The sequence below is a fragment of the Bufo gargarizans genome, chromosome 8 (assembly GCF_014858855.1).
Source record: "Bufo gargarizans isolate SCDJY-AF-19 chromosome 8, ASM1485885v1, whole genome shotgun sequence".
Lineage (NCBI taxonomy): Eukaryota > Metazoa > Chordata > Amphibia > Anura > Bufonidae > Bufo > Bufo gargarizans.
The window spans coordinates 181,180,347-181,458,688 of NC_058087.1; the positions used below are offsets into that span (position 1 = coordinate 181,180,347).

The 278,342-nt window shown below is 45.9% G+C and overlaps 6 protein-coding genes across 10 annotated transcripts; 3 read left to right on the forward strand and 3 right to left on the reverse strand.

The window, feature by feature from the left end:
• Positions 1 to 14,000: 14,000 nt before the first annotated feature.
• MSRB1 (methionine sulfoxide reductase B1) lies at positions 14,001 to 22,180 on the forward strand. Its single transcript, XM_044303379.1, has 4 exons — positions 14,001 to 14,150; positions 18,662 to 18,804; positions 19,002 to 19,116; positions 21,232 to 22,180. Exons 1-4 carry the CDS (start codon positions 14,096 to 14,098, stop codon positions 21,261 to 21,263), a joined length of 345 nt encoding a protein of 114 aa, XP_044159314.1. The 5' UTR covers positions 14,001 to 14,095; the 3' UTR covers positions 21,264 to 22,180.
• A 20,456-nt stretch (positions 22,181 to 42,636) lies between these two features.
• MEIOB (meiosis specific with OB-fold) lies at positions 42,637 to 176,420 on the forward strand. Of its 2 annotated transcripts, XM_044304935.1 has the most exons (11): positions 43,831 to 43,976; positions 153,734 to 153,806; positions 155,095 to 155,290; positions 156,855 to 156,955; positions 163,207 to 163,259; positions 164,613 to 164,708; positions 165,617 to 165,718; positions 169,911 to 170,064; positions 172,174 to 172,360; positions 172,509 to 172,595; positions 175,902 to 176,420. In XM_044304935.1, the coding sequence occupies exons 1-11, from the start codon at positions 43,952 to 43,954 to the stop codon at positions 176,007 to 176,009; spliced, it is 1,182 nt and encodes a 393-aa protein (XP_044160870.1). In that variant the 5' UTR covers positions 43,831 to 43,951; the 3' UTR covers positions 176,010 to 176,420. The 2 variants fall into 2 exon arrangements, with proteins under 2 accessions (XP_044160869.1, XP_044160870.1); XM_044304934.1 differs by lacking the exons at positions 153,734 to 153,806; positions 155,095 to 155,290; positions 156,855 to 156,955; ... (5 more) ...; positions 172,509 to 172,595; positions 175,902 to 176,420 and adding an exon at positions 90,229 to 91,175 and having other exon boundaries at positions 42,637 to 43,976.
• Positions 176,421 to 176,470: 50 nt separating this feature from the next.
• On the reverse strand, positions 176,471 to 180,051 carry FAHD1 (fumarylacetoacetate hydrolase domain containing 1). Its single transcript, XM_044304325.1, has 2 exons — positions 179,940 to 180,051; positions 176,471 to 177,381 (listed from the first exon to the last, which is right to left on the reverse strand). The coding sequence occupies exon 2, from the start codon at positions 177,356 to 177,358 to the stop codon at positions 176,696 to 176,698; it is 663 nt and encodes a 220-aa protein (XP_044160260.1). The 5' UTR covers positions 177,359 to 177,381; positions 179,940 to 180,051; the 3' UTR covers positions 176,471 to 176,695.
• Positions 180,052 to 185,499: 5,448 nt separating this feature from the next.
• LOC122945849 (hydroxyacylglutathione hydrolase, mitochondrial) lies at positions 185,500 to 212,423 on the reverse strand. 2 transcript variants are annotated; one of them, XM_044305098.1, is made up of 10 exons: positions 212,272 to 212,423; positions 197,084 to 197,271; positions 196,354 to 196,418; positions 195,118 to 195,235; positions 194,753 to 194,861; positions 194,523 to 194,626; positions 194,321 to 194,422; positions 193,128 to 193,207; positions 191,279 to 191,363; positions 185,500 to 185,765 (listed from the first exon to the last, which is right to left on the reverse strand). In XM_044305098.1, the coding sequence occupies exons 1-10, from the start codon at positions 212,339 to 212,341 to the stop codon at positions 185,745 to 185,747; spliced, it is 942 nt and encodes a 313-aa protein (XP_044161033.1). In that variant the 5' UTR covers positions 212,342 to 212,423; the 3' UTR covers positions 185,500 to 185,744. The 2 variants fall into 2 exon arrangements, with proteins under 2 accessions (XP_044161033.1, XP_044161035.1); XM_044305100.1 differs by having other exon boundaries at positions 212,268 to 212,334.
• A 113-nt stretch (positions 212,424 to 212,536) lies between these two features.
• On the forward strand, positions 212,537 to 219,451 carry LOC122945848 (hydroxyacylglutathione hydrolase-like protein). Of its 3 annotated transcripts, none has more exons than XM_044305097.1 (9): positions 212,537 to 213,530; positions 213,856 to 213,969; positions 214,529 to 214,593; positions 215,473 to 215,590; positions 215,704 to 215,812; positions 216,096 to 216,199; positions 217,091 to 217,192; positions 217,427 to 217,506; positions 218,095 to 219,451. In XM_044305097.1, exons 2-9 carry the CDS (start codon positions 213,865 to 213,867, stop codon positions 218,261 to 218,263), a joined length of 852 nt encoding a protein of 283 aa, XP_044161032.1. In that variant the 5' UTR covers positions 212,537 to 213,530; positions 213,856 to 213,864; the 3' UTR covers positions 218,264 to 219,451. The 3 variants fall into 3 exon arrangements, with proteins under 3 accessions (XP_044161032.1, XP_044161030.1, XP_044161031.1); XM_044305096.1 differs by having other exon boundaries at positions 212,542 to 212,972; XM_044305095.1 differs by having other exon boundaries at positions 212,539 to 213,969.
• Positions 219,452 to 223,794: 4,343 nt separating this feature from the next.
• CIAO3 (cytosolic iron-sulfur assembly component 3) lies at positions 223,795 to 235,779 on the reverse strand. Its single transcript, XM_044303411.1, has 11 exons — positions 235,685 to 235,779; positions 234,963 to 235,058; positions 231,901 to 232,044; positions 230,772 to 230,904; positions 230,200 to 230,334; positions 228,101 to 228,219; positions 227,877 to 228,006; positions 227,731 to 227,803; positions 225,820 to 225,957; positions 225,530 to 225,687; positions 223,795 to 225,057 (listed from the first exon to the last, which is right to left on the reverse strand). Exons 1-11 carry the CDS (start codon positions 235,748 to 235,750, stop codon positions 224,819 to 224,821), a joined length of 1,431 nt encoding a protein of 476 aa, XP_044159346.1. The 5' UTR covers positions 235,751 to 235,779; the 3' UTR covers positions 223,795 to 224,818.
• Between the last annotated feature and the right edge of the window lie 42,563 nt (positions 235,780 to 278,342).

A 278,342-nucleotide genomic window follows, 5' to 3' on the forward strand; every position in this document is an offset into this window, starting at 1 on the left:
GTGGATGTCACTGTTATGGGGGCGCTGGATGTCATGTTATGGGGGCACGTGGATGTCATGTTATGGGGCACTGTGGATGTCATGTTATGGGGGCACTGTGGATGTCACTGTTATGGGGGCACTGTGGATGTCACTGTTATGGGGGCGCTGTGGATGTCACTGTTATGGGGGCACTGTGGATGTCACTGTTATGGGGGCGCTGTGGATGTCACTGTTATGGGGCACTGTGGATGTCACTGTTATGGGGGCGCTGTGGATGTCACTGTTATGGGGGCACTGTGGATGTCACTGTTATGGGGGCACTGTGGATGTCACTGTTATGGGGGCGCTGTGGATGTCACTGTTATGGGGCACTGTGGAGTCACTGTTATGGGGGCACTGTGGATGTCACTGTTATGGGGGCACTGGATGTCACTGTTATGGGGCACTGTGGATGTCACTGTTATGGGGCACTGTGGATGTCACTGTTATGGGGGCGCTGTGGATGTCACTGTTATGGGGGCGCTGTGGATGTCACTGTTATGGGGGCACTGTGGAGGTCACTGTTATGGGGGCAGTGGGGTCACTGTTATGGGGGCGCTGTGGAGGTCACTGTTATGGGGGCACTGTGGATGTCACTGTTATGGGGGCGCTGTGGATGTCACTGTTATGGGGGCACTGTGGATGTCACTGTTATGGGGGCGCTGTGGATGTCACTGTTATGGGGCACTGTGGATGTCACTGTTATGGGGCACTGTGGATGTCACTGTTAGGGGCACTGTGGAGGTCACTGTTATGGGGGCACTGTGGATGTCACTGTTATGGGGGCACTGGGATGTCGTCTGTTATGGGGCACTGTGGAGGTCACTGTTATGGGGGCACTGTGGATGTCACTGTTATGGGGCACTGTGGATGTCACTGTTATGGGGCGCTGTGGATGTCACTGTTATGGGGGCACTGTGGATGTCACTGTTATGGGGCGCTGTGGATGTCACTGTTATGGGGGCACTGTGGATGTCACTGTTATGGGGGCTGTGGAGGTCACTGTTATGGGGCACTGTGGATGTCACTGTTATGGGGGCACTGTGGATGTCACTGTTATGGGGGCACTGTGGATGTCACTGTTATGGGGGCACTGTGGATGTCACTGTTATGGGGCACTGTGGAGTCACTGTTATGGGGGCACTGTGGATGTCACTGTTATGGGGGCACTGTGGAGTCACTGTTATGGGGCACTGTGGAGGTCACTGTTATGGGGGCACTGTGGATGTCACTGTTATGGGGGCACTGTGGATGTCACTGTTAGGGGGCACTGTGGAGGTCACTGTTATGGGGGCGCTGTGGATGTCACTGTTATGGGGGCACTGTGGATGTCACTGTTATGGGGCACTGTGGATGTCACTGTTATGGGGGCACTGTGGAGGTCACTGTTATGGGGGGCTGTGGATGTCACTGTTATGGGGGCACTGTGGATGTCACTGTTATGGGGCGCTGTGGATGTCACTGTTATGGGGGCACTGTGGATGTCACTGTTATGGGGGCACTGTGGATGTCACTGTTATGGGGGCACTGTGGATGTCACTGTTATGGGGGCGCTGTGGATGTCACTGTTATGGGGGCACTGTGGATGTCACTGTTATGGGGGCGCTGTGGATGTCACTGTTATGGGGCACTGTGGAGGTCACTGTTATGGGGGCACTGTGGATGTCACTGTTATGGGGGCGCTGTGGAGGTCACTGTTATGGGGGCACTGTGGATGTCACTGTTATGGGGGCACTGTGGAGGTCACTGTTATGGGGCACTGTGGAGGTCACTGTTATGGGGCCCTGTGGAGGTCTCTGTTATGGGGCATGGGGGTGGATGTCACTGTTATGGGGGCTGTGGATGTCACTGTTATGGGGGCACTGTGGATGTCACTGTTATGGGGGCACTGTGGAGGTCACTGTTAGGGGCACTGTGGATGTCACTGTTATGGGGCACTGTGGATGTCATGTTATGGGGGCACTGTGGATGTCACTGTTATGGGGGCACTGTGGATGTCACTGTTATGGGGGCTGTGGATGTCACTGTTATGGGGGCGCTGTGGATGTCACTGTTATGGGCCTGTGGATGTCACTGTTATGGGGCACTGTGGATGTCACTGTTATGGGGGCACTGTGGAGGTCACTGTTATGGGGCACTGTGGATGTCACTGTTATGGGGGCGCTGTGGATGTCACTGTTATGGGGGCACTGTGGATGTCACTGTTATGGGGGCACTGTGGAGGTCACTGTTATGGGGGCACTGTGGATGTCACTGTTATGGGGCGCTGTGGATGTCACTGTTATGGGGGCACTGTGGATGTCACTGTTATGGGGGCACTGTGGATGTCACTGTTATGGGGGCACTGTGGATGTCACTGTTATGGGGGCACTGTGGATGTCACTGTTATGGGGGCACTGTGGGGTCACTGTTATGGGGGCACTGTGGAGGTCACTGTTATGGGGGCACTGTGGATGTCACTGTTATGGGGGCACTGTGGATGTCACTGTTATGGGGGCACTGTGGATGTCACTGTTATGGGGGCACTGTGGATGTCACTGTTATGGGGGCACTGTGGATGTCACTGTTATGGGGGCGCTGTGGATGTCACTGTTATGGGGGCAGTGGATGTCACTGTTATGGGGGCACTGTGGATGTCACTGTTATGGGGGCACTGTGGAGGTCACTGTTATGGGGCTGTGGATGTCACTGTTATGGGGGCACTGTGGATGTCACTGTTATGGGGGCACTGTGGATGTCACTGTTATGGGGGCGCTGGATGTCACTGTTATGGGGCACTGTGGATGTCACTGTTATGGGGGCGCTGTGGATGTCACTGTTATGGGGGCACTGTGGATGTCACTGTTATGGGGCGCTGTGGATGTCACTGTTATGGGGGCACTGTGGATGTCACTGTTATGGGGGCGCTGTGGGTCACTGTTATGGGGCGCTGTGGATGTCACTGTTATGGGGCACTGTGGATGTCACTGTTATGGGGGCACTGTGGAGGTCACTGTTATGGGGGCACTGGGATGTCACTGTTATGGGGGCTGTGGATGTCACTGTTATGGGGGCACTGGGATGTCACTGTTATGGGGGCACTGTGGATGTCACTGTTATGGGGCACTGTGGAGTCACTGTTATGGGGCACTGTGGATGTCACTGTTATGGGGGCACTGTGGAGGTCACTGTTATGGGGGCACTGTGGATGTCACTGTTATGGGGGCGCTGTGGATGTCACTGTTATGGGGGCACTGTGGATGTCACTGTTATGGGGGCGCTGTGGATGTCACTGTTATGGGGGCACTGTGGATGTCACTGTTATGGGGGCACTGTGGATGTCACTGTTATGGGGGCGCTGTGGATGTCACTGTTATGGGGCGCTGTGGATGTCACTGTTATGGGGGCACTGTGGATGTCACTGTTATGGGGGCACTGTGGATGTCACTGTTATGGGGGCACTGTGGATGTCACTGTTATGGGGCACTGTGGTGTCACTGTTATGGGGGCACTGTGGATGTCACTGTTATGGGGGCACTGTGGATGTCACTGTTATGGGGGCACTGTGGATGTCACTGTTATGGGGGCTGTGGATGTCACTGTTATGGGGGCATGTGGATGTCACTGTTATGGGGGCACTGTGGATGTCACTGTTATGGGGGCACTGTGGATGTCACTGTTATGGGGCACTGTGGATGTCACTGTTATGGGCGCACTGTGGAGGTCACTGTTATGGGGGCACTGTGGATGTCACTGTTATGGGGGCACTGTGGATGTCACTGTTATGGGGCACTGTGGATGTCACTGTTATGGGGGCACTGTGGATGTCACTGTTATGGGGGCACTGTGGATGTCACTGTTATGGGGGCTGTGGATGTCACTGTTATGGGGCACTGTGGATGTCACTGTTATGGGGGCTGTGGATGTCACTGTTATGGGGGCCATGTGGATGTCACTGTTATGGGGGGCAGCCTGTGGATGTCACTGTTATGGGGGCGCTGTGGATGTCACTGTTATGGGGGCACTGTGGATGTCATGTTATGGGGGCACTGTGGATGTCACTGTTATGGGGGCCTGTGGATGTCACTGTTATGGGGCACTGTGGATGTCACTGTTATGGGGCGGCACTGTGGATGTCACTGTTATGGGGGCACTGTGGATGTCACTGTTATGGGGGCAAGGTGGATGTCACTGTTATGGGGCGCTGTGGATGTCACTGTATGGGGGCACTGTGGATGTCACTGTTATGGGGCACTGTGGATGTCACTGTTATGGGGCACTGTGGATGTCACTGTTATGGGGGGCACTGTGGCTGTCACTGTTATGGGGCACTGTGGATGTCACTGTTATGGGGGCACTGTGGATGTCACTGTTATGGGAGGGCACTGTGTGATGTCACTGTTATGGTGCGCTGTGGATGTCACTGTTATGGGGGCACTGTGGATGTCACTGTTATGGGGGCGCTGTGGATGTCACTGTTATGGGGGCGCTGTGGATGTCACTGTTATGGGGGCACTGTGGATGTCACTGTTATGGGGCACTGTGGATGTCACTGTTATGGGGGCGCTGTGGATGTCACTGTTATGGGGGCACTGTGGATGTCATGTTATGGGGGCTGTGGATGTCACTGTTATGGGGGCACTGTGGATGTCACTGTTATGGGGGCACTGTGGATGTCACTGTTATGGGGCACTGTGGAGGTCACTGTTATGGGGGCACTGTGGAGGTCACTGTTATGGGGGCACTGTGGATGTCACTGTTATGGGGGCACTGTGGATGTCACTGTTATGGGGGCACTGTGGATGTCACTGTTATGGGGGCGCTGTGGATGTCACTGTTATGGGGCACTGTGGATGTCACTGTTATGGGGGCGCTGTGGATGTCACTGTTATGGGGGCACTGTGGATGTCACTGTTATGGGGCGCTGTGGATGTCACTGTTATGGGGGCACTGTGGATGTCACTGTTATGGGGGCACTGTGGATGTCACTGTTATGGGGGCACTGTGGATGTCACTGTTATGGGGGCGCTGTGGATGTCACTGTTATGGGGGCGCTGTGGATGTCACTGTTATGGGGGCACTGTGGAGGTCACTGTTATGGGGGCACTGTGGATGTCACTGTTATGGGGGCACTGTGGATGTCACTGTTATGGGGCACTGTGGATGTCACTGTTATGGGGGCGCTGTGGATGTCACTGTTATGGGGGCACTGTGGATGTCACTGTTATGGGGCGCTGTGGATGTCACTGTTATGGGGGCACTGTGGATGTCACTGTTATGGGGGCACTGTGGAGGTCACTGTTATGGGGGCACTGTGGAGGTGCACTGTTATGGGGGCACTGTGGAGGTCACTGTGGGGGCACTGTGGATGTCACTGTTATGGGGGCACTGTGGATGTCATGTTATGGGGGCGCTGTGGATGTCACTGTTATGGGGGCGGCATGTGGACTGTCACTGTTCTGGGTCAACTGTGGATGTCAGTGTATGGGAGCGCTGTGGATGTCAGCTGTTATGGGGAGGCAGCTGTGGGATGTCACTGTTATGGGGAGCAGCTGTGGATGTCACTGTTATGGGGGCACTGTAGGATGTCACGTGGTATGGCGGAGCAGCTGGGGAGTCACTGGTTATGGGGGCCACTGTGGATGTCACGTGTTAGGGGAGCAGCTGTAGATTCACTGTTATGGCGGGCATCTGTGGAGTGTCAGTGGTTATGGGGACGCATGTGGAGGTCAATGTTATGGGAGCGCTGTGGATGTCACTGTTATGGGGGCACTGTGGATGTCAGGTGTATGGGAGCGCTGTGGAGGTCACTGTTATGGGGCCTGTGATGTCACTGTTATGGGGGCACTGTGGATGTCACTGTTATGGGGAACTGTGGATGTCACTGTTATGGGGCACTGTGGATGTCACGTGTTATGGGGCGCTGTGGATGTCACTGTTATGGGGGCACTGTGGATGTCACTGTTATGGGGGCACTGTGGAGTCAGTGTTATGGGGGCGCTGTGGATGTCCTGTTATGGGGGCACTGTGGAGGTCACTGTTATGGGGGCACTGTGGATGTCACTGTTATGGGGGCACTGTGGATGTCAGTGTTATGGGGGCGCTGTGGATGTCGCTGTTATGGGGGCACTGTGGATGTCGCTGTTATGGGGGCACTGTGGAGGTCACTGTTATGGGGGCACTGTGGATGTCACTGTTATGGGGGCGCTGTGGATGTCACTGTTATGAGGGCACTGTGGATGTCACTGTTATGGGGGCACTGTGGATGTCACTGTTATGGGGGCACTGTGGATGTCACTGTTATGGGGGCACTGTGGATGTCACTGTTATGGAGGCACTGTGGATGTCACTCTTATGGGGGCGCTGTGGATGTCACTGTTATGGGGGCACTGTAGATGTCACTGTTATGGCGGGCACTGTGGAAGTCACTGTTATGGAGGCGCTGTGGATGTCACTGTTATGGGGGCACTGTAGATGTCACTGTTATGGCGGGCACTGTGGAAGTCACTGTTATGGAGGCACTGGGGATATCTTTTGACCACACACAAACAACATACGGAACACATGAAATAGACCTGTGCTAGTATCTTATACATTCGGGTTCCATCTTTCACTACACCTACTATCTACCTTCAGCACTGCGCCTGTGAGTCTCTTGCTCCCTGTTATCAGCCGCCTCAGACTGCAGTGTGAGTCCAGAACACCCCCCTCCTGCCCCCAATCACTGCTTTATATCACATATCTCTGGATACATCCACATCCATAGATGTCAGTGACATCCGCAGCTCGCTGTCAGAAGCCGACGTCAGATAAAGTAATAGAAGAATTCGGATTTTGCTCCGCCATGGAGCAGCCTGACCCCAGCTCTGCCTTACTGATTCGCAGGGGTGAAGATTTGGTTTCATAAGGTTGAACTTTCTGGAGGTTGCGGAAGTTTCTGCCAGCGGCCGTGTCTGAACACAGGTCTACGGAGTCATCAGTTCTTAGTGTCCCGGGAGGACCCGCTGGAGATATGGCGGATTTACAGGCCCTGTGTAAGAGAGTCAGGCGTGTGCAGAAATGTAAGTACCTGGAGGCAGCCTGAGAATGGGCCCCCGGGGGCCAAAACCTGCAGTGGGGGTGACTGGGATGACAGCAGTAATGTTTTCAGATGTATGTCCACCTTAAAAAAAATCCCCCACAAGTTTGTGACTCCTATCTGATCTTAGGAAAGTTGGATGATGATGACATATGTGTTATACAGATTCCAGGGTGGGTCACAACAACTCCTGCTTGAAGAAGAGGCCCACTAAAGAAGTAGAGCTGCAGTGTAAAGAATAGAGGAGAGTATGGAATAGAACATATGCCAATCAAGAGTCTCCTGTCTTAACCTTATTAGCTATACAGGTTCCAAGGTGGGCAACAAAAGCTCCTGCTTGGTATCAGAGCCTACAGGCAGGATGCGGGAGAGGCCCACTAAAGAAGCAGAGCTGCAGTGTAAAGAATGGGGAAAGAAGAATCTGGAATAGGAAATGTGCCATTCAGGAGTCTCTTGTCCTAACTGAGACTTATTTGCTATACAGGTTCCAGGGTAGGTCATGACAACCGCTGCTTGGGATCTGATCCTGCAGGCAGGCAGCGGGAGATACCCACTAAAGAAGCAGAGCTGCAGTGTAAAGAATGGGGGAAGGAGAGTCCTGAACGACAAAAACACCTGGGAAAGCCGGTTGAAAAGCAATATGGACGTCATAACGGTACCCACAGAAGTGGGCACCCTACCCTGTGTCCTGAATGGCTTTATTTTTTAGTGCTACGCCTATAACGTGGCAGATTGGTACTCGAGGACAGCTGAGAATATTTATACTTTTTGAAAGCAGATATTTTTAGTAATTCTCTCCGATATCTAGATCCGGAGCGCCAGACACATCAAATATAACCCGCGGCCGCCCTAAGCCTGCTTTACGGACGGCGAGGGGATTGAGCGGCTAAATTCATTAGGGTATCCGTCCATTACTGCATTAACTCCTCTCAGCTGCTGATCAGAGGATTTCAGGGACAAAGTCTAAGTTGTCACCGGGATTACTGACGACCTCCGAGGAGAAGCCGAGAACTCAGCAAAATCGGAGGGTTCTGCTGCAACGTCTTAAAGGGACAGTGACCACGTTACAGTTCCAAAGTAGGACTATGAGAGGCAAACAGACTGCACGCAGCTCTAACATGACCCCGCGCCCTGAAGGCTACACGCACAGGGGGATGAATAACTGCAGAAGAGGCTTAGTAAAGAAGACGATCTGCAGTGTAAAGAATGAGGGAGGAGAGTCTGGAATAGCAAATATGCCATTCAGGAATCTCCTGTCATTACTGAGACGTATTTGCTATACAGGTTCGAGGGTGGGTCACAACAACCGCTGCAGGCAGCAGGAAGGCCCCCACCCCCCCACCCCCCCACATAGAGAAGACATTATGGATCAATAGCTGGATTTTCAACTTTTGTTCTAGCAGTTTAGGGAACTGCATTCTTAGCGATTTTCTAATATCAGGTTATTATTGGAATGACTCCCCTTTTGAGCGGGGGAGATGCCAAAAACAGAGCGTCGGCATGAAAAACAAAATCCCCGAGGCTTTCCTGCAGAAGACTGACTTGTTTCCCCTTATTGTATGTGAACCGGTTACCTAATAATCTTCTTCTTCTCATCGGCGGCTGCACGTGATAGTCCTCCGGTGCTCGCATTGACCGGAAGTATCTCTCTCCTTGTCGTGATCTCCGCCTGGTCTTGGATGATACATAAAGGTTCTTCTAAAGAAGCAGACCTGCAGTCTAAAGAATGGGGGAGTCAATAGTCTGTGCGTCTGATGAGACAGAAGTTTTATAGGATCTTGTGAGTCTCGCTACTGTCAGCCATAGTAACTGTCATTGGTCTATTTTAAGAGAACCAAAGTCTCTGTGGCTGCCACTTAAAGGACTTCCCATGAATTTAAAGTTGTTTTTAACCTACATATCTGGGAGACTATCTTCCCTTTCTATGAATGGGCAGCAGCTCATAAAGTGCCAGTATCTCCGAGGATGCATTACAATCAGCTCTTATTAGCCCCGTCCTCCCCTCTATAGAAAACAGCCCCAGAGATACATACGGTATGCAATGCCCCCAAAGTTTCCTTCTCCACTGTCTAGAAACAGGGATGCCCTACCTGCGGCCCTCCAGCTGTTGCAAAACTACAACTCCCAGCATGCCCAGAAAGCCTACAGCAGGGATACCCAACCTGCGGCCCTCCAGCTGTTGCAAAACTACAACTCCCAGCATGCCCGGACAGCCTACAGCAGAGATGCCCAATCTGCGGCCTTCAAGCTGTTGCAAAACTACAACTCCCAGCATGCCCGGACAGCTTACAGCAGAGATGCCCAACCTGCGGCCTTCGAGCTGTTGCAAAACTACAACTACCAGCATGCCCGGAAAGCCTACAGCAGGGATGCCCAACCTGCGTCCCTCGAGCTGTTGCAAAACTACAACTCCCAGCATGCCCGGAAAGCCTACAGCAGGGATGCCCAACCTGCGTCCCTCGAGCTGTTGCAAAACTACAACTCCCAGCATGCCCGGACAGCTTACAGCAGAGATGCCCAACCTGCGGCCTTCGAGCTGTTGCAAAACTACAACTACCAGCATGCCCGGAAAGCCTACAGCAGGGATGCCCAACCTGCGTCCCTCGAGCTGTGGCAAAACTACAACTCCCAGCATGCCCGGACAGCCTACAGCAGGGATGCCTAACCTGCAGCCTTCGAGCTGTTGCAAAACTACAACTCCCAGCATGCCCAGAAGGCCTACAGCAGGGATGCTCAACCTGCGGCCCTCCAGCTGTTGCAAAACTACAACTCCCAGGATGCCCTAATAGCTGTAGGCTGTCAAGGCATGCTAGGAGTGGTAGTTTTGCAACAGCTGGAGGACCGCAGGTTGGAAATCCCCGGTCTAGAGGGGTATATAGCTGTATACTTTTAATAGACGTAGGGAGCTTGGAGCTTCTGTGGCTGGTACTTATGGGACCATTTGTGGCTGGTAGGTTTATGAGGGCATTACTTTTGTCTGTGGCTGGTACATGGTTATAGGTCGGTCACCTTAGGGCTCATGCACACGACCGTCTGTATTTTGCAGTCTGAAAAAAACGGATCCGTAAAAAATACGGATGATGTCCGTGTGCACTCCGTATTTTGCCTACCAGAACAGTCGTATCCTTGTCTGTAATGCTGACAATAATAGGACATGTTCTATTGTTTTGCAGAACGGTAATACGGACATACGGAAATCAAATGCACACGGAGTAATTTCAGTTTTTTTTGCGGACCCATTGAAATGAATGGTTCCGTATACAGTCCGCAAAAAAAACCAAAAAACGGAACAGACACGGAAAAAAAATACGTTCGTGTGCATGAGCCCTAACAGTACTGCCCTTGTCTGTAATGCGGACAATAATAGGACATGTTCTATTTTTTTGCGGAATGGAAATACGGAAACGGAGTGCACACGAAGTAACCTCCTTTTTTTTTTTGCGGACCCACTGAAATGAATGGTTCCGCATACCGTCCGCAAAAAAACTGAACGGACACGGAAAGAAAATACGTCTGTGTGCATGAGCCCTTAGCAATTTCATATTACCGCCATCCACTCCATCCGAATGTCCCGCACACGTGCGTAATATACATGGCGGCGGTTATGGCAGGATAGATGGAGTTATCTAATTGCTCCCTGTTACTGAGCTGAGATCGAGTTGGTTTTCATACCATGGATGCAGATACAGTTCTCAGGAGGAAGCACGTGAGGTCCGGATGCGTTGGGGATGCGTTCAGTGAAAACTGTGCGATTTTGCAAACAAGTACATTCAGTTTTGTCTGCGATTGCGTTCAGTTTTTTTCCACGCGAGTGCAATGTGTTTTAATGCGTTTTGCACGCGCGTGATAAAAAACCGGAATGTTTACTTACATCTCTTAGCAATCATCTATAAAAATCCCACCGTATCCGCACTTGCTTGCGGATGCGATGTGTTTTTCACGCAGCCCCATTCACTTCTATGGGGCCAGCGTTGCGTGAAAATCGCAGAATATAGAACATGCTGCGATTTTCACGCAACGCAGAACTGATGCGTGAAAACCAACGCTCATGTGCACAGCCCCATTGAAATGAATGGGCCTGGATTCCGTGCGGGCGCAACGCATTCGCATCACGCCTTGCACCCGTGCTGAATACTCGCTCGTCTGAAAGGGGCCTAACGGTTCTGCTCTGTATAACGCTGGTATCTGACATCTTCACACTTGATGATGGGGGTCTCTGGTTTCTGGGTTCTTCCATCTTGCTGATTTTTATTGCTGCAATCTCCGGCCTGGACGGACATGGAAGAGGTGATGACCCCCTACAGGGATGTAAAGGGAGGGGTTGCCTACTCCTAACAATCATTTTAAAGGGGTTGTCCGGGTTTGGAGCTGAACCCGGGCATACCCCCATTTCCACCCCGGCAGCCCTCCTGACTTGAGCATCGGAGCAGTTCATGCTCCGATGCTCTCCTTTGCCCTGCGCGAAAGGCATTTTCTGGAGTTCCTGTGACGTACCGGGGTTCTCCATGGGGCTGGCAGGAAGCCCGGTGACGTCACCAGCACTGATGGGCAGGCTTTAGCGCTGCTCTAGCCAGTAAAACAGCTAGGGCAGCACTAAAGCCCGCCCATCAGAGCCAGTGATGTCACCGAACACACTGCCGGGCAGAAGCCTCCGCCCGGCAGTGTGTTATTGTAAACAAAATATCCCGTGCCCTGCGCGATTTAGCGCAGGGCAAAGGAGAGCATCGGAGCATGAACTGCTCCGATGCTCGTCAGGGGGGCTGCCGGGGTGAAAATGGGGTATGTCCGGGCTCAGCTCTTAACTCGGACAACCCCTTTAATATTTGGATCCCTCTATCACCACAAGGGGCACCCCCACTATCACCACAAGGGGCACCACCACTATCACCACAAGGAGCACCCCCACTATCACCACAAGGGGCACCACCACTATCACCACAAGGGGCACCACCACTATCACCACAAGGAGCACCCCCACTATCACCACAAGGGGCACCCCCACTATCACCACAAGGGGCACCCCCACTATCACCACAAGGGGCACCACCACTATCACCACAAGGAGCACCCCCACTATCACCACAAGGGGCACCCCCACTATCACCACAAGGGGCACCACCACTATCACCACAAGGGGCACCACCACTATCACCACAAGGGGCACCCCCACTATCACCACAAGGGGCACCCCCACTATCACCACAAGGGGCACCCCCTTATCACCACAAGGAGCACCCCCACTATCACCACAAGGAGCACCCCCACTATCACCACAAGGAGCACCCCCACTATCACCACAAGGGGCACCACCACTATCACCACAAGGGGCACCCCCACTATCACCACAAGGAGCACCACCACTATCACCACAAGGGGCACCACCACTATCACCACAAGGGGCACCCCCACTATCACCACAAGGGGCACCCCCACTATCACCACAAGGGGCACCCCCACTATCACCACAAGGGGCACCCCCACTATCACCACAAGGAGCACCCCCACTATCACCACAAGGAGCACCCCCACTATCACCACAAGGAGCACCCCTACTATCACCACAAGGAGCACCCCCACTATCACCACAAGGAACACCACCACTATCACCACAAGGGGCACCCCCACTATTACCACAAGGAGCACCACCACTATCACCACAAGGGGCACCACCACTATCACCACAAGGGGCACCCCCACTATCACCACAAGGGGCACCCCCACTATCACCACAAGGGGCACCACCACTATCACCACAAGGGGCACCCCCACTATCACCACAAGGAGCATCACCACTATCACCACAAGGAGCACCCCCACTATCACCACAAGGGGCACCACCACTATCACCACAAGGGGCACCACCACTATCACCACAAGGAGCATCACCACTATCACCACAAGGAGCACCCCCACTATCACCACAAGGGGCACCACCACTATCACCACAAGGGGCACCACCACTATCACCACAAGGGGCACCACCACTATCACCACAAGGGGCACCACCACTATCACCACAAGGGGCACCCTCACTATCACCACAAGGGGCACCCCCACTATCACCACAAGGGGCACCACCACTATCACCACAAGGAGCACCCCCACTATCACCACAAGGAGCACCCCCACTATCACCACAAGGGGCACCCCCACTATCACCACAAGGAGCACCCCCACTATCACCACAAGGGGCACCACCACTATCACCACAAGGGGCACCCCCACTATCACCACAAGGAGCACCCCCACTATCACCACAAGGGGCACCCCCACTATCACCACAAGGGGCACCCCCACTATCACCACAAGGAGCACCACCACTATCACCACAAGGGGCACCCTCACTATCACAAGGAGCACCCTCACTATCACCACAAGGAGCACCCCCACTATCACCACAAGGAGCACCCCCACTATCACCACAAGGAGCACCCCCACTATCACCACAAGGGGCTCCCTCACTATCACCACAAGGAGCACCCCCAATTGACAACATATGAGAAATTGAGTTCTGCATATTATATTGTATTTCCATTACTAGTGGTATGATACACATACAGCGCACGCATCAGGTCGTATTTACTTAGTGCATTTTAACACTAAACCACAAGGCTATTGACTACAGGAACTTCTCCTGTCACAATACTGGGAACTAGCTGATGCAACCTCTTGCATAAAAGGATACCAAGCCTTTCACAACTCAGAGAGATGGTTTTCTCCCCCCAATTAAGGTAATGATTTCAAACAACAAAACTGAAGCCAGTCATCTCTCCCTCCACTGCACTGCACTCTAAACCCATATATACCACTCTTCCTCCAGTTTCCCTCTCCCCAACCAACATGGCCGCCAAATGCGGATGCGCGCACGGGAGGACGCAGTCACACCTCTTCATGACGCCACGCCACGCCCCCTCCGAGCGCTTTATACATAATACTGACTGACGGTCTATTCTAGAAGTAAGAGCCGAGGTGGTGGCCGTGAAGGGTCAATATTAGACGATTCCGCAAAACAACGACATGTCGTTCTGTTCGTTCTTTGGAGGGGAGATTTACAAAGACCACTTCAAGAATGGTAATGGAGACTTCACCGTTCACTTCGGAGCAGGGATAAGGGGGGATTCGGGGTAGAGGGGCTGCCTGTCAGTCACAGGCTGGGGAAAGTTACTGGGAGTGCTGGTGCGTGGTGTTACCTAACATCAGGGGACCCTTGTGCACGGCTGCTATCCGTTTGGGGACATTTGCTCCGGTTGCCATGGCATTTAGAAGTGATTATCTATAGTGAATGTTGCCATTTGTTGTAAAAACTAAAAGTCCCAGCATGCTTTAACAGGTGCAGACTGTCATAGCATGCTGGGAGTTGTAGTAGTTTTACAGCAGGTAGCCTCAGAATTGCTGCTTGCCCCCAGAGGAGTTACAACCAGCCGTGAAACTTTTGTCACCCAGCTGCGTTTGCTAAGCGAGAGGACCGCGGTGGCGTTTGGTCGCCCCTGGATTGCGGTAAAATTGCAGCATGACGCGGTCCTAGCGATAAAAAAAATTCTGCGTGATTTCGGAATACGTATGCCTGGTGAAAAGTAGTGGCGGCAGCATGCAACATAGAGAAAACCGGAGCGGACGCCATGGCGGCTGTCACTGGAAAAACGTTGCTTCGCCAATTCACCGTCCTCTGTCGCTTTGGTCCGTGACTCCGGCCTCGCTGCATTGTCTGTTAGAGTCTTGGGTAGTCCGAAATCCACCTCGTGTCTCCGCTGTAGCTCAGGCTCCAGCTCTGACCATTTTTCTGTGCTTTACACTGCAGCTCCGCTTCTCTCTCTAAACCTCCAGTAAGAAAAGTTGGATTGTCAGGTCTCCTCCACACAGTGTTCCCTCCTTCAGTTTTTTAAAGGGTTACTCATGCACACCAGCGTTGGAAGGCTTGCAATCCGCAAAACACAAAATCCCGGCTGTGTGCATTCCGTATTTTGCGGAACTGAACAGTCCTTTCCTATGCCGACAATAATAGGACAAGTTCTATTTTTTTTTTTTTTTTTGCAGAACGGCCATACAGAATACACGTCAGTTAAGTTTTTTTGCGGCCCGTTGAAGTGAATGGTTCTGCTTACGGGGCAGCAAAAAAACGGAACAGACACGGAAACAAATATGTTTGTGTGCATGAGCCCTTAAGAAAACTTTTCAGGTGTCATAGGGACATGGCAAAAGTTCTGATGGGTGGGGGTCTGAGCTCTGAGACCCCCCCCCCCCCCCCCTGCGATCGCTAGAACGAGGAGAGAGAAGTGCTGGCATATCGCGCTCTCGTACTTCACTGCAGGAGACGGGCTCAGTAGAAGTCTATGGGTTCGCTTCTATTCCGTCTCCTGCTGCGAGGAGGGCAGCATGATGCGCGGAGCACTCCTCGCACTAGCGATCGCTGGGGGTTTCGGCGCTCAGATCCCCCACCGACCTGAACTTTTGCTCCGTCCCTATGACGTCCCTTTAAACTGAAGGAGGGAACCGTGTGGAGAAGACCTGACAATCCTATTTTCCATCATTAGAGATTTAGTGAGAAGTGGAGCTGCAGTGTAAAGCATAGAAAAATGGTCAGTGCAATGGTTGAGAGGTGGATGGGTTTTGGCACTCAGACCCCCACCCATCAAAACGTTTCATATATCTCTGTGACATTGAAAGCACCCAAGGGTCACAGAGTTTTCTATGAGGTGCAGGTCGAAGTGACGCTGATAAGATAAGGTGGCAGCAGTTATATCGGGTTGTCATGTTGCGATGCTGTAGCATGGCGCGAGCGGCTGCGGTCTCTAGACGAGTTCAGCTGTGGCTGCTGAGAGACTGCAGCGGTTTGTCGCACTCTAAGCCCCAGCCTCAGCGTGCACCGTCCTATGGTGCATATGCTAATATATGTATTATTTATATGCGGAGTCCCTCCATATATAGGAAGACGCAACGAGACCAGTGCCCTTTTGGTTGCAGCGTTCCTTAAAAGGAGTGTCCGAGATAATTAGAAATTCCAGCAATGCCCGAAATGCTAAAATAAAATAAAAAATCGCCTGGTTCTCTGCGCCGCTGTGGCGGTCTTTCTCCTGCTGTAGCGGTGACATGCGCATTTGGAGCACAAGACCGCTGAGGATGGTGATTGGCTGCGTGCCGTATACCTGCGTGTTGCCGCTGCAGCCTGCTGACGGACCGGTGCTGCAGACGCCATGAACGAGGGAGCACGGAATAATTTTTCTTTATTTTAAGGGGTTTTCCAGAAGTTCAGCACTGACGTCCCATCCTCAGGGTAGATCATCGGTATCTGATCGGTGGGAGTCCGATTCCTGGCATCCTCAGCCAATCAGCCGCTTCCTTTAACAAGGCCATTCATCGGTCACATGGTCTATGCCAGTGATGCCCAACCTACGGCCCGCAGGACACATCCCGCAAAGCTGTATCATGCGGCCCGTGCAGTGACCGAAGGGGGAGCTTGCGCACAGCTGCAGAAGAGACGCGCCTGCGCCGCCATTCCTAATCATACAGTGGGGCAGTACTATTATTAGTCTTGCAGCGACTGAAGACCCCATCTCCCCACACCCACCCGTACAGACCCCCTCTGGACTCTCAGACAGGCATCAGAGCACGTCGAAGGAGAAGGTGAGGATGAGTCAGATGGGAGCAGGAGGTCTATGGAGGATGTGACTGGCGAGGTGTGGCAGTGGTGGAAGCGATTGGACCTGAGCCTATTTCTTAATATGTGATCACTATGTCTGGTGCCCGTGTGGGCCGCTTAGCAATATGAATGAGGGCGAGAGGACTCATGATATTGCACCACAAGGCATTTCTAGAGAGTTTCCTGCACTTCACTCCTTAGACTTGCTATGCCCAGGTATGTGCCCCCTTTCACGGAGGGGTAAGGCCCAGGTATGTGCCCCCTTTCACGGGGGAGGGGGGGGCAAGGCCAAGGTATGTGCCCTCTTCAGTGTTTTCATTTCTTTCTGGCAAAGCTACATGGTTCTGGCCCGCGAAATTTATACCATGTCTAGTGCGGCCCTCAGACGAAAAATGGTTGGGCACCACTGGTCTATGCAAGTGAATGAAACTGAGCTGCAATACCATGCACAGCCACTAAACGATGGATGGCGCTGTGCCCGGTAAGCTGGGAGGAGGCTGCGGAGTCCCAGGTATCGGCTCATTGCTGATCAGATATTGATGACCTATCGTGACCCTAGGAGTCCCGGATAGCATTCAGGGGGCATTGCTCAACCACTTTAAAATTTGGGCTCCATGAAAACGTGTAGTCATGCGCCGTAAGATCACAACTAGTAAATGTGCTCAAGCGAGTTACCACGCCTGTGACGCAGGATTTCACTGTCATTAGTTGTGATTTTGTATCGTGCGGCTGAACCGAGGTTGCGCTCTGCTGCGCAGACTGTGAATGTGCTGAGGATGATCCCTAATAAATACCGCACTAGTTACCCATTACCCGTAATAATGTGCAGTGCACGGAGGTTATTTTCCAGGAATTCACTCGCTGTCGCAGCAAATCTTCTACAAGATACACGGAAGCGGGGGATTGTGAAGGTTCCTCTGTGCTTCATACTGAGGAATTACTAGTTATGCAATTTCCTTCTCTGCTTTCTGCGCTGATCCAGTGACACAACAGGGTGCAGTATTCAGATCCCCGGCAGCCCTATGAGCAGAATACAGGGTGCTGTTTATGGCGGCCTGTATTCAGATCCCCGGCAGCCCTATGAGCAGAATACAGGTTGCTGTTTATGGCGGCCTGTATTCAGATCCCCGGCAGCCCTATGAGCAGAATACAGGGTGCTGTTTATGGCAGCCTGTATTCAGATCCCCGGCAGCCCTATGAGCAGAATACAGGTTGCTGTTTATGGCAGCCTGTATTCAGATCCCCGGCAGCCCTATGAGCAGAATACAGGTTGCTGTTTATGGCAGCCTGTATTCAGATCCCCGGCAGCCCTATGAGCAGAATACAGGGTGCTGTTTATGGCAGCCTGTATTCAGATCCCCGGCAGCCCTATGAGCAGAATACAGGGTGCTGTTTATGGCAGCCTGTAGTCAGGCCTTGAGAAGCCGACTCAGACTTTTGTAATGGGTATAAATCTTTATGTATTAACGTTTTGCAAATCTACCTTATGTGTCAATTCTTTGCTGTTTTTCAAGATCTCCGATAGCTGTTATTGAATGGGAACGCTTTTATTTATATCCAGTGACTGAAAACCCTGCACAGATCTAAGATGATGAGAGTTTGTTACCATTGTATCCAGACAATCCTCTGTGAGCGGCACAGCCTGGACTCCATGATGATACTTGTTAAACCGCACTGATACATTGTAACAAACTAACAGGACAGCAGAGAAATATTGGCGCTGATGTGTCCAGTCTGGACAAGCCTAAACACAATTGTAACAAACCCTCAGCTGTGAGAAGTATTAGGTCAGGACAGGTTTTTAGCCTCAGGGATGTTTACAGTCAGAAACAGCAAGCGGAGATCTTGAAAATGGTAAAGAGTTGCAAGGCACTGTCTATTGGAAGTTTGCAGAATATTTTATTCCACCGTGATGAGTAATGATTTGCTTTTCGCTCCGTCTTTAGGGATGTACGTGTGCGCCAAGTGCGGGTACGAGCTGTTCTCCAGCCGCACCAAGTTTGAGCATTCCTCGCCCTGGCCCGCCTTCACAGAGACCATCCACGAGGACAGCGTCTCCAAGTATGTAGAGCGGCCCAACGCTCTCAAGGTAAGAGCGCACAAGAGGCAGTGGTCTGGAGCCTGCGGTGGAACTACAACTCCCAGCATGCTGCGAGTGGCCATTTCACCGCAGCTGGAGACCCACAGGATGCAGACTACTACCTTATGTTGTCTAGTCATTGCCAAGATGATGCACCAGTCATGGCATTATGCAGAGCTCCGATGTGATGTTTTTCTTCCCCGCAGGTCTCGTGTGGGAAGTGCGGCAATGGACTCGGCCATGAGTTCTTAAACGACGGCCCCAAGAAAGGACAGTCCCGCTTCTGAATATTCAGCAGCTCGATTAAGTTCATCCCTAAAGGTAACGGCTGCACCGCTATACGCAGTCCTTGTAGAGAAGGTGCACCGCTATGTGCAGTCCTTGTAGAGAAGGTGCACCGCTATGTGCAGTCCTTGTAGAGAAGGTGCACCGCTATGTGCAGTCCTTGTAGAGAAGGTGCACCGCTATGTGCAGTCCTTGTAGAGAAGGTGCACCGCTATGTGCAGTCCTTGTAGAGAAGGTGCACTGCTATGTGCAGTCCTTGTAGAGAAGGTGCACCGCTATGTGCAGTCCTTGTAGAGAAGGATTTGGGTGTCCTTGTGGATGGTAGATCGAATAACAGCACAATGTCAATCAGCTGCTTCTAAGGCCACCAGGATATTGTCATGCATTAAACGAGGCATGGACTCATGGGGCAGGGATGTGATATTACCACTTTACAAAGCGTTGGTGCGGCCTCATCTGGAATATGCAGTCCAGTTCTGGGCACCAGTCCATAGAAAGGATGCCCTGGAGCTGGCGAGAGTACAGAGGAGAGCGACTAAACTGATAAGGGGCATGGAGGGTCTTAGTTATGAAGAAAGATTAAAATAATTTTTTTCAACCGTATTAACTATGTAACTATATACCTCAATACCACTGCTTGCTGTCAGCAGAGTCTTGTAAGGTTTACTCACAAATCTCCTGACTAGGGATGAGCAAATCGACTTTGGATGAAACAACCGAAGTCGATTCGCATAAAACTTAGTTCTAATACTGTTCGGAGCAGGAGCTTACATTACAATGTATTAGACTTCGCACAATAACTTCATAGATTAATTTCTACTGTAAAAAAACATTTCCCGCACTCTGGTTCGGTTCCAAGGTACCTGCTCCGTACAGTATTAGAATGACGCTTTATGCGATTCGCTCATCCCTACTCCTGACCACTGGCCGTTCAGGCTTGTCATGGGGGCGCTGCAGGGATCCTGACTGGCTGTCATAGTGGCAGCTATCTGTGGCCAGTAATATGGACGGTAACTGGGACAGATCAAGTGACAGGAAGTGTTACCATAGGGACACAAGAGCAGTTGCTGTATAGAATCTGTAGTTTCATGGACTAATAAAAAGTTAGATATTAAAAGGGTTTTCCAAGATTTTTATACTCTGGATAGGTCATCAGTATCTGATCGTATGTCGGACCCGCGCCGATCAGCTGTTTGGGAAGGCAGCAGTGCTCGCAGTAGCCCCACAGCCTTCTCCGTGCTCTCCAAGCACAGCGCCATACATTGTATAGTGGCTGTACTTGGTATTGCACATTGCAGCTCAGCCTCATCCACTTCTATGAGGCTGAGCTGCACCTAGGCTATGTGAGCACTGGTGCCTTCTCAAACGGCTGATCAGCAGGGGTTAAACCCCCGGCAATGATCTATCCAGGTCTTGGAAAACCCCTTTAAGGGTCTCGCTCTTTTTCCTTTCCCTTCTTTTTTTTTCTTTCTTTATTTCTTATCCATCCTTCCTTCCTTCCTTCCTTCCTTCATCCGGAAGAAAGTGGCCATGTTTTTTCAATGGGTTGTCTGAGATTTTGATATTGATGGCCTATATTCAGATAGGCAAGGGTGCCGGGGGTCAGACGCGCCAATCAGCTGCGGTTTCTTCCTAGGCCAATGATGACGCCTTCACCGGTCACATTCAAGTGAATGGGGCCGAGTACAGTACCAAGCACAACCACCATGCAATGTACGGCGCTGCGCTTGATAAGCTGTGAGGAGATCGCTGCGCTCGCCAGAATGCCACGGCCTCTTTAAACGGGCCCCCACCGATCAGATGATGATGACCTGTCCTGAGAACAGGGGTTGTCCATACACAGCCGCCACAAAGGAGCGATCTGTGGGGGCCCCTGTTCTGGTCCATAGGAGCCATATACAACTGTATGCAGATTGCCCTCTAGTGGCGGCAAGAGGCCACTTGTCCATAGCAGCCATTCGGAGCCCTGCTTTAATTTTTGCCACAGCAGGTTTAAAAAGGAAAGCGGGGATCTGATTGGTTGCTATGGGCAACACTGACCGTTTTTTGAGGCAGGCGGTATACACATATATTATATATCAGATGGAAATGCCCTTTACCTGCCATGTGGTGTTTCATCCTCACTATTTGTCTTATTTTTTCTTTCTTCAGACAAAGTCGACGGGGGAGCGAATCGAGCTTAAAGCCCCAACAAACCCCACCATCAGCGGGACGCCCCCAACCTTCCCCCACGCCCCATCAACAAATGAATCGGATGAGGTAAAGCCGCCACCGGACGTCTCGTCTGATGAAAACGTTACGTGATGGCGTCGGATGTGGTTCGGAGCGTCTTTCTGGAGCTGATCACATTGCATCCGCAGCGTGTCAGCCGCACACGCACATTCCCTCCCCCACCCCTCCACCCAGCGCGCAGCCGGCGGGGGCTCTTACCGGTTATTTTACATGGATGATAGTGCCTGGAATGGCAGGAAAGAGTAAATCGTAGCTGGTTATCACTGCGCCAGTGTTTTAACAGTAGATGATGGTAAATTTGGGCCTTGTGTAATCAACCTGATTGGGGTATGGGCACACGCTGGCAAGCCATGCCCACCCGCAGCCGCTAATGGCCGGGCAGCTTCGTGAGTTAATCGTGCAGCCAGGGTGAGCATGCCTGTGCCGCATCATGCCTTCCTGGTAGGTTGGTGGATGTCCTCCATATTTAAAGGGGGTTTTCTGGGATTTTGATATTTGATATCTTCAGGATATGTTATTAGTGTCTATCTGATTATGGGGGTCCGACTCCCGGCACCCCCCACTGATCGACTGTTTGAAGAGGCCACAGCGCTCAGGTAAGTGCTACGGCCTCCTCACAGCTCACCAAGCGCAGCGCCATCCATTGTATAGTGGCTGTGCTTGGTATTGCAGCCCAGGCTTATTCCCTTGAATGGGACGGAGCTGCGCCTGGGCCATGTGACCGATAAACGTGAGGGCGCAGTGAGCACTGGAGCATCTTGGCCAGCTGATAGTTGCGGGTGTCGGGAGTCTGAGCCCACCAATTGGATATTGGTGACCTGTCCTGAGGCCATCAATATCTAAATCACGGAAATCCCCTTTTAAAGTGTTTTTTTTTTTTTTTTTCTTTTTATATATGAACTGCGCCACTCTTGTTCAGTGGCCGGATCTAGTATTGCAGCTCAATCCAGTTCATATAAATACTGTAATACCAGACACGGCCCATCCAGCTAAAGTGGTGCTTAAACAGTCACTGTACTCCGACAACTTTACATTAATCAATAGTATAAGTGACCACAAGAAACTTTGTAATCTGTTTCATCAGTGAGAAATGTCTAGTCCTCTTATCAACTGTTTACTACGCAATACGCAACCCCCCCCTTTGAAGATGGAGATGGAGCAGCTCCACAGGAGTATCATAAATATTACACATTAATACAAGTCTATGGAGGGGGGGGGGAGTTGTGAGCAGCAGCATGATTGAGAGGACACTAAAGAGACTGCACCTAGGAGATTTGTATCTCGGCACAAGTGCTAAATTCACAACCAGTACAGGTCAGTACCTCTCTGTATGGTCCTTTAGGATCCTGGGGCATACTTCTGAGCAAGAGAAGGTTAGGAAGGAGCTTCTCCTCTACTTTCTGTGTTCAGTGGATGGCAGCTAGTCTCCACTCACCATGTCTGAGAGATCTGCAAATTAGAATACTGCTAAACAGTGGCAGATACAAGTTATATAGTGTTGTTCCTCATGTACGCGCACTGTCCTATTGATTAATGCAAAGTCTGTTGGAAGGTTGGGTATGGTTTTAATATGGAGCAGAAAGGGGGCGTGTCCTCACACCTCAGTAAGGCCGGTTTTATATAGCGCTATAACGGTGGTTTTGCTGCTACAGTATTTTATCACAGTGGTCACATGGCGCCTTATGATTTTCCCATTGGGTCACAGAAATAAGAAGTGTCATTTTGTTGTTGTCGCAGAGGTTTCAGATGTCACGTAAAAATGCAAAACGAATCGCTGGAAAATGCTGCGAGGTGTAGATTTCTTATGTCAATGACTTTCACTGATGAATTAAAAATCTTCTAGTTTCTTGAGAAAACTGAAAGACTGGACTCCATTTTTACAGGGACCTCTGGGGGGGGGGGGGGGTAGTAGTCTCGTTGTCCATAGCAATCGAGCACCGTGGAGCTTAAAGGGCTTCTCCAGGGTCAGAAAAACATGGTTGCTTTCTTCCAATGTGACTGAGCATCGCGGCTTCTTCGTGCAGCTGATCTCATATTGATGACCTGTCCGGAAGTTGGGCAATCAATGTAAATTTTGGAGAACCCCTTTAAAGGAGTTCTCTGCTTTGGACAGTCCCGAACATTATATTATGTGGCTACTCTACCCCCATCACCACCTTTTTTAAAGGGGGTGTCCAGCTGGGAAACAATATTGGCACAGTAAGTATTGGAGCAGAAGTGGCTGGGGATTGGTGAGGTAAGTATTTTTATTTATTTTTTCCCGTAACCAGTTTCCCAATAATTTTTCTCCCCTGTAGACAACCCCTTTAAAGGGTTTCTACCACTTGAATATCTCATATTTGGTGTTCAGACACTAGCGATTCGCTAGTGTCTGTTCTTGCCTACAAGCTAATTATGACATTAATCCGGGCTGCCGATACCTCAAAAAACGCACTTATATCTTTATGCAAATGAGCCTCTAGGTGCTATGCAGGCGTTTTTCTAAGCACCTAGAGGCTCCGTCTACCTTGTATTTTGCCGCCCTGCGCCTCGCTCCAGCACGCCCATCTCTCACTGTAATCGATCCTCCCCCTGCTTCAGCCTTCCGAAATCCCGCGCCTGCGCCGTCCGTCGCGGCATTCGGAGGCAATCGGCGCAGGCGCAGTCAATGTCTGACCGCTCCCTGCTCAGACATTTCAACTGCGCCTGCGCCGATGACGTCACAGAGCTCCGTGGGACAGACGAAGCCCAGCAGCAAGCGGTCAGACATTGACTGCGCCTGCGCCGAATGCCGCGACGGACGGCGCAGGCGTGGGATTTCGGAAGGCTGAAGCAGGGGGAGGATCGATTACAGTGAGAGATGGGCGTGCTGGAGCGAGGCGCAGGGCGGCAAAATACAAGGTAGACGGAGCCTCTAGGTGCTTAGAAAAACGCCTGCATAGCACCTAGAGGCTCATTTGCATAAAGATATAAGTGCGTTTTTTGAGGTATCGGCAGCCCGGATTAATGTCATAATTAGCTTGTAGGCAAGAACAGACACTAGCGAATCGCTAGTGTCTGAACACCAAATATGAGATATTCAAGTGGTAGAAACCCTTTAACTAATATAATGCTCCACTTTTCCTGATGCTTGAATAAAGAGAAAGGGGTGTTGATAGGGACTGTAGTAACCCAAGATGTCCACTAGATGGTAGACTTGCATTGCAAATCCTTTGTTGTATGGTACAGGGATCAGCAACCTCTCCAGCTGTAGTGAGACTACAACTCTCAGCATGCTCCATTCACTTCTATGGGAGTTGTAGCTTCGCAACAGCTGGCGTGCCGGAGGTTGCTGACCTCTGGTACAGCATATGCACCGCCATACTGTGCTTTCCACAAATGATGGAAATGACCTGTTTAGTTCACAGAGGACTGCTTAGACCAGAGGTCAGCTGTGAAACTACATCTCCCATCATGCACACTTTCTCCACTGTTCTCGGAACTCCTATGAAAGTGAATGGAGCATGCTGGGAGTTGTAGTGTCACAACGGCTTGAGCGGCGGAGTTTGCTGATCTCTGAGCTAAGCTGTAAATTTTGGATCACATTTCCCCCCCCCTCCTACCCCAAACTGTTCTCATTCACTGCCAGCAAGCAGGGATCTTAACAGTGACGAGGAATTGAAGAGCCACGTGTATTGGAAAGCTGCAGAGCCTCCTCTCCTGGTTCTGATCTCTTCCCTTGGTGTCACAGGTGGATGAGCTGCAAAAATGTGACCCTTATAACATGTCAAAGGCTGAAGGACGGGGATGGGAATAATTTGAAAACTTAATTGCTGACAGGTTCAGGCACAAATAATTGGGGATTGAGGTAAACGGCTGCAGATTTGTGGCTCTGGTATCCTGCCCTTCTGGGGCGTAAGAAAATTGGGGAAGAATGAAAGGTGTCGCTGCAATACCAGACACAACCTGTGTCCAGGTGTGGCGCTGTTTCTGGAAGAAAGCAGCCATATTTTTCCCCAACCCTTTAATTGTATCTTATGTGACTCTCGTGTAAAATCCAGCTTATACGATTTGCTGCTGAAACCAGTATATCCCAGTGCAATCATTTGCAAATCAGTGGTTTGAAAAGGCCGGCGATGAGATTCCCATCACCACCCTACACCGTATCAATCCATCAGCTCCGTTTTTGTGCCGCGTTTTCTCCCAGAATTCACTCTGAATGGTCCTTTATCTGCCATTCCTATCATGTAATGGTATAGCGGTGGATCGGGTGTACGGCCGCACAATGGACCTGATTGAATGACCCCCTTTTAACGTTCAGCCGCATCGCTGACAGGACAGCCTGGTCATTGAGCCGCGGGCTGGTTGTTTATAATGGAAAGCAGATGGGATGCTCATCGTCTGCACCGCCATACTCATCATTGCCTTCATACAAGCAGGAGAATGCAATGGGAAGCTCCTCAGGGGTCACCTGAGTTTCCCCGACCCAACAGCGGCGTGGTTCTGGTCTAATGCTGCTCACAGCTGAGGGTTTGTTACAGTTGTATCCAGTCTATGCTATCCTGATACATTCATGGTAGTTTTGCTACAATGTATCAGTGCAGGGTTGTCTAAACTGGATACCATCATAGTAACGACTCATCTGTGTGCAGTAATAAGGATACCTGAATGTTTAGATATTTTCATTCACTGGCAGCAAGCAAAGATGTTGAAACAGGGGTAGAATTGCAACACAAATTTACATTAGAAGTTGATAGAACCTTTACCAAGTCATATAGATCCCACCTTCTAGGCGGAGTATTTTCTTAATCTATCCCAAAACCGATGCGGGTTGTAGTTTCCTGCCTAGGAATAAAATGACAGAACTCCTGCTGCCTGTGGCCACCACTAGAGGGAGCTGATTGCACACATTGATGAAAAGTAATACAACTGTATGCTATTAGCTCCCTCTAGTGGTAGCTGCAAGTAGAAGAAAGAATTATCACTTTATCCTATGGTTACACAGGTAATTTTTTGCTTTGCATCTGAAAAAAATGGCGCTCAGGCCGGTCTGAGAGTGTTCGGAAAGGAATTCTCTCAGAATGTCTTGCCTCATAATAATTGGTGTCAAAATATGGCCTACACTTAAGACAAGAGTGGACAATGCCGAAGAAGCAGGATTAAAAAAAATCTGTACACCATGGGTTGATATGTTCCTCGAAGGGAGCGTCCAGTTTTGAGAACCCCGTTCCCAGGTAATAGGTCCCCCGAAAATCAGGCGATAGATGGAGCACATAGTATACATTAGGTCAGCAGCTTCCAGCTGTTGTAAAACTACAACTCCTAGCATGCACTCTTGCTTGACTGTTCTCAAGCCTCCCGCAGTAGTGAATGGAGCTTGCTGGGAGTTGTAGTTTCAAAACAGCTACATTACTAAAGGTTGCCGACCCCTGATTTATGCGGTTCCCATTGAAATCAATGTATAATGTCATTGGGAGCGGCTCTTCTCCCCCAGCTATTAGAGGGTCTGTACCTAGACCACGTCCTCTGTTTCAGTGGTCTGCAACCTGCGATTCTCCAGCACCTCTCCTGTGGCTGTCAGGGCATGCTGGGAGTTGTAGTTCTGCAAGTGCTGTAGATCTAGGGATCGGAGACGACTTTTCCCCAGTGCTTTCCGGAGACGGAGTCTGTTTCCACGTAAATCTCACACCAAAGCCCCTGTGCGCAGAAATTCGGGGCAAAAACCGCCCTGGAAGTAAAGCGCAGAAAGAGTGGTTATAACATTGCATGGTTTGCAGTAAAACCACCTGTCAGCGCGGCGCTGAGCCGGACGCGGGGGCGCTGTGCGCCTCTCTACCCGAAAGCCCTGCAGAAAATAGAAGGAGCCTAATGAAGGTGAAGCGGTCGACTCATTAGCGAGTCATTACCGCGCCAGCTGCCAGCGAGGAATCACGCAACGTCTGGATGAAATTAAAGACTTAGCGGCCGTCTTCATCTTCGGTGGAAAAAACAATTTATCTTAATTCTTTGATGGCTTTTCCCCCGGGGAATTCTGGGTTAATGGCTTCAAGTACCCAAAAAATAATGATGATGATGGGCACTGATGGCACATGGGTAGAACATGGCTGTTACAATACTGGTAGCTGATGGCACATGGGTAGAACATGGGCATAGCTGATGGCACATGGGTAGAATATGGCTGTTACTTTACTGGTAGCTGATGGCACATGGGTAGAATATGGGCATAGCTGATGGCACATGGGTAGAATATGGCTGTTACTATACTGGTAGCTGATGGCACATGGGTAGAACATGGGCATTACTGTACTGGTAGCTGATGGCACATGGGTAGAACATGGGCACAGCTGATGCCACATGGGTAGAACATGGCTGTTACTGTACTGGTAGCTCATGGCACATGGGTAGAACATGGGCATAGCTGATGGCACATGGGCATTACTGTACTGGCAGCTGATGGCACATGGGTAGAACATGGGCATTACTGTACTGGTAGCTGTTGGGATGGATGATACGAGGCGGACTGCCACCAGTGCGATCTATGAAAGGTGGGCATGACTGGCGTAGGCACTTGATAGTTCCTTATGGTGAAAGAAAAAATGATGAGAGCTGGCCCAGGAAGAGGAGGCTGCAGCCACCCAGGACCACTGGCGGGGGTTGCTATGGCTGGCCGGGTTTGGGGGTCACTGTGAATGCCACTGGCGGTACTTCTATGGAAGAGGACAGTGACATCACAGAACAAAATTACTGCAGCACCCTCAGGGGATGGTACTGGATAATGGAAACCCCCAGCTGCTGCAGAACATCTTTTCTATTAGACCCTGACAGACATGAAGCAGCCCCTCTGCCCCTAACAAAGAGGTTTCGCCGCAGCTGCCATGTGAATAAGACTCTGTTCACATCTGCCTTGCGGTCTGCATTATAAGCAGAAGCCTCTGTGGCACGGCGGTCACCAGCTGACGGACCGATATTGGGGTCTGGCCAGGTGATCGTTGTCCTGATGGTAAATATAGCATGCGCTAATTAAAGCTGCAGAATCTGACGCAGATGTGAACACAGCCTTATATGAAATGATGCATCCTCCGCTGCAGGTTATACAGAAGATAAGACGTCGCCGTGGAGTTCTGTACTTGTCTATAGTTATGTACTGATCTTATGCTACATTGTATACTGTTACTGTCCTGTAATTACCTGCAGTCCCAGCTGCTGCCACCAGAGGGTGATGTGCTCAGCTGCCAGCTCTCTATAGATGCCAATCACATCCTGAACTTTTAACCAGTGACCTTTACCTTATAGACCCAGACTGGATGCGCCCGGGGCGAGAGGAACACAAATTAATGTCAAATCCCAAAAAATACCAGGTCCTTTGTTCGGGAGACTTATTTCTCCATTATTAGTTTAGAGAAACATGGGAAGAATTACCATCCTAATTCCATTACATTAACTGCTCTGAAGTTCCCCAAATGAAATTTCAGCAAGAAATTCCTGTCCCCGTCATTGTAAACTGTACCTCATGGAGGAAGGGGGGGGTCACCGGGAACCCCCGCAGGCGGTGTGCACCCCGATACCATATAGCCATCCTACAGCTATGAGGAACATTGTGCAGGAGAAGAAGAGCAAGGAGGCTTTCTTCCAAAAACAGCGCCACACCTGTCCACAGGCTGTGTGTGGTATTGCAACGTCGCCCCGTCCGCTCCCGTGGAGCTGCAATACCGGACACAACCCACGGACTGGTGTGGCGCCGGTCTTGGAAAAAGGCCTGTGTTACCCGTTTAAAGAGGTTGTCTCATGAATGATATTCTACATTTTTCAAACCAGCACCTGGATGTGAAGGCTTTTCTTATTGCAGGTCATTAAAAATTTATTATCGCTACTGAGTTATTTAATGAAAACTCTCTGTATAGCGCCACCTGCTGTTTGCTCTTCTTCTTAATTTCTCTGTCCTGAGATGGACGCACATGCTCAGTTTCACCCTTCAACTGGAAACAGGACTGTGGTAAGAGAGAACTGCTTCAGAGAGGAAATGTTCCCTGAGCTGTGATAGGGAGAGAGCTGCTACCAAAAGAACACACCGCAGAGAAAGGACACACCCACTGAGCTGTTATAGGGAGAGAGCTGCTACCAAAAGAACACACCGCAGAGAAAGGACACACCCACTGAGCTGTTATAGGGAGAGAGCTGCTACCAAAAGAACACACCCCAGAGAAAGGATACACCCACTGAGCTGTTAAAGGGAGAGAGCTGCTACCAAAAGAACACACCCCAGAGAAAGGACACACCCACTGAGCTGTTATAGGGAGAGAGCTGCTACCAAAAGAACACACCCCAGAGAAAGGACACACCCACTGAGCTGTTATAAGGAGAGAGCTTCTACCAAAAGAACACACCCCAGAGAAAGGACACACCCACTGAGCTGTTATAGGGAGAGAGCTGCTACCAAAAGAACACACCCCAGAGAAAGGACACACCCACTGAGCTGTTATAGGGAGAGAGCTGCTACCAAAAGAACACACCCCAGAGAAAGGACACACCCACCGAGCTGCCAGCTTGAAATAAATCTAGCTGAACAGTTGGAGCAATAAATGGGGAGATCTCTGGATCCATGTGAGGAACAGGGCTGATTCTATCTTTCTTAGAAAGAGATCGTCATGTTCTATGGCAGGGATGGCCAACCTGAGGCTCTCCAGCTGTTGCAAAACTACAACTCCCAGCATGCCCAGACTGCCTACAGATAGCAGCCTACAGCAGGGCATGGTGGGAGTTGTAGTTTTACAACAGCTGGAGAGCTGGAGGTTGGCCATGCCTGTTCTATGGGATGTCTGATCAATCATGGGATAACCCCTTTAAGTTTACTGTCCCTTTAAGAACTCTAGACACTGCTGTCCTCTTGGGAGGAGGAAATTTAATGGGAAAAAGTCAGAAAAATAAGATTTGTTTTCTAATAATCTGTAAGAATCCTTTAAATAGGTTGCATACGGCTCTATAGGGAGCGGAGCGGTAATATATGGAGTTCATATCCGGATAATCTGCCCTTTGTTGGCCCAGCGCAGACATAATCGGACGCTCCTGAACCTGCCTCGTGCAGCTGCAGACAGCATCAGCCGCCATCAGAATGAGCCCCATAATAGTGGCGTTCCGATCCTGATGCTTCGCTTTTAAAGCCACCCGTCCTCACTTTCCTCTATGTATGTAGAGGTTATGTCTCTTTAAATTAATCTCTGCTTTTAGTCTGGAAATATTCATTCTGCCATCTTTATTTATTTGCACATTCCCTTATTTTTCCTGTATTGCAAAAAGGATTCTCCTTTTATAACTTGGAAACTGTCAGCAAGCTGCCGTTGATGGATCTCATGCACTGTGAGAGCTGATTGGCTGATTAGGAATGTAATACCCTGGATCATTAACAATCTAATCTAAGTATTATTCAGCCTGACGTCCTGGATATTGATATTGGGGCAGGCCATGGGTCAGGAGGATGCTAATGAGGCCCATTCTGCGGGGGTGGGGGGGGGGGGTTGGAGTCCTTTGCTGAAAATCTACATAGGGGCTACAATAAGGCAGAAATCAGTCCAAGGAACGTGGCTGGGGGGCGTGCAACCACTCCCGTAGTCATTGACAAGATGGTGGTGACATAAACTCATGTCAATGGGAGGGGGGGCATTTTAAACTTTACTATGTGGCCCTCCCACTCCTCTGTGTACATCCACATTCACTATCCATGCTTAGAATAAAAGGAATAACGGCATGGTAGATCTGTCAACAGCAGCTAGCCTTCCTGTTGATGGTTTCCAGATAGCAAAACTAGGTTGCACAGAATAGGAGATGGATAGCAGTCCCACGGTACATTATAAGGTTCCCTGGATGGAGAATATAGCTGTGTACCCATGCAGATGAATATATAACTGGAGTAGAGGGTTGTCTCCGGACCGCCATTGTAAAACAAACCCGGATTATTGCGCCGTAATTTCTCGGCACAAACTCTTGGGATTCATTGGCGCTTTTTAATGAAACCTGTACATCAGAGGGCGACGTGTTCCCCGCCTAAGACCTAGACTGGCCAGGTAGCAGATACTCCGTCATGTACTGTCCCCTACTGGAGACGATGCCCCCCCCCCACCCCGCTGAGCTATGGGGCTGCTGGGATTCAAGGCAGACCCTAAATACTTCCATTTCACCAGCCGATATCTATGTTTACATATCTGCAATTTTTGGACCTTAACTTGTCAAAAATTCCGCGATTTCTTAGTTATGTCAGCTTTGGGAAAGCTGGGTGCTGACCGGTATGGTCGGGTGGGGGGGGCTGTATCATCCAGGACCTGAGGGGCCCAAGGAGGCACCATTCAGACGAGGCCTCTGTTACTTGAAGTTACACCCCTGCCGCCATGTGCCAGTCACCCAGCTTTTTTAGGCCTCAGTCACACGACTGTATTTTCGGTCTGCATCTCACCCTGCATTTTTTGCGGATCGAATGCGGACCCGTTCATTTCCACGGGGCCGCAAAAAATGCAGATGTCATCCGAGAGCTGTCCGCATCCGTGCGTCCATACCTCAAATTACAGAACGTGTCCTATTCTTGTCCGAAGAGGCATTTCTACAAGGGCGCCAGCAAAAAGTGTGGGGTGTACAAGGACCGCATCCGTATTCTGCATGCCTGCGATTTGTGAACGGAGGCTTTAAAGTCATGACTGGCCAATAAATCTGGTCTGCAACAGGGTACAGGCTGCAACTAAGCGGAGTGGCCCTTTGGTGCCCCCCGAGGCATGGAAATCTACCCAACAAGCTACACTCCTTTATGCTGCCATACTGTCACATACGGATATGACGGAGACGCATGTACTGGACAGCGTTATATACAGTGGTCTGCAAATGTTTGTGCACCCCTGGTCACAATTACTGTTCCTGTGAAAAGTTAAGCAAGTTGAAGATAAAATGATCTCCAAAAGGCATAAAGTTAAAGAGGACACATTCCCGTTATATTTTAAGTAAAACATTTTTTTTTATTTCATCTTTTACATTTTCAAAATAACAAAAAAGGAAAAGGACTCAAAACAAAACTTTGGGCACACTGCGTGGCTAGTACCTAGTACCACAGCCTGTAATCGCTTTTTGTTACAGCGAAGAGTCTTTCAATTCTTGTTTGAGGGATTTTCATCCATTCTTCCTAGCAGACATTTTCCGGTTCTGTGAGATTCCTGGGCCGTCTTGCTTGCACAGCTCTTTTGAGGTCTAGCCATAGATTTTTAACGATTTTCAGATCAGGGGACTGTTAGGCCATGGAAAAACCTTCAGCTTGTGCCTTCTGAGGTAGTTTGAGGTTGCCATTTCCACAGTTTGAAATGTAATTAAGAAAAGGCAGCTAACAGGAACAGTGGAGATCAAGAGAAGTTCTGGAAGACCAAGAAAAATTTCAGAGACAGCTCCTCGTGGGTTTGCTAGAAAGGCAAATCAGAAACCCTGCTTGACTGCAAAATACCTTCAGGAAGTTCTAGCAAAATCTGGAGTTGTGGTACACTGTTCTACTGTTCAGCGACACCTGCACAAATATGGCCTTCATGGAAGAGTCATCAGAAGAACACCACTCCTGTGTCCTCACCACAGGTTTGCAAAAAGAACATCTCAACATGTCCTGTGGACCGATGAGGTTAAGATAGAACTCATTGGCCACAATCCGCAAAAAGTTTGGAGAAAAAAAGGCACAGAGTTTCATGAAAAGAGCACCTCTCCAGCCATTGAGCATGGGGTGGATCAATCATGCTTTGGGGTTGTGTTGCACCCAATGGTACAGGAAACATTTCACAAGTGGAGGGAAGAACGGATTTAATGACATTTCAGCAAATTCTGGACGCAAACATAACACCAAATTTAAAAAAGCTGAAGTTGAAAAGAAGATGGCTCATACAAATGGACAATGATCCTAAACACATCTCAAAATCCACAATAGATGACCTCAAAAAGGCGCAAACTAAAGGTTTTACCGTTGCCCTCACAGTCCCTTGATCTGCTGAAGGTTTTACCATGGCCCTCACTGTCCTCTGATCTGCTGAAAGTTTTACCATGGCCCTCACAGTCCCCTGATCTTCTGAAGGTTTTACCATGGCCCTCACAGTCCCCTGATCTGCTGAAGGTTTTACCATGGCCCTCACAGTCCCCTGATCTGCTGAAGGTTTCACCATGGCCCTCACAGTCCCCTGATCTGCTGAAGGTTTTACCATGGCCCTCACAGTCCCCTGATCTGCTGAAGGTTTTACCATGGCCCTCACTGTCCTCTGATCTGCTGAAAGATTTACCATGGCCCTCACAGTTCCCTGATCTGCTGAAGGTTTTACCATGGCCCTCACAGTCCCCTGATCTGCTGAAGGTTTTACTATGGCCCTCACAGTCCCCTGATCTGCTGAAGGTTTTACCATGGCCCTCACAGTTCCCTGATCTGCTGAAGGTTTCACCATGGCCCTCACAGTTCCCTGATCTGCTGAAGGTTTTACCATGGCCCTCACTGTCCTCTGATCTGCTGAAGGTTTTACCATGGCCCTCACAGTCCCCTGATCTGCTGAAGGTTTTACCATGGCCCTCACAGTCCCCTGATCTGCTGAAGGTTTTACCATGGCCCTCACATTTTCCTGATCTGAACATCATTGAAAATCTGTGGATAGACCTCAAAAGAGCAGAGCATGCAAGACGGACCAGGAATCTCACAGAACTGGAGGACGTCTACAAGGAACAATGGATGAAAATCCCTCAAATAAAAATTCAAAGACTCTTGGTTGGCTACAAAAAGCGATTACAAGACAAATAGGGTGCAACTAGGTACTAAACATGCAGGGTGCCCAAAGTTCTGCTTCAGTCCCTTTTCCTTTTTTGTTATTCTGAAAATGTAAAAGATGAAAAGAAAAAAAAAGTGTTTTTGCTTAAAATACAAAGGGAATGTGTCCCCTTTAACTTTATGCCTTTTGGAGATCGTTTCATCTTCAACTTGCTCAGCTGTTCACAGTCATTTTCATCAGGGGTGCCCAAAATTTTGCATGCCGCTGTACGGCTCCCATTGTAGTCACATACGTTAAAGGGCCAGCGCTGCCCAAAAACCAGTTCACAGCAGCGTTGACTCTTCTCCCTCATTGTCTGGAGCCGGATCATCCTTACCTCTGGAGGGGACAGGTGTCCGGGATTTAATCACAGGGCTGGGAAGAGGAGCAGAAGGTCAGAGTAAGGCGGACAGCTGCCTGATCACCCATGAGACGGCATTATCTGGGTGTGAGGAGGGAGAAGACTTAGGCCTGACGCCCCCCATCCCTATTATTGTCTGTACACCGCCGCCACCAAATATATATATATTGTATTCTGCCCTTGAAAAATGAAAGCTGGGCTGGGATTGGTTGCTATGGGCAATAAAGGAAATTTCTCAGTCTCTCACAACTTTCAACACATCTGCATCGTCAGAAAAAACTCTCTCCTCTTGTGTTTACTACAAAGTACCAGTGCTTGCTGTCAGTGACTGGATTTTTATTTTATTTATGTCCTGGCCTTGTGCTGGCCACACAGCTGAGGTTGTGTTACAGTGTATCAGTCTAAGCAATCCTCTGTGAGCTAAACAAAGCAGTGACATCCTTTCCTCTTCCATCTTGGGCTCCAGGTTGTGATTTGCGTTTCCCCCAACTTTATCTACGCTGATACATTGTAACAGACCGCAGCTTTATCTACGCTGATACATTGTAACAGACTTTCAGCTGTGAGCAGGAAGAAGCCCATGTGTCCAGTCTGAAGGGTGTGCTGGGCTGTGAGGACTGATGGCCTCCAGGGTGACAGTCCGGACCCATTTGTATCTGGTCCCTGCTACTCACGGAGCGCAGCTGCCCCGGTGCCCCCCCGGGCGGGTGTGATACATGGGGGTCACATGAAGTTTACGCATTGGGGGGGTCTGCGGAGGCAAATGCTCCTCTCTTATTACAACAGCAAATCATGTTCTGCAGGGGGCGAAGGCAACAGGCGCTGACTGTGCGGCGTCCCCTCCTGATGAGACCCCTCATTAGTCTCCAGAGGGGCAGATGAGCCCGGCCCAGAACAATAGACCCAGGACATGGGGGGCGGCCGGGGAGACCCTCAGATGGTCAGACGCCGCTGCAGAACATCCTGGGAGAAGAAACCTTCATTACATTCCCATTATATGATGACAATGGAGCAGGGTGCGGTTTCCTGAGACAGTATCACACAGACGTGGCTTAGATACACAGAGACAGTATCACACAGACGTGGCTTAGATACACAGAGACAGTATCACACAGACGTGGCTTAGATACACAGAGACAGTATCACACAGACGTGGCTTAGATACACAGAGACAGTATCACACAGACGCGGCTTAGATACACAGAGACAGTATCACACAGACATGGCTTAGATACACAGAGACAGTATCACACAGACATGGCTTAGATACACAGAGACAGTATCACACAGACGTGGCTTAGATACACAGAGACAGTATCACACTGACGTGGCTTAGATACACAGAGATAGTATCACACAGACGTGGGTTAGATACACAGAGACAGTATCACACAGACGTGGCTTAGATACACAGAGACAGTATCACACAGACGTGGCTTAGATACACAGAGACAGTATCACACAGACGTGGCTTAGATACACAGAGACAGTATCACACAGACGTGGCTTAGATACACAGAGACAGTATCACACAGGCGTGGCTTAGATACACAGAGACAGTATCACACAGACGTGGCTTAGATACACAGAGACAGTATCACATATATCGGCTTAGATCCACTGTGGCCGAGCAAGATAGGCTAAGATGCACCGAAACTGTATCACACCTGATAGGCTTGGATATATGAAGACAACGTCAGATGTGAAAGAATTAGATACATAGTATCACACAAAAATCTCTCATGCGAAAGGCTTAGATACACTGATACAGTATGGACAGAGTATCACACATGCTAGGCTTAGATATGCTGAGACCGAATTACATGCTACAGGATAGGTTTAGATACACTATCACACATGATACGCAGAGATCCTATCACACATGCTAGGCTTAGATACACTGATACAGTATTACACACTATAGGATTATAAACTTAGATACACTAATACATAGAATCATCATAGGCTTAGATACACTGAGACAGTATCACACATGATGGGCACTCACCGTATCACACATGCTAGGCTTAGATACAGTTGCATACAAGGTCACACATGATACGCAGAGACAGTAGTACACCTGATAGACTTAGATACACAGACAGTATCACACATGCTTAGATACACTGAGACAGTATTGGGCACAGGATAAGGTCACACATGATAAACTTAGATACACAAATAGAATCATTATAGGCTTAGATACACTTAGTTACAAGATCACACACGATATTCAGAGATAGTATTACACACGCTAGGCTTAGATACACTGACACAGTATCACACATGATGGACACACAGTATCACACACGCTAGGCTTAGATACACTGACAGAGTATCACACATGATGGACACACAGTATCACACATGCTAGGCTTAGATACAGTGACACAGTATCACCCACTATAGGATTAAGTCACATATGATAAACTTAGATACGCTAATACATAGAACCATCATAGGCTTAGATACACTTGGATACAAGATCACACATGATACACAGATACAGTATTACACATCATAGGCTTAGATGCAAGATCACACATGAGATAGTATTACACATGATCGGCTTAGATACACTGAGACAGTACCGCGTACACATACAGTATAACTCATACTAGCCTTAGATACGCAGAAACATTATCATACATGACAGACTGACACGGCATCACATATGACAGGCTTAGATCCGTGGACACAGTATCACACATGATAGGCTTAGATCCGTGGACACAGTATCACACATGACAGGCTTAGATACGCTGAGACATGATGTAGCGCAGCTTTATCGCCACTTGCATCTTTTTTTTTTGGACACTGATTTCACTGGGGATTCGGATGGATGCAGCGTCCCTATGACAACACTGAATGGCCTGACAGGAGGAACTATTCATGGGAGCACTCCGGATAGAGAGGAGACCTGAAAAATAATGAGACCCCACCCGAAACCAACTGTCTTCCAAAAAAGCTCCTAACATGGCGCCTGTGGTTGTATAAACAAGAGTGCCAGCATGAGGCCCAACAACTGGCAGCTGCCATTTATTTCCTTAAAGGGGCTGTCCATTTTGTTTAATCTCCTTTGCGTAGAAAGCTCCCCCCTACAATATGCTGACCATGGAAAGTCCTGATCCTATAGATCCCATCGATCGGCTGCAGTCTGTGAAGTGTTCATTTTCCCTGCAGTGCCACCGCTGGTGAGATGAGGCATTACACTGAAATCACAGATACTGCTCTTCCTGTGTGACACTCTTAGGTCCCTTTCACATGAGCGAGTTTTCCACGCGGGTGCAATACGTGATCCGAACGTATTGCACCCGCACGGAATCCGGACCCATTCATTTCAATGGGTCTGTGTACATGAGCGTTGGTTTTCACGCATCACTTGTGCGTTGCGTGAAAATTGCAGCATGTTCTATATTCTGCGATTTTCACGCATCCGCAAGCGAGAAAGGCGACTGAAGGTAGTCGTGGGGCCCTAACCTTAAGGGCTCGTTCACACAAACGTATTTTGCGTTCCATATACGGACCGTTTTCTGCGTTCCACATACGGTCCCTATACGGAACCATTCATTTCAATGGGTCCGCAAAAGATGCGGACAGCACTCTGTGTGCTGTCAGCATCCGTTGCTCTATTCCGTGGCCCCGCAAAAATTCCTGTTTTGCGGGGCCACGGTTTGCGGACAAGAATAGGTATTTCTATAATGGGCCTCCTGTTCCGTTCCGCAAATTGCGGAAGGCACAAGGGCGGCATCCATTTTTTTGCGAATCCGCACTTTGCGGACCGCAGAAAAATGGCACAGTCGTGTGCATGAGCCCTAAAGGGGTATCCCAGCCAAAACCATTTTCCACCTATCCACTAGGTGGGGCTGTTTCTGTAGCTCCCATAGAGCTTGAATGCTTGATCCTCACTTGAAATGCCCCCACCCCCATAACTGGGTTGGTTTGGTTTGGTTGGGGTTGGATGACCCCTTTATTCTAGATGTTGTAGGTCGCAGTGGATCTTAAAGAAATAGTCTGGTCTCTTTAAGGTGCTTTAACCCCCGAGATGCCTGTCGAAAGATTGTAATGCATAGGGTGTGATCCATGGCGAATCCGCAGCGAAACGTCCTGTGTGTCCGGACCCTGACAACTCCGGCTCTGGGGCGATTGTCACCAGGATTTGCTGCTCTCCTGCCAGGTCCTGCGTGGTGTTTACCCGACTGCCAGCAAATACACAATGTTCTGCACCGCAGAGCGCGGATTGTCAGCTCCCGGGCCTGAAATAGAAAGAACAGCAAAATCCAGGATCTCCATTAACACGAGAGCGACAGACGGCGAGATAATGGAAAATACACCATTTACCTTCGCCTTACTGGGCTCTCCAGTCTAGACAACTGGCGGGACAAACCTCTCTTCTAACAGTTTGTTACAGTGTATCAGTGCAGGAAAAATGTATCAGACAGGATTGTGTAGGCGGGATACAATAGAAGACTCCTATGTACAGACTCTGGACGTCCATCTACTGTTCTATCTATCTCTCTATCTATCTATCTGATAGTCACTTGGATATTACATGTAACTGGGGAAGGGGACAGATAATTCAAAACTGACACCATTGAGTGACCTGAGACAGACAAACTGCGACTTTCCATTGTCTGTAGAACTACAGGTCACAGAAAGCCCTGGAGAGCCATATGTCACATGGGCAGCCGCGGCTTGTGTAGTCTATATGCTGATCCATTCATACACCGCTCCATTGTCTGTTATGGGGAAGGGGGGGGGGGACCCGCAGTCCTTGACGCACATTACGAGAGAAGAACCCAATGGGAGTATCTGATAAGAAGATGGTGGTTGTGCTCCGCAGCTGCTGTGAAGAGCCAGTGTAGTGAGCTGGATGGCCAAAAAAGCAAAACTAGACTGGAGGGCCAAGATAGCACCGCTGAGCTGGAGGAGCGATGTAGCAGAGCTGGAGACCTGATGTAGTAGAGGTGATCTGGCACAGTAGTACTGGAGACCTGATGTAGCAGGACTGTAGACCTAATGTAGCAGAGATGTAGGCCTTATGTAGCAGAGCTGAACAAATGCTGTAGCAGAGCTGTAGACCAGATCTTACAGAGATGTTAGCCTGATGTAGCAGAGCTGTAGGCCTGGTGAAGTAGAGATGTAGGCCTGATGTAGCAGGGCTGTAGACCTGATATAGCAAAGCTGTAAGCCTGAAATGTAGGCCTAATGTAGCAGAGCTGGAGACCTGATGTAGCATGCTGTAGACATGATGTAGCAGAGATGTAGGCCCTATGTAGCAGAGCTGGACACCTGCTGTCGCCGAGCTGTAGACCTGATGTTACAGAGCTGTTAGCCTGATGTAGCAGAACTGTATGCCTGGTGTAGCAGAGATGTAGGCCTGATGTAGCAGGGCTGTAGACCTGATATAGCAAAGCTGTAAGCCTGATGTAGCAGAGATGTAGGCCTAATGTAGCAGAGATGTAGGCTTAATGTAGCAGAGATGTTGGTCTGATGTAGCAGGGCTGTAGGCACGATGTAGCAGAGATGTAGGCCTGATGTTACAGAGCTGTTAGTCTGATGTAGCAGAGCTTGAAGCCTGATGTAGCAGAGCTGTAGACCTGATGTAGCAGAGCTGTGAGTCTGATGTAGCAGAGATGTAGGCCTGATGTAGCAGAGATGTAGGCCTAATGTAGCAGAGATGTAGGCCTAATGTAGCAGAGATGTAGGCTTAATGTAGCAGAGATGTTGGTCTGATGTAGCAGGGCTGTAGGCATGATGTAGCAGAGATGTAGGCCTGATGTTACAGAGCTGTTAGTCTGATGTAGCAGAGCTTGAAGCCTGATGTAGCAGAGCTGTAGACCTGATGTAGCAGAGCTGTGAGTCTGATGTAGCAAAGCTGTAAGCCTGATGTAGCAGAGATGTAGGCCTAATGTAGCAGAGATGTAGGCCTGATGTTACAGAGCTGTTAGTCTGATGAAGCAGAGCTTGAAGCCTGATGTAGCAGAGCTGTAGACCTGATGTAGCAGAGCTGTGAGTCTGATGTAGCAGAGATGTAGGCCTGATGTTGCAGGGCTGTAGGCCTGTTGTAGCAGAGCTGTAGGTCTGATGTAGCAGAGCTGGAGCCCAATGTACGGTCGTAGAATTAAAGACCTGATGTAGCAGAGCTGGAAGCTTGGTATAGTAGAGCTGGACTGCACTGTGGCAGAAAGGCAGGCCGCAAAATAACCTGTATAATCAGGCGACATTTAAATAGTCCAGCTTAGTGACGTCATCAGAGCACAGTGTGTTGCTGTGGCAACCCGATGCGCAGGAGGAAGGGAGCAGCGCATGGTGATGGACCAGGCTGGACAGGTGAGTAACATCATGTAACTTATATTTATGTTTAATTTCCACATCAATGTAAAGATATTGTTTGCTGTCAGTGAATAGAGATATTGCTTGCTGTCAGTGTAGTTTATAGCCAGAGACTGAAAACTCTGCACAGCTTTGCTGTGAGCTAAACACACTAGCAGCAGAGATCTCTTTCTGCCCTGATAGTTTGTTACAGTGTATCAGTGCAGGTATAATATATCAACCTAGAGTCCAGACTGTTTAGCTCATAAGCCCTGTCCCTAGGAGCTGACGCTCTAACCCGGTATATTCATGTTATAATGTTTATCCAGCTGTGTACCTGCAGAAAATGAAGGCTGGGAGGCCCTATACTTAGCCTGGGTGACATTCCTCTCCAGGGCTTTCTCCTCCTCAGCGAGTCGGCATTTGCCGGGGTCTTGGTGTCCAGCCTGGAAGGTCACTTCTTACTGGGAACAGTGTCAGGAAACTGAATTTGTGGGACCTGCACCTGTCAGTACTGGGACTGCGGGAAGAATGCTGACTTCATAAAATGTACTACTGCCGCTCACAAGTGTTTCCTGCAGGCATCCCGGGGCTATGATGGGAGTTGTAGTGCATAGTGAAGAGTCTAGACAATAGTGGAGTTTGCCCCCGACTTTTCAATCAGATATAAGCAATTGATGATGCGATAGATAGATAGATAGATATGAGATAGATAGATAATAGATAGATAATAGATAGATAGATAGATAGATAGAGAGATAGATAGATAGATAGAGAGATAGATAGATGATAGATAGATAGAGAGATAGATAGATAGATAGATAGATAGATAGAGAGATAGATAGATGATAGATAGATAATAGATAGATAGATAATAGATAGATAGATAATAGATAGAGAGATAGATAGATAATAGATAGGAGATAGATAGATAGATAGATAGAGAGATAGATAGATAGATAGATAGAGAGATAGATAGATGATAGATAGATAATAGATAGATAGAGAGAGAGAGATAGATAGATAATAGATAGATAGATAATAGATAGATAGATAGATAGATAATAGATAGATAATATATAGATATGAGATAGATAGATAATAGATAGATAGATAGATAGATAATAGATAGATAGATAGATCGAAAGATAGATAATAGATAGATAGATAATAGATAGATAGATAGAAAGATAGATAATAGATAGATAATATATAGATATGAGATAGATAGATAATAGATAGATAGATAGATAGATAGATGATAGATAATAGATAGATAGATAATAGATAGATAGATAATAGATAGATAGATAGATAATAGATAGATAGATAGATAGATAGATAGATAGATAGATAGCTTTTTGCTGTAATGTGGGGTTTCTTCTATATGGCGCTACTATATATATCTTTCATTTTTGTTACTTATGTTGCTATAGGTGGTGGCCCCCATCCTTTTTTGCTATGGAGCCCTATGAATTATAGTTACGCCCTAGACAGATAGATCGATAGATATAATATACGGTAGATATTAGACCTATAGATAGATAGATAATTCCATTGTGGACCTCACACGTCTCTGATACATTGATAATGACACAGATCCGGATTCTTCTTCCCCGGTGACTCCTCATCTTCCTCCTCTCAGTTGTAGACTGGGGAACATCCACATTTTCCGCCACAGCTCGTGTAATGTTGCTGGCTCGGATCTGGAGCACTACCCTGAGGAGGAGGAGGATGATGAGGATGATAATGAACTGGAGAGGTGGAGGGTTCAGCTTTCCACTAATAGGAGGGGCTGCCAGACCCAGGATCACTGCCCCTGACACTCCCCCCATACAAGAACATAGCAGAGCTGTGTGTGTCCATGTGCAGAGCTGCCTGTCGTCTCCTGTCAGCAGCAGGAGCTGCGCTCACCTGGCTCTGCTGACAGCCCGGACCCTCCAGTCCTCATCATGTGGCTTCTTTATTGCACTGCCTGCTGTGGGACTTCATAATGTCAGCTGCAGGAGGGGTGCTGCCCAGGATTACTCTGCCCTCACTGGCATAACATTGTGCCATGTGTGCCATCCCTGGTCCCCAGACCCACTCATGGGATGTGGCATCCTAAAGTCTCGAATCGTTTCTGGGCACCTGGGGACACTGAGGGCTCAGCCCAAAGTCTCCCTGCTGCTGACTATGATCTTCTTGTGCACTTTCTTCTTCTATTGCCTGAGTGGCTCTTACTGTGACTCCCAAATGAGCTTCGGATCTTTGGGCACTGCGCAGTTGGCACCTGGGCGGTCTGCCTCTGCGGAGCCTTGGATCAGCAGTGCCGGAGAGCTGCTGCACCCTGGAGATGCCCAGCAGAACACATGGCATTCTGAAGATACCCAGGAGAACATACTGCACTCTGGAGATGCCCAGCAGAACACATGGCATCCTGGAGATACTCCGCAGAACACATGGCACCCTGGAGATACCCCGCAGAACACATGGCACCCTGGAGATACCCTGCAGAACACATGGCACCCTGGAGATGCCCAGCCAAACAGATTGCACCCTAGAGATACCCAGCAGAACACATGGCACCCTGGAGATGCCCAGCAGAACACATGGCACCCTGGAGATACCCCGCAGAACACATGGAACCCTGGAAATGCCCAGCCAAACAGATTGCACCCTAGAGATACCCAGCAGAACACATGGCACCCTGGATATGCCCAGCAGAACACATGGCACCCTGGAGATGCCCAGCAGAACACATGGCACCCTGGAGATGCCCAGCAGAACACAGGGCACCCTGGAGATGCCCAGCAGAACACTCGGCACCCTGGATATGCCCAGCAGAACACATGGCACCCTGGAGATGCCCAGCAGAACACTCGGCACCCTGGAGATGCCCAGCAGAACTATTTGCGCCCTGGTGCGGCACTTTTAGACACTTTTCCTCCAGGCACTGCACAAACTATACCTCGTGCCAAAGCTGGCGCTCACACTGGCACTGTGGCATTGTTTAACTCAGTATTATCTAGCAACAGGACATCAGACCAGAAATTTACCCACAGCCCCAGTGCCACCTTGGCGCACAGTAGCTTTGGAAGTAAAAAGTTTCCCCAAGCCATCATTGTGGGGGTGAAGAAAGGGGGCACCCGCGCCCTGCTGGAATTCCTGAGGATACACCCACAGGTCAGGGCGATGGGGGCTGAACCCCACTTTTTTGACAGGTGCTATGACAAGGGACTGGAGTGGTACAGGTAAGTTATCCAGATGTTTGCATGATCACGGTTCTCCAGCTGTAGCAAAACTACAACTCTCAGCATGCCCTGACTGCTGGGTGCTGTAGTCTGGAATCCCCTAGTGTAAGGGCTCATGCACACGACCGTTGTTGTTTTGCGGTCCGTTTTTCACGGATCCGTTGTTCCGTATTTGATGTTTTTTTTTCTCTGATTTAAGTCCTCTTCCGTTCCGTTATTCCACAAAATATCTCCGTATGGTTTCCGTATGCGATCCGTTTTTTGCGGATTGGAAACAGTAACTTATTAATCACCAAACACATGAGCAATATGGGCTGGGCATAGCATTTCTACAGTATGGATCTGCAAAATACAGATGTGTTCCATGTGCGTTCCGTATTTTCTGCAGACCCATTGACTTGAATGGTGCCTCGGACCGTGATTTGCGGACAATAATAGGACATGCACTACTTTTTTGCGGAATGTAAATACGGAAACAGAATGCACACGGAGTACCTTCCGTTGTTTTTGCAGACCCATTGAAGTGAATGGTTCCGCATACGGTCCGCAAAAAAAAAAAGGAACGGAAGCGGGAAGAAAATACGTTTGTGTGCATGTGCCCTAAAGCTGTTAATTTATGAAGCTGCGGCAATGAATATCAGCAAACGCCACGTAGTAAAGAATCAGTCGCAGGACACATTCCACCAGCTTGAACATGTGCGCCATTTTAATACGGGCAAATAAAGGGCGAGTGCAATGTGTAGCGTCCCGTCACATGGACAGCTTAGCGGAAATAAGGGATTGTGGATATAGTAGCAGATAGACCGACCGCCCCTAACCGCACAGCGCACGCCGTGTAGATGGGGCTCCTGATGCGCTAGTCATAAACAGTAATAATCTGATATTTCTTTACAAGGAAAGGGAAAAAATTTACATTGACAGAAACATCGCCCAAATTAAGTGTCCACATAATAAAGACGAGCAATTTATGCGATATGTGTCATATAGGTCTGAAGCTGATTGTGGCAGGGGCTGGGGATAGAGAGATAGAGAGATGGATATGAGATAGATAGATAGATAGATAGATAGATAGATAGATAGATAGACAGATGGATATGAGAGAGATAGATAGATAGATATGAGATAGATAGATAGATATGAGATAGATAATAGATAGGAGATAGATAGATAGATAGATAGATATGAGATAGATATGAGATACATATTAGATAGATAGATATGAGATAGATATGAGATACATATTAGATAGATAGATATGAGATAGATATGAGATAGATAGATAAGAGATAGATAGACAGATATTAGATAGATAGATAGATAGATAGATAAGAGATAGATAGATAGATATGAGATAGATAGATATGAGATAGATAGATATTAGATAGATAGATAGATATGAGATAGATATTAGATAGATAGATAGATAGATAGGTAGAGAGATAGATAGATAGATAGATATGAGATAGATGATTGATAGATAGATAGATAGATAGGTAGAGAGATAGATAGATAGATAGATATGAGATAGATAGATAGATATGAGATAGATATGAGATACATATTAGATAGATAGATATGAGATAGATATGAGATACATATTAGATAGATAGATATGAGATAGATATGAGATAGATAGATAAGAGATAGATAGAAAGAAATGAGATGATAGATAGATAGATAGATAGATAGATAGATAGATAGACAGATATTAGATAGATAGAAAGCTAGATATGAGATAGATAGATATGAGATAGATAGATATTAGATAGATAGATAAGAGATAGATAGAAAGAAATGAGATGATAGATACATAGATAGATAGATAGATATGAGATAGATATTAGATAGATAGATAGATAGATAGGTAGAGAGATAGATAGATAGATAGATATGAGATAGATGATTGATAGATAGATAGATAGATAGGTAGAGAGATAGATAGATAGATAGATATGAGATAGATAGATAGATAGACAGATATTAGATAGATAGATAGGAGATAGAATGTTGGACCTATAAACAACAGGATGTGATGAGATGGACCTTTCCTTGAAGTCTTTGTAGTGGCAGATCCCTTCTTCTTCTAGGACCGGTCTCTGGTAGAACTTTCTTCGGCAGCTGTTCTGGATTGTATAGTGAATCCTCGGTTTTGAAGCGTTTTCCATGTCTTGTAGTAATTACGGGCGTTTGATCCTCTGTGTTCCTGCCAAGCGTCTTTACAAGCTGAAAAGGGGGAAGTAAAACAGTTTTTGGAGAAATAACAGATACCAGTATAACTGACAGTGAGCGGACGTGTTCACCCTGTGCGTTTCCATGGCCTCCATGTCCTAATCCTCACTATTTCCTACTTTTCAGTTGTCAAAAATGTAATAACAATAAGATGTTTTATGGGATCTCCAGAACGGTCCAGATAGGTGCTCCTGAGTCTCAGGTGCCGGTTAGTAAGAGACACGAGTTCTGTGTAGACAAGGAGTAATGAAACCCCTCTCTGCTTCCACTAAAGGGGCACCAACACCTTAGAAACCTTTATTCTTGTGCAGTTAAATGCACAGTATTGTTATTAGCAGACATTTTAGCTAAAGAGAATATTTGGAATTTTAAAATCATTGCAAATCCCTCAAAAGAAAAAAGGGAAGAGCTGTCGGGGTGTGTGCTCATTTTGGTGTTCGGTGGTGTTGGGTGTACCCTATTCCCACAAATGTAAAATAATATAACTACTATAATACTGCCTCCTATGTACAAGAATATAACTACTATAATACTGCCCCCTATGTACAAGAATATAACTACTATAATACTGCTCCTATGTACAAGAATATAACTACTATAATACTGCCCCTATGTACAAGAATATAACTACTATAATACTGCCCCTATGTACAAGAATATAACTACTATAATACTGCTCCCATGTACAAGAATATAACTACTATAATACTGCTCCTATGTACAAGAATATAACTACTATAATACTGCTCCTATGTACAGGAATATAACTACTATAATACTGCTCCTATGTACAAGACTTTAACTACTATAATACTGCCTCCTATGTACAAGAATATAACTACTATAATACTGCTCCTATGTACAAGAATATAACTGCTATAATACTGCTCCTATGTACAAGAATATAACTGCTATAATACTGCTCCTATGTACAAGAATATAACTACTATAATACTGCCTCCTATGTACAAGAATATAACTACTATAATACTGCCCCTATGTACAAGAATATAACTGCTATAATACTGCTCCTATGTACAAGAATATAACTACTATAATACTGCCCCTATGTACAAGAATATTACTACTATAATACTGCTCCTATGTACAGGGATATAACTACTATAATACTGCCTCTTATGTACAAGAATATAACTACTATAATACTGCCTCCTATGTACAAGAATATAACTACTATAATACTGCTCCTATGTACAAGAATATAACTACTATAATACTGCCTCCTATGTACAAGAATATAACTACTATAATAATGCTCCTATGTACAAGAATATAACTGCTATAATACTGCTCCTATGTACAAGAATATAACTACTATAATACTGCCCCTATGTACAGGAATATAACTACTATAATACTGCTCCTATGTACAAGAATATAACTACTATAATACTGCCTCCTATGTACAAGAATATAACTGCTATAATACTGCTCCTATGTACAAGAATATAACTACTATAATACTGCCCCTATGTACAGGAATATAACTACTATAATACTGCCTCCTATGTACAAGAATATAACTACTATAATACTGCTCCTATATACAAGAATATAACTACTATAATACTGCTCCTATGTACAGGAATATAACTACTATAATACTGCTCCTATGTACAAGGATATAACTACTATAATACTGCCTCCTATGTATAGGAATATAACTACTATAATACTGCCTCCTATGTACAAGAATATAACTACTATAATACTGCCTCCTATGTACAAGAATATAACTACTATGATACTGCCCCTATGTACAAGAATATAACTACTATAATACTGCTCCTATGTACAAGAATATAACTACTATAATACTGCTCCTATGTACAAGAATATAACTACTATAATACTGCCCCTATGTACAAGAATATAACTACTATAATACTGCCTCCTATGTACAAGAATATAACTACTATAATACTGCTCCCATGTACAAGAATATAACTACTATAATACTGCCTCCTATGTACAAGAATATAACTACTATAATACTGCCTCCTATGTACAAGAATATAACTACTATGATACTGCCCCTATGTACAAGAATATAACTACTATAATACTGCTCCTATGTACAAGAATATAACTACTATAATACTGCTCCTATGTACAAGAATATAACTACTATAATACTGCTCCTATGTACAGGAATAGAACTACTATAATACTGCTCCTATGTACAAGAATATAACTACTATAATACTGCTCCTATATACAAGAATATAACTACTATAATACTGCCTCCTATGTACAAGAATATAACTACTATAATACTGCCTCCTATGTACAAGAATATAACTACTATAATACTGCTCCTATGTACAAGGATATAAAAACAGTACAGATGAATTTGGGTCTCATGGACCGGGCCCTAGCATTGTTTTTATGTTACTTGTGATGCCGATTTGGTTGTAACTAGAGACATAAACAATGTTTACACAGTAATGGGAAAGTCTTGAGTTTGGCCCCTTTACCATAAATACCATAAAAGAGGGTCAGTCCCTGAGGAGCATTGCTGACGATTAACCCCTTGTCTGCTGGTTAATAGGGTCAGTCGACAGGAAGGTTTATTTGTATGAATGTTTAGTCCCTAGGTCTGTATGGAGTGGGATGACCTCTGACCTCTGCTCTGGGCAGTTGTTATTTTGGATAGAGTCCTAACAAGGAGGTCATGACCCTTGTAGCTGACAGTCACAGGGTCCTTAAAGGGCAACAGCACAAACCGTAGAGAGGATGTGAGTCCTTGAGTCGTCCTCTTGTGTATCAAGTGGCTATTATTCATGGCCGATCCCAGGAAAGCTGGGTGATAACCATCAGCCGCCATGTCTGCCCTCACAGGGGTCATCCCCTACTTTCCCAGTCCGCTGAGTGGTCAGTCCAGCTACTTGTGCAGTGACTCTTCCCATATCGATGCCATAGCTGCCTGAGGAGTATTTTGGGCCCCCTTTCTCTCTAGGGCCCGACTGTGACTATAACTTCGGCCCCCCCTTTTGACTGGGTGAAGAATTGCACTTGTGTCTCATAAGTGGAACCGACAGAAGGAGCCACTTGAGTTCAAGAGAAACGGACAAGAGGTCAACGCTGAGCAGCTCCAGGGATGCGATCCCGATGTCACCTCCTACCGTTTTGTGTATACAGCCCCTATACAATTTCCCCTCCTACCGTTTTGTGTATACAGCCCCTATACAATTTCCCCTCCTACCGTTTTGTGTATACAGCCCCTATACAATTTCCCCTCCTACCGTTTTGTGTATACAGCTCCCATACAATTTCCTCTTCTACCGTTTTGTGTATACAGCCCCTATACAATTTCCCCTCCTACCGTTTTGTGTATACAGCCCCTATACAATTTCCCCTCCTACCGTTTTGTGTATACAGCTCCCATACAATTTCCTCTTCTACCGTTTTGTGTATACAGCCCCTATACAATTTCCTCTCCTACCGTTTTCTGTATACAGCCCCTATACAATTTCCCCTCCTACCGTTTTGTGTATACAGCTCCCTTACAATTTCCTCTCCTACCGTTTTGTGTATACAGCTCCCATACAATTTCCTCTCCTACCGTTTTGTGTATACAGCTCCTATACAATTTCACCTCCTACCGTTTTGTGTATACAGCCCCTATACAATTTCCTCTCCTACCGTTTTGTGTATACAGCCCCTATACAATTTCCTCTTCTACCGTTTTGTGTATACAGCCCCTATACAATTTCACCTCCTGCCGTTTTGTGTATACAGCTCCTATACAATTTCCTCTCCTACCGTTTTGTGTATACAGCCCCTATACAATTTCACCTTCTACCGTTTTGTGTATACAGCCCCTATACAATTTCACCTTCTACCGTTTTGTGTATACAGCCCCTATACAATTTCCTCTTCTACCGTTTTGTGTATACAGCCCCTATACAATTTCCTCTTCTACCGTTTTGTGTATACAGCCCCTATACAATTTCCTCTCCTACCGTTTTGTGTATACAGCTCCCATACAATTTCCTCTCCTACCGTTTTGTGTATACAGCTCCCATACAATTTCCTCTCCTACCGTTTTGTGTATACAGCCCCTATACAATTTCCTCTTCTACCGTTTTGTGTATACAGCCCTTATACAATTTCCTCTCCTACCGTTTTGTGTATACAGCTCCTATACAATTTCACCTCCTACCGTTTTGTGTATACAGCCCTTATACAATTTCCTCTCCTACCGTTTTGTGTATACAGCTCCTATACAATTTCACCTCCTACCGTTTTGTGTATACAGCTCCCATACAATTTCCTCTCCTACCGTTTTGTGTATACAGCTCCCATACAATTTCCTCTCCTACCGTTTTGTGTATACAGCCCCTATACAATTTCCTCTTCTACCGTTTTGTGTATACAGCCCCTATACAATTTCACCTCCTACCGTTTTGTGTATACAGCTCCTATACAATTTCCTCTCCTACCGTTTTGTGTATACAGCTCCTATGCGATTTCACCTCCTGCCGTTTTGTGTATACAGCTCCTATGCGATTTCACCTCCTGCCGTTTTGTGTATACAGCCCCTATACAATTTCCTCTCCTACCGTTTTGTGTATACAGCCCCTATACAATTTCACCTCCTGCCGTTTTGTGTATACAGCCCCTATACAATTTCCTCTCCTACCGTTTTGTGTATACAGCCCCTATACAATTTCACCTCCTGCCGTTTTGTGTATACAGCCCCTATACAATTTCCTCTCCTACCGTTTTGTGTATACAGCTCCTATGCGATTTCACCTCCTGCCGTTTTGTGTATACAGCTCCTATGTGATTTCACCTCCTGCCGTTTTGTGTATACAGCCCCTATACAATTTCCTCTTCTACTGCTTTGTGTATACAGCCCCTATACAATTTCCTCTTCTACTGCTTTGTGTATACAGCCCCTATACAATTTCCTCTTCTACCGTTTTGTGTATACAGCCCCTATACAATTTCCTCTCCTACCGTTTTGTGTATACAGCTCCTATACAATTTCACTTCCTACCGTTTTCTGTATACAGCCCCTATACAATTTCCTCTCCTACCGTTTTGTGTATACAGCCCCTATACAATTTCCTCTTCTACCGTTTTGTGTATACAGCCCCTATACAATTTCCTCTCCTACCGTTTTGTGTATACAGCTCCTATACAATTTCACTTCCTACCGTTTTCTGTATACAGCCCCTATACAATTTCCTCTCCTACCGTTTTGTGTATACAGCCCCTATACAATTTCCTCTTCTACCGTTTGGTGTATACAGCTCCTATACAATTTCCCCTCCTACCGTTTTGTGTATACAGCCCCTATACAATTTCCTCTCCTACCGTTTTGTGTATACAGCCCCTATACAATTTCCTCTCCTACCGTTTTGTGTATACAGCCCCTATACAATTTCCTCTCCTACCGTTTTGTGTATACAGCCCCTATACAATTTCCTCTCCTACCGTTTTGTGTATACAGCTCCTATACAATTTCCTCTTCTACCGTTTTGTGTATACAGCTCCTATACAATTTCACCTCCTACCGTTTGGTGTATACAGCTCCTATACAATTTCACCTCCTGCCGTTTTGTGTATACAGCTCCCATACAATTTCCTCTCCTACCGTTTTGTGTATACAGCTCCTATACAATTTCCTCTCCTACCGTTTTGTGTATACAGCCCCTATACAATTTCCTCTCCTACCGTTTTGTGTATACAGCTCCTATGCGATTTCACCTCCTACCGTTTTGTGTATACAGCTCCTACATAAGAGCGTCTTTAATGTCTGCCACCGTAGGTCGGCAGAGGAGCCGTATGAGCGAAACGTTGGAGGAATTTTAAAAGATTTCTATGGACGCCGCCGACACATTGTAGCAGAAGCTCAGTGTCACCTTACTGAAAATGGAACCTGTGAAAGGCGAGGAGGGGTCATGTCTCCTCATTCTCTGTCTGGTCTCCATTATCGGGTGTCTGTGATCCCCCTTTAATCCTGAGATAAGCCGCTCCGTGTAGTGTTCCCTATGTCATCAAGTACCACTGAAAGTGTGAAACGGGGGGGGTCTGGGACTCTGATGTTCTTACTGTCAAACTGTCTAGGAATGGTATTAGTCTCCATTGTGGCCCCCGCCTCGCTCGATATCTGCTCCCAGGCCTGTCTCAGGGCTTCAGAGTTAGTGGCAGCTCAGAGAATCCCCCCGGACCCCCGGTGACATTATGTTTAGGGTGGTTTGACATGAGCTGAAATCCGATCCATAAAGTTTAATAGGAGTTTACATGTCAGATAATCCGCCGGGAATACGGACGTGCGGAATGCGCAATTCACCGCAAACCGGATATTTCACACTTCAAGAATTTCATCCTCTTTATTAGGCTTCATTCAGACGACCGTAGTTCTGGGTTCCCATCCGTTCAGCAATTTTGCGGAACGGGTGCGGTCCCATTCATTTCAATAGGGCCGCAAAAGATGCAGTACACTGCGTGCTGTCCGCATCCGTAGTTCCGTTCCGCGGCCCAGCAAATAAAAATTGAGAGCATGTCCTAGTCTTGTCCGCAATCGCTGACCAAAATAGGCGTCTTCTATATAGCGCCGGGCCTGTGCGCCGGTATCCGGGTTTTGCGGATCTGCAATTCGCCGACCGGAAAACACAGCGCGGTAGTGTGAATGTAGCCTAAGTTGGAACGGAACGGCCCGCCTACTATAGAAATGCCTATTCTAGTCCGCAAAACGGATATCTGCATTTTTTGCGTCTCGGGTGCGACCCCATTCACTTCAATTGGGCGGCAAAACAACGGTCGTGTGCATGAGGCCTTAATCTATGTGTATCTGTCTCCAGGAAAGCTGGGTGACCAGCAATAGGACTGGCAATACAGCCCCTGCAGAGGCAGTCACCCAGCTTTCCTATAGTCCTGAATGGCAGAGCGGTCTTGTCATGCCGCTGTACTCATAGCATGCAGGCCGGGGCAGGTTTGCTGTTCACTACCATAGGAAAGCTGGGTGAAAACCATACTGTCGCTGTTACGTCTCTCTCTTATGAGCCATCTTTCCCAGTTTCCTGAATGGCAGATGTGAAGTGATACATCCCTTGCTCTTATATCATGCTCGTCACAGCAGGTTTGCTCTTCAGGGCTATAGGAAAGCTGGGTGAAGACCATACTGTCGTTATTACATCGCTCTCAGGGCTGGTCACCCATCTTTCCCAGAATCCTGAATGGCAATATGTCTTGTTATGCAGGAATATATCACTTGCCCTTGTAGAGCTGTAGGACGGGGCGGATTTGTCGTTCAGGACTATAGGAAAGCTGGGTGAAAACCATACTGTCGCTGTTACGTCTCCCTCAGGGGTTATGACCCATCTTTCCCAGTTTCCTGAATGGCAGATGTGAAGTGATACATCCCTTGTTCTTATATCATGTGCATCAGAGCATATTTACTATTAAGGAAAGCTGGATGAAGACCATATTTGTTATTTCCCATCTTTCCCAGGTTCCTGAATGGCAAGTCTGCCTTATTGTGCCATAATACATCTGCTGTCAGGGCAGACGTGCCATTCTGGACTATAGAAAAGCTGGGTGAAAACCATACTGTCGCTGTTACGTCTCCCTCAGGGGTTATGACCCATCTTTCCCAGTTTCCTGAATGGCAGATGTGAAGTGATACATCCCTTGCTCTTATATCATGTGCATCAGAGCATATTTACTATTAAGGAAAGCTGGATGAAGACCATATTTGTTATTTCCCATCTTTCCCAGGTTCCTGAATGGCAAGTCTGCCTTATTGTGCCATAATACATCTGCTGTCAGGGCAGACGTGCCATTCTGGACTATAGAAAAGCTGGGTGAAATCCACAATGTTACCATGTTATCCATCTTTCCCACATTCCGGAATGGCAAGTCTGCCTTGCTGTACATCACTAGGTGTAGGGCAGGAAAGATTTGCCTTTCAGTACTATGGGAAAGCTGAGTGAAAATATATAAAGTCTCTATGAGGCGGTATTCACACTTCAAGACCACAAAAAAGCCATTAAAAAATGTGACACGCAGCAAGTTCATGTGTGTATGAGCCCCAATAGCTTCCACTGGGGTCCTTACCCATCTTTCCCAGATTCCTGTAAGGCAGATCCGCCCAATTATTCAGTAAGCCATCTGGAAATCTGTCTGGATCGTGCGTTGCCCCACAGCTGAGAGGTTGTTACAATGTATCAGTGTATCAGCTTGGATTCTTGGACAGAGGATTACCTGAACTGATACATTGTAACAAAGCCATGGGATGCGTCAGAAGAACTAGGCCAGGCCTGTGAATTCTCACTCACAGCAAGCAGAGGAATTGGAACACAAACTAGAATAGAGCGGTGGCCTCGTCCCTCCGGGCCACGAGGATGGGGGGGGGGGGGGGGGGGGGGCTGACGTGTCTTGTGTTGTGATTAATTACAGTTGTCAGTGATCTCCTGTCAGTCAACCCTGCACCTGCCAATAACGCCTCATAGTGCGCAGTGAATAGCTGTCAGCCCCCCTGCGCCCTGTCAATAACTCTGCTACCATTACTGGGAGACATGACCATAGAGCAATCCTGCCAGAGATAATGTGGTTGACATAAATTCTTACATCCATCTATCTCAGGGGTCAGCAACCTCCAGTACTCCAGCTGTTGTGAAACTACAACTCCCAGCATGCTCCATTCACTTCTGTGGGAGTTCCATTAACAGCCAAGCAATTGTGCATGTTGGAAGTTGTAGTTTCACCACAGCTGGGGTTTATCTATCTATCTATCCTCATATCTACTGGCAGCGGTAGAGCAGTTGCAACGCGCGGCCTCCCCGTAGGGCCCTCTATAACGCCACCCAGGTGTAGGAATGCCGAGTGGTGTAGTGCGGCCTAAAGGCCTAAAATGTCTCTTTATGTGTGTCACGGTGCTCCTACCTGGATATGGCTGGACCCCAGGCTTTGGCTCCGAAGCAAAAAAAAGGGGGAATAATTGAGGGATAAAAAAATAACTGGAGTCCAGACCTTGAGAAGGAGTTCAATGGCAGCTTTACTTTGTATAAACGTTCTCCAAAACTGTTTTGTCACGGATGGTGTAACAGAAAACAAGAAGTTACAAATAAGGATCCGACTGGCTTGATACGAAACTAAGGAACAAAAGGGTGACCCCTATTTAAGCCCTGAAACTCTCCCTGTCTTCTCAGCCCTTGCAAAGATCTCTATGATAGAAAATTGCATGCCCTCGTGCCTCGACTGTATGACGCCTGAACACCCTATAATAGTGAGGGGAAACGACCACCGGCTCCCTACACTTAATACGGAGGGAGTCAGGGTCACCTAGGATCAAGCAAACAGGAAAACACAAATAAATAAACAGACTTATCTGTAGAAGCATCAGTTGTAGCATCCAGCATGTAAACACGCCAGGAAGTTGTATAAACCGCAAAGTGATGCAGTATGGGAGGGTATTTAAAGGGATGCAATCAGTGCAACTAGATGACAGCTGAGAGAGGCTAACGAGATGACAAAACGAAAGCAAATCAAAAGAACCTCAAGCAGGAGGTTCTGAAGAACGTCTGTCAGAGCTTCTCAGATGTCTGGCGGTGACATGTTTACAGGCTTTGCCTTAGTTCCAGCAGGCTTTAGCATGAAACTGGCAGGCAAACTTCACTCTGCTATATCTGTTTCTCTCTGACTCTACTGTACTGACAGGCTGGCTGTATAACTCAGCTTCATCTGTATGCTGCACTTCACTTTGTAGTCTGACTCTAGGTTATGCCAGGGAACTTTCCTCCTGGCTCCTGAGACTTTAAGCTTTGGCCTCCAGAGCTTAAGGTGCTCTGGCTGGCGTGGGCACGTCCAGCAGAGACATGCTCCTGCACACCCTTCCCCTAGCAGGGGGTAAGCTAGACTAACTAGAACTTCTGCCCCACCCTTCCTGGCCGTTTCAGTCTATTTGGGGTCCGTCAGAGTCCTCTGTGTCATGGCTGCTTCCCCTTTTCCTATCGTCTCATCTTCCTGTCTCTTTAAATCATGGCTCACATAGGGCAGTGGCCCCCCGCAGCCCCCGGGCAGGGTCTTACTGAGGGTTTAAGTGGATGGGCAGAGGGGATCCGCATCCTGTTTTGTTAGCACCAGGGATGAGTATAAATGATACCATATGGGCAGTGGGAGCGCTGGAGCAGCACTGCTACATCCCAGTCAGATTTCATGGCTTCCCATCTGTTTTCGGCTTCTCAGTAATTGTGCGGTGACGGTTGGGAGGCTTTGACATTGGACATATCACTTCTTGTTTGGAAATATGACCAGTCAGGCGTGAGGGGTAACTGGGCACAAAGGCGGCACTGGGAAATAGCACCATACCGCTTACAACTTCTGCGCTAATTAGAAACCGCCGCCGCGTTCCCTACATCCTGCCAGGCTTCCCAAATGTGCCGATGTGATACAATCTGCCAGGGGGCGACCTATCCGGTGACCTAACAAACCCAGCACACACTAAACCTATTATATCATGGCTGATGTAGCAGAGCCGAGCTGGTTAGTTCTAAGAGGCTGCGACGTTTGCCTTGTGAAGACGTCTGTAGCGATCAGGGACTTTATATATGGAACGTTGCGACACTTGCGCTGCATTTCTCCATTATTCTATACAGATGTAGCAGAGCTGGACAAGTTAACTTGTTGTGGCTGGATTTTTTTTGTGCAAGACATCTATATGGAATAGTGACTTGACATATGTCATAGTTGTATAAGATTTAGCAGAGCTAAACTGGTTAACTCTTTATTGATGAATATTTCACCCCTGCTATAACTGTAAAACTTTTACATTTTGGAAGCTCAGCTCTCCCACATATAACAAACCCAACTCTACTACATATGATTATCCTACATTGAAAGAACTCGGTTTTCTACATGTGACAAATGTCGCCCTGCTAATCTGAAAATAAAGGTTTGTCATATTTGTGGGCCTATGCTTTGTTACATCTCTGCTACACCTGACACACTGAGCACTGCTACACCTGAAAAACTGAATTCTGCTACATTTGACAAAGTCAGCACTGCTATATCTCAGCTCACCTACACTTCATTTGATGCATTCAGCTGTCAAACTCATTTAACAAACACAACCATCATACATCTCAGCTTTCTTACATCTGACAAACCCAGCTCTACTGCATATCAATCTCCTACATTGGAAGAACTCATTTTACTATGGGTGACAATAAAACTCTGAAATAAAACTCCAGCATTGTCCCATTTGAGGGCATGTGCCTTGTTGCATCTCTGCTACACCTGACAAACCAAGCACTGCTACATGTGTAGAACTCAGCACTATGTGTAAAGAACTGAATTCCACTACATTTGACTAACTCAGCCCTGCTACATCTCCACTACATCTCAGCTCTCCTACATTACATTTGACGAGCTCATTTGACAAAGTCCACTCTACTACATCTCTGCACCACATGTAAAGATCCAAATGCCACTACATTTGACAAACCCATCACTGCTACATCCCTGCTACATTTCATCTCTCCTACATCTAACAAAACACAGCTCTACTGCTTATCATTCTCCTACATTGAAACAGCTCGGTGTACTACAGGTGACACATTCAGCACTGCTAGTCTGAAAACAAACCTCCAACGCTGTAACATTTGAAGGCTTGTGGTTTGTTACATCTCTACTACACCTGACACACCGAGCACTGCTACATGTGAAAAACTTAGCCCTACATGTGAACAAAACGAATTCCATAACATATGACAAACTCAGCTCTGCTACCTGTGTAAATTTAAAGGGAGATTCCTGTTTGCGGTGAGGTTATTCAGCGGTTTTCCTGCTCGCCTGTGCTTTCCGGATCATACTTATTTTTTTGCGCAGACATTTGGGGACATTGATGGAAGGCGCGGGAGCATTTAAAGGGCAATACTCATTTAAAAAAAATTAAAAAATCCCTCCAGTGTATGGAAGGTTTTCAGACTCTTATGTCAAGCTGTTTCTTCCTCATATCTGTGTCTGGGAAAGCTGGGTGACAATTTGTATGGCCAGTATGAGGGGTTGTCACCCAGCTTTTCCTGAATGAGATATCCAGTCAAATTTGGCAGTTTTCTCTACTGTATAATGTAGCATATTTGGCCTTTAGGATTTGGGGAAAGCTGGGTGGCTGGGCCACTAGGGGCGTTATTACAGCTCCCATAGGAAGGCCACTCAGCTTTTCTAGTGTCCTGAATGGCAAAATGGACCAAATTTAGCAGCATGACGGCCAATGCCTTCTGCATGACAGCTCCATGGGGATGGTCACCCAGCTTTCCCAGACTCCTAGATCTTCTGAATAAGCTGCAGTACTCTAGGAAAGCTGGGTGACAATCAGTGTTTGTCACCCAGCTTTTCCAATGTCCCGAATGAGATATCTGGCCAGGTATCCAGCAAAATAGAGTAATGGATGTGTCACTTCATAATTTAGCAGATTTGTCTTTCAGGAGTCTGGGAAAGCTGGGTGGCAGAGCCTCTAGGGACATTATTACAGCTGTTTAGCAGATTAATGAGCATGGGGAAGTTGGGTGACAGCCAATAGGGTCATTGCTACACCACCCATAGGGACGTCACCCAGCTTTTCTGGAGTACTGCATGACAAATCTAGTATTCTGGGAAAGCTGGGTGACTCCCAATAGGGTCAGTATTACACCTCCCGTACAGATTGTCACCCAGCTTTCCCATCTTGTCATTCAATACTCCAGAAAAGCTGGGTGACGTCCCTATGGGTGGTGTAGCAATGAGCCCAGCTTTCCCAGCCTCCTGAATGCATATATTGATACCTCCACTGCCCAGATCTCACTGGATGCCTCGGCAGATATGTCCTTCAGGACCCTAGAGAAGCTGGGTGACGATGGCGGCTTTATTGGTTATCACCCAGCTTTCCTATAGCAAAGCTATTTAGCAGTTTGGGAAAGTTGGGTGACCCTTTTATGTGGAGGGTATCATGCAGTCATCACCCAGCTTTCCCAGACGGGGAGAACTGAACTTAATCTAGTTATATTGGAGACCCCATCCAAAGTGAATGGATATGATCCTGATGACTATAGAGTGAGCTTAAATACTCTGTGCAGCTGTTGAAACATAATATTGGGATAATTTACGGGGCCAGTTCAGATATTATTAGATATAGGGCGCCGTTATCTTACTGCCAGGAGCCGTATTGGAGCAGGACATGTTCTTGCTGCCGGCGCCTCTTCGAGGTACGCATTCTGTAATCCGGAAAATAGATCAGGAAGGAGAGAAGATCCCGAAATTACAGGAACGATGAATTATTGAGAACGTCTGCGCACTGAGCAATGAATATCGTAGCTCTTAAAGGGACGGTAAACCTAAAACGTCCCTGCTGTGCCGCTGAATGTAAGCTATTGTCCTGGGGGTTGTGTACTTCGGCGAGGATTGGGCTGCTGGTTGGGCTCGTTGTCACCTCAGGTTGAGGTTAGAGTAACCCTTTAAAGATGCAAGACGTTTTTGATGGGACGTTTAACCCAGGACGGAACTTCAAAGCGTCCAGTGTTCTCCCCCTCGGCACGGCCGGGATTCTGTCTGCTCTGATATTGAGGCATATGGGTTTGATTTGTCGCGCCTCGCAGCATTCAACATAAATGGCGCTGAAAGATGTCTTGTAAGAAATCAAAGACAAAGGCGAGACCGCAAAGAACCCGAGCTCAAATGTATTCAGTATTGTTACAACGTATCCTGTATTGTTAGTGTCTTCAGTATTGTTACAACATCTTCAGTATTGCTACAACATCTTCAGTATTGTTACAACGTCTTCAGTATTGTTACAGTGTCTTCAGTATTGTTACAGTATCTTCAGTATTGTTACAACATCTTCAGTATTGTTACATCTTCAGTATTGTTACAACGTCTTCAGTATTGTTACATCTTCAGTATTGTTACATCTTCAGTATTGTTACAACGTCTTCAGTATTGTTACAGTGTCTTCAGTATTGTTGCAACGTCTTCAGTATTGTTACATCTTCAGTATTGTTACATCTTCAGTATTGTTACAAAGTCTTCACTATTGTTGCAACGTCTTCAGTATTGTTACATCTTCAGTATTGTTACATCTTCAGTATTGTTACAACGTCTTCAGTATTGTTACAGTGTCTTCAGTATTGTTACATCTTCAGTATTGTTACATCTTCAGTATTGTTACATCTTCAGTATTGTTACAACGTCTTCAGTATTGTTACAGTGTCTTCAGTATTGTTACATCTTCAGTATTGTTACATCTTCAGTATTGTTACATCTTCAGTATTGTTACAACATCTTCAGTATTGTTACATCTTCAGTATTGTTACATCTTCAGTATTGTTACAACGTCTTCAGTATTGTTACAGTGTCTTCAGTATTGTTACATCTTCAGTATTGTTACAAAGTCTTCAGTATTGTTGCAGTGTCTTCAGTATTGTTACAACATCTTCAGTATTGTTACATCTTCAGTATTGTTACATCTTCAGTATTGTTACAACGTCTTCAGTATTGTTACAACATCTTCAGTATTGTTACAACGTCTTCAGTATTGTTACAACGTCTTCAGTATTGTTACAACGTCTTCAGTATTGTTACAGTGTCTTCAGTATTGTTACAACATCTTCAGTATTGTTACAACGTCTTCAGTATTGTTACAACGTCTTCAGTATTGTTACAGTGTCTTCAGTATTGTTACAACATCTTCAGTATTGTTACAACGTCTTCAGTATTGTTACAGTGTCTTCAGTATTGTTACAGTATCTTCAGTATTGTTACAACATCTTCAGTATTGTTACAACGTCTTCAGTATTGTTACATCTTCAGTATTGTTACAACGTCTTCAGTATTGTTACATCTTCAGTATTGTTACAAAGTCTTCAGTATTGTTGCAGTGTCTTCAGTATTGTTACAACATCTTCAGTATTGTTACATCTTCAGTATTGTTACATCTTCAGTATTGTTACAACGTCTTCAGTATTGTTACAACATCTTCAGTATTGTTACAACGTCTTCAGTATTGTTACAACGTCTTCAGTATTGTTACATCTTCAGTATTGTTACATCTTCAGTATTGTTACAACGTCTTCAGTATTGTTACAACGTCTTCAGTATTGTTACAACGTCTTCAGTATTGTTACATCTTCAGTATTGTTACAACATCTTCAGTATTGTTACATCTTCAGTATTGTTACAACGTCTTCAGTATTGTTACATCTTCAGTATTGTTACAACGTCTTCAGTATTGTTACATCTTCAGTATTGTTACAACGTCTTCAGTATTTTTACAGTGTCTTCAGTATTGTTGCAACATCTTCAGTATTGTTACAACGTCTTCAGTATTGTTACATCTTCAGTATTGTTACAACGTCTTCAGTATTGTTACATCTTCAGTATTGTTACAACATCTTCAGTATTTTTACAGTGTCTTCAGTATTGTTACAACGTCTTCAGTATTGTTACATCTTCAGTATTGTTACAACGTCTTCAGTATTTTTACAGTGTCTTCAGTATTGTTGCAACATCTTCAGTATTGTTACAACGTCTTCAGTATTGTTACATCTTCAGTATTGTTACAACGTCTTCAGTATTTTTACAGTGTCTTCAGTATTGTTACAGTATCTTCAGTATTGTTTTTTTTTTTTAATTCTTTTTATTTATCATTGTCTTCTTTTCATTAAAACATGACATACATGGGAATCAGCCATTACAAGAATACATATATATGCCGTAATAAATTACAAAAGAGTATCATAACAATACAAATATACACCATTATACAAAGTCATGTCATAACAGTTTATCCCCTTCCTTTTATCTTTTGGAAAAACCTCTTAACAAGAATAAATTCCCCCCCCCCCCCTCCCGTCCCCGACCCCCCTTCACCTCCTCCCTCCCCTCCACCCTATTTGGTTGTCTTGGGAGTATCCCAATGGCCTTTCCTTTCAGTAACCTCATTTCAGAATCTTGTAGTTCCCCCCCTTTTACTCCTTATTTATTTATTCATTGGCTTCACCTGCCTGACTTTCTCATATCTTGTCACCCTTTCACATAGATTTTTCCAGTCTGCCACGTTTGGTGGGCTAGCCGCTCCCCATCCTCTGGCCAGGACAACACGTGCCAGCATCAAACCTTTTGCCCATTTTCCTTCGCTTTTTCTATCTGCTCCGATTCTTCCAGTATCTCCCAGGACTGCTATACTGATATCAAAAGGGGCCGGTTTCTTTGTCTCTACCTCAAGGTGCTGGAAAACATGAGACCAGTACTCCTGTACAGTCGGGCATGACCAGATCAGATGGACAAAGTCGGCCCTCTCTTCTCCACACTTCCAACATTTTGCTTCTCCTGTTTTATACATCTTACTCATGACCCTTGGGGTAACATAGGTCCGATGAAGGATAAAGAACTGCGTCAATCGGAAGCTACTGGAAATTGTACTCCTTTTAACATTTTTATATATATTTCTCCAGTCCAAAGTTAAGGGTGCCACCTCCTGTGCCCATTTCTTTTCACTATTAAACCTGATCACCCCTCCCAGACCCTTCTTTATCCTTTTATAAATCTGTGAAATTGAAACTTTACTCCCTATTTCCTGAAAACAAAAATCAACAAATTCTGAGTGCTTTGTAATGAAGTATTCTTTATTCTTCGTTTTATCAAAAGCGTGTTTCAATCTACTGTATCTAAACCATGTGAGATAATCTTTATCTATACTTAAACCCATTTCCTCTGGTGTCTTCAGCCTTCCTTCCTCTACTATCTGGGGCACAAATCTAATACCCTTTTTATCCCAAAACAAATAATCCTCAAACTTCAAAAATTCTTTTAGATTAATATTTCCCCAAATGGGTGTAACCTTTAGTGTGTACTTTATTCCTAATAATTTTTTAATATTAACCCAGACTAAATGTACCATCTTACTGATTGGGCAGTGCCTCCCCTTAATTTTTATCATTCCTGCTTCCAATGTACTAATAATATTATATTGGAGAGCTCCCGACTCCCCTTCCAAAAAGCGACGCAATCTATCATCTTCCATCATTAACCACTGAAGCTGGGCTGCAAAATAGTAGCCCCTAAACCATGGGACGGACAAGCCTCCATCTTCCTCAGCTAGCCATAGGTATTTTTGTTTCAGCCTGACCCTTTTCCTCCCCCAAATAAGATCATTTATTACTCCTTCTAACGCATTAAAAAAGTGGTCCCCTATCCAAATTGGGCACGAGGAAACAACATACAGAATCTGTGGCAGTAAAACCATCTTTATTATTGCTATTCGGTCCGTTTGTCGGATCAACAGCTTTTGCCAAACCCTTGTTTTTTCCCTAACCCTTTTTAATAGAGGGTCGATATTAAGTTCTAAATATTCCTGTATCCTCGAGCTAACTTTTATTCCCAGATATTCAAACGATTCCGTAGGTTTCAAGACCTTAATGTTAATTTCCTCCGGCCCAATTTCATGACCAATTGGGAGCAGCACCGACTTCGTCCAGTTCACCTTAAAGCCAGAAACATGGCCAAACTGGTTAACTACCTCCATCAGGTGCTGTACCATTGGTATTCCTCCATCCACAAAAAACAGAACATCATCAGCATATAGACATATCTTATCCAGTGCACCATCTCCCCCAAATCCCCTTATCTTTCCGTCTGCTCGGATCTTACAAGCTAATGGCTCAGCAAATATAGCAAACAATAATGGTGAGAGGGGACACCCCTGGCGGGTTCCCCTCTGCAGGGGTATCGCCTCTGTTATTTCTCCATTGACCCTGACCCTAACTTTCGAGTTATTATATAAAAGCTGTACCCATTTAATAAATTTCTCCCCCAGATTAAACTCATGCATAATCCTCCAGAGGTATGCCCACTCCACCCTATCAAACGCCTTTTCAGCGTCCAACGACAGGATGGAGTGGGCACCCTCCCCCACCATCTGCATATTCAACAATGTCCGTCTAATATTCGTCTGAGCCTGACGTTTGGGTACTAACCCAGTCTGGTCTGGATGTATTAATTTTCCAATAATTTTTCTTAAGCGGTTTGCAAGCAACTTAGCGCATATTTTAAAGTCGGTGTTGTTACAACGTATTCAGTATTGTTACAACATCTTCAGTATTGTTACATCTTCAGTATTGTTACAGTATCTTCAGTATTGTTGCAACATCTTAAGTATTGTTACATCTTCAGTATTGTTACAACGTCTTCAGTATTGTTACAACATCTTCAGTATTGTTACATCTTCAGTATTGTTACAGTGTCTTCAGTATTGTTACAACATCTTCAGTATTGTTACAACGTCTTTAGTATTGTTACATCTTCAGTATTGTTACAACGTATTCAGTATTGTTACAGTATCTTCAGTATTGTTACATCTTCAGTATTGTTACAACGTCTTCAGTATTGTTACAGTGTCTTCAGTATTGTTACAGTGTCTTCAGTATTGTTACAGTGTCTTCAGTATTGTTACAACGTCTTCAGTATTGTTACAACGTCTTCAGTATTGTTACAACGTCTTCAGTATTGTTACAACATCTTCAGTATTGTTACAACGTCTTCAGTATTGTTACAACGTCTTCAGTATTGTTACAACATCTTCAGTATTGTTACATCTTCAGTATTGTTACAGTGTCTTCAGTATTGTTACAACGTCTTCAGTATTGTTACAGTGTCTTCAGTATTGTTACAACGTCTTCAGTATTGTTACAACGTCTTCAGTATTGTTACAGTGTCTTCAGTATTGTTACAACGTCTTCAGTATTGTTACAGTGTCTTCAGTATTGTTACAACGTCTTCAGTATTGTTACAATGTCTTCAGTATTGTTACAACGTCTTCAGTATTGTTACAACGTCTTCAGTATTGTTACAGTGTCTTCAGTATTGTTACAACGTCTTCAGTATTGTTACAGTGTCTTCAGTATTGTTACAACGTCTTCAGTATTGTTACAATGTCTTCAGTATTGTTACAACGTCTTCAGTATTGTTACAATGTCTTCAGTATTGTTACAACGTCTTCAGTATTGTTACAGTGTCTTCAGTATTGTTACAACGTCTTCAGTATTGTTACAGTGTCTTCAGTATTGTTACAACGTCTTCAGTATTGTTACAATGTCTTCAGTATTGTTGCATGGTCTTGAGTATTGTTACAATGTATCCTCAGTATTGTTGCAGTGTCTTCAGTATTGTTACATCTTCAGTATTGTTACAACGTCTTCAGTATTGTTACAACGTCTTCAGTATTGTTGCAGGGTCTTGAGTATTGTTACAATGTATCCTCAGTATTGTTACAATGTATCCTCAGTATTGTTACAGTATCCTGTATTGTTTTGTGAGACACATTTGTAGGTTTCATGCACACAACCCTAGACTACTAGGGGCCCGTACTGTACCTCCCTACTCCATCCATGTTGATGTATTTCAGACCCAAAAATATATGAGAGCACACGGGTGGTCATATCTTCAAATTCCCTGTCCATAGAGATGAACGTTACAAATCTTGCTACCTGCATGCACCTCTAGGGGGAGCTCCTTGAAGACAGCTTTGTAGTGGAGGCGTATTGGAGCTATAGAAATCTGTATGCAGTGAGCTCCCCCTGGTGGCAGTTTTTTTTGGCCGCATTGTGTGAATTGGATTTGTATGATTTTTAAGTTTTATGGTGCAAATTTATTATAATTATCTGGTGTAATGTAAGGTGTTCTTCTACCGTTTTCTGTCTGCAGTTCCTATGTAGGCCTATGGTGTAGGAGGGGGTATGATTTGTATGCTGATGTTTATGGGTCCAGTCAATGTCCATAATATCTCTCTGATCATGTCTCAGAACATGATGCAGAACAGTCAGGAGCCTTCCACGTGGAACATCCATGCCCCAACAATCAGATGTAATCTGTGGGGATCCTCCGAGCAGCGCCACCACTGGAGAAATGAAGTATTACACCTATCTCATTATCTATCTATCTATCTATCTATCTATCTATCTAGTGTTTTCCTAGTATTTGGGGTATGTGAAGTTGGATACTGGAATGTAGTTTGCCATGGGCAGATCCTGCACCGGTTTTGTGTAGAAACTCGCAGCTCTTTCTTACAAGGAATTTACTAGGAAACCTTATCTTGTGCTCGGCTCTGGATTATTTGCCGCAGCAGAAGCCTTCCTTTCTCCAGGGCGATGCTTGGATTTAATTCCTGAGCCTGGAGACACATGATATTCTTTATATAACATCTGGAGGCCGGGGAATGTGTGCAATAATCCCAGGCTCTGCTCATGGCTGACACGGCAAGTCAATGGTGATTATACTGCTCGCTATGTGAGGGCTGGAGCCCCCCAAATAACCAGAAGTATCAGCTGAAGACATCCAGGGTCTCTCTAGTCAGGACAATTAGTTTTTGTTTAAATGTTCCCTGACTGTACGGAAATCACAGGACGTCCTTCTGCCGCGATCCCCAGTGATCAACTGTAATCTGTGGGGATCCTGCCAGAAAGTGGTCAATTCCACTGCAGCGCCACCACAGGATAAATTAAGTATTACACCTATCTATCTATCTATCTATCTATCTATCTATCTATCTATCTCATATCATAACATGCAATGAGAAATCTTTGTCATAGGACACCCTTATCCTTTGCAGCGATCTCCTTCACTGTGTGAGGCCTCGTTCGCATTTACGTTTTTTCACTGATGTGTGTTGTCCGCATTTTCCACGGACAGCACACATAGTCATTGATTTAGGTCTCATGCACACGACAAAAAGGGGTTCCGTGATCCGTGTCCGTTTTTGTTTCCGTGTGTCTTTCTTTATTTTTGGAGGATCTCCAGACATGAAGGAAAGTAAAAAAAATTTAAGTCAAGTTTGCCATGCAAATGATAGGAAAAAAACTGACGCGGATGACAATCTTGCGTGCCTCCGTGTTTTTTCCCAGACCCTTTGACTTGAATGGGTCCGCGAACCGTTGTCCGTGAAAAAAATAGGACAGGTCCTATTTTTTTCACGGACTGGAAACACGGATCACGGACGTGGATGACAAACGGTGCATTAGCCGAGTTTCACGGAAAACGGAGCAACGGACACGGGACACAACAACAGTCGTGTGCATGAGGCCTTAAGGGTGTGTTCACATTTCAGTATTTTTTTTACTGACCTTGGATGAGTAAAAAAAAATTGTGGAGACATGCACTACTGTGGACCGTGATGCGGACCAAGCACGCCCATAGAAATCATGGACACGCCGCGGACGGCATCTGTGGAACGTCTGTTTTTCACGGAAGGCTGATAGGAGATGCTTTGGAAACTACTTTTCAGCTGAGCAACGTCAGTGAATTACGGATGGAAAACGGATGGTAAAAACGGACACATGGACCAACCACGGAATCTTCACAGATGAAACACGTACGCTTTTTTTTCATGGACGTCACTGACACGGAAATGTGGACGAGGTATGAGGATGTGTCGGACCCCCTCCGATCTGATATTGATGACCTATCCTGAGAACATCATCCCGGAGAACCCCTCTAATACTCTCCACCCTTCTGCCTGCCGCCCAGGTAACATAGTAACTCTGCTTGCTTTGTAAGACGTGGAGCTGCTGCATCTTCGCCTGGTTTTATTGTTATTCTTTTAGATGATTTTGAAGCTTTTAGATCCACTTCTGCCGCTGTGGAGGGGATCAGTCTGTGTCAGGACGGAATCTATACAGACGCAGTCCGATTATTTATGATGGCGTTCTCATCACACATGCTGATGGAGGGAGAGGCAGGACTCATGGAGGCTGAACGGAGGGGACCTGTATTTACAGAGAAGCTCCTGGTGATTTTACTGGCGTCTTACGGAAGATGGATCGGGGGTTATTAGAGAATTAATTTGGATTGAGGCTGTAAAACACCCTGGACGCCGTCCCAGGGGGTCATAATCAACATTTTGGAAATGAGCCGCTCCTGTAATTCTCGCACCTAATCAGACGAGCTCATTCTCAGAAAATTGGCTTTTTTTGTTGAAAATAATTAACAAATCTTTCATATAAGATTGGGCGAAAAATCAAATTTTTTGTAAAATATTTGCATTAATATGTTTTTTTCCTTTTTTTTTTTTTAAACAGAACAGCCAGTACCAATGGGGGTGGGGGGGGGGCTGATATCCTTTTCTGGTATTATATACCCCCCCCCCCCCTATAAGCAGTATTCCTAAATAAATGTGCCTGTGATCTTTACAGGGGGTAAAGGCGACACAAAGCCATTGTTATGGTGGCGAATGGGGCGTGGCTTGTGAAATGGGGCGGCTTATCAATATGTATATATAAAATCGTAGTCATAGGTGATAATACGGTCATTTAGGGACTGTTCACACCTGGCGATGGGAGGGGTGGTAATTTGGGCGTTATTACGGGGGGGGGGGCTTCAGTATCTATTGGAGTGGCACGCCCCCGCTACTGTCAGTGTAATTCTTCGCCCCTCCATACTGCGCCCCTTCTCTGTTCTCGCCATTATATGTGGATGGCCATAGGTTCTGAAGTTGGCATAGCAGATGAGCGGCGCCCATATAGCACCGCTTATCTCACAATCTACAATTATACATTGCTATGCATTTGTCATTTCCATCATTACCTTGTCCAGGCCCTAACCCGGGGGGGGGGAGCACAGAGGGGTCCCTAATATCAGACCCCCCCCTCACATATCGCCCTCTGTACCCCACTCCGGCTCGCACTCTCTATAAACATCATTTGTTGATAAAACCTGATTAATGAAATGATATAAATGTAATCTACATCCCATAATACACCTGCCTGTGAAGGCGGACATACGGCTACGCAGGCGAATGAGGTCGCCTATAATTAAATACATATTTCACATGATCTACTTAAAAATCATATTTTAATGAAATGACCCCCCCCCCCCCCTTCCCCTTCCTTCGAGGAATTTTTCATAGGAGTAACAAACGGCGCAGTCTCAGTATCCAGGGTAATTAGCTTTTCTGTACGCTGCTGGTAATGAGATGATTTCAATTTCTAGGTCTCCTGTGAAGGACGGCGAGCAGTACCTTACTGATAGGGCGCAGTACCTTACTGACAGGGAGCAGTACCTTACTGACAGGGAGCAGTGCCTTACTGACAGGGCGCAGTACCTTACTGACAGGGAGCAGTACCTTACTGACAGGGAGCAGTCCCTTACTGACAGGGAGCAGTCCCTTACTGACAGGGCACAGTACCTTACTGACAGGGAGCAGTACCTTACTGACAGGGAGCAGTACCTTACTGACAGGGAGCAGTACCTTACTGACAGGGTGCAGTACCTTACTGACAGGGAGCAGTACCTTACTGACAGGGCACAGTACCTTACTGACAGGGAGCAGTACCTTACTGACAGGGAGCAGTACCTTACTGACAGGGTGCAGTACCTTACTGACAGGGAGCAGTACCTTACTGACAGGGCACAGTACCTTACTGACAGGGAGCAGTACCTTACTGACAGGGAGCAGTACCTTACTGACAGGGTGCAGTACCTTACTGACAGGGAGCAGTACCTGGATCACAGGCCACAGTACCTGGCTGTCAGGGCGTAGTACCTGGATGACGGTGCAGTACCTTACTGACAGGGTGCAGTACCTGGATGACAGGCGGCAGTACCTTACTGACAGGGTGCAGTACCTTACTGACAGGGAGCAGTACCTTTCTGACAGGGTGCAATAGCTTACTGACATGGCACAGTACCTTACCGACAGGGCGCAGTACCTTACCGACAGGGCGCAGTACCTTACTGACAGGGCGCAGTACCTTACTGACAGGGCGCAGTACCTTACTTACAGGGCGCAGTACCTGGCTGTCAGGGTGCAGTACCTGGATGATGGTGCAGTACCTTACTGACAGGGCACAGTACCTGGATCACAGGCCACAGTACCTGGCTGTCAGGGCGTAGTACCTGGATGACTGTGCAGTACCTTACTGACAGGGTGCAGTACCTGGATGACAGGCCGCAGTACCTTACTGACAGGGTGCAGTACCTGGATGACAGGCCGCAGTACCTTACTGACAAGGCGCAGTACCTGGATGACAGGCCGCAGTACCTTACTGACAAGGCGCAGTATCTGGATGACAGGCTGCAGTACCTTACTGACAGGGCGCAGTACCTGGATCACAAGCCTCTGTACCTGGCTGACAGGGCGCAGTACTTGGATGATGGTGCAGTACCTGGATAACAGGGTGCAGTACCTGGATGACAAGGAGCAGTACCTGGATGACAGGCCGCAGTACCTTACTGACAAGGCGCAGTATCTGGATGACAGGCTGCAGTACCTTACTGACAGGGCGCAGTACCTGGATCACAAGCCTCTGTACCTGGCTGACAGGGCGCAGTACTTGGATGATGGTGCAGTACCTGGATAACAGGGTGCAGTACCTGGATGACAAGGAGCAGTACCTGGATGACAGGGAGCAGTACCTGGATGACAGGGAGCAGTACCTGGATGACAGGGAGCAGTACCTGGATGACAGGGAGCAGTACCTGGATGACAGTGAGCAGTACCTGGATGACAGGGAGCAGTACCTGGATGACAGTGAGCAGTACCTGGATGACAGGGAGCAGTACCTGGATGACAGTGAGCAGTACCTGGACGAAAGGTTGCAGTACCCGGAGAACGGTGCAGTATCCTACTGACAGGGTGCAGTACCTGACTGACAGGGCGCAGTACCTGGATCACAAGCCTCTGTACCTGGCTGACAGGGCGCAGTACTTGGATGATGGTGCAGTACCTGGATAACAGGGTGCAGTACCTGGATGACAAGGAGCAGTACCTGGATGACAGGGAGCAGTACCTGGATGACAGGGAGCAGTACCTGGATGACAGGGAGCAGTACCTGGATGACAGGGAGCAGTACCTGGATGACAGGGAGCAGTACCTGGATGACAGGGTGCAGTACCTGGATGACAGGGAGCAGTACCTGGATGACAGGGAGCAGTACCTGGATGACAGGGAGCAGTACCTGGACGAAAGGTTTCAGTACCCGGAGAACGGTGCAGTACCTTACTGACAGGGAGCAGTACCTGGATGACAGGGTGCAGTATCTGGATGACAGGGAGCAGTACCTGGACGAAAGGTTTCAGTACCCGGAGAACGGTGCAGTACCTTACTGACAGGGAGCAGTACCTGGATGACAGGGTGCAGTATCTGGATGACAGGGAGCAGTACCTGGACGAAAGGTTGCAGTACCTTGAGAACGGTGCAGTACCTGACTGACAGGGAGCAGTACCTGGATGACGGTGCAGTACCTGGATGACAGGGAGCAGTACCTGGATGAAGGTGCAGTACCTGGACGAAAGGTTGCAGTACCTGGAGAACGGTGCAGTACCTTACTGACAGGGTGCAGTACCTGGATGACAGGGAGCAGTACCTGGATGACGGTGCAGTACCTGGATGACAGTGTGCCGTACCTGGATGACAGAGTGCAGTACCTTACTGACAGGCAGCAGTACCTGGATAAGGGCTCTAGCACATGACCGTGCTGTTTTTTGCGGTCCAAAAATTGCGGATCCACAAAAAACGGATGCCGCCTGGTGTGCCTTCTGCAATATGCGGAACGGAACAGGAGGCCCATTATAGAAATGCCTACTTTTGTCCGCAAAATGGACAAGAATAGGACAGGACTCTTAATTTTTGCGGGGGAACGGAGCAACGGATGCGGACAGCACATGGAGTGCAGTCCGCATCTTTTGTGGACCCATTGAAATGAATGGTCCTGTATACGGAATCAAAATACGGCCCTATATGGAACACAAATGAGCGTAACATGCCGCAGTTACGCAGTACCCGTTTGACAGGCCGCAGTACCTTACTGACAGGCCGCAGTACCTGGATGACAAGATGTAGTACCTGGATGACAAGGTGCAGTATTAGGGCTTGTTTTTTGTGGGACCAGTTGTACTTTGTACAGTCATGTGAAAAAATTAGGACACCCTTTGAAAGCATGTGGTTTTTTGTAACATTTTTAATAAAAGGTTATTTCATCTCCGTTTCAACAATACAGAGAGATTAAAGTAATCCGACTAAACAAAGAAAACTGAAGAAAAGTCTTTTCAAGATCTTCTGTAAATGTCATTCTACAAAAATGCCTATTCTAACTGAGGAAAAAGATAGGACACCCTTGCCCCTAATAGCGAGTGTTACCTCCTTTGGCTGAAATAACTGCAGTGAGACGGTTCTTGTAGCCATCTACCAGTCTTCGACATCGGTCTGAGGAAATTTTACCCCACTCCTCAATGCAGAACTTTTTCAGCTGTGAGATGTTTGAGGGGTTTCTTGCACGTACAGCCCTTTTCAAGTCACCCCACAGCATCTCAATGGGATTCAAATCTGGACTTTGACTTGGCCATTCCAGGACTCTCCATTTCTTCTTTTTCAGCCAATCTTTGGTTGATTTACTAGTATGTTTTGGGTCATTGTCATGTTGCATGGTCCAGTTCCGCTTCAGCTTTAATTTTCTAACTGATGGTCTCACATGTTCTTCAAGCACCTTCTGATACACAGTAGAATTCATCGTGGATTCTATGATGGTGAGCTGACCAGGTCCTGCTGCAGCAAAGCAGCCCCAAACCATGACACTTCCACCTCCATGCTTCACAGTTGGTATGAGGTTCTTTTCTTGGAATGCTGTGTTTGGTTTACGCCAAACATGTCCTCTGCTGTTGTGTCCAAATAATTCAATTTTGGACTCATCTGTCCAAAGAACATTATTCCAGAAGTCCTGGTCTTTGTCAACTTTATCTCTGGCAAATGTCAGTCTGGCCTCGATGTTTCTCTTGGAAAGCAAAGGTTTCCTCCTTGCACACCTCCCATGCAAGTTAAACTTGTACAGTCTCTTTCTGATTGTAGAGGCATGTACTTCTACATCAACAGTAGCCAGAGCCTGCTGTAGTTCTCGAGATGACACTTTAGGGTTTTTGGAGACCTCTTTTAGCATCTTGCGGTCTGCTCTTGGGGTGAACTTGCTGGGGCGACCAGTCCTGGGCATGTTGGCAGTTGTTTTGAAAGCCCTCCACTTGTAGACTATCTTCCGGACAGTGGAATGGCTGATTTCAAAATCTTTTGAGATCTTTTTAAATCCCTTCCCAGACTCATAGGCTGCTACAATCTTTTTTCTGAAGTCCTCTGACAGCTCTTTTGCTCTCACCATGGTGCTCACTCTCACTTCAACAGTCAGGAGCACACCAAACTAAATGTCTGAGGTTTAAATAGGGCAAGCCTCATTCAACATGCAGAGTAACGATCTACTAATTATGTGCACCTGGTGTGATATACCTGTGTGAGATCTGAGCCAATTTAAGAGGGAATACATGTGAGGGTGTCCTATCTTTTTCCTCAGTTAGAATAGGCATTTTTGTAGAATGACATTTACAGAAGATCTTGAAAAGACTTTTCTTCAGTTTTCTTTGTTTAGTTGGATTACTTTAATCTCTCTGTATTGTTGAAACGGAGATGAAATAACCTTTTATTAAAAATGTTACAAAAAACCACATGCTTTCAAAGGGTGTCCTAATTTTTTCACATGACTGTAATTGCACCATTTAATATTGCATACAATGTAGCAGGGAGCTGGAATTTTTTTTCCAAAACACTAATCAGAACATTGGAAGTTCCCCCCCCCCCCCCATTACCGTACAGGATAAATACATTTATATTTGAATAGTACGGGCGTTTTGAGACTGATTAAAGGGGCCAAGACTACCAAACCAAGCAGCAGTTTTATTTCTGCAATACCAAAGACAGCCTATGGAGAAGAGTGGCGCTGTTGCCCCCTAGTGCTCTTTCTTGCATAGATCTACGGGGGCTTTTTTTGGGGCTGTTCCAACCATAGACCTAAAATCTTGCTTCTCGCTCCACCTTTCTACGTGTCTCTAGCACGTCGTCCCAAATCCTTTCGAGCGGGACGCCCGACTTTATAGCCCCATGGTGAAGAATAAACCGCCAGCCTGTGCTCCGCTCTGAAAAACCAGTTGAGGTGTTTCCGATTTACCTGGCACCAGTCGACCTCTGATCTGGAGAGTTAATTAGGAGACGGGGGCAAAGGGGAGATGTTAGGAAAATGATTCCCCCACCCCCCTCCCCCCTCGTCGCTAATTATACTGCCTTAAAGTCAGCGGGAGGCGGTTTTATTCCAGACGGATCATTTCCTCATTAAGGAAGGTCATTAGCATATGCGTCTTAAAGCCAATTATAATCCACCCTCTGCAGAGGGGACGAGAGACGCCGGCTTTGAATTTGGCTCTAAATGAAAATTTTTATTTTTCATTTTTATTTATTTATTTATTTATTTACAGTTATTTATTAAAAAAAAGTTGCACTAAACCCGACGCGTTTTACGTGGTAGGAATTCATAAAAAAACTAAAATAAAACACATAGAAATAAAACATTGGAGTAATTAAAATTTTAAGAGAGTTCCTGTTTTCAAGGCAAAAATTTTTTATTTTTTTTGCGGGCGTTCCTCGTGGCTTATTTGTTTTGTATGGAAGACAGAGACGGAGGAAGGAGATGTGTAACAGATGCATTTTCCCACCTCTCTCCGGGAGTGAGATGGGATCTGGCAGGAGCCGTCCTTTCACAGGAGCCCCCCTTCCCCTCTCCCTGTTAGGGGCTGACGCGACTTTGTGCGGCTAATGGGCTGTCAGTAGCTGCTGCGTCTTGGCGGTTGGCAGCGCCTTGGACGCCCTGCCGGAGGTTAATTCTATCGTTATGGCGCAGTGTGCGGTCACGCCCCGGCGTCCTATGAACAATTGCTGAGTGTCGAGTGAGGGGGATCGCCCTTTCACCCCAAAAATAACAGCGCACGCTGAGTGCGGAGCGGGGCGAATGGATGATTGGCAGATGGAATGCTGAGGAAACGCGCGCCCGTCAATCGTCGCTAAATTAATATGATACAATGTATCACTCATTAATTGCCCCCCCCAGGATAAAAAATAAGTACTAATACAATAGAATAATTTATTACAAAAATTTTCTAATGTGTCTGCTATGTTACAGAAGACCCGTCCTCCCTCCAGACATGTCCGTTTTAACAAATAACTCTATTCTCCATAATTGGAGCATCTCTGCTTAGAACTCCATTCCTCTGTTATTCCTCCTGGAAATGTAAAAATAAACTAGGCGTTACCAGTTGGGGTGGGTCCCTGCATACTCTGACACTGTCCAATCAGTTCTGGCTGTGGATTGACACACACCTTTGATAAGGGGGAGATGGTAACGCCCTGTTGTCAATATATTTATACATTTCTAGGAGGAGGGAAATGGCGGTCCGGGAGTGGTTATAGTTTGCCCTGGAAGTTGTAACTGAAAGGCCCCTTTCACACGAGCGATTTTTACAATGCGTGACGTGAACGCATAGCACCCGCACTGAATCCGGACCCATTCATTTCAATGGGTCTGTGCACATGAGCGTTTTTGTTTTTTTTCTGCATCAGTTCTGCGTTGCGTGAAAATCGCAGCATGTTCTATGTTCTGTGTTTTTCACGCAGCCCCGGCCCCATAGAAGTGAATAGGGCTTCAGAGAAAAACGCATTGCATCCGGAGGTGCGGATGCGATGCGTTTTTCACTGATGGTCGCTAAGGCTGGTTTCACACGGGCGTTGCGGGAAAAGGGGCGGATGCGTTGCGGGAACATGCGCGATTTTTCCGCGCGAGTGCAAAACATTGTAATGCGTTTTGCACTCGCGTGAGAAAAATCGGCATGTTTGGTACCCAAACCCGAACTTCTTCACAGAAGTTCGGGCTTGGGATCAGTGTTCTGTAGATTGTATTATTTTCCCTTATAACATGGTTATAAGGGAAAATAATAGCATTGTGAATACAGAATGCATAGTACAATAGCGCTGGAGGGGTTAAAAATAAATAAAAAATTATTTAACTCACCTTAGTCCACTTGTTCGCGTAGCCGGCATCTCCTTCTGTCTCCTTTGCTGAACAGGACCTGGGGGTGAGCATTCATTACATGAACAGGACCTGTGATGACGTCACTCCGGTCATCACATGTTCCATCACATGATCCATCACCGTCATCACAGGTCCTGTTCATGTAATTAATTCTCACCACAGGTCCTGTTCAGCAAAGGAGACAGAAGGAGATGCCGGTCTACGCGAACAAGTAATCTAAGGTGAGTTAAATAATTTTATTTATTTTTTAACCCCTCCAGCGCTATTGTACTATGCATTCTGTATTCACAATGCTATTATTTTCCCTTATAACCATGTTATAAGGGAAAATAATACAATCTACAGAACACTGATCCCAAGCCCGAACTTCTGTGAAGAAGTTCGGGTTTGGGTACCAAACATGCGCGATTTTTCTCACGCGAGTGCAAAACGCATTACAATGTTTTGCACTCGCGCAGAAAAATCGCGGGTGTTCCCATAACGCACCCGCACATTTTCCCGCAACGCCCATGTGAAAGGGGCCTTGCTTTGTTATTCCTCCTGGAAATCTATGCATTTATTGACAACTGGATGTTACCGTTCCTCTTGTCAATAGGGTTGGCTTAAACGCTTTGTCATTATCAGCACGGATACCCCACAGAACTTCCAATTGTCAGCTTAGTCATACATTTCAGGGAGGAATAACAGAGGAATGTCGGAATGCAGATTTCAGAATTATGATGTCATGAGAAATGCAAGTATTTACTACAACTGATGGGTCGGGGGAGGTAAGTGAGAAATTAGGAGGTAAATGTGGATGTTTTACTATCTATCTCCTATCTATCTATCTACAGTACAGACCAAAAGTTTGGACACACCTTCTCATTCAAAGAGTTTTCTTTATTTTCATGACTATGAAAATTGTAGATTCACACTGAAGGCATCAAAACTATGAATGAACACATGTGGAATTATATACATAACAAAAAAGCCTGAAACAACTGAAAATTTGTCATATTCTAGGTTCTTCAAAGTAGCCACCTTTTGCTTTGATTACTGCTTTGCACACTCTTGGCATTCTCTTGATGAGCTTCAAGAGGTAGTCACCTGAAATGGTCTTCACTTCACAGGTGTGCCCTGTCAGGTTTAATAAGTGGGATTTCTTGCCTTATAAATGGGGTTGGGACCATCAGTTGCGTTGTGGAGAAGTCAGGTGGATACACAGCTGATAGTCCTACTGAATAGACTGTTAGAATGTGTATTATGGCAAGAAAAAAGCAGCTAAGTAAAGAAAAACGAGTGGCCATCATTACTTTAAGAGATGAAGGTCAGTCAGTCCGAAAAATTGGGAAAACTTTGAAAGTGTCCCCAAGTGCAGTCACAAAAACCATCAAGCGCTACAAAGAAACTGGCTCACATGCGGACCGCCCCAGGAAAGGAAGACCAAGAGTCACAGCTGCTGCGGAGGTTAAGTTCATCCGAGTCACCAGCCTCAGAAATCGCAGGTTAACAGCAGCTCAGATTAGAGACCAGGTCAATGCCAGACAGAGTTCTAGCAGCAGACACATCTCTAGAACAACTGCTAAGAGGAGACTGTGTGAATCAGGCCTTCATGGTAGAATATCTGCTAGGAAACCACTGCTAAGGACAGGCAACAAGCAGAAGAGACTTGTTTGGGCTAAAGAACACAAGGAATGGACATTAGACCAGTGGAAATCTGTGCTTTGGTCTGATGAGTCCAAATTTGAGATCTTTGGTTCCAACCACCGTGTCTTTGTGCGACGCAGAAAAGGTGAAAGGATGGACTCTACATGCCTGGTTCCCACCGTGAAGCATGAAGGAGGAGGTGTGATGGTGTGGGGGTGCTTTGCTGGTGACACTGTTGGGGATTTGTTCAAAATTGAAGGCATACTGAACCAGCATGGCTACCACAGCATCTTGCAGCGGCATGCTATTCCATCCGGTTTGCGTTTAGTTGGACCATCATTTATTTTTCAACCGGACAATGACCCCAAACACACCTCCAGGCTGTGTAAGGGCTATTTGACCATGAAGGAGAGTGATGGGGTGCTGCGCCAGATGACCTGGCCTCCACAGTCACCGGACCTGAACCCAATCGAGATGGTTTGGGGTGAGCTGGACCGCAGAGTGAAGGCAAAAGGGCCAACAAGTGCTAAGCATCTCTGGGAACTCCTTCAAGACTGTTGGAAGACCATTTCAGGGGACTACCTCTTGAAGCTCATCAAGAGAATGCCAAGAGTGTGCAAAGCAGTAATCAAAGCAAAAGGTGGCTACTTTGAAGAACCTAGAATATTACATATTTTCAGTTGTTTCACACTTTTTTGTTAGGTATATAATTCCACATGTGTTAATTCATAGTTTTGATGCCTTCAGTGTGAATCTACAATTTTCATAGTCATGAAAATAAAGAAAACTCTTTGAATGAGAAGGTGTGTCCAAACTTTTGGTCTGTACTGTATCTATCTCCTATCTATCTATCTATCTATCTATCTATCTTCTATCTACACATATATATTTGTAATTTTTATACGTTTAGTTTTAGCTCAGTTTTAGCTGAATTAACAGCTTTTTAGATCCCGGCATGTCCGGAATTTCTGCAGCGCTCCTCGTATAACTTTTACAACTCTCCTATTTTTGGTCCATGTGTTTTTTTTTCTGTCTATTTGGATCCGATTTCGACTTCTGCCTCGTTGGCACCGATGAGAATTCTGTATGGATTAAGTTACCAATAAAGAGAAAACTTGGAAAAGTCGGAGAATAATAGGAAAAGTGTGTTTAATCCCGACCCTGGTGCTTCTAGCAGCACTTAGGAGACCCAGCAGAGCGCCAGCGGGCTGTCCCCGGGCATCAATGGACCTTTGTGGAACATTGGAGACAGGATAAACATGGATACCTGGCTCCGCCAGCACCGAGGCCGCGATTGGTCCCATGTTATTTTGGCAGGTGGTTCTTATAACCGTATTTAACATTGGGCTTTGTATCTGTCAGTACGTCATGGGCAGTATTTCAGGTAGGGAGCAGAAAATATTGCCTAGGTTCATCGCTTAGGTTCTTAGGGGGAATTGACCTTCAAGTTTCAGGCAGGATGGACATTTTCTCTCCTGGCAGACCCCAATAAACTGGTGTGCCTGCGATCACCACTAGGGGGAGCTCATGCATATGGATTTATAAAATACAACTTGTCAATTGGAGCTGTATAAACCTGTATGTGGTGAGCTCCCCCTAGTGGCGACTGCAGGTAAACAGAATTGTATCATGAAGGCAATTAGAGTCTGCGCAGTCCTGGTACGCTGCTGCCCCTTTAATTCAGACAACTGATAGTGTTACCAAATAGAAAATGGTTGTATCATGGGTTGGACATGCAACCGTTACATGGTGCGCAGCCTTGCTGAGGTTGGCATGTCTTTAGTTAGAGGACAGTATATTTTATGGACCTTCGGACCCCCATGTTCTGTCTGGTTACTGCCCATGAACGAGCTCTGCAGATGCTGTCTAACAATGTACAAAGCCCCTAAACTTTACTTTACAGACTATAATGGCTGCTATTAAACATGAAAGGCCCCGGCTAAACGCAGCAGATGCGTACGAGCGCCCGGGAAGACGACTATAAACTGGGCGATTACACGCACGCCATCCTTTGATCTGAATCTTATGGTAAAATGAATCCTATATGAACAAAACCTTATTCATGGCCAGATGTCCATATATTTCTAGTAGATGCCAGAGGAGATATGCTTCGCTTTGCACCCCCCCCCCCCCCCTACTTGTTAGAAGGGTCCCTTGAAAATTAGGTGATCAGAAAATGTCCCCATGATGGGAACCCCGGCGTTCCCATCCCAGATACCACAGTGCAGTACAAAATGCCGCCCCAGCAGAACCAGATACCACAGTGCAGCACAAAATACTGCCCCAGCAGAACCAGATACCACAGTGCAGCACACAATACCGCCCCAGCAGAACCCGATACCACAGTGCAGCACAAAATGCCGCCCCAGCAGAACCAGATACCACAGTGCAGCACAAAATACCGCCCCAGCAGAACCAGATACCACAGTGCAGCACAAAATACCGCCCCAGCAGAACCAGATACCACAGTGCAGCGCAAAATGCTGCCCCAGCAGAACCCGATACCACAGTGCAGCACAAAATGTCGCCCCAGCAGAACCAGATACCACAGTGCAGCACAAAATACCGCCCCAGCAGAACCAATACCACAGTGCAGCACACAATACCACCCCAGCAGAACCCGATACCACAGTGCAGCACAAAATGCTGCCCCAGCAGAACCAGATACCACAGTGCAGCACAAAATACTGCCCCAGCAGAACCAGATACCACAGTGCAGCACAAAATACCGCCCCAGCAGAACCAGATACCACAGTGCAGCACAAAATACTGCCCCAGCAGAACTGGATACCACAGTGCAGCACAAAATACCGCCCCAGCAGAACCAGATACCACAGTGCAGCACAAAATACTGCCCCAGCAGAACCAGATACCACAGTACAGCACAAAATACCGCCCCAGCAGAACCAGATACCACAGTGCAACACAAAATACCGCCCGCGACTTCCGGTTCCGGCGCTGGGATGCAGGACGCGGAGTGAGTGAGCTCCGGCACCTGTCCCTATAACTCTACCTGCGCTCCGACCTAGTGGACGATAAGGGACCCCGAAAGTCACCCGGGGGATCCCGCTGAGTGTTGGCCGACGGTCCATGGACCGATACTTGCTGAGGAGCGGCAGTCGACAAGTGGTGAGCGGGACGAAAAAGACCGCAAGTGCTGCGCAGGGCAAGATGGCGGATTCCCGCCCTCACTCCCCGATTGCGATCCAAGGGGTCACAGAGGTGGTGGAAAGCGGCGGCAAGCTTGCTGGGGATCTAAGTAATATAGATTACAAGACACTAGCTATTGAAGTAGCCAAATACCTGGCCCCAGATATAAAAGAGACTCTTGCCAAGACCCTCACACAGTCTCTACATGAACAGCATAACACGGTGGCGAGGCATGAGGCAAGCATAGAGGAGTTGGAACAAAGGGTCTCGGCGATGGAGGATGATGTGACCAGATGTACCCATGAAGCTCAAGATCTTTTTAAGCAGAACATCGTACTGAAAGACCGCCTGGAGGACCTGGAAAATAGGTCCAGGCGGAATAATTTAAGAATCGTTGGCCTACCAGAAAGCATTAAGCAGCCTACCTTGAAAGAGATCTGCGAGGTAGAAATACCTCAAGCTTTGAACCTGAACGGGAGACACATAGTGGAGAGGGTCCACAGAGTAGGCCCAGCAGTGGACTTTCAGTCACAAAACCGCAATATTTCGCAAAACCTCCAGTCTAGGCCGCGGCAAGTCATTATGCGGTTCCTAGATTATAACGACAAGGAAGCCATCCTAATAGCTTTTAGGGCCCGCAAAGGTCCACTGAAGGTCAGAGGACTTACCTTGCTAATGTTTGCCGACTACTCTGCAATGGTAGCACAAAGGAGGCGCGAATTCAGCGCTGTTTGCTCGGAGCTGTATAAGCAACAGATACGGTTCCAGTTATTGTATCCGGCGATTTTGAAGATCTCAACTGCGGATGGCGAGGTCAAAACGTATCAGGATCCTGTGGCTGCGGAGGAGTTCTTGCGGAATAACAGCTTGGAAGGTGAGCCAAGACGCAGAGGAAGGTCGCCAAGACAGCAACAGCGGAATGGGGAGATGGCAAGAAGCCCGGAGTGGAGACGCTCGCCTCTCGCAGATAGACGGGGACGAGATTGGGAGGTGGTTCCAGCTGATAAGAGAGGATCTCGTCCTTCAAGAAGAAGGGACTCTTGGTCAAGATAAAGTGGACATTACTGGTAGCTATGTTAAGTTTTGTTCTGAGTAATTTTTCTACCAGCAATGAAAAGTGGACATGGTTTAACTTGCGCATCGGGAGTGGGATTGCGCATAGCAGTGATGTCTATAATTTAGCCTGTGAGATTGCATGGTTATATGTTTTTAAAAAAAGCACTGCGGTTAAAGTAGTATAAAGTATGGGGGACAGGTGGTTGAGTACTGCAGCCCAGAAAAAAGGGAAGTCAGAAATAAGGAAGGAGGTTGTTAATTGGGTAATATGTGTCATAATGACAGCTTGGTTCTAGGAGATTTGCCTAACCGGGGTAGGGGGGGGAGGGGGGTAGTTTACAATATTGTATGTGATATTGAGGGAGAAAATAAAAAATTATATTTAAAAAAAAAATGTGCAGCACAAAATACCTCCCCAGCAGAACCAGACACCACAGTGCAGCACAAAATACCTCCCCAGCAGAACCAGACACCACAGTGCAGCACAAAATACCGCCCCAGCAGAACCAGACACCACAGTGCAGTACAAAATACCTCCCCAGCAGAACCAGACACCACAGTGCAGCACAAAATACCTCCCCAGCAGAACCAGATACCACAGTGCAGCACAAAATACCGCCCCAGCAGAACCAGACACCACAGTGCAGTACAAAATACCGCCCCAGCAGAACCAGACACCACAGTGCAGTATAAAATGCCGCCCCAGCAGAACCAGACACCACAGTGCAGCACAAAATACCTCCCCAGCAGAACCAGACACCACAGTGCAGCACAAAATACCGCCCCAGCAGAACCAGACACCACAGTGCAGTATAAAATGCCGCCCCAGCAGAACCAGATACCACAGTGCAGCACAAAATACCGCCCCAGCAGAACCAGATACCGTAGTGCAGCACAAAATACCGCCCCAGCAGAACCAGACACCACAGTGCAGCACAAAATACCTCCCCAGCAGAACCAGACACCACAGTGCAGCACAAAATACCGCCCCAGCAGAACCAGATACCACAGTGCAGCACAAAATACTGCCCCAGCAGAACCAGACACCACAGTGCAGTATAAAATGCCGCCCCAGCAGAACCGGATACCACAATACAGCACAAAATACTGCCCCAGCAGAACCAGACACCACAGTGCAGTACAAAATACCGCCCAAGCAGAACCAGATACCACAGTGCACCACAAAATACCGCCCCAGCAGATCCAGATACCACAGTGCAGCACAAAATACCGCCCCAGCAGAACCAATACCACAGTGCACCACAAAATACCGCCCCAGCAGATCCAGATACCACAGTGCAGCACAAAATACCGGCCCAGCAGAACCAGATACCACAGTGCACCACAAAATACCGCCCCAGCAGAACCAATACCACAGTGCAGTACAAAATATTACTACTGTTAAAGAGTGTACAAAAGACTGTGAAGGAGGGGGATGCAGCTGCAGGTTCTCTCTTTCTCTCTCTCTCTCTGAGAGTGCTTGCTGTGAGAGGGGAGAGGGAACTGAAGTAGAGAGTCATCTGATTGGCTCACAGCTCACAGCACTGTTCTGACACCCCCTCAGGAAGAGGCCGTACATTCGGCAGGTATGGAGAGAGAACATATGCAGTTTTCTAAAGCCGGGAGTTCGAAAAAAGACTCAAAATCACAGATTAGACATACAGTTTTTGTATTTTCCTTAATATTGGATGATAGAGAGCAGCCAGGGGCAGAGCTAAAGTGGATGCTGAGGCAGCAGCTGGACCCTAGAACCTGATGTGGCCCAAAGGTCCTCCTGGTACAGAAGATCATTGCTGAATTATAAATGATGTGATTGCTGTGGGCCCCAAATCAAAATCTGTAAGTAGAGCCTCACTGGAGGACAGATGCCTTTTCCCTGTAGACATGAGGTTGTTGTTGGATCCTGCTGAGATCAACAGGGTCCACCAAGAAAAATGTCATATCTATGGCCGCCTATAAGAAGCTAAAGAATTCTAAATGGAGAGACTGAAAAGTTAGTCAAAGGGTTTAAAAAAATGGGACAGTGGGATCATCTTATGAAATAGACAGGAGCTCGGCATGAAGCTACAGCTTGTATGTGGACCCATCAGTCCGATAGCTGAAGGCTCCGCGGGAAGCAGCAGTCAGAGGATTCCTGTATGGTTTACTGTCAGCGCTTCTCCAGGTTGTGCAGCAGATACCTGCAGGCCGTGCGCAGCCTTCCAGAACCGAGTCCTCTAAGGTCACGGAAAACTTGCTCTAGATTTACTGACTGAGAATGTACAGAAAGCAACGCAAGAGGCACCGAGTGTCCGGAGAGCAGAGGCGAAATAGGAGGATTACTAATTATACCGCATAATGTGCACAAAATGACAGGGAATAAGGAGCAGAATTATAGCAGTTATGTATATTCTTGTACATAGGAGGCAGTATTATAGTAGTTATATTACTGTACATAGGAGGCAGTATTATAGTAGTTATATTCTTGTACATAGAAGCAGTATTATAGTAGTTATATTCTTGTACATAGGAGGCAGTATTATAGTAGTTATATTCTTGTACATAGGAGCAGTATTATAGTAGTTATATTCTTGTACATAGGAGGCAGTATTATAGTAGGTATATTCTTGTACATAGGAGCAGTATTATAGTAGTTATATTCTTGTACATAGGAGCAGTATTATAGTAGTTATATTCTTGTACATAGGAGCAGTATTATAGTAGTTATATTCTTGTACATAGGAGCAGTATTATAGTAGTTATATTCTTGTACATAGGAGGCAGTATTATAGTAGTTATATTCTTGTACATAGGAGAAGTATTATAGTAGTTATATTCTTGTACATAGGGGCAGTATTATAGTAGTTATATTCTTGTACATAGGGCAGTATTATAGTAGTTATATTCTTGTACATAGGGGCAGTATTATAGTAGTTATATTCTTGTACATAGGAGGCAGTATTATAGTAGTTATATTCTTGTACATAGGAGACAGTATTATAGTAGTTATATTCCTGTACATAGGAGGCAGTATTATAGTAGGTATATTCTTGCACATAGGAGCAGTATTATAGTAGTTATATTCTTGTACAGTATTATAGTAGTTATATTCTTGTACATAGGAGCAGTATTATAGTAGTTATATTCTTGTACATAGGAGCAGTATTATAGTAGTTATATTCTTGTACAGTATTATAGTAGTTATATTCTTGTACATAGGAGCAGTATTATAGTAGTTATATTCTTGTACATAGGAGCAGTATTATAGTAGTTATATTCCTGTACATAGGAGGCAGTATTATAGTAGTTATATTTTTGTACATAGGAGTAGAATTATAGTAGTTATATTCTTGTACATAGGAGCAGTATTATAGTAGTTATATTCTTGTACATATGAGCAGTATTATAGTAGTTATATTCTTGTACATAGGAGGCAGTATTATAGTAGCTATATTATTGTACATAGGAGCAGTATTATAGTAGTTATATTCCTGTACATAGGAGCAGTATTATAGTAGTTATATTCTTGTACATAGGAGGCAGTATTATAGTAGTTATATTCCTGTACATAGGAGGCAGTATTATAGTAGTTATATTCTTGCACATAGGAGCAGTATTATAGTAGTTATATTCTTGTACATAGGAGCAGTATTATAGTAGTTATATTCTTGTACATAGGAGCAGTATTATAGTAGTTATATCCCTGTACATAGGAGCAGTATTATAGTAGTTATATCCCTGTACATAGGAGGCAGTATTATAGTAGTTATATTCCTGTACATAGGAGCAGTATTATAGTAGTTATATTCCTGTACATAGGAGCAGTATTATAGTAGTTATATTCTTGTACATAGGAGCAGTATTATAGTAGTTATATTCTTGTACATAGGAGCAGTATTATAGTAGTTATATTCCTGTACATAGGAGCAGTATTATAGTAGTTATATCCCTGTACATAGGAGCAGTATTATAGTAGTTATATCCCTGTACATAGGAGCAGTGTTATAGTAGTTATATTCTTGTACATAGGAGCAGTATTATAGTAGTTATATCCCTGTACATAGGAGCAGTATTATAGTAGTTATATCCCTGTACATAGGAGGCAGTATTATAGTAGTTATATTCTTGCACATAGGAGCAGTATTATAGTAGTTATATTCCTGTACATAGGAGCAGTATTATAGTAGTTATATTCTTGTACATAGGAGCAGTATTATAGTAGTTATATTCTTGTACATAGGAGCAGTATTATAGTAGTTATATTCCTGTACATAGGAGCAGTATTATAGTAGTTATATCCCTGTACATAGGAGCAGTATTATAGTAGTTATATCCCTGTACATAGGAGCAGTCCTTATAGGTTTACTGACTCAGTAACTACTATAACTACTATAATCCTTGTGTACTGCACGCGTTGTTTTATCTTAAGTGATGGGGTGAATAAGCTTTTGGAAATAATATGCAGACATAATCATCCTGGCTTGACAGGGTCAGTATTAGATGACTACAGTTCTGAGGTTTATTGGAGGAACAGTACGGAAAGTAACAATTGAAATGCTTTGTACCCTGCGTTATTGCAGCAGGAAATCCCAGGGCAGGTTATTATTTCCGCAGATATTCTATCTGGCTGCACTCAGTCTCGGCCTCTTTCCTTCTCCCCAGAGTGACAGAGAAGTGAAAATACAGCAGTTTAGTTTAATCATTTTTATAAATACAAAATATGACTCTTCTTCAGTATTCTGCAGCTGAATCTTCCCTGAACTGACCTTGACCAGACATCATTGGATATTCACTGAGGTGCACAGGGGCATTGTAAATTATTCTGGGTTCATATTTAAAAAATATATTTTTTTCTTCAAGTAGCAAAACGTTCAGAAAATTCTGAACAGTATTTGTGATCACATGGACCTTTCCACTGAATATGACCGGTGCTGTATAGACACTTTTTTGAACAGTTTGGACAGTACAGGGGCCCAGTATAAGCCCTATTTCACACGGGCATGTCTGGATTAAGTCCGGATGCGTTGCGGCAAACCCGCGCGAGTAGGTACCCAATTGCAGTCAGTTTTGACTGCGATTGCGTTCCGTTGTTCAGTTTTTATCGCGCAGGTGCAATGTGTTAAAAAACTGAATGTGGTACCCAGACCCGGACTCCAGACCTGAACTTCTTCACAGAAGTTCAGGTTTGGGTTAGTTGTAGTGTAGATTGTATTATTTCCCCTTATAACATGGTTATAAGAGAAAATAATAGCATTCTGAATACAGAATGCATAGTACAATAGCGCTGGAGGGGTTAAAAATAAAAAAATAAAAATAATTAACTCACCTTAATCCACTTGATCGGGCAGCCGGCATCTCTTCTGTCTTCTTCTTTGAGGAATAGCACCTTTGATGACGTCACTGCGCTCATCACATGGTCCATCACCATGGTAAAAGATCATGTGACGGACCATGTGACAAGCGTAGTGACGTCATCAAAGGTCCTTTTCCTCACAGATGAAGACAGAAGAGATGCCGGCTGCACGATCAAGTGGATTAAGGTGAGTTAAATATATATATTATTTTTTTTAACCCCTCCAGCGCTATTGTACTTTGCATTCTGTATTCAGAATGCTATTATTTTCTCTTATAACCATGTTATAAGGGAAAATAATAATGATCGGGTCTCCATCCCGATCATCTCCTAGCAACCGTGCGTGAAAATCGCACCGCATCCGCACTTGCTTGCGGATGCTTGCGATTTTCACGCAGCCCCATTCACTTCTATGTTAAAAACGCACAAAATAGAGCTTGCTGCGATTTTCACGCAACGCACAAGTGATGCGTGAAAATCACCGCTCATGTGCACAGCCCCATAGAAATGAATGGGTCGGGAAGGCCAAGAACTAGAAAGAGAAATGGTGCTGATAGGGTAAATCTGTACTGCCTGAGTCACCTATTTGTGTTGTGCTACATTAGGCCCAATACTAATAAAGAGCCTTTTGTGTGGCATTGGTCGGTGCTGCCGTTGGTGACTGGGTCCTCACTGTATGGGGTGCCAACCCTCAGGAGGAGCAGGACATTGAGAATAGGTTGGTGGATGAAAGACCTTCAAGTCCACCTGCTTAAGGACATTACTTTACGCAAAATCACAACGCAAAAAGGTAATGGATAACTTCTTTATTGAAACTTCTATGGATAGACAACGCATTTCGGCATTCATAAGACTCCTTCCTCAGGTCTCAAGTGCTTAATGCAGGGACCACAGGGGAACAACTACTAGCTCCAAAAATAGTAATTGACCTCTTGAGACTTGAGAAAGGAGTCTTATAAACTCCAAAACGCGTTGTCTGTCCCTAGAAGTTTCAATAAAGAAGTTATCCATTACCTTTTTGGGTCGTGATGCCCCTACGCAGGTGGACTTCAAGCCCTTTCATCCACCAACCTATTAACAATCTGCTCGCAATCTGGAAGACTCTATATATCTCCTAACTTCAGTTTTTATGTAATCTAGCGACATTATCTTTGTGATACCCGGACAAGGCATCGTGAGATGTGTAGGCAAAATGTCCGACAGAAACTGGACTATTCTCTTCCAACGGGAAGTTAGAAAGTCAAATGACAATTTCTCTGGAGGCCATATTGCTGTTATTGTAATGGAGGACATATTGTTGGCGTTTGACTTTTCTTGTAAACAGATCTAAGGAACTACTGAATAGAAAATGAGAACATCATGACCCCAAAAAAGACAATTCAGACTTAGTTAACATATTTCAAATTCATTTACTTTCATAACTCAAAACTAAAACTCCAGGGGCGGAACACAAGGTCTCCTTCTGTTGTCCCGCTGGCTGCCTCCCATACAGCTGCACAAAAAGAAAATGCAATCCACAGTCCAGTATCTTAATCCTCTGAGAACATGCCGATTTTCCGTTTTTATTTTTTCTTTCTTTTTTCTTTTTTTACTCCCTGTCTTCCCTGAGCCGTAACTTTTTTATTTTTCCGTTCACATAGACATATGAGGGCTTGCTTTTTGTGGGATAAGTTGCACTTTCTAATGTCACCATTGACATTAGACCATGTTGCAAACGATGTAGTGGGAAGCTGTAAAAAAATTCCAAATGAGGTGGAATTGGGGGGAAAAAACCCCAGTTATATCACAGTTTTAATGGTTTTTGTTTTTATGGTGTTCCTTATGCGGTAAAACTGAACTTTTTCCTTTATTCAAGGATCGGTATGATTACAACAGTACCACCGTTATATCGTTTTTCTTGTGTTTTAATGAAAAAATAAAAATTTGCCTAATCAAATCCCCATCTACGGAGCTGTGTTTGGTCTAATTTTTTTTTACTGTTTATTTTTATTGTGAGGGAAGGAGGATGATTTTGAATTTTTAGATTTTCATTAAAACTTTTTTTTACACCTCTTCTTCCATATAATACTGTGATATAATGCAGTGGTATATGGTAAATTCAGTATATTCTAATGCAGTGCTGCCACCTGCAGGCCAACATTGGAATATACCTGTGATAGGCCTGGTAGCCTCGCACATGCTCCAGCCTATCACCACCAAAAAATGACTTCCCTGATCTGCTGTGTGAAACGAGCGCCATCTTTAATGATACAACATCAGCCATATATGTACGGTGCCTGTCCTCGAGGGGTTAATAAACAGTTATCCTTAAAAGTCATCCGTTAGGGAATCGAGAAGACCCCTTAAACGGGTTGCTCAGTTTAGACAACCCATGTTCCTACACCCTATTTGGGAATTTTAAGGTTAATAGGTGATGTTCTCTGTTCCGTATCCTCGTCTCTGAGCTGAAGTGGAGGAGCTCTGGAGGACCTGTCCTGCCCAGTATAAGACAGGCGACACATTGATGGGAATAGCCACTGTGTAATACTTAATTTGCCCTATGGTGGCACTGCAGGGAAATTGAGCACTTACTGCCAAGTTGCCACAGATAAGAGCAGATCACAGGGAGACCCAGCAGGGGACACTTTTGATCTTCTTGCCGTCAAGTGACTCTTCTCACAAGTGAGTGCTTACGCACACAAGTGGCTGTTCTCGACTTCATCTTATCCTTTAAGTGGCTTCTTTTTCTTGCCCAAAGGGCATTGTTCTCCCACCGGGTGAAGTCCCAGTTGTGAGACTCCAATCATAGTCTTATTATAGTGTCCTACATCCCTACACAAAGCCCTAAAGCACCAAGTGTGTGTTTCTCGTCTTCTGGTAAACCATGTGTGGGTCTATTTCTCTAATTCATCCAGAATATCCTCATTGATATTTCATAGTCCAGTTAAAGCTAACACATTATATCTCTTCTTTTTTTTCATTTATTAAGGAATTTGATGCCTCGGACCTTAGATGGACAGATCACGATGGAGAAGACTCCGAGTTACTTTGTAACCCCAGAAGCGCCGAGACGAATTTACAACATGTCCAAGGACACAAAGCTCATAGTGGTGGTTCGAAATCCAGTGACAAGGGCCATCTCTGACTACACACAGACCCTGTCAAAAACTCCGTCCCTACCCACCTTCCAAGCATTGGCTTTCAAAAACACCAGCATGGGGACAATCGATACAACCTGGAGTGCCATCCGTATAGGTATCTATGCTAAGCACTTAGAGAACTGGCTCCAATACTTCCCTCTCTCGAAATTCCTTTTCGTCAGTGGGGAGAAACTTGTCAGTGACCCTGCCAAGGAGATGGGGCGAGTCCAGGACTTTTTGGGATTAAAGAGGGTTATTACGGATAAACATTTCTACTTCAACAAAACTAAGGGATTTCCTTGCCTGAAGAAACCGGAGGGAAGTGGCAAGCCAAGATGTCTAGGCAAATCCAAGGGTCGTCCACACCCCGATATTGATAAGATACTTTTGTCACGCCTTAAGGAGTTCTACCGACCGTACAACATGAAGTTTTACCAGATGACCGGCCACAACTTTGGCTGGGACTGATGTTTTTGGATGCCTTTGGCTAGACTGGTATCTTTTATATGATGAAAACGGGCATTTACTTAGTTCTTCGATGCATTGGCCCTCTTCGGGGGCAAGTATGCCAGAGTCCGCACCCCCCTTCTTAAAAATAAGCGTTGGGGGGTAAATGGCATTGAAAATTGTAAACTTACAATCACTTTTGCCCACTTGTGGACTTGTATGGGCTACTGAGTCGGGATTAGGACATTTTTTTTACTATTGTAATATGTATTTATATCAGAGTGAACATTATATATACTTATGGTGTAGAGACCAATATTTCAAGCACAAGTAATAAAAAAAAGAAAATGGCGAAAAATGTGTGGTACATTAAGATGGATTCATCTATTCAACAAGCAGAAAATCCAAAAAGACCTCTTACTGGCAGCGCTTCTTAAAAAAATCATGAATTTTCCATGCTGGGACAGAAGGAAGGCCCTTGTTTCCTATCCTTTGTTAGGTCGGAGAGGTGTAGAGGTTGCAATCATACCTGAAGTCTGAGAGGGCCCATATGAACCTATCTGTCCCATATGTGGAGACCAGTACTGTAATCTTGTGTGATAACTGGAGGCCCTGTTAGTGATTTTCTATCGGGGCCAGGCAATTTTGCTGCAAAATAGTGTGACCGTTAATTTATAGATTGGTTTAGAGATCAATATTTCAGCCAGGACAGAAGGCAGCTTGACCTTACGGTTTAGCGATTTAATAACAAGATGATAATTCTTTAAGCCGGGGTCGAGCAGGGTAATTATAGGGTGGTTTCCCCCTAAAAGTTGAGGTAATGGAAGGTGATATTTTAGTAGTAGTAGGTTGGATCACTCCTAAAACTGAAGTCACCCAGAGTGATAGTTATGGTGGCCACCCTCCAAAATTCAGGTTACAGAAGGTGATAGAGTGGCCGATATCTCGCTAACAATTGAGATCCCAGAAGGTGATAGCGTGGAGGATCCTGCCTAAAAGTTGGTCATATAAGGTGTTAATGCAGTGGATTCCCCTAAAATTTGAGGTCCCAGAAGTAGAGAGTGTGGAGGATACTGCCTACAAGTAGCGGTCACAGGAGGCGATAGTGTGAAGGAGCCTGTCTAAAAGATGACACAGAAGATGATAGTGTGGAGAATCCTGCCTAAAAGTTGAGGTCATAGAAGGTGATAGTGTGGAAGATCCCTCCTAAAAGGTGAAGTAACCTTAAGGTGATAGTGTGAAAGATCCCGCCTAACAGAAGGCTTCACAGAGGATGATAGTATGGAGGATCCTGCCTAAAAGTTGAGGCCACCTAAGATGATAGTATGAAGGATCCTGCCTAAAAATTGAGATGTCAGAAGGTGACAATGTGGAGGATCCCTCCTAAAAGTTGAGGTCCCAGAAGGTGATAGTGTGGTGGATCTTGCCATGTTTGTACACATCTTTGCTGTTAGGCCTCTTTCACACGGGCGAGATTTCCGCGCGGGTGCAATGCGTGAGGTGAACGCATTGCACCTGCACTGAATCCGGACCTATTCATTTCTATGGGGCTGTGCACATGAGCAGTGATTTTCACGCATCACTTGTGCGTTGCGTCAAAATCGCAGCATGCTCTATTTTGAGCGTTTTTCACGCAACTCAGGCCCCATAGAAGTGAATGGGGCTGTGTGAAAATCGCAGGCATACGCAAGCAAGTGCGGAGACGATTGGGATGGGGACACGATCATTATTATTTTCCCTTATAACATGGTTATAAGGGAAAATAATAGCATTCTTAAAGGGGTTATCCCATCATAATGATCACTGTTAAATCTGTTAATCATTTGACAGTGATCATTTTTGTAAATATACTTTATTAACAAATTCCCACCGATTAGGATAAAATTCACCCCCACTTACCTTATTATTGTGACTCGAACTCCCCTGGTTACGACCACCGCTCTTCTCCAAAATCCCGATGGTCGCGCTTGCCCAGAAGACTCCTTCTTTTCTCCCGGCCGGTCCGCTCGCTGTCCTGAACGCGCACGCTGCCGCGCATGCGCGACGGTGACTTCTTCCCGGCCAGAATAGTACAGAGCTGCGAACGCGCATGCCGGCTCTGTACTATACTGGACAGAAATAAGTCACCATTGCGCATGCGCGGCGGCGTGCGCGTTCAGTCCAGGGCGCGGCCCGGCCGGGAGAAGACTTCAATCAAGATGAAGCCCGCCCCCGGCCAGAATCCAGGAAGTGAACGCGCGGTGGCAGCAGGTAAGTATGAAAACGCAAAGTGGGATAACCCCTTTAATACAGAATGCTTAGTAAAATAGGGATGGAGGGGTTAAAAAATAAATAAAAAATAATGTAACTCACCTCATCCACTTGTTCGCGCAGCCCGGCTTCTCTTCTGTCTTCTTCTTTGATGCCCAGGAGGAAAAGGACCTGTGGTGACGTCACTGCGCTCATCACATGGTGCATCACATAGTCCATCACCATGGTGATGGACCATGTGATGTGCGCAGTGACATCACCAAAGGTCCTTTTCTCCCAGCTCATCAAAGAAGAAGACAGAAGAGAAGCCGGTCTGCGCGAACAAGTGGATGAGGTGAGTTAAATTATTTTAAAACATTTTTAACCCCTCCATCCCTATTTTACTTAGCATTCTGTATTAAGATTTAAGAATGCTATTATTTTCCCTTAAACCCTGTAAAAAGGGAAAATAATAAAATCTACACAACACCTAACCCAAACCCGAACTTCTGTGAAGAAGTCCGGGTTCTGGTCTGGGTACCAAACATGCCGATTTTTCTCACGCGCGTGCAAAACGCAATAAAATGCTTTGCACTCGCGGGGAAAAAATCACGCATTTTCCTGCAACGCACCTGCACCTTTTCCCGCACGTCACCCGCAACGCCCGTGTGAACCCAGCCTTATATCTTTTTGTACTGGCACGGTTTAAGAATTTTTTATTTTTTTTAAGCTGCGGTCCCCTATTTATTTTTCTAAATTGCTGTGGATCTTTTCAATTATCTAAAAAAAAAGAAAAAGCATAGTATGGTCTGTGACCATCTCCCCAGTTACCTTCTATAATGAGCAAAAAAATTCAAGTGGAAGGGGTATATATATAAAGATATCACTTTATTCTCAAATAATAATTACGGAAAAAGACAGGATGGAAAACAGTAATTCAGAGAGCCGTAGGGACGTACACAAAAAATGGAATCATGTACAATCATGCAATTAAGCACGGATAATCTACAGGTGCAGATAGTATTGGCACATGGATGATCGGAATCCTGTGTACTAGCACATGGGAAGCGGCACCCAAGTGAGTATGCAGCCCACCATAAGACTGCATCCCATATTACAATAACAAGGGGACTACCGATCATACATGGACCTCACATAAGCAAGGAAGACATAATAATATATACACTTGCAAGGATTCAGTATGGGTAATATAATAAATAGGATCACTATGTATCACTATAAAATCCCCCCACAACTAGTATTGTGGATCTAGTGTGGATGCCAACTGGAACCAAAACGTGAGTGCGCCCAGTGATATACTACTAAGCGAAAACTGTACCTGAGGACATGGTGACCATGATTGTGAGCCCCTAGAGCGCAACCCTCGTGAGGGTTGCGCTCTAGGGGCTCACAATCATGGTCACCATGTCCTCAGGTACAGTTTTCGCTTAGTAGTATATCACTGGGCGCACTCACGTTTTGGTTCCAGTTGGCATCCACACTAGATCCACAATACTAGTTGTGGGGGGATTTTATAGTGATACATAGTGATCCTATTTATTATATTACCCATACTGAATCCTTGCAAGTGTATATATTATTATGTCTTCCTTGCTTATGTGAGGTCCATGTATGATCGGTAGTCCCCTTGTTATTGTAATATGGGATGCAGTCTTATGGTGGGCTGCATACTCACTTGGGTGCCGCTTCCCATGTGCTAGTACACAGGATTCCGATCATCCATGTGCCAATACTATCTGCACCTGTAGATTATCCGTGCTTAATTGCATGATTGTACATGATTCCATTTTTTGTGTACGTCCCTACGGCTCTCTGAATTACTGTTTTCCATCCTGTCTTTTTCCGTAATTATTATTTGAGAATAAAGTGATATCTTTATATATATACCCCTTCCACTTGAATTTTTTTGCTTATAGATTGGATGATATCAAGTGATGTGTTCTGTTTAGACTAGACAGAGAGGTTTTTCTTTTGTAGGTTTAATACCTTCTATAATGAGTAGTAATATAGCAGCCGAGAAAAAAAAAAATACAATCAAAAGCCACCACAAAAGTGTGAAAATATTTCTCTAAAATCACACAACTCCTCAAAAATAAGGTTCCTCCCATGTTCCTTGCTTCTTATATCTGCACCTTGGTCACCCCTGAGTCATGTTGATTTTGGAAGGCTGCTCACGCACCTTTTCTTGACCTGCTTCCTCTTCTGCGTCACCTGCAGAAGCTAGAACACATTGGTATCTCTAGGAACGCATTCCTGCAGTCTTACCTTACTCCAGCTTTCGCACCCTAGGCCAATACTATTAGAAGCTGCTATTCAGTCCAGGGCCCAGAGCACAAAACAATGGCTGTCCTCCAGCGAATCACCGCACTTTGATATACAATCACAGTGGAAAGTCAGTGAAAGAGGAGACGGGAGCCATGCTGTTATACAAGGGAAACATGAAAGGTAATGGGATAGCAACAAAATACTACATACCACTGTATACTCAGAGGAGGAGACATGCTCTTTCATGTTCTCCATATGGGGTGTAGCTAGAGGGGGTCCAGAAGTAGTAGTTACACCCCAGCCCTGGTGTCTGCAGGAGCCCGAAGACCTCAAGAAGACACCAGTGTTATAAAAGGCACATGGTAGCTGGAGGCCCTGGTACAAATTTTGCATTGGAGCCCAGGAGCTGTAGAGCCCACACCAGAACGTGCGTTCCAGGCTGCCTTGTCTGTTTCTTCAGTTATTAGGATACTACAACCCTCACCATGACACAGACTGTCAAGGTATGCCGGGAGTTGTAGTGTCACACTAGCTGGAGAACCACTGCTGAACAGTATGTAAAGATGAGTGAATTACGTGTTCCAGTTTGTATGTCATGTGCGGACATGTTGGGAGTTGTCATTGCTGGTCCGGGTCAGAGGTGCTTTTAGTCTTTTTGCTGTCTGAAATTAGTAGGTGCCCCTTCTTCTCCAAAAGGGTGCCATCAGATGAGGGTGCTACAGCTGTGAAGGGTGCTACTAGGAAAAAGGTACTACTGTCAGGGAAGGGTGCCACCAGGGAAGGATGCTACTATTAAAAAAGGGTGCACTGCCACCAGGGAAGGATGCCACCGTCAGAGAAAGGTGCCACCGTGGAGGGGTGCTACCATCAGGAAAAAGTGCCGCTACTATGAGAGAAGGTTGTCACCAGGAAAGGGTGCTACACTTAGGCAATGGTGCCTCCATGGAAGGGAGATACAGTCAGGGAAGAGGGCTATTATCTGGAAAGGGTTCCATCAGGGAAAGGTGCTACAGAAAAGGTAGGGTGTTACAGTCAAGGAAGGGTGAGACCAGTCTAGGGTGCTACAGTTGGGGATGGGTGCACCAAAGAAGGGTGCCAGTGGGAAAGGTAGCTAAAGACAGGGAGGAGTGCCACCAGGGTAGGGTGCTGTAATCAGTGACGGATGCTGCAGCCAGGGAAATTTTAGTCTTGGCTCATAAATGGTGGCCATCTGGTTTCTGTGTCCTTATAAGTTGCTAAAATGAAGGGGTCTTTTCATTACAGTCTATGGCCCATCATCACCTCTTGTGAAGGATCCCAAGAGGAACCAACAGGAGCTGAAGGGGTGCAGTACAAAATACAGCTAAAATGGTATGCATGGACAGGGCCAGGTCCAGTCCCATCCTCCCTAGGCACTGGTATTAGACAGATCACAGAGAGGCAAGAAAGGAAAGGATCCTATACTTACATAGTCCATCTGGAACAGGAGAGATCCCATGAAGCACCATTGAGTCAAGGTCTGGTGCCTTCAGGTGGTAAGCCATCTGACCATCTTTAAACCTCCTATGGTGGTGCCAACTATGTCTATGAGAAAAGTTTCCATCTCTGGGAATACTGCACTTTGGGATTGTTGACCCCTATGGTCATTTTGAGGAGTCAAAAATACACCCTGTGGAGCCATGTATGTGAATTACAGACACATGCAGCCAGAATCATCAGCTAGCCCAATGCCAGTAGGCTTTTCTAAAGGTGCGCTGATTTTATATTTCAGTTTGTCACCTGTAGATGCAAAGTGCTGGTCTGAACTAACCCTAGAGTAATGCTTCGCTGAGACAGATCTGCACCGTCAGGAGCTCGGAGAACCGCGCCTAATGATCACCCCTAATTAGCCTGATTTGTGTAATGAATGGAGGAACACCTCATTAACCTCTAATGACACCAGCTGATTAGCACCTTGAATTTTCCATTAGCCGGTTACACATCTTTAGGAAATCTCCCGAACAAGACGGAGCTATTGAATTCCCTTCATTTCGGATTAACGCTGACAAAGTATTCTGTGTTGGGTCCTATCGTCAGGAGAAGACGTGCTGAGGACCTTCTCCATACAGAACATCAAAAAATCTATAGACTTTTTTCCAATTTCCCACTGGAGCTGAGATATGGAAGGAGAGAAGGAAAATCACAAGCTAATATAAGGCAGCTCCACAGTATGAGAACCCCATCAAACAGCACATCATATCTCAGCTTCCTGAATCGGTTTCGTACATGTCCCAGGCGGGTACAGAAACATCTGAAGCAGCTGTATGATGTCATACCTCCCAACTTTAGAAAATTGCAAAGAGGGACAACCTGTGAGGTGCACATAACGCACCGCAGCTATTTTTTTCATAACAGGCCACGCCTCTAACTCCGCCCAACGCATAACTATACTCACCCAGTCCCCTTTGATGCTCTCACATAGAAATTATTCACCCTTTTTGCCAGCACACAGTCATGCCCATATGTGCCCCCTCACAGTAGTTATGCCCAGATATGTTACCCCCCACAGTAATTATGCCCAGATCTGTGCCCCTTCACAATAGTTATGCATACATTAGTGCCCCCTCACAGTAGTTATGCCCAGATATGTGGCCCCTCACAGTAGTTATGCCCAGATATGTTCCCCCCACAGTAGTTATGCCCAGATATGTTCCCCCCACACAGTAATTATGCCCAGATCTGTGCCCCGTCACAATAGTTATGCCCAGATATGTGCCCCCTCACAGTAGTTATGCCCAGATATCTCCCCCCTCACAATAGTTATGCCCAGATATGTGCCCCCTCACAGTAGTTATGCCCAGATATGTCCCCCCCACAGTAGTTATGCCCAGATATGTTCCCCCCACAGTAATTATGCCCAGATCTGTGCCCCGTCACAATAGTTATGCCCAAATCTGTGCCCCCTCACAGTAGTTATGCCTAGATATGTTCCCCCTCACAGTAATTATACCCAGATCTGTGCCCCCTTACAATAGTTATGCCCAGTTTTGTGCCCCCTCACAGTAGTTATGCCCAGATATCTGCCCCCTCACAATAGTTATGCCCAGATATGTGCCCCCTCACAGTAGTTATGCCCAGATATGTTCCCCCCCACAGTAATTATGCCCAGATCTGTGCCCCGTCACAATAGTTATTCCCAGATCTGTGCCCCCTCACAGTAGTTATGCCCAGATATGTTCCCCCTCACAGTAGTTATGCCCAGATATGTTCCCCCTCACAGTAGTTATGCCCAGATATTTTCCCCCCACAGTAGTTATGCCCAGATATGTTCCCCCCACAGTAATTATGCCCAGATCTGTGCCCCGTCACAATAGTTATTCCCAGATCTGTGCCCCCTCACAGTAGTTATGCCCAGATATGTTCCCCCTCACAGTAGTTATGCCCAGATATTTTCCCCCCACAGTAATTATACCCAGATCTGTGCTCCCTCACAATAGTTATGCCCAGTTTCGTGCCCCCTCACAGTAGTTATGCCCAGATATGTGCCCCCCACAATAGTTATGCCCAGATATGTCCCCCCCACAGTAATTATGCCCAGATCTGTGCCCCACCACAATAGTTATTCCCAAATATGTGCCCCCCCACAGTAGTTAAGCCCAAATATGTGCCCCTTACAATAGTTATGCCTAGATATGTTTCCCCCCACAATAGTTATGCCCAGATATGTGCCCCCTCACAGTAGTTATGCCCAGATATGTGTACCCTTACAGTAGTTATGCCCAGATATGTGCCCCCTTCACAGTAGTTATGCCAGATATGTGCCCCCTTCACAGGAAGTAAAAATGTAAATGCTCATGTAGCGGCCTGTACCGCTCCTCCTACACAGTCCAGCAGCGCGATGTATGACAGTATATTGTGCTGCTGCTGGGGTGCGGCGCCCCGAGAGGAATGGTTAAGTGGTGAGCGGACGACTCTCTGCTTCACCATAACAATCAGTTGAGAGTGGGAAATACCTCCGCTGTTATGGAACTGTGGGACAGCCACCGTAATCTGGGACTGTCCCACTGGATCTGGGATGGTTGGGAGTTATGTTTTGGGAAGGTGACCCCAACAAACATCTTCTCATTTCTCATCTTCCTGGGTCGGTAACCGCTCTGTTCCCACCATATTGACGTAAAAAAAATTAAATCAGACATTATATAGTACATGACAATCTCGTTCTACACATGGATCCAGAGATCTCTCCATACATTGCTCCAATTGCTCTGCTAGATTATGTTCAGCCGGGCAGCTCAGTGGGCGTGTCCTTTCTGCTGCAGCTCTCTCCCTGTAACTGCCACAGCTTAACAGAATATATAGCTTGTGGCAGCTGAAGATTTAAACTAAGCGCGTGTGACCAGTTCATTCAGATGGACAAAACTATAAGGAAAAGAACCAACAGCAGGTGGCGCTATACAGATAGAGTTTAGTGAATAGCTTACTAGCGATACAAAATGTTTAATTACATGCAACTACAAAAATATTTAGATCCAGCTGCTGGTTAGAAAAATGTAGAATATGTTTCATGACACAACCTCTTTAACTTCCTGGGCTGATGACCTCCCGTCCCCATATCTCAGCATCCTGGACCACACGTCAGTTACATTCCCTGCCCCCCTATTGAAGTGAATGGTGAAGCAAACGCTAGGATGATCCTAAGGAGATGGCACCCTCAAGCATACACGTGTAGGCTCCTCAGGAAGACTGCCTGACACCTTAGTTACCATTATTACAGAGCGAGTGTTATATTTCCATCCACATGAACATCTGCACGCTCCTGAGAATTTATTTTGGGCTGACAGGGGGGCGGTGTGCCTACAGCAACATAAAGGGCGCCAATGACATGAAATCAATCGCAGTGCCGGGTGCCTCACGAGAGCCGCTAACTCTGCGGAGCTATTTTAAGGTCACCGGTGAAAGGCCAATGATGGAGAGAAATAGCAATAAGGACATCCCAGATGTGTCAGGTTCTCCCCGGAGAAGGTGGAGATTTACAATGTATTGGTTCCTGCTATACCGCACCTATGCTATATACAATACACAGAGAGCCAATCACAGCCCAGTTTTCATTTCGTACTCTGCCCTTGAAAAATGAAAGCTGACCCGTGATTGGTTGCTATGGGAGACACTGTATTACTGTACATACTGGACTTCCCCAGTCTTCCCATTGAAAGAAATGGTGTTACTAAACTACAACTCTCAACATGCCCTCGTACTCAATAGCTGTCAAGGCATGCTGGAAAGTTGTCGTTTCGTAACAGTTGGAGAGTTGCAGGGTGGAGACCACTGGTTTATGGGTTTGGTGCCACAGTCCCTGGTGCCCAGAATATCTGTCTGTTCCACAGTCTCTGGTGCCTGTCCTAGTCCCTAATATTAAGTATCTGAATGGCCCCATCTTGATCTATGATGTCCAGAAGCTAAAGGTTACTCTCTGGCGCCCCCTTTACCAGTTGTTATATGGCTGGAGACTAGAATTTAGTCCCCTAGTCCTAGTATCTAGTTGTATACAGTTAATCTTGGTTCCTAATCCCTGGTGTCTAGTGGTTCAGTGTCCAATCCAAGTGTCTATTGATTTGGCGGCCCTAATCCCTGGTGTCTAGTGGTTCAGTGCCCAATCCAAGTGTCTATTGATTTGGCGGCCCTAATCCCTGGTGTCTAGTGGTTCAGTGCATAGTCCAGCTGCCCGGTGACTTGGTGCCCCAAATCCCTGGTGTGTAGAGGTTTAGTGCCCAGTCCAACTGTTTACTGACTTGGTGTCCCTAATCACTGGTGTCTAGTAGTTCACTGCCCAATCAAGCTGTCTATTGATTTGGTGTCCCTAATCCCTGGTGTCTAGTGGTTCAATGTCCAGTCAAACTGTCTATTGACTTGGTGCCCCTAATCCCTGGTGTCTAGTGGTTCAGTGCCCAATCCAAGTGTCTATTGATTTAGTGCCCCTAATCCCTGGTGTCTAGTGGTTCAGTGCCCAATCCAAGTGTCTATTGATTTAGTGCCCCTAAACCCTGGTGTTTAATGGTTCAGTGCCCAGTCAAACTGTCTATTGACTTGGTGCCCCAATCCCTGGTGTCTAGTGGTTTAGTGCCCAGTCCAGCTGTCTACTGACTTGGCATCCCTAAATCCCTGGTGTGTAGAGGTTTAGTGCCCAGTCCAACTGTTTACTGATTTGGTGTCCCTAATCACTGGTGTCTAGTAGTTCACTGCCCAATCAAGCTGTCTATTGATTTGGTGTCCCTAATCCCTGGTGTCTAGTGGTTCAGTGCCCAGTCCAGCTTTTTATTGACTTGGGGTCTCTAATATCTGGTGTCTAGTGGTTTGTCTCTCAGTTGTTTGGTGTCCTAGTCAGACTATTCAGTAAATATGGATTCCCAATCCCCTGTGTCTAGTGGTCTGCCATGCCAGTCCCAGCTATCTAACAGTTCGGCACTATTATCTCCTGATATTTCATGCTTTAATGTCCTTTATCCCTGGTGTCTAGTGGTTTAGTACCCACCCAGCTGTCTAGTCACCTGTAATTCCTATTGTCTAATGGTGTGGTGCCTAGTCCTGGTGTCTAGTGGTTTGGTGCCCAGTCCTGGTGTCTAGTGGTTTGGTGCCCTAGTCAGAGTATCTAGTGAATATGTATTTTTAATCCGTGGGGTCTAGAGGTTTGACGTTCCAGTCCCTGCTATCGAGTATGTTTGGACCACTACTTCCTGGTATTTAGTAGTTTGCTGTCCCTAATCCCTGGTGTCTAGTGGTTCAGTGCCCAGTCCAGCTATCTAATGACTTGGTGTCCCTAATCCCTGGTGTCTAGTGGTTCAGTTCCCAATCCAGCTGTCTAGTAGTTTGGTTTCACAGTCTGTGATGCTAGAATGGGCATCCTGGTGTCTAGTGGCCTGTACCTCTTAATAAATTTGGTGCAGTTTAAGATACCAGACTGGCTTATGTAACATTTTACTATATGTGTCCCATTCTGAGCTCAGTTTAAAAACAGTCTGCAGTAAGCTCTGGAGCTCCCTCTAGTGGTGGCAACATTTAGTGTCCATACAGAGGATTTGGAGCTGTGTATCAGAAAAACGGACCCCTGACCGCTATAAAAACATGTGAAGCAATGAATCGGGGAAGAATCTTACATTTATTTATGCCAGTAATTCCATAACACAGATTTCTCCTTTAAGAAATGCCTCTTAGGATCTTGCATGGTTCCCTGCTGACTGCCCCTAGAAAGTCACTGGGCTCCGTATGCCATGACCCCCTGGATGTGCGCTGTCACGGGCTCACAGGGGTTTGTTGTTCTCCCCTAAATAACGGACTGCGCTCTCTTGCTCTCTCTTTTGTCTCCTGGTAAGACATCCGACTGTAATACTCTCACCCCCTCGGCCAAGTTTTTATTTTGTAAGACTTTCCCAAGTGCCCCTATTACTGTGGAAATGGTGAAACAGATCCCATTTATCAGCTGAGTGGCCACATTCAGAGACAGCCCCATTCATATGTAAACGCTGCCGGGCCGAGGTCCCAGCTCGTGAATGAAGGCTACACGGCTATTCTAACAGGGGGGCTGTCTATAGCAACCCATTTCTATGTAGACTATGCCATGTGAAACGGCCTCCGCGCCAAGAGAAGGGCCCCTATTGCTGTGTCATCAATGGGCCTCAATAGGCTTCAGCCCAGAGTGGGGGGGGGGGGGGGGTTGTATGAAGATGGGGATTAAGACTTTTCAAGGGTTACACAAACCCTTCACCTACAAAACAAAATACAAGAAACAAAACTAATTGCTGCCCTCAGTTCAGGAAGGTTAAGTATTTCTATTCATTGCGGGAGTGAGAAGCCACTTATTGTATTGTCCGCGGTAAGTGCCCACTTCATTAGCCTGGCGCAAAAGCTCTCACGGCTCGCCAGTAATGGATGCAATGTAGGAGGCGGGCGCTGCTATTGGAAGAAATACGGTAACTGCAGCCATCGTATCAGTGCATTACCGCGGATGGAGAATCTGCACACACATAAATAATATATAGGATGTAATGAGCACCTCAGCTGCTGCAGAACCTCTTTATGAAACACCGTCACTTTTTTTATATAGAAGCTCTGCAGCAAGTGAGGTGTGTAGTATGATGTTCTGCAGTAGCTTAGGTGTGTAGTATAATGTTCTGCAGCAGCTGAGGTGTGTATTAGGAGGTTCTGCAGCAGCTGAGGTATGTATTATGAGGTTCTGCAGAAGCTGAGGTGTGTATTATGAGTTTCTGCAGCACCTGAGGTGTGTGTTAGGAGGTTCTGCAGCAGCTGAGGTGTGTATTGTGAGGTTCTGCAGCAGCTGAGGTGTGTACTATGAGGTTCTGCAGCAGCTGAGGTGTGTACTATGAGGTTCTGCAGTAGCTGAGGTGTGTATGATGAGGTTCTGCAGCAGCTGAGGTGTGTATGATGAGGTTCTGCAGCAGCTGAGGTGTGTACTATGAGGTTCTGCAGCAGCTGAGGTGCGTATTATGAGGTTCTGCAGCATCTGAGGTGTGTATTATGATGTTTTGCAGCAGCTGAGGTGTGTACTATGATGTTCTGCAGCAGCTGAGGTGTGTACTATGAGGTTCTGCAGCAGCTGAGGTGTGTATGATGAGGTTCTGCAGTAGCCGAGGTTTGTGTTAGGAGGTTCTGCAGTAGCTGAGGTGTGTACTATGATGTTCTGCAGTAGCTGAGGTGTGTACTATGATGTTCTGCAGCAGCTGAGGTGTGTATGATGAGGTTCTGCAGTAGCCGAGGTTTGTGTTAGGAGGTTCTGCAGTAGCTGAGGTGTGTACTATGATGTTCTGCAGTAGCTGAGGTGTGTACTATGATGTTCTGCAGCAGCTGAGGTGTGTATGATGAGGTTCTGCAGCAGCTAAGGTGTATGATGATGTTCTGCAGCAGCTGAGGTGTGTATGATGAGGTTCTGCAGCAGCTGAGGTGTAGAGGTGAGGGCACTTTCTTGCTCTAAGCTGCCAGTTGCAGTCACACAGGGTCATACAGCCGTGTCAGCCTAACAACCCATTACAAGCCTCTGCACTTGGGGACATTTGACCCTGTCAGATCCTATACAGACGATAAATCCAAAGCTGGAAGTGCATGGGCCCCCGGGGGAGACACAAAGGGGGCCTCCGACACCGCTGGGAACCATTCTGACATTATGCTGAGGTGGAGGATGGTGGTGGTTGTGGTGTTACAGATCTGACGTCGCTCATTTGACCCCCCCAGCACTGTAGGGGCTTTAGCCGATTCCTATGAATTTTCTGCAAATGCGTTTTTAAGTTTTAAATCTTGTGGTTTGTTGTCGTAAGAAATTAAGTGTTAACGTCCATTATCTGCAGGGAAAGACCAAAAACCACAAAAAAGAAGACACACTGACTGGTAACATACCCAAGCAGAGGCCTGACTTCATGGCTACTCCTGTACCCCCTATAGTGAGCCCCCCTGTCTCAATGTACAGGGGATCACACATATAATAATGCATAAAACGTTACAGTAAAGTGTCAATTTCAATATTTTGTGTAGAAATTTGACTTTTTTTATTTATTTAATTATGCCATTCTCCCTAAAAAATTGGTGAGACTTGGTGAGATCAGTAGGGCTGGCGGATTTGTTAGAAACCAATATAAATTATAGCAGAAATCTATGCTAGTTCATAGTGGCAGTACATTAAAAAACAGTATTCAGTAAGCTCTTGGGCTCCCTCTAGTGGTGGCTGCAGGCAAGGAGGGTTTTGTGTACAGTTACCACTAGAGGGAGCCTACTGCATGTGGTGCTATTATAGTGTTTAATTTATAAACGGTATTCAGTAAGCTCTTGGGCTCCCTCTAGTGGTGGCTGCAGGCAACCAGGATTTTATCTGCAGCAATCACTAGAGGGAGCTTACTACATACTGTGTTAATATAGTGTTCAATGTATATACAGTATGCAGTAAGCCCTTCAGCTCCCTCTAGTGGTGGCTGCAGGCAAGGAGGATTTTATATACAGTTATTACTAGAGGGAACTTACTGCATGCGGTGCTATTATAGAGTTCAATTTATAAACAGTATTCAATAAGCTCTTGGGCTCCCTCTAGTGGTGGCTGCAGGCAACCAGGATTTTATCTGCAGCAAGCACTAGAGGGAGCTTACTACATACTGTGGTATTATAGTGTTCAATCTATATACAGTATGCAGTACGCTCCTTAGCTCCCCCAAGTGGTGGCTGAAGGCAAGGAGGATTTTATCTACAGTTATCACTAGAGGGAACGTACTGCATGCTGTGCTATTATAGAGGTTAATTTATAAACAGTATTCAATAAGCTCTTGGGCTCCCTCTAGTGGTGGATGCAAGCAACCAGGATTTTATCTGCAGCAACCACTAGAGGGAGCCCAAGAGCTTATTGAATACTGTTTATTATAGCACAGCATGCAGCTTACTGCATCCTGTGTTATTAGGGGCTGTTCACATGGTGGGTTTTGCCACTGAATTTTGCCTAAACCCCACCGGCAGCTCCATTCTTTCTGCCTCCAGTATTTTATAATTTAGTTCTATGTCTATGCAGAGGATTTGGAGTTTGGTATCAGAAAAAAAACGGATCTCTGATGGGTCTAAGGATGGACATTCCCCTTAATATTCAGGGACTGGACCCTTTGTATAAAGCAGGCATTCTCCACTTGCGGCCCTCCAGCTGTTGTAAAACTACAACTCCCACAATGCCCTGCTGTAGGCTGTTCGGCCATGCTGGGAGTTGTAGTTTTGCAACAGCTGGAGGGCCGCAGGTTTAGCATGCCTGGTATAAAGCATACCGCGTACAGTGTATCCCTCTTTTCATAGATTTATCGCCTGACTACCAAACAAATAACCCTGGGGTGGGGGTGGGGGGGGGCATACAATGAAAGAAGGGGGGGGGGGTGCACATGTTCCCCCCTTTAGTCCCGTCTGGATCTAGTAACGCAGCTGAGCCGAGGCCACACGACCGCCCAACCATTCCTTCTATTTTTACAGTATGTACGGAAGTTGCTAAAATTACCCAGGATATTAAAACATAAAAGTGGATGCAGAGCGTCTGGTTTTCGGCAGGTTCCACGCATCGCTCTGCTTGTTTCCTTCCCACATTCCCCGCAGCCTGTTTTAATCAGTCCATTATTTGGTGTTTTCTGGCGAGGGTCAGGAGCTCGGCATTTCACATAGGAGAAAACAAATTCATTACTCCAGAAAGGGGAAAAAAAAAAAAAAAAAAAAAAAAAAAAAAAAAAGCATCCAGTCACACAGTGTGGAAACCCCGTCCTGGTTCCCAGAGGAAACTGCGGTCTCGCTCATTACCGCGCTTCACCAGAAAATTTACAGGTCCGATTAAATGGAGAGCGTAATAGGAGAGGGGCTCATTAGCAGTGATGCTTTATATGCTGCAATTCCCTTTATGGCCTGCAGGGGGAAGGGGGGCGACCAAGGGCAGTGAGAACCAACCCGGGGCAGAATTGCTGCCTTTGGTCTTAAAGGGGTTTTCTTGTACTTAGTTATTAATTACCTATCTTCAGTATAGGTGGGGGTCCAACACCTGGTGCCCCCACCGATCAGAAACTATATATAATGGACGGAACTAGGAAAGCAAGGGTCCATCCACTGTGTTGTGGTTGTGCCGCAGCTCACATATGGGAGCTCAGCTGCAGCATGCCGGCGCCCATGGACAGCGCCCTGAACTGTATTGTTTCTGGCACCGGCTGTTGCCTGAAATCGGAAAACCCCTTTAAAGGGAGTGAATACGATTATTTGTTTATTTTATGCACTTATATATAAGTGCATAAAATAAATAAATAAGATTAAGAAATTCTAGAAACGGTGCCACCTATGTTCATGTGTGGTATTGCAGCTCGACTCTATTTAAAGGAATTGTCTGAAAAAGGCAATGTTATTGCCCTGCTCATGACATGTGCGGAGGTCTGCCAGGTTAGCAGCACGTGTGTAGCCTTTTGTTTTTGTTTTGGAGTTGCGCTGTATCCGCCTCCCTTCAGGTGCACTGGGTGGGGTCGTTGGTATGAGTTTAAATTACTCCCACTCCCAGTGTCCTGTGCGGGTTATAGCTTCTGTCTGGCTCAGAGGAAGGAAGGAAGGAAGGATTTGCTGTTCCTGCTCAGTAACAAGATAAGTTGGTTTTGTTTTTCTTGTGGTTTTCTGTCTAGGCTGTTAGAGAGACGTCTGCCCCCTCCAGGTCCTAAGGGGGAAAAGGCTGCCTCTTTCCCCCTTTTCACCATCTTAGGGATTTTAGGGAATCTTCAGCCTAGGCACGGGGACACGTTCATTCCCACCTTTAGGGTCTGAACGTGGGCATAGTAGTCTAGGGAGAGCTGGTAGGGATTTATCAGGAGGTGACCTTTATCCCCAGCTTCTTGCCTAGACACTTGTTTGGTGGTCTTCTGTGTATCTTGTATCCTGTCCAGCGTGACAGGCAACCCTTGTCCTTAGGTCAGCTTAATACAACTACACGCATGATCATCATACAGCTTTATAATAGGGTGTGTATGGCGGCAGCAACAAGACCCATCGCGGCTTTACTTGTAGAACCACAGGGGTTGTTGTGGCTTTAAGAATGTCTCCCTTCTCCATATCTGTAATATCACACATTCACATAATCATTCTCCTTTGCCTTCTGTGCCACATGACGGTCCACCTATACTACGTCCTACTATTGAATGTCCTACTATTGTCTTACAGTTTCCATTCAGTTCAGTGGAAGGCACAGCCTGGTAGAAAACGACCTCAATAGCCTGAAGAAAACAGGTAGATGGAGGTTGAGTGGTGCACGATGTGGCGGCTTTATATCAAGATTAGATATTTTACTATTTGTTGCCTTGTAATTCATATAAATCAATGCTTGGCTTCCTGTCCATCACTCCACATTGAGATTGATACGGCACGGAGGGCGATCATTGCTGACCTGTAACTATAAGTATGTACTGATGGAGTCATGTAGTAAATGACCCCCGACTCCTTTTAACCACTGTAGTGCCCATTAGGAAGATCACAGTGTTATTACAATCTCCATAAGGCTACATTCACAAGACTGTATGTGTTTTGCGGTCCGCAAAAAATGCGGATGCCGTCCTTTTGGCATCCATATTGCATCCATTTTTCTTGCAGATCCATTGTAACAATGCCTATCCTTGTCCGCAAAACGGACAAGACTAGGACATGCTCTATATATTTTACGGGGCTACAGAAAGGACATACGGATGGGGACAGCACACGGTGTGCTGTCCGCATTTTTTGCGGACCCCTTGAAATAAATGGGTCCTCATCCAATCCACAAAAAAATAACTGAACGGACACAGAAACAAAATACGTTCGTATGAATGTAGCCTAATCGCGGGGAGGGGTGCGGACATCCTCTTAAAGGGATTGTAATATGGATGCCCATAGGCATATTACACCTATGGAGTCATTGTACAACACATCTATGCAGGGGCCAGGGATCTGTCTTTCTGATACAGGGCTCCCATTCACATGATAAAGTTCTGGCTGCCTTTAGTCACCACTAGGTGGAGCTGCTGCCTAATGATAAAATCATTTTCAGTAAGCTCCCTCTAGTGGTGGCTAAAGGCAACCATTTTTTTTTTTTTTACTTTATGGCTTACACAGGGGTTATGAAGAACACTATACAGAGATATTAATATATTTAGTGTTTAGGATCTAAAAACATAAGGGTTTTAGATCCTAAAGGGTAGAGGAAGCCGTTTGCCGGTCATGGTCCAGTTTTCACCAGTTACTGGTTTTCCATCATTAAGGGCTGGTCTGTCCCAGACATAATCAATGATTTACGGTAGATGGCGGTCTAGAAATCTGGTTGATACTAAACCAGAAGGGATTAAAGAAAAATACATCTTTGATAAGACTTGCACGTCTCCACCAGTTACTCGACATGTGATTCTCCTTCTGGAATTCCTGATCTGACGCGGTAACCACATAAAATACCGCATCAATGTGCTCAGTCCATAATGGATTAGTCAAAAGTTTCCCGTGTTTCTTATATTAAAACCTCCATATTGTTTTGAGGTTATGTGCTGGACCGTTGCAGAAACACTGACCACTTGCTGCGTTTTTATTTTTTTGGTTAGAGCACCCTGTGTGGGGAGAGTAGTAATTAATGCCACCATACAGTGCCTATGTAATACCACTGCAATACCCATGCCACAATCCAGCCTGCTCTCATGGCACTCGTAGTGTACCCAGGCCGTGGCGGATCTTTCTTCTGTATTCACCCACAATCATATGACACATATATTAAGGACATACTGCTGCCCCTTTATTTCACTTAAAGGGGTTCTCCGGGAATTAGGAAAATGAAAATACTTAAATATTACTTTATTATCAATATATTCCCAAATACCTTTCCTTAGTTATAATGGTTTGTTTTGTCTGTGGAGCGATCATTAGGAGAAATAAAATGGCCGCTGTCCTATTAGTGCACACAAAACCTGTCCTAATCACACAGGAGGACAAGTTACTTCACAGCACTGAGCTAAGGAGCTGCCTCATCTTCTTCTATGATCCCGTATACAGTTTAATATGATCTGTAGAAATGGAGTTCATGGGGAGACATGAAGTACAGAGAGGAGGGTGGGGGTGATGTGGATAATGTGGGCACTTGTATGCAGTCTCCATTACCACAGTCCGTCCTGTCCATCCTCTCTGTCCTTCATGTCTCCTCATGAACTCCATTCCCACAGAGATTCAGTTAAAGTTCTTATAGTCTGTATTCAGGATCATAACTGTATACGGGATCATAGAAAAAGATGAGGCAGCTCCTTAGCTCAGTGCTGTGAAGTAACTTGTCCTCCTGTGTGATTAGGACAGGTTTTGTGTGCACTAATAGGACGGGGGCCATTTGTTTCCCCTAATGATTGCTCCCTAAACAAAATGAGCCATTATAAATAATGGAAGGTATATGGGAATACATTTACAATGAAGTAATATTTAAGTATTTAAATTTTCTAAATTCCCAGAAAATTTTCACATCCGGCAGTGCACGGGTATGGTCACATGCACGGCTCCAGCCAATGACTGGCTTCAGAGGTAAAATCAATATTACTGGAAAACCTCTTTAAAACATAAATGAGGAAAACTGAAAATCTGTGATCAATTATGTGGATCCAGTAATTTTCAGCTGTGAAAGGAGGAAATCCACAGCAAAACGTCTTCCTCTCCAGCTTGTAGTATCCCAGAGGATTGCGTCCAAAACTGAAGGCTTGAACTAATTTACCTGGGCCTGTTCCAGAAACTAGAAAGCGTCCATGACTCTGTAGTGCTTGAAGAAGCTTCAGAGACACAGGGTAGGAATCCCAGAGGAAATAAGTCACGGAGCTGTCCTAGGAGGCCACATCTAGAATGCAGCTGCAGATCAGAGGATTTAAAGCGCAACTCCATATTTGTTGTCTGTTTCCATTAACAGTGAGATCTAGAGTAAAAGACAGGCACACAGTGACTCCAACAGAATAGTGAGTGCAGCTCTGGAGTATAATACAGGATGTAACTCAGGATCAGTACAGGATAAGTAATGTATGTACACAGTGACTGCACCAGCAGAATAGTGAGTGCAGCTCTGGAGTATAATACAGGATGTAACTCAGGATCAGTACAGGATAAGTAATGTAATATATGTACACAGTGACTGCACCAGCAGAATAGTGAGTGCAGCTCTGGAGTATAATACAGGATGTAACTCAGGATCAGTACAGGATACGTAATGTAATGTATGTACACAGTGACTGCACCAGCAGAATAGTGAGTGCAGCTCTGGAGTATAATACAGGATATAACTCAGGATCAGTACAGGATAAGTAATGTAATGTATGTACACAGTGACTGCACCAGCAGAACAGTGAGTGCAGCTCTGGAGTATAATACAGGATGTAACTCAGGATCAGTACAGGATACGTAATGTAATGTATGTACACAGTGACTTCACCAGCAGAATAGTGAGTGCAGCTCTGGAGTATAATACAGGATGTAACTCAGGATCAGTACAGGATAAGTAATGTAATGTATGTACACAGTGATTGCACCAGCAGAATAGTGAGTGCTGCTCTGGAGTATAATACAGGATGTAACTCAGGATCAGTACAGGATACGTAATGTAATGTATGTACACAGTGACTGCGCCAGCAGAATAGTGAGTGCAGCTCTGGAGTATAATACAGGGTGTAACTCAGGATCAGTACAGGATAAGTAATGTAATGTATGTACACAGTGACTCCACCAGCAGAATAGTGAGTTCAGCTCTGGAGTATAATACAGGATGTAACTCAGGATCAGTACAGGATAAGTAATGTATGTACACAGTGACTGCACCAGCAGAATAGTGAGTGCAGCTCTGGAGTATAATACAGTAGGTAATTCAGGATCGGCACAGGTAAGTAATGTAATGTATGTACACGGGGACTACACCAGCAGAATAGTGAGTGCAGCTCTAGAGTATAATACAGAATATAACTCAGGATCAGTACAGGATAAGTAATGTAATGTATGTACACAGTGACTGCACCAGCAGAATAGTGAGTGCAGCTCTGGAGTATAATACAGGATGTAACTCAGGATCAGTACAGGATAAGTAATGTATGTACACAGTGACTGCACCAGCAGAATAGTGAGTGCAGCTCTGGAGTATAATACAGTAGGTAATTCAGGATCAGCACAGGTAAGTAATGTAATCATACATGACTACACCAGCAGAATAATGAGTGCAGCTCTAGAATATAATACAGGATATAACTCGGGATCACAGTACAGGATAAGTAATATAATGTACACAGTGACTCCACAAGCAGAATAGTGAGTGCAGCTCTGGAGTATAATACAGGATGTAACTCAGGATCAGTACAGGATAAGTAATGTAATGTATGTACACGGGGACTACACCAGCAGAATAGTGAGTGCAGCTCTAGAGTATAATACAGGATGTAACTCAGGATCAGTACAGGAGAAGTAATGTATGTACACAGTGACTGCACCAGCAGAATAGTGAGTGCAGCTCTGGGGTATAATACAGGATATAACTCGGGATCAGTACAGGATAAGTAATGTAATGTATGCACACAGTGACTGCACCAGCAGAATAGTAAGTGCAGCTCTGGAGTATAATACAGGATGTAACTCAGGATCAGTACAGGATAAGTAATATATGTACACAGTAACTCCACCAGCAGAATAGTGAGTGCAGCTCTGGAGTATAATACAGCATATAACTCGGGATCAGTACAGGATAAGTAATGTAATGTCTGTACACGGCAGCTCCACCAGCAGAATAGTGAGTGCAGCTCTGGAGTATAATACAGGATGTAACTCAGGATCAGTACAGGATAAGTAATGTGATGTATGTACACAGTGACTGCACCAGCAGAATAGTGAGTGCAGCTCTGGAGTATAATACATGAGAAATGCAGTATGGGATTCTTCGCCCCCCTTGTCTGAATAGGAATCATCTCCTCATTCACACTGAGCTTCTTGGTTCACCAGAACTACTGCAATCAATGACACAAATGCAAAGTCAGATCTATTTGCTATTAAAACAAACCTTGTGTTTATGTATTTACTTATACGCACTATATGATAGATATAATCACACATATATACTATATAATACATATAAATACATACTGTATCCTACATAATAAAATCCCTGTGTAAGTGCGCTGTTTCCGTGTGTGTGTCACCAGTTTTGCACTGGGCATGCGCGGCCGGGCGTCCAATCTGGACACAGTGCTTCACACACACACACACAGCGCTCCATAACTGTTTAACCCCTTCCATGCTGCGGTCCTTAGGGACCGCTGTCTGGAAGGGGCTATCCGCTCTGCCCTGGCAGCAGCCCGATGAGGGGGGTTCTGTGAGTCTCTCCTCGCACTCCTGTAATTCGCCCACTGGCCCCTGGTATTGCCCATACGGCTCAGGTAGGTGAGTGTTAGGACCCGAGCTACTTGAGAAACCTTGGCGCGGTGCTCGGGCTAAGACATGTCCTCATGTAGGACATGTTGGCTAATCTCTCAATTTTAACACCAGTTTTAGGGCTTAATAAGATCGCAAATCCTTGTTATTAGATTGTTATACTGTTTATCACATCCACACAATTGCTATATTGTGTAGGATGTCTCTTGTGGTACTTGTGGTTCGCTGCGGGCATCCTTCACTGTATGCATTTTTGCTGGGGATCGCCATTAGCAACAGGCCACAAGTGCAGGATTTGCTCCCCTGTGTATATGTGCATAACTGCATATGGGTTTGAGCATTTCCTGCCTGTTGAACACCGCGCTAATGTCCCCCCTGCACACAACACCCCCGCCCTCCCCATTTCAAGATGGCAGAGAGCGTAGCACCCCCCTTCCTATCAGGATGGCAGAGCGGCAGCGGGGTAGAGTGTTAGCTGTAATGTCCAGCTAACACTCTGCTTGAAACGGCCGACATCAGTGCTGGCACCAATGTCGGCCATTTAACCCCTTCCATGCCGTGGTTCTTCAGGGACCGCTGTATAGAGGGGCCAACCACTGGGCCGCTGCTCTGCTGTGGCAGCAGCCGATGCTTGAAGGGTAAACTGAGATATGGAGCTTCCTCCCCCATCGGGCCGCTGCACTGTGGCAGCGTCCCGATGGTTACCATGGCAACTGGACGCCTTTACAGGCATCCAGCTTGCCGTGGTAGAAGCCTGATCAGGCTCCTGCTAAAGGCTTAGGCCTCATGCACACGACGGTTGTGTGTTTTCCAGTCCGCAAATTGCGGATCCGCAAAACACGGATGGCGTCCGTGTGCGTTCCGCAATTTGCGGAACGGCACGGACAGACATTGATATAACTGCCTATTCTTGTCCATAGGACAGGTTATATTTTTTGGGCTGACCACGGAACGGAGCAACAGATTGGGTCCGCATCCAATCCGCAAAAACTGCGGCTCGGATGCGGACCAAAACAACGGTCGCGTGCATGAGGCCTTAGTGTGAGTTCAATACACTGGAGTACACTATACAGTGTATTGTAAGCCATCAGACCCACTGGATCTCCAAGAACCAAGTGGGTCTGGGTTCAAAAAAAGTAAAAAAATAAAGTTAAAAAAGGAAAATAAAAAAATAAAAAACCTTCCTATGTCCACACATAATTGGTTAAAAATGTAAAAAATACTAAACATGTTTGGTATCGCCGCATCCGTATGGACCTGATCTATAAAAGGATTATGTTATTTTTACCGCATGGAGAACACCATAAAAAAAAAAAAAAACTATGATGGAATTGCAATTTTGCCCATTGCACTTCCCCAAAAATTGTATAATAAGTGATCAAAAAAGTCATATGTATCCAAAATTAGCACCAATCAAACCGTGACCTTATCCCGCAGAAAAGGAGCCCCTTTTCCAAAAAACTAAAAAACTATGGCTTTCAGAAAATGGAGACACAAAAACATGTTTCTTTTTCAAACATGCTTTTATTGAATAAAATAAAGTAAAAAAATGCACATATTATGTATCGTCATGTCCGTAAAGACCTGCTCTATAAAAATAGCATGTGATCCAACCCATCTGGTGAACACCCAAAAAAAAAAAAAAAAAGTGCCAATTTTTTATCACCTTACATCACAAAAAGTGTAATACCAAGCTATCAAAATGTTATATGTACCCCAAAATGATGCCAATCAAACCGTCATCTCATTACGCAAAAAAATCTAAGACAATCGCCCAAAAAAATAAAAAAATATGGCTTTCAGAAAATGGAAATTTTATTGTGTAAATCCCCCCAAAAATAGACTTATTAGGTATCGCCGCATCGTTACGACCTGCTCTATACAAATATCACATTATCTACTCTGTCAGGTGAACATTGTAAAAAAACTAATAATAAAATATTAAAAACTGTGCCAGAACAGCCATTTTTTGGTTACCTTGCCTCATAAAAATAGTAATACATATACACACACACACAATGCACAACTACCTCTAGCAAAAGATTTCTATACTGCAGGAATAATCCTAATAATAACACACCCCTCGCACCGCTCACACCAGCGCGACGACCAATCAGGACACGGCGCTCTACATGCCGCCTGCACCGCCCACACCTGCGCGCCGGCAAGCAGGTCGGAGCACCACCATTTCTGTTCGTCAGTCCCAGCCGCCATTTCTGTTTGTCAGTCACAGCACTATCAGCCATATAGAGAGGAGCCCCTGTCAGCAATTGGACCTACCAGTCGCTACCAGCAGTCTCAGAACCAGCAGTCAGTGCCAGTCGTACAGCCACAGCCACCGTGCCAACAGTGTCAGCCACCAGTCAGTGCCAGCCATCTCAACCATCAGTCAGTGCCAGCAGTCTCAGCCACAAGCCGTAGCCAGCAGTCTCAGTCACAGCCACCAGTCAGTGCCAGCAGTCTCAGTCACAGCCACCAGTCAGTGCCAGCAGTCTCAGTCACAGCCACCAGTCAGTGCCAGAAGTCTCAGTCACAGCCACCAGTCAGTGCCAGCAGTCTCAGTCACAGCCACCAGTCAGTGCCAGAAGTCTCAGTCACAGCCACCAGTCAGTGCCAGCAGTCTCAGTCACAGCCACCAGTCAGTGCCAGCAGTCTCAGTCACAGCCACCAGTCAGTGCCAGCAGTCTCAGTCACAGCCACCAGTCAGTGTGGTCAAGTTCCCTTGCCATTTATTATAGACTGTTCCTGCACTACTGTTCTAGTGCCCGTTATTATAACGGCCTTAATGTCTAGTATATATATATACTATGTGATCATTTGCTCTCCCCAGAGGAGCTCACAATCTAGATTCCCTATCAGTGTGGAAGGAAACCGGAGGAAACCCACGCAAACACGGGAAGAACATACAAACTCCATGCAGATGTTGTCTTGGGCTGAGATTGAACCCAGGACCTGAGAGCTGCACCAGTGCTAACCACTGAGCCACCGCGCTGCCCAGTCCCTACGTGAACTCTTGTCACCCCAGACACCATGATCATTTAGAAGCACCTAAATAATGAGTCTACTTGGCCGGCAGAGTCTCATTATCTGACCAATGTCGGCTCTGTCTCCAGCTTTCAATCACAAAAGTGTGGCCCTAGATGTCGGCACACTGACGCGTGTTCCCTGGATGTGGACGGACTGAATCAAACAGCTTGATTCACAAAGTGCTTCCTCCCCGTCCGTATCCCTTTTTCCTGTTTACAGCCTCTTGTCAGTTCAAAGGTAGGGGGCCGGTGGCGGACGGGGGGGCGCGCTCCACTTCTGCAGCTTTGCTTAATTATTGTCCTCGCAGTGTAAATAATAGTAACATGTCTGTGCTTCACTACACGTGCGGGACATCTGCAGGAATCACAGCTGATGGCGGCTTCACACACGCTACCCATCTGTCACCGCGGTATACAGACAAAAATAGCAAAAAACAAAAATGCAACAATGCACTTTCCATGGTGCAACACCACACAGGGGGGCATCATCCTCTACTGCTGTAGGGGGCGCCACGGATGACCAGACGCTTGAGGGCTGCCACTAATCCTAATGTTCACTGTATAGCAGCACTATTTAGACATTCTACAACATACTAAGTTTCTTTATGTATGGAGCTGTTATTTAATCACTGTATGGTGGCACTTGTGCACTATATGGCGGTATTGCCTAAGATATTGTGACACCGCTTCTTAGTCGCTGTATGGCATTTTTGCAGTGTATGGTGATGCCAGTTTTGTGCAGCACTTTTATAAAATAATGTTATGCATTGGGTTGTTTTTTTGGTCACTGCATGGTAGTACATGTGCTCTATATGGCGGTATGGTGGCACTGTATAGTATTTTTGCAGCGCTTGGTGGTGCCAGCTTTGTATAGCACTTTTATTAAATTGCTTTACGCATGGAAATGTTATTTGCTCAAAGTAGGGTAATTCTTGTGCACTATATGGCAGTTTTTACCTAGACACTGTATGGTATTTTTGCAGTACTTGGCAGTGCCAGCTTTGTAAATCCCTTTTATTAATTACTTCATGCAATAGGCTTTTTTTGGTCACTGCATGGTAGTACATGTGCACTGTATGGCAGTATTTTCTTAGACATTGTGACGCTGCTACTTAGGCACTGTATAGTATTTTTGCAGTACTTGGTGGTGCTAGCTTTGTATAGCACTTTTATGAAATTACTTTATGTACAGAGATGTTATTTGCTAGAATGCGTGGCAGTACCTGTGCACTATATGGCGGTATCTCCTTAGACACTGTGGCACAGCCACTGTATAGCGTTTTCTTTGCAGTGTACAGTGGTGTCAACTCTGAATAACACTTTCATTACATTACATTATGTAAGGAGATGTTATTTGCTCAATGTATGGTAGCCCCCCCCCCCCCAAGTATATGGCAGTATTTCCCTAGACATTGTGGTACTGCTAATTCGGCACTGTATAGTATGTTTGCAGTATATGTTGGTGCTGGCTAATTCTAGCACTTTTATTTAAAAAATTTATATAAGTAGCTGTTCCTTTGTCTCATTATATTGTGCACTATATGGCAGCATTTACTTGGACATTGTGTTGCACTGTGAACAGTACATTACTTTTTTCCACCGTGTATGGTGGTAACAGCATTATATCTGTTACTGTTCCTATGTATCTATTCCTATGTCGTGTCATTCCTCTATTATTCCTGCTGGAAGTTAATGAATAAAGGTCCATTTGGGTGAGACCAGATGGCAGTGTATCCCTGCAGTTTGGCACTGACAGCACTGATTGGATAGTGTCAGACTGTGCCGGGACACCCCCAACTGGTATTCATAAACTTCCAGTAGGAATAAGAGAGTAATGACACAGCATATAGTCCTAAGAATAGATGATCCACAATTGTTATTACATGGAGAATGCAAGTAGTTATTAACACTGACATGTCAGGAAAGGTGACCGTTTGTTTTGAAAGAAGACACATGGCCTTGGTGTGGTTCTCTTTAGGTAGCACAGCTATGGGGGCACAGTGGTTGTCTTTAGGGAGCACAGCTATGGGGGCACCGTGGTTCTCTTTAGGAAGCACAGCTATGGGGGCACTGTGGTTGTCTTTAGGGAGCACATCTATGGGGGCACTGTGGTTCTCTTTAGGAAGCACAGCTATGGGGGCACTATGGTTCTCTTTAGGAAGCACAGCTATGGGGGCACTGTGGTTCTCTTTAGGGAGCACAGCTATGGGGGCACTATGGTTCTCTTTATGGAGCATAGCTATGGGGGCACTATGGTTCTCTTTAGGAAGCACAGCTATGGGGGCACTATGGTTCTCTTTAGGGAGCACAGCTATGGAGGCACTGTGGTTGTCTTTAGGGAGCACAGCTATGGGGGCACTATGGTTCTCCTTATGGGTCATTGATAAGGGGGCACTGTGACTATCTGTTTTTAGAACAGTTATGAGGCATAAGGAGCTCTGTGTCTGTCTTCATGCAGCACGTATATGGGGGTATTGTGGCTGTCTTTGTGGGGTATTGTTAAGAGGGTACTGAGGCAATCTTTATAAGGCACTGTTATGAGGAACTGTAAGAATATCTGGTACATTATTTCTCTCTTCTGGGCACTTTCTGTAGACATTACGAGGAACAGCACAGGCTCTGTGACTGCCTTCCGGGGCACGGTGTGTGGCACTGTTATGGGAGCACTGTCGCTGTCTTATGTGGCACTGTTACGGGGGGCACTGTCGCTGTCTTTATGAGGCCCTATTATAAGAGTACTGTGGCTGTTTTTATGTGGCCCTGTTATGGTAGCACTGTGGCTGTTTTTACATGGCGCTATCATGGAAGCACTGTGGCTGTCTTTATGTGGCACTGTTACGGGGGTCACTGTGGCTGTCTTTATGTGGCACTGTTACGGGGGGCACTGTGGCTGTCTTTATGTGGCACTGTTACGGGGGTCACTGTGGCTGTCTTATGTGGCACTGTTACGGGGGGCACTGTGGCTGTCTTTATGTGGCAGTGTTACGGGGGTCACTGTGGCTGTCTTATGTGGCACTGTTACGGGGGGCACTGTGGCTGTCTTATGTGGCACTGTTACGGGGGGCACTGTGGCTGTCTTATGTGGCACTGTTACGGGGGGCACTGTGGCTGTCTTATGTGGCACTGTTACGGGGGGCACTGTGGCTGTCTTATGTGGCACTGTTACGGGGGGCACTGTGGCTGTCTTATGTGGCACTGTTACGGGGGGCACTGTGGCTGTCTTATGTGGCACTGTTAGGGGAGCACTGTGGCAATTTTTCTAAGGCTCTAATTCACGTGGTGACTTTTATCCAGCATACGGTTACTAGCGCGGACTATCTGCGCTGTTAACTTATTGAGGGCCCTAATATTTTTGCAACCCACTGCTATAGTCACATATATTTTGATGTAAAAAAATAAAAAAATAAAACACAGCCATTGCAAGAGGCAAAGATGTCCTCTCACAGTCACACGACCTGCGCCCCGAGGCTGGAGAAGGAACATGAACACGATGATAAATATGGGCGCCCTGCAATGAATTATGTGAATTTACATTACTGCTCTTAAGACAAACAATCTAATGTGAACAAAGTGTCTCCCGCCATCTGTTCCAGGCAATCAGCCGTGATTATCGAGGTAGCGGTTCAGGAAAGGTCACCGCATGGCGATCCTCTATGGTAATTAGAAGGGACCTTACAAATGGGTTTGTGACACCTCCGCTCCATTCACCTTATTTCTCTCTCTGGTTACATCAGGCCGGGTCTGGGAAAGCTGGGTGATTGCAATATGGCCCAAAGGCATTGTCACCCAGCTCTCCTGGTATATCAGGCACCATACTGTATGACCATGTGCCTCTAATTTTATACATAACGTGCCCCATCGCCATAACATGGAACACAGAGGCACCATATTGTGTTATATACTTCATAATATGTACCCACAGGGATTCAAGCGATTTTGTTTTGTAAACTGGTCCAATTAATTTATTAATACATCTTTATAGTGTTAAGAGCTTTGTTTTTTTCTGGATACAGAGCTCCAAATCCCCTGCATTAACCGTTACATGATGAAATGATGGTTACCGGCAGCCACCACTAGAGGGAGCTCGCCGCACACTGAATTACTATTGAATTCAATGTAGAAACAGTATGCAGTAAGCTCCTGAGCTCCCTCTAGAGGTGACTGCAGGTAGACAGAATTGTATTTTTGGATTCCTTATGGATAGGTATTACAGAGCCATAGGAATTCTGTGTGCTGCAATATGGTGTCACTATAAGGCAGTACATTTTGCCCTAAAAGAATTGATCATACGCATTCATATAACATCGGTGGCACATGAATGTAGAATATGGGGGTCATAGGTGCTGCATTAACCATTCTATCTATCTATCTCCCGCATTAACAGGTACAGGATCAAATTATGGTTAGCTGCAGCCACCACTAGAGGGAGCTCGCCACAGACTGAGTTATTATTGAATTTAATGTAAAAACAGTATGCAGTAAGCTCCTGAGCTCCCTCTATTGGTGACTGCAGGTAGACAGAATTGTATTTTTGGATTCCTTATGGATAGGTATTACAGAGCCATAGGCATTCTGTGTGCCGCAATATGGTGTCACTATAAGGCAGTATATTTTGTCCTAAAATAATTGATATTACACGTTCATATAATATCTGAGGCACATGAATGTAGAATATGTGGGTCATAGGTGCTGCATTAACCAGTCTATCTATCTATCTCCCACATTAACAGGTACATGATCAAATTAAGGTTACCGGCAGCCACCACTAGAGGGAGCTCGCCACAGACTGAGTTACTATTGAATTCAATGTAGAAACAGTATGCAGTAAGCTCCTGAGCTCCCTCTAGTGGTGACTGCAGGTAGACAGAATTGTATTTTTGGGTTCCTTATGGATAGGTATTACAGAGCCATAGGCATTCTGTGTTCTGCAAAATGGTGTCACTATAAGGCAGTATATTTTGCCCTAAAAGAATTGATATTACGCATTCATATAATATCTGAGGCACATGGATGTACAGTATGGGGGTCATAGGTGCTGTATTAACTAGTCTATTTATCTATCTATCTATCTATCTATCTATCTCCCACATTAACAGGTACAGGATCAAATTATGGTTACCGGCAGCCACCATTAGAGGGAGCTCGCCACAGACTGAGTTACTATTGAATTCAATGTAGAAACAGTATGCAGTAAGCTCCTGAGCTCCCTCTAGTGGTGACTGCAGGTAGAATGAATAGTATTTTTTAAATAGGCTTGTTTGGATTCTTTATGGATAGGTATTACAGAGCCATAGGTATTCTGTGTGCCGCAATATGGTGTCACTATAAGGCAGTATATTTTGGCCTAAAAGAATTGATATTACGCGTTCATATAATATCGGAGGCACATGGATGTACAGTATGGGGGTCATAGGTGCTGCATTATAGATCTGTAATACTTCCATGTGCCCCGGCTCCAATACTTTGACTCTGGTAACATACATGGGCAACATATAAAGGAAACACATGATTTCCCACAATGCATCACATCCCACTGCTACATTTAAAATCATTTCCATCCTGGGCGGAGCTTAGATGTAGCCTGACACCCACATTGAACCTACGTCTGACACATGTCCTAGCGTGGGGGAAAAAAAAGTGTCATGGAAAAAATAAAAAACAGCCATATGCTGCCACAATGTTGAAACCATACTGTAACCATTTAGCAAGTCAATGGCCATTTGTCCTGATTATCCGCAGGAATGATGAGGCCATCTTCTGGCAATAATAAGGTCACAATGCATGGTGTGGCGGTAGATTTATGAAAGGTCACTGCCTCATTAACAAATGTCAGGATGCTTACTGACCAGTAAAGACATATGGCGGCTTTAATCGGCCATGTGCGGCGGCTAATGCAGTTTTTAAGGTGATTTTTACACATTGATATTTTAGTAAATGTTTTCGCCTCCTTGAGTGATCACATTCTTATGCTCCGCTGCCAGAATGAAAGGGAAAACATGGACGTTTAGGCTCCTGCCTGCAGAAATGGTGTACAGTGTAATAGACATGCTCCGTAATGAAAGCTAAATCTGACTTGCTGTTGGTTTTAGCCCTTTTGATGAAGAGATAGCAGAGTATTGTCTGAGCCTTTCTTTTTTCTGATACATAGTTTCAAATAATCAGCAATTACAGAGAGTGAAATGATCAAATTCTATCTTCCTGCAGCCACCACTAGAGGGAGCTCACTGCACACTGAGTTATTATTGAGTTCAATGTACAGTAAGCACTTGAGCTCCCTCTAGTAGTGGATGCATGTAGAGAGGGTTCTCGCAATACCTGAGCTCCTCTAGTGATGGCTGCAGGTAGACAGGATTTGCTCAATATCTGAGCTCCCTCTAGGGGTGGCTGCAGGTAGACAGGGTTCTCACGATACCTGAGCTCCCTCTAGTGGTGGCTGCAAGAAGACCGAGTTCTCTCAATACCGTGAGCTCCCTCTAGTGGTGATCGCATGTAGAGAGGGTTCTCTCAATACCTGAGCTCCCTCTAGTGGTGGCTGCAGGTAGACAGGATTCTCTCAATACCTGAGCTCCCTCTAGTGGTGGCTGCAGGTAGACAAGGTTCTCTCAATACCTGAGCTCCCTCTAGTGGTGGCTGCAGGTAGACAGGATTCTCTCAATACCTGAGCTCCCTCTAGTGGTGGCTGCAGGTAGACAAGGTTCTCTCAATACTTGAGCTCCCTCTAGTGGTGGCTGCAGGTAGACAGGATTCTCTCAATACCTGAGCTCCCTCTAGTGGTGGCTGCAGGTAGACAGGATTCTCTCAATACCTGAGCTCCCTCTAGTGGTGGCTGCAAGTAGACAAGATTCTCTCAATATAGTCATATAAAAAGGAACATATGGAGGCCTTGGAAATCCAGAAATAAATTGCATTCTACGAATTTAGGCCATGGATTGTTCTGTTTTTTTCTCAGCTTTCTATAAGAGAACTGGAAAGTCTGGAAAATGTCAAGTTGTAGAAATCTGGGGCTTTTACCTCTGTACTCCACAGACGTGGCGCTCACCCCTCGCCCTGGCGCACTGTGAGGGGTTGTCACGCAACCAGTGCCGCACTGTGATATGCAGTGTGACTTCTCAATAGATCAAAGTGATGGAAGGAATTTAAAAGATTGGGGTGGGTGGAAGTTGGGGCACAATGTTAAAGCCCCCCCCCTGCGCCCCTCATTCAGACAAATCCTCGTGCTAGCGTGAGACCCCACAGTCTGTCCGCTCCGAATCAGACATCAGTGACAACGTCTTCTGTATTTCTGTAGAAGTGAATGAGCAGAAGAGATAGTGAGAGACATCCCAACACAACCTGTTTATCCATATCTATCTATCTATCCTCATATCTATTTATCTATCCTCATATCTATCTATCTAATCTTTTCGTCAATCATCTAACAAATATCATCTAATATCTATCAATCATTTATCTCATATCTAATATCAATTTATCTATTTCTGTCATCTATTGATCAGTCGGTGTGCCTAGCTATCTCATATCTATCTATCTATCTATCTCTTATCTATCTATCTCTTATCTATCTATCTCTTTCCACCCCTATTGCTGTATTCCTATACTGGAGTAGGATGCGGTGTAGCGGTGTGTTTTGTGCAGATACATGGCGAGCTATAAACATTGCATACATCACCAGCTGGGATCACATGGCTCTGTGCAATGAGGCCGATCATATCTTCACACGTCGGCTATTTATTGACTTTCCTCTGACGCCGATCGTGGACCTGCGCCTGGAGAGATGATGGCTCCAGTGATCCAGTATTACTCATGCCGCCTCTGTGCTGTAATGTATATTTATCCTAATCAGAGACACACATGGAGACCTATGCAGAAAATGTTCCAGACTCCGTCAAGTCACAGCAACATTACTGTAGTATATATATCCCTGGTGTGAACAGGGACTACAGTACAGAAGGAGGCAGGGACAACTGCAAACAGGGAGATGGGGGGGGGGGGGGGGGGTCCAATTCTAACTAGTTTCTGACCCAATGACCTTTATTGGGAGGACTGTAGGGAGAACCAGATGGATCCCACCCATGCCCATATAGTGCTCCTACAGCACACTCCACACATATAATTCCTCCACAGCCCTTTAAATGGCGCTCTCCTGTTTTATCTAATGAAGCTTAAAGGGATTGTTCCACAAAGATGTTCTCCAGTTTTCAAACCAGCCCCTGGATCTGAATACTTTTCTAATTGCATGTCATTAAAAATGTATTATCGCTACTGAGTTATTCAATTAAAACTATCTGTATAGCGCCACCTGCTGTTTGGTTTTTTCTTCTTATTCTCTGTCCACCTCGCTGAGGTGGTCGCACATGCTCAGTTCTATCTTTTCTAACTGCCTACTGAGCTGTGATAAGGAGAAAAAAAACACTCCCCCTGAGCTGCAGTGGAAAGGACGAGCCCCTGAGCGTAATTTTTTTTTTTATTATTATTGTTTTTTATTGTTTTTTTACAATAATCATAGGATAACTCCTATAAAGAGGAGCTGTCACCTTTCCTGACATGTCTGTTTTAGTGGCTCCTTACATTCCTCGTATCATTCTGGAGGATATACTGTAGTCTATTGACTCTATGTTGTGAAGTCCCTCTATTATTCCTGCTAGAAGTTATGAATGAATTGCCAGCAATCTGTAATTGCCCGTTGGGGGCATGTGTCCCTGATTGGATAGCGTCAGCCTGTGCAGGGACACCCCCCCAACAGGTAACACCCATCTGGACCTTCATTGCAAACTTCTGGGAATTCATTGATAACTTCTAGCAGGAATAATAGAGGAATGGCACAACATAGAATCATAAGAACAGATGCTTTTGAATTGTTATTACATGGAGAACACAAGGCGTTACTAAAACCAACGTCAGGAGAGTTGATGGGTTCTCTTTTGTCATAGTTCTGCAAGTTCCTACAAACAGGATTTCTCACCATTTGTAATATCTCAGTTTGTTGTCAGTGAATGGAAAGATTCTTGATCACACCCGGAAGTCGAACTCCTGTCCAGACCTAACACTTCTCACAGGTTAGCGTTTGCTACAATGTATTCTACTTAGACAGTCCTGTGAAGCAAACCATCTGGACTCAAGGTTGATACGTTTTGCCTGCACTGATACATTGTAACAAACCATCAGGGCAGGAGAGAGATTTGGGCAACTGAGGAGTTTAGCTCACGGGTGGCTGTTGTTTGTAAATGAAGCAATAGTGATGATAAGGGCAAATAAAAGCATACAGGGAACTGTTACTTATGCCCCAATAGGTTGGTTTGCACTAAGCGTACATAAAGCGCTGCTGGTCCGTGATGTTAAATATTGCTATGATGTCAATACTTTTTAATGGAAAATTCTTAAAAATCAATAAACTAATGGCAAAATGACCTCTCAGGGGCGGCAGCGATGTGCGGTCTGGATGTCTGACCACCACAGTGCCCTCTAGTGGCCGGGAAGATCACTACAGCCATAAGTTTCAAACTTCAGATTTCCCATAGGCCTTTGATCCTTTGCAGCGTACTCAGGGGCTGATTAGGTGGGCAGAAGATCCTCGAGTAGAAAGGTCCAGGACATGAAGCCTAAATTATCGAGGGGGGAGTTCCCATCCATTACCTTCTTTATTAAGGCTCATGCACACGGGTCCACATTCGATCCGCATTTTGTGCGGGTCAGATGTGGACCCATTCATTTTAACCTGCATCCGTATGTCCGTTTCACAACGTGATAGAACATGTCCTATTATTGTCCACTGTTCTATTAGGAGCCGGCCGATCCGTTCCGCAAAATGCGCAACGTGCACGGATGGTTATCTGTGAATAGAGAAGAGAGCTAGTAAAGCAGGGGTATCTTACTCTACAGTAACCCCCCCTCCCATAGCAATGGTATTGGGCATCCCCTCTAAATATTCTAATAGGGCGTCCCTTTAAGGGCAGTTCCCTAGTATAAAATGATTATAAGTGGAAATCAAATTCCTAGTCACTTTAATCAATGGACCATTCGCAGGGGCGGCCTATGAGTGTCCATGGTGAGGACCTCCATGAATGGTCCATGTATTCTGCGGATGGAACCAGCAGGGAAAGTGTTAATATTAAAGGGCTTCTCCAGGATTTAGGTTTAGGATGTCATCTATTTTTGATCGGTAAAGGCCTGACACCCCCACTGATCAGAAGGGTCGATTAGGGACGTTGCATCCCATTCAGGGATCATGCACACAAACGTATTTTATTTCCGCGTCCGTTCCGTTATCGTATGTGGAACCATTCATTTCAATGGGTCCGCAAAAAAAACGGAAGTTACTCCGTTACTTCAATGGGTCCGTTCCGCCCAAAAATATGTATTACGGACAAAGATAGGACTGTTCTATTAGGGGCCCGCTGTCCCGTTCCGCAAAATACAGAATGCACACGGACGTCATACGTATTTTTTTGCGGATTTTAAAATACATACGGCCGTGTGCATGAGCCCATATTGCAGCGTCTGTGACCGGGCGCCATCAGGAGCAGTGCAAACCCCCACTGATCGAGAATGGATCGCCTATCCCAGGGATAAGCAACCTCCAGCGCTCCAGCTGCTGTAAAACTACAACTCCCAGCATGCACACTTACTCTGCAGTTCTTGCAACTGCCATAAAAGTGAAAGGAGGATTCTGGGAGTAGTAGTTCCAGAACAGCGGGAGTGCCGGAGGTTGCCTATCCTATTCTATCTCATTCATAAAGGGAAACATGTCTATGGTAACGTCAGTAAGACAATTGCTTATCAGGCACTTCCCTAATATAATACAATGGCCCCCGCTGTTCTCTCATTTATCCGTCTTTGGTGCCGGTGGCAGCTACAACACTGAACCCCGATGAGAGATCCGCACAATGTCCTCCTCATCAGCTCAGTGAATGGAGCCTTGAAAGGGGATAGCGCCGAACACAATGGCGATTTCTCCCGGCGTCTCGGCACCTGTGGCGCTGCTGTGTCAAATACCCTCATCACTCAGTCATCGCCACTGATTTCCCACCGAGCTCGTGTGTCAGCGGCGGGCATTGTACGCCCCCCGCTATCTGAATAGCCCATGTCAGGGTAATGAAACGAAATTACAGCGGCGCTCAAGTCATTCCGAGCCGTCCATCTGGCTGTAATTAACAGGAGATAGGAAACAGTTAGGGCTGATCTATTCCTGGACAACCACTGAAAAATGTCCGGAGGTAAGTGCGACCTCCTGTGAACCCGTACTTGCGAATTCTCCTATACCTACCATAGCTGCAGGACATGCAACTGCTGTGGGGGCAGGGGGCCGAAACTAAACAGAGGGACACTGTCATAGCATCTACCTGCCACTAGAGGGAGATGTACAGCTCCTAGTGATTTCTACCTATAAAAATCCATGTACAGTGAGCTCCCCCTAGTGGTGGCTGCTGGTAGCAGAAAATTTCTATCATTTCTCAAGTCAAACAGTATAAGGGAGTCAACCAGCAACAAATTTTTAGATCTAAACGTGATTTGGGTCCGGCATAGTACATGTGGCAGAGTTACTTTTTAATTTTGGCATGACATTTGCATGTTTTAAGCTTCTGGAGGTAAACAACAATTCACTGACAGCAAGCAGATATCTTGAAAATTTGAGGAATCAAAATGACAACTGCTGTATAGTATAATATGTACCCTGGAAATGTAATAATGCAATTAAAATGAACCTCTGACAGCAGCAGCGGTGGTAGAAGAAAGGCAATGGCCTTATCCCTGTGAGCTCCTACAGAAGTACATTTTTATTGGGGCTTTGCTATGAAAATTCCTGTCAGCATTACAGCCGTCCACCTGTCATCGGCATATTAATTGCAGCAGGTTTTATGGACATAACATATGTAGAAATACAGGTGGAAGCTCTTTCAGCTGCTGAAGTGCGCTAATAAATGATGCATCATATGGCGATGAAATGCAGAACTACACAAGCTCCACAGATGATGTCTGAAGGTCGACTCATTAGGGTTCACCATCAAAACTTGGCTTTGCATAACAGCTCATAATTATCTCAGTCCATACTCAGGAAGAAGGCGTATTTCATGATAAACCTGATCTTACGTTCTCTGCAATATGGTTAAATAAGCAATTACTAAAAGTACTCTATTACTACCCTCTATGTCCAAGGATATAACTACTATAATACTGCTCCTATGTACAGGAATATAACTACTATAATACTGCCTCCTATGTACAAGTATATAACTACTATAATACTGCCTCCTATGTACAGGAATATAACTACTATAATTCTGCCTCCTATGTATAAGAATATAACTACTATAATACTGCCCCCTATGTACAGGAATATAACTACTATAATACTGCTCCTATGTACAAGAATATAACTACTATAATACTGCTCCTATGTACAGGAATATAACTACTATAATACTGCTCCTATGTACAAGAATATAACTACTATAATACTGCTCCTATGTACAGGAATATAACTACTATAATACTGCTCCTATGTACAAGAATATAACTACTATAATACTGCTCCTATGTACAGGAATATAACTACTATAATACTGCTCCTATGTACAAGAATATAACTACTATAATACTGCCCCCTATGTACAGGAATATAACTACTATAATACTGCTCCTATGTACAAGAATATAACTACTATAATACTGCTCCTATGTACAGGAATATAACTACTATAATACTGCTCCTATGTACAAGAATATAACTACTATAATACTGCTCCTATGTACAGGAATATAACTACTATAATACTGCTCCTATGTACAAGAATATAACTACTATAATACTGCTCCTATGTACAGGAATATAACTACTATAATACTGCTCCTATGTACAAGAATATAACTACTATAATACTGCCTCCTATGTACAAGAATATAGCTACTATAATATTGCTCCTATGTACAAGAATATAACTACTATAATACTGCCTCCTATGTACAAGAATATAACTACTATAATACTGCCTCCTATGTACAAGAATATAACTACTATAATACTGCTCCTATGTACAAGAATATAACTACTATAATACTGCTCCTATGTACAAGAATATAACTACTATAATACTGCCTCCTATGTACAAGAATATAACTACTATAATACTGCCTCCTATGTACAAGAATATAACTACTATAATACTGCCTCCTATGTACAAGAATATAACTACTATAATACTGCTCCTATGTACAAGAATATAACTACTATAATACTGCTCCTATGTACAGGAATATAACTACTATAATACTGCTCCTATGTACAAGAATATAACTACTATAATACTGCTCCTATGTACAGGAATATAACTACTATAATACTGCCTCCTATGTACAAGAATATAACTACTATAATACTGCTCCTATGTACAAGAATATAACTACTATAATACTGCTCCTATGTACAAGAATATAACTACTATAATACTGCTCCTATGTACAAGAATATAACTACTATAATACTGCCTCCTATGTACAAGAATATAACTACTATAATACTGCCTCCTATGTACAAGAATATAACTACTATAATACTGCTCCTATGTACAAGAATATAACTACTATAATACTGCCTCCTATGTACAAGAATATAACTACTATAATACTGCCTCCTATGTACAAGAATATAATTACTATAATACTGCTCCTATGTACAAGAATATAACTACTATAATACTGCTCCTATGTACAAGAATATAACTACTATAATACTGCTCCTATGTACAAGAATATAACTACTATAATACTGCTCCTATGTACAAGAATATAACTACTATAATACTGTCTCCTATGTACAATAATATAACTACTATAATACTGCCTCCTATGTACAATAATATAACTACTATAATACTGCCTCCTATGTACAAAATATAACTACTATAATACTGCTCCTATGTACAAGAATATAATTATTATAATACTGCTCCTATGTACAAGAATATAAAGATGTAATAATGATGTATTACTATCTATCACTACAAGTCTAGTAGGAGGACCCAGGCTGCAGATTACATTCTTGCCACCAGGTGGCAGTGGGATGGAAGCAGTGACTGCTGTCCTCTCTTTACACTCATGTCACTCTATGCCCCTCCTCAGTGCTGTGAGGCGTTTGCTCAGGGCTCCTGTACATTGTGTCATTTGGTATAACAAGTTATTACATTTCGCTGATATTTTCGGCCTGGCAGCCATGTTATCCCTCCTCCTGCTCTGACTGTGACAGTATTTGTATTGTAGGAGCCGCAGCTTTCTTCTTGGAGTGTGTCCGGCCTCCATAGTAGTACAATGGATGTTATACCAATGTCTGTTCCCTATAGGACTCCCCTTCTTATGTCTATTTTCTGGCTATATGACATTGCCATTCACAGGTCTATTGGCCGGCGACATTTCCTGAACCTGTCCCATTTAATCACCTCATAAATCCTTGAGGGGTTATATGAGACTTAAAAAAAATGTCTGCTTTCTTAAAATGGCACCGTTTATATCCTTGGACTGAATCAAGCTGCCGTACCAGGCAAAGCTAGTGGGCAAGAGTGGCGCTGGTTTTATCCATTTTTATCTATTTGCATACCACCCCTTTAAGGATACGTGGGGTAAATCACAAAACCAACTGGCCAAACATTAAGACCTAAATTTGGAAATAGGTTTTAAATGATAAGTCCTCAGCGTGTGTAACATCACCTAACACCACTAAGGTGGAGCTCACGGACGTATACAGCTCCAACTGGATTTAGGGTACTTTCACACTAGCGTTTTTTTTTTTCCGGCATTGAGTTCCGCCCTAGCAGGTCAATACCGGAAAAAAATGCTTCAGTTTTATTCTAATGCATTCTGAATGGAGAGAAATCCGTTCAGGATGCATCAGGACGTCTTCAGTTCAGTCTTTTTGACTGTTCAGGACGGAGATAATACCGCAGCATGCTACGGCTTTATCTCCTGCCAAAAATCCGTAACACTTGCCAGAATGCCAGATCCGTCATTTTTTTTCCCATAGGAATGTATTAGTGCCGGATCTGGCATTCAAAATACTGCAATGCCGGACCCATCCTTCCGGTCCGAAAAAAATGTGAAAAAAATTAATGCCGTTTGCATACGTTTTGACGGATCCGGCAGGCAGTTCCGGTGACGTAACTGCCTGTCGGATTCCTCTGCCGCAAGTGTGAAAGTACCCTAAGCATGCTGTGGAGCTCCCCCTAAAGGTGGCAAAAATGTTATGATTTGCTCTGTTTTGGGGGATTTGTAGCTCTGTATCAGTAAAACAGAACCAGGGCCCCACAGATTGTGGTAACATCACCTAACACCACTAGGTGGAGCTGATGGACGTATACAGCTCCCATTGGATTTAGCATGCTGTGGAGCTCCCCCTACAGGTGGCAAAAATGTTATGATTTTCTCTGTTTCTGGGGATTTGTAGCTTTGTATCAGTAAGAGAGAACCCGTGCCCCTATACAGATACATTATGAAATAATTCAGCGCGGCACGTTGGCCCCTTTAGGCGACTCACATGGAAAAAACGAAATAAAACAGTATGTCCAATAAGGATTTTTCTACTCTCTTGACTTTGTAGATTAGAGGATGGCGACCTGCACCTTCCGTCAAGATTTTGTCAACATTTCCGACCTACACCCTAATCTCTCTCGCCCAGTAAGTATCACTGACTTTGTTATCGGCAGTGTCCCATCCGCTTCAGCCTACAGCACAGACAAGCTCATTGTCACATTGTCACCGTGCTTCTGGAGCCACAATACTCTGATTGTTACCATCCGTCATTTTGCACTGCAGGGGATGTAAGCCGATGCCGCCGGTGCGGTCCAGGGATGTGTCATGGGGCTCGGCCCTGCACTTCTGCATCGGCCAAGCCTTTATTGGAGCGTATAAGAGACCCTTTTGTATCTGCCTGATCGCCCGCTGAATAGATAATTGCTGAGACCCAGCAAAATAAAAAAAAATTGTAATGCGGCGAGGGATGTCTGGTATTTTCGCCTCTTGATGGTAAAATTTGAGCCGTTCTAGCTGTCCCTAGCAATTTACTTCAACAGTCATGTGTTACGGGCCCCTGTGAATTCCCCTTTGGCTCGTTTTATTTTTTTTTCAAAGGCCGGTAAGGTTGTGGGACGTGGAAATGGGCTTAGTCCCGCTGTGTCAGTCGGCTCAAAAAAGAAAATTGCTTGTCATAAAGAAGGCCGGTCGTCAGCGCTCTGAACACAATCTACTCATGTTCTCTTTTTACATTACATTTGCAGACATATTCCAGGTTCTCTTTGACTGATCCCAGGGAAAGTCCTGCTGTCGTCTGTCAAAAAGTTCAGCCGTTCCTTAGTTATATCTGTATCCGGGAGAGTTGGACGACCACCAGGGCAACCATTGTAGCTCCCACAGGGGTCATTACACAGGTTTACTAGAAACATGGTTAGAAAATCAAGAGTGAGATAGAAAAAGACAGTGGTGAAGAAGAGAGGGATAAATAGAGAAAAGAGAGAGGACAAAAAGGAAGAGAGGAGAGCTACAGTGAGAGAAAAGGAAAGAAAGTGAGAGATCGAAAGAGGACGGAGGGAGAGAAATAGAGACAGGGGGGCAGATAGAAAGAGGGAGAGAGATACAGAGAGAGAGGAGGTAGAGCAAGAGAAAAAGAGGGATAGAAAATAGAGAGAAAGAAAGGGAGAGATGGAAAGAGAGATAGGGGAGATAGAGGAAAATAGGGGGAGAAGAGAAAATAAATGAGGGATAGAGAAAGAAGTTAAGAGAGAGCTAGAGAAATGAGAGAGAGAGAGAGAGAGAGAGAGAGAGAGAAAGATAAATAAATAAGGACAGAGCAATATAAAAAAAGAGGAGAGAGAAAAGCAACAGAAAAAAAAGAGAAAGGGAGAGATAGAGAGGGATAGAGCAAAAAAAGAGGTAAAGATAGAGAGAGGAAGAGGAGACGAGAGATAGAAAGAGACAGAGAGAAAGCAGGAGAGATACCGAGACAGATTAGAGGGAGATACAAGGAGACAGGAGGACAGACAGAAAAAGGAAGAGAGAGGAGGCAGAGCAGGAGAAAATGAGGGATAGTTAAAAAGAAAGAAATGGAGAGATGGAAAGAGAGAGAGAGAGGAGACAGAGCCAGAGAAAAACAGGAGGATGGGAGAGAGAAAAAAAGAGGGAAAGAAAGAGAAAAGGGAAGAGAGAGCTAAAGAAAGGAGAAAGAAAAGAGAGAAAAAAGAGGGAAATGGAGAAAGAAAAGGAGACAGAACTAGAGAGAGGGAGAGAGCAAAAAGAGGTAAAATAAATAGAGACAGAGGGAGTGAGAGAAAGAAAGGTACGAGGGCGAGAGAAATAGAGGAAGAGAGAAAAAGGGGTAACGAAAAAATATAAAGTAGAGAAATGGAGAGAGAAAAAAAGAGTGAAATGAAGAAGGGAGAAAGGAATAAAGAAAGAAAAAAAGAGGGAGAGAAAGAGAGCGAGGAGGAAGTTGAATGAAGTGGTGGATACGCATGAGCCCTGCTGCTCCCATCAGTATCTATGGGAGATAAATGTTTTGTGGGATAAGCATAGAGAAGAGACATCCATGGAGCCTGAGCTACCAATGAGAGAGTGTGGATATCAGACCACCGCAGACTCCAACAGGCAATGGGGGATCTTTAGCATAGCGTCATTCATGTGAATGGGGCTTGCTGCAATATCCTGCACATCCAGATGGCCGCAGCAAGGGCGATGCAGGGAAGACTTAGAAGGGAGCGCTGCACTAAATCAGCATGGTGTCCCCTTCATTCTCAGGATCGTGGGGGTGCCAAAAGTCACGCCCTCACTGCTCATAAAGTGATGGCATACTCAAGTGATATGACATCACTTTATAACACAGGAACACCTCTTTACGCTGGCCATCCAGTTTAAAGGGAAAGCCTACTGCGAATAGTCATTGTGACATGTCTGGAGATTTTTTATTAGTTGAGGTCCCTGACTTCAGACCCCAGAGCTGTGATGGCTAACCTCTGGCACTCCAGCTGTGGTAAAACTACAACTCCCAAGATGCGCACTTGCTTGGTTATTCTCAGAACTCCACAGAAATGAATGGAGCATGCTGGGAGTTGTAGTTTCACCACAGCTGGCATACCGGAGGTTAGTCATCACTGCTCTAGAGCAGGCATAATCAAACTGTGGCCATCTAGCTGTTGTAAAACTACAACTCCCACAATGCCCTGCTGTAGGCTGATACCTGTAGGCTCAGGGCCGTTTCTAGGGGCGGGGCGGGCAGCCGCCCGGGGCGCTGTCAGAAGGGGGGGGCCCTCTTGTCGTTTCTCTGCCTGTTATTACTCTCGTGCCGTGCGCCCCCCTGGCTCCCTCCCTCTGAGACCTCGCCTGCCCTGCGCCCGAGTGCCGAGTCCTCTGTCCGTACGTACCGAGTCCAGTCACTCAGCTCCGGTACGTGCGGTGCGGGCGGCACTTACTGACGTCACGCGCCTGCTCCTCCCACTAGGCGGCGCAAGCGCGTGACGTACAGTGAGTAAGTGAGCGCCGCATTGCCTGCCTGTTACCGCCCGCCCTGAGCCCATGAGCAGTGCTGATTGCTGAAAAGAAGCCTGCTGTGAAGATCTGGGACACTGGGTCGACTCGGGTGCAATGTGGGTGAATTAAACAAACAATTTTTTTTACAATGGGGACAGTGACACTGTGGATGGTCTGTGGGGGGGGGGGGGGGGCATTAATTACAATGGGGGGCGGGGGCCACTGTGGGAGACATACAAGTGGGGGCCACTGTCACTGTGGGGGACATTAAGTTTAATAAGGATCACTATGGACATTATTTAGAATGGAGGCTGCTGTGGGTGTCATTATAACTATAATGTCTGATAGGCCTAGTCCTGAGCTGAGTTATATTACCCTGCCCATGCCCTGTATAATAATGTACCCATCCCTGATAGCCCTTAGTTATAAGGGGTATCAGGGTACATTATTATACAGGGCAGGGTAATATAACTCAGCTCAGGACTAGGCCTATCAGACATTATACAGTTATAATGACACCCACAGCAGCCTCCATTCTAAATAATATCCATAGTGATCCTTATTAAAAATAATGTCCCCCCCACAGGCGGGCGGCGGCGCTCGCTCACTGTACGCCACGCGCCGCGCGCGGGGGGGTGGAGTTTTTTTGGCACTCGCCCTGAGAGAAATTTTACCTAGAAACTGCACTGCGTAGGCTGTTCGGGCATGCTAGGAGTTGTAGTTTTGCAACAGCTGGAGAGCTGCAGTTTGAGGATGCCTGCTCTAGAGGAATATCCACAGGGTATATATATATATACACACTTCATCATTATGGGTGACATTTAAGTAATTCTCATTCACACGCTGCATACAAAATCCACACATGGGCAGCAGGTCAATTTATCCTGTGGATTTCCACCCTGGATTTTACCCTTTGCAGTGCCCTGCCTATCTGGCCTCACGCACACGACCGTTGTTGTGGTCCGCATCCGAGCCGCATTTTTTGCGGCTCGGGTGTGGACCCATTCACTTCAATTGGGCCTCAAAAGATGCGGACAGCACTCTGTCTGCTGTCCGCATCCGTTGCTCCGTTCCGAGGCCCCGCAAAAAAAATATAGCATGTTCTATTCTTGTCCGTTTAGGCATTTCCACGATGGGACGCCTGTTCCGTAAATTGCGGAAGGCATACGGGCAGCTTCCGTTTTTTGCGGACCTCAAAAAACTGAACGGTTGTGTACATGAGGCATCTGTCTCACAATCCGTGGCGGATCTGCATGTAACACCTGTGGACTCTTGACGGTAATTTTTTTCTCAGCAACTTACATCCCATGTGGATAGAAAGTCTGAAGTATTTCCAAGTACACCCAAATCTTGGAAAGTGCCATAGAAATCAATGACGATGTGCTTAGAATGTCCCTTTCACTGTGTTTCCCCTTTAATGACCATGTCCCTACCCTATGGCGGTCGAACATACAGCGATGGGCCTGTTGCTCAACGCTGTAACGTGCACCATCCGACACGTTGTCAGACAGCGTCACTGTATTTTACATTAGTGTCTGACAACTACAATCAACGCTCCAGCAAATGTGCGCAGTGTGAAGAGCAGATCCTCTGATGCTTTCAGCACGCTGGCTCTTTATAAGTGAAACCTAGTAAGATAATAACTTTTAAATGCAGGCGCAACTTCTGGCGGGGGTGAGGAATTTTACATCGGTCAGCCATTTAGAATGTCACTTTCCACGTGAGAGTCCAAATTACGAGGGATTGCAGGAAACACAGACACTTAAGGAAACTACGGCCGATGAAGGTCCCTCCGTTTGTCCAATTTAAGGATTAAATGGAAGGAGGAGAAACATTGTCAGGGGGGGTATTACATTCCGCACATGTCAGCTCTTGTGCTGACATAGTTTCCATAAAACCTAATAGCTCATTGTACAGATTTACTGGGAGGTGGGGAACAAATATCACCGTGTAATTGGTAATTCCCAAAAAAATAAAAAAAAAGTTACTTTTTGCGGGTGGTGGGGTATAAGTGCATGAAATCTAATTTGCAAGCTACATCTGTGTTTTATTTGTGTACAGCGTGCAATTTTTTATTTTTCAGAGCATAATAGGCATCGTAATTGGGAAAACAGATGTCAAAGGATTTCCAGACCGAAAAAGTTAAGCCAGCTTTATTATTTTTGGGGGCGCCCGGAGAGCTGCGTGTCAGTCAGAATTTTCCTTTTTATGTTTCTTGTTATTAGAGGCTTTGTAATTGATTAATGTTAATTCATGTGAACAAATTACTTAATGCATTGGAGAAAATCAGGTTCCATTTCCCCCTTCTGTTTCGCACTGTATGGCGGTGAGGTTGACATAATTTGGCGTGGAATTAATTTATTTGGATATTTATTGCTCTATAGTCTTAGGCCCCTTTCACACAAAAGATATTTCCGCACAGTTGCGATGCGTGATGCAAATGCACAGAATCCGGACTCATTCATTTTAATGGGACTGTGTACAAAACGCATTGCACCAGACCTGCGCAGAAAAAACTGAATGACTTTGCACGCAAAATTGCGCATTTTTCACTGAACGCATTCGCAAAGACCTAATCCGGACACACTCGTCTGCAAGGGGCCCTAGGGTCTGCGAACCAGTCAGAAAAAAAATAAAGGCTGGCGCACACTTGTAGATTGTAAGCCCGCACAGGCAGGGTCGGGCTGGGGTTTCTTGGGTCCACCAGACGAAATTACTCTCTAGGCCTAACCATGTATCATCAAGAAAGTCTAATAGGTTTTTAATAAAAGAAATAGACCCTAGTGGACGGTGATTGACTCCAATGTTAGGCTACTTTCACACTAGCGTTTAAGTTTTCCGATATTAAGTTCAGTCATAGGGGCTCAATACCGAAAAAAAAAACGCTTCAGTTTTGTCCCCATTCATTGTCAATAGGGACAAAACTGAACTGAACAGAACGGAATGCTCCAAAATGCATTCCGTTCCGTTTAGTTGCGTTCCCATACCAGAGAGCAAACCGCAGCATGTTGTAGTTTACTTTCCGTCCTGGGATGCGGAGCAGGACGGATGCGGCATTACCCACAATGCAAGTCGATGGGGATGGATGCGTTTTCTCTGACACAATAGAAAATGGATCCGGCCCCATTGACTTTCAGTGGAGCTAATAATGGATCCATCTTGGCAATATTAAAGATAATACAACCGGATCCGTTCTGAACGGATGCAGATGGTTGTATTATCACTAATGGAAGCGTTTTTGCTGGACCCTGCCGGATCCAGTAAAAACGCTAGTGTGAAAGTAGCCTTAGTTAAAAAAAAAATTCTCCTGGACATTTGGGGCCCACTGTGGTATTAGAGCCTTGGCCTATCGGAGGATCCTCTGGTGGGCTCTCAGGCAGGGTCCTCACTCCCTCTGTACCAGTCTGTTAAGTTCATGCTCATTGCACTGTTTTGTTTTAAAATATGTATGCATACCCCCTTTTAAATGTACACCGCCCCCCAGAATTAAAGGGGTTGTCATGTCAACAACATGTGACCGCTGCAGCCAATGACTGACCTCAGCAGTGCCCCCAAAGAGGCCAGTGACTGGCTGCAGCTTGCCCATGTTGTCAAAGTAACAACACTGCTGCAGCCGAGTAAAAGAGCCCTGATGGAGAACCGGAGCCACAGTGCAAAATTTGTCAGGGCTGTATTAGACCTGGAAATAAATTGGGCAGATCATCGCTAACAATACTGCCGCTGATTACCCGATGAACGAGCGTCTGCGATCGACATTTTTAAGCAGGTGAAAAAAATCATTGTTTGCCGGTGGCAGATCGTATTGTCGAATCGTGATCTGCTGCCAGCAAACAATGATTCAGCATTAGCGATCACTCCTTCCCATACTGTGGAGGAGATCGCTGCATGTAATAGCAGCGGTCTCCTCCACTACGAGCAGGCGATTGCCAGGAAGGAAGCGTTCAAAATGCTGATCTTCAAGTCTAAGTACTTACCTGTTCGTTATTTCAGGTAGCTCTTAGGGTGCAGTTTTTACTATTCTGCTTTTACGCAAAATGTTATCTCTCCCTATGGCCTGTCCATCCACAGCTATATCCTCAGCATTTAAGTATCATGAAATCTCTTCCCTTGGTACCAGACATTTCAAGGTGCAAAGGTTTTGTCTTTTTCCCAGGGATTCACTTTTTATAGGCGACTCTTTCGTTCGGCAGACAGTCTAATATGTACATGGGGCTCCCCACTGTGCCCCAACATCAGATTCGGGTGCTTCCCATACACATTACCCGTCGGCCAAATGTAAGAGTCACCAATACAAAGTAAAGGAAGGAGAAGGATTGAGCAAAGTGAATATTTTCACCCAATCTGTTTTAAGCAACCCCCAGAAGTGTGCAGAAGCAGCGGCTTTCTCCCGAATACACATCAAACAAGTATAGGGGAGCCAAGAGGGAATCGGGAGAGATAGCTGACAGCTACTGAATGTGTATGGCAGCCTTAAATGTAATTGGTCATAGTGTAGGTGAGGACAGCTGACACCAGGCCGCTGGGCACATAGCCTAAGGCTTGTACTGTCCTGCTTTCCTTCATCTCAGCTCATGTAATAAGTTGCCAGTATCTCACAACTTTGGGGAATTTTCCAGGAAAATGTTGAAGAAATGCACTGATGCCAATTCACAGAATCAATTAAGAAGCATTTTGAGATATGGCAAAAGTTAATTGAAATGTCATCGTGTGCAGGAATTACTCTCTTTCTTCTATTTAGATATTGGATTGGAGAGGTACACCTTCAGCTTCACAGTAAGAGATTCGCCATCCGCTTTCATAAACGCCTCATGTTGGGGTAGAGAAGAATATATTAAAACGTTGTCTGACAGTTTCCGGATTGCTGACTGCGGTAGGGTACAACATACCAGCTACCGTATTATTATGGTTTTCGTGTATTCTGGACAGTGGCTAGAGTGTCAAAGAGCACCTGTTAGCAGGACCAACCCTTTTAAACCAGACATACTACCTGCCTTGTGAAATTCGGTTGTGGCATTCCCGAGAAAAAATACTTATTGCTCATGCAAATGAGGGATGTGGCCAGCGCTGGAAAGTTGAGGAGCTTAGCACCCACTGCCAATACGCAGGACGTGAGGAGCCCTACTCCATGCGCACCATGGCATGGATAGTGGGCTGATTATGAGAGGCTTCAGCCATTGATCAATGCTGAGTCCTTATTTCTGGGGTCCCCTGATGATTTGGCTGGATGCCAATGAAACGCGTTGGGACGTTGGTTTAACCATTTAGTAGGTCTCCCTGCTCTTTTTCCTGACGAAGCTCGGCAGTCACAAGGCTGCATAGGGAGAAGCAGGGACACCGTCGCCCTTTTGAGGGTGAGCACATTGCTCCCTGGGCAGCATTATTAGTTCAGGTCAAGTAGGGTAATCCAGGGTAAGAGACCCAGCACACGGATCCATGAGACCCCCAGTAGGTACCATGATATGACCCTATGGTAAGACCGTTCTTTTTACCTCTACACTGTGAACTATTGCACAAGCGTGCGTCACCTTTATCTATAGGTTTACTTGTTTATGGTCTTTAATTTTATTTGCAAACTATAATAAATTTAAGTAATAACAAGGTCACCCTTTGCATTTTTTTTCATAGAGCTTAGCCCTTCCCCTCGGTGCACAGAAGCCCTCATTTGCATTAAAAGCCTTTTTTCTCGTGAATGCCCCAACTGATTTTCACAAAACAATCCTTCCAGGCGGATCAGCCCTACTAGGCAGCACACCTGGTTAAATAGGGTAGATCCAGCTGATGTGTGCTCTTTAAAGGGGTTCTCCAGTTTTAATATAAGAAAAAGTGTTCATGTTAACAAATCGCGGATCCGCAAAAGACTGATGGCGTCCGTGCGCGTTCCGCAATTGCGGAACAGCACGGACAGCCTTTAATATAACTGCCTATTTTTGTCCGGAAAGCACGGACAAGAATAGGACATGTAATATTTTTTTTTGCGCTGCCACGGAACGGAGCAACGGGTGCGGACAGCACATGGAGTGCTGTCCTCATCTTTTGCGGCCCCATTGAAGTGAATGGGTCCGCATCCGAGCTGACAAAACTGCGGCTCGGATGCGGACCAAAACAACGGCCGTGTGCATGAGGCCTTAGAGTAATCGTTAATTTCTAACGATAATTTGTTTTCCCTTAGTCCTAACAGCAGCACAGATGGGGTTAACTGCCCCCGTGAACTGGTAGGACCGGCGGAATTTTTAATGAGCCCAAAGAATAACCAATGAAAGAACTCCAGCTCCCCTAAAGGGAGGGGTGTCAAGGAACCATGAACCAGACGTACAACAAGAGATAAGTGGAAAATAAGAAGGCTTTATTGAAAATCAAGCCGTAAGCAAAAGTCCAAACGGATGGCTAAACCGAAGCAGGGTCTTGCGTAGACAGAGGTCAGGAACCGGAAGTGTAGTCAGACGAAGCCTGGATCAGGAACCAGCAGGGTAGTCAGACGAAGCCAGGATCAGGAACCAACGGGGTAGTCAGACGAAGCCAGGATCAGGAACCAACGGGGTAGTCAGACGAGGCCAGGATCAGGAACCAGAAGCAGCAGCAGTCTTAGAAGCATGTGAACACAGGAGGACCAAGCAAGGAACTGAAGCCACAGACCTCCTATATATATGAGCTAGGCATCCAGCTCCTCCCAGTGGGAAGGAGAAGCCGCAGGGTGGGAGGCTACAAGAAACCCAGAAACCAAGATGGCCGCCAGCACATGTCAAACGAAGGAGAACAGTGAGAAGGTAAGACCATGACAGTACCTCCCCCTCAAGGGCCCCTCCTCCGCGGAGTAAGGAACGGTTTCTGAGGGAAGCGTGCGTGGAAGGCTCGGAGCAAAGCAGGAGCATGGACATCTGCGAAGGGAACCCAGGAACGCTCCTCTGGACCATAACCACGCCAATGGACCAAAAACTGCAACCGACCGCGGACCAGGCGTGAGTCCAGGATATTGCTCACCTCATATTCCTCACGATTGCCCACTTGGACCGGACGGGGCCGAGGAACCGAGGAAGTGAAACGATTACACACCAATGGCTTCAACAGGGAGACATGAAACACGTTGGAGATCCGCATGCCAGGAGGAAGCGCAAGGGCATAGGCTACCGGGTTTACCCTGCGAAGCACTCGGAAGGGACCAACAAAGCGAGGCGCCAGCTTGGGAGTGGGCACTCGAAGGTTGAGGTTGCGGGTGGACAACCATACACGGTCTCCAACCTGGTAGAAAGGAGCGGGCGCTCGTCTGCGATCAGCCTGGAGTCTCTGGCGCTGCGCAGAGACCTCAAGGGACCTCTGGATCTGTACCCAAGAAGCACGTAGGACGGAAAGGTGATCCTCCACAGCCGGAATATCCTGGGGAGAGAATACCTCCGGTAACACGGCAGGTTGGAACCCATAATTGGCCATGAAGGGAGACGTCCCAGAGGAAGAGTTCACTGCCGTGTTCCTGGCAAACTCAGCCCAAGGCAGGAGGTCAACCCAATTGTCTTGGTGATCAGAGACATAGCAACGAAGGAATTGCTCCAAGGCCTGATTGGATCGTTCTGCGGCCCCATTGGACTGAGGGTGGTAGGCCGAGGAGAAAGAGAGATGAATCCCCAACTGGGAGCAAAAGGCGCGCCAGAACCTGGACACAAACTGACTCCCCCGATCCGACACAATCTCCTTGGGCAAACCGTGCAACCGGAAGACCTCCCTGGCGAAAATCGTGGCCAACTCTTGTGCAGAGGGTAACTTCTTGAGAGGAACACAGTGGCACATTTTGGAAAACCGATCCACAATCATGAGAATGACCGTATGGCCTCGGGATGCAGGGAGGTCCACAATGAAATCCATCCCCAGGTGTGACCATGGGCGCTCCCCGGTGGCTATGGGTTGCAACAGGCCCAACGGAAGGTGCCGAGGGGACTTACTCTGGGCACAAACGGAGCATGCCGCTACATATGCGGCGATGTCGGAACGTAGAGAAGGCCACCAGAACAGACGTGAAACAGCCCAGGACAGCTGATTCTTTCCAGGATGCCCCGCGGCCTTGGAGTTATGGTAGGTTCGCAACAACCGAGTGCGCAACTCCTCAGGCACAAAACACCTGCCGTTGGGTCTCCCAGAGGGAGCACCAGATTGAGCCGCCAAAATCTGCTCACCCAGGGGAGAGGTCAGGCTGGTGCGAATGGCGGCCAGGATCTGATTCGGAGGTATGACCGAAGTCGGAATCGACTCCTCCCCGGACAGCTCGGAGTACTGCCGTGATAAGGCATCCGCTCTGATGTTCTTGGAACCGGGTAGGTAGGAGACCACGTAATTAAAACGTGACAAGAACAGAGCCCATCTGGCCTGACGTGGTGTCAATCTCTTGGCCTCAGAAAGGTAGGTCAGATTCTTGTGGTCCGTCAGGATGAGAACCGGAACCACCGAACCCTCGAGCAAGTGCCTCCATTCTTTAAGGGCCTGCACGATGGCCAATAACTCCCTGTCACCAATCTGATAGTTGCACTCCGCGGAAGACAGTTTCCGGGAGTAAAACCCACAAGGAAGCAGAGGACCCTCTGGTGTTCTACGCTGAGACAGGAGGGCGCCTACTCCCGTCTCAGACGCGTCCACCTCGAGGACAAAGGGCAACCCAGGGTTGGGATGCGACAGAATCGGAGCCGACACAAAGGCGGACTTTAGAGCCTCAAACGCTCGGATGGCCTAGAGCGGCCAGACCTGGAAATTACTGCCCTTCCTGGTCAGATCCGTGAGCGGCTTGGCTAGCATAGAAAAGTCCCTGATGAACTTCCGATAATAATTGGCGAAGCCCAAAAAGCGCTGCAGGGCACGGAGACCACTGGGCTGGGGCCACTGTAAGACAGCCGAAACCTTCTCAGGATCCATGGAGAACCCCTCAGCGGAAATTATGTAACCTAAGAAGGTTACCTGGGATTGGTGAAATTCGCATTTCTCAAGCTTACCGAACAGCCTGTTCTCTCGTAACCGTTGCAACACTCGTCTGACATCCATAATGTGGGCCTCTATGGATTCAGAATATACCAAGATGTCATCCAAATAGACCACCACACACTGCTGCAACAGGTCACGGAAAACATCGTTGATGAATTCCTGGAAGACTGCGGGCGCATTGCACAACCCAAAGGGCATAACCAAGGATTCATAATGACCGGTCCTGGTGTTAAACGCGGTCTTCCACTCATCGCCCGCCTTGATCCTTACCAGGTTATATGCCGCCCTCAGGTCGAGTTTGGTAAAGACCGTGGCCCCTTTGAGGCGATCGAACAGCTCGGAAATCAAGGGTATCGGGTAAGCGTTCTTGATCGTGATGCGATTGAGACCCCTGTAATCGATGCAAGGCCTCAACTCACCGCCCTTGTTTTTCACAAAGAAAAATCCAGCCCCTGCCGGGGACGAGGATTTGCGAATGTGTCCGCGTGAAAGCGCCTCCCTCACGTACTCCTCCATGGCCTCATTCTCCGCTACCGACAGTGGATAGACTTTGCCACGAGGAGGAACGGCACCAGATTGTAACTCTATGGCACAATCGTATGGGCGGTGCGGAGGTAGGGCAACCGCGCGCACCTTATCGAATACATCCCGGTACTCTTCGTATTCAGGAGGCAACAGAGAGTCCGAGGAAGTACACAGCAACTTGACAGGCCCATGGATGCAACTAGCCCCACACTGCGGTGACCACGAGAGGATCTCGGCCGATCTCCAATCGAAAGTCGGATTATGCTTCTGGAGCCAGGGGTACCCCAAGACCACCGAGTAGTGTGGAGACGAAATCACCTGGAAACAGACCGACTCTCTGTGAACGGCACCAATGGCTATCCCCACTGGAAGGGTCTCATGAGTCACGTGTGGCGGCAGAAGGGGTCTGCCGTCTATCGCCTCAAGAGCCAGTGGGGAACCTCGAGGCTGCAGAGGAATGGAATTGGCGGCAGCGAACACACTATCAATGAACAAACCACCAGCACCAGAGTCCACCAACGCCTGGGTCGTCACCGAGCCCCCGACCCAGGAGAGGACAACAGTGATCAGTGGTTTGTCAACACGGGAAACCGGGGACGAGGAGACTCCACCCAAGATCTGCCCCCGACAGGATCTCAGGTGCGAGCGTTTCCCGGACGGTTCGGACATGCCAACCGAAAATGCCCACCGAGACCACAGTACATGCATCGGCCCTCGCGTCTCCGGAGTACCCTCTCCCCCTCGGACAGGCGAGCAAACCCCAGCTGCATGGGTTTACCCCCAGACAAGTCATCCCCAGGAGGCGTGGGAGGAGAGGGAGGCATGGGTGGGACAGCAAACGTAGGCGCCAATCTGTTAGAAGACCTCCGCAGGCTCTCCTTAAAGGAAGGTCTCTCCCTGAGTCTGGTGTCAATCAAAATCAGGAAAGAAATAAGAGACTCGAGCTCCACTGGTAGGTCCTTAGCTGCAACCTCATCCTTCAAGGCATCCGAGAGACCATGAGAGAAAGCAGCGACCAGAGCCTCATTATTCCAGCCCACCTCTGCTGCCAGGGTACGAAACTCAATGGCGTATTCAGCTACGGATCGTGAACCCTGTCTGATGGACATAAGGAGCTTCGCAGCAGAGGCAGCACGAGCCGGCACATCGAATACCTTCCGAAGAGAAGCAACAAAACCGGAAAACTCGGCAACCACCGGATTGTTGTTCTCCCATAAAGGACTGGCCCAGGCCAAGGCCTTGTCCGAGAGCAGCGAGATCAAGAAGCCCACCTTTGATCTCTCAGTAGGAAAGGCATGTGGCAGCAACTCGAAATAAATGCCCACCTGGTTAAGGAAACCTCGGCACTGAGTTGGCTCTCCCCCAAAGCGCTGTGGAAGGGGGGCAGAACCGGTCATACCCCGAGACACCGCAGGCGCAGCAACAGGTGTCGGGGTAGACTCTGGCGCAACAACCGGAGCGGCAGTAGGAGCGGGCCCAGGAGCGACAACCGACCCATCGGGAACGGAAGCGAAATGAGCCGTGCGTTCAAGCAGGGTTTGCAACGCCACAGCGAACCGACCCAACAGGTGATCCTGCTGATCAAGTCTGGCAACCAGCGTAGGTAGCGAGGATGGCCCTGTACCATCAGAATTCATGGCTTGGTCCTAATGTCAAGGAACCATGAACCAGACGTACAACAAGAGATAAGTGGAAAATAAGAAGGCTTTATTGAAAATCAAGCCGTAAGCAAAAGTCCAAACGGATGGCTAAACCGAAGCAGGGTCTTGCGTAGACAGAGGTCAGGAACCGGAAGTGTAGTCAGACGAAGCCTGGATCAGGAACCAGCAGGGTAGTCAGACGAAGCCAGGATCAGGAACCAACGGGGTAGTCAGACGAAGCCAGGATCAGGAACCAACGGGGTAGTCAGACGAGGCCAGGATCAGGAACCAGAAGCAGCAGCAGTCTTAGAAGCATGTGAACACAGGAGGACCAAGCAAGGAACTGAAGCCACAGACCTCCTATATATATGAGCTAGGCATCCAGCGCCTCCCAGTGGGAAGGAGAAGCCGCAGGGTGGGAGGCTACAAGAAACCCAGAAACCAAGATGGCCGCCAGCACATGTCAAACGAAGGAGAACAGTGAGAAGGTAAGACCATGACAAGGGGTTCGCCTACTTAGGGCGGGAAAATTTGTGTGCTGCTGTTAGGACTAAGGGAAAACAAATTATCATTAGAAATTAACGATTCCCTTACGTCCTACCAGCAGCACAGATGGGGAGATAGCAAGAAGAATCCCCTAGGGAAGGTCCTCATGCCCGGCAGAAGTAAGTACTGTCTGCCCAAAGGCCGAAAACTCTGCTACCTTAGTATCTATTCTATAATGAGAGATGAAGGTTGATTCAGAGCTCCAGGAAGCCGCCTTACAGATCAACTCTAGGGGGAGAAGACTTCTCTCCGCGACAGAGGTAGCTACGGCCCTAGTAGAGTGGGCCTTCACAAACTCCGGAGGATCTAAGGATTGGGAGGTGAAAGCTTCCCTAATGGCTTCCTTGACCCAGAGACCAATAGTAGTTTTAGTTGCCTTACGGCCTTTAGACTTGCCGTCAAACAGGATGAAGAGGTTCTCATCTATCCTGAACTCTCTGGATCTATCCACATAGATCTGGAGGCATCTCGAGATGTCCAGTGGATGTCTAACTGGAACATCAGAGGAGGAGGCAGAGAATAATACAGGTAGAGAAATTACCTGGTTAATATTTTGAAAAGTTGGAACCTTAGGTCTAAAATAAGGTAGAAATTTCAGAAGGACTCTGTCCTGTAAGAAGATGGTATATGGATGTAAAGCGGAGAAATCTTGTAGCTCAGAAATTCTTTTGGCTGAAGTTATAGCCAGAAGGAAAACCACTTTAAGAGTTAAAAACGTAAAGCTTGCCTCCTCCAAAGGTTCAAAGGGGGGAGATACTAACCCCTTGAGAACCACTGACAGGTCCCATTGGGGAACGGGTTTAAGTATTGTAGGCTTCAATCTTTCTGCTCCCTTAAGAAAGCGTTTGATGAGCGGGTCCCGAGAATATGGTCTGTTGAGACAGGCCGAGATGGCAAAGACTTGAACCTTCAGGGTAGATGGGGAGAGATCTCTGTCTAACCCATCCTGAAGGAACTGTAATATCGCAGGAAGGGGCGGATCTGCAGACGCCACCTGGTTGGAGCTACACCATGACGTGAAGATCCTCATGATCCGGGAGTAGGCCTTCTTGGTAGACTCTGCTCTGAAATGCGACAGGGTTCTCATGACTGACTCAGAGAGCCCATCCACTCTGGGAGGGACTGATCAACCTCCAGGCTGTCAGGTTGAATCTGTGCAGATCTGGGCAGAGATGAGTGTCCCACGACACCAGGGTCTTCTCCGAGGGGAGTCTCCAATATTGTCCCCGACTCATCTGAATGAGCTGGGTAAACCAGGATCTCCTCGGCCAAAATAGTATGATGGCTATTACCGAGGCCTGATCCTGACGGATTTTCATCAATACCCTCGGAATCATGGAAAAGGGAGGGAAGATGTAAGCCAGCCTGAACCTCCACGGTATCATCAGAGCGTCTATCGCCAGGGGGTTGTCCTCCCTGTATAGGGAACAGAACCTCTGCACCTTGGCGTTGAACCTGGTTGCCATGAGATCCACCTCTGGCATACCCCATCTGAGGACTAGCTGCCTGAAGATCTCCGGATGCAGTGACCACTCCATGGTCGGTAAGCCGCGACTTAGGCGATCCACAATGATGTTGAGGGAGCCTCGGATAGGTTCAGCTCTGCCCACCGCAGAATTACCCCAATCTCTGAAAGAAGGGGTAAGGATCTTGTGTCTCCCTGCTTGTTTATGTAAAGCACGGCAGTCATGTTGTCTGACTGGACTTTCACTGCTTTGCCCCGAATCTGAGGGGCGAAGTGAAGGAGAGCTAGCCGGATCGCACGCATCTTGCGGAGATTTGAAGAAAGATGCCGCTCCTGAGGAGACCAAGATCCCTGAACTGGGGATCCGTCTAAATGGGCGCCCCAGCCTACAAGGGACGCGTCTGTATTCAATATGAGCCAAACTGGTTGGGTCATAGACTTCCCTGCTGGTGGATGGAACCACCATCTGAGGGAATTCCAGGTTTGGTTGGACAGGGAGCACAGGGAATCTAGCCCTGTAGGGCTGCCATTTCATTTGTCTAAGACCTCCGATTGAAGAGGTCGGAGGTGCCATAAAGCCCAAGGGACTGCATCCGCAGCCGCTGACATGAGCCCCAACATCTTCATGAGAGTCCGGATGGAGACTCGTCGTGGGACGGAAAGGAACCTTGCCAGGTCCTGAATCCGCGCTCCTCTTTCTGGCGTCAACTGGAGGGACATCTCCAGAGAGTCGACTACGAATCCTAGATAATGGATAGAAGTTGAAGGGCTCACGTTCGACTTCTGCCAGTTGATGATCCAGCCTAGGCGGAGCAGAAAGGAAATTGCAACATGAAGATGATGAGTAAGTAATGGGACCGAAGAGGCTAGAAGAAGCCAATCGTCCAGGTAAGGAACAATGGTCAGTCCCTGGAGTCTCAGAGCTGCTACCACCGATACTACCACCTTGGTAAAGATAAGGGGGGCAGATGAGATTCCGAAGTGGAGGGCAGCAAAATGAAAATGCCTGCGCACTCCTGAAATCTGGACCGTGATCCTGAGAAATTTCCGGGAGGAAGGATGGATCGGGATGTGGAGGTATACATCCTTGAGGTCCAGAGTAGCCATCACGTCCCCAGGGCTGAGGAGGTGGCTGACTGACCTTATGGTTTCCATCCGGAACCTGGTTCTCCTTACGAATCGATTGAGAAATCTCAAATCTCTGATCATCTGGAGATCTCCTGTCTTTTTGGGTACCAGGAATACTGGAGAATAAATCCCTAGACCCCTCTCCCCTGCCGGTACCTCCTCCAGGGCTCCCTTGGAAATGTAGTCCTGAATATAGGACTCTAGGATCTTTTATCTGGCCGGCAAAAAACTTTGAGTGGCGACAAATATTTCTGGGAGGAGAGAAACGAGGTCTATTAGATAGCCAGTAGCTACTATGCTTTGGACCCAGGGATCTGAGATTTCCTCGGCCCATACGTGCTTGAAAAAGGAAAGACGACCCCCTACAGGGAGGTGAGGGAGGGATACGGGAAAATCCAGAGGCGTAACGACAGGGGTAGCAGGGATTAACCAAGAGCCTCTGAGAGGCCCATAGTCAGGAGGGTTTTGCCTCCTTGGTGGGTTTACGGGAGCGTCTAGAAAATCTTCTAGACTGCCCCCCCCCCCAATCTCTACGTCTGGCCTGCTGTCCGGACCTGCCTCCGCGACCTTGTCTACCCCGGGCCCGAAAGGGCTGTTGGGGGAGACTCTTTCCCTTTTTATCAGAGAGTCCCTCCATGATGGTGTCCAGTTCCGAACCGAATAAACGGCCCGGGTCGGCTGTAGCTGGGACGTGTCACGTGGGAAATCCATGGCCAGATTGACGGATTTAAATGCGGCCAGGATGTCGTCCCGGGAGACACTCTGGTTGACATCAGTCTGGATCTAGTTCAGCCTAGAACGTAGGAAGGAAGAGACCTCGTGGCTGCGATAGAAGTTGAGGCCGAAGCTGCGGCCGCCGAGTAGCCCCTTCTCAGGGTGCACTCTGCCCTCCTATCTAGAGGGTCCTGCAGGCTAGACCCATCGTCCGCAGGAACCAGAGTGCGCCTGGACAATTTGGCTATAGCCATGTCCTCCTTAGGAATGGAACCCCATGATTCCACTAAGGGTTTAGCCAACGGAAACATCAATTTAAACCTTCGGGTGAGGCAGGGGCGTAGCTAAAAGCTCATGGGCCCTGGTGCAAGAGTTCAGCTTGGGCCTCCGTCCCTCAGTGCTTGTTGGCAGGGGAGCACATATCCTTCCTGCTGCCTGAGGCAAACATTGAAAGGGCACCACCCTCATGCCAAATTCTTAACCTAACCCCTTCCCTCCAGCCAGAGGTGTAAATTGACCAGTATGCACTTTCTATAATGCCAGTGTCTTATGTGGCACAAGGGTCTTTGGGCCCCCTCAGGCTCCTGGGCCCGGTAGTGACTGCTACCTCTGCACCCCCTATAGCTACGCCCCTGGGGTGAGGACTGGACCTTTTTCCGTTTTTTTTCATTCTGTGCGCATCACAGAAAGAAGGGTCTCATCCGCCTTAAAAACCCGCTGAGTCCGGCAGGCGGGATCGGAAGACTCCCCTATGTCAACATCATGGTCCCCCGACCTGATGGGCTTCAATAACTTCTGTGTTTTTTTGGGTGGAAAAAAACGCAAAGTTGATTTCTCATCATCAGAGGAAGATGACCCCACAGAGAGGGGCATGGGTCTGTCAGTAGGGGCGGCAACCTCCATAGGAGTCTGGGAGGGACCTGGTAACCTCTCATTCAGTAGCCGTACGACACCCTTGATGGAGTCGTCCACATACGTCTTCGCCCACTGGTACATGTCTTGCATCGTAGGTTCTGTAGCGGTGCCAGAACGGCAACTGTCGCACCTGGAATAGGGGCAACTATCGTCTAGAGGCGTGTTGCAGTCATAACAGGCCAGGTGTTTCCTTTTGGCCGCAGACTTCCGCTGCTGGTCTGACTCTCTAGAAGCCATAGCTGAAACGAAAGAAAAAAATTAAAACATCCCTAAAAAACTAAGGGAGTTTAACACATTAGTTAGCGGCACAAACCAGAGAAGAAAAGTCAAGCACTTGAAATGTTAGAAGCTGAAGAAATTTCAGAAGATAGCAAAAAACTCTCAACTGAACACAGGAGACTCTGGAGCTAGCTTGTTAAAGCAGCACAACCAGAGACAGACTGAAGCTATCAGGGAGCTTAAAGGGGTTGTCCAAGTTATATTTATTGATGACCTATCCTCAGGATAGGTCATCAATATCAGATCGGCGGGGGTCTGACACCCGGCACCCCCTCCGATCAGCTGTTTGAAGAGAAGGCGCGCGCGGTGTCAGCGCTGCCTCCTCTTCACTGTTTACCTTCTAGCCATTGCATTTGCAGTGGTGAGCAGGTGTAATTACACCCAAGCCGTCCCATTCATTTCAATAGGAAGGCTTGGGTGTAATTACACCTGCTCACCACTAAAGATGCAACGGCTAGAAGGTAAACCGTGAAGAGGAGGCAGCGCTGACACCGTGCGCGCCTTCTCTTCAAACAGCTGATCGGAGGGGGTGCCGGGTGTCGGACCCCCACCGATCTGATATTGATGACCTATCTTGAGGATAGGTCATCAATAAATATAACTTGGACAACCCCTTTAAGAAGGGAAAAGCTCCACCCAGGGGAGGGGGCCCTGTAAAAGGCCCTCCCCCAGAAAGTCACTGCCACAGATATCTTGTTTTAAAAACCTTACTGTGGTAGAAAAGGAATACCCTTTCCCTTTCTGAACCCCGGCTGGCATAATCTAGTTTGCTTTACTTAAAAAAGAAAACGCCGTCAGCCGAGAGACCGGAAGTGACGCCGCAGCCGGCTGCGCGTCACTTCCGGTCATGGCGGCGCCCATGCCACGCCGGAATCGGAGCGCAGCTGACACGTCCAGGAGGGGAGAGCACTCAGTGAGGCAAAGCATTACCGCCAGGTATTGCTAACCCAAGCCAGCAAAAATGGGGGAATCTAATAACAATAAAAATAAGGCCATTGAATAAGCGCCTAATCCTAAAAAGAAAAGAGACAAAGATGAACTCATAGAGTAAAACAGTCTCCAAATCCCAGAGAGGGAGAGACTTCGCCAGTCCACCTGTCCAAAGGACAGAAAAAAACACGGTGGGCTGGGGGGCGAACCCCTCCCTTTAGGGGAGCTGGAGTTTTTTCATTGGTTATTCTTTGGGCTCATTAAAAATTCCGCCGGTCCTACCAGTCCACGGGGGGCAGTTAACCCCATCTGTGCTGCTGGTAGGACGTAAGGGAACAGCTATATTACACCTGCCAATTTTTCGGCAGATGATTGCTGGCGGCAGAATGTGATGTCTAATTATGATCTGCCATCGGCAAACCACTAGACAGCATGGGGACAAGCGATGGCATAGCGATCGCTCATGTAATAGCAGTGGTCTCCTACGGCGATTGCCGGGAGGGAACGTTTCCTTACCGACTATCTCTTGCTCAATCGGCCTGTGTAATACAGGCTTTACAGTTTTTAAAGGGGTTTTCCGGGATTGGAATATTCATGACCTAGCTTCAGGATAGGTCATCAATATCTTTTCAGTGGGGTACCACTCCCACCACTCCCGCAAAGAGCCAGTGCAGTGAGCCCCAATGGAGCCGGTGCAGAGGATGGGAGTGGTAGTGTGGAGGATGTGTCATGATGTACTCCCTCAGGCCGTCACTCCCTGGGGTTGGTACAGGAGGGGCATCCTATATTCCCTTGGGGCAATCCTTGTAGCTAGGGCTCCTGCCTTATGGCAGTTTGGGGTGCCCTTGATGTTAAATGTCCATGTGGGTGCAATGCAGGGCTTCTAATGTGAATGCAATGGCCAGTGTGTGGAGTCAGGAGAGTCAGTAACCAGGCCAGATCAAATTTAACAAAAGTCTCTCTTTACTGTGCACCAAATAAGAGTTGTAGTACATTCAGCAATTATCGCTACACAATGCAAATTCCCACAGATGTCCAAGCATGAGCTAAGTGAGTAGTCATGCAATTTCCATGACCACAGGGCCAAATAGCACCCCCTAGTAATGCATCCTGTGGACAGGGGAGTCCTGCACATATTATCACCAACTAATGGGACCAATCAGAAGTTTCTCCTCTCCTCCCAAGCCCCCGCTAGCAGCAGCATAGCCGGCCTCTATGGCACGAAACGTCTATTTAAATGAAATACATTTTCATAATCTCATTGGATCAGGGGAAATCTATTAATCAATGGCCCAGTTTAGGTGCAACTGACTCAAATTTGCCCTGTTATTTGTAGCTGCATTTATATACATCGAGTTAGAAAGCGGAGGAGACGAGAAAAGATTTAGCGCCGCGCCCCAGTTTGATTCGTGTGCCGTATTTTCAAAAACATCACTGTAGACATGAAGTAAAGAAATAAAGTGTCCACTTTATCAAAGCAAACTGCATTCTCCAAAAAAACGAATGACGCCTGTGGAATATAAATAAATAGGAAAAAAAAGCAGAATGCAACACACGCGTGATTCATGGCGGTAAAGATTCACAGAGTGTTTATTTTTTTAAGTATGATTAATTTTCCCAATTTTTTTTTTTGCCATCTACCCTGGGGTAGAATACATCAAGAAAACGAGTTTGTAAGTACATGTATCATCCAGCTATGTCACAACTGTTCAAAGAGTGCACGGCAACCCCGATCAGTACAGCGCAGCGCCATTTTACTATGTTTAGATGGTAATGAGGACATCTGTTTTACTTGTACGCCGCAAGGTTTAATTATCTGTATTTATCATTCCGGGAATACAAGCGTTTCTAAACAATATTCCTATTTTTCTTTTAGTTATAATTGAAAACCCCCTCGTGCAAACAAAAGACGTAGAGAAGGAAGAAAAATTTAATCCTTCAACACCAAGGTAATGTGTAAACTTCCTGCTCCCATGGGGGCCATAAACGTTTAACGTCCTTTTAGAAAACGGTAGAGATTGAAAACATACGACAGGCGTCTCTCATCAATACGTACACCAGGGAGGGAGAGATCGTATCTGCTATGGCTTCGCAGCTCTGACTGATGCACGCCGCTTACAAGCACAAATTCCAGTTTAATTTCATTTAGTTGGTATGCTTTTCTAACAACTGTATGCAATGAAAAAAGCATAATGTGCAGTATACTGTTTCTTTATAATCGGAAGCAATGGCAGATGTATTCAGCTGTATAGTCGCATATGTCTGGGGCATATGTTTGTCAGACCTGCCAAAAGTAGTAGTAGTGTGGGCAAAAATAGTGCACATTTTATCAGATGTGAACTGGATTACCCTGTTCATAAATCTAAAGCAATAAAAAGTGGAAATAAGACGCAATGCTTAAGGCCTCATGCACACAACAGTTGTTTTTTTTTGCGGTTTGCAAATTGGGGATTCGTTGTTCCGTTGCCGTTTTTGTTTCCGTGTGTCTTCCGTTTTTTTTGGGGCGGACCGCCCCAAAAAAAAGGAAGGTAAAAAAAGTGTAAATTTAATATCCCCACCCAGAATATTGCTATATATGCTGGTCACCAGGCACTGATTCTACAAAAACGGACGCAGATGACATACGGTTGTGCATCCGCATTTTTTGCGGTCCCATTGACTTGAATGGGTCCGCAAACCATTTTTCGCGGCCAAGAAAGGGCAGGTTATATTTTTTGGACGGACTAGAACCACGGACGCTGATAACAAACAGTGGACTATCCGCATTTTCAACGGCTCCATAGAAATGAATGGGTCTGCATCAGAAACGCTAAAATCGGCGGAACGGACGCGGAAACAAACAACGGTCGTGTGCATGAGGCCTAAAACGTATCTAATAAATGTTTACGCAAGGACGACCATTTCGTGCAAAGAGATTTGTTGAAGAAGTAGGCAGGTTAGGCTTCATGCACATGACCGTTGTTTGTTTCCGTGTCCGTCCTGCTGATTTTAGCTGGCATAGATTTAGGCTGACGGTGGACGCACCTAAGTTATGTAGAGGCCAATGCAGGGCTATTAAGACCAGAGTGTAAAACGCCGATCTTAATAAATTACCCCCAGATATACACAAAACGGTAGGAGATTTCTAATCAAGACTTTCAAAGTAAATTATGTTGTTGAATATTTTCAATTTTAGAGGCATCAAAATCTTTGCAAAGTTATTTTAATTACAGCTTGAACGTTTTCCTCTCATTTTAGTTACTACAAACTGATTATCAGTGAAGTCCACTCCTTGGTGAAGATATGCTCCAAACATGACGCAGATAACTCCCTGCTGTCTTTATTGTCTATTCCTCCCAAAGATCCAAACGATTACTATTCACTGGGAGACATTGTAGCAAACGGACAAAGCTTGAGTGGAAAAATCATTAACATCCTTGCCGCAGTAAGATGGGTACGGTAACGTAAAGTAACGCGTAGAAGGGACGAGGGTTAGCTCCGCATGACATCTGTTGGTCACACGGAGTGACGGCCGGACCTTAACATGGGTGTTACAAAACCTCAATAATTTCCTGTGGGTGCAAACGGTGACATGGCCGGAGTGCTTGTGATGGTCACAAGTCGGCAGCGACATTTTCCTCTTAAACCGGGAAATATTGAGGTCATGTAACCAAAAGTCACTGTGAGGTTCTAGGATTAGTAAAAATGTCCTATGCTGGATTCTAACATATAACTGAGGCCTCATGCACACGAACGTATTTTGTTTCCGTGTCTGTTCTGTTTTTTTTTTTGCATAGGATGCAGACCCATTCATTTCAACGGGTCCGCAAAAAATACGGACAGCACACGTGTGCTGTCCGCATCCGTATGTCTGTTCCGTAACCCCGCAAAAAAAATATAACATGTCCTATTCTTGTCTGTTTTAGGCATTGCTACAATGGATCCACAAAAAGAAATAATGAATGGCACATGGATGTCATCCCTTTTTCTTTGCGGATCCGCAATTTGCGGACAGCAGAACACATACGGTCGTGTGCATGTAGCCTAAGTATTAAGTTATCTGCCTTGGAAAGCAGCTGACATCTTCCTCTCTCTCCAGCGCTGGAGACGTTCTTCCAGCACCAGTTCCAGCTGAAAAATTGCGCCAGACATCTGCATGTGGCTTACAATGCAAATACAGATGTGGATTTCCCCCACTAAATTGAAATTGATAAAAGTTGCAAAATATCGATTTTGGAAAATCACAGTCACATATGAAGCTATACACACTCATTTTCAACATGTGAACATCTTAAGGACTTCCTGAGGGCTCATTCAGATGGGTGATCTTCAGGTCCGGTTGTTGCTTGAGTGCACAACAGGCAGCACCCGGACTGAACATTCACCCATTATAGTCAGGGTGCCCATTGGACCATTGGTCCATACAAAGAAAATCGCAGCATGCATCATCTAGATCTGATTTTCCTGCAAAACACATATAGTAAATTGGTGATCAAGAAAAACAGTCCGCATGCAGATGCCAAAGAATCATAAAAATGTGTCCAGTTTTTCTGGCCTGTGCATGGATGAGTTGGGGCTTGCTCATCTAAATGACAGCTAAGGCTACCGTCACATGGCATTTCTTCCGATCATAATCTGCCACCCATTGCTTTCAATGGGAAATCCAAGCATGGTTTCCACACGGATTCTATCGCAGGTGTCTGCATGCAGATTAGGATCTAATATACGGCAGGACAAACTACAAATCCTCAGCAGAAATCTGAGGGTAAGCCTTGGAGCTCTGCTGTGGATTCCATTCCAAATACATGGATTTTTCGGACGTACTGTACATTTTGCTGTGTTGCGAACATACCCTAAGTGGAACATTCTCCAGTGTACACCGCAATCACATACTAACATTAGGGCCACATACAGGTAGAATCCATGAACTGTAGAGTAATGGTAGTATGTTCAGTGTATGGTGTGGATGAGTGGCATTTTCATTTAGAAATAGAATTAAGTGAACTTAGTTTAAACAGGTGGGAGAAATGAAGACGTTTACCACCTCTGACAAAAGAAAAGGCCAGAGATGTGAGGTGAAGCTGTTTGATGACACCGTTGACTCATTTGCAATGATCTGGTGAGTACAGTTTACTCCACACTATAGGTACGGCTGGTTACCTGCATTGTACAACACACACTGTACCTTGGGCATTCACATCTGTCCTCTGTCTGTTAACCCTGACCCCTGCTTCTGCATTAATGGCAAGCTATAAAACAGATTTCTTTTCCAAGATATTCATAGAATAGGAAATGGATTATCAGAATAATTTGAGGCACCCATTACTTGATGGCCTTCACTATCCTACTTCCACTACGTCCTAAGGCCTCTTACACACGAACGTTGTGTGCCCGTGGCCGTATTGCGGCCTGCATACGGTGGGTCTGCAATACACCGGGACCGGCCTGTGTGCACTCTGCATCATGGATGTGGGCCCATTCACATGAATGGGTCCGCAATCACGGAGATGCAGAACGGAAGCACGGATCGGAACCCCACAGAAGCACTACGGAGTGCTTCCGTGGTGTTTCTGTCCGTGTTTCCGCACCGCAAAAAAATAGAACTTGTTCTATTTTTTTGTGGTGCAGACGGATCACGGACCCATTCAAGTTGAATGGGTCTCGTCCCGGCCGCTGCACGGAACGGAGCCACAACGGCCATGTGCAAGAGGCCTAAAACATATATCATGGTGCTAGCTCTGATGTTATTTGGGGATATATGACTTTTTATTTTTCAGCACCACTTTGAAATATGTCAGTGTGTGTACAATATAGCAGTATTATGTGAGTATGGTGCTATTATTTAGATATTTATGGGGTCCACTATTTTTTGGCAGTATTACTATGAATGTTACTTGTGCAGGAAAAAACTGCATGACAAAAATGTCTGTATAAAAAAATGTGTCACCCAAAAGACGTTTGTAAAAAATGCATGAAAATCATGATATTTTTTAACTTTCACACTTGCGTTAAAGTTTTCCATGGCTCAATATGGGAAAAAAACCTGATGCATTCTTAATGGAGAGCAATCCATTCAGGATGCATCAGTTCAGTCCCTCCTATGTTTTTTGGATGGAGAAAATACCGCAGCATGCTGCAGTTTTCTCTCCAGTCAAAAATGCATGCGCAGACCTTTAAAAATGCAAAAAGAATTAATACCGGATCCGTTCTTCCAGATGACACCAGAGAGACGGATCCAGTATTGCAATGCATTTGTGAGACGGATCCGCGACCGGATTGCCTGCTGTTTTGCGACGGAATCCTCTGCCACAAGTGTGAAAGTACCCTAAAAAAGCCAGCAAAAAATCCATCAGACTGAAATAAGTATATCCATAAATACATCAGACTGAAAAAATGTAATGACATAACAATTGCATTCCTCACCCAAATGTAATACAAATCAATAGCCATGACTGTTAAGATGGAAGATGGCGCTAGAAAAGTTTCAGCCCATGTAAAATGAGGAGAACGCGGGAACAGTCTCTGTAAGTTACAGCGCTAGTACGTTTGTCAGAGAGCTCTGTCAAATCAGAAGGAATAAGACTAATAAAAATGAACTCTTATGGCGTCCATATCTCCGTATTGTATGGCTATAAAACCAAAAATGGTGCCTGAGGACAGAGTTTAAATTAACGGTGCAAACATTTCTATTAATTGTATTTTCAAGATTTTATTGATCTCTGACTACAATAAAACACTGCAAATAATAAGTACATGATGACTTTCACACAGTCGCAGGAATAAATGTGCTTAAAGCAGCAGAAACCTACAGAATGGGAGAAAAATGGCTGAGGTTTGGGCTGCATATAAACATGCTGTGCAGTAGGACACGTACTGAGTGGTTGCGGTGAGGCTGCAGTTTGCATATGCAGTCACCCGGTGGTTCACTGCCTAAATTTATTTAACTTTATGCACTTTGTATTACAAAGGCTGTGTATGGGAGCCATAGGGTTAAAATTTTATGGCCTCTTAGAGACAGTTGCTGGGTGTGGGCTGGCCCTACCCCTCGCTGTTAGTTAGATGCTGTAGTGAGTTGGGTGTGGGAGTGGAAAGGAGAAGCAACAGACTGAGATACAGCCATCTTATCAGACTCAAACAGGTGCCAACCTCTGAGGGACACAAGAATATGGTAGAGTGGCCATTAGAAAGGGAAAGTGCATGTACAAGAAGCTAGTGAAGGTAACGCATGTGTCAGGCTGTGGACTTCACTGCATTTGGTTGGGTTAGTAGCTTCAGGCACCCTTCCATACTCAAGAGATAGACTGGCCATCTGTTAAAAGACTACACCCAGCATTTGGGCATTTGTATTGCTATTGAGAGAGAATTTATACCACTTTGCCGGATTGGAAAGATTGGTTTGCTATCAGGAAAGGGATTCAGAGAATGTCTGTTTAATCCAATCTAAAGAGACTGTGCCTACCTGTGTAAGTGCATGTTTTTATAAACTGCCGAAATTTACAGTAAAAAGTGTTCCCTGGTTGCACCCAGAGCCAGCTCCATTATTGTACTGATGTTTTGTTACACGGTACTGCACTACTAGGGGCCCCTGCCTTGCACCCCACAATGCACCAAAACCAAGGGCATTCAAAACCACCACCAGACAGGCAGGGCTGTTTTTAGACAAAATGGGCAAAAGTACAAGTGGGGCCCCAAATTCTGTAGTATTGCAATATCTATCACATTCAGTCGATTCCGACAAATATATGATGGTTGCTAGGAGATATAGATTGTTTTTCTTTAGTTTTTTTTTTTCCCGCACCTGAAAAACTCATCACAACTGATTGCATCCGTGTGAAAAAAACTGAACCACTGAATGCAATTGCAGACAAAACTGACTGTACTTGCGTGCAAAACCATCAGCTTTTTCCTGAACAGATCTGGACACAATCCGTATCGTTTGTTTGAAAGGGGCCTTAGGGCTCATTTTTTGTGAAGTGATGTGTAGGTTTATTTTTGTATACCATTTGAGAGTGTGTATGCCTTTTTGATCACTTTTTATTCTATTTTTTGGGGAGGTGAAGTGACCAAAAAACAGCAAATCGCCCATTTAGCTTTTTTTCATTATGCCATTTATGGTACAGGATAAATTATTTTATATATTAATAGTTCAGGCATTATGGGACGTGGGATACTAATGATCTTTATTTTTTATTGTATTCTTGTTTATTATATTTTGAATAAAATGTTTGTTTGTTTTTTACATTTATTTTTACTCACAATTTGTCTGATAGCTTCTCCCATAGACTGCAATAATTTACCATTGTAGCCTATGGGAGATTCACTATGGGGGTAATTTATTAATGCTGGTTTTTTAGACGCCGACCTTAATATCTCCTATATCTGGTGATGGATCTTTTAGAGCCTCATGCACACGTCTGCAAATCGCAGATCCGCAAAAAATGGAAGCCGCTCGTGTGCCTTCTGCAATTTGCGGAACGGAACGGGCGGCCGTCAATATAAATGCCTATTCTTGTCCGCAAAGCGCGGACAAGAATAGGACATGTTATATTTTTTTAGCGGGGCCGCGGAACGGAGCAACGGATGCGGACAGCACACGGAGTGCTGTCCGCATCTTTTGCGGCCCCATTGAAGTGAATTGGTCAGCGTCCAAGCCGCCAAAACGGCGGCTCGGATGCGGACCCAAACAACGGCCGTGTGCATGAGGCCTAATGTAGAGACGCCGGCCTCTACATAATTTCGGTGAATCCACCGCTGCTTCTAAATGTAAGACAGCTTCCCCACTATTTTAGACCTGGCGTGAGTGGGGAAACGTCACATATTGCGGCGCAAAGGACCTTTGCGCCGCAATCTGTGCCAGGAATACACCTACTTCAGGCATATTTCTGGTTAGTAAATGACCCCCCATGTTCCTATGGAGCCCTGCCAGAGACAGAAGGCTGAGGTTGCCGTAGCAATCTAGCAGCTCCTGCGATCCCATCGTGGAGAGCCATTTGATCACCGGACTGCAGCGCACCCAGAATTTGGCTGTTCAGATGCTGTGGTCACAATTGACCACAGTATCTAAGGGGTTAACGGTCTATGAACAGACTCTGCCACCAGGTGTTTGTTGTATAAAACAGCAGGCGCTCGGTGGTTATGATGCCGGCTCAGCTCCTGAGCGGGCGCCATTTTCAAAGAACTGACAACTGCCGTTAGGGTGGCCAAAAGTCCGGTTTTAGGCCAGGCAGTCTGGTTTTCAGACACCCTGCCCTCCGACTGGCGCAGGGCCTGGACGGACACAGGGATGTCCTTTTGAACAGCTTACACTTAGACAGCAGCATTGTGCTGTCCGAACATGAGCTGCAGGGAGAAAGTCACCCTCCCTCCCCTGCAGCTGACCTGAGGTTCATTTTACCCTGTCCTCTGTGGAGTGGGAGGAGCGTGGCCTAACTGGATCGGGGTAAGGCTTAGCAGAGCCGGAGGTGGGGTTTTAGAGTCTTTCTTTTCAGGGTGGCCTGAATGGCCAGCCTAACTGCGGTACATATGGGGTTAAGGGCAACTATATATACTGTATATGTTCTTCTTAGGGCAGCTAGACCATTGTATATATTGATTTATTTAAAAACAATTGCTACCTGCCCCACAGTGCTTCAGTGCACATTCTTTCCCCTGGTTCCTCCTGCACTGCTGCCCAGCACTTGACTTCTCCTTACTTCACTTCTGTTTCTCAACTTCTCCTGACCTGATGCTGTCAGCCTGGTCAGGTAGGTGATGCTGTGAGTGTGTCCAGGAGTGCAGCCCCAGCCTGATATGGCTGGGCGGAGGTGATCCTGTCCTGCACTGCCTCTGCTCTGCCTCTACTGGCTCCTCTGAGAGGACGCGTAGGCTGAGCAGAGAACTTGAGCAAGCTGGTGCCGTACTCTGCCGCCCCTCCACTCGCTACCTATCATTGTGCCCTGCTCAGCTGCGGCCCGCCAGTTCTCTTCCGTATCTGGCGGCTGGGCCAGCAGCTGAATGGCACCGTTGTGTGGTGGTGACTGTGGAGTGAGCAGGGGGCCCTTTCTGGGATGACGCAGTTCCGTCTAAGACCTCTTGCACACGACCGTATGGCTTTTTCAGTATTTTGCGGTGCACAAAAAAAAACAGATCCGCAAAAAATACGGATGACGGCCGTGTGCATTCCGTTTTTTGCGGAACGGAACAGCTGGCCCCTGATAGAACAGTACTATCCTTGTCCGTTATGCGGACAAATATAGGACATGTTCTATCTTTGAACAGAATGGAAATACGGAAACGGAAGGCATTTTTTTTTCGCAGATCCATTGAAATGAATGGTTCTGTATACAGTCCGTATATGAAACGCAAAAAAACGAACGTAAACGGGAAAAAAAAAAACGTTCGTGTGCAAGAGGCCTAAGTCCCATAGAAGTGAATTGCCTGTATTAGTATTTCTATTTTACATGGTCACACATGCACACTACCACTCCATCCACACAAGGGACTCTGAGATCCTCGTTCTATTGATTAGTGGGGGTCCTAGTGGTTAGACGACCCCCCCCCCCTCCATCCCAGATTCATATATTTACCACCTATCCATATACCCTAGTATAAGGCCTCTTTCACACGAACAATAGGGATTGTGTCAGGATCTGTTCAGGAAAAAACTGATGGTTTCGCACGCAAGTTCAGTCAGTTTTGTCTGCGATTGCGTTCAGTGTTTCAGTTCTATTTGCACGGGCACAATCAGTTTTTGACACATTTTTCATGCACATGAAAGAAAACTGAAGAATTACAAACTACCTGGCAACCATCAGTAAAAAAAAAGCATTGCATCCGGATGCAATGCATTATTCACGCAGAAATGATGCGTGAATAATGAATGGGTCAGGATTCTGTCTGGATGCTACGTGTTTGCTGCACGCATCGTACCCTGACGGAAAACTTGCTTGTGTGAAAGCGGTCTAATGTTTATAGATTACATGCAAACCCTTTGTAGATGGATGCTGTGGTCATATTGCCACCCTTCTGTCCCTACAGGTTACATACATGTGGTAGGTTAGCTGTGATTGATATAAAGAAACAATTCTCTGTAACATACTTGGATAATGGAGAACTGAATTTGTTTATTGAGGGTTATTACATGCTTTCTTTGATCATAAAATGGTAAAAATGGCACAAAACAACCCCTGGAGCAAACTAAATATTCAAGAAAATGTGAACTTGGCTTCCACTTATTTGGTATACGTTAGGAAAATAGGAGTTATCTATTTGGTTGCCGTGTTCATAAATGAAGGTCATGGTGTCCATAAACTGATAACACAAGGAGGTGAATCAGTGCAGCCATAATTCTTATATTATTTTAATTTATGTTCCCCCATTGTCTATCTACAGTTGGGATAATGAGTCCATCCAGCTGGCACAGACCTGGATACCAAGAGAAACAGGTGGGTATATATATATTTGTATTTCATAGCTGCTGCATCAGAGTCTTAGGCTGGTTTCACACGGGCGTTGCGGAAAAATGTGCGGGTGCGTTGCGGAAACACCCGCGATTTTTCCGCGCGAGTGCAAAACATTGTAATGCGTTTTGCACTCGCGTGAGAAAAATCGCGCATGTTTGGTACCCAAACCCGAACTTCTTCACAGAAGTTCGGGCTTGGGATTGATGTTCTGAAGATTCTATTATTTTCCCTTATAACATGGTTATAAGGGAAAATAATAGCATTCTGAATACAGAATGCTTAGTATAATAGCGCTGGAAGGGTTAAAAAAAAAAAAAAACGTTAACTCACCTTATCCCCATGATCGTGTAGTTCCCGGTCGGTCTCTTCTTTAGCTGTGGGCTTGGGCTGAATGACCTTTGGTGATGTCAGATCACATGCTCCAATCACATGGTCCATCACCGTGGTGATGGAGCATGTGATCTGACGTCACCACAGGTCCTTTAGTCACAGCTAAAGAAGAGACCGGCCGGGAACTAGGCGATCATGGGGATAAGGTGAGTTAACTTTTTTATTTTTTTTAACCCTCCCAGCACTATTATACTATGCATTCTGTATTCAGAATGCTATTATTTTCCCTTATAACCATGTTATAAGGGAAAATAATACAGTGAATAGACTGTCACCTAGAACCCATGCGTGAAAATAGCACCGCATCCGCACTTGCTTGCGGATGCTTGCGATTTTCACGCAACCCCATTCATTTCTATGGGGCCTGCGTTACGTGAAAAACGCAGAATATAGAACATGCTGCGATTTTCACGCAACGCATAAGTGATGCGTGAAAATCACCGCTCATGTGCACAGCCCCATAGAAATGAATGGGTCAGGATTCAGTGCGGGTGCAATGCGTTCAACTCACGCATCGCACCCGCACGGAAATCTCGCCCGTGTGAAAGGGGCCTTAGAGTATGTTCACATGTGGCAGACATTTCTGCTCCTGTTCCATACAAGAGAGTTTGTAAAGAAAAATCACATGTTGCAGAAACAACTTCATCTTTCCTCTCTGCAAACAGAGAGCTTTCAAATAAATGGTCAGGAGCTGAAACAAAATGTAAAGTTGCTTAACTTTTCGTTCGGCGATAATTGAGCATTATTTACATAAAACCGGAAAACCCTTTGAAAATCACTAAATCCAGCACAGGTTGGTGGTCTCAAGCCACCCCAATGGCTGCCCTTGACTGCTTCATCGATACCCGGTCACCAGAACCCTGCGATTAGCTGATCTCAGATTTCTATGATACATTAAACATTGCTGGTGACATAATAATCACTGTAAATTTTGTTTTAATTTAGTTTTATTTGCATCAGAGATCCGCATAAATTACGATTCCTTCCGAAACTCAATGGTCGCAACGGTTGTGTCAAAGACAATTTTTACAACAAATCCAGGTAAGAATGTATATATGGGTTACAGGGGACCCGTCTGCTCTCATGACAAGTCTATTTATATTGATAAATGTCGCCCCCCCCCCCCCCAATGAAATTTTGCAGACCGCAATCGGCCGGCACTATGATAGAAATGCCTATTCTTGTCCACAATTTCTCAATCTTTTTTTTTTTCGGGGCTGCTGAACGGATGTGGACACCGTGTGCAGTCTGCATCTTTTGCGGCACCATTAAAATGAATTGGTCTGCCCTGTTCCGCAAAATGGCGGAACGGATGAGGACCCATTCATACGGTCGTCTGAATGAGCCCTTATTCTCAGGATCAATGGTCGTCCCAGAGGTCAGACCCCCACCAATCACCAGTGCTAGAGATACGTATCACTTTTTAAGACTGGAATAATTCTTTCATGCAGTGATCTCCAACCTGTGGTTCTCCAGCTGTTGGAAAACTACAACTTCCATCATGCCCTGATAGCCATAGGTTGTCAGAGCATAATGGGAGTTGTAGTTTTGCAACAGCTGGAGAGCCACAGGTTGGGAAATATTGCTTTAATATAAAGATACTTATGTTGGGTTAAAAAAAATATCATTTGGATGAGGTCTTGATATATGAATGACACAGAGGTTATCATCACAGCCATTACCGTTATACATCGCCTGCAGTAATAATCCACTTAATCAATTGTTACAGCCAAGGATGCGACAATCCACACTGACCTCCAACAATAAATGTCAAATCCAAATTCACATCCGTCTTGGTGTATCAAGTGAATGGCAGTTAAAGTCAAAGGAAAGCCGCCCTGAGAGCCGAGGGTTGTGCACGTTCAGATTATTTCACAGTGAAGGTTCATATAAGGATTTCTCAGCATTTAAGATGGGCACATAAAACCTTCACATTTTATTTTCCCCAGACATGCCAGAGGCGCATGCCTTATTAACATACGCAAGAGATTGCATTAAGAATGGGCAGTTTGTGGAAGAAAATGAGGATCTTTTTGGAGACTCCATAAAATGTAAGTAGAAAAGAATAGCACACTGTTTAATAAGGGGCAATAAAATACATGCATATATTAACTAACCGATCCTGGTCACTGCTGCTCAACTCCTATTCACTAGGCTGGAAGAGGAGCTGCAGTAACCTGGCACGGCCACTACAAGGAGGACAGAGCTGTCTGCTTCTGGCTCTGTACAGCTTTCTTGTTCTGGTGCCCATGACTCCTGCTAGCAGATTATAAGTGGGAGTACTGGGTGTTGGACCCACTCTGATAGATCATCTATATTGAATTTATTAACTGTGTATAAAGGGTTAAACCAGTAACGGACTGGGCTGCTTGGGACCCACCAGCAAAGATTGATTTGGGGGCCCAATGTACAGCTACAAGAAAATTCTACCTGCTCACACAATGGTAGCAGCAGCAAGAGGCTCAAGATGATACTACAACTCCCATCATACCCGGACAGTCTACAGCTATCAGCCTACAGCAGGGCATGGTGGGAGTTGTAGTTTTACAACAGCTGGAGAGCCGCAGGTTGGCCATGCTTGGAGTATGGGGTCCCAGCAGTGACTTTGAGCAGGCAGGTCCCTGGTGAAAGAAGATACTGGTTGGCATGCCTCTGTGCCTAGAAGTCTTCTCCGTCACCTGATGCATGTACAGCAGAGGTCCCGGACCCCTTGTATGATGTGAGCCACCTTCAACTTTCAGCAATGGTCGGGAGCAACAGCCCATTCAAGAATAGAGGAGAGATTTTGAATGTGGACAAACAAGAAATCACAAATATTTTCTGATTTCAGTGTGAAATTTAACACTAGTATTATACCATCCAAATTGACACTGTTTGGTGGTAAATGAAAGATAGGTCTGCAATAACGTCAATTGCCAGTACATATGGTCATTACTCGGGGCCATGGCAAGCCGAACAGCAGCGAGGACCACAGATCTACAGTAATAAACTGGATCGTGTCTTACATCTACCCGGTTTTTCATATGGATGCATAGGCTGGTTGAGATTTGGTAAACTGTCTATTCATATGTAGTGCAGTCAATATACTGTGCCATGTGCCACTTGTGCAAGGGGTGGAGGACTGGGGTCCCACCTTTGCTCAGGGGCCCACTGAGGAAATCACCTATTCCCCTGTGGGCCAGTCCAAGCCTGTCCAGGACTAATAAATTCATGGCCTATCCTAAGGATAGATCATCAATATCAGAGCCTCTGGGGGTCGGTCTTCCAGAACTGCCACCGATCAGCTGATTATAGGAACTGAGGTGCTCAGTGTCCACGTCATTCCCTCGTATGTGTGGCGCCTGGTAATGCAGCTTTCTGTAAGGCCTCATGCACACGACCGTTGTGTGCATCCGTGGCCGTTGTGCCGTTTTCCGTTTTTTTTCGCGGACCCATTGACTTTCAATGGGTCCGTGGAAAAATCGGAAAATGCACCGTTTTGCAGCCGAGGCCGTGATCCGTGTATCCTGTCCGTCAAAAAAATATGACCTGTCCTATTTTTTTGACGGACAACGGTTCACGGACCCATTCAAGTCAATGGGTCCGTGAAAGAACACGGATGCACACAAGATTGGCATCCGTGTCCGTGATCCGTGGCCGTAGGTTGCTTTCATACAGACGGATCCGAAGATCCGTCTGCATAAAAGCTTTTTCTGATCTAAGTTTTCACTTCGTGAAAACTCATTTCCGACAGTATATTCTAACACAGAAGCGTTCCCATGGTGATGGGGACGCTTCTAGTTAGAATACACTGCAAACTTTGTACAAGACTGCCCCCTGCTGCCTGGCAGCACCCGATCTCTTACAGGGGGATATGATAGCACAATTAACCCCTTCAGGTGCGGCACCTAAAGGGGTTAATTGTACTATCATATTCCCCTGTAAGAGATCAGGGCTGCCAGGCAGCAGGGGGCAGACCCCCCCCCCTCCCCAGTTTGAATATCGTTGGTGGCACAGTGTGCGCCCACCATCGCCCCCCCTCCCTCCCTCTATTGTAATAAATCGTTGGTGGCACAGTGTGCCCCCACCATCGCCCCCCCTCCTCCCTCTCTCTATTGTATTAAATCGTTGGTGGCACAGTGTGCCCCCACCATCGCCCCCCCTCCCTCCCTCTATTGTATTAAATCGTTGGTGGCACAGTGTGCCAACCACCATCGCCCCCCCCCCCTCCCTCTATAGCAGTAACATTGGTGGCAGTGTGCGGTCTCCCATTCCCCTCCCCCCCCATCATTGGTGGCAGCGGAGTTCCGATCGGAGTCCCAGTTTAATCGCTGGGGCTCCGATCGGTAACCATGGCAACCAGGAAGCTACTGCAGCCCTGGTTGCCATGGTTACTTAGCAATAGTACAACAGTAGAAGATTCATACTTACCTGCTTGCTGCTGCGATGTCTGTGAACGGCCGGGAGCTCCTCCTACTGGTAAGTGACAGTTCTTTAGCAATGCGCCGCACAGACCTTTCACTTACCAGTAGGAGGAACTCCCGGCCGGACACAGACATCGCAGCAGCAAGCAGGTAACTATGAGTCTTCTACTATTGTACTATTGCTAAGTAACCATGGCAACCAGGACTGCAGTAGCGTCCTGGTTGCCATGGTTACCGATCGGAGCCCCAGCGATTAAACTGGGACTCCGATCGGAACTCCGCTGCCACCAATGATGGGGGGGGGGGAATGGGAGACCGCACACTGCCACCAATGTTACTGCTATAGAGGGAGGGGGGGGGCGATGGTGGTTGGCACACTGTGCCACCAACGATTTAATGCAATAGAGGGAGGGAGGGGGGGGCGATGGTGGGCGCACACTGTGCCACCAACGATTTATTACAATAGAGGGAGGGGGGGGGCGATGGTGGGCGCACACTGTGCCACCAACGATATTCAAACTGGGGAGGGGGGGGGGGTCTGCCCCCTGCTGCCTGGCAGCCCTTATCTCTTACAGGGGAATATGATAGTACAATTAACCCCTTTAGGTGCCGCACCTGAAGGGGTTAATTGTGCTATCATATCCCCCTGTAAGAGATCGGGTGCTGCCAGGCAGCAGGGGGCAGTCTTGTACAAAGTTTGTAGTGTATTCTAACCTGAAGCGTCCCCATCACCATGGGAACGCCTCTGTGTTAGAATATACTGTCGGATCTGAGGTTCACGAAGTAGCTCATATCCGACAGTATATTCTAACATAGAGGCGTTCCCATGGTGATGGGGACGCTTCAAGTTAAAATATACCATCGGATTGGAGAAAACTCCAATCCGATGGTATAAAAGAACTCCAGACTTTACATTGAAAGTCAATGGGGACGGATCCGTTTGAAATGGCACCATATTGTGTCAACATCAAACGGATCCGTCCCCATTGACTTGCATTGTAATTCAGGACGGATCCGTTTGGCTCCGCACGGCCAGGCGGACACCAAAACGACTTTTTTTTCATGTCCGTGGATCCTCCAAAAATCAAGGAAGACCCAGGGACGAAAAAACGGTCACGGATCACGGACCCACGGACCCCGTTTTTGCGGACCGTGAAAAAAAACTGTCGTGTGCATGAGGCCTAACTCAGTCCCATTCAGTTGATCTGCAGTATGAGGCACAGCCACTTAAAAGTACGGGCGGTGCCTGGTATACAATGAGGGGGACGCGGCACTTGCTGATTGGTAGGAGTCTGATAATGATGGCCTATCCCAAGGATGCTCAACCTGCGACCCTCCAGCGGTTGCAAAGCAACAACTCCCAGCATGCCCTAATAGCTGTAGGCTGCCCAGGCATGCTTAGAGTTGTAGTTTTGCAACAGCTGGAGGGCATCCCTGGCCTATTCTAAGAAAAACCAGCGGCAGTGCCATGTCTCTTAGTTATTTTTCACCAATCAGCGCTGCTTTAGGAGAGTTTGCACCGCTGATTGAAGGGTGGCAGCTGACTGACCGGAATCTCTTCCTGAAGAAACACCGTCATGACCTTTCTAGAAAGAATGCTGAAGTGGGGTTTAGCACCCCCAAATCCTAAATGGACTTCTTATCTTATCCCTGTTCGCAACTCTCATTTCCGACTACAATGAACGTCTCCCTCTGGGCGGCCTGGCATATCCGTACATTACAGACCATTGACTGATACCACGCTCTCATACATACATCTGTGTAAATAGAACATGATCTTTTCGTGTGCTGAGCGCTGAGATCTCTCAGAGATTATGACTTCAAAGTTTTTTTTCTTTAGTGGAGACTGTAAAGGATGTGTATACGGTGCAGCAGATAAAAGACAGAGCTCTCCAGTCCACTGATAAAAGCAATCCCGTCTATGGAATTGTTTTTGGCTACATTTCCAAGCTGAATATTGATTCCACCATTGACAAACTAGTTAGAAACAGGTGGTGAGTACCACTTTATATACCTACACATTACGTGAGTGTCTCTTTATACATGTGCAATATATTAGTCAGTCTGCTGCTCAACTAGAAGAGACTTTCCAAAATTCTGCAAATCAAAATGTAAAACAATTCATTAAGGCCTTGTGCACACAAATGTGGGCTACCTGTGCTGCAGATTGCGGTCCGCAACGCACGGGCACCAACCGTGGGCCAGCCACATGCGGATCGCGACGCCATTCACTTGAATGGGGTCCGCAATCCGTCCATTCCGCAGAAAGATAGTACAAGTTCTACCTTTTACGGGACGGAACCCCCGCGAAAACACTCCGTAGTGCCTTCGTTCCGTTCCGCACCGCATCTCCGGATTTGCGGACCCATTCAAGTGAATGATGCGGAATGCACACAGCCGGTGTCCCGTGTATTGTGGACCCGCCGTATGTGGGCCGCAATACGGCCATGGGGGACACACGGTCGTGTGCAAGAGTCCTAACTCCTTACTACTATGCTGGTATGACTTCTAGAAGTTACTCATAAGATCATATGAATGTGGAACAATAGTCCCGCGGGCGGCCCGATGCGCACAGCATCATAGTAACCTATGATGCTGTGCGCTCCCGTGCGCACGATGTATGCCGCTCTGGGATATATGGCCCGCTCACAGACCGTATGTCTCGGAGGGCATACGGTTATGTGCATGAGCCCTTAATCTGATGCACTTTGCTGGTACTGTATTAGGGCTCATGCACACGACCGTGCTAGCCGGGTCTGCAATGCATGGGAACTGACTGTGGGGCAGCCGACGATCCGCACTACTTTTTTGCGGTGCGGAGGTACGGACAGAAAAAACACTCCGTAGTGCTTCCGATCCGTGCCTCCATTCCGTATCTCCGTGATTGCGGACCCATTCAAGTGAATGGGTCTGTGATCCGTGGTCCACATGGCTGATGCCCAAGTATTGCACGGCCGGGCAACTGCCATGTGCATGAGCCCTTAGGCCTCATGCACACGACCGTTGTTTCATTCCGTGTCCGTTGTTCTGTTTTTCGTGATTTTTTAACTTTCAATGGGTCCGTTAAAAACTCGGCTAATGCACCGTTTGTCATCCGTGTCCGTGATCTGTGGTTCCAGTCTGTCAAAAAAATATAACCTGTCCTATTTTTTTCACGGAAAACGGTTTGCGGACCCATTCAAGTCAATGGGTCCGTGAAAAAACGCGGAGGCACACAAGATTGTCATCCGCGTCCGCGTCCGTTTTTTTCCTATCATTTGCATGGCAAACTTGACTTAGACTTTTTTTTTACTTTCCTTCATATCTGGTGATCCTACAAAAATAAAGGAAGACACACGGAAACAAAAACGGATCACGGAACAACGGAACCCCATTTTGCGGAACGGAAAACAACAACGGTCGTGTGCATGAGGTCTTACACTGTGTTTTTTCTGCATGGAAATCTGTGCAGAAAAACTGCTCTTATTCTGCAAAGTGTGCAGGTGACCTAAGGCGGGTGAACGCACATAAGATCCACACTGAAATTTATGTGCAATTCTACAAAATATTTGCACCAAAATCTGCACTTTCTAACAGCGTTTTTTGGTGCTAATTTGATGCGGTTTTGCCACAGATCCCACCCTTTATTGGAACGCCATCGCAGACAGAACTGACTGAACTTGCATGCAAAAACCATCAGTTTTTTCCTGAACAGACCCTGAGAGAATACGTATTGTTCGTGTGAAACAGGCCTTATTCATATTGGTCAGCAATGCAGCTTCTCAGTTGTCGGGGGCTTGGCACAGGTTGGGAATAACCATGACTGGGCCCTTTTTCTCATAGGGCCCATAACAGCCACCTGGGTTGCCTCGTGGTTTGTACACCTTTGGTCTCCTTTAATTGACTCTAATATTTTTAACTGACCTATAATCATACGCACAGCCAGCGGCTCCCTGCTGTCAAAGAGGGGAAGATATTGTCTGGGGCTCAGCATTGTATCATGGATTGGTTGATTATTTCCATACTATGGTGTCGGAGGGTCTGGGAAGGACTGACAGGGGGACTTTTTTATCCCCCCGCCAAATCCCTCTGCTTAGTATTTAATACCATCATTTTTCATGCAGCTCACAATGCCATTACCCAGTCACAGATCTATCAAGAGGCTGCACCTATACTTTCTGCAGCGAAACGTCCGCAGACCTTAAATCTGTGTTCACAACTCTGGATTTACAAGTGGACATTACTGATCACACCGGGACCCTGTCTGGTAACTTATCCGGCAGCGCGGCAGAGGACACATTATCATGCACCGTAAGTTTTGCTCAACTTATTTTACATTTAAAATGACTCTGCATAATACATCACTTCTAATTCCTTGCCAGGAAGAGTAATTGCCGGCGCTTCCCGTCGGAGGACTAGTAATGACTTCTCATGGCGTATTTCCACATGTTTGATTTAGGTAGATGGATTTTTCAATTTAACAGAAGACCAGAAGACATCTTTGAAATGGAATTTTCTGCTGGAACGCTGCAAAATCTATTTGAAGGTGAGAAATCTTGAAGAGACCTGTCACATAAAAGCTTCTGTCTCCCTCCAGTCACACTGCCGTAGACCCGACATTAACCGCAATTAATATATTGGCCAAATCTACTTTGAGGACTTTATCAGAAAGTCAGCCCCAGTGCCGGCCATCTTGGTGCATCCACAAATGCAAGGTTTTCTCTTCCATTGAGACTCTGTGTGAAATTACAAAAAAGTGTTCAGCCTTCCTGTACCAGAAACAGCTCCATCCGCGTCCAAGGACTGTGCCTGGTATTGCAACTTAGGCTCATTCACAGACACAATGCACTTTTCACTCATCACAGCCCTTCCAAGCCTCCTATACAGTTATGTTCACACATTGCAGATTTCGTATCGTAAATCCGTAGGAAATTACAGCACAATGCAACTCAATGGATTTTTGCTCACACTGTGTACGAGGTATATGCTTTTTTTAGTGCAGATCCCTTCAGGCAGATTCCATTTTGAAATCTGCTGCATATTCATTATCGCAGATTTGTCACCGATTTTTTCCATCGAAGTGAAAGGATGCTAAAATCCACATCTAAATCCGTCTACTTGCAGATCCACATTAAGATCCAGATAAAAATCCACGTAATATTCCATTGTGGATTTGATGCAGATTTCATTGAAATGAAAATCTCTGACTTGTGAAGTTAGCCTAAGGGTTCATGCACACGAACGTATTTTTTCCCGCTTTCGTTTTCCTTTCTTTTTAAGCAGAACCATTCACTTCAATGGGTCCGCAAAAACAACGGAAGGTACTCCGTGTGGATTCTATTTCCGTATTTCCGTCCCGCAAAAAGGTAGTGCACATCCTATTATTGTCCACAAATCACGGTCCGAGGCCCCATTCAAGTCAATGGGTCCGCAAAAAATACAGAACGCACATGGAACACATCCGTATGTCATCTGTATTTTGCGGATCCATACTGTAGAAATGCTATGCCCCATATTGCTCATGTGTTTGGTAATTAATAAGTTACTGTTTCCGTTTCTGATCAAATACGGAAACCCTATGGATGTTTTGTGCAATAAAGGAAAGGAAGAGGACTTAAGGGCTCGTTCACACGAACGTGTGCTGCCCTTTGCTGTATTGCGGACTGCATTTGCGTGTGCATTCACTTCAGTGGGTCCGCAAATTCGGAGATGCGGAACGGAACACTAAGGAAGCACTAGGGGGTGCTTCCTGGGGTTCCGTTCCATGCCTCCGCACCTCAAAAAAGATAGAACATGCTCTATCTTTTTGCGGAACGGAGGGATTGCTGACCCATTCAAGTGAATGGGTCCACGATCCCCAAGCGGCTGCCTCACGGATAGTGCCCATGTGTTGTGGACCGCAATTTGCGGTCCACAGCACGGGCACGGGCTTCACACGTTCGTGTGAACGAGCCCTTAATCAGAGAAAAAAAACTCAGATACTGAACAACGGATCCGTGAAAAACGGACCGCAAAACGGTCGTGTGCATGAGCCCTTAGGCTTTGTTCACAACTCCAGCAGTAAAGTAGACTCATTAAAATGGAATTAATACAGAAGCATATGGCCTCTTTCACACAAGTGGGTTTTCCGTCCGGATGCGATGTGTGTAGTGAACGCACAGCATCTAGAATTAATCCTGACCCATTAATTTTAATGAGTCTGTGTCCGTGAGTGTCGTTTTTCACGTATACTCTCTGCATTCAGAAAAAAATCGCAGCATGTTCTATATTTCGTTTTTTTCACACAGCTCTGGTTCTATAGAAGTGACGCTTGTGTGAAAAACGGAAGGCATCCGGATGCAATGCATTTTTTACCAATGGTTGCTAGGAGAAATAGATTGTCATTCTTCAGTCTTTTTCATGCGTGTGAAAACAGAACTGATTGAACTTGCGACCAAAACCATAGTTTTTTTTCTTGAACAGATCCTGACACAATCCATATCGCTCGTGTGAAAGAGGACTAAGGTTGAATTTCCGTGCGGATTTCTGTGTATTTTCATACCAAAGTCTGCAACACATAATTGTGTTTTTTGGTGCTGATTTGATGCAGATTTTCCGCAGATCTCATCCTTCTATTGAACAGGGTGAAATCCGCACAAGAGAGATGCAACAATTGACATGCTGCAGATTTCAAATTCTGCTCGGCAGGTCAATTTCTGCACCAAAGAAAAAAGTTAAGTATTAAGTAGTTAAGAGCTGTCTAATCTCATACACTTTGCTGGTATCGTATTACACAGCGTTTTTTTCCACACGAAAATTTGCACTTAATCCACATTTTGTGCAGGGATTATAAGGATGCCTTCACACGGAGCAGATTTAGTTACAGAAATGTTTGCAGCTAAAAAGCAGATCCATTCATCTGAATGGAGTTGTGTTGGTGGGAAGCACAGGGATCTCTGCAGGCCCATTCAGATAAAGGGAAGTGATTTTCAGTCGAAAAAAAGTACTGAAACAAAATCTGCAGCATGTGAAGGCACCCTATACATTCAAAAACCCCAACCATATGCATGCAAGGGCTCATGCACACGTCTATTGCCCGGCAGTGCCCGTATTGCGGTATGCAATCCGGGAGATACAGTGAGGAACAGAGGCATGGATCGGAAGCCCATGGAAGCACTACATAGTGCCTCCGCACCACAAAAAAAGTAGTGCATGCACTACTTTTTTGCAGTGTGGATCTATTCAAGTGAATAAGTCCGTGTTCACAGATGGAGGCCACACGGTCGGAGCCCGTGCATTGTGGACCGCAATTTGGGGTCCGCAGCATTGGCAAGGCCAGCACACAGTTGTGTACATGAGCCCTTATACTGTAAATCAGCAGCAATTCCACGCCCTAGGCCTCATGCACACGACTGTATGTATTTAGCAGTCCCAGAAAAGCAGATCTGCAAAATATATATACATTTTTTTTTTTTAGGACCCATTGACTTCCATGGGTTCATGGTCCGCATTTTGCAGCCAAGTATAAGACATCTTTTTGCAAAATGAACATACGGATGCGAAAAGCACACAAGTGAATAGGTCCACAAAAAAAATGATGCAACATGGACATCACACAAATTTCGGACCGCAAAATACATACAGTCATGTGCCTGAGGCCTTAAGGTAGACATGCAACAGGTGGCCCACTGTAACATTCTCTGTTCCTCCATGGCATTAATGTGACTCCGAGGACTATGATAGACTCCAGTAGCGTTATCCCCCGTATTTGTCCCCGATCAATCCCTGGAACCCATTGCAGCATCATCCCCAGGTACCGGTCCTACACATGATACATTTATAACGCAGCTGATGGGATGCTCTCCCTTTTCAGGCTTCTATAGCAGGCAACTCAAGGAGCGGGCTGCGTGTCACCATTCTGTCCTGCAAAGCAGCAGATCCCATGGAAGCAGCGAAACACACCAAAGCCACCAAGGTTTAGTCAGCTTTTATTAACCCTAACCTGTCCATGTTCCCGCAGTCACCTAACATTCACAAAGCAACTGTTCAAAAAGTAAAGTCGATTATTTTTTTCCCATATTGATAAAATAAAAAAATAATTCCATTTGTTTATGTTATTTGCATCCCTTTAGATTCATTAATACAAATCTTCATTAAAATGTATGAAAATATTTGATAAAGTGCTACCATAGCTACAGGAACCTGACTCGGAAATTTTTGTGATTTTCACAGCGGCCACAATTGGGTGTAATGGCGCATTTTTGAATGCAGAATTTTTATTTATATTTTTTTTAAAGATGCAGCTCCAGGAAATTTAGGGTCCATTCACACGTCCGCAAAATGGGTCCGCATCCGTTCCGCAATTTTGCGGAACAGGTGCGGACCCATTCATTTTCAACTGGGACGGAATGTGCTGTCCGCATCCGCATTTGCGGATCCGCACTTCCGTTCCGCAAAAAAATAGAACATGTCCTAATCTTGTCCCCAATTGTACTTGGTATTGCAGCCCAGGCCCATTTACTTGAATGGGACCGAGCTCCAAAAATAACATGTGACCGATGAACACGATGTCATTGCCTAGGAAGCGCTGATTGTCGGGGGTTCACCTGTATAGTGCTGTCATCAGTTTTGAGGGTCAAGCCTGCTGACAGACTCCCTTTAATTTTACTAGGACTGTTTTTTAATTCGAAACCGCATGCTAATAATGTTGTCAATTCCTGCCACCATCTCGTCATCTTCCTGCACAGCGGCCACCCCTTTTGGGGTCCCTGTCAGTATAAGGTCTCCTTCTTCCAGGGTGATGACCCTGCTGATGTAGCTGATGAGAAAAGGAATGGAGAAGATCATGGACGATGTGCTCCCCTCTTGTTTGAGGATGTCATTCACTTTCAGCCATATCTTTACATTATGAGGGTCCTTTATGGTTTCTTTGGGGATCAAGTCACTGACCGGGCAGGAAGTGTCAAAGGCTTTCGCCAAAGTCCACGGAAGTCCCTTCTGCTTGCACTGGTCCTGTACATCTCTAGCTGTCATATCCAGGCACAGGGCATATCCCTCCACGTGGTCCATCGCGCTCGCCTGTGCTATATCTTTACCTCCTTTGCCAATCACCACCCCGAGTTCAACTTCATGGTGAAGATTATTGCTGTAGTAAGGCATGAGGATGGGGGCGCCCTCCCGCACGTAGGCCGAAGGGGACTTGAGGAACAGCACTGGTTCTGTGGGCACCGCGTTTTTCAGCTCCTTGGCATGGTCCGCATAATTCCTTCCAACACAAATAATTTTTCTGCCCCATTCCCAAAACCGACTCAGATTTTTGGAGGAGGCCATATCGTCTTTGGACTCAGGAGTCGCTACAATATAAAACAAGACTGTAATAATTATAAAATTTAAGACTTATCTTCCTTCAATCACAGGGCCTTACTATTGTCAAGTCAATCATTGGGAACGATGGCCTGTGTAATTAAGCAGCCGATGGAACGCTTGTTTGTCGGCGGATGGGTATCTTTCATCAGGATGAAAGATGCCGATTATCGGCAGCACATTTTCTTGTCTAATCAGGGATGTGCTGCTCATAATCAATAAAACTGATTGAGGGAGTGATGACTGCGGTAGCAATTGCTGCTCCCACATTCAGTTTGCATTGGCCTGTGCAACTGGGCCGGTGCAAATGAGCGCCAATGGATGTGGCGCTCGCACTGCCTGAACAGCAGTATATTTAGGCCCTATTCTCCTATATTGATTTAAGCAATCTCTACAGATAAAGGAGGGCCAGCTTCAGGTCTATGTGATCCACCCCTGCTTTCCTACTTCTGCTCTTAGCCGCACCCCTGTTTGCGCATACACAACACTAATAGGAAATTAAAATTCAAGTTATACAGAGCTCCAAATCCCCTGCATAGACAGAGATAAAAATCGGTGTGTCTGCTGTCACCACTAGAGGGCGATGGGAGTATACATAGAACTCAATAATAAAACACTATGCAGTGACTTGCTAATCTCCCCCTAGTGGTGACTGCAGGCCACTTGAATGTTATCTTTCAAATCTATTTTTATGCAGAGGATTTGGAGCTCTGTATCAGAAATGCTCCTATAAAGATACATTATGAAATAAATCAGGTCCCAGTTTTTTACCTAAAACAACAAAGTGTTCAAAGAAGGAAATTTTTTTAAAAGCACTGATTGAATGTTAGGTCAGTTGAGAACCCTGTGGACAACAGCTCAATATGTCTTTAGTTTTAATTAGTTTTTACAGGCTAACCTCATTGGTGGATTGTCGTACCACCAATTTTGGCAGGACCGGCTATCTAACGTGTATAGAGGGTGTCCCAACCCTTCCCCAATGGAAAATGAAGGGAAAGAATTTGGTATTTTGGACTTTATCATGCCTAATACTTTGTCTTCAAGGGACATAGGTTGTCACCAAAGGGGCCTGGCAGAAGCTTCTATCTCTACATCTATTGACAACACATGGACTCTCCTCTGAGGATTTCAGCCGATAGCTATCTTAAGTATATGGCAGGCTTAAAGCGATTGACCCACGTCACCCATTGATGGCATATCGCTAGAGTATGCTACTAATGTCACCTCTGAGACCCACTTCTTTCTCCAGAAAGGGACTCCCAAAATGGAGAGCACACTGCACATCCGGTACAGGCAGGAGCATTTATCATTATGGTATTTTTGAAAATAGCCGCGCGAGACTTTCCATTCATCTCTATGGGACTTCCGGAAATACCCGAGCCAGCACTCAGCTATTTTTTTGAACTCCCATAGCAGAGGACAGAAAGTGGCCACACACACACACACTTGCTGGCCCTTAACTTTGGAGACAGGAGCGAGACCAGGGGATCCGCTACTATCTGGCATGGATGACATATCCTAGCAGCATGCCATCAATGTGTGAGATGAGACATTCCCTAGTCACAGATATCAGTCCTGATGGAAGACCCCTTTCAGTACAAGGGACGGTGGCGTATATTCATATATACCACCACATACCACAGAAAGATGGCAGATGGGACTTTATCACTGGACTGTCTTTTTTAAATTTCTTAGATTATATTCACATTTAGCATTAATTTCTGTGACTATCCCATTCATCTGTATGGAGCTAGCTGCTAAATCAAACCCCATTCAGGCTACTTTCACACTTGCGTTTTTGCCGGATCCAGATTCAGCAAAAACGCTTCCTGATAATACAACCGTCTGCATCCGTTATGAACGGATCCGGTTGTATTATCTTTAACATAGCCAAGACTGATCCGTCATGAACTACACTGAAAGTCAGTGGGGGGGCGGATCCTTTTTCTATTGTGTCAGAGAAAACATTGACTTGCATTGTGGGTCATGACGGATCCGTCTTGCTCCACATCCCAGGACGGAAAGCAAACCGCAGCATGCTGTCGTTTGCTCTCCAGTATGAGAACGGAACGGAATGCATTTTGGAGCATTCGGTTCTGTTCAGTTACGTTTTGTCCCGATTGACAATAAATGGGGACAAAATGGAAGCGTTTTTTTTCCCCCCGGTATTGAGACCCTATGACGGATCTCAATACCGGAAAATAGAAACGCTGGTGTGAAAGTTGCCTTAGATAAATGGAACTGAAATATCTGCCACGTGTGAATATACCCCTAGTGCTGCAAGTGTTTACAGAGGGACCTGCATGGAACCTGGAGTCTCCCTTTAAATATTCATTCTTCTTTCTGATATCCCCAGAGTCTAACTGACTCCTCTTAAACTACAACTCCCATGATGCTGCTCTGCCTCTATCCAGGACATGGAGCATTATCAGGGTCACCTTGAAGGCAGCGTAACCTCATCACGTGGCCGTCCCTTCAAAATCTGCTCTGTCCACCTCATTCAGAATGTAATATTATATATCCCCATGGCACATAGTGCAGTGCTTACCTTCCAGGGCACATGGAGGAACAGGAAGTGTCAGAGGGAGGACACAGGAGGAGTCTGATCCTTTCAATCATTAACCCTGCGCTGACTTTGGAACAATTACCATATTAGCTGCCTGCCATATACAGTACTACACAGAGCTCCCTGTCCGTAGCACCCCTCTGACACTGTGCAGAATGGTACGGTCCATATATAGCCTGCATGTATTGTGTTTGCCATAGCATGTAGATCACCGTTATCCCTTGGACAAATCCTCTAAGCCAGAGCAGAGATACACCGCAAAACAATGCACTCATCTTACATATAGGAGGCTGAGACAGCTGGGTGACAACATCTGTGGGACGAGTTGTCACAGTCATTTTGGTGGTCACCCAGCTTTCCTAGAAGACTTACTTACTGATGACCAAGCCTCAGGGTGAGCTGAGTAGATCATTCAAGATGCTGTAAAACTTGCAGGTATTAAATACTTTCACCACTAGCTGTAAAACTGTTAAAGAGTAACTAAACCTTTACTAGAGATACAATATCGCCTTATGGAGAGCGCCTAAACGACGCGAGGAGTCTTAAAGGGCAGGCAATGCTCCTCTGGAATTCTCAGGGCCGATGCTTGGTCCGCAATTCACGGACACTGGCCGCGTCCACTCTGTTTGCGGATGCAGACCCATTAACTTGAATGGGTCTGTGATCCGCTAAATACGACAAAAGATCGGTGTGTTATCTTGTGGTGTGGTGACACGGACCCCGATCCATGCCTCCGCTCTGCAAGAGGTAGGAGATTACCAATCCTTGGCCGTATCTGGTGGATTGCGGACCCATTTAAGTCAATGGGTCTGCATCCACACCACGGAGTGCACACGGCCGGTGTCTGTGTATTGCGAACCCGCCATTTACAGTCCACAATACGAACACCACAGCCATACGGTCCGGTGCATGAGCCCTTAACAAGCTCTGCCTCTGATGCCACCAGATGTAAGGCAGCTATCCTATAAGTCAATGGTCGACCTTTTAAACAGGCCTTGAGACATGACTTGGATAATAAATAAGCCAGAGTTTACTAGGAGCTCATTTACATACCCTCTTCCAAAACTTTTACTAAAGTTTATTTTAAAATGTTTCAAATGGCCTAAAAATCATTTTTCTCATATACTTTATTAATTGATTTTGTCGTTTTACTAAGCAAATAGGTACGTAAAGTCCTGTGTGCCTAGCTGTAGATTCAGTATATTCGTTGACTTGTTGGCGATGTACAGAGTCCATTGTACTGGAGCAATGGGGGTCATACACGCAGGAGCACACATTGCTGCTCTTGTCCGCTACGCTCAGCTTCACATGCATGCTATTCCTGCATAGCACATTGGTGCAGGCCGAGGGGGCACAGGCAAGAGCAGCGATGTGTGCTCCTGCCTCTACCACATCCGCTGTGGCCCCCGTTGCTCCAGTACGGTGGAATCCTTGCACCACCGGCAAGTCAGCGATGTACTGAATCTGAAGTGCAATGGGCACACGGGACTTGGAGCGCATAATCAATTAATAAAATTAATTATTTCAGGCCATTTAGAAAGCTTTAGTAAAAGTTTGGCTAATTTTTAAAGGGATAACTGAGCTGTGTAAGAGATGATGGCCGCTGCTTACTTATTTTTGGAGTCAGCAAAAATAGGGTCTATATATTTAAAGCATAGGTTCACCTTCAGATCCTATTTTACAGTTCACATATAAAATGAATCTACATATAAACATTTACTCACTGTGTTCAATCATTACTTATACTGATGAGTTACATCCTGTATTATACACCAGAGCTGCACTCACTATTCTGCTGGTGCAGTCACTGTGTACATACATTACATTATTTATCCTGTACTGATCCTGAGTTACATACTGTATTATACTCCAGAGCTGCACTCACTATTCTGCTGGTGCAGTCACTGTGTACATACATTACATTATTTATCCTGTACTGATCCTGAGTTACATACTGTATTATACTCCAGAGCTGCACTCACTATTCTGCTGGTGCAGTCACTGTGTACATACATTACTTATCCTGTACTGATCCTGAGTTACATCCTGTATTATACTCCAGAGCTGCACTCACTATTCTGCTGGTGCAGTCACTGTGTACATACATTACATTACTTATGCTGTACTGATCCTGAGTTACATCCTGTATTATACCTCAGAGCTGCACTCACTATTCTGCTGGTGCAGTCACTGTGTACATACATTACATTACTTATCCTGTACTGATCCTGAGTTACATCCAGTATTATACTCCAGAGCTGCACTCACTATTCTGCTGGTGGAGTCACTGTGTACATACATTACATTACTTATCCTGTACAGATCCTGAGTTACATCCTGTATTATACACCAGAGCTGCACTCACTATTCTGCTGGTGCAGTCACTGTGTACATACATTACTTATCCTGTACTGATCCTGAGTTACATCCTGTATTATACTCCAGAGCTGCACTCACTATTCTGCTGGTGCAGTCACTGTGTACATTACATTACTTATCCTGTACTGATCCTGAGTTACATCCTGTATTATACTCCAGAGCTGCACTCACTATTCTGCTGGTGCAGTCACTGTGTACATACATTACATTACTTATCCTGTACTGATCCTGAGTTACATCCTGTATTATACTCCAGAGCTGCACTCACTTTTTTTGCTGGTTAATGGGAACTGGCTGTTTCAGAAGTTCCATAATAAGCAACATAATGTATACAGTAGGTCCTATTATTATGAACTCTTCCTACTTTCGGCGTTAGCAGCGCGCTGCTCATGAAGGAAGTCATGTGTGCTGAGTTGGCTCGGTGGGTATATAAGGTGTGCTGAGCTGGCCCGGTAGGTATATAAGGTGTGCCGAGCTGGCTCGGTGGGTATATAAGGTGTGCTGAGCTGGCTCGGTGGGTATAGGAGGTGTGCTGAGCTGGCTCGTGGGTATAGAAGGTGTGATAGGCCGTCTGCACACATCCCTGTTGCTGTCATGGGTAAAAAGGGGGATGATTATCGGCTTTCGGTATTTATGAACCTGCACAGTATGAACTGTTCTCGTGCTGCTGTGGTGATAGTCTATGGTGAGTGGGCAAATGTCACCATTGTGAATGACGTGGAATCTGCAGAGCACCACGTGCCATGGATGTGAGAGGTGAATGTCGGGTATGAAGGTTTGTGAGGGCGGAGCGACGTCCTACAGTGGAGCAGCCCACCACCAAAATGAACCAGGGCCATTAGACGTGTGTCTATGGGTCCATTCACACATCCGTAGTGTATTGCGGATCCGCAATACACCGGGCCGACACCCCTATAGAAATGCCTATTCTTGTCCGCTATTGCGGACAATAGGACATGTTCTATTTTTTGGGGAGCCGCGGACCTGAAATGATGATACAGACAGTACAATGTGCGCTGTCCGCATTCTTTCCATCCCCATTGAGAATGAATAGGTCCGCTCCCATTCTACGGACGTGTGAATGGACCCTAAGGCCCCTTTCACACGGGCGAGTTTTTCGTGCGGCGAACGTATGGCACCCGCACTAAATCCTGACCCATTCATTTCTATGGGGCTGTGCACATGAGCGATGTTTTTAACGCATCACTTGTGCGTTCAGTTGAAATCGCAGCATGCTCTATATTTTCCGATTTTGACGTGACGCAGGCCCCATAGAAGTGAATGGGGTGTGTGAAAATCGGATGGCATCCGCAAGCAAGTACGGATGCCGTGCGATTTGCACGCATGGTTGCTAGGAGACCATCGGGATGGAGACCCGATCATTATTATTTTCCCTTATAACATGGTTATAACGGAAAATAATAGCATTCTGAATACAGAATGCATAGTAAACCAGCGCTAGAGGGGTTAAAAAAAAATAAAAAAAAATTTAACTCACCTTAGTCCACTTGCTCGCGAAGCCCGGCATCTCCTTGTGCCTCCTCTGCTGATGAACAGGACCTGGGGTGAGCTGCTCCATTAAATAGAGCTTAAGGACCTTCGATGACGTCACTCCGGTCATCACATGGTCTTTTACCATGGTGAATCACCATGGTAAAAGATCATGTGACGTACCATGTGATGACCGGAGTGACGTCATCGAAGGTCCTTAAGCTCTATTTAATGGAGCAGCTCACCCCAGGTCCTGTTCATCAGCAGTGGAGACACAAGGAGATGCCAGCTTTGCGAGCAAGTGGACTAAGGTGAGTTAAATTATTTTTTATTTTTTTTTAACCCCTCTAGCGCTGGTTTACTATGCATTCTGTATTCAGAATGCTATTATTTTCCCTTATAACCATGTTATAAGGGAAAATAATACAATCTTCAGAACATCAATCCCAAGCCCGAACTTCTATGAAGAAGTTCGGGTTTGGGTACCAAACATGCGCGATTTTTCTCACGCGAGTGCAACGCATGACCATGTTTTGCACTTGCGCAAAAAAAATCGCGCATTTTCCCGCAACGCACCCGGCTCTTATCCGGGCAAAAAAAATGACGCCCGTGTGAAAGAGGCCTAACACTACAGTTCAGAGAACCCTGCTGTGTATGGGGCTCCGGAGCATCGACACAAAATGCTTCACTCTCCATGGCAGTATCGGAATCGGACCGAGGGTCGTCTTCTCCGATGAGTCACGTCTTCTGCTTCATGAAACAGATGGACGTTGGCGTCAGGTGAGAAACATCAGAGAAGAAACACTCTGCAGCCATTGCTGGAGGAACACAAGCTGGTGGTGGCAGCGTTATGGTCCGGGGAAGGTTTTCCTGGCATCCTCTGGGCCCCTCATCCAGGTGGAAGGCGCTCTAACCAATATGGGTATGAATCGCTCCTTGCAGATCACGTACACTGATTGCCTCCCCTGGGGCGGATGGGATCTTCCAGTAAGACAATGCGGCATGTCACACAGCTAGCAATGTCCGACACTGGTTGGAAGAGCATGACCAAGACTTCTACGTACGACCCTGACCCCTAATTCCCCAGACTGTAACCTTGATGGTCGTGGTCGCTCTATGGATCCCCCCCCCCCCCCGCAGCTGTGGGATGCACTGCCGTCAGCATGGCTCCAGATACATGTGACAACCTACCAGGACCTAATGGAGTCCCCCCCGGCCCGTCTAGCTGCTGTCCGTGCTGCAGAATAGGGGGACTGGACTGTGTACATTATGTATACATCTATTTTCCGTAAAGTCTCTCCTCAATAATCCAGGAAGTCTGATAATCCAGCACTTGCTTCCAGCATAGAATTGCAATATAATGTAAATGTCACAAGACTAGAAGCAGCCGTGCTGAGCCCAGAATCCATTAGTAAATTCTGGTGTTAGCAGCAGGTGAGATTTGTCTACTTTTCAATACTCCTCCAATCTGATAATATGGCACCTACCAGATCTTACTGATGCCGAATTATAGGAATTTTCCTGAGCACTGTTTATCTGCTCGGATATGTTGTTGCACCAGCACAAAGGACTCATTCCAGTGCGAACGGACAACAGTGCTCATAGTCTGCCACCTAGTGGTAACAAGCTAGTATTACAGACAGAGATCTTAAAATTGTGATTTTGCTTCAAATTTTTTCTAATTACCACATATTTATTATCAGGCAATACAGGAGCTATGTACACACAAGGGGTAACACGTGGAGATCACTGGGTCATTTTGCAATAGCGCCATTTGCAGGGAGACGACGTGAAGCACCAGATGAAGAGGTCTGATCCTGAAATGTGTCATGTCTCTGCCACCTTAGGTTCGGGGTTTCTTTATTTTCCTAGCAGTGTATTGGTTTGGGATCCTCCGGTCGCCTCTGTGTCCTCCAGCTACAGCCGGGATGATGATCTCTGCAAAATGTGGTTCTTTGTTAAAGGGGCAGCGCCATTAAAGACACAGATTTGCTGATTTATGATTGATATAGATTGAGGAGTCATTGCCGCAGTGTAAGGTTAACACCAAAAGGATCACACTAATCACCCCCTTCACTATCTCCTCTCCATTGCTCCCTGTTATCAGCCATTTCTGCCTGATACAGCAGCTCAGCCTGCAGTATCACACATCAAAGGCTTAGATACAGTGGCTCAGCAGACAATGTGATACATGATATGCTTAGATGCAGTGGCTCAGCAGACAGTACCACAGAGAATAGGCTTAGATACAGCAGCTTAGCAGAGGAGCAGCAGACAGTCTCACACCATTGCGTAGATACACTGCGGGGCAGAACGGTGTTCCCGATTGTCAGCTACGTCCATGTAAGGCCCCTTTCACAAGAGCGAGTTTTCCGTGTGGGTGCACTGCGTGACGTGAACGCATCGCACCCGCACTGAATCCTGACCCATTAATTTCCATGGGTCTGTGTACATGAGCGTTTTTTTTTCACGCATCAGTTCTGCATTGCGTGAAAAACGCAGCATGTTCTATATTCAGCGTTTTTTCACGCAGCCCTGGCACCATAGAAGTGAATGGGGCTTCAGTGAAAAACGCTGCAGGTGCAGATGGAATGCGTTTTTCACTGATGGTTGCTAAGAGACGTTGTTTGTAAACCTTCCGTTTTTTATCACGCGCGTGAAAAACGCATCAAAGCGCATTGCACCAGTGCGGAAAAAACTAAACAACTGAACGCAATCGCAGACAAAACTGACTGAACTTGCTTGCGAAATGGTGCGAGTTTCCCTGAACGCACCCGGAGCCAATACATCACACTCGTGTGAAAGAGGCCTAAGTATCCCACCGGTCATGCAGCTCCTCGGGAGGCGATATCCTGATGTGAGGCTCTGCAGCCATACACTGTGTGGAAGTAACGGGCGGCACACAACGTGTCACTGTGATGTGTGATTTATTGCAGAACGGACATTCACAATGTTATTACACACAACCACAATGAGCTCCGACCACAGAAGAACTCTTATTATGCTGGATCATTACACACAGCGGCAAACGCCTTAATGCACCCACATCCAAGGCCCCAACGCTCAAGGGGTCTTCCAACTAAAACAAGAGGAGACTTGCGACAGCTGTCCAAAAACAACCCAAAAAATTAAAGGGGTAGTCTTAACATGACAACCCCTTTTTTAGAAATAAGCCTTGCTGGTTCTGCTCCTCTAACACCTTCCGATCAGCTGCGATCGTCGGAGAAGCTCTGTGCAGCCGCTCGCTTTCTGCACTAGGGCCTGGGAGGAGATTCAAGCTACACTCCTGATGGTATGATAGATAGTTCCGTTTGCAGCAATATTATTGCACCAGCCCTGACTCTAGAATGAAAAACTATACCGCTTTGCAAACAGTCTCGATTGAAAATCTCTTACCGTTTTGGGTCTACAGCTTCTATGTAGAGCTATGTGTCTCCAAGGTAACGGACTACAAACAAGCCCCGTGTAGTCTAAACTTGCAACTATGTGTCATGCCACTCTCTCTAAAGACAGTAGAAGAGAAAGATCGTTTTCTACGGCAAAAACTGCAGTAGGAAATGATCAAATTAGACTGGCCCCTTTTTTAGAACCGACATAAGTGGCGTGGAAGGTGAAGAAGTCGCAGATTCGTCCGCAAATCCCCTTTGCGACTGAATCTGCGACAGATATACGGCAAAAAGTGGCATATAGCTAATCATAAATGACCCCCAAAGTTGTTTTAAAATCAAAACGATTTACAAGTCATTTATTATTTTATAAGTGCTGGAGCAATAAAAATGGTTGCAAAAGTCTACATACCCCTAATATTTGTTTCTGTAATAGTCACCTACTAATCTTTGAAACTGAGACATTTTGGCTTGCAGCGCCGCGTTTCCCTGAATGACTCGTCGGTGTAGTCTGGCACGTTAGCAGTGATAAATATATATATTTTTGTCTCTATAATGTTATATACATAAGTCATTATTGCAACAATTAGGGAACTTTAGTGACACATTCTGCATTTCGGAAGCGCACACGTAACGAAGTGGAAAAAACAATGCAGAGGAGACTGATAGTGATTATCCAAGCTTGGTGAAGAGGGGGGCCTAGTTCGTAGCCCCCTCCCTAGGGCTACTGTATATTCAAGTAAAGAAAAACAAAAAATCAGACACAAAAGCCCTGCTGTGGGCCGCTGCTGGTGAGTACACTTAATAAAAAATGAGGGTGAGCCAAAAGTCAGGAACCTCCACCCTTATCTGTACGATAGAGAGGGTTAGATTGATCTCACCAGAACTAGAGGAGCCCAGATTAGAAAACCCATATTCTAATGTGTTATTATGGAATTCTAAATTAAAGGAGTTCTACGCTTTGGACAATCCCTACTTGTTAGAAGGGTCTCTTGAGAATAAAGTGACTGCCAAGTGTCCTCCTGCTGGGACCCCTAGCAATCTGATGTGATCTGCCAAGAAGCCTGGTAGTAAGTGCTCATTTTCCCTGCAGTGCCTCCGAAGGGGAAACTGAGTATTACACAATTAATGTAATGGGGTTGTTTGTGTAATGCTATGGACCGGACGGGTCCTCCAGAGCAAAGGACGCTCTTGATAACCGGTTGCTTTCCCGAGTTTGGAATGTAGATCATGATCATGAACAGAGGACCCCTCCCATTTAAAGGGGCATTCCCATCTTGGACATCGCTAGGATATGCCCCCAATGTCTGATAGGTACGGGTCTGCACCTATCCTTAGAACGGAGGACACAAAGTGGCCCACCGCGTGGCCACCCTCCATTCATTGTTATGGGAGTGCCGAAAATAGCAGCCACCGCTCCCTTCTATAGCGCCCGGCTATTTTCGGCATTCCCATAGAAATGATTGGAGGACGGACGCACATGCACGGTGCGACCTCTGGCACTTTGCAGGCTCTGGGACTCATACCTATCAGACATTGGGGGCATATCCTAGCGATATCCAAGATGGGAATGAATACCCCTTTAACTTGGTATTCCATAATAGGGTATATAAAATGGTCTTTGTAAACTAGGGAACCCCTTAGGCCTCTTTCACACGGGCGTCGCGTGCGAGGGCCGGATAGGATGCGGGTGCATTGCAGGAAAATGTGCGATTGTTCTGCGCGAGTGCAAAGCGTTTTAATGCGTTTTGCGCGCGAGTGAGAATAATCGGCATCTTTGGTACCCAGACCCGAACTTCTTCACAGAAGTTTGGGTTAGGTATTGTGTAGATTTTATTATTTTCCCTTATAACATGGTTATAAGGGAAAATAATCGCATTCTTAATAGAGAACGCTAAGTAAATTAGGGATGAGGGGTTGAAAAATAAAAAAAAATTATTAAACTCACCTCATCCACTTGTTCGCACAGCCCGGCTTCTCTTATTTCTTCTTCTTTGATGACCTGGGAGGAAAAGGACCTTTGGTAACATCACTGCGCTCATCACATGGTCCATCACCATGGTGATGGACCATGTGATGAGCGCAGTGACATCACTAAAGGTCCTTTTCCTCCCAGGTCATCAAAGAAGAAGACAAGTGGATGAGGTGAGTTTAATTATTTATTTATTTTTTTAATCCCTCCATCCCTATTTTACTATGCATTCTATATTAAGAATGCGATTAGTTTCCCTTATAACCATGTTATGAGGGAAAATAATAAAGATCGGGTCCCCATCCCGATCAACTCCTAGCAACCATGTGTGAAAATTGCACCGCATTCGCACTTGCTTGCGATTTTCACGCAGCCCTATTCACTTCTATGGGGCCTGCGTTGCGTGAAAAACGCACAATATAGAGCATGCTGCGATTTTTACGTAACACACAAGTGATGTGTGAAAATCACCGCTCATGTGCACAGCCCCATAGAAATGAATGGGTCCAGATTCAGTGCGGGTGCAATGCGTTCACCTCACGCATTGCACCCGCGCGGAAAACTCGCCCGTCTGAAAGAGGCCTTAAGAAAAGATGGTTTTGTTTTCATGACCCTCAGGAATTAGAGTGACTACAAAGAATGTCTCTTGCTCATGAGGACCAACCTGTCTGCATTACACAGTCAGCCTGTTGATTTCAACAGTAATACTTTATTTCCCCTGTGGTGGCGCTGCAGCAGAGCTGAACACGTGCCGGAGTTCCCCACAGATTACTGGAGTACCAGTGTTAGGCTAATTTCACACTAGCGTTTTTGCCTGGATCCGGCAAGGCTCAGCAAAGACGCTTCCGTTACTGATAATACAACCGCATCCATCCGTTATGAACAAATCCGGTTGTATTATCTCTAACATTGCCAAGACGGATCAGTCATGAACTCCACTAAAAGTCAATGGGGGACGGATCCGTTTTCTAGTGTGTCCGAAAAAAACGATCTGTCCCCATTGACTTGCATTGTGGGTCATGCCGAATCCGTTTTGCTCCGCATCCCATGACGGAAAGAAAACCACAGCATGCTGCGGTTTGCTCTCCGGTATGGGAACGCAACCAAACGTAACGGAATGCACTTTGGAGCATTCTGTTCTGTTACGTTTTGTCCCCATTGACAATGAATGGGGGACAAAACTGAAGCGTTTTTTTCTCCGGTACTGAGATCCTTTGCCGGATCTCCATACTGGAAAATGTAAATGCAAGTGTGAAAGAAGCCTAAGTGCACCCTGGGTTGTCCAGGATCGGATATTGATTGCCTATACTCAGGAAAGGCCATCAATATAAGATCAGTGGGGTCTGACACTCCGCACCCCCGCTGTTTCCTTGTAGCTCTGGTGCCAAACCTAAACAGCTCCATCCACTGTTGGACAAAGCTGGTAACTGCAGAATGTCTCCCACTAAAGTGAATTCTCGCTTAGTGTCATTGGGGTGGCCGATAGGGACGATGCCATCTATTCCTGAATTTTCACTCACTCTGTAGTGTCTAAAAACCCAAACACAACGTCTGAATATCTGCCCGTATGTACACAGCGATCATATATATTAGCAGCTAAATAAAAAAACTCCTTGCACCACTTTTTTTCCCCCATCTTTAGACTTTGTTCACACTGGCGATAAGACTGGTGGCAAAAAAAGCAGCGTAGCGCGCGTCAAAATGACGAAACCTGGAGGGACCCTTGTAAGTCGATGGGGTCGCATTAAGGGTCCAGTCCTGGTGTCCGTCTTGACGCCAGAGTGTGCAGAGTCTTATTTCCTGAAGCCCGCCGGAGAAGGCAGAAAAATAAAGCAAAGCTTGCACCAGATGTGACACACCAGCCTCGCTTGCTGACCGGATTTTTTTTGCACGCTCACGCAGCGTCCTTTTTTCACATCCGCAGAACTCCTTGCACTCGGAGAGTTTGTCTTGGGAGAAAGCCAAAAAAAAAATAAAGCGGGAGACGGTTGGACAAGACGAGCTGATTGGATCTCCCTCCCGGGATAATCAAAGGAAAATATGATCTGGAAGCAGAATTTGGGGGCGCAGCGCTGGATTCAGTCTTTTGGCACCTTAAAATTGTCTTTCTCTTTGCGGATTGCGCCCATGGTGGAGATTGGGTCGTCTTTCCCTGCGTGCTGCTGCACTGACTTCTCCCTGTGTGGGGGGGAAACAGCAAATCCAATCAGGAGAAGAGCATATAGGAAAATCTACAGTATCTTATTGTAGGGCCCCACAGCAATGTCCACCATCTCTGCACTAGGAAATTCTGGGGCTCATACATGCTGGACGCCATGATTGTCTGAGACCAACGCCTAAGGCTAGTTTCACCCTAGCGGTAAATTCGTCCGGCAGGCTTTTCCGGCATAGGAACAGCCTTGTCGGAAGACATTGTATCCGGCACAGTCGGAAAAAGCCAGAGAACCGCCAAGCCCCATTGACAATAATGAGACTCAGCAGGGATCCAGCCTGTTTCCAGCATTAGTGCAAGCAGCAGTTTTTGTCCGGATGAATCCCGGCACCAATGCCGGAAACAGGCTTTCTTTGTATATATCTGAAGCGCTCATAAGCTGAGTTTTTCTGATACAGTGCTCCAAATCCCCTGCGTAGACAGTTACAAGGTAAAATTCTGTCTGCCTGCCGCCACCACTAGAGGGAGCTTACAGGCTTACACTAATAGGCCCTGATTTATCGCACCTTTACTCCAGAATCTTGACTTCTCAAAATGTGGTGTTTGCCACTTTTGAGCTCACTTACGCAAAAATGTTGAGACTTTTTGCATTTTTACACCACTCACTCCAGTTTTGAAATATGGGTAGGGAAGTGGGTTTGGTTAGCTGTGTTAGGCTACTTTCACACTTGCGGCAGAGTGATCCGGCAAGCAGTTCCATCGCCGGAACTGCCTGCCGGATCCGGCAAAACGTATGCCAACTGATGGCATTTGTAAGACTGATCAGGATCCTGAATGCCTGATCAGTCAGAAAAATGCATTGAAATGCCGGATCCGTCTTTCTGGTGTCATCCGGCATTTATTTTTTTCACCTTCTTTTCAGTCTGCGCGAAGGACGGATCCAGCATTGCGGTATTTTGAATGCCGGATTGCACTAAGACATTCCTATGGAAAAAAAATGCCGGATCGGGCATTCAGGCAAGTCTTCAGTTTTTTTATTGGCCGGAGATAAAACCGTAGCATCCAGCTGTTTTACCTTTTGCCTGATCAGTCAAAAAGACTGAACTGAAGAGATCCTGATGCATCCTGAACGGATTACTCTCCATTCAGAATCCATGGGGATATGCTTGATCAGTTCTTCTCCGGTATAGAGCCCCTAGGACGGAACTCAGTGCCGGAAAAGAAAAACCACTAGTGTGAAAGTGCTCTTAATAAGTTTGATTCCAGTGAAACTTTTTTTAAAGTCACAATCTCACTCCAAGAGGAGGGTGGAGTAGGAAAACGGGAGCAACTTTTCTAGACAAATGTGTCAGGTTTAAGGATAAGACAAAGTTATCACACAACTTGTGACATTTGATAAATGTGTCAAAGTATTCCAACAGACTCAAATATTCACCTCATGATAAATTCCCCCCATTGAGTTCAATGTATACTCTATGCAGTGATCTCCCCCTAGTGGTGGCTGCAGGTATAGACAGAATTGTATCATGCTGTATAGGCTCAATAGAGACCACACTATATTGCAAAAAATAAATAAATATTCTTTAGGAAATAATTGTCACTGACAATAAAAACAATAAAGGACAAAACTGAGGGAGCAGTGAGCCAGGATAGGCGTCTGCTGGGCCCCAGCGCACGGAGCAGCACACAGGATGGTGTCAGGCTCCGCCCCTCAGTCTCTGCATCGGGCATAACGAAGTGGATCATTTCTACCTGGAGTGTTCTGTTAAGTCAGGGGGCTGTTCACCTACCTGACTCTCATGAAAGGGTTAAATGTAAACTCTTCAGCCAGCGTGGAGGGGATGGTGGGTTCTCCGTTATTGTACGTTTCCTGAAAGGTAAGACAAAGGGTAGGTTCTTGAAGACCGGAGCTGGCACGCCGAAATTTTTTTTATTTCTATTTGGTTTTATAATGTATTTACCCCTTTTAAAGGGGCTGTCCGAAACTTTGATACTGATGGCCTATGTTCAGGACAGGTCATCAACTACCTGCACCCCTGCAGATCAACTGTTTGAGGAGGCCGCGGTGCTCATGTGAACGTCGCGGCCTCTTCTTAGGCCATGTGACATCATCGGTCACATGGCATAGGCGCAGCCCAGTTTCATTCTAGTGAATGGGGCTGAGCTGCAATACCAAACACAGCCAAAATACAATGGACAGCGCCGTGATTGGTGAGCTGCAAGGATGCGATCGGCGGGGATCCTGGGTGTGGGGCCCCTGCCAATGTGAGATTGATGACCTATCCTTAGGATAGGTCATCAGTAGTGTTGAGCGAACTTGTGTTTTAAGTTCTGCGTCCAAAGTTCGGATTATCGAAGAATCCCGTTATGGATTCCACTACCACGGATCATAACGGAATTTGGAATCCATAACGGGATTCTTCGATAACCCGAACTTTGGACGCCGAACTTAAACCACAAGTTCGCTCAAACCTAGTCATCAGTATAAAACCCCTATATTTTCACCAAGGCAGCGCCCTGATGTTAGCATTGGAGCATGTCATGCTCTGATGCGCTCCCTTGCCCTGCGCAGGATCGCGCAGGCCAAGGGCTTTTTTTATTTACAATAACACACTACTGGAAGCTTAGCTTTAGCGCTGCCCTAGCCGTTTTACAGGCTAGGGCAGCCCTAAAGCCCGCCCATTAGTGCCGGTGACATCACCGAATACACTGCTGGGCGGAAGCCTCCGCCTGGCAGCCCTAAGGAGAGCCCAGTTCATCACTGGAACGCCTGAAAATGCCTTTGCCCTGCGCGATTCAGTGCAGGGCAAAGGAGAGCATCGGAGCATCACCCAGGGGCTGCCTGGGTAAAACTCTGGGCATGTCCGGGTTCAGCTCTGAACCCAGACAACCCCTTTAAGCTCAGTTTACATGCGCAGAACACAGTACTGCAGTGTCGCTGCAGGCAGTAGTAATTAAGATGAAAATCCAGACATTTCCTCACCTTAGCCCAGGCTAGCTTCTGTTTGATGGCCTCATTGTTGGGCTCCACATGGCGGGCAAACTTAAGGTTGTTGATTGTGTATTCGTGTCCACAGTAGACTCTCTACAGGAGGGAGGTAGAATAGAATATAAAATATTATAATATTCAATGCACAATAACGTTCAGCCAGATCCAGAAATATAAAACTACTGTGAGCCATTACTGTCTCTGGAGGAAGCCGCCCCAATATCTCAATCAGGGCCCGGTACATTTCTTCTGCTGTCCCTTCAAAGAACTTGCCACAGCCGGCCACGAAGAGAGTGTCACCTACGAGAAAAGTGATGTAGACGTGACAACTGCAGTTTTATGGTAAAGAAATCAGACCTAGCAAGTAAGTCACAGATGTGTGACCAAGGCACGTTCATGAAATATCTGCCCCCCCTGCACGCTCACCTGTGAACACTGCCGGCGGCTCGGAGCTGTTGGGCTTCGTCACGTAGTAGCAGATGTGACCAGAAGTGTGACAGGGGGTGAAAAGACACTTGACGTGAAGGGACCCCACCTAACGACAAGCAAAAAGAGCCACAGTTCATTTAAAGTGACGGCACTCAAAATGGAAGAGAGAGATGAAAGGTATTCACACGGCAGCTGTAGCGCACGCTTTGCTGCAACTGTGCGAGAAATGCGCAAAGAGACACAACATGACTTAAAGGGGGTGTCTGCTTCCAACAATACCTATTCTGTCAGGGAAGCACGGAATTGGTAAACGGGCAATGAGTGGAATATGGAGGAGCCGTTCACTGCTCGAAGGAACTCACCTGAAATGTTGTCAGATGGGAAACCCTCTGGGTTAATGCTCCCACCCTGCTGTCTCCTCCGTAGACTTTTAACCCAGAAACCATTTTGACAAGTTTCTCATTGCCTCCTGCATGGTCCCTGCAGAAAAGTAAAACATGATGAGTGTGTATTGTAACCTGCAGGAACAACACCAAGATTTTATATTAGCTGGACCCCAAGCACCCACACTGGTTCCCAAATACACTGACTGCTCCCTGTATATCTACATTGTTCCCTATGTATACTCACTGCTCCCTCTATATCCACACTGGACCCTGTATACCCATACTGGTGCCTATATATCCACTCCGGACCATCTATACCCACACTGGTTCCCAAATACACTGACTGCTCCTTGTATATCTATATTGTGCTATATATATATATATATATATATATATATATATATATACACATATATATATATATATATATATACACACACACACACACACACACACACTGCTTCCAAAATACCCAGACTGGTGCCTATGTATACTCACTACTCCATCTATACCCAAACTGGTGTCTATATATCCATACTGGACCGAGTATATCCACACTGATGTCTATATATCCACACTGGCGCCTGTATATGCACACTGGCGCCTGTATATCCACACTGGCGCCTGTATATCCACACTGGCGCCTGTATATCCACACTGGCGCCTGTATATCCACACTGGCGCCTGTATATCCACACTGGCGCCTGTATATCCACACTGGCGCCTGCATAGCCACACTGGCACCTGCATAGCCACACTGGCACCTGCATAGCCACACTGGCACCTGCATAGCCACACTGGGGCCTGCATAGCCACACTGGACCCTGTATATCCACACTGGTTACATATGATCGCACTGAGGCCTGTATATCCAAGCTGGTCAATGTGCATTTCCATTGCACACAGTAGACCACACTACTCCATATATACACACTGTATATCCTCACATTGTTGTCCCCCTTCTTCCTGCAGATCCTGGATGGCAATTACACCCCCGATACCATGTCTCTCGTCTCCTGCTCTGTCTGTGTAAGTGTGGTGAAGCAGAGGGGTGACTTGAAGCTCCTGGGTCCCAATGCACAGCCTACCATGTTCCATTTATAATACTGGTGTCCTCCTATGAGACAGAAGGGTTTAAAGTACCCGCTACCTGTGCACCCCCTATAGCGATGCACCTGTGCAACCAAAACAATAAACTTAATTGCACTCTACCAGTGATGGTGTGTGGTGAGGACAGACGTCAGTTTCACTCCATGTTTCTTGACCGCTTCAACAACCTATAAACCAAGATATTAACAATATTAAGTTTTAGGATATTAAGCAAAGTATAACTCTATACTGAGAAGGCGATCGGCCACTGGTGCATCAGAGAACTGCATGGCTACTCCACACAGGGGCACATGACTGCAGGATCAGACTACACAGGACTTGTTTGTAGTCTGTAACCATGGAGACACACAGATCTGCACAGGAGCTGTACACACACTCAACAGTAAGAGAATATTAATCCAGATTTTTTTCTTCATATTTTAACCCGGGATGCACTATGGGAAGAAGACATGGCTTCGGAGGCAGTGTGATGCTCCAGGCAACGTTCTGCTGGGAAACCTTAGGCCCTGGCATAATTTGGATGTGACACATACCACCTACCCGGACATGGTACAGACAAATGCCTCCATTCATGGTAGAGTATGCCCTCTTTCAGCAGGATAATTTCAAGGCGATTTGGCCTCCAAATGTTGGATGGAGGCCACACCGAGCAACGTACAGGACTTAAAGGAATTGATGAACGTCTTGGTTCTGGATACTACAGGGCACCTTCAGGAGGTCTTATGGAGTCCACGCCTTCGATGGATCTGGGGTGTTTTTGGTGTCACAAAGGCTCTGCTCTGTCTAGAGGAGATCCCACCCTATCCAGCCTCACCTACAACAGGAGGTCTACCTTTTGCGGCTGTACGGGGTCCACAATGGCGGCCTCCTTGGTCTCCTCGTCGATCAGGAGGTACATGTAGTTGTCCGTCAGGGCAGGAAGCAGCTCAATCCTCATGTTGGACTGAACGACCAGCTTGGCCTTTCGGAAATCGGACTCCAGCTGCTTGCTGACGGAGCTGGTCCCTAAATAGGAAAATCCTGGAAGGAGAGAAAGAGAATGAAATCGGATGACAATTCCAATGCAGGAGCGATAGCCGGAGATTAACGGAATAATCCAGAACGTGACGCTTTCGTGGAGATCTGCCCGTGACGGGGCGGATTTCACCCACGCTGTCAGCACATTTTTTCCTTTTCTTTGATGAAAGGGTTTACACAGGGGTCAGTGATGGCCACCGATACAGGACGCACACAGCTTCGTGTATTCCAGAGGTCTCAGGGTGGATTTGATCAATAGGGGTCCAGGTCATTAAAAAGCCCTACTGATCCCAGAAACGAAGAAGCAGAGCGCTGCGCCCCATCGGCTGTGACCGCCTCATCATAAAGATGTGGTGTATGTCGGTATCGGCCATATTAGTTCTCGTTGTGCAATTCCTCTAGTATTCCTGCTAGCAGTTTAAAATGAAGGGTGCAGCTGGGAGTTACTAGTTGCACAATTTGACACTATCCAATAAGTGACACACGCCCCAATTGGTAATACCCAGCTGGACCGTTATTGCAGAATATAGGCAATTCATTCATAACTTCTAGTGGGAATAACAGAGCATTATCACATCATACAGTTCTAAGAATAGATGCTTCACAATTGTTATTACATAGGGAATGCAAGTAGTTACTAAAACAGACAAGTCAGGAGATGTGACTGGTCCGGCTCTGCTCTGTCTGACACGTCCCTAATGGACCAGCTTACAACCGGTCACAGATACGGGACCCTGTCTCACATTCTACAGGCAGAGACTGAATCAGACATGTCTATGCATAGCAGAGCTGAGAGAGGTGACCCTGAGAGACCAACGGGACTGACAGCTGGCAAAATCCTCATTTATTACACCTAATACTTCTCACAGCAGAGCGTTTGCTACAATTGCTTCCAGTCTAGGCAATCCTCTGTATGGACTCTGTTACAAGGTGACTGCTTAACCCAAAGAGGATGGACTGGACTGGTTACGATGATAACAACCCCTTCAGCTGTGGATGTAAATAAGTATATTCCCATTCACTGACAGCAAGCAGAGATCTTAAAACGATAATGACCTGAAACACAAAAGGTGAAATCTTTCAAATCACCCATGCTGCTGGAGGATGCGCCTAATGTACGGAGGGGGCCTCGTCGAAATTAGGCACAAATAAAAATAAAATGGTCGGAAAAGTGGTGAGGGTGACGCAGAAATGACACTCGTGACACAAAACTGTGACATTAAAAAAATTCGCAAACACGGGGAAAATTTGAAAGTTGCCGAACTTTTCATTGGACAACCAAAACTTTATTTACATTAAACCAGTTACAATTTAAAGGGTCAAGTCATTTAAAGGGGACCTCCCCTCCCGGCAGCGCATGGCACCGGCACAAAGGTTGTTTTGCTGTTTGTCCACAAAAATGCCATGTCATGATGACAGCTCAGCTTCTCGCTCCTGCCCGGCTTGCAAAGCCAAACACACACACAAATGCTGAGATGTAGCAGAGCAGAGTTTGTTATTTGCAACAGAGTTGTACATTGGACATCCGTGACTCCGGCATCCAAAATCTATTAGTCAAGCGCCAATGGCATATAAAGACACCATTCACACAGCGGGTTATGTGCAGACAGTTTTCAGAGATCTGCCTCTTTCAGCTTTAGCAGCGGGCATATCATTATCAGCAGGACACAGACGTGGCCCTCGCCGGCGATGTCATAAGCTACAGGCCGCCTTTTGGGAAATTACAGCAGGGCTGAGTGATTTTGGCAAAAAAAATAATAATAATCTTGATTATATTCACGATTAATTTTTTTCTTGCTAAATTAAGGGGGTTAATCCATGATAAATGCAAAAAATAAATCCGATATCAGTACATGACAACATCTAACAAAGGTAGAACCAGCCCCGTAGCGCACGTAAATCTCCAGTCGCTCTGCTAGATTTATTTCAAGTAGGCAGCATTCACTCTCGCGGGGTGTGTCCTTTCTACGGGTGGCAGTTGAAGGATGGAACTGCGCATGTGCGACCACCTCAGCGAGGTGGACAGAGAAATTAGAAAAAGAGCAAACAGCAGGTGGCGCTGTACAGAGAGATTTCATTGAATATCGATACTAAATGGATATACTGAACTTGTATTTACATGTAATTACAAAAGTGTTCAAATCAAAGTCCTGGTTTGAAAAATGTTAAATATTTTTCATAGGACAACTCCTTTAACTAAAGACAAAACAAAACATGTGCACTGAATATGCAGGGGTGTCCTGTATATAGGGAATGTACAGTATAGTGGGAGTGTCCTGTTTAGAGGGGGTGCACTGTATAGTGGGAGTGTCCTGTATAGAGGGGGTGCACTGTATAGAGGAGTGTCCTGTATAAAGGGGGTGCACTGTATAGAGGGGGTGCACTGTATAGTGGAAGTGTCCTCTGTATAGTGGGAGTGTCCTGTATAGTGGGAGTGTCCTGTATAGTGGGAGTGTCCTGTATAGAGGGGGTGCACTGTATAGTGGGAGTGTCCTGTATAGTGGGAGTGTCCTGTATAGAGGGGGTGCACTGTATAGTGGGAGTGTCCTGTATAGTGGGAGTGTCCTGTATAGAGGGGGTGCATTGTATAGTGGGAGTGTCCTGTATAGAGGGGGTGCATTGGATAGTGGGAGTGTCCTGTATAGAGGGGGTGCACTGTATAGTGGGAGCGTCCTGTATAGAGGGGGTGCACTGTATAGTGGGAGCGTCCTGTATAGAGGGGGTGCATTGTATAGAGGAGTGTCCTGTATAGAGGAGTGTCCTGTATAGAGGGGGGTCATTGTATAGAGGGGGTCCACTGTATAGTGGGAGTGTCCTGTATAGAGGGGGTGCACTGTATAGTGGGAGTGTCCTGTATAGAGGGGGTGCACTTTATAGTGGGAGTGTCCTGAATAGAGGAGTATCCTGTATAGTGGGAGTGTCCTGTATAGAGGGGGTGCACTGTATAGTGGGAGTGTCCTGTATAGAGGGGGTGCACTGTATAGTGGAAGTGTCCTGTATAGAGGAGTGTCCTCTGTATAGTGGGAGTGTCCTGTATAGAGGAGTGTCCTGTATAGTGGGAGTGTCCTGTATAGTGGGAGTGTCCTGTATAGAGGGGGTGCACTGTATAGTGGGAGTGTCCTGTATAGTGGGAGTGTCCTGTATAGTGGGAGTGCACTGTATAGTGGGAGTGTCCTGTATAGAGGGGGTGCATTGTATAGTGGGAGTGTCCTGTATAGAGGGGGTGCATTGTATAGTGGGAGTGTCCTGTATAGAGGAGTGTCCTGCATAGAGGGGGTGCACTGTATAGAGTGCACTGTACAGACAGCGTGTCAGATATATACACACTGTATGGAGGGGGTGTCCTGTACACAGAGTGTACATTGTATATCAGGGGGTACACTGTACAGACGATGTATCCTATATATAGGAGGGTGTCCTGTATTGAGGAGGTGCACTGTATATAGAGGAGTGCACTGTATACACATACAGCTATGATATATATATATATATATATAAATATATATATACTGGAGATTAAAAACAACAATGAAAACCGTCAGCGAGGGGTTAAAAAATACCAAATACAGCCCTCCAACGACAACCTCCTGGACTGCACATAGGGGGCCATGTCCACTGCTATAGGCGCCACATCACGTGACGAGCCTCATACACACAGGCTGTCCCCGCAGGCCAGGTCTTCTCTGGTCGGCTGCTTGCCTGGAAGTGTCCGCTGTGTCTGGCACCAGATCCCGGCCACTATCAAAGCATCCCGGCGACAGTCAGTGATCTGCAGCGCTGTATCAGTGCAGCATGTGGGGTCTGCTGGGTCCCTAAAGCCCACACCAGGCAGACTGAACAGACCTGCACATGCTCCAGCGCTCCAGAATAAACAGTAATCAGTAGGAGGATTTAAAAATAAAAACAATTCTTTTAATTCGATTTATCGCCCCCGGCCTTAACCCTCGGTATTCTCTAGGGGTTGTAGCTTCCTAATACCTCTACAGGAGAACACTCAGAATGTTTCAGTATCAGAAATCTCCGAGTAGCGCCAAAGGGGCTTCTCAAACATCGGTGCATAGCCAAAAAACTCCATTTTTTTAAAATAGTCCTCAAAATGAATTCTGGATTACACCATATAGAAATGTAGTGACTGGACGCTGGCCGATCCGAAACGCGTCCCATGTTTCCACAGAATTAGGACTGTGGGAGGGTCTAAGTCTCACGGCCATAATACAGACCCAGCCACAATGTAAAAAAGAGACCAGCACCTCCAAACTATGGATAAAGGGGGTGCAGTGCACGCTCCCATAGCTGCAATACACAAGCATACAAGGACTACAAGTAGCAGCCACTGCTTAATGCACAAAGGCATAGGTGAATGTACTTACTGTATGAGAGGTAGAAGATCTTTGTGCATATTTTTGCTCAAGAAGACGTCAGGCCCATCTACCAGCGACAAGGCGGCTTCTAGCAGACGGGACCTACACTGACAGTCAGGCCTCTCCTGGGCTTTTGGCTTCAAAAATTCAGGGTAATGAAGGATCCAGCTATGAAATACTCTAATTAAAGGCACCAGGCAGATGGGAGGGAGAGAAGCCACAATTTAAGGAGTATGTCATACTACAGAATTCACACACTACACCAGTCTTACTGGTGCAACCAGTTTGATTTCTATACTGTAAATCTATTTCGACGTTTACATTCTTTAAATCCAGGTATTAAGCTAATCAGGAAAGCTTCTAAGCCATCAACTTCAGAAGTTTCCTGGTTGTTAATGGAAACAGTCAGCAAGCTTGTTCACATACATTTCCCCTAACAGCTTAGCTGTGCTCCTATGATACTGAGGGTAGTTAAAGGGAACCTGTCACCGGGATTTGGGGTATAGAGCTGAGGACATGGGCTGCTAGATCGCTGCTAGCACATCCACAATACCCAGTCCCTATAGCTCTGTGTGCTTTTATTGTGTAAAAAAACAACGATTTGATACATATGCAAATTAACCTGAGATGAATCCTGTACGTGAGATGAGTCAGGGACCGGATTCATCTCAGGTTAATTTGCATATGTATCAAATTGTTGTTTTTTTACACAATAAAAGCACACAGAGCTATGGGGACTGGGTATTGCGGATGTGCTAGCGGCCATCTAGCAACCCATGTCCTCAGCTCTATACACAAAATCCCGGGGACAATCACTCAAAAAGTCTCATATATTGGCTAAGGGCTCTTTCACACCTGCGTTCTTTTCTTCCGGCATAGAGTTCCGTCGTCGGGGCTCTATGCCGGAAGAATCCTGATCAGTTTTATCCTAATGCATTCTGAATGGACAGTCCGTCCTTCAGGATGCATCAGGATGTCTTCCGTTCCGGTACGGAACGTTTTTTGGCCGCAGCAAATAGCGCAGCATGCTGCGCTTTTTGCTCCGGCCAAAAATCCGGAACACTTGCCGCAAGGCCGGATCCGGAATGAATGCCCATTGAAAGGCATTGATCCGGATCCGGCCTTAAGCTAAACGTCGTTTCGGCGCATTGCCGGATGCGACGTTTAGCTTTTTCTCAATGGTTACCATGGCTGCCGGGACGCTAAAGTCCTGGCAGCCATGGTAAAGTGTAGTGGGGAGCGGGGAGCAGCATACTTACCATCCGTGCGGCTCCCGGGGCGCTCCAGAGTGACGTCAGGGCGCCCCAAGCGCATGGATCACGTGATCGCATGGATCACATGATCCATGCGCATGGGGCGCTCTGACGTCATTCTGGAGCGCCCCGGGAGCCGCACGGACTGTAAGTATACCGCTCCCCCGCTCCTACTATGGCAACCAGGACTTTAATAGCGTCCTGGGTGCCATAGTAACACTGAAAGCATTTTGAAGACGGATCCGTCTTCAAATGCTTTCAGTACACTTGCGTTATTCCGGATCCGGCGTGTAAATCCGGCAAGTGGAGTACACGCCGGATCCGGACAACGCAAGTGTGAAAGAGGCCTAAAGCGGACGATCTAGAAAATAGACTCAGACGGAACAACCGGAGGCTCATAGGTGTACCGGAGAAAACCGAGGGTACAAAGGCTGTGTTATTCCTAGAGAATTGGCTGACTGCTAAATTTGGATCAGATTCTTTATCCTCCATGTTTGCTATAAAACGTGCTCATAGGGTGCCATTCAGAGCTCCTCCACCGGGTGGCCCTCCAAGACCGCTTCTACTTAAAGGGGTATTCCCATCTTAATGATCACTGTTAAACCTTTTAATGATTTAACAGTGATAATTTTTCTAAATATATTTAATTAACCAATTCCCACCCCTTAGAAGAAAATAAACATATACTTACCTGACTGTTGTCTTCCGTCTCCCCTGGTTACGGTCACCGCTCTTCTCAGGAATCGCGGTGGCCGCACTTGCGCAGACGACTTCTCTTCTCCCGGCCGGCCGCGCGCAGTTCCGAAAGCGCACGCCGAGGCCGCGCATGTGCTATGGTGATTTCTTTCTGGCCAGTATAGTATACTTGCCAGTAAGAAGTCACCAGGGCGCATGCGCATCCTCGGCGTGCGCGTTCAGTCTAGCGCCCGGCCCGGCGAAGACTTCAATCCAGATGGAGCCCGCCCCCTGCCGAGTGCCGAAACCAGGAAGTGGACAGCGCGCCGGGAGCAGGTAAGTATGAAATAGTGTGTTAGGAATACCCCTTTAAAGGGCTTCTACCACCAGAAATACCGTTATGTAGCGGTTAGCGATGCGCCCATGTCAGCACTACATAACAGTATGTTTCTAACATTTGTCCCTGCAGCCGTTTTTTTTTTTAAAAGCACTTTTATTATATGCTAATGAGCCTCTAGGTGCTATGTGGGCGTAAAATCAGCACCTAGAGGCTGCGTCTACTTACCCTTTATCCCGCCCCGCTCCTCTTGATTGATGCCACGGTCCACCGCATCGTTGACCAAATCCCGCGCCTGCGCCGTTCACTTCTGTCTTCGGCGCAGTGAGTGAATGATGCGCTCCTGGTGCCGGATTCATCACTGCGCCTGCGCCGACTACGTCACAGGGAGGAAGCCGGCATCAGGAGAGCGGCCTTCACTCACTGCGCCGAATACAGAAGTGAACGGCGCAGGCGTGGGATTTCGTCAACGATGTGGTGGACCGTGGCATCAATCAAGAGGAGCGGGGCGGGCAGAACAGGAGACCTGGGTGGGATAAAGGGTGAGTGGACGGAGCCTCTAGGTGCTGATTTTACGCCCACATTGCACCTAGAGGCTCATTAGCATATACTAAAAGTGCTTTTTTTACAAAAACGGCTGCAGGGACAAATGTTAGAAACATACTGTTATGTAGTGCTGACATGGGCGCATCGCTATATCAGTCAGCTACATAGTGGTATTTCTGGCGGTAGAAGCCCTTTAAACTACTACATTTCAAGGATACAGACACCATCCTGAGGAAAGCGAGAACCCATGAGGACCTTCTGATAGATGGCAAGAGAGTGCTTATTTTCCCGGATTTTTCCATGGAGGTGCAAAAAAAGAGAGCAAAATTTACCGAGGTGAAACGGCGGCTGCGAGAGAAGCAAATAATATATTCCATGCTGTATCCATCTAAATTGAGGGTAGTGGCGGAAGGAAAAGTACATATCTTTGAAACTCCGGGTGCAGCGGCCCAATGGCTGGACTCTTCACATCTGTCAGCGGATCCTGCAACGTCCACTGGTTGCTCCTCGTCCGTCAAGCATGGAATGTCATGGGACGATAAGTATCTTTCAGATCATCTACCCCTAGTTTGGGGTTGTAGGGAGGGGAAGTGGGATACGGACACCTGAGGCTCTACAATTAGCTTCCTGTATCTCCGGGTTCTACACCCTATAGGGAAGCATACAAGTCTATGTGTATCACACGGTTATGGCAGGGATGCATGTCTGATCGAGATGCTAGAACAGTCTGGGAGAGCAACAGGCTGGAAGATGGAACCGTGGATCTACCCGTTTATTGGTCAATTGTTTTATCGCAGTATCGGTTCGCGTTGCCCGCGGTCGCTGGGTATTGTTTTAACCTCACTGCTTTAATCCCCGTGTTATTAGGGGTATGAATTTGTGTTGGAATGTTTTACTTGTCAGTTGAGGGGAACCGCACCGAAACCATGATACTTATCTCTTTAGGACCAGATGGTCTGATAAAGTAGCCCTCTGCACACCATTTGGGGGCTTTAGTGATGGGGGTCAATGTGGTGATAGCGTGAAATGTAAGGGATCTTGGTGACACCTCTAAAAGATATGCAATATTTGACTCGCTGACAATTTCAACCGGCCATTTTTTTGTCTTTCGGAGACTCACTTGACCAAGGAGTCCATGGCAGTTATGATAAGAGCATGGATAGGCCAGGCACACCACTGAGTATACTCCAGTCACGCTGTGGGGGTCAGTGTGTTAATACACAAGCAGATTCCGTTCAGTTGCTCCGATTCCAATATAGATCAGTATGGCAGATAGGTCTGCTTGAAATGTACAATATTCCCGGTGACGGTGCTAATAGTAGCGACATATGTTCCCCCGCCGTACGCGGGTGAAGTGTTAACACATATTGACATTTTTGGAGGTGTCACCAAACACTCCCACGCTTATAATGGGAGACTTTAATATGGTGTTAGATCATAATTTGGATAGACATAGGGAAATCCCCATCTCCAGAAATCCATCCCCAACAAATATGGCCAAGAGCCTCATAGAGTCCAACCTGAGCGATGTGTGGAGAATACGCAATCCTGATACTAAACAGTTTTCATGTTACTCGAGCTCTCATAACTCGCTTTCCCGCATTGACGTAGCGTTAGGAGATCAGCAGAAGTTGGAGTTTGTGGAACGGGCGGAATACTTGCCTAGAAGCATCTCTGATCATTCCCCCATTATGGTGGAACTACGCCTGGATCCTACCACTATTGGAACCATGGGTCAGTGGAGACTTAATCCTTTCTGGATTACTCTGCTGCAGGACGATGCGGGAATGATTACAGAGATGCAGGAATTCATGTCGGCCTCCACGGCTGTAGTCTGGGATGCCTTTAAAGCCTTTGTCAGGGGGGCATACATCAAACGTATCCAACGACATAAATCCAAAAATAGAGATTTTTACAGGAATTGTGATCTAGGGTTATAAACACTGAAAATGCATACGTGGAAACTCCCACTGGGCCAGGTGGACCGAAGCGCAACAGACGTATAGGGACCTCCAACATGAAGTTGCAAATCGTGAGCGATTTTTCTGGAAACAAAAATATTTTGATGAGGGCGAGAGTGCGGGACACATGTTGGCCACAATTATTAGAGCCCAGCAGGGTCCTTCCTATGTGGGATGCATCCAAGATAGTGCGGGTAGTCAGGTATCAGATAGTATTCAGTGAACATTACCAACAGCTGTATACCACCAGACTACAGCGTACCGGAGACGAGATCAAAACGTTTCTAGAACCCCTGCGTTTACCGGTTTTAACGGCAGAGCAAAGGGATAGTCCGGAAGCACCTTTGAGCCTGGAAGAACTAGAAGAAGCGGTAAAAGGGCTTCCTAACGAGAAGGCACCCGGGGCGGATGGGATTCCTGGGGAATTCTTGAAAAAATATGGAGATTTTATTTTGCCACAGCTCCTCACGGTGTTCGAACAGTCGGAATTACACGGCGCCTTACCAAAATCTATGGGTGATGCCATTATAATTGTACTGCCCAAACCGGGTAAAGATCCCTTGGATCCGGTCTCCTATAGGCCCATATCGCTTTTGTGTACAGATGTCAAGCTGCTGGCTAAAGTTTTGGCCGACAGATTGTCTACTGTTATCCTCAGCTTGATTCATGGCGACCAAATGGGTTTTATGCCTGGTAAGTCAACAGCTATTCACATTAGACGGCTGCAGCTTACCCTGCAGATGTCTAGAGACCCGATCGGACATAGGGCGGTCCTCTCACTCGCCGCGGCAAAGGCTTTCAACAGCGTTGAGTGGAGGTTTCTATGGACGGTAATGGAGGCTATGGGTTTTGGGCCTAGATATATGTAGTTGGTCCAACTCCTGTACAATTAACTGAGGGCACGGGTGCGTACTAATGGGTTACTATCAGAACCGTTCTCCATGGAAAGGGGCACACGTCACGGCTGCCCGCTATCGCCGCTGCTCTTTGCGTTGGCCATTGAACCTTTGACCCAAATGGTGCGTAGAGACCCCCAGGTGACAGGTCTTCAGTACGGGAATATAGAGGAAGAAAATCGCACTGTACGCTGACGACATGATGTTTCTTGATAATATTTCATTCTCAGAACCTTATGTGATGAAGCTGATAGAGAGATTTGGCTCATATTCGGGACTTTCTATAATCTGGGATAAATCTGTTATGTTACCCATAGACCCTATATCACAGGATGTCAGGGATAAAATACTGCCCCTGCGAGTGGATACGTCCTTTAAATACCTGGGGATAAATGTTTCTTACAGGCCACAAGAATATATTGCGTTAAATCTGAACCCGTTAATAGATAAGTGCACAAAAAATAAATAGCTGGTGTAAACTGCCTCTCTCAGTCAATGGTAGGGACAGTTTGGTGAAAATGGTGCTCATGCCGCAGTTCCTGTATGTACTCCATAACAGCCCAATTCGGATACCGATGAAGTATTTTTTATAAAATACAGGGATTATTTAGGTCTTTAATTTGGAACAAAAAATCTCCCAGAATTAGGTTAGAAACGTTTCAAAGGGGTAAAGATAACTGAGGGCTGGCAATCCCCAATCCGTGGTTGTATTTTTTGGGCATCGCAGGCTCAAGAATTCCAACCGTGGGGGAAGGACGGTGCTTTTAATTCAGTGGGTACTTTAGTCTCACACTTAATGGGGGGTAAGCCACCAAGGTATATTTTGGAGCTGAGCTCAGATACCCGTCCACCAGACAGTCTCCTGAGTATTATTTTATTCCGTAAAGTTTGGCAAAAATTGAAAGATATCACAAATATCTCAGGTTGCACTGCGCTCACCCCGCTATGGAATCATAATGGTTTACCTGAGCTTAAAAAGTTATTAGGCTTCGGGACGTGGAGGGATAAAAGGAGTAACGTGGTTATCGCAATCCTATACCAATGGCACCCTTAACAGCTTTGATCGTCTCAAGGAGGCGTTTAATATTGAGAACTCCGGTTTCTATCAATATCTCGAACTGCGACCTGCGCTGGCCGTGCAGGGGAAGGTCACTGACATCAATATAAAAGCTTCTCTCCTAGCGGAACAGATAGAAGGGGAGGGAACACTAAAGGGGTCATCTCCACTTTTTATAAAGCGTTGCTCTCATTGTATCAGGATGCATGGGGTGCAGATGTGGGACCCTTAACCGACTAGGTTATCACTCTGCGAACCTCCGAGACTATCACAGCTCTATTTGGTCCATAGAGTATGTAGGACGCCCATGTTTCTTCAGAAGGTGGGACTGCGAGACACTTCTCAATGCCCTAAATGTGGTACTCAGGACGCACATATGATACATATGTTCTGGGAGTGTACGGCTTTGGGCCCCTTTTGGCGGGATGTCTTCCTTGAAGTATATAATATCAGAGTCCAGGCTAGTCCTTTACTTTGCATCCTGGGCCTCCTACAAGATGAAGCTGTGGAGGGAGTAGCTACTGGTAGATCACTATATAATCCCAGAAAACTGATTGCAAAGGATTGGATCAGTACTGAACACTGCCCGTATGAACACGCTAATAGAGATGGAGGGAGGAATATATACCAAGAGAAATGCTTTTAAGAAATTTTAATCTATTTGGGGGCAGTGGGCATCAGCGCCAGGGCTACCGTCTGGGCGCCTTTTGCTTATGAGTGAGAGAAGTAACATTCTAAGATAAGGAGTTCAGAGGAAAGGGGGGTAAAACACTGGTATTATTATAACCACGGGTACAGTAAGATAAGAGAATGTTAAAGGTATAATTACTGCATTAGGTTAGGTGCGGTTCAGGGAGGGGGGGGGGGGGTTAAGGTTTGTTTCCATCTGTACGTAAATGTACAATTATCTTGTATTTCTTCTCAATAGGTGTATTATTCGTTACCCGAATCGGGTGTGTATAGCTCTGATTTACTAAGGCATATATTTATACAATTAATGTATATGAAAATAATAATAGTAATAAAAAAATATCTGAAGACTAGAGAGGTGCAGCTACTACACATTATTCCACCCCACACCATAAACCTAGGATCGGTGTGATGTTCCCTTGTGAAGGCCTCTTCATGGCGTTGTCCACGTGGTCTCCAGACCAATCAGTGGCTATCATTGCGTCCAAGACAAGAGAGGGGCTCATCAGTGAAGACAGACCTCCATCCCAGCCTCCACTGCCGTCTTGCTGTGCACCATGATAGCGGTGATGTGAGATCAGTGGACACCTGTAGCTAGACGTCTGGCTCCTAGTCTAATCCTGTGCAGACGCCTTCAGATGGTTTGTGTAGACACTGTTTGCCGCCCAATGTCATTTGCAGTACAGAAATGATCGCTACGCACCATTCTTCTGATCAGATGATCTGTCCATGCCGAGCTTCTCCTCGGTGCACCACCTCTTGCTGCCATTCCAGTTCCTCATTCTTCTTCCAATCACCGGGACACGCAGAGTTGACCAGTGCTGACATCTCGGCCTAGGCACGTAGCGATCTGCAGGAGTGATAAACCAAGGTCTCTCACATGGAGGATTCTCTCAGTCTGTGACAAGTGGCGATAACCGACCTGTCGATGAACGGAGGCTTCACACAATCATCCCACATGACTTGAGCTGTTTTTGGAGGTTTCACGTGGCTAAAAAAACTTTGCTTTTGATCTGGCTTTTATGCCCCTCCCACATGCCATGGATTGGAGCTGGGTGCTGGAAAATTTCATAATTTGCAGATTATTGGCTTCGCTGTAGCTCTGACACCAGCTACATCCTCTGATTTGCATGACCTTATGGCTCATGCTTCTTGGTGTTGCAGTTTTTAATGTTCAGGAGTGTAATCTGTTACAATGTGTAAGAAGTAGGAAAAGACCCCCCCTTCCTGAAGAGGTGAGAAGCAGTGCCGCTCAAACGCCTAAAAGTGATTCTTGGCACCATCTTGAGGAGTTTGGGCACGAGCCCGCATAGCGTGACCAAAAACAAGGCATACTGGGAGGAGATCTCGCCTCCTGCGTGTACACAGCAGCACATGTCCGCCAGCGAGGGGTGTGCAGATCAAAGCCAAGCCAGTAAGACCCCGAAGATAGCCCAGAAGATGCAGCCTAAGACAGGCGGCAGAAATAGCCTGAGCGCAGGAGGAGAGGCAGTCTTCTTCCTGCAGAGGAGATTTTTAGGAGTAGCACAGTACTGTCAAATGGACCATGCAGACCAGACCTGTGCTGACACCTGTGGGGACAGGGAGTGGCACTGGTCAGTGCACTGCAAAATGTGAGATGACCTGCAGAGGAGGCACCTGCAGAATATGAGATGACCTGCAGAGGAGGCGCCTGCAGAATATGAGATGACCTGCAGAGGAGGCGCCTGCAGAATATGAGATGACCTGCAGAGGAGGCGCCTGCAGAATAAGAGATGACCTGCAGAGGAGGCGCCTGCAGAATATGAGATGACCTGCAGAGGAGGCGCCTGCAGAATAAGAGATGACCTGCAGAGGAGGCGCCTGCAGAATAAGAGATGACCTGCAGAGGAGGCGCCTGCAGAATATGAGATGACCTGCAGAGGAGGCGCCTGCAGAATAAGAGATGACCTGCAGAGGAGGCGCCTGCAGAATATGAGATGACCTGCAGAGGAGGCGCCTGCAGAATAAGAGATGACCTGCAGAGGAGGCGCCTGCAGAATAAGAGATGACCTGCAGAGGAGGCGCCTGCAGAATAAGAGATGACTTGCAGAGGAGGCGCCTGCAGAATAAGAGATGACCTGCAGAAGAGGCGCCTGCAGAATAAGAGATGACCTGCAGAAGAGGCGCCTGCAGAATATGAGATGACCTGCAGAGGAGACGCCTGCAGAAGAGGAGATGACCTGCAGAGGAGACGCCTGCAGAAGATGAGATGACCTGCAGAGGAGACGCCTGCAGAAGATGAGATGACCTGCAGAGGAGACGCCTGCAGAATATGAGATGACCTGCAGAGGAGGCACGTGCAGAATATGAGACGACCTGCAGAAGAGGCGCCTGCAGAATATGAGATGACCTGCAGAGGAGACGCCTCCAGAAGATGAGATGACCTGCAGAGGAGACGCCTGCAGAAGATGAGATAACCTGCAGAGGAGACGCCTGCAGAAGAGGAGATAACCTGCAGATGGGACAGTTGCAGAATATGGCCGGCAGATAACACGTCACCAGTGACTACTGGAGCGTGGCAGGAGAGGGAGCCCCTTCCCATAATGTTCCAGGTAAGAAGCTGGATCCGTGGGAGAAGAGGCAGCTGGGAAAGACAAGGTTAGTGCCATCGGGTCAAGGAGAAGCACAGATTCTGGCCCCTGCGTTAGCCCCAGTGGACTTGGAGGGGCAGGTGAAGTATGGTGACTTCCTGCCAGTGGGGCCAGCTACAAGAAGAGAGGGGCCCCGAGCTAAGGGACCCGAAGCCTGTAATATTGCCCCCGGATCAGGAAGGTCCCTCTTAGGACTGTACCTTAGGGAGAAGCACAAGCGTACTATGCCTTCGCACTAAGTGACGCAACCGTCAAGCACGTGGACCTGTGAGTGTCGCGGTGTTTTCTGTATACCGTATCCACGGAGACACGCATGTCTGAATATGTACAGTAAACTGCTTGTGTACCCCCCTCCCCCCCAGCATTATTTCTGAGATCCAACTTCACTGACAGCAAACAGGTGTTAGGACTGAACTCCAGAGAGAGAAGAAAGTGGCTGAGCTTTTCCTTTAAGTGATTACCCGAGTGACCACGTCACCCCACTCTAATGCCAGCTCAATAATGATGAAGTCCCTGGACAGAAGCACAGCCCTGGCACGGTGGGGACATTCTAATATGCATCTCTCCATTATAACATTACACACACTGGACCTTCTGCCTCATGTGCCCACCTACCCACTCTGCAGCCAGCCGCAGCTCCCAGGAAGGACAGTGCGCACCACAGCCTCCTACTGCACCCAAACATCGTCCTGCCGAGGGGGCTGGCTACACAGTGCACTCACTGCAAGCGACGGCCCCGCCCCCGCAGCCTGCTTTACCTGCTGACAGCCCGCCAATCAGCGCTCAGCGCGGCGCTATGCCAGCCAGCCGACGCTGCCAACCAAGGTTCTACGTCATCACGTTCTAGACAAGGTAGCCAATCCTGAAAAGAAGCTGACGGATCGGAAGCCAATCAATATTCAGGAGTAGCGATCCACAAGCGGCCATTGACGCTAAGGGCAAATGACCTCAAAGGAAGTGAAGTAAATTTCTGTATAGAAGACGCGCCATAAGCGTTCACAGTGATGAACTGACGCATAGGTGAACGCACAATGAAAACTCGCCACAAAATGTATACGGACTGGGAGAATTTCCCTGATTAAAGATGGCGGACGTGAGGTGAAAACTTTAATATCCCGGGGGCTGGGCACAAAGAACCAATAGAAGCCGAGGGGGAGATGCGTCATCAGCCAATCAGCTGTCTCCTGCCTTGATCTGTCAAAGTGACATTATCGCTGTATGTCGCCCGAGATAAAAGGTCCAAAGTCCAGGGGCTGCGTTCCAGGAGGGGAGAAGGGAGGAGAGACCACCGGGCACCGCCATTTACACTCTGACGGGTATTGCAGGCGTTCTGTGGCGGGGTGGGGAGAGTCACTGGTGACGTCACATGCCTGGTGCAGACTGACGGGCTCAGGGGGGAACCCCAGTCTACGGGGTGTCCTATGAGGGGGTTTTATTAGCGCCATCTAGTGGTCGTTATAGGAACTGTCAGATGCGCTTTGCATAGGCTTGCCTGTAGTTGCAAGGTATTGTGGGACTTGATGTGACCTTTGTGCTGTTGTGAGACTACAACTCCCATCATGCCGTGACAACCTGCATTCATAATTTATAAAAGACACTTGGGGGGGCCTTTCACCCATGCCGCCCTAGCTGTGTAGAGAAGCATACTTACCTGCTTCTCCTTTGGTCCCCCCGTTGCCGCTGACGCATTTTGAATCCCTCTGCAAACCATTGCCTGGCAGCAGCGGTGACGTGTCCTCCGTGTGTCACGTGACCCGATGATATGACACACGGGGGACACATCACTGCTGACCCCTGTCAAACAGGAAGTTTACCCGCGGGGACCGGAACGCGGCAGCGGCCTGAATGAGCTGAAACCCAGCGGCAGAGAGCAGGTAAGTATACTTCCCTCCGCAGGTCCAGCGACGTGGAGGGGTCTGGTGGACGAAAGGTCCTCGAAGGTGGACAACCCCCTTTTAAATATGCGTAAACCGTTGGTTAGTAACGTCCTTCTGAGCTGAGATATGATCTTGTAAAGTTCCAGGCCCAAAGCCTGAGGCTGCACTACTGAGAGAGTCTGGCTTCTGTCAGGCGCAGTATTGTCACAGAGGGATTTTGGATCCACACGGGGCCTCCATGACAATACCACGCCGTACACAGACTCTCTCAGTGGTGCAGCCTCGTGCTTTAGACCGTCATACGATGTGCCTTACCTTACAGCTGGCAGCCATGAAGGTGAAGGTGATTTCCGTCTTGGATGACAACTACATGTATCTCATCATAGAGGAACGCACAAGAGACGCCATTGCAGTGGACGCATCTGTTGCCAAAAAAGTAAGGAAAGTCCGAGATATACAAGGGCTAGAATCAGCGCGTGGCGGCCATTTTGTTGTAGTCTCTCTGCTTTCACTGAAGGACAGGCTAATGAGGTATATTTACCAGGGGCGCACGCGTGTGTGTGTATATATATATAATTAATTTTTTCATTCTATTCTATGCCCATTTTATATTAAAAGTCACCCGCTGCTTGTGAATGCTGGGAGCAGCCATTTTGTTGTGGACTTCAAGACTGTGTCGCCTCTCCTGACTTGTCTGTTTTAGTATATTACTTGTGATCCTCATGAAACAAAAAAGTAACTAAATTCTGGTTCATCTTTACTCACCTCCGTTATTCCACCTGTAATTGTATAAACATATGACAACGGGGTGTTACAGTTTCCCCTTACCCAAGCGGCGTATCCCTAAAACTGTCCTGCACTCTGCATCAGAATGCACAGGGAAACGCGCGCCAGTGGTTAATTCATATTGCTTGTCCAGGAGGAATAACAGAGGGACGTCACAATGCAGAACTCGATTCTCTAGGGGGATTGATATCTTCTTTTTCCACTTGCAGTTGTTGGACATCGTGCGGAAAGAGAATGTGAACCTGAAAGCCATACTGACCACCCACCACCACCTGTAAGTATGGCCGAGGGCAGCCATCCTGGATTTTTAGTAGAGGTAATATGGATGATTGGGGAATATGACCGCTTCCTGATGGAGCACCGAACCCAATTCAGTTAAGGGTTCACGCACATGAACGTATGTATTTTGCGGACCACAAAACACGGATCCGCAAAAAATACGGATGACGTCCGTGTGCATTCTGTATTTTGTGGAAAGGGGCAGCCGGCCCCTGATAAAACAGCCCTATCCTTGTTCGTAATGCGGAGAATAATAGGACATTTTCTATTTTTTTTGTGGAACGGACATAGGGAAACGGAACTTACGTTTTTGTTTTGCTGACCTATTGAAATGAATGGTTCCGCGTGAAAAACAGAATGGACACAGAAAAAAAAATGTTCGTGTGCATGAGCCCTTAAGGGGTGTAACGTATGGATTTGTTTTAGAGTCGGGCCTCTCGCACTGCACATTGCGGTCTGCAATGCACGGACACTGACCGCGGGCCAGCCACATGCGGATCGCGACCCGATTCACTTGAATGGGGTCCGCGATCCGTCCGTTCCGCAAAAAGATAGGACAAGTTCTATCTTTTTGCAGAATGGAAGCACGGAACGGAACACCACAGAAGCACTCCGTAGTGCTTCCTTTCCGTGGTTCTGTTCCGTACCGCATCTCCCGATTTGTGGACCCATTCAAGTGAATGGGTCCGCATCCATGATGCGGGATGCACACAGCCGGTGTCCCGTGTATTGCGGACCCGCCGTATGCGGGCCACAATATGGCCACGGGGGACACACGGTCGTGTGAAAGAAGCCTCAATGAGATCTGGATTTCAGATTCTCCAACCGCCGTGGAAAATCCGTAGTTTTTATGTTACACGATTCTTTCCTATAGAGACCATTCCCGGGGTAACGCAGACCTTGTACAGCAGTTTCCCGAACTGCCCGTCTACGGCACAGACGAACGGATCGGGGGATTAACCCACAGAGTCGTTCACAACCAAATGTTAAAGGTAACGGGAGTCCAGTCCTGATACATTGTAACAAACTGCAGCCGCGAGAAAGACGGACTAATTAGTCAGCACAAGATTCCCATCCTCTGAATGTAACTAAAATGTCTCCGCAGTTCGGGGACATCAATGTGAGGTGTCTGTTCACCCCGTGCCACACGTCGGGCCACGTCTGCTTCTACATGTGGGAGGATGGGTGCCCGGACGCCCCCGCTTTGTTTTCAGGTAATTTGGTGAATTCTTGTGCCCAGTCAGATCTCCAAGACGTCCAATCTGTGGTCAGGTCTAGGTGCTATACACTGTATAACCCAAGAAGCACTTACCTGTGGGTTGGTTGGAGCAGTGCTCTGCAGCTATTGCAGGACTATAACTCTCAGCATGCTGTGACGGCCACAGGGTAAAACTGCACGTTTTCCATAAACCATATTCTGCAGAGTTTCTACATGTGATTTTTGCATAAATGTTCACACCGTCGCCTGTCATTCTAATGTCTGATCTCCTCCTCCAGGTGACACCTTGTTTGTTGGAGGCTGCGGACAATTTTTTGAAGGGACAGCAGAACAGATGTACAAAAACCTGATCGAAACTCTGGGTTCACTGCCCCCCGAGACGGTATGTGACACAGAGACACAGGGATCGGCGTAAGTCTGCCAGAGCTGAAATCGTCCCAAGTTTCTTTCACACAGCTTCTATACAGATGTGCATTCTTGGGAGCAGTAGTTCCCATAATAGTGAGTGCAGCTCTGGAGTATAATACAGGATGTAACTCAGGATCCGTACAGGATAAGTAATGTAATGTATGTACACAGTGACTGCACCGGCAGAATAGTGAGTGCAGCTCTGGAGTATAATACAGGATGTAACTCCGGATCAGTACAGGATAAGTAATGTGATGTATGTACACAGTGACTGCATCAGCAGAATAGTGAGTGCAGCTCTGGAGTATAATACAGGATGTAACTCAGGATCAGTACAGAATAAGTAATGTAATGTATGTACACAGTGACTCCACCAGCAGAATAGTGAGTGCAGCTCTGGAGTATAATACAGGATGTAACTCAGGATCAGTACAGGATAAGTAATGTATGTACACAGTGACTGCACCAGCAGAATAGTGAGTGCAGCTCTGGAGTATAATACAGGATAAGTAATGTAATGTATGTACACAGTGACTCCACCAGCAGAATAGTGAGTGCAGCTCTGGAGTATAATACAGGATGTAACTCAGGATCAGTACAGGATAAGTAATGTAATGTATGTACACAGTGACTGCACCAGCAGAATAGTGAGTGCAGCTCTGGAGTATAATACAGGATGTAACTCAGGATCAGTATAGGATAAGTAATGTAATGTATGTACACAGTGACTCCACCAGCAGAATTGTGAGTGCAGCTCTGGAGTATAATACAGGATGTAACTCGGGATCAGTTGTTCATCTTTAACTACTGGCAGATGACACCATATATCATACGACATACCTGTTTATTCTCTGTTTCTCCATAGAAAGTGTTTTGTGGACATGAATACACTGTTCGGAACCTAAAATTTGCCCTAAAGGTGGAACCAGACAATGAGCATGTTAAGGAGAAGCTGTCCTGGGCCAAGGTGGGTATTTAACCTTGAGTATGTTGTAAACTAGGGCAGGTAGGTGTTTGTCCCCATAGAGATGGGTGTTTATATCCTTCACTCGCCATGAGTCCAGATCCTGCTGCTTCCTGCATTTGGCAATTACTCTTCTCGGCCGCCTTTATTAATCAGATTTTACTAAGAAAAACACTTGGGCGGAGGATCCCTTTAAACAACATTAAAGATGCATTTTACCTACTCGTTGTCTTCCAGGCTCGCGATGATGATGACATTCCCACCGTCCCCTCCAGCCTGGAGGAAGAGTTTCTTTATAACCCCTTCATGCGAGTAAGGTGAGCACTACAAATGAATGACGGACCATATTCATGTATAATGTTGAATAATCTGGAAAATGCTATAACTTTTCAGATTACTGAAATACTGTAGTTGTATTGATTGTCACAAAACCTAAGAGCCACTGGAAAAAGTCCTGTACAGCTTCTAAGACGTCCTAGGGACATTTAGGAAGCACCTAGTGAGGGGGTTCCTACGATCTTGCTTGAGAAGCCACTAGGGGGAGCTCACTACATATGGATTTATTATGGAGTGCAGTGGTGGTTATCGCCATCTAGTGGTGGCTGCAGGCAAGCACAGGGTTATCTTGTAAATGTATGACTGGAGCAGCAGGATTTAAAGCTCCGTATGAGAAAAACATAAACCTTTAACCCTTTTTAGATTATATAGAAGTACACTTACATCTTGCCATCGACACACGCAGAAACACCCCCTTTAAAAATACATTTACCCTTACCAAGTGCCATGCTGCTTCAGTTCATAGATGACACAGCTCCATTGATGTTAGGTGAGCTAGGGGCCCATGGGACATCGTCCAGAAATCAGGCCCCAACAATTATATAGACGTATATGACTTTCTTTTAAAGGGAAGAAGCAGTTCAGAAGTTCACAGGGAAGACCGACCCGATCGAGGTCATGAGAGTTTTAAGGAAAGAAAAGGACGAATTTAAGAAGCCGAAGGACCGACTGCCAATCCCAGCTCTCCTGGCCTATCAGTGGGGTCTCCTGAACCAGTCGGCGTCAGCACATGAATAGACATTGCATACCGACATAATATAAAGGTCACGGGACTTTACATTTGTCACGCCAAGGAGCCGTCTACATGGGGTTACATAGGACTGCAGGCAAATAGGTGAATGACAAATTCAGCTCTGCGCTATTCCACATGGGGGTGGTCTTGCCTCTTTACATCCCTAGAAATCACCCACGTAGCCTATGTCTCAGGCCGGCCATACATAAGATAGCTGTAGGTTGACGCCCCCATACATATGAACATCTGGCTGAGCATGCAGGTGGGAAGAAGGGAGTAAACACTGCCAGACCCCTCTGGTGGCAGCACCTTATCTTCCAAGTAGCAGTTGAAGTCCAGGAGCCCGGTCCTTATCTGCCCAAGCATCGGCCATCGTGGGACCCGTATACCCATTAGATGGTCAGCCGATCCCACTGAAATCGGCAGATTTGATCATTTCGCTGCAGTCCCATGTTAAAAAGCACCTGTCCTTACTCCTGACGTGTCAGTTTTAGTACCTACGTCTATCCTCTGTAATATAACAATGGTGGATGCTCTTTTCTTAGTTCACTGCATTGGGCCGATGCTCTGTTCTTCTTCCTCCCAGAATTTCAATAATAAATCAACAGCTGGGTTTTACCAGTTGAGGTGGCGTCCCTATTCAGCCCAATCTTGTCCAATTCGTGGTGAGGGAAGGGGCACACCTCTTTCAGAAAGGGAAACGGTAACACCCAGAATTCATACTTTTCTAGCAGGAATAACAGAGGAACGGCTCAGTGTAGAACACACGCTCCTAAATTTGGGGAATGCACGTATTTACTAAAACAGACCATTCCTCTTTAAACCAAAATGACATCGCCTTGGGAGAGTGCCAGGAGTTGTCCCAAATGACAAACTGAGCTCTGCTGGTTTGGAGACACTAATCGGGAGTAGCCGTACTCAGGGGTTTCTTATCATAGACGTGTGGATTAAGCCTGTATTAGACAGGCAGATAGTCTGCCAGATCATAGCGACGCTCTGGCAGTGTATGAGGGCTCATGCGCACAAACGTATTTTTGTCAGTTTGTTCAATTGCCTGTATGCGGAATCATTCACTTCAACGGGGCCACAAAAAAACGGAAATGACTCTTTGTGCATTCCGTGTTCTGCCAAAAAATAGAACATGTCCTATTATTGTCTTCATTACGGACAAGGATAGGACTGTTCTATTATGAGCCGGCTGTTCCGTTCCGCAAAATGCACACGGACGGTATCTGTTTTGTGGATCCGCAATTTGCAAACCGCAAAACAGCAGCGGTCATGTGCATAAGCCCCAATGCTGCCGCTGATTACCCGATGAACGTTCCACGGGCAATCTCAATCTTTCAACAGGTTTAAAAATCATCATTTGCCAGAGGCAGATCCCCATACTGTGGAGGAGATCGCTGCATGTAATAGCAGAGGTCTACCCTGCTGATGAGCGGGTGATTGCCGGGAAGGAACGCTTCCCTCCCGACAATCGCCTGCAAGATTGCAACATCCTATACAGCCTTCGAACCAGTTGTGCTTACCAAATGGTGCTTACGCAGGAATGTGACCCCCACTCCACCTTCTTAAGGCTAGATGCACACATTGCAGATTCTCATGCAGAAAAGCTGCAACGTAACACAGTACCAGCAAAGTTATGAGCTTTCACAAATCTCATGTGCATTTTCTTTCTTGTTTGTGCAGATTCTACACTTTTCAATGCAAGGGCGAGATCTGCGGCAAAACCGTACTAAAAATTGCAAATAAAACACATGCACTTTTTGGTGCGGAATTGCACAGAAATCTGCATGGAAATTCGTACAGAATTTCTGCAAGATGGCCGACACCTGTGTGCAGGTAGCCTTAGGCCTCTTTCAAACGATCGGATGCCGTGCGTGGAATCCGCTGCGTGAATGAGAGCCAAGCCCCGTTCCGGACAGCAGAGACACGGAGCATTAACATGACTGTGACCTATTTACTACAAAATCAGTGAGATAAAGTTGTCTCTGTGATTTTGTAGTAAAAAGATGTTAATGCTCAGTGTCTCTGCTGTCCGGGATGGGGCTTGGCTCTCTTTCACGCAGCGGATTCCATGCACAGCATCCGCTCGTGTGAAAGAGCCCTTAAAGGGACTAAATTTTTTAATGGGTTTCCAAGCAAAGATTTTTATGGCATTTCGACTGGATGTACCTTATTCTCAGTGTGTGGGTTATCTGGAGAAAAGTGCCAAAATATCGGCCTTTCTGGACTATAGGATGCCAAAAGGGAATCTCCCTTTATGTTCCTAAAAATGGGATTAAAGGGAACCTGTCACCGTGGTTTAGGGTATAGAGCTGAGGACATTGGTTGCTAGATGGCCGCTAGCACATCCACAATAACCAGTCCCCATAGCTCTATGTGCCTTTATTGTGGAAAAAACCCCGATTTTATACGTATGCAAATTAACCTGAGAGGAGTCCTGTCCCTGACTCATCTCAGGGTAATTTGCATATGTATCAAATCGTGTTTTTTCCACAATAAAAGCACACAGAGCTATGGGGACTGGGTATTGCGGATGTGCTAGCGGCTGATTTAGAAAAATCAGATTAATAGAGACACATCTGACTAGTTGCTATGGATACACTGCCTAACACCTACAGTATGGTGATGTCAGGCAGAACGTCTCTAGTAACTAGTCTTCGTCAGATTACTGGAGCCTTTAGGAGAAGGTTGAACCGAGGGAAGGGACAATGAGGATTTTGTTGTAGTAATCAGATTTTTCCTAAATGTACAGTAAGTGAGGAGCTGATTAAATTTTGCACTTTAGTTTTTGGCGAAGGGTTGGGGTTTAGAATGGGTAATCTAAGATAATGCATTAGTGATTTGTAGGTAAGGGATTGATAGATTGAAAATTTCGGCAGCTCAATGTACAGTGATTAGTTATTTTTTTTTTTTTTTTTACATATACTGCCATTAATAAATGTGTTTATCAGTGCATTTTTTTAAAGAAGCAGTTGTTAAACCCCCCCCCCCCCCCCCCCCCCCCCCCGTATGTAATACTTATATCCTGAGCATCATGCAAGTGTTTACTGTACCAGTTACTATATGTATGTCTTCAGGGTTACCTTTACAGGCATGTAACCTGAGAAAAACATTGTACATTTCCACAATAAAAAAGTCTTTCATTTTCTGCCATCGCATGATGTATTGATATTCATGTAAAGAACATTTCTCTCTAGAATTCAGCCACCCCTTTTGGACTGATTCAAAAGCTAACATTGTGCCTGCCTGCAGCCACCACCAGGGGGAGCTCACTGTGTTATTATTGAGTTCAATGTATACACAGTATGCAGTGAGCTCCCTCTAGTGGTGGCTGTAGGTAGTTATTCTTTAAATATAAGTCTGTGCTGTGGATGAGACTAAAGTTCCATCTGCTATAAAGATATAATGAAATATGAACGTCATTATAGGGAGGGTGTGCTCACTCAGAACTCCCTTCTTGGAGCCTAAATGTAGAACTTCTCCCTTTCTGGCAGACTCGAGCCGTCCAATTCTCTGAATGGCCACCATGTCATCCTATATTTCTCCTGTAGTGGCCGCTGCAGGGGGAAATGTGTGGCTTCCCCTGGCAAAATCAGCTTTTTATTGGGGCACTGGCAGTAAGGGACGTTGTCGGCAGCCCTCTAGTACCCGGCTCGCCCTTCATATACGGGTAGCACAGGTTGAATACATTTCTGCCGGATGCAACGGTTCAGTTTCCCCTCTATATTTACGAAAGGAAAAGCTTCTAAAACATCCAAAATTGGCGCCAGTGCAAGACACGAAACAGGGACTCCGAGTCTATACATGGTGCCCATGAACAGATTTGGGATGCTGGTGAAGCTTTTCCTGTATAAATGTGATTTCCTATGGACGGAACAATTACAAAAAATAAATTTAAAGAGTTGCAAATATTTTATTACCTTTTTGGTGGAAGAAAACACAATGCAACACAGATCGACATCAATATACAATCAGAGGTAGTCATGGAGATTTAAAGGGCACTTCTTACATACACACTGTGGACAGTAACATCCAGAGTAGAAGTTGACGACTCCAAAAGTGCATTCATTGGCAGTGAAAGAATGTGGCAGATGCAGCCACCAGAATAGGGGTCAGTACTAGGTAAGTGCATTAGTAGGACTAGGCTTAAAAGGGGGCTTCCAGGACAATCGCCTGCTAGCTAGTGGAGGAGACTGCTCCTCTTACATGCAGCGATCTCCTCCACAGCATAGGGAGGAGTGATCGTTATGCCATCACTCGTCCCCATGCTGTACAAGGGTTTGCCCGCAGATCGTGATTAGACACTGCGATCTGCCACCTGCAAAGAATTATTTTTTAACATGTTAAAAGATTAGGATGTCCGATGAACTGGCGCAATCGGCAGCAGTATTATACTGTAAGATGATCGCTAACGAAAAATCAGTAGGTGTAATACAGGCTTTACCCTAACGGTATTAGAGTGTAGTACCTGCTGGTGTCACTGCTGTCTCATAAGTCTGTGATTATAATAAAGACACAAGGTATAGAATGACATACTTATTATATAGGGGCCATTTCCAGTATTAGAACAGGTATTACAATAGTGCAAAAACTTCCAGACATAGCTATATAGATTTTTTTCTCTTTATAAAGGTTCAGACATATTCCTGCTAGATAATTAAATACCCACACATTTTATAGACATATGAACAAAATAAAAATAATAAAATATATATATATTTTTTTTTTGTAAAGTCATATATACAATAAAATTTCCTTAAACGGGTTGTGTCACAAAACATATTCTACATCTACATTCAAACCAGCCCCTGAATCTGAATACTTTTGTAATTGCGTATGATTAAAAATTTAGTATAGCCACTGAGCTATTCAATATAATGCATCTGTAGAGAGCCGTAGCATTATAGGAGGAGCGGCTGATGTCAGGCCTCATGCACACGACCGTTGTGTGTTTTGCGGTCCGCAAATCACAGATGGCGTCCGTGTGTGCGTTCCGCAATTTGCGGAAAGGCACGGACAGCCATTAATATAGCGGACAAGAATAAGACAGGTTATATTTTTTGGGCGGACCACGGAACAGAGCACACGGAGTGCTGTCCGCATCTTTTGCGGCCCCATTATTGAAGTCAACGGGTCCGCATCCGAGCCGCAAAAACTGTGGCTCGGATGTGGACCAAAACAACAGCCGTGTGCATGAAGCCTCACAACCACGGATGTAATCCTATCTCAGAATCTGTGATATGTGACCTAAGGGTCACTTTACATCACGGATTCTGCACCATAAAGAGCGGCAATTGGTACTTTAAAGGGGTTTTTCCAAGATTTGAATACTGATTACCTATCCTCTGAATGGGTCATCCATATCTGGTCTGGTGGGGGGGTCCCGACACCCGGGACGCCCTCTGATCAGCTGTTCGAAAAGGCTTTGAAGTGAATTTATGGTGCTGTGCTTGTTTAGCAGGGAGAAGGCTGCAGTGCTACCCCCGCTTCTCAAACAGCTGATCAGCGGGGGTCCCGTGTGTCAGACCCCAACCAATCAGGTACTGATGATCTATTCAGAGGCTAGGTCACCAGTATTAAAATCTTGGAAAACCCCCCCTTTGACTTTTTTATTTTATTTTTAAAACATGAAAAGTTTATGCGGGGAGAATGATGGTTTGACCCTCATCTGTTTGCACAGGAAGATGCGCTGCCGACTAGTGAGCATTTCCATACTCCCATAAACCATCTGATTATCTAATTTGTTGGATGACACATTTACAAAGGCCAATTATCAGGAAATGGCTGATAACAGGGAAAAATAGATTCAATATGCTGTATAGTCTTTACGTCAGGGATGAGCAACCTCCGGCACTCCAAATCCCAGCTCAAGTGGAGCATGCTGGGAGTTCCTTAAAGGTATATATTTCTCCACCTCCAGCAAAAATATACTGAATTTATAATCAGGATTTTCAGGATAAGTCCCTATTCAGATGAATGTATGTTCGCCGTGCCCGTGTTGCAGGCCACAAATAACGGTCCTCAACACACAGGCACAGGCAGTGCGAATCCCATATTGCGGGTCCGTGATCCACAATATATGGCAAAGAATAAGACATGTCCTATCTTTTGTGGTGCTGAGGCATGGACTAAAAAGCCCATGGAAGGGCTTCCGATCTGTGCCTCCGCACTGCAAAAGACAGGACATGTCCCATCTTGCGGATCGCGGACTAATTCATGTCAATGGGTCCGCACAACCGGTGCCCATTTATTGCAGACACACAACATGGGCAACACGCCCATATGGTCGTGTGAATGAACCCTAAAGAGTAAAAAAATCCTTGCTGGTATTACCGTAGTCCGAGATCCAGGGGGTATCCATCTATAGGGAGTTTACTCTAATATCTCTTTGTTTGTGTGGAAAACGTCAATTTAATACAAAAAAAAAATCAAACTAGTAAAGATATATGGTAAGGCTGTGGTTACCAGATCACGTTTCACCCCATGTGGACTGGACTATGCAAAAGTCACTCCACAAGCTTCTTAATTTAGAAACGTTGGGTTGAGTCTTTGAATCACCATTTAATACCGAGTCCAGAAGTGACCTTCTCCACAGCGTGGTACTGCGTGTGCAGCGCCTCCTTCACCCCAGGGCCGTCCTCCCCTCCCAGCCACTGCTCATAAAGCTCTTTTACACAGCGATTCTGCTCCGGTGACTCCGTCCTCGCAGACGTGTATAGCTGCTCCACCCTCTGTAGTAAGTCCTTGCCGGTCACTCCTTCTGCCCGAATCTGGCCACCTCCGTTCAAACAGCCTGAAACAGAGATAAGTGAAGTGACTGGGACATCTTACTTCATGTAACACGTCTGCGTAGAGACATGCTGAAAGTCTGTATTCCTGCTGAGGCATCACCCAGAACTCAGCCATGCCATGAAATGACGTAGACCACAGCTATGCCAGTATGGGGAGAATCGAGCTAGAACCCAGCCATGTCCTAAACTGAGACTCGAGCTAGAACCCAGCCATGTCCTAAACTGAGACTCGAGCTAGAACCCAGCCATGTCCTAAACTGAGAATCGAGCTAGAACCCAGCCATGTCCTAAACTGAGAATCGAGCTAGAACCCAGCCATGTCAAAACACGCATCATTATGTGATAACCCAGCCACTATGTGTGGCATCATCAATGTACGTCTTACAAGGATTTAAAGCTCCCTATCTGACAAAGTAAGATATAATTTTGTAATCAACATTTCTTTGAGGCAGGGGGCCCTGAGAGAGGAGTTACCTGAAGGACAAGCCATCACCTCCACATAGTGATAGGCACAGCGCCCTCTTTTTAGCTTCTGCACCAGATTCTGAATGTTCCGGAAGCCGTAAGCCAGTGCAAACTGCAGCAGCACCTCCCCATGCCTCTCCAGTGTCACCTCTTGGAAGTCTTTGTTCCTGTACAGAGCAAAGTATGAATATGGATGATTGCATTCAGCAGCTATGGATGAGGTCACTATCACAATGTGCCCTCACCAAGGACATGCATTGACGATCATCATGGACAGACAATAATGGAGGGGCTCTTACTTTAGAGGCTTGTAGGTGATCTCATCCACATGGAGGCCAAAGAGTTCTTGTGCTGCGTATTTAAATATATGTTCTAGGTATCCGCCAGATCCTCCGCCTTCATGTCCTAATGGTTCATTGTCTACAACACTGCTAAACCTGCAGAGACAAACCCCTTAATATCCATGAAAGCTTCATACTCCATGTCAACAAACTACACATATACCATTATGTCACTGTGAAAAAAAAAGTCCGGGGAGATATAGAATTTTTATAGTTTACATATAAAAGAAACCTACAAATAACAGTTGACTCACTTTGTAACTATATTAGAGTATTTATATAGTACCAATCCTGAGTTACATCCAGTATTATACTCCAGAGCTGCATTCACTATTCTACTGGTGGAGTCACTGTGTACATACATTACATTTCTTATCCTGTACTAATCCTGAGTTACATCCAGTATTATACTCCAGAGCTGCACTCACTATTCTGCTGGTGGAGTCACTGTGTACATACATTACATTACTTATCCTGTACTGATCCTGAGTTACATCCTGTATTCTACACCAGAGCTGCACTCACTATTCTGCTGGTACAGTCACTGTGTACATACATTACTTATCCTGTACTGATCCTGAGTTACATCCTGTATTATACTCCAGAGCTGCACTCACTATTCTGCTGGTGGAGTCACTGTGTACATACATTACATTACTTATCCTGTACGGATCCTGAGTTACATCCTGTATTATACTCCAGAGCTGCACTCACTATTCTGCTGGTACAGTCACTGTGTACATACATTACTTATCCTGTACTGATCCTGAGTTACATCCTATATTATACTCCAGAGCTGCACTCACTATTCTGCTGGTGCAGTCACTGTGTACATACATTACTTATCCTGTACTGATCCTGAGTTACATCCTGTATTATACTCCAGAGCTGCACTCACTATTCTGCTGGTGGAGTCACTGTGTACATACAATACTTATCCTGTACTGATCCTGAGTTACATCCTGTATTATACTCCAGAGCTGCACTCACTATTCTGCTGGTGCAGTCACTGTGTACATACATTACATTACTTATCCTGTACTGATCCCGAGTTACATCCTGTATTATACTCCAGAGCTGCACTCACTATTCTGCTGGTACAGTCACTGTGTACATACATTACTTATCCTGTACTGATCCTGAGTTACATCCTGTATTATACTCCAGAGCTGCACTCACTATTCTGCTGGTGCAGTCACTGTGTACATACATTACATTACTTATCCTGTACTGATCCTGAGTTACATCCTGTATTATACTCCAGAGCTGCACTCACTATTCTGCTGGTACAGTCACTGTGTACATACATTACTTATCCTGTACTGATCCTGAGTTACATCCTATATTATACTCCAGAGCTGCACTCACTATTCTGCTGGTGCAGTCACTGTGTACATACATTACTTATCCTGTACTGATCCTGAGTTACATCCTGTATTATACTCCAGAGCTGCACTCACTATTCTGCTGGTGCAGTCACTGTGTACATACATTACATTACTTATCCTGTACTGATCCTGAGTTACATCCTGTATTATACTCCAGAGCTGCACTCACTATTCTGCTGGTGCAGTCACTGTGTACATACATTACTTATCCTGTACTGATCCTGAGTTACATCCTGTATTATACTCCAGAGCTGCACTCACTATTCTGCTTGTGCAGTCACTGTGTACATACATTACATTACTTATCCTGTACTGATCCCGAGTTACATCCTGTATTATACTCCAGAGCTGCACTCACTATTCTGCTGGTGGGGTCACTGTACTATACTAGAGTACAATTCATAAATCTGCAGGCCTTGAAGCTGAAATCTACCAGCATTCCCAGTTTGCCCAGTGTGAGCCTGGAATAAAAGATACTCACTGCGAGTCAAGAGGACAGGGATTCACATCTGGCAAAGATATTCCCTCCTGCTCCAGCATCCTCAGCACTTCCCCTGTAATAAACAGCATCTAATTAGCACGACAATACCCTGATGATGCACGGTGGCAATCATCCGCAGATCTCACCGGTGGTGATGACACAATCTACATCTCGCGTCTCGTACTCCTCACTGAAGAAGTCCGGCCTCGAGGCCTCCAGCTTCTTATCATAACACGGCATCACCGTGACATGGTAGATCTGGCTTGGCTTCAGATTCTGTGGAGATCAAGAAAATAAATGTGAGAGAAGTGAATTATGATATATATGAGAAACACAGACATGAGCTATCTAGATATAGAAGATATTTCACCTTTTCCTTTGCAAAGTACTTCTTCACCAGTGACCCCATCACTTGCTGTGGAGATCTGATGACACTGATGTACGGGATAATGAAGGAGCCGTGCGTTTTCTCAGCATAACAAATCCAACCTAGAGGAGAGCAGAAGTCAGTAACGGCCATTGCCGTCTTTAATTCCAACAGACGCCATATTGTCTGATCATGAGAGCCAAAAGCTAAGGGCACTCCAGTATGTCTGGAGCTATGACAGCAGAGGAGTCTCTTCTCCCTCCATGAATGGCCAGACACAGATAAGCTTGCAGCGTGTCAGTGAGCGGTCCTTTTCTGACCTCCGCTCCTCCGATAGGATCACAATGCTGTGTGAACCCCGAGAATCCTAGATTCTACTGGATTACACTGACATAATGCTGTCAGTGTAATACAATAGATTCCAAGACTCTCAGGGTCACACAGCATTATAAACGCTGTGCGGTCCTGTAAGAAGAGCGGAGGCCAGAACGGGGCCTCTTACTGATGCGCTGCGAGTTTATCCCATTCAACTCACTCGTCTGTGTCAGGTCTTAAAGGGTAACTGTCATTTTTTTAATTTTATTTGCTAGTTTATTAGAGCTAGGCATGTATACCTGAGTTAGTCTGTCAATGATTGTCAAAAGATCTGTAATTACCTTATAATAACAGCTTTCATTAATGTCCTCTGTCCCTTTCCACTGCTCCCTTAAAAGACCGTTACTAGGGCTTGTCTGTCTTCCTTTTAGTATAAACAGAAGACAGAGGGGCGGTCCTTCACACTGCATGCCTGAGTGAGGAGGTGTGTCTCTCAGTAATCCAATCTGATTGGCTAGCAGGGAGCTGCTGGCTACAGCAAGTGTGTATGGGAAGTAAGGGAAAGCAGTTTTGGCCCCAGAGAACTGGCAGAGGAGCCATCTTGAGAACATACTCATACTGTAAACAGCTGTAACTAAGGGAAAAACTCAAGAAAAACTGTGGTAAGTGAAGAAACTAAAGATTGCTTTATGTATAATGCTGCTGCAGCAGTAACATATGCTAAAATTGATTTTTTGATGAAAACATGACAGTTACCCTTTAAAGTCTGCAGAAAGAGTGTGGGAGCTGTGTTGTCACAGTGTCGTCTGCTCCCTGTGTATAAGTGATTACATGGTGTGTAGGGTCCTGAGGTGTATTGAAGATATGGGGAGCCTCTGACAACTGAATTACAGAGTCCCCACTGCAGCAATGGGGGACATCTCACAGACGACAATCGGATGGAGATTTGGAGACAAGTCATCATCTTCATCTCTTTGTCACGTTCTTCTTTCCTGAACAGTTTTTGCAGTGTGGCCGGGACATTATCCTGCTGGATTAGGGGGGCACCACTGCCATGATGGAGGGTATCTGTTCAATGGGTAGGTAGGTGGCACGTGTCACATCCACATGGTTCCAGGACCCAAGGTTCCCAGCAGAACATTTCCCAGAGCATCATACGACCTCTGCCAACTTGTCTTCATAGAGCATCCTAGTGTCCTCCCGGTCCATATAATGTAACCTGATTCATCAGACCAGGCAGCCTTCTTCCGTGCTCCAGTTCTGATGCTCACGTGTCCAATGTAGGCCCTTTCGGCAGCGGACAAGAGTCAGCATGGACACTGACTGGTTATACATAAGACGCTGCAATGCCCTGCATGTCCTGACACCTTCCTATCTTAGCCAGCAGTAACGTTGTCAGTAATTTGCTCTACACTAGATCTTCTCTAGGTAAGGACCTGACAGGCTCGCCTATGCTCCCCACAGACAACATTGAGCCTTGGGCTCCTATGACCATGTCACCAGTTGTCCTTCCTTGGACCACTGTTGGTAGTGACTAACCATTACATACCAGGAATACCTTTCAGACTGGTCACTTTGCAAATGATTTGACGCAGTCGTCCAGACATCACAATTTAGCGCTTGTCAGAGTCGCTCAGATCCTGACACTCGCCCATCTTTCCTAATTCCAACACATGACATGCTTCATATATCCCCCCTGACAGCCACGATTGTCACATGTAAAGGGCTCTCATGTTACGGCTGATGGGTGTATACAATATAAATTAATACATGACCTCCACACATACCTGGGCAGGCTGAGGCCAGCATGGGCAGGGCCTTCTTCTCCTCCTGCCGTCTCCTGTAGCGTTGTATAAACTCTCGCTGACTCTCCAACAGGCTGAAGTTCCTGGAGAAAGTGGTGTCAAAAACATGGTGGACCCCTAAAGAGTAAAGACAGATGTACAATAAAGTGGGGGGCGGGAGACGCCTGTCTGGAGAGCCAAATGACTACCACTGCTGTAATGATGGCGGCCGGGGTGGTTGCCCCAAGCTTTTCTAGGTAGCAGGACTATTTATAGTGGTTGTTTCATCCAAGCATCCCCTCTTCAAAGGCCCTCCTCGATGATGAGCTGTTTTTTGGGGAGTCCACTGACCTTTTATGTTGAACCAGGAGGTACCAAGTATTAGATGGCACCCACTGATTACAACGGTGTAAGGCACAAAGTGGTGACATCCACCAGCTCTTCATAGTCTCTCTGCTATGACTGATAGGGGGGTACAGAATGGGAATGGCAAATCCCAATGGCCTCCATGCAGCCTATCAGGACATAAATGTGTTAAGTAGACAACCCCTTTAAGGACTTCTTAGTCTACTTACCCAACTGTTTGAAGAACGCAGTCAGTTTCTGTGCCGTTTCCTGAATATTGAGGTTAAACCTGGCGGCCAGAGAGGCTCGTGACTGCGGAGAGACGGACACCACGACCAGCTTGTGCTGCGAGTGATCCTCCACCTAAGGAACAGGCAGAATTACCTGTCGTGCCTTACGCTTGTTGACAACCCTGCATCCAACCTGTTCCCTTTCTTAAATAAGTGCATGATCATGGGGAGGGTCTGAGCTCTGGGACCGCCAGGAGTACACTGGTTTCATGTCACCTACCTGAATGGAGTGGCTGTCACTGCTCCACTCAGGGACTGCTGAAGATAAGCAAGTACAGTAACCCCGCTGACATTAATGCTTGACCATCACTTTATTGAAATTAGGGGTGGGGGGGGGGCAGGACCCTTGGTCTTGGGATCATGGAGATCACAGCATTCAAACCCCCACAGATTATACACTTGGTATAACCTCTTTCACTATATCTGACTTTAAATCTGCAGATATTACAACAAGAGAAGCTTCACTACAGCCCTTCCAGGATCTTTCACACATTAATATCTCAGTGTAGAAGTTCACTAGCTCTGGTTTTCGACAATCAAAAACCACTTGTGAAGAGACTGCCAAAGAGAGGGTAGGAGAGGAGGTACCAATATGTCACAGAGGGCATGTACCATTAAAACATAACTTTTAATATATTCAAAATTAAAAACAAGCTCAGTTATGTGAGTAGGAGAGGGAGGTACCAAGGTCCAGCCCAGGGGACTAAGGGATCAAGTAGTCCTCCCACCAAGATGGCAAACCTGTAGCGCTAATGAATAAGGATGCAGAAAACTCCTCCGAGTAGAGTTTGGAGGTTGTCTTCAAGAGCACCTGTCAGCAGGATCCTCCCTACTAAACAAGATATATAAACCTGTCGCAGGTTGATACGCTGCGTTGTTCCAGAAGAAGTGACGTGCACTAACATCACATAAGGTTTGTTCCTATAAATCCTTACTCCATCCAAAATCTAAACGTTCAGGGGTCCAGGAAGCTGTGCTCTGAAGAGCCGTACGATGAAACTAGTCACCAGCAACATGGACCCCATCAAACAGCCCCTCATATCTCATCTTCCCCAATACCAGTGATCACCTTATTCTCCTCCAGTATCTTATAGAGCTCCTCGTGACTCTGCTGTGTGATAAGGACGGTCTCTGCCGAGGTCACGCATCCACTGCAGGCCAGGCAGTCGTTCAGGGTGATCTTCGCCTTCTCCAGCTTCTGGGACGCCCCATCCTACAGGAAGAACAAACATCTCTTTTAGTACAGTTACATTATGGCTGCCTATGGTGTGGGGGCATTCCTTCCCCATTACTTTGTATTTACGGCCAGTTTTGCCCGACTGACCTAAAACGGGACAAGTCAAGGATCTTCGGTGGAACCTTCACTGGTTCATAGAATAAGGGTGCTCAGACTTTGTCCCATATGGACTCACTTTAAAGGGGTCTAACTTCAACCGACCCCATTTCATATGGGTATATGGATGTGGTACAGGGGGTTCCCTGCTCAAGACCCCCCTGTGGTTTGCCCATGCATTACATGAACAGCCCTGGTGTAAACAAATTTGAATAACCCCCTTATCCCTGACTGGACGATTCAGTTTTTTATTCCCTGACTTCCCAAAGCCATAACTTTTTTTATTTTTCCATTCGCCATGAGGGCTTGTTTTTCGCAGGACAAAGTTGTACTTTCAAAGAAAACCGATTACTGGTAAGTGTAATCTAAATTTTCCCCTTCGCCTATGACAGCACCCCTGGAGAATAGGCAAGAATCCTATCTAGGGTGGGACCACAGCTTGAAGCACCTTACGACCAAAAGTAAGGCCTTCATTAGAAGGAAGCTGAAGTCTATCGTGCCTAAAGAAAGTGTGAGTAGAACTCCAGGTGGCTGCTCTATGGAAGCGGAAGCCCTCTCTGCCCAGGAAGTGGAGACTGACCTTGTAGATTGGGCCCCGAACCCTGAAGGAACTCCCTTAGAAGAATATGCTAAAAGGCAAAAGCCTGCCTAATCCATCTAACTATGGTCTGGGACGAGGCAGCAGAACCCTTCTCCGGACCCTGATATAAGAGCAACAAACGGGAGGAGGACCTCCATGGTTGTGTGACCTGCAGATACTGAACAATGCATCTCCTAAACGTCCAAACAATGGAATACTGACTCTTATTTTAAGGAGAAGAGCAGAAGGATAATAACACTAATCGCCTGGGAACGGTGAAACCTGAAAGAGAAGGATCAGGCGAGATAACTACCCGATCCTCCAAATTACCGCACACTGTCTCTCTCCTCACTTATGAGCTAAAAGTAAGTGGTTGCGGAGAACCAGCATCATAATCATTGCAGCCCAGGCCTTGAAAAGAGTCACATCTACCTGAGAAGAGTCATGGTTACCCATGAATTCCTGCTCTCCCTGCTGATGATTGACCGTCTTCTACCTAGTTTTCTCCCTTTCCCTCTAGGAGAGAACTGCCAGTCATCAGCAGATGGGTGAGAGCAGGAGATTAGGAATAACCAGGACTCTTCTCAGGCAGATTTGACTATTTTCAAGGCCTGGGCTGCAATGATTATGATGCTGGTTCTCAACAACCACTTACAGTACTTTTAGCTCATGAGTGACACACCGCTGACATCAGCATTTCTGTCACTATTTTATACTGCCCTCAGTAAGATCAGCATAAAGTTGATGACAGGTTCCCTTTAATGGGGAACAACCCCTCTTACCCCACCCTGGTACCGGTGTATCATTGGTGGTTTCAGCATGCTCCATAATCATACAGCCATAATGGAGGAACTGTCAGCCTCTTCTCCACCGGCATGACAGTGAGCTGGCTGGGCTTTTCTGCTGGCGCATGCATGCCGCCTCCTCCCCACTACCGGTCTGCAGCACAGCGCTTCCTCCGTCTGCCAACCAGAAGCAACGTCCATTCTACACGCGCTGGCAGCCGGACATGCCAAACACGGCCCGCAGAGGTCCACTGCACCCAGGAAGGCCGGGAAGGAGACCGAAGTGGGGTAGGAAGAGAAGGGAGTCCAGTCTTGTCGCAGCGGCTCCTAGAGCAACCCTCCTAATACTTGGAAAAGCAGGGGCCCCCGCAGCTCTGATTCTTCCAAAACAGTGATTCCAACTCCACCTGTCCCTTATGGGGATGGAGGGGACGGACCCTCTTTTAAAGCAATTCTAGTTCCGGTTTCCTGTCCTGAGGAGGCGGTCTCTCCAGGTCATAGGCGACGGGGAAAACAATTCTAATGGAGTGGAATTGGGAAAAAAATAAAAAAGCAGTTCCATCTAGTTTTATGCTTTTATCATGTTCTCTATGTGGTAAACATCATTCACTTCATTCTCGGGGTCAGTATGATTACTGCGATACCACATATAGTTTTTCTTATATTTTAATACTAAAGAAAAATCTTTGGAAAAAAAATATTTTTTCTTTTCATTGCCATATTCTGACCCCATAACTTTTTTTTAGTTACGTCTATAGAGCCGCGCGGGATCAGGGCAATCTGTCGATTTTATTGATACCATTTTGGAGCGCTTATGACTTTTTGTTCAATTTGTTTGGGGGAGGTGAAACGACAAAAAATTGGCGAATCGGCCATTTTGATCTCCCCCCCCCCCATTACGGCGTTCACCATGTGGGATGAATACGTTTATATTTTAATAGTTTGGCCGTTTTCAGACATGGCGGCGATGCCTATGATCTTTATTTTATGTTTTTTGTTTACTTTTATTATGGGGAAAAAGAGGTGATTTGAATTTTTATATTTTCAAAAACTTTTTTTTTTTTCCTTCATTTATATTAAGTCCCCCTAGGGGACTTTAACATGTAATCTTCAGATCGCTTCTCCCATAGTAGACTGCAATGAATTACCATCCCCAGGATGGTAGTGAGCCTTACTAAAGCTCAAGGCTACCACAGCTTTCCCGATCTCGGTGCGGGGGAGCCGTTCAGGTCCCGGGAGCGCAGCGCTCCTGGGAAAAGCTACCTCAGATGCTGTGGTCACAATTGACCACCAGAAACTTATTCCTCTGGATAGGGGACAGGTTGTTGTCAGGGAGACTAGAGGGCGACTACTGCCCCAATGAGGGCCCCGGGACCCATGTACCTAGGTTCAGAGCTGTCAGACCCACAACACATAACCCTCATCATCCTTACCTGACCAATTTGAAAATAACTCCCATCATCTTCAATACGGATCTTGGCTGCTCCTTTTCCAGGTTTCTTTTCAACTTTGACTGGTTTTATACAATCCTACAAGAACAATCCCATAACATGTATTCTTTAGGAGCCATTTTCGTACCTCTGGCTGGAACCTATAGTAACAACCCCACAGCTTTGAGAAGGGCAAGCTCCCAACGGATTTTTAACTTCTGGATACAAATCAGAGTGTTTCTATTCACTGACAGCAAGCAGAGAAAAATGTCAACAAACTGAAACAACCATCTATGAAAGATGCCAAATCTTTCATTACATCAGTGGTCGAGTACCTGTGGCTCCCCAGGTGTGGTAAAACTACACCTCCCAGCATGCCGTGACAGCCTGCAGATGTGGGGGGCATGATAGGGGTTGTAGTTCCACCATGTGTTCCAGGTCACTGCACTATACAAGGACAGAATTAGGGATTTGTACCCCCCCCCCCCATCAGTGTGTAAAATGGACCATTCCAAACTGAAGAATTGCTAGAGCGGAATTTTCCAATATATTTTAAGGGGGGAGGGGGCTATGAAGGAATACATGCTGCACTGCTTATTGTGGAGCCCATGACACCCAGGGACACGGTCACTCTGTGTCTGTCACATGTCCCCCGCCTGCTGTCACCGTGTAATATAAGGTCTCCCCCTCCTAACTGATATATACCGGCTGACAGTCAGTTATACCTGCGAGGGACCGATGTAATCGTCCAAGTCCGTCAGCTGCAGCACTCCACTGAAGTGAGACGCCATTTCTGCCACACTGCCGTAAAGCGACCGCCGGGACGCTCTTGCTGTAAAACTGAAGTAAAATCGAGTGACCACACTGCCGTAAAGCGGCTCAGTACAGAAAGAGTCTGATTATAGTGCAGGGTGGAGGTGTGTGAGGTGAGTCCGGGGACTGACTGAAAGAAACGGCTGCAAAAGTATGTGCCCCCCTCCTCAAAGGGTCATATTGGCGGCCATTTTATACAGGCTCCGTGGTAACCTGTTATGGGCAGTGAATGCGCCCTTCTTGAGGGATTTTACTCTCCTCATACTAGGGACTGTTTGACCACAAGTTTAATTTTTTTTAATTTTTTATTAAGAGTCACTACTCGCTTCCATCCCTGTAGGGAGCAGACGCGGGGTCTATTATGTGAGGTTCTTTTGTTTTATACACTTTCCCCGGCTTCACTAGAAAACGTTTTGCGGTCAGACAACCACAAGGCCGAGCGGCCAGAGTGCCCCCATAACAGTGAGCATTAAAACACTGCCCAAGGTTGACCGTCCCGGAGCTCCCCCAACAACGAGCGCTCCAGCACCCCCTAAAAGGGACAGCTACAGTACCCTATAAGGTCTCATGAATGCACCTTAAAGGGGTTGTTTCATCTCAGACAATGGGGCATATCGCTAGGATATGCCCCCATTGTGTGATAGGTGCGGGTCCCATCGCATCTATATTGGGAACGGAGCAGAGAAAGTGGTGGCTGGAGGACTCTGGTCTGGACACCACCAAGCGCTCTCCCTATAGATATGAATGGGAGCGCACCGCGCATGACCGGCCACCGCTCCCATTTACTTCTATGGGTCTGACGGAAATAGCCGGCTATTTGCGACGGCCTCTTAGAAAATCAATGGAGGGCAGTTGCGCCCTTCACCGCTTCTGGGGCTCCATTTAGGAGATAGGTGTGGGTCCCAGTGGTGAGACCCCTACCTATCAGACAATCCGGGCATATCCTAGCAATATGCCCCCATTGTCTGAGATGAAACAACCCCTTTAAGGCTCCATTCATACGACCGTAGGGCTGTGTTTCAAACTACGGATGCTCAAAACAAAAGCACAGGCCATGTGAACTCCGCATCGCGGTGCGGACCCAAGATATAGCAAAAGATAAGGCATGTCCTATCCTTTGCGGAAGGGCTTCCGCTTCGTGGCTCCGCTTCACAAAAGATAGGACATGTCTTATTTTTCGGCATATCTTGTGGATTGCGATCCCATTGAAGTCGTGCAGAGTTCACACGGGCGGTGCTCATGTTTTGCAGACCCACTGTTTGCAACACAGGCACTATGACTGTGTGAATGGGGCCTAAAAGTGAGCGCCAAAGCACCCTATAGGTTGACGGCCACAGTGCCCCCATTAAATGAGCATTAAAGCACCCCATAAGGGTGACAGCCACAGACCCCCACAACAATAAGAACTACAGTGCCCCCATAGCTGTTAGAGCTTCAGCACCTCGAACGTGTGCCGGCCGTTCCGTGCATTGCGGTCCCCAACACACGGGCACCATCCATGCGGTTGCCGCAGATGGATCCAGACCCATTCAACTTGAATAGGTCTCTGATCCGTCTGCACTGCAAAAATAGAACATGTGGAGGCCTGGAGAGAAACCCCATGGAAGTACTCCGTAGTGCTTCTAAGGGGTTCCGTGCCTCCGTTCCGCACCGCTCCTACCGGATTGCGGACCCATTCGAATGCATCCATAATATGGTGTGCACACGGCCGGTGCCCGTATATTGTGGACCTGCTGTTTGCGGACCGCAATACAGGCACGGCCGAGCAACAGCTGTGTGCGTGAGCCGTAACAGTGATGACTACAATGCCCCCTTTAACGCAACAGATTTTGGCGGTGGAATTTGGTGAGGATTAAACGGGTTTTCTGGGTAAAATGATTTTTAAGCCAGTGCCTGCAGTTACCTGCTCCACACCGCATCGGTCATCCACGCTGCCCCTGCTTTCTCCATCTTCTGGGCCTTGCACTGGTCCTCCAGCCAGTGACTGACTTCAGCGGTGACGTGCTGCTTGTGGCCACATGACTGAAGAAGCCAGTCAATGGCTGGGCCAAGCCAAGAAAGAGTGTGCAGTGTCCATACAGACGCAGCCGGAAACTGCATCGGGTGTCTGCTTGCAGTTTGGCTACATTCCATGGGGCTAAACTTTGAGAGGGTCTGCTGAAGAAACCAGAGGGCTGTGCAAAATCCACTGTGTTAACAGGACCTAAAAGTGACAGCCCCCCATAACAGTGACATCCACAGTGCCCCCATAACGGTGACATCCACAGTGCCCCCATAACGGTGACATCCACAGTGCCCCCATAACGGTGACATCCACAGAGCCCCCATAACGGTGACATCCACAGCGCCACCATAAAGTGACATCCACAGCGCCACCATAAAGTGACATCCACAGCGCCCCATAACAGTGACATCCACAGCGCCCCCATAACAGTGACAGCGCCTCCATAACAGTGACATCCACAGTGCCGCCATAACAGTGACATCCACAGTGCCCCCATAACAGTGACATCCACAGTGCCTCCATAACAGTGACATCCACAGTGCCCCCATAACAGTGACATCCACAGTGCCCCATAACAGTGACATCCACAGTGCCTCCATAACAGTGACATCCACAGTGCCTCCATAGCAGTGACATCCACAGTGCCCCCATAACAGTGACATCCACAGTGCCCCCATAACAGGGACATCCACAGTGCCTCCATAACAGTGACATCCACAGTGCCTCCATAACAGTGACATCCGCAGTGCCTCCATAACAGTGACATCAGCAGTGCCCCCATAACAGTGACATCCACAGTGCCTCCATAACAGTGACATCCACAGTGCCCCCATAACAATGACAGCCACAGTCCCCCCATAACAGTGACATCCACAGTGCCTCCATAACAGTGACATCCACAGTGCCTCCGTAACAGTGACAGCCACAGTCCCCCCATTACAGTGACAGCCACAGTCCCCCCATTACAGTGACAGCCACAGTCCCCCCATAACAGTGACATCCACAGTCCCCCCATAACAGTGACATCCACAGTGCCCCCATAACAGTGACATCCACAGTGCCCCCATAAGTGACATCCACAGTCCCCCCATAACAGTGACATACACAGTCCCCCCATAACAGTGACATCCACAGTGCCCCCATAACAGTGACATCCACAGTGCCCCCATAACAGTGACATCCACAGTCCCCCCATAACAGTGACATACACAGTCCCCCCATAACAGTGACATCCACAGTGCCCCCATAACAGTGACATCCACAGTGCCCCCATAACAGTGACATCCACAGTGCCTCCATAACAGTGACATCCACAGTGCCCCCATAACAGGGACATCCACAGTGCCTCCATAACAGTGACATCCACAGTGCCTCCATAACAGTGACATCCGCAGTGCCTCCATAACAGTGACATCAGCAGTGCCCCCATAACAGTGACATCCACAGTGCCTCCATAACAGTGACATCCACAGTGCCCCCATAACAATGACAGCCACAGTCCCCCCATAACAGTGACATCCACAGTGCCTCCATAACAGTGACATCCACAGTGCCTCCGTAACAGTGACAGCCACAGTCCCCCCATTACAGTGACAGCCACAGTCCCCCCATTACAGTGACAGCCACAGTCCCCCCATAACAGTGACATCCACAGTCCCCCCATAACAGTGACATCCACAGTGCCCCCATAACAGTGACATCCACAGTGCCCCCATAAGTGACATCCACAGTCCCCCCATAACAGTGACATACACAGTCCCCCCATAACAGTGACATCCACAGTGCCCCCATAACAGTGACATCCACAGTGCCCCCATAACAGTGACATCCACAGTCCCCCCATAACAGTGACATACACAGTCCCCCCATAACAGTGACATCCACAGTGCCCCCATAACAGTGACATCCACAGTGCCTACAAAACAATGACATCCACAGTCCCCCCATAACAGTGACCTCCACAGTGACCCCATACCAGTGCCAGGGCATGCAGAGACCTACAAAGGTTTTCTAAAGGTCCTTCACTAGTGGTTACATGTGATGGACTTTCTGAAGATTTCGGAGGGTGGTTTTGCCTCAGATTTCACCCTATGCACGGCAAAAGGTGAAACGAGCAGTGGAACAAAAAATTTACACCATAAATTATTGTAAATGCGCCGGGAAATGATAGCTCTGTCCACTTTTAAAAAGAGTGCAGCAGAAAACTCCCGTACAAGTTTTGTAAAAGACCACCCAAAGTCTCTGCGGTAGCAATGATAAAGATGGCTCCTTGTTGCTTGGTCTAGGCCGTGCCTACTAATTATGTGGCTCACACTCTACATTGGTCCTATCGATAGCTCGAGGATCCACCCCACGCGGTGCACATCCAGTACAAGCTCAAGGTCCTCAGATGTGGTACACACTCGGCCACAGCTTTCTGCACACACCACTGCTTCTCATCCCTCTCTACACAGACGTTTCTCTCTGCATCAAGCTGGCTGGTCTTTACTCTTGACCTGGCTTATCACAGATCCTCTGAATGCTCGCAGTAAGGTCAAGTAAGCATTATGGTCTTCTGCACCTGGTCAACACTCTCCTGTCCAGCAGTTGTCACTGCTCAGACCTCTGTCCCAAGGGTGCTGCAACAATTAACGAGAGTCACTCACTTCCACTTGCTAGCTTGCTACCATACAGTGTGGCTGGTCCTCTTTATACCAGCAGTTATGTTACTGTTTTCTGTGCTTACTGACCCCTAGTCCTTTTGGGAACCTCTGATTATCTGCTCCAGGCAGATGTTACACAGAGTGGGGACGTCCTAGGTGTAACCCCTGACTCGGTCCAGTGTTGCATACTGCACAGCAATTAAACCCGTACTCTGGGCGCATCCCAAGGATTCATAGTGCAGTTTATATAACAGTGCAGTCTCACACATACACACCTGCAGAACCCATTGATCTCCTCTCTGAGGGTATATGGTTCACACGGACTGTGCTGAATAGAGTGCTGGTTGTGTGTATGCGCACTGCTCCATTAAATTCTATGGGACTGCTGGAGATAACTGAGTACAGTGCTCAGCCTTCTGCAGCAGTCCCATGGACTTTTAATGAAGTGTTGGTGCACATGCTCAGCTGATGTTCAATGTAAATGGGGTTAATGTATATGTAATGTAATGTTCATGTGTAATGAAAGAGTTGGACATGCAGCAGGTGAGCAGCTCCCCCGTTCTGCATACAGGCAGAGACAGACATCTCTAGAGAAACTTTGCAAGAGAACTTAAAACAGCAAGTTGTGGTCCCCAGCATGGCCTGCCAAGGCCGCATAATACCTGCAGCAATGCCCCAAAAAGTTCCCAAACATCCCATGACTACAATCACTGCAAAGTGCGAACAAGCCTCAGCAACTGCAGGTGCAAGCAGCAAAGCTGGAAGGGGAAAGCTAAAGGAGACAGGTGAATCCAAACAGCCTAGAACCCTGCCCCGACCAGGACAGCAGGCGAAGACCACACAAGCACCTGAGCTGCAGATGGCGGAGGAGATCCCGGCACTGGTAAGGAGAATAGGGGAGATAAAGCACCACAAACAACTGCTGCAGATAGACAGACTGTTTATATAACCTAAAAACTGCGCACCCCGATAGTAACACCTTATATGATCGCAAGCTGCGTTCACTGAGCATGGAGGTGGTGAAGGAGATGGACTGTGTCCTGGAGAGGATCGGGCCCCTGACCAAGTCCTACAGGAATCAAGAACGCTTTACACAACACAGACAGAACTGTGTCCCCAGATGAGCCCCGGTGTGTGACACAACCAATTCTGAAGCCTGCAAGTTTCTCTTTTCAGAAGGGAGGTGTGCAAAAGCGGCCACAAACAGCTTTAGCTGTCCTTGAGCAAGATCATGGAGCTGAGGCACCACAAGTCCCAGCAGGACTGTGGATATACATATATTGGTCAGAGTGATGCAGTGACACAGGAAAGCTCTATTACTGGGGTAAAAACCGAGGGCAGTGATAATGTACCTGAGGGTTTTGATGCTCATGTCTAGTCTGAATAGGTTCTGGGCAAACTTTTAACGATTAAAAAAGTAAGCCAGCACCTCCACATATGGTGTTTCGTGCAAGGACCCGGTCCAGTCCGTACAGATCCAGAGAAGTAGTAAGAGATGTCCAGCACCGAGATAAATAAAAATCTTCAGTCTTTATTTCATAAATTTAAAAGAATGCAGTTTCTTCACATAGATGAGGGTGACACGCCCAGCGCGTTTCGATCTATACGATGTTAATCATGGTGGGGTAAATGCAAGTATAATGCGCCTATATACCTGGGAAGCAAAAAACCGCACCAACCAGGTTACCACACAGGTGACTATAATGTCAGCCACTCCTTGCAATTAACCCTTTATTGCTCACTTAGACTTGTAAAAACACAAATACAATGCATATAACTAAATAACAGAACAATAACATCACCTAAAATCAGAGAAAACACAGGGCACCATGGAAGTTGTCAGTCAGGACCAGCCTCAGACATCTGCCTCTGTATCATGATCAGTGTATGAGGAGGCCAAGAGGAACAAAAGGAGGAAAAAAGGTAAGTCTGAGAAAGAACTTAACATGGGACAAAACAGCAGGAAAAAAGTCAGTAACAGTGCAGGAGTCATGTTGCTATCAAACAGATATGACGCTTTATCTGAATCAGATGGTGATTATGAGCTTGAGCTGCACAAAATAATGAATGTGAAGGACACTGAGGAGAACCCCCAACAAAGAAAAAGCCTCCTCCTGTAGAAGCTCCTATAGAATCAGATTTGGAGACTGGTCGTAGGCAGGGAGGCTCCGATTCCGACATATGATGATGGAAGTCGCTTATCTGCTCTTTTTCTGTTGTCTAATGTTGGCTGTGTTTTCTTTAAAAGTTGCTTCAAGCAACAGCATCAAAGTAAGAAGGACAAGACATGATATACGAACACCTCAGATATCTGGAAGCAGATGTCATCTTTTTTACAGGAGACAGGTTTGACGACCTTAGGGCATCTACATGAGGCTCAGAGCAAATGGCCGTCTGGTCCTTCTTAATGGTTGCTGGCTGTGAAGCCTTATGCCGGGGTGGCCATATTTAACACCAATGATGTGACTGTGCACAGGTTAACTGAGGTAGCTATGGGAAGGTGCTTGAAGTGACCATCCATGGTAGACCTCTCTGCTTCATTAACATCTACGGCCCACAGACAGTGGCTGAGAGAATCCAGCTATTTAATGACATGAAGCAGTATTTTTTTTTATCTCTATACCTGTTGTAATGGCGGGGGACTTTAATGTTGGTATGTCATCAGGTGACAGGTCCTAGGGCAGGGCGGTGGTCAGAGACTCCAGAGTCTTACGTAACATGATATTGCAGGCTGGCCTAAGTGATGTCTCCGCATTGGGTGGTAGGAAGCCAAATTTCACAAATAATTATTTGAGAATTGCAGGAAACGTGTAGCTAATAAATCAGTCACAGGTCTCACTGACTCCCAAGGTGTTTTGCAGGAATCTCGGGAGGGTATCCTGAGGGTGGTAAGATCTTACTATGCTGACTTGTTTCAGAAGAAGGTTTTGGATACGGAAAACATGGCTCAATTCTTGGAGGCAACTCCAGAACCTGATACTAATGATGTGGACCTTTCTGCTTTGACAGCATAATTAAACATGGAGTAGGTTAAAGAGGCCATTGATAAGTTATATCTGAAGAACGAACAAGGCCCAATATAACAGCAGAATTTTATAAGAAATGTAGGGACCTTTTGGCTCCAATTCGTGTACAAAACCTGTCTACAAAGTCACCTGATGCCTTAGTTCTGCTGTCTAAAGGTAGGGAGCCAAGTGACATCAAGAACTGGAGGCCGATAGCCCTCTTAAATGTTGACAGGAAGATTCTGGCAAAAATTATATTCTCTACATTAGTCTGTTTGTCCCGGGCACTGTTGGCAGTCTGTCAGTTCAGCACAGTAAAAGGGCGGAACATCTCTGGGGCAGTCTTCTCAATAAGGGAGATGTTTGAGAGATGTAAAGCTCTTCATTGTGGGAGATATGTTGTTAGTCTTGACCAGAAAAGCCTTCGACAGAGTAGACCCTGTGTATCTTTTGGCAACTTTATCAAAATACAGTACTTGGGACAATTTATTGATTGGCTAATAACTGTATTGTGAGGCAAAGAGCTTTCCTCTGTTCAGTGGTTGGGAAGGATACACTTTTGAAGTAGAGGCAGGGTATGACAGAGTTGCCTGTTTAGTCCACTGCTTTATGTGTTTGCCTCAGACCTGTTCCTGAGGTCACTGCATGAGTATGATTTTCAGGGGGTGCCGCCCCCCATTTCTTGCTTTTAAAGGTAGTTGTCTGTGCGGATGATGTGACTGTGGTGATATCTGAGCCTGATCTGCAGCCTTCAGAAGCTACTCAGAGGCCTCTGGGTCTCTGGTCAACCTTGAGAAGAGTCAAGCTCTCTGGAATTTCCAAATACTGACTCTGGCTTTGATCTGCCATATTTTGTCAAGTCCTCAACCTATATTAAAATCCTGGGGGTCAAATTTGGGACAGAAGATTATTGGGAACTAAATTGGGAGGAAAAGTTGGAAACCAGAACGGGAGGCTGACCTATAGAGGAAGGGTTACTATGTGGAAGACTTACCTGGTCTATAATTGGCCCCTGCGCAGGGACCGGAGGGCGACGAATGCTCCATGTGAACATGATGAAGCCCTACCAGGAACGCTCAGAAGAGGTGACCGCTATTTGTGCACCCAGCTCTGAAGAGTTTGACAGTCTTCCCCTGCCGGATCTACTGGGGGACAGTCAGCTGTCTGGGGATTTAGGAGAAGTTGTACTGGGGGACCGGCTGAGCCCACAGGAACGTACCGAGGTACAACAGCTGCTAAGAGAGAAGCAGGAGACCTTCTCCAATGTGCCTGGGTACACTCCTCTGGCCACTCACAGAGTAGAAACCCCAGGGCAACTACCCATGCGCCAGACCCCGTACCGCATCCCTGAAGCGGTGCGAGAGAATATGCGTAAGGAGATCGACGAGATGCTCCAGCTGGGGGTGATTGAGCCCTCAGACAGCCCATGGGCATCTCCGGTAGTCCTCGTACCAAAGCGGGACGGTACAACCCGCTTCTGCGTAGACTACCGGAGGTTGAATGAAAAGACTGTATCAGACGCTTATCCGATGCCCAGGATAGATGAACTGCTAGACCGGATGGCCAGAGGCCAATACCTCACTTCTATTGATCTGTGTAAGGGGTACTGGCAGATACCCCTGGCTCCGGACGCCATCCCTAAGTCAGCCTTTGTCACCCCATTCGGCCTATACCACTTTAAGGTTATGCCATTTGGGATGAAAAACGCTCCAGCTACGTTCCAGCGGATGGTGGACCGACTTCTAGATGGGTTCCAGGACTACACCTGTGCCTACCTCGACGATATTGCAATTTTTAGCAATACCTGGCAGGAGCACTTAACCCATATAGGAGCGATTCTAGACAGGATTAGGGAGGCCGGTTTGACGTTGAAACCGGCCAAATGCAGTATAGGAATGGCCGAGGTACAGTACCTGGGCCATCGAGTGGGTTGTGGGAAACAGAAGCCAGAACCAGCCAAAGTAGAGGCTGTAGCCCAATGGCCTACCCCTAGGACTAAGACTCAGGTGTTGGCATTTCTAGGGACCGCAGGATATTACAGAAAGTTTGTCCCCAATTATAGCGCCCTGGCCAAACCCCTTACTGACCTGACCCGTAAGAACCTTCCCTGCCAAGTAACCTGGACCCCGGAGTGTGAGCAGGCCTTCCAACATCTGAAAAATGCACTTATTAATGCCCCTGTCTTGGCAGCTCCCAATCCAACTAAACGTTTTCTTGTTCACACAGACGCTTCTATGTTTGGATTGGGGGCAGTGCTGAGCCAAGTTGGGGCCGATGGCGGAGAACACCCCGTGGCTTACATCAGTCGCAAACTGTTACCCAGAGAAGTAAGCTACACCGCCATCGAGAAGGAATGCCTGGCTGTGGTGTGGGCCCTAAAGAAGTTACAGCCGTATTTATATGGACAGGCTTTTTCCCTGCTCACGGATCACAACCCGTTAGTATGGCTGAACCGGGTGGCTGGGGACAATGCCAGGCTGCTGCGCTGGAGTTTGGCGCTGCAGCCTTTTGACTTTAATATTCAGTACCGCCCGGGCAAACAAAATGGAAACGCTGACGGGTTGTCGAGACAAACTGATTTGGAGAAATGATCCGTGAGCACCCCGGACATCCCCAAGCCGATCCGTGCTGGATCAGACTGTGTATGCCGGCTTGGGGGCAAGGGGGAGCAGTGTAGCGGATTGTATTTAGCCTGGCCTGTTTGGATCATGTAGGACGACATTCGGTTGATTGTATGGCTATGTATTGTAAACTGTAATGTTTACTGTGTTGGATGCATTGCTTTTCTGTGCCTCCTCCCCTCCCCCTTTTTATTTCCTGTCCCATTCTTTTCCCAGCAGGGTGTGGTCTCAGGGACACTGAGAGACCAGTAATCTAGCTGTTCTGTCCCTCCTCCATCTCCCATCAGCCCTTGCTATTGTCTGTCCCCACCCTTCCTTGTACCATGGTCATCTATGTGCCCCATTGTATGTAAATAAGGCTGTTGGGGGGTTTAAAGTGTGTGCCATGTCCAAATAAAGTTAGTTCTGCTCCTGATGCTGTGTGTCGTCCAGTCATTGGGATTGCTGTTGGGATATTATTGGACTATTTTGCCTGCTGGAATTACTACTCTATGGATTTATGATACTTGTTCCTGAGCCTCACTGGGATCTTAGGTGGAGATTGGCTGTGGAATATCAGCTATCCGCTACATAGGACTTTCTGTTATTTGAAGCCAGCACTAAGAGACTGCACACCAGCTAGCTTGCAGGAAAGTCTAAAGTTCCTCAATGGACCGAGGCTCCCTGCAAATTTTTTTTTTAACATTGCCTGGTTGTCATTGCATGGGAAGCTTTTTGTCAGACTCAATTAAAAATTTCTGAGTGTCTCAGATAGCATGTGCCCCCTGGGCTGTCGGCAGGAGGAGACTATGGAACATTTTATAACTGAGTGCTGGGGAGGTTGACAGATATGGCAGGAGATAACCAGCAAGCTAAAAATCCCAAGGCTGCAGTTTCTAACCTAACCAGACATTATCTATGGTGTAACATCACATGTAGCTGACATTGAGCAGTGGACCATGTACAGTGCCAATATGGCGCCGCATAAAGATGAATGAATGCAAGACTCAGAGGGAGCTGCGGGCGCCAACACAGACCTAGATGACTGGCCTCTACAACTTGGCACAGCCCCTATTTCTAGACAATTTCTACAGGAAGCCCTCAACAGCTCTTGCACTGGTGCTCCATGATCTTCAGGAGATAAAGTCTGACATCAAGCAGATAGGGCACTGTGTGGAGAAGCTGGAAAATAATTAGGCTGCTATTCTCACCTTTGCCCGCACCCTGGGGGATAACACCGCAGCATGCTTGGATTCCCTGGACACTACATATTCTCTTATTGGAGATCAAGAGAACCGCAGCAGGCGGAAAAATATACGTCTTCCCGGCCTGCCAGAGCAGATAACACACGAGGCCCTACCAGAGGCGGCCGTCGCCATCTTTGCCAGCCGCCTAGGAGCTGAAAGAGCAGCCGACATAGGAATAGAGCGCATCCACCGGTCACTCAGGCCAAAGCCGAAGGACACTGAAAACCCCAGTGGTATGTGGCCTGCTGAAATACATAGACACGGCGGCATTGCTGAAAGCAGCGAGGGAACAAAAGTAACTTACTTATACTGGGTCCAAGATCCTTATGTTCCAAGATTTGGAGCCATCCACGTTGAATAAACGGAGGGCCCTCCGACCTCTCACTGATCACTTGCGCCACATCAAAACCCCCTACAAATGGCTTTTTCCTTTCGCCCTTACTTTCTCATTTGGGGGCATAAGGTGCACTATCCGGCTTCCAGGGGATTTAGCTGCGGCGTGGGAGCTACTTCAGACCACTCCATTAGATATCCTATCATGGTTACCCTCTGCCGGGACCGGATTGCCGTTGTCAAACCTCCCAGGGGTACAGAAATGGGCCAAGGCCTTCTCGAGCAAGAATAACAATATCAGACCCCGGGACACTTGAACTGTGGATCATCTAAGGAGTTAACTCCTACACATTAGGCCTATCGATTCATAGGCAGTGGCAGCCTTGGGGCCGCTACCATCACCTCCGCTTGCTTTCAGTGCACACGCAAGTATATGTGATATATATTATATTCTGAATATTCTGCTCTTTTGCATATCCCAAGTCATCGAACTGTCCTTGAAGGCATATGTTGCCATAGCATGTACCCTCCTCAAGTCCCACTGTTTGCAAGGGATTAAGTTACTGTATTCACCGTTATATTACTGCACCAGGTTTGGCAGGTAGCGTTGGTTACCTCGGATCTTTTTAACCAATACAAGATCCCCCCTGACCTACATCAGGATTTCACTTGCGCAGGCCTGGTGAAAGCGCACTGGTGAGGGGGCCCACACACTGGTCACGCCATTATTATCAGAGACGCTGAGACGTGTCGGGTGTGCACCTCCTACCATCTATTACCTGGTCACATTCCGAGGTTTTGAAATGTATGCTGTTCATGTTTGTGTTTTAAGTTGGTGTATAAGATCTCTAACGAACATGTACGTTACGCACACAATTGGTGCTACATTAAAGGAGGTGCACTGATTAAGTGCACCTCCTTTAATGTAAGGGGTTTTAAAACCCCACAAAATCGGTCACAGGCCATGCGCCTGCTACAGAAATCCCATACTGACATATGCTTCTTTCAAGAGTTACACTTTAGAACTCCACGTGTCCCCACACTTCAGAAAAGCTACTTCAATAATTGGTTCCTTAGTACATTTGATAAAGCCAAGAGGGGGTGGGGGGGGGGGGGGGTGGGTATAGCAATAGCCAAGCGGATTCCCTTTAAATCTTTGGCCACACTGACAGACCCGGAAGGCCGATTTGGGTGCTAGGATAGGTCACAGCAGATTGACATTGCAAAGGAACCAAGGGTAGATTTGCATTGCCAGACATGCACTTGTACTATAAAGCAATCCACCTTAAAAGATGGATACAACTCCATATACCTTGTTGCCATACAACGGGAAACGAGTTGAAACTGCTCCAACTATCCCAACTGCAAAGGGCCGCGCTATGGGGGTTAAACTCTGTATCTCTGCACACTAACATACTGCTTAAGGGCACAAGCCTTGTTAGGCAACTCAACAAAGAACAAAGTCTATTACACATCCCATCCCCTGTCATGCCAGCAGACTTGGTCCCTTTCTCAGTCAAACCTACAGCAGAACAAACGTCTTCAGCGTGGTACAGACTACGCAACTTCTCAACAGCGGAATTTCTTGAGGAGGCAATAGGCAAGCTCCCAACCCACCACCCTCTTGGGCAAGTCCTGAAATCGTGCAACTTCTTAGACTCTGCAGAGTTTAGGTCAGTTGGTAAGACTCTCGTAGACTGAAAGAAAACATGAAGTCACACAGACATGGTTCGAAAAACTGCTGTCCTCTAGGTCACCACACAGCAGGCTGATCTCACTGTTTTATACCTCGCATTGAATGCACCTTGTCCCAACGACTATCCGCAATATTTGAGGACCTGGGAAACAGAGCTTAACAAGACCTTCACCGAAACGGATATCCTCCGTATGCACTCACATTCCCATGGCTTTTCCCGGTGTGTTAGGGTACAGGAATACTCATACAAAGTCCTCACACAATGGTACATGACCCTAACCATCTCTTTTTGAGAAGACTCAGTACCACAGATAAATGTTGGGGGTGTAAAGGAGGGGAGGGTACCCTTTCACACATCTTCTGGTTCTGCCCCAAGATAAAACCCTTTTGGGTAGAAATCTCAGACGCAATAAATACGGTACTAAGTACTAACATACCACTAACACCGGAGCTAGTTCTCCTTTGGTTGCCCACAAAGGCTTTATCTCCATCTAAGGGCAACCTTGCTACACATTTGATTCAAGTGGCAAGACTGCTTATACCCCAGAGGTGGCTCAGTACTGAACCCCCTCCACTCCTCCACTGGGTGAACAAGGTAGATCATATATGTCGCCTAGAAGAATTGGCCAGTTGGGAAACCAGGACACACGAGAAACATGCCAAACTGTGGGACTCATGGTTGAAGTATAGGACATCAGTACTTACAGGGGTCTAATAGGTATCAGTGGGACCCTAACCTAATATGGGCAAGTTCACACTAAGTTACCGCACCACCCAATGTCTACACTATATGAGAAGTGCTTAGAGATCTGTCTAGTTTTGTTATTGGGGGCCTGTTGCCTCCTTACCCTCCTGTTGTATTAATATGTAAACCACTAAATGTTGGTCATCTTAAGCAACCAGAGAGCGCGTCCGTGCGTGTCTCTATACTTTTCCACAGGACTTCTTCAAGGACTCGGCATTGTACATTTATGCTATAAGGTTTAAGCTGAAATGTCTTAACTACTGCTCACGTACCTTATTTGTCCTCAACTGTCATTTAAGTGTCTGACATCATATGTTGTACTGTACTCATGCTCCTATGTACAAGAATATAACAACTATAATACTGCTACTATGTACAAGAATATAACTGCTATAATACTGCTCCTATGTACAAGAATATAACTACTATAATACTGCTCCTATGTACAAGAATATAACTACTATAATACTGCTCCTATGTACAAGAATATAACTACTATAATACTGCCTCCTATGTGCAAGAATATAACTACTATAATACTGCTCCTATGTACAAGAATATAACTACTATAATACTGCTCCTATGTACAAGAATATAACAACTATAATACTGCTCCTATGTACAAGAATATAACTACTATAATACTGCTCCTATGTGCAAGAATATAACAACTATAATACTGCTCCTATGTACAAGAATATAACTACTATAATACTGCTCCTATGTGCAAGAATATAACTACTATAATACTGCTCCTATGTACAAGAATATAACTACTATAATACTGCTCCTATGTACAAGAATACAACTACTATAATACTGCTCCTATGTACAAGAATATAACTACTATAATACTGCTCCTATGTACAGGAATATAACTGCTATAATACTGCTCCTATGTATAAGAATATAACTACTATAATACTGCCTCCTATGTACAAGAATATAACTACTATAATACTGCTCCTATGTACTGGAATATAACTACTATAATACTGCTCCTATGTACAAGAATACAACTACTATAATACTGCCCCCAGTGGTGTATCTTGGTTTTGTGCTGCCCTAGGCGAGACTAAACTCGGGCACCCCCCTAATATAAATTTGACCCACCCCTTCCTTGTTAAAAAACAATGTGCTAGAGTCAGTACAGTATTAATCCCTCCCTAATTCTCCCCCCTCTAACCACCCAACGGGTCCCAACCCCCTTACCCCATAAAACAACTAAGTAATAGATTTTTTGTGAATTACTGTAATTTAAGTACTTACAGTTTTTGAAGACAGCAGGCTCAGGGATCAGTGCATTGGTGGCCGGGGCCTGGCCTCAGTGTTCACGGTGACCGTGTGCAGGATCCGCTCTGCACTTGGAGATAAGGCTCATCCTAGCGTTGCCGGCCTGTGACTCCACCTCCGTGTGACGTCACGACGGCAACGTGAGGACGCAAAAGCCAGGGGAGGTCGGGAGGAAGTCAGGAGGGGGAGGAAGTAAGTTTTTCAACGCCTTCACTATGCGGCGCCGGCGATGCCGCTCGCATAGTGAAGGATCGGACAAGGGCCTAAAATTTATTTAGCATATTGTGTAACTATCACTAAGCAAACAAGGCATTTTGCCGCCCCCTTTTCAAGTGCCGCCCTAGGCAAATGCCTTGTTTGCCTTGTGATAGATACACCCCTGACTGCCCCTATGTACAAGAATATAACTTCTATAATGCTGCTCCTATGTACAAGAATATAACTACTATAATACTGTCTCATATGTACAAGAATATAACTACTATAATACTGCCTCCTATGTACAGTAATATAACTACTATAATACTGCCTCCTATCGACAAGAATGTAACTACTATAATACTGCCTCCTATATACAAGAATATAACTACTATAATACTGCTCCTATGTACAAGAATATAACTACTATAATACTGCTCCTATGTACAAGAATATAACTACTATAATACTGCTCCTATGTACAAGAATATAACTACTATAATACTGCCTCATATGTACAAGAATATAACTACTATAATACTGCTCCTATGTACAAGAATATAACTACTATAATACTGCTCCTATGTACAAGAATATAACTACTATAATACTGCCTCATATGTACAAGAATATAACTACTATAATACTGCTCCTATGTACAAGAATATAACTACTATAATACTGCCTCATATATACAAGAATATAACTACTATATTTAACTCCAAAGCAAATGTTCATTAGGGGCATGAGACAGGACGACAAGTGTTGGCGATGTCTGGAGGAGGTGGGGACTCTGTCTCACATCTTCTGGTTCTGTCCTAAAATACGGCCATATTGGGAGGGGGTTTTATCCTCTATTCAGAAAATAACTAAAGTCAATATTGTGGTGCCCCCTACCCTTGTGCTCCTGTGGCTCCCAACTCCCTCTTTCTCTCCCTCAAAGAGATGCTTGACCACCCAATTACTCCAGGCCGCGAGAGTACTTATCCCACAGCACTGGTTGAGTACGGAACCCCCCTCAGTGGAGGCATGGCTGAAAAAAGTAGACCATATATGTCGTATGGAGGAGCTTGCGAGTTGGGAGGACAGGAACCACAATAAGTATGTCAAGCTGTGGTCACCATGGTTTCTATTTAGGGACAATTCGTCTGTGCCTCCTAGATGCACTTAACCTAGAAGAACGTTAGGCGGAGTAATACTTGCGCGTTGTTGCCAGATAACCTGGAGTGTGTCTGTGCTGAAGATATTTAGTACCTGCTTATATGCCTAAATCTGCGTCATGTACTTCCTTTGATTGACGAGCTACGTATGTACAAGTGTCATGGATGGATTGTTGTTTCTTAGTTTTTCCCCCTTAATTTCTCCTCCCTTTCCTCTTCTTCCCCCCCCTCCTCCTTCCTTACCCTCCCTCCTGTCCCTACATTCTTGTGTTATTTGATTCAATAGACATGCTGCAAGACTAGTGTACATTTTAAGGGCTATCAAGTATTGACATATCGTATTACCATAATGTGAAGTGATTATACTGTCGGTACCTGTGCGTTGAGCATCTTTAATGTACTGTTATTTATGCATGGAACTATGTTCAGGCCTGTGTCAGGGACCAGATATGTATGTTTTAAGCGATGTGCGCTTTTGATTGTCTTTTGATTGTAATTTTGATTGTCATTTTCTATGATACGGCAGGACGTAGCAATACGTCATTTCTGCTATTTTCTCAATAAAAAGAAAATTTTCAAAGAATATAACTACTATAATACTGGCTCCTATGTACAAGAATATAAAGATGTAATTAAAAAGAAAATTTTCAAAGAATATAAAGATGTAATAATGATGTATTACTATCTATCACTACAAGTCTAGTAGGAGGACCCAGGCTGCAGATTACATTCTTGCCACCAGGTGGCAGTGGGATGGAAGCAGTGACTGCTGTCCTCTCTTTACACTCATGTCACTCTATGCCCCTCCTCAGTGCTGTGAGGCGTTTGCTCAGGGCTCCTGTACATTGTGTCATTTGGTATAACAGAAGTTATTACATTTTGCTGATATTTTCGGCCTGGCAGCCATGTTATCCCTCCTCCTGCTCTGACTGTGACAGTATTTGTATTGTAGGAGCCGCAGTTTTCTTCTTGGAGTGTGTCCAGCCTCCATAGTAGTACAATGGATGTTATACCAATGTCTGTTCCCTATAGGACTCCCCTTCTTATGTCTATTTTCTGGCTATATGACATTGCCAATCACAGGTCTATTGGCCGGCGACATTTCCTGAACCTGTCCCATTTAATCACCTCATAAATCCTTGAGGGGTTATACGAGACTTAAAAAAAATGTCTGCTTTCTTAAAATGGCACCATTTATATCCTTGGACTGGGTCAAGCTGCCATACCAGGCAAAGCTAATGGGCAAGAGTGGCGCTGGTTTTATCAATTTTTATCTATTTGCATACCACCCCTTTAAGGATACAATAATACTGCTCCTATGTACAAGAATAAAACTACTATAATACTGCCTCCTATGTACAATAATATAACTACTATAATACTGCCTCCTATGTACAGGAATATAACTACTATAATACTGCTCCTATGTACAAGAATATAACTACTATAATACTGCCTCCTATGTACAGGAATATAACTACTATAATACTGCCCCCTATGTACAAGAATATAACTACTATAATACTGCCTCCTATGTACAAGAATATAACTACTATAATACTGCTCCTATGTACAAGAATATAACTACTATAATACTGCTCCTATGTACAAGAATAAAACTACTATAATACTGCTCCTATGTACAAGAATAAAACTACTATAATACTGCCTCCTATGTACAATAATATAACTACTATAATACTGCCTCCTATGTACAGGAATATAACTACTATAATACTGCTCCTATGTACAAGAATATAACTACTATAATACTGCCTCCTATGTACAGGAATATAACTACTATAATACTGCCCCCTATGTACAAGAATATAACTACTATAATACTGCCTCCTATGTACAAGAATATAACTACTATAATACTGCCCCTATGTACAAGAATATAACTACTATAATACTGCCTCCTATGTACAAGAATATAACTACTATAATACTGCTCCTATGTATAAGAATATAACTACTATAATACTGCCTCCTATGTACAGGAATATAACTACTATAATACTGCCTCTATGTACAAGAATATATCTACTATAATACTGCTCCTATGTACAAGAATATAACTACTATAATACTGCCTCCTATGTACAAGAATATAACTACTATAATACAGCCTCCTATGTACAGGAATATAACTACTATAATACTGCCTCCTATGTACAAGAATATAACTACTATAATACTGCTCCTATGTACAAGAATATAACTACTATAATACTGCCTCCTATGTACAAGAATATAACTACTATAATACTGCTCCTATGTACAAGAATATAACTACTATACTACTGCTCCCATGTACAGGAATATAACTACTATAATACTGCCCCCTATGTACAAGAATATAACTACTATAATACTGCCTCCTATGTACAAGAATATAACTACTATAATACTGCTCCTATGTACAAGAATAAAACTACTATAATACTGCCTCCTATGTACAAGAATATAACTACTATAATACTGACTCCTATGTACAGGAATATAACTACTATAATACTGCTCCTATGTACAAGAATATAACTACTATAATACTGCCTCCTATGTACAGGAATATAACTACTATAATACTGCCCCCTATGTACAAGAATATAACTACTATAATACTGCCTCCTATGTACAAGAATATAACTACTATAATACGGCCTCCTATGTACAAGAATATAACTACTATAATACTGGCTCCTATGTACAAGAATATAACTACTATAATACTGCCCCTATGTACAAGAATATAACTACTATAATACTGCCTCCTATGTACAAGAATATAACTACTATAATACTGCCTCCTATGTATAAGAATATAACTACTATAATACTGCCTCCTATGTACAGGAATATAACTACTATAATACTGCCTCTATGTACAAGAATATATCTACTATAATACTGCTCCTATGTACAAGAATATAACTACTATAATACTGCTCCTATGTACAAGAATATAACTACTATAATACTGCCCCCTATGTACAAGAATATAACTACTATAATACTGCTCCTATGTACAAGAATATAACTACTATAATACTGCTCCTATGTACAAGAATATAACTACTATAATACTGCTCCTATGTACAAGAATATTACTACTATAATACTGCCTCCTATGTACAAGAATATAACTACTATAATACTGCTCCTATGTACAAGAATATACCTACTATAATACTGCTCCTATGTACAAGTATATAACTACTATAATACTGCTCCTATGTACAAGAATATAACTACTATAATACTGCTCCTATGTACAAGAATATAACTACTATAATACTGCCGCCTATGTACAAGAATATAACTACTATAATACTGCTTCTATTCCTAGTTTATTAGGTTGTATTTCATGTATTATAAATCCATCTTCTCTTCCAAAATTTGGGTCCCATTCCCCATTCAACAGCATCTTCATACTAGTTACTTTTTCAGCCTTCAGTACTTTTCTAGCACTTGTGTGTAGTGTTGCAGTTTTGTCCTTTTACAATGATCCAGCCAATGCGGGTTTTGATGAAAATACATTTTAATTAATTTAAGGTTATATTACAGACATTTATGATACATTTCAATCTGTGAAGCATAATGATAATCCAGTGATATTAGGCGGTATTCTTGTTACAGCGTATGACAGCAGATGAGGTATACACACAGACAGTGCAGCTCAGGCATATCCTAGAGAGAATGGTGTGTGTGTGTGTGGGGGTGTGTGTGGGTGTGTGTATATGTGTGTGTGTGTGGGGGGGTTACTGTTTGTATAGTACAAATGAAGTCAAGAATATAAGTGCTATGAATGCAGACCCTGTGAAGGAGAGAAGGTGGACTGACTTCTTTTTGGTGCCAAATTAGAAATTGTGGTATTGTACATGGCCCAGGTCCTTTGCCTATTCCTTCTTATAGATTGGATGCTCCCCCAGAGTCACCTTTCTTGTGTTGAAAGCTCCAGCTAAACCTGCCAGAGGGTTAATATGGGCCTCAAATTTGGGTAGGCAGTCTATGTAAAAGGATACTAGCCAATGAAGTTTTAATTTGCAAGCCCAAGATTGACCCATACGTGTATGTGTTAGGCCAATTCTTTATTTGTGATCTATGTCTTGAGGTCGGATGTTGTACACTATGGCAGAACACTGACATTTCTTCTTGGTTACTCAAGAAGCTGTTTGATCCCATTGAATGAAAGGCTTTTTTTTTGTGCATGAGAAGGGGGGGGGGGAAGGGGTTGGTGACATCATGGGCTCCTTCAGTGATATCCACACCTTCTATCAATTTGGGCCAATTCAGACCCTGGTCCACCACATAATGGCCGCCACATTTCACTAAGGGTTTGCTCTTTTTTAGTTTTTTTGAGTTTTTGGCATTAGACACTTCTAGTGAACTGATTGTTTGGAAAAGATGGATTAGTTATAGACTTGAAGAAATGTGTATCCAGGATATACCCCCCACTGCAGTGGTGAGTGATACAAGTAGTTCATTCCCACCGTTGGCTACCTCATAGACTCTTTTTGTCTCGGTCACCATGGTATGTGCGATGAACAGTAGAGTAATTTATGCACTGTATTTGTGGTCTGTGTAAACATTACTATTGAGTTATCATATGAAAATCTAAAGAAACCCTTGCCTGGGCAAGTGAAAATACTGCTAATCCACATAACCCTCCAAAATGAGGTCATGTAGGCCGGTTACAGAAAGAGGTTGTTTGTGTAAAATATGGCCGCCAATGTGCAAATGTAAAGGAGGTAGATAAAGCTGTGGGACGACGCTCCAGAATGTTGTGTGACTGCAAAAGAGAAAAAGAAGTGCATTAGATTAGTGCCGGATTTTCTTCTCCATTCATGTTTAAAACTAGATTCAGGATTGTGCTGGTTTTCTCCTACTAGTAAGCGGTGCACCGTGGGAGCACACAGTGAAGCTGAGCTGTTAGGTCACAGGTCTGACAACGGCGGAAGCAAAACTGCTGTCTGTTTCCAAGGGTAACCAGCAAAATTCTGGAAGTAGCTACAGTATGTATGTTAAGGGTCCATTCACACGTCCGTAGTGTATTGTGGATCCACAATACACCCGGCCGACACCCCCATAGAACTGCCTATTCTTCTCCGCAATTGCTCTATGTTCTATTTTTTTCCAGAGCTGCAGACCGGAAGATCGGGGCCGTGCTCCGGAAATGCGGATGTGGAGAGAACATAGTGTGCTCTCCGCATCCATTCCTTCCCAATTGAGAATAAATGGGTCCCCACCCATTCGGGATATTGCGGAACGGATGCGGACCCATTCTACGGACGTGTGAATGGACCCTAGCTTTGAAAATGACATAAAGTGCCTCTAATGTTCCCTTTAAAGGGGTTATCCCATGATTAATGTTAAAAATGAACCAGCCCTGTACCACACGACACCCATTCATTGCTCCAATTTTTTTTGCTAGATTCATTTGAGGATAGCAGCTCAGGGGACGTTCCCTTTCTCCACAGGTGTGTCCACCTCAGTGAGGTGGACAGAGAAATTAGGACAATAAACAAACAGCAGATGGCGCTATACAGATCGATTTCATTGAATAACTGATTGGCTATGCAAATGTTATAATTACATTCAATTACAAAAGTTTTCAGATCCAGGTCCTGGTTTGAAAAATTTAGAATCCCTTTCATGGGGTAACCTCTTTGGGCGTGTTCAACAGACATTTCTATGGCTCGAAAACAATGGTTGTCGATGTATATGTTCATATATTGACCTGAGACTTTGATATTCGTTTCAGTGAGCCAGTCAAATATCCATGAAGAAAACCAACTCGCTAACAACTAATGACATCTCAAAGGTAACCCTATCTTTGTGTTGTGTCCTATTCCTTGGTATGCTTCAACACACCTGCACCCTTTATCCTGCACTGAAGGCTAAGGGTACTTTCACACTTGCGGTTTTCTTTTCCGGCGCTGAGTTCCGTCCTAGTGGCTCTATACCGGAAAAGAACTGATCAGTTTTATCCTCATGCATTCTGAATGGAGAGTAATCCGTTCAGGATGCATCAGGATGTCTTCAGTTCAGTCTTTTTGACTATTCAAGACGGAAATAATACCGCAGCATGCTACGGTTTTATTTCCAGCCAAAAATCCGGAACACTTGCCGTAATGCCAGAACCGGCATTTCTTTCCATAAGAATGTATTAGTGCCGGATCCAGCATTCAAAATACCGCAATGCCGGATCCGGTTTTTCGGATAACACCGGAAAGACGGATCCGGCAATTCAATGCATTTGTCATACGGATCAGGATCCTGATCAGTCTTACAAATGCCATCAGTTGACATACGTTTTGACGGATCCGACGACGGAACTGCCTGCCGGATTCCTCTGCCGCAAGTGTGAAAGTGCCCTAAGCACTCTTTTGCAAACATCTTTTTTGCTTCTTGCTCTAATTAGTCAACTTTGCGCATAGTCTTGATTTACAAAATGGAACTTCTATGTAGACTCTGTATCTCCATGGTTACAGACTACAAAGAAACCCTGTGTGTAGTCTGATCATGCAGTCATGTGTTCCGTGATCTTCTGCTTTCTGTATCCAACAGCGGGACAGGAGAAGTGGAGTAACACACGACTCCAGGATCAGACTAGAATGGTTATGTTTATAGTCGTGTAGTTACCATGGAAACACCCACATTTGCATAAGAGCAGTAAACGGAAAATGGGACATTTTTAAAAGAAAAAAAAATCTACACTGTTTGCAAAGTGTTTATCTCTCTATTGGCACATTCGTACATCCCTGTGGTGAACATATGGAGTCCAATAAAATGTTCTAAAAAGTTACCTGGACGAATGACGATGAAACCTTCAGGCAGTGTCTCATTCGCTGTACCCATTGCGTTTAGACCCAGAATGTTGATCTCCTTTTGGTTATTTTTGGACACCCAGGCTTTGAGGACGTCGCTTTCTAATATTGTGTTGATGTCGAGGACGTTTTCTCCAAGGAGATCCTTAATATGTTGTGCTCTTAATTTCTGTTTGACCATGATAAGAAAATAGCATTAAAAAGTCGTCTCAAACCTTTATTTGTGATATAACAACTCCACAGGCTGATCCCCATTATAATAGTTCACTGGTCCCTGCTTAAAAACTGAGCGTTGTATGAGATGAGAAAATGGAATCTACTATCTGTTACAGCGCCACTCTTGTGCTTAGGCTGTGTCTGGTATGGCAGATTTTACACAATGAGCACAGAGCTGCAATACCAGACACAGCCTGTGGACAAGGAGGGGGTCACTGTTTGTGGAAAAGAAGGAGAATCTTCCTTGTGAATGGGATCGCATAATTTACATGAACCGGTATTATTTATTATATTATACTCACTTATATAGCACTACTATATTCTGCAGCATAACACTGTTCCCCAGTGGGGCTCACAATCTAAGGGTTTGTGTTGTGAAGATCCGGCAGGCAGTTCCGTCGCCGGAACTGCCTGCTGGATCCGGAAATCCGTGTGCAAACGGATAGCATTTGTAGACGGATCCGGTTGCGGATCCGTCTAACAAATGCATTGAAACACCGGATCTGTCTCTCCGGTGTCATCCGTAAAAAACAGATCCAGTATATTTTTTTTGCATTTTTAAAGGTCTGCGCATGCGCAGACCGTAAAAACTGATCCGTTTTGCCAGAGCACTTGGTGCCGGATTCGGCATTAATGCATTTCAATGGAAAATAATGCCGGATCCGGCATTCCGGCAAGTGTTCCGGAATTTTGGATGGAGAAAATACTGCAGCATGCTGCAGTATTTTCTTTGGCCAAATACCGTAAGAGTGACTGAACCGAAGACATCCTGATGTATACTGAACGGATTGCTCTCCATTCAGAATGCATTAGGATAAAACTAATCTGTTCTTTTCCGGTATAGAGCCCCTAGGACGGAACTCAATACCGGAAAAGTATACCGCTAGTGTGAAAGTACCCTAAGGTCCCTATCAGTATGTCTGGAGTAACGAAGGAAACCAGATGAACCTGGAGGAAACCCACGCAAACACGGGGAGAACATACAAGCTCCAGGCAGATGTTGTCCATGGTCAGATTCTAACCCAGGACCCCAGCGCTGCATCACATCAGTGTTAACCACTGAGCCACCGTAATAGCCTGTCGACAAGAAGGGTGTTATGTCTGGAAGAAAAAGCTGTCTGTAAGTTCAGCCTCATATTTAGAAGAGGTGAAGACTCCAAATTATGGTAGTCACTAAAGTGAAAGGACTTTTAATAAAATTCCATGACTGTTTTCTCAAAAGTTCTAATACACAGTTTGTTGCTTTGATTTCTCTCAATTATCAATATCTCTGCATGCTGTTAACATCCAGAGGCTAGAGACGTATGAGTAGTTAATACATATAACATCTGAGAAATTGCTAAATGGCATACAGTCGTCTGAGAGGTGACAGAATGGACTCTGCGGCCGATAGATTTTACCTGCGCTGTGCATCGCAACAAACTATCGGACTGAGATTTGTGATGCTCATAGAGAAATTTCAAGACTGGATACAATCATAACAAGCAATCACTTATGGTAAATATGGGTTCTTTCTATTCACTGACAGCAAGCACGTTGAAAATGTTGGCAGTTCAGTTCCTATACAATTCAGTACACTGAATTTCCTGACAATTAATTCAGTTCGTGATATGGTTTGTCACACTGTAGGAAGGCATCTTCATTCTGTACATTTACATCTACACGTTTACCTGAACTTCATCCGGATTGAGTGATGTAAACGTGGTGAGGTCCATTTCGGGTAAACCACTTGCGAAAAGATTCAGATCTTTATCTGTCGCGCCCCCTGTAGATAAAATAATGTTAATAATATTTCAAATGATACTTTTGGAAAAATGGAGATAAGTAATGGGAAGAAATAGAAGTCTTAATCCACCGAAGATCACCCTAAGGCCTCTTTCACAGGGGCGTTGCGGGATAATGTGCGATTGCGTGGCTGGAACATGCGCAATTTTTCCGCGCAAGTGCAAAACATTGTAATGCGTTTTGCATTCGCGTGAGAAAAATCGTGCATGTTTGGTACCCAAACCCGAACTTCTACACAGAAGTTCGGGCTTGGGATCGGTGTTCTGTAGATTGTATTATTTTCCCTTATAACATGGTTATAAGGGAAAATAATAGCATTCTGAATACAGAATCCATAGTACAATAGCGCTGGAGGGGTTAAAATAAAATAAAAAATAATTAAACTCACCTTAATCCACTTGATCGCGCAGCCGGCATCTCCTTCTGTCTTCATCTTAGCTGTGTACAGGAAAAGGACCATCACTCCAGTCATCACATGATCCATCACATGATCTTTTACCATGGTGATGGATCATGTGATGGACCATGTGATGACCTGAGTGACGTCACCACAGGTCCTGTTACTGCACACAGCTAAGATGAAGACAGAAGGAGATGCCGGCTGCGCGATCAAGTGTATTAAGGTGAGTTACATTTTATTTTTATTTTTTAACCCCTTCATTATTATAAGGGAAAATAATAATGATCGGGTCTCCATCCCGATCGTCTCCTAGCAACTGTGCTTGAAAATCGCACCGCATCCGCACTTACTTGCGGATGCTTGCGATTTTCACGCAACCCCATTCATTTCTATGGGGCCTGCGTTACCTGAAAAACACAGAATATAGAGCATGCTGTGATTTTCACGCAACGCACAAGTGATGCGTGAAAATCACCGCTCATGTGAACAGCCCCATAGAAATGAATGGGTCCGGATTCAGTGCGGGTGCAATGCGTTCAACTCACGCATCGCATCCGCGCGGAATACTCGCCCGTGTGAAAGGGGCCTATCTCTTCCATCACTGCTTCTTTCTTATGCATTTTCCTGGACATGGACAAAACATTTGCAATCTTCCAAAGCACCATGATTTACCTATCACAGGACTCATAATCTGGAAATAAGCATTGGAAGCGCCCTCAGAAGATGAGTAAGCTTCCTTCATCTTGCTGTAGAAAAGGTTCTTCTTGCTTTGAGTGCAGTTGGATACGTCCAGGGGTTTGCTAGAATCTCTAAAATCAAAAGAAATTAATTTGCATGCATGCAATCTTTGATTCCAGAACGTACAGTAGTTCCATAGGGCCTGGTGGGTATATATAGGGCAAGCAGCAGCGCATTATTATACATAAAGCTGCAAAAGAGTGCGGTGTGATAAATGTGATGATAGATTGACATTGCTCAGGGGTGTGGCACATTAAGGCCTCATTCACATGACTGTATTTTCGGTCAAATTCCGATCCACTTTTTTTGAGGACACAAAAAATGCACAGCCCACGGATAGGCGGCCGTGCCACAAATGATAGAACATGCCCTGTTCTTGTCCGTTTTGTGGATGAGAATAGGCATTTTGACAACGGGGCTCGCGGGATGCACACGGCCGGTATCTTCATTTTGCAGATCTGCAGTTTGCCGTGTGACTGTAGCCTTAAAGGGAACCTGTCATCAACTTTATGCTGCTCATACTAAAGGCAGCTTAAAGTAGAGACCGGTGAGTTGATTTCAGCGGTCTGTCATTTAATAGTTAAAAGTAAGGCTACTTTCACACTAGCGTTGTTTAAATCCGGCGTTCAATTCCGACACCGGAACTGCCCGCCGGATCTGGAAAAACGTGTGAAAATGGATTACATTTGAATCCTGATCAGGATTTTGATCACAATGTAAAAATGCATTGGAAAAAACGGATCCGCCATTTATGAACTTTAACTTTTTTTTCACATTTCTGGTTTAACATGCAAAAGCCGGATCCGGTTTGACTGAACACACAGCGCCGGATCCGGCGTTAATGCAAGTCAATGGGAAAAAGGCCTGATCAGGCGTTCAGTCAAAGTGTTCAGGATTTTGGGCCGGAGGTAAAAATACTGCATGCTACGGTTTTCTGAAAAGCCTGATCAGTCAAAAAGACTGAACAGAAGACATCCTGATGCATCCTGAACGGATTTCTCTCCATTCAGAATGCATGGGGATATAACTGATCAGTTCTTTTCCGGATTTGAGCCCCTAGGACGGAACTCGGCGCCGGAAAAGAAAAACGCTAGTGTGAAAGTACCCTAAGTGGTTGCCGAGAACCAACATCACAATCATTGCAGACTGGGCCTGGAAAAGAGTCATGGCCACCTGAGAAGAGTCATGGTTATTCATAATCTCCTGCCCACCTGCTGATGGCTGACAGGCTTCTACCTAGTTTTCTCCCTTTCTCTCTAGGAGAGAACTGCCAATCACCAGCAGATGGGCGAGAGTGCAGGAGATTATAATAACCAGGACTCTTCTCAGGTAAATTTGACTCTTTTCAAGGCCTGGGCTGCGATGATTATGATGCTGGTTCTCAGCAACCACTTACTTTTAACTCATGAGTGACACACCGATGACATCAGCATTTCTGTCACTAGTTTATTCTGCGCTCAGTGAGATCAGATAAAGTTGATGACAGGTTCCCTTTAAACTGATCCCCTTCCTTCTGACCAAATAAGAGCCCTAATGCAGGATGTAACATTTCTTCTAGGGTTGTGTTACACAGATTGCAGTGAGAAGATGGGCCAGGTCTGAAATGCTCCACCCCAGAGGGGCCATTTAAAAAAAAAATAGGAGTTAGAACTTGGAGAGGTAGCAGTACAGTTCGTTTTCTGCGGTTCCTAAATCTCTTAAGCCCCATGACAGTAATATGTTCTGAATGTTCTGTAGCTTGTCGACTTCTAAGGATGGAGTATAGTAAAAGTTCTTTTAATTGGTTAAACTGGTTTGACTGCTGGGACACCCATCAAAAACATTGACTCATTGTTCCCCTATTGGAATTGAGCAGCGGTCTTGCATGTCCGCTTCCACTCCATTCTACAAGAAAATTTAGACTAGCACATTCATAATCACAGATGCATATCCATAAATCTAACATGCATGAAGCAAACAAAAAAAGGTATGGCAGCACAACATTTCACATATAAACAATAAAACTGAGAAATAAAGATCATTCTAACTTAAAGTGGTATTATATCTACTATAAATGAAAAAAAAAATAGACGCTCTTTGCGCACATTTTTGATCAAACGTGTGTCGGGGCCATGTACCAGGCGTCAAGGTGGCTTCCACTCCATTTAACTGTATGAGCTATCCGAGCGCTATATTCGTCTATCTCCAACAGTCTCAAAGTTGAATGGAGGGGCAGCGGACTGTACGACCATTGCTCCATTCAGACTGGGGAAGAGGGACCGCAATTCTCGTGATCAGCTGGAGTCCCATTAGTCAGACCATTGCCGATCAGATAATTATCTCTTACCCTGTGAATAAGGCATAAGTTTCCAACCTAACGTCCTCAAGTTAATAGAAGAGCAGATGCTTACGTAATTGCATTAGTAGGAATTCGTTGGATTAAGGTCTCATTTAAGCCACAGATATAGGGAGCCAAGACAGTCAGTGTTGTTCCATCGAAAGTCCCATTTGGAGAGTTTAGATATTGTGTCACCAAGGCATTAATCTGTAAGCAACATGGCCATAGAATTAGAAGATCATAATAGCATACTGGGGAATTAGTCTGTTCTATAGCCTATATATGTCATATACGTTACATTGCAAAATATCCATTTCATAGACAACAATAGCTAGAGGCCACTAGTTTCAGTCTCCCATGTTGTGTGGGGAGAAGTATCTGGTATTCCTGTACCAGCAAAAACTCAACATTCCCCAATCGGTAAAGCATATGCTAGAGCTGACACATACACTCACCTAAAGAATTATTAGGAACACCATACTAATACGGTGTTGGACCCCCTTTTGCCTTCATAACTGCCTTAATTCTACGTGGCATTGATTCAACAAGGTGCTGATAGCATTCTTTAGAAATGTTGGCCCATATTGATAGGATAGCATCTTTCAGTTGATGGAGATTTGAGGGATGCACATCCAGGGCACGACGCTCCCGTTCCACCACATCCCAAAGATGCTCTATTGGGTTGAGATCTGGTGACTGGGGGGGCCTTTTTAGTACAGTGAACTCATTGTCATGTTCAAGAAACCATTTTTCCAGTCTTCAACAGTCCAATTTTGGTGAGCTCGTGCAAATTGTAGCCTCTTTTTCCTATTTGTAGTGGAGATGAGTGGTACCCGGTGGGGTCTTCTGCTGTTGTAGCCCATCCGCCTCAAGGTTGTGCGTGTTGTGGCTTCACAAATGCTTTGCTGCATACCTCGGTTGTACCGAGTGGTTATTTCAGTCAACGTTGCTCTTCTATCAGCTTGAATCAGTCGGCCCTTTCTCCTCTGACCTCTAGCATCAACAAGGCATTTTCGCCCACAGGACGGCCGCATACGGGATGTTTTTCCCTTTTCACACCATTCTTTGTAAACCCTAAAAATGGTTGTGCGTGAAAATCCCAGTAACTGAGCAGATTGTGAAATACTCAGACCGGCCCGTCTGGCACCAACAACCATGCCACGCTCAAAATTGCTTAAATCACCTTTCTTTCCCATTCTGACATTCAGTTTGGAGTTCAGGAGATTGTCCTGACCAGGACCACAACCCTACATGCATTGAAGCAACTGCCATGTGATTGGTTGACTAGATAATCGCATTAATGAGAAATAGAACAGGTGTTCCTAATAATTCTTTAGGTGAGTGTATATATACACAATGACCTTGTTTATGCTCCATGAGTCTTACCTTCACATCATTGGTTTCCCAGGATGCTTCTCTTAGAAGAGCGGCTAAAGTGTCCACTGATGTAATTTTCCAATTACTGATTTCTTCTGCACTGTACCTCTTGGCAATGTTCCCTATCAGGGGAAGGTAATCCTCTGGTACGATAGGAAAGATCTGTGGAACAAAACAAGGAAAATGAATTGATGACAAACCCAACGGTTCAATCCTACCGGACGGAAATTTTACTTCCCCTCCTTGTGCTTTGATAGTATCACAGGGGTAAATAACAAAATTCTGGCTCTATGTAGCCACCACTAGGAGGAGCTACACAATGAGCTCCCCCTACTGGTAGTTGCAGGCAAGCAGAAATTTAAAAGCAGTTGATTTGGAACTCTAGATCAAGAGCTTAGTGGCTTAGAGGTATCGAGGTGGAAATAACTGGAAAGCTTTCTACTAAATACAAAACTTACGTATATCCATAAACATCTTACCTTGTCCAGTTTACTTTTGAGCACTTGGAGTTGGTCATTTTCAAAGGCCAGGCTTCCAAGAATGTCTAAGTTATCTCTTAAGGTTATGTTAAGGAGACATTCCTCTAGCTGTGCGGCAGTGTAGCTGACAACAATATACTCCTTCTGGGTGGCAATCCTGTGTGTAGTAAGTTCTTCACAGGAAGCTGTACAGGGACATGATATAATGTGAGAAGCTTTGCCACTATGTTCTTTTGTAGACAACCAAATGCTCCATTGTTCTGCTGACATTTTAGTCTGAATAATTCACAACTTTGTATGATCTTGTAGTGTACATGGAGCAGAGGGGGCTCCACAATCCAGTCATGACACTTAATTGTACCAAATTCTACTTCTTTGTATGATAGAAGGACAATAGGACTGGTGATGGTTAGACTCCTGGAACCTCTGCCGAACAGCTGTTTGCAGGAGCTGCTGTGCATTAGAACCAAGCACTGGAACACCACAGCTCCATACATTGTATAGTGGCCATGCCTGGTTACTGCAGCACTGCTTCCCTTTATTTTTATCTTTTTTTAATATATTTTTAATATAATTTTCTAATATACATGTATTTTAAAATCAGGCAGTTCACCCCTATATGCAGTAGAATGGTATGGCACATGTATCTGTCCTGTGTAATGTATCCATGGCTTAACTAAAACATGGCATCAGTCATGTGGCACTTTTTCACATCATAAAATCTCTGACATTCTTGGAGCAGCAGTGTTACATGACATGCATGTGCTGGGTCAGCACACAGGACGCATTCATGTGATAAGTAAATAGGACTAGTGGTGAAAACATGATTTTTATTGTGGTTATTACAGTAATTACATTAGTGTGTATTTTCATGGTTGCCCGTCTCTAGGTGATTTGTAAAAATATCCGCCTGTCTGTAGGTGATGTTGTAATATTGCTGCCTATCGCTAGGTGATGTTGTCATGTTGTTAACAAAGTTTAGTGTTAGGCCTCATGCACACGACAGTATTTTTTTGCGGTCCGCAAAAAGGGGTTCCGTTGTTCCGTGATCCGTGTCCGTTTTTGTTTCCGTGTGTCTTCCTTTATTTTTGGGGGATCACCAGACATGAAGGAAAGTAAAAAAAAAAGCTAAGTCAAGTTTGCCATGCAAATTATAGGAAAAAAACGGATGCGGACGTGGATGACAATCTTGTGTGCCTCCGTGTTTTTTCACGGACCCATTGACTTGAATGGGTCCGCGAACCGTTGTCCGTGAAAAAATAGGACAGGTCATATTTTTTTCACGGACTGGAAACACGGATCACGGACGCGGATGACAAACGGTGCATTAGCCGAGTTTTCCACGGACCCATTGAAAGTCAATGGGTCCGCAGAAAATCATGGAAAACAGAACAACGAACACGGGACACAACAATGGTCGTGTGCATGAGGCCTTAAAGAGTTTTTTTCTGACTTTTTATACTGAAGACCTAGGTCTTCAGTATCTGATCGGTGGGTGGGGGGGGGGGGGGGTCCTAAACCAGTGATGTCACGTTCTTCGGTCATGTGGCATAGGCACAGCTCAGTCCCTTTCGAGTGAATAGGGCTGAGCTGCTATAACGCTATACAATGTATGGCGCTGTGTGAGGAGACCGCTAATTGGCAGGGGTCCTGGGTGTCAGATAAGTCAAAGTCAGAAAATCCCTCTAAAAACAAAAACAAACAACACACACAGATCTTTCTACACAGATACTGACAGACATGATGAGGTCATGCTGCAGGTAGTGATAGTGTATGTGCTGTATATATTCTGCTCCTCAGTACACTACTATTCACCTGTTAGATACCTGGGCAGTTACCTGAAAGCCAGGTCACATGATGACTGATGCCATGTTTAGCCCTATTCAGTTCTCCTATGGATTAATTTTACAAAACTAAAATGGGTCTTATAATTTTTTTTTCTTTAGAGTAAGGGTTAGGGGTGCACCGAAATGAAAATTCTGGTCCGAAACCGAAACCGAAAATTCAGGATACCCCTTGACCGAAACCGAAACTGCCTTTTTGCCCAAATACTTTTAAAAGACCCCCCACCCCATAACAGTGCCATCCACAGACCCCCCCACCTCATAACAGTGCCATCCACAGACCCCCCCACCTCATAACAGTGCCATCCACAGACCCCCACCCACCCCATAACAGTGCCATCCACAGACCCCCCCCACCTCATAACAGTGCCATCCACAGACCCCCACCCACCCCATAACAGTGCCATCCACAGACCCCCCCCACCTCATAACAGTGCCATCCACAGACCCCCACCCACCCCATAACAGTGCCATCCACAGACCCCCCCCACCTCATAACAGTGCCATCCACAGACCCCCACCCACCCCATAACAGTGCCATCCACAGACCCCCACCCCATAACAGTGCCATCCACAGCCCCCATTGTACAATTAATAGATTAATAGAAAATATTTCAAAATAGCGGGGAGGGACTGGGAGGAGGAGCTGGGGGCCGGTGCGTTCACTGTGCTCCGGCCCCCAGCTCCAGTAGTTATAAAATGTTGTACAATTAATAAGCATTCTATTCATGAGGCCCCCTCTGCAGTATTACATTCAATACAGCCACATCCTACTCACAGGGCTGTTATCTTAATGCTGGCCGGCCGGGCAGAGGAGCGGCAGCGTCACGACTGACGTCATGTGCCCGGCCTACTTTCTGAATGAAGGAGGCGGCGCAGGCATGTGACGTCAGTCGTGACGCTGCCGCTCGTCTGCCCGGCCGGCCAGCACAGCCCTGTGAGTAGGATGTGGCTGTATTGAATGTAATACTGCAGAGGGGGGCCAATGAATTAGAATGCTTATTAATTGTACAACATTTTATAACTACTGGAGCTGGGGGCCGGAGCACAGTGAACGCACCGGCCCCCAGCTCCTCCTCCCAGTCCCTCCCCGCTATTTCCGGCCGATATGTAAAAATATCGGCAGAAACAGATTAGGTGCATTCTCGGCCGAAATTTCGGTGCACCCCTAGTAAGGGTACTGGTGGAATGTGCGCTTGGCAGCTGAAGGCATCTGTGTTGGTCCCATGTTCATATGTGCCCGCATTTCTTAGAAAAGGTATGTTTTAATATATGCAAATGAGCCTCTGGGAGCAACGGGGGCGTTGCCATTACACCTAGAGGCTCTGCTCTCTCTGCAACTGCTGCGCCGTCTCCACACGGCCAGGCAGTGAAAACATTGTAACGCTTGGCCCTGTCAATCAGAGTGGAGAGGGCACTGCATTTGCAGAGAGAGAAGAGAAGTAACCCCAAGGCCCCAGTTGCTCCTAGAGGCTCATTTGCATATCATAAAAACTAATTTTTCTCAGCAATGCGGGCACATATGGACATGGAGCCAACACAGATGTCTTCAGCTGCCAAGCGCACATGTAACAGGTCAGCCAGTGTCATAGGTACAAAACTGCTGACAGATGCCCTTTAAATAATGGAAAAGAATTGTTCAACATCCTATTGCCTAAATAAATAAAGGTAATCGTTAAAACCGGAATACCCCTTTAAGTAACCAGGCACAGCACTACACAGTGTACAGAGCTGTGGTTTTCTGCTGCTGGATTTCAGTGTACTACAGCTCCTGAAAACAGTTAATTAGGGGGTCCAATCAAAGTATAGGTCACCAGTAAAGTCTTGAAAATAATGTGATTACATTTTTGTTTCCAGCTGTATAGCAATTATAGCGAGCCAGGCAGGACAGCTGTTGGTCGTAGGATGTCCTGAGCTCAGCGAACAACTATATTGACATCAGTCAATAATAATAATTAGTAAAATATAACTAAAACTCATGCACCTTGTATATTATGATATGTTAACGGTAAGTACAACTCAAAGCGACCCTCCTACCTGGATCTGTAAGGCTACTTTCACACTAGCGTTTTTTGCGGATCCGTCATGGATCTGCAAAAACGCTTCCGTTACAATAATACAACCGCATGCATCCGTCATGAACGGATCCGGTTGTATTATGTCTTCTATAGCCATGACGGATCCAGTTGTATTATGTCTTCTATAGCCACGACGGATCCGTTGTATTACGTCTTCTATAGCCATGACGGATCCGGTTGTATTACGTCTTCTATAGCCATGACAGATCCGGTTGTATTACGTCTTCTATAGCCATGACGGATCCGGTTGTATTATGTCTTCTATAGCCATGACGGATCCGGTTGTATTATGTCTTCTATAGCCATGACGGATCCAGTTGTATTATGTCTTCTATAGCCATGACGGATCCGGTTGTATTACGTCTTCTATAGCCATGACAGATCCGGTTGTATTACGTCTTCTATAGCCATGACGGATCCGGTTGTATTATGTCTTCTATAGCCATGACGGATCCGGTTGTATTATGTCTTCTATAGCCATGACGGATCCGGTTGTATTACGTCTTCTATAGCCATGACGGGTCCGGTTGTATTATGTCTTCTATAGCCATGACGGGTCCGGTTGTATTATGTCTTCTATAGCCATGACGGATCCGGTTGTATTATGTCTTCTATAGCCATGACGGGTCCGGTTGTATTATGTCTTCTATAGCCATGACGGATCCGTTGTATTATGTCTTCTATAGCCATGACGGATCCGGTTGTATTATGTCTTCTATAGCCATGACGGATCGCAGCTGCGATGGAGACGCAACCAAACGTAACAAAATGCATTTTGGTGCATTCTGTTTCGCTCAGTTCAGTTTTGTCCCAATTGACAATGAATGGGGACAAAATGGAAGCGTTTTCTTCCGCTATTGAGATCCTATGACGGATCTCAATAGCGGAATTGAAAACGCTAATGTGAATGTAGCCTAAGTAGTCACCTTTACACAATATCTTCTGTCTGACCTATTACTACTTATCTTTTGGGTAGAATTGTGCCACAGATTATTTGCATAAGTTTTTATATCACCTCTCTCTGAATAACCTCTGATCTAACAGGTCTCCTGTGCAATCTTATCTGAATGACTCGTAGAGATAACATTTTCTATTATTTGATTTTCATGTAAAAAGTTGTTGAAAGTCTACCAGAAACATTTTCAGTCCTGCTTGCTCCAGTTCTACCAAAAATCAGTAATTTTCAGTTTTTTGTCTGTGCTTTTGTCTACTGTGAAAACTGTCAATCATATCTATATTTTACATGGTTTTATTACATTACTCTTTAATACTTACGTGCTGCTCGAGCAACGCGTCTTGTTGAGACCTTCAGTTGGGTCATCACAGAAGTGAAGACAGTCTTGTATGAAATCTTAATTTTAGTCAGGAATGTTGAGAAGAATTGCGTCCTTTTAGCCTGTAATACACAAATGGTGTTCAGTATGCTCTATAGCAGGGGTCAGCAACCTTCGGCACTCCAGGTGTGGTGAAACTGCAACTCCCAGCATGCACACTTGCTTGGCTGTTCTCAGAACTCCCATAGAAGTGAGTGGAGCATGCTGGGAGTTGTAGTTTCACAACAGCTGGAGTGCTGATTCCTGCTCTATAGATTATCATAGACATGGTTGAGTAGTTGAAATTAATATTACCGGGTCAATCTGTGTAAGGTTTTTGTTGTCAATAATGCTGAAGAGGATCCCAATTTTTTTCATTGTTGAGACGGTCCAAGTAGAAGGATCTCTGAAGAAGAGAAACATAACATGAGATAGATTAGATAGGACTTCCAGTCTTCCATTACTATGCCTGTACTTAAAGGACCACTAAACCCCTGAAAAACGTGAAAAAAAGCATAACATGCAAAGTAAAGATTGTTTTTGGCCCTTTTTGCACATCTGCAAGGTGCTACAGAAAACAGTTTTAGTAGATTTCCTGCATTTACTCCCAGCTCCTCCATGTTTGACTGGGGACCGGCTCTTATCTCTATATGCACTAGCATGACCTTAGTCAAAAATCTATGTTCAAGACTGGCAGGGCTTAATACCTGTTCACTTCAGTAGACATTCAGAACATTGGTGGAAACTGCAAAACCTCAGCAGCATCTTGCAAAACCTCCCCCTGTGTGCAGCTATACTATACATTATCTATGCACTGACGCTAGACAAAGTGTTACCCTGGACTCCAAGGTGCCTGTGTAGGCAGGAGTGGTTTCTTAATGTCTGTCTAGGAAAATTTGATATTCATCCAGTGCTGGATTATAAGTATTGTAGAGCTGTACACACTATCCATTTAATGTTACCTTTACATTGTGCAAGTAACGCAGCTTTCTCAGGACCCTGAAAGGGAAATCTGCCTAGCTATGGCACTATTTAGTAATAGGAAAAGGATTGCGCTGCAGGAGAGCAGCTTTGTCCTAGGATTTGCAGCGCTAGAGGGACTAATATCCTAACAGAGATTGTATCATATTGTCTTGTATGGCACTATTTAGACATGAGGAGGGGGATTTCTTTTCATAGATTTAATATCCCTTAAATTACAGCTCCACAAGGTTGTAACTCAGCTTACCCTTAAAAAGGCTGTGGCACTATTTAGGAGTGAGGAGGAGTGTTTATCTTGGTAGATTTAGTATTCAGTAATATGCATTGCAGCCCCACAATATTAATATCCCTTAGTCACTGTTACAGCTCCACATGGTTGTAACCCAGCTTTTCTGGGACCCTGAAAGGCTAATCCACCTGGTTATGGCACTATTTAGGAGTGGGAATGGGGATTTCTCTTGGTAGATTTAATATCCTGCAATCTGTATTACAGCTCCACAAGGTTGAATCCCAGCTTTCTCATGTCTGCCTAGCTTTGGCACTCTTTGGGAGAAGGATTTAATTGGGTTGACAGTATTTAGTAGTCCCTATTACGGGTCTTTGGAATTTGTTTCACAGCTGAATGACAAATCTCTCTAGCTTTGCTACAGTATTGAGGATTAAGCTCATCTGACATTCTGTAGTCTGGGAAAGCTGGGTAGCAGTCTCTGTGGGCCAGTGATGGGGGCATATTGGTTATATAAATTACACACACCGCTGCTCTGATACATTGTGTGAATCTCTCATATGGTACCAGAGCAACATAATCTGTCACCAATGCGGTTGCACAGTTTTGCAATCCAACTTTTCCAGGGCGCTGAACAACAAATTGGTCTAGCAGACAAGTATGGAATTAAGTGGCATGTGCTGGGTAACTACTCCTGCAGAGATGTAATGGGGGCCACACCTGGTATATGCATTCTGTATAGATTAAGAGGGTCATTTACTATCCAGAAATACGCCTATATTAGGCGTACTTCTGTTGCAGATTGTGGCGCAATGGTTATTTGCGCCACAGTCTACAATCTTTCCCCAGGGCGCGGCGGGAAAGGGAACGGGACGGTAGGCCCATCTTATTCATCATTTTCTATGCCTGTTTTAAAGGTAGAAAATGGTCTAAATGTAAGATAGCAAGGAAGCTGTCTTACATTTAGACCGACGCTGGATGCGCCAAAGTTAAGTAGAGGCCAGCGCCTCTACATAACTTCGGCGAATCCACCGCCATCTATAGGGTTATTAAGACTGGCCTTAATAAATGATCCCCTATATCCATAAATATAATATCAGGACAACTGTGAGTATATACTATACATGTAGTTTGCTCCCTGGCATACCTCCAAATGCTACCCAGCTTTCCAAAGCTCCTCAATGGCAAATCTGCCCAATTATGCAGTGAAAGGAGGAATTATCACTGAATAAGCGAGCCTTCACATGCTACAGGTTTTGTTGCAAACGATTTATGTGATTGAAATTCAGTTCCAGTCATCTCCATGTAGTTTTGGCAGCAAGCAGATGGATTTCTGCAAGCCACATCGAGATGTCACAGACATTTTTTGCAACGTTTGAAGGCACCATAACCAGGCAGACTAGTTCTTCAGCTGTGGGTACTATGTACAGTATGTACTGCCGCTCGCACAGTTAGTGCTATGAATGGCACTGCCACCAAATCTATTAGGTACTGCTAGTAAATAGGAGATTACTTCCAACAAAATAAACATGCTCACTGTGTAGACAAAATCTATGTTGCCTAAACCAAGCCCCCCTAAAATTGCTGTCTCATATGCACTATCCTCAGAGGGAGGAGGAAAAGACATGGCTGCAGCCAAAGAGAGGAATACACCACTTTTCTATTTTATTTTTCAGGGTTTGCAATTGTGATATCTGATGAAAAAAGCACAAGATGAATTAGGAGATTGGTTTTGTCTGTTGTTCTTTTTATTATTTGGATTCTGTGTTCCTTTGAAGGGCTTCGTATTGCAGCTCAGCCCCATTTACTTGAAAGTGGCAACTAGGTCACATGACTGATGTATGGTGACATCACTAGCCTAGGAGTGCCCAGCCTCTTCTAACAGCTGACTGGCAGGGGTCCTGGGTGTCGGACCCCCCTCAGATCTGATATTGATGACCTATCCTGAGGAATTTAAATTGCTGGCTACCTCTTCCTATATTGTTAACCCTATACAATAGTATGGCCTCTATCCACAGAGATTTATGGAGATCTCTAAGCTGGAAGCCTAACTCACCCTGAAGAGCCCTCCCAATGAAAATGCATATCTGTGGTTTCATATACGTACCCGTATGTGGTCTTCAGCTTCTGTAAGATGGCCGCCTTCTGGGAATTACTGAATGAGGAGCAGGAGGAGCTCAGTGCTTCTAATATATAGGTATCTGATTTCTTAATTTCCTCGTCTGTCAGGTCACAGACAAGGCTGCCCAGAGTCATTAGGTTGTCTTTGGTAATGTTGTTTGTACTGCTGATGTTCTGCAGTAGAAAGAGGAGCCAGCATTACAAGAGATTATTTGTGCCCAGAGGGGATAATTGGGGAAAATCCACAGCTTTTTTACAAACATTATACAAAGCAAAAAAGGACCCCGTCTGGACCAGTACAATATGTTTTTTTGTAAATCATGGGGCATTTGACGCCTTTATTAATATGTTCTTGTGTTGAACTGCTGCATTAAGCTAGATACAATGCCCCTTATTCCTTAAGACTGGCATCTGCTGCCCTGGTCTTGGTAATCGGCGGCACCTTTACACCGCCACATAATCACTAACAAGCGTATGGATTCTCGGCTCGTCTAAAGGGCCCTTTAGAATATGGTCTCGATTTGACTGGCCCTGCGGCGGACAGCTTTGTTATCCCAGCGCTGCCTATTCAACCTATCCGCTATCATTCAGCAGAGATGCATCATTCACATTTCCCAAATGGCTACCACTATGGACAAGCTTGTAAAGCAGCTGTTTAAACACTCCCAATGTTTGTACTGGTCAGTACTGCTCGCTAATTAAGAATCCTACTTCTAAAGCTCTCCCCCCTTCCCCTCCCAAATGTTTTACCGCACCAGCGGCGTCTTCAGGAGTATTGGAGCTTTATGAAATAACACCACATTAACCGCCCTTTTTAAAAGTGAAGAACTTACCAGGCAGCTTCTTGCACTTGTCAGTAGAGATACTCTCTGTGCAGATCCCTGGGCCAACAGGTCAATATTGGCCTTTCCTGCAAGTGTGAAATACTTCTTACAGTTTGAAAAATTGTAGGGTCTGAAAAAGGAAGCAAACATTGGATAAGTTCTGGGTGAAATTGTATACAATATATATTCAAGCCATTAATATATATATATTGAAGATGCTAATAATTGAAATTGTAGGTATCGATGCTGAAGCCTTTCAGAACACAACTTTGGCTCCATAAGGCTCTTTTCATATCACATTTGGCTACTACTCTTGGCATATACTTTTACCTTGATGCAGTTAAACGTGTGGACATACATTTGTATACTTTTTTATGTGGCCATCCAGCTGTTGTAAAACTACAACTCCCAACATGCCCCGATAGCTGTAGGCTGTCCGTGCATGATGGAAGTTGTAGTTTTGCAACAATTGGAGGGCCACAGGTTGGGCATCCTTTCCTTAAAACAATTGAAGACCAGGCCATTTCCCCCCATTCTGTTATAGTGCATGTGCCTTTGAAAGCCAAACTCTTTTTTTTTTTTTTTTCACTTATGTAAATATTTTTTGTGCTTTTTTTGAGTCTTTTTATGTCATTTTTATTTTTGTGTTCTTTATACCTCGGAAAATATATTTAAAAAAAAGTGCTAAAAGTCTGTTTTTCACAATTTTCTTTACTGCACTAAAATACTTGTTTAAATGATCCCCTTTCCATAAAGGTCAGTTTGATATAGGGAATATAGGTTTGTGCCTCCCCCCCCCAATACAAGACCTTTGGAGGCATATAAACATAACTTTTTTTTTATTGGTGATTTAGCCCCGGTTGCACAGCGATACGACCCCCAGAGGCTTTACAATTCTGTAATGCCTCAATGCAGAGCTGATCTGCTAACTTCCAGCATGCCGTGCAGTACCTTGTCCCCAGTGATTTCATGATCACTGGGACTGGAGCAGGAAGTGGTGGCATTGAATGCTGTGTATGGAAAAAGCGAGGATGGTAAAAAAAAAAGTCCTTGCCCACTCTATGGGGAGCCCTGCTTTCACTGACAGCAGCTGCCATCTCTGCAAGGATGCTCAGGAACATGCAGAGATAAGCGTGGACCACCCGGATGTTTATAGTCAGCATGTGGTCCAGAAGTATTTTGAAACACAGGTAGTAGTGGAAGGGCCATAAGGATGGGTTGAAACTTTTTCTTTTTTTTCCGTAGGACAGTGATTAAAAATGGAAGCAAATGTAAAACAAATACACAGATTTACTTCAATGTAGTAAACAAGTTAGATAGACTGCACTATTCCGTTCTCCAAAAAGAAGCTCAAATGTAGTGAAAGGGAACACTTTTACACTCTGTTTGGCCCAATTATGGATACATCAAGGAATAAGTTTGAATGCCGTTATACGCTGAACACAAAAAATTATGTTAACAGACCCCAAACATCACCCTATCTAGTAGCAGTATTTCATTATATAGAACTCAGTTCACCCCACCTTCACATTCCATGAGTACCTTCTAAGGCTGTGTTACTTTTATGTCAAGAGTCTTCTGCTGGTTACTTAAAGGAGTTTTCCCGGTGGAAAATATTTCTGACCTATCTTCAGTCTGACCCCACCAATCAGATATTGATGACCTTTCCTTTCCTGAGGGTAGGCCATCAATATTACACTCTTGGAAAATCCCTTTAATACATCATTATAGTAGCCAGAGATCGGTTTTGTGATACAGAGCTCCAAATCCCCTGCATATTCATAGATAAAATATAAAATTCTGTCTGCCTGCAGCCACCACTAGAGGGAGCTTGGGACTTTACTGCATATGGTTTTACTGAGTTTCATGCAGTAAGTGCCTTGGCTCCATCTAGTGGTGGCTGCAGGTACACAGAATTTCATCATCTAATTTAATGCCAGTTGGAAGTCATGAATTCTCATTGATATTGCTTCTAGGTTGTGACTATTTGGTCCCAGTCTTGACCTTGAATGTTACCAAAAAACCTCCCATACATTTGTTGGCCTACAATCACCAGCCCCATCGCTCTAGCCACTTGATGCTAATAATTATAACATATATACCTTATGAACAGA

Coding starts and splice junctions, on each gene's coding strand:
- CIAO3 (XM_044303411.1), bottom strand. CDS start 235,750: ATGGCGTCTCACTTCAGTGGAGTGCTGCAGCTGACGGACTTGGACGAT. Junction 225,958..227,730: donor CCCTGTCCTCTTGACTCGCA/GTGAGTATCTTT, acceptor TTGTCTCTGCAG/GTTTAGCAGTGTTGTAGACA. Junction 225,058..225,529: donor GGTGATGGCTTGTCCTTCAG/GTAACTCCTCTC, acceptor TCTCTGTTTCAG/GCTGTTTGAACGGAGGTGGC.
- FAHD1 (XM_044304325.1), bottom strand. CDS start 177,358: ATGGCCTCCTCCAAAAATCTGAGTCGGTTTTGGGAATGGGGCAGAAAA.
- MEIOB (XM_044304934.1), top strand. CDS start 42,832: ATGGGATGTGGCATCCTAAAGTCTCGAATCGTTTCTGGGCACCTGGGG. Junction 43,977..90,228: donor AAGGGACTGGAGTGGTACAG/GTAAGTTATCCA, acceptor TCATTTATTAAG/GAATTTGATGCCTCGGACCT.
- LOC122945848 (XM_044305095.1), top strand. CDS start 213,772: ATGACAATACCACGCCGTACACAGACTCTCTCAGTGGTGCAGCCTCGT. Junction 216,200..217,090: donor GTTCACTGCCCCCCGAGACG/GTATGTGACACA, acceptor GTTTCTCCATAG/AAAGTGTTTTGTGGACATGA. Junction 217,507..218,094: donor AACCCCTTCATGCGAGTAAG/GTGAGCACTACA, acceptor TTTCTTTTAAAG/GGAAGAAGCAGTTCAGAAGT.
- LOC122945849 (XM_044305098.1), bottom strand. CDS start 212,341: ATGTTTGGGTGCAGTAGGAGGCTGTGGTGCGCACTGTCCTTCCTGGGA. Junction 194,862..195,117: donor CCCATCTGACAACATTTCAG/GTGAGTTCCTTC, acceptor GCTTGTCGTTAG/GTGGGGTCCCTTCACGTCAA. Junction 194,627..194,752: donor GCCGCCGGCAGTGTTCACAG/GTGAGCGTGCAG, acceptor CTTTTCTCGTAG/GTGACACTCTCTTCGTGGCC.